The 248,252-nt window shown below is 42.9% G+C and overlaps 4 protein-coding genes and 1 non-coding gene across 10 annotated transcripts; 2 read left to right on the top strand and 3 right to left on the bottom strand.

Moving 5' to 3' along the window:
* Nucleotides 1-8,111: 8,111 nt before the first annotated feature.
* DDRGK1 (DDRGK domain containing 1) lies at nucleotides 8,112-20,880 on the bottom strand. The gene is made up of 9 exons (XM_043479938.1): nucleotides 20,714-20,880; nucleotides 19,302-19,502; nucleotides 18,361-18,473; nucleotides 18,038-18,139; nucleotides 12,403-12,525; nucleotides 12,056-12,094; nucleotides 9,470-9,526; nucleotides 8,885-8,933; nucleotides 8,112-8,570 (listed from the first exon to the last, which is right to left on the bottom strand). Exons 1-9 carry the CDS (start codon nucleotides 20,802-20,804, stop codon nucleotides 8,404-8,406), a joined length of 942 nt encoding a protein of 313 aa, XP_043335873.1. The 5' UTR covers nucleotides 20,805-20,880; the 3' UTR covers nucleotides 8,112-8,403.
* Nucleotides 20,881-23,791: 2,911 nt separating this feature from the next.
* ITPA (inosine triphosphatase) lies at nucleotides 23,792-34,334 on the top strand. The gene is made up of 8 exons (XM_043479531.1): nucleotides 23,792-23,952; nucleotides 26,298-26,355; nucleotides 26,444-26,508; nucleotides 27,107-27,180; nucleotides 28,318-28,349; nucleotides 28,895-29,010; nucleotides 32,639-32,715; nucleotides 33,901-34,334. The coding sequence occupies exons 1-8, from the start codon at nucleotides 23,887-23,889 to the stop codon at nucleotides 34,037-34,039; spliced, it is 627 nt and encodes a 208-aa protein (XP_043335466.1). The 5' UTR covers nucleotides 23,792-23,886; the 3' UTR covers nucleotides 34,040-34,334.
* A 1,692-nt stretch (nucleotides 34,335-36,026) lies between these two features.
* On the bottom strand, nucleotides 36,027-46,919 carry SLC4A11 (solute carrier family 4 member 11). 5 transcript variants are annotated; one of them, XM_043479529.1, is made up of 20 exons: nucleotides 46,723-46,919; nucleotides 44,864-44,908; nucleotides 42,457-42,609; nucleotides 42,276-42,322; nucleotides 41,818-42,049; nucleotides 41,663-41,747; nucleotides 41,302-41,425; nucleotides 39,754-39,966; nucleotides 39,586-39,679; nucleotides 39,361-39,486; nucleotides 39,164-39,277; nucleotides 38,941-39,073; nucleotides 38,608-38,681; nucleotides 37,946-38,192; nucleotides 37,769-37,875; nucleotides 37,512-37,680; nucleotides 37,247-37,420; nucleotides 36,841-37,036; nucleotides 36,592-36,761; nucleotides 36,027-36,464 (listed from the first exon to the last, which is right to left on the bottom strand). In XM_043479529.1, the coding sequence occupies exons 2-20, from the start codon at nucleotides 44,892-44,894 to the stop codon at nucleotides 36,401-36,403; spliced, it is 2,553 nt and encodes an 850-aa protein (XP_043335464.1). In that variant the 5' UTR covers nucleotides 44,895-44,908; nucleotides 46,723-46,919; the 3' UTR covers nucleotides 36,027-36,400. The 5 variants fall into 5 exon arrangements, with proteins under 5 accessions (XP_043335464.1, XP_043335465.1, XP_043335461.1 ...); XM_043479530.1 differs by lacking the exon at nucleotides 46,723-46,919 and adding an exon at nucleotides 46,480-46,596; XM_043479526.1 differs by lacking the exon at nucleotides 46,723-46,919 and adding an exon at nucleotides 45,202-46,224.
* A 7,833-nt stretch (nucleotides 46,920-54,752) lies between these two features.
* On the bottom strand, nucleotides 54,753-227,039 carry DNAAF9 (dynein axonemal assembly factor 9). 2 transcript variants are annotated; one of them, XM_043478392.1, is made up of 37 exons: nucleotides 226,617-227,039; nucleotides 204,291-204,370; nucleotides 194,671-194,790; nucleotides 190,154-190,278; nucleotides 188,944-189,040; nucleotides 187,787-187,893; nucleotides 171,874-171,951; nucleotides 158,556-158,654; nucleotides 153,517-153,572; nucleotides 147,418-147,553; nucleotides 141,828-141,909; nucleotides 140,839-140,875; nucleotides 135,109-135,196; nucleotides 132,194-132,270; nucleotides 129,725-129,769; nucleotides 129,310-129,355; nucleotides 126,211-126,322; nucleotides 125,098-125,168; nucleotides 124,152-124,202; nucleotides 123,465-123,552; nucleotides 106,484-106,587; nucleotides 102,149-102,295; nucleotides 100,861-100,949; nucleotides 100,338-100,439; nucleotides 99,986-100,103; nucleotides 98,229-98,317; nucleotides 96,404-96,562; nucleotides 93,801-93,926; nucleotides 83,612-83,649; nucleotides 73,255-73,390; nucleotides 71,132-71,218; nucleotides 67,020-67,126; nucleotides 66,630-66,704; nucleotides 61,246-61,451; nucleotides 60,022-60,087; nucleotides 58,699-58,792; nucleotides 54,753-58,131 (listed from the first exon to the last, which is right to left on the bottom strand). In XM_043478392.1, exons 1-37 carry the CDS (start codon nucleotides 226,697-226,699, stop codon nucleotides 58,019-58,021), a joined length of 3,534 nt encoding a protein of 1,177 aa, XP_043334327.1. In that variant the 5' UTR covers nucleotides 226,700-227,039; the 3' UTR covers nucleotides 54,753-58,018. The 2 variants fall into 2 exon arrangements, with proteins under 2 accessions (XP_043334327.1, XP_043334328.1); XM_043478393.1 differs by having other exon boundaries at nucleotides 135,109-135,193.
* On the top strand, nucleotides 224,570-224,676 carry LOC122448985. Its single transcript, XR_006271806.1, has one exon. It is a non-coding gene; the product is annotated as a U6 spliceosomal RNA (small nuclear RNA).
* Nucleotides 227,040-248,252: the final 21,213 nt, after the last annotated feature.

Here is a 248,252-nt window from a genome sequence, read left to right as displayed (position 1 = left end):
TTCTGCAGTGGAAGTGCAGAACCACTGGACCACCAGGAAAGTCCCAAAGATCTACTCTTTTAAATGGCACTAGACTGGGTTCTATCAACCTATAAACACGTCATTCTAAATCACAAGAAAAGAAGGAAAGCTCTCTGTGGACCCAGAGATTATCACACTAAAAGCAGTAAGTCAGAAAGAGAAAGACATTATATATGAAATCTAAAATGTGACATGCATGGATATATCTACGAAACAGAAACAGACTCATAGAGAACAGATCTGTGGTTGCCAAGGGAAAGGGGAGGTGAAGGAGGGAAGGACTGAGAGTTTGGGATTAGCAGATGCAAGTATTATATACAGGATGAATAAACAACAAGGTCCTACTGTACATCAGAGGGAACTATATTCAATATCCTGTATTAAACCATAATGGTCCAGCAATCCCACTCCAGGGAATATATCTGGAGAAAAACATGATCCGAAAGGATACATACACCCCAGTGTCCCCTGCAGCACCGTTTATAAATAGTCAAGACATGCATGCAACCTAAATGACCATCAACAGAGGAATGGATAAAGATGTGGTACGTATTACTCAGCCATTAAAAAAGAAAGAAGTAATGCCATTTATGGCAACATCGATAGACCTAAAGAGTGTCATACTGAGAGAAGTAAGTCAGACAGAGGAGATATATCATATGACATCCCTTATATGTAGAATCTAAAAACAAATGATACAAATGAGCTTACTTACAAAACAGAAAGAGACTCACACACTTAGAAAACAAACTTATGGTTGCCAAGGGGAAGGAATAGCTAGGGAGTTTGGGAAGGTCATGTACACACTGCTATTTTCAAAACGGATTACAAGGAACCACTGTACAGCACATGGAACTCTACTCAACATTATTTGTCAGCCTGGATGGAAGAGGGATTTGGGGGAGAATGAACACATGTATATGTATGGCTGAGTCCCTTCACTGTTCACCTGAAACTACCACACCATTGTTAATTGGCTGTACCCCAATACAAAATAAAAGGTTTAAAGTTTGAAAAAAAAAAAGAATATACATATCTATATATAGCTGAGTCACTTTGCTGTACAACAGAAATTAACACAACATTGTAAATCAACTATACTTTAATCAAAAAAAAGCTAATTTATTTTATAAAGGTAGAATAGTCTTAATGGCAAAATCTGACAAATGAGATAAAAGAAGAAAATTATGTGATTGATAAACCACTTGTCTTCCCCACTAGTTTGTATTAATAGCATCTATATAGACAGGATCCTTTATTTAAAATTCCATATTCCCATCTTGGGCTTCCCTAGTAGCTCAGCTGGTGAAGAATCCGCCTGCAAAGCAAGAGACCCTGGTTCAATTCCTGGGTGAGGAAGATCCCCTGGAAAAGGGCTAGGCTACCCACTCCAGTATTCCTGGGCTTCCCTGGTGTCTCAGATGGCAAAGAAACCTTCTGTAATGTGGAAGACCAGGGTTCAATCCCTAGGTTGGGAAGATCCCCTGGAAGAGGGCATGGCAACCCACTTCAGTATTCTGGCCTGGAGAATCCCCATGGACAGAGGAGCCTGGGGGACTACAGTCCACGGGGTCACAAAGAGTCAGACATGACTGAGTGACTAAGCACATAGCACAGTGCCCCCATGTTAACACTCTAGTAAGCAAAGATGTCCGAGTCCTAACTCCCAGGACCTGTGACTGAGTTACTTTACATGGCAAAAGAGAATTAACGTTGCAGATAGAATGAAGTTTTCTAATAACTTTAAAATCAGGAGATTATCCAGGTGAGTTGTATGTAATCACAAGGGTCCTTAAAAGTAGAAGTAGTAGGTGGGTGATGGTGGGGGAGCTGTGACTATGGAAGTGTGGTCTGAGGGACACAACATAGCTTGCTTTGCAGATGGAGGACAGAAGCCCTGGGAATGTGAGTGGCTTCTTAAAGATGGAAAGAGCCTTCAGAAAGAAACATAGCCCTACCTTGATTTTAGCCCAGTAAGACCTGTGTTGGATTTCTACATAACTACAAGATGATAAATTTGTATTATTTTACAACACCAAGTTTGTGGTAATTTGTTACAGCATCACTAGAAAACTAATGCAAGCACGTAACAGACATTCAACACTCATTTTTAAATGATGAATGAAGCCACAAAATCCCTGGACCTATAGAAAAATGGGTAAAAGATAGAAATATATCACTGGGACGTCCCTGATGATCTAGTGGTTAAGATGCTGCGCTCCCAAAGCAGGGGGCCCAGCTTCAATCCTTGGTCAGGAAATGAGATCCTGCATGACACAACAAAAACCCAGCATATATTTTAAATATTTATACACATACACGCACACACACACACACACACACACACACACACACATCATTCACAGAATACAAATGGCCAACAAGCAGTTGTAAACATCTTCAGCTGATATTGAAGAGATGTAAATAAAAACCTACCAAATTAGCAGACGGTTGTGACCCTTTGGGATCACACCTACCCATCAAGTTATCCAGAAGGGAATTAGGGGCTTCTTCTCTGGGATGACTGGGCAGTATCTCTAGATGCCAAACTGGGGACCAGGCAATCAAATCCATGCTAAAGTTTGGATGTTTGCACTAAAGCTTTTCCTAGCTGTGCTTGCTTCATAAAAGAAATAAAAACCTCTGAATTTGTGCCAAAAATTCCTAGGAATGACCAGTAAAAGTCTTGGGGGTTATCTAGACCAATATAAAACTACAACTGAAATGTTGATGACCCAAGTATGATGGGGTTTTTTACAACCTAATGATGTTTACACACACACACACACACACACACACACACACTCTGGGCCCATGAAAATGGAAAACTAAAGGAAAAATACAAAAACATTATTAGACTGTATTCTCCTTTTTATCACTATTCTTTACTAATTGCACATTTTACCAAAGATAGAAGATGGCTTATGCTTTTATGTTCTCCAGGAATTTTTCTTTTCTGTAATATTTTTCTTTTCTGATTTTACATAATTGATGCTTTGTTTATACTGACAAAGAGACTTATCTGTACCTATACGATATAAACTTCATTACAAGTTATTTAGAAATTGGTAAAAAGGAATACAAGTCACCACCCCAAGCACCATCTCAAGAGAGTTTTATGTACTCACATCTATTTGTGAAGCATGTTGGTCCTTATTAAAGCTCCAAGCAAAATAGTATTTTATTTTATTTTTTTTCAAAATAGTATTTTAAATGATTATTGCATCATGGAAATTATGGTCATGTCCAAACCTCTAATCAGCTTTTATGGAAACCTGCAAACTCCAAAAATGTTACCAGCATAAATTTTTGTAAAATGTGGGGTAAATTTGTCCAGCAGAAAGTCTTCTCTGTAAACTCTGTACATTAACATTGCAGATAGGTACAGGGGTGGTTAAAAAAAATTTTTATTACCTGCCTTCGGGGTCCACATTTCTCATATATCCAATATGCACAAAGTAAAAAGGCATCAAGACAATTGTCAAGCTAGATATCAAGTGTGTGTCCACACACCTACTGTAGGGTTTAGCTCAACAAAAAGTGACTCGATTCACTTCACTGATGAGAAATAAAGAAAAATAGAACAACAGAAGTATTTATCTCAGTTAATTATGATACAGTCGGAACACTACTGGTTTTAGTTCTGGTATGATGATGATGACAGATTTGTTTTTTGTATCATTTCAGAAATTTAAGTCAAATTGTAAAATCATATAAGAAAGTTCAAATGACTACTTGGCAAAGTAAATCTAGCAGGTTATATGCAAAGGGTTATATTTAAACAAGCTTAGCAAAAAAAACAAAACAAAAAAACAAGCTTAGTGTTATGGTATCAGTATTTGGTAGGTTCTATTATGAGGTTCCCTTTTACATTCACCTTTAATGAGTAGTAAAATACTGCATTAACCAGTCAAAAATTATGTATGACTAATTATGTATGACTAATCAAAAATTATGTCAGACTAAACCAAAGAAAATAATTTTTTTTCAATGTCCCCACTGTAGTTTACACTGTTTTTGTTACAACTCTGTGACTACTTAAACTTATATGATGTGCTACTCTTCACTCAGATCCTGCTCCTTGGCCCTGTCAATACAAAAGGAACAGGCTCCTTAGAACCCTGTTTTTCAGTTGTAGGTCAAGATCTGTGAATGAATTATACAATCAATTTAGTCACCATCAGCAGTGAAACAGAATAGAGAAATACGGAGTTCCCTGATGGTCTAGGGGTTGGGATTCTGGGCTTTCTCTGCTATGGCCTGGGTTTGGTTCCTGTCAGGGAACCGACATCCCACAGGTGCAGGGTGGCCAAAAAAAAAAGAGAACAGAGAAACAAATATCAACATACGTCAAACCATCATAAGCAAAGGATTACTGTGAAACTTTAGCTTGTTCATCATCTATACATATGCACACACACATGTACCAAGTCCTGAATGTAAAATGGTTTTCTTAGTAAGAGATACTGCCAAAGAAGTTTGGAAAACACAGTCTTGGTGGAATAGTCATCTCCAATCTTGGGGCCAGGACTTAGGACTGGAGGTGCCTGGAGCACACACTCATGAAGGCTTGCTGCAGTACCCCCCAGCAGTACAATGGGGGTATGGAGGAAGGAGGTGACAGAGTAATAAGGACTTGTGGGATACACAGATTGCAAAGAAGGCTTAAGAAATGAGTTAGTGATTTAAAACACTAATTAAACATCCCCCTGACCCTTTACCAAATATTGCCCAAATCGCTGGGCTCAGCTCTTCCCCACTGGGTCCCAAGCTCCCTTTACACCTTCTCTCATCTTTGCCCCCAACATGCCCTTTTTTCCACCCAGCGCTCCATGTCTCTCAGTGAACCATAAACCTTTACATTCTGTACACCTGCCTTCCCCTTAGCCCAGGCCTCCCCTTCTGAGTATAGCCCATGCACCTGTTGGTTGGATAACTGACGGCCTCCCTGTTGTATTAAGAGCACTGCCCTGTCCCCACCTGTGGATGAGGCCATGTTGTATTTACTGTGGTTCGCTGGGGAACCTGCCTCATTCATACTCAGTATTTAATAGTTTTTTAACTTTTGATCAATTTTGTAAACAACTCCTTTGAAAAGACGAGTTTATTACATGGTTCTCCAACCACTGCTTTTCAATACACCTTGAAGGTGCATTAAAAAAGAAATGTTATGGAACTTCCCTGCTGGTTCAGTGGTTAAGAATCTGCACTTCCACTGCAGGGGTCGTGGGGTCCATCCCTGGTCAGGGATCTAAGACCCTATCTACTGTATGATGAGGTCCCAGAAAGAAAAGCTGTGAAAGAACCAAACTGTACTGGGAGCAAAGTGCTTTCAAAATACACCTGTTGGGCTGGGCTGTGAAGATTGGGCACCTATAAGAAGCACAACAAGCACTGTCTAATTTAGGGGTTACAAAAACCAAAACTTACCTGATTGGTTGAAGCCATCAATCTAGAGTTCCTGACAGAAGAGGAAAAATCTATGAAAGAGGAGCCACAAAACATGTTGAGGACTCAGATGGGTCTCTGGTTCTGAATCACCATCCTTCAGTCATTTATACCCTCAGCCACTTGAAATAATCACCTTTGTGCTCCAGGATAAGTGAAAACTGTACCCTCAGGAAAAAATATAAGTAAAAACAGAGCTAGTGAATAAGCAAATGTAAATCCACTGAACTGAAATGTTTATAATCAGTTTTAGCAATGCAGGTACAGATCAGTAATGTAACCGTGTGTCTGGTCAACTTTTTAAGGTATAAAAATGTTTAAAAATAATTTCATATACAGCTGGCCCTTGAACAAAATGGGTTTGAACTGCTTGAATCCACTTATGAGGTGATTTTTTTCAGCATAAATACTATAGTACACCACAATCTGTGGTTGGTTGAAACTGCAGGTGCAGAACCACAGATACGGAGGAACCTTGGATAGAGGACTGGCCGTAAGTTACACAGGCAGATATTTGCCTGTGAGGGCCAGTGCACCCAACGCCCTGTTGTTCGTCAACTGTACTCACTTGGGAAGTTTAAATTCTTAGAAGTATTTAAGTAATAACTAATATTTGCATGAAAATTTGTCTAAGTGGTTAAACCTGAAAGTTCTCATGTATTAGTTGTTGAAACACTAATCGCTTACAGTCTAGAAGAGTATTCGTTTAATAAATTTGTTAGACTAGTAGACTGATTACTAAATAATGCACAAAGGATTACAGGTTCTTCTCCACACTAAGCTGTTGGAACAGAAAGAATCTTAGAAGGCTTCTGGGATAGGAGGAAAGGTTATGTCTTTTTCATACTCCTACCCTTATGACCAACCTAGATAGCATATTAAAAAGCAAAGACATTACTTTGCCAACAAAGGTTCGTCTAGTGAAGGCTATGGTTTTTCCTGTGGTCATGTATGGATGTGAGAGTTGGACTGTGAAGAAAGCTGAGTGCTGAAAAATTGATGCTTTTGAACTGTGGCGTTGGAGGAGACTCTTGAGAGTCCCTTGGACTGTAAGGAGATCCAACCAGTTTATCCTAACAGAAATCAGTCCTGAATATTCATTGGGAAGGACTGATGCTGAAACTGAAATTCCAATACTTTGGCAACCTCACACAAAGAGTTAACTCATTGGAAAAGACCCTGATGCTGGGAGGGGTTGGGGGCAGGAGGAGAAGGGGACGACAGAGGATGAGATGGCTGGATGGCATCACCAACTCAATGAATTTGAGTAAACTCCGGGAGTTGGTGATGGATAGGGAGGCCTGGCGTGCTGTGATTCATGGGGTCACAAAGAGTCGGACACAACTGAACGACTGAACTGAACTGAACCCTATGGGCAGTGTCCTGAGGACAGAATGCAGTGGCTGGGGCTGCCATAGCTGTCTTATGTGGCTGGCAGTGGCTGAGGGAAAGGATGGACGCCCTCTCCACTATGGATTTTAATTACTTGCAATTTTTCGGCCTGCCTTTCCACCCCACTTCCACCTCCATCACCAGCTCTCAACCTCGGTTACTCATTGGAATCTCTTACTGATTCTCTGGACCCATCCTTAGAGATTCTGATTGAACTGGTCTGGGGTACAGCATGGCATGAGATTGGGGTATGTACCCCAGGTGATTTTAATGAGCAACCAGGGCTGAGAACCACTACTCTTAACTGTAAGCCAGCTCCTCTTTTCCCTTTGGATTTTATCTCCCTCACATTGTGGTTATCTATGTCTAGTTCTTCCTTCTTCCTAGACTGTGAGCTCCCACTGGCCTTCCAAACAACACAGGTAGCACTTTCCAGCTCATCGCTGACAGAAGTACCAGAGTCCCACCGTACTTGGAATATAGGTTCTATAGCTTTTGCTTACAGAATCAAATGAGTCAAAATCACCCTTGATAATCCCTCAGGAAGGGTCTGTTCTGGGAGCCTGATGCCCTATCTCCCCATCACCGTCTACGTAGGTAGTTTCCTCCTGGACTGGAACAGAAAGCTGCCTCTTCCTCCACCAGGCACCAGAGTTAAGTAGGTGGTTGTGTTTAGGGGCCATGTTGCATAAAAAATACACATTTAAACACATGCCTCACCCTCAGCACAGCAGGAAGCTCATGCCTTGAACAGCCCACAGGAACCAGTGACTGACCCTTATGGGAGACACACATCTCCCATCTCACACCTACTCCTGAACATATGGTCCTTACATCCCCCAGTGGGTGGAATCGCCCACATCATTTAAACTTTTTGTCAAGGATGGAGAACTGAATTCATGTGCAGTCCTATATGAAGCAAGGTCCCTCCACTGCACATTTCCATCCAGCTCAAGCAGGTCTTCCCCTTCTTTCTCCCTGTCCCACAAGCAGCTGGCCCAGCCTCTCCCCTCCCTGACCTCTCTTCCTTCCCTCCTAAGGCTGATGTGTTCTAGGACTCTCATCTGTGGCACCTCTCATTAACTCTTCTTCCTAAGAGCTCTCATGGTGAGAACTCCTTCCTCAATTGGGGGAGATGTGGCCCAAGAGGATTCCCTCTGTGGCTCTGGTAAGGTGGGGGGGTGGGAAGTAAGACCTCATCCAGGCCTTGGGGGCTGGGCTTGCAGGGCACAAAGGAACAGAGTAAATGATCAGTTTTTTTTTTTTAATGCATGCATTCATAACAATGGAACTTGCATCCGTTTCCAAAGGACCCCACCCCCACCCCCAAGATAAATTCCAAAATGAGATTTTCACCAGCTCATCTGGCACCCCAGGCCAGGCCTTCTGCCACACCAAGCCACACCAAGCTCATGAGTACTTATTGGGCCTTTAATCTGTAACTGCCTGGCCACACTCCATCTGCCCCAAGATGGTGAGAAGGAAAAAGATGTAAGGCCAGGTAGGCCATGCCAGCTCTCAGTCCAAGAGGGAAGGCCTAGGTCAGGCTGGGGCCTGAGCAGGGGGCTCCCGGCCCCAGGCGATGAGGGAGTTGCTGGCCTGGGCAAGCTCAGTGATGGACACCCGGCCCCGCTGTCGGATGAAGTTAGCCACCGCAGCCAGTTCCTCCGGGGTTATGTAGATGAACTTGCCCCGGTCGTCAATCACACCTGTGGGGACATGCAGGTTGTGGTGCTGAGCCCTCCCCACATGCCCAGCGACCCACCCACTCCTCCTGCCTGCCTGCTTGGCCTTTCCCAGCCGTATCCAACTTTGGCAAGTCAAATCAGGCTTCCTTGCCTGTCCTTGTCACCCAAAGCCATCACCAGGCCTTGGCACCCTCCTTGTTGAACTGCATCCCCCTTCTTAGTGCCCCTCCTTGTACACTGCTCCCCCACCCGGGGTGCTCATCCTAGCCTCGCAGCCCCACATGGCTAGACATTCCCCAAGGCCAGGGCCCGTAGTGACACTGTCCTCCTCTCACCTGTAAGAGTTCCCTCAGCCAGCAGGTCCTGGATGCGGTTTATGGTGTCCTATGAGGAGAACAGTTCTCAGAGTAGGGACAGGTGCTGCCATCCCCAGAAGAGGTACCTACAACCTCCCTTCGACCACAGCCAAACCTCTCCTCTCCTTCTCATGGCCACCCTGCAATGTGACTCCACGTGTCTCCTTTGGAGGGCCCTGGAGAGAAGGTGCTCTGGTCCTGGGGTCTGGCAGGACCCCCCACCCCCCACCCTGAGAGAGGCTCCCTTCCAACCGGAAGAGAAGTGGTGACATTTGGCTGAGAAGGCTGGTATGGCCTGTTGTAGGACAGCTGTCTAGGTAATTGGATTTGGGCTGCTGGAGTGATGGGGTTCAGACCTTTTTCTTTTTTTCTCCCTAACTGCTTTCCAACTAGTTATAAAGGCAGGATGCCTGGGATGACAAGAGATTCCTACAGTATACTCACTCTTGGCTGGGGGTAGGGGGAAGGGGCATTGAGACTCTCCATCTTTAGGGCAGGCCCTTTCTGACAGCCACACACATTCCACGGCTGCACTCCACATTCAGGCCACCCTGCATGGCTTACCTGAGTACGCAGGCCCACCTGGGAAGCCAGGTCTTCCAAGAGCACGACCTTGGACTGCTACAAACAAAGGGAGGAGAAGGTGCGAGGCTGAGCTCGGGCAAGTCCTTTTCGGCACTGGAACCCTCTGAAGTTGGTGTTCTGATCTGATCTGCTCTGGGTGGCTAGACACACACTGTGCAGATCCTATGGGAGAGCCTTGTTCCCCTCACACACTACTCACACACTCTCCCAATCACCCATATAGAGACATACGCATTCATAAATGCTCCCGTTCCCCTGCTTGTGGGCAGAGATCTGCCCCCCAGGCCCTTGTACTGAGGACCACCCTGAGACAGAAACACACCCGGAGAACCAAGCACAGCTGCTGGCTTCTCCTCTGCAACCAGAGTTGTCTTTCTAACATCTTGGACAGGTTGGAAGGGGAAACGCCTCAGAGATGAAGGGGAGGAACGACAATCATCAAAAGTTATTTTAAAAAACCTTTTCTGGGACTTGTGTTCGCTGAGAACTTGCCAGGACCAGGCACTGAGAAGGTGTGGGAGAAGCAATGTGGAACAGGACATGGCCCACAGCCCCACCAAGGAGAAGGTGAGAATGGGGAGAACAGAGCAGATAAACAGCCCTAATAAGCCAGGACCTAGGCAGCTCCATCTTGCCTCACCTTTGCTCCCTGTTCCCTGGCCCAAAGATCACAATGCTGACATGCCCATACTTCCTGTCACCGTGCTCTTCACGTTGTATGAGCCCTCAAGATAACTGTCAGGAACACCGGCCAGCACTTTGCACACACAGCCATGTGCCCGCAAGCTTCCCTCACACCCTCAGAAGAAACTTTAGTTCCTGGGGGCTGCAGCTGAGGGTCCACTGCTGGGCCCTACCTGCATCTGCCCCGTCTCCCTCACAAACAAAGAGCACGCGACTTGTGAGAAGGCGATCTTCTGCATCTCTGTGAATCCTCCACAGCAAATGAGCTGGTGGAGGGCTGACAGGGTGACACCTCCCCAGCTGCAGATGGCGTGAGACTGTTCGAAATGCCAAACTGAACATGTAAGCAGGGAGGCAAGTGAATGGCAGCTGGGCCAGGGCGTGGGCAAGTACCAGGTGACCTGGCCAGCTGGCCTCTACCTACAAAACAGGGAGTGGGTGCTGGGCTCCCAGCAACAGCTCAGAGTGGGATTATGGAGTCACCCCAGGTGGTCCCTGAAAACCTTGTCTGAGGGGTTGCTGGTGCCAAAAGTATGTCTGGAAAAACTAATCAATCAACCAACCCAATCCAATCAGAAGGGAGAGTGGACCAACGAGATCGAACTACGGCTGAGCCTCATGTAACTGCTGTGCACAGAAACGTCCCTCCAGTTCTGAAAGCCTAGGATGAAAGGGCCCATCCCCTTAAGCCAAGAGGAAGGTGGGTAGGCTGAGTTTTGGAAGTTCTCCTTTTCCCTATGACAGGAGCTCTGGGACAATCAGCTAGCGTAAGCTGGAGAAACTTATACTAAACTCCAAAAGATCTTGGAAAACACCAGAAAATGGCCCCTCCAGAGAGCTGTTGAAAGCAAGGATAGGAACTGCCCTGGGGGTTCTCAGGTCTCTGCCTTGTGGGGGCGGGGACTGAAGCTGATGCAGGAGGGCTTCCTGGAGGAGAGACTCAGGCTTGTGTTGCTGCCCACTGAGTAGGTGGGGACAGTGAGCTCCAAATAGCAGCAGGAGAGTGTGACATATCCTGCCCAGGGTTGCAGCCCTCAATCTAGTGTGCCAGGGTGGAAAATGGACTCTATGAGAAAAGAATGGTCACAGTCTGGGGGAGCCTCCTCCCTCTCAGGAAGCCCCAGCCCCTACGCTGTGAGCCTAGCCCCTTGCGGCTAGGAGGTATCTAAACCCTGCTCTCTTTTGGGAGAGGTGGGGAGGATTATGCAAGCCCTGGCTCCTTGGCACCCCTAGTACCACCCCCACCACCGCCTCCGCTCCCTCTGTACTCCTTCCCTCAGCCGCCTCTGCACCCCTAAGCTGCACTTGAAAACCTCTCCCCTCATCGCATCCTTTGTGGGAGAGAAGTTGCTTAGCAGCAAAGCAGAGCAGGACATGCTTATGCAACCGGAGCAGTATTCAGGAGGCCCGTGCTGCAGCTGCAGACAGAAGGGGGCACACCTGCTACCCTGCCCTAGATTCCAAAGGAAACATCTTCCAGTATCCCGTGGAAGACCCAAGTTCCTGGTCAGGGGCACATGGCAGGGGATGTGGCTTCACCTCAGTATGACAGAACTGGTAGAAAACACATGTGAAGAAACTTGAAAACACAATGACTCACAGAGCGTGGGGTCTGAAGAGCAGGGAAACTGTCAAACCCTAAGCATGAGGAAGCGATCCTATCTCCCACACAGATCAGGTCCTTCCCTACCTTTGGGGTCAGAGGAGAAGGGGCTTTCCTGGCCAGGAATGTAGCAGGCCCACCTGCTCACTCTTGCACAAGCTTGAGTGACATGTGTGCAGACCCCCCTTGGGCCTACCCCCTCCAGGCCCTGAAGATGAACCCAACATACATACAAGAAGCAAGCAGCTGACACCCAGGTTCTGCTCTGCATTTCTTACCTTAATGTAGTTGATGAATTCAGCCAGGAAGCTATGGGACTAGAAAAGCAGAGAAATCAAGATGAGAGTCCCCCTGGCAGGGGCCACAAGGGTCTATGCCTACCCACCTGCCCAGCTGAGTGCCTGTTCAACCATCTGGGTGAGCAGCAGAGCCTCCTGTGGGGAGGGGATCGAGGCACCACCTCTCCCAAAGACAAGGTCTCGGCCTCTAGAGCCTGCTGATCCTGATGCCCACCCGCCTCTCACTGGATGACCAGGGAAACAGGCAAGGAGCTGTGGGGTGTCTGAGATGGGGGTGTCCTGCCTTTCTGGGCTCAGGGAACGTTTCCTAGGGGTGGTGGACCCACCTGCTCCTCAGTCATGGTCTCGCCTACACCCTCCTCCTCCACCACGAAGGTCTCCTTCAGTTTCAGATACTCTTCATGCTCCCGCTGGGCCTGCTCCTCCTGGGCCTTCCTCTCCTCCTCTTCCTGTAGACACAGAGGAGGAAAGAGTCAGATAGAGCGGCCACCCTATTCTGTTTTGGTCCTTGCTGCTCCCAGAGGCCAGAGACAGAGCTCCTTCAGGACCTCGATCCCTCTGGCCCCTAAGCTAAACAGCATGATCCCTCTTCTCAATCAGTTCTATCACCTCCCAGACACTGCTCAGCATCCCTCTCCCTGAAAATCCTGCCATGAACGCCGTATAATATCCTCCAGTCACCCCCTCCCACATCCTGCCCTGTCATGTCCAAGCTTTGTGAACAAAACCCAGGTTCCATTTCTCATCAGTCAATCATCCCTCTAGCCCACTCCAATCTGGCTTCTGCACACTCAGCTCCACCAAAATAAGTCCTGCTATGGCCTCACCCATGTCCTCTACCCACCAAAGCCAAGGGACAACCATCAGGCCTCATACCCCGGTCCTCTCAGTGGCCTTGGGCAGAGCCTACCATCCCCTCTTCCATCCCTCAGCTTTCAGACCCTACCCTCTCCTGGATTTCCTCCTGTTCCTTGGGTCATTCTTCCCACCGCCTCCATCACTCAGCCCAGTCCCTTCTCTCTCCTCCACTCTCTGCACCACCTCACTATGCCCACAGCATCAATTATGCCCTAATGAAAAACGAATGAAATCCCAATAATGTGTTAAATTCACTTAATAATAACGCATTATTACTAGCTGTAAAAAAAATACCACAGTAAGGTATGATGTTAATAGTAAGGGTATCTGAGTGCCAGTGACTGATGCTGTTGTATCCCTACACAAATCTCTCTTCCCAAACAAACGACTGCCCACATGGCACACACACTGAGCTGTCTCACAGGCACCTCAAATTGATGATGTCCCAGAAAGACCCTGTGATCTCCTCCCCACACATCTGGTACTCCTCCTGAATCCTCGGCTTAGCGAATCTCACAGCTATCTGGCCAGCTGCCCTGGTCAGAAATGAGGCTCCATCTACCACTTCTCTCTTTAACTTCTGGAAAACTGCTTGATCCATCCACCATCACCTAGTGCAACAGTCTTGCCCCAAACCAACCCATTTCCCAGGATTCTCAGAGAAAGATCTATCTTAAACATGACGATAAAGCTGTGACATGGAATATACAAGATGAGCCTGGAGCATTTTTCAGTGTCAAAAGTAAGAAAGCACTCAAAGAAGAAAAACAATAAGGGTATGTCAAAGGTAAACAGGGGTCAACTAAAAGCGCTCCCAGTAGCCAAAGCTAGAACAATCTAAGCAAAAAAGTAAATAAGATAGCACTGGATGGGACTTCACTGGTAGTCAGGTGGTTAGGACTCTTCATTTTCACTGGTGAAGGCCTGTGTTCAGTCCCTGGTTGAGGAACTAAGATTCCACAAGCCATGTGGCACGGCCAAAAAAAAAGATAGTACTTGGATTACAATACAAAGTGCAAAACAGATATTCATAAGTCATATCCATGTAGATACAAATAAACTGAATAAATAAAGAAAAGATAAATCTGTACAAATGAATTTTAAATACTTCATGTAAATACTCTCCTCTTAAGTAGATGGAGCATAACTCCCTACTTCTTAAGTGTGGGCTGTGCAGTAGCTTGTTTCCAAGAAACCATGGGAAGCAGAGAAATCTGGCAAACATAATCTTGGCCAGGTGATCAAGGTTAGCATACAAGTGATAAGTCAAGTTGATAACAGGAAATCTTGATATGTTGTGTTGAGGATGGCACTCCACCTCTGGCCTTCCTCCCAGAAATCCATAACCCCTATTCTAACCTTGACAATAACATAAGCCGAATGCAAATAGAGGGACATTTTACAAAATACTTTCCCAACAGTTCTCAAGACTGTCAAGGTCATCAAAAGCAAAGAAAGTCTGAGAAACTATCACAACTCAGAGGAACCTAAGGAGACATGACAACTAAGTGTAACGTGGTATCCTGGATGGGACCCTGGAAAAGAAAAAGGATATTTGGGGAAAACTACAGAAAAGAAGACTCTACACATGGACATCACCAGATGGTCGACACTGAAATCAGACTGATTATATTCTTTGCAGCCAAAGATGGAGAAGCTCTATACAGTCAGCGAAAAGAAGACCGGGAGCTGACTGTGGCTCGGATCATGAACTCCTTACTGCCAAATTCAGACTGAAACTGAAGAAAAGTGGAGAAAACCACTAGACCATTCAGGTATGACCTAAATCAAATCCCTTATGACTAGATAGAGGAAGTGAAAAATAGATTTAAGGGGCTAGATCTGATAGAGTGCCTGATGAACTATGGATGGAGGTTCGTGATACGGTACAGGAGACAGGAATTAAGACCATCCCCAAGAAAAAGAAATGCAAAAAAGCAAAATGGCTGTCTGAGGAGGCCTTACAAATAGCTGTGAAAAGAAGGGAAGCGAAAAGCAAAGGAGAAAAGGAAAGATATTCTCATTTGAATGCAGAGTTCCAAAGAATAGCAAGGAGAGATAAGAAAGCCTTCCTCAGTGATCAATGCAAATAAATAGAGGAAAACAATAGAATGGGAAAGACTAGAGATACCAAGGGAACATTTTATGCAAAGATGGGCTCAAAAAAGGACAGAAATGATAGGGACCTAACAGAAGCAGAAGATATTAAGAAGAGGTGGCAAGAATACACAGAAGAACTGTACAAAAAAGATCTTCATGACCCAGATAATCACAATGGTGTGATCACTCACCTAGAGCCAGATATCCTGGAATGCAAAGTGGGCCTTAGGAAGCATCACTATGAACAAAGCTAGTGGAGGTGATGGAATTCCAGTTGAGCTATTTCAAATCCTGAAAGACGATGCTGTGAAAGTGCTGCACTCAATATGCCAGCAAATTTGGAAAACTCAGCAGTGGCCACAGGACTGGAAAAGGTCAGTTTTCATTCCAATCCCAAAGAAAGGCAATGCCAAAGAATGCTCAAACTACTGCACAATTGCACTCATTTCACATGCTAGTAAAGTAATGCTTAAAATTCTCCAAGCCAGGATTCAGCAATATGTGAATCATGAACTTCCAGATGTTCAAGTTGGTTTTAGAAACGGCAGAGGAACCAGAGATCAAATTGCCAACATCTACTGGATCATCGAAAAAGCAAGAGAGTTCCAGAAAAACATCTATTTCTGCTTTATTGACTAGGCCAAAGCCATTGACTGTATGGATCACAATAAATTGGAAAATTCTTCAAGAGATGGGCATACCAGACCACCTGACCTGCCTCTTGAGAAACCTGTATGCAGGTCAGGAAGCAACAGTTAGAACTGGACATGGAACAACAGACTGGTTCCAAATAGGAAAAGGAGTACGTCAAGGCTGTATATTGTCACTCTGCTTATTTAACTTATATTCAGAGTGCATCACGCAAAATGCCAGGCTGGATGAAGCACAAGCTGAAATCAAGATTGCTGCGAGAAATATCAATAACCTCAGATATGCAGATGACACCACCCTTATGGGAGAAAGTAAAGAAGAACTAAAGAGCCTCTTGATGAAAGTGAAAGAGGAGAGTGAAAAAGTTGACTTAAAGCTCAACATTCAGAAAACTAAGATCATGGCATCCGGTCCCATCACTTCATGGCAAATAGATGGGGAAACAGTGGCTGACTATTTTTCTGGGCTCCAAAATCACTGCAGATGGTGACTGAAGCCATGAAATTAAAAGATGCTTACTCCTTGGAAGGAAAGTTATGACCAACCTGGACAGCATATTAAGAAGCAGAGACATCACTTGTGAACAAAGGTCCCTCTAGTCAAGGCTATGATTTTTCCAGTGGTCATGTATGGATGCGAGAGTTGGACTATAAAGAAAGCTGAGCGCCAAAGAATTGATGCTTTTGAACTGTGGTGTTGGAGAAGACTCTTGAGAGTCCCTTGGACTGCAAGGAGATCCAACCAGTCCATCCTAAAGGAGATCAGTCCTGGGTGTTCATTGGAAGGACTGATGTTGAAGCTGCAACTCCAATACTTTGGCCACCTGATGCGAAGAGCTGACTCATTGGAAAAGACCCTGATGCTGGGAAAGACTGAGGGCAGGAGGAGAAGGGGACGACAGAGGATGAAATAGTTGGATGGCATCACCGACTTGATGGACATGGGTTTGGGTGGACTCCGGGTGTTGGTGATGGACAGGGAGGCCTGGCGTGCTATGGTTCACGGGGTCGCAAAGAGTCGGACACGACTGAGCGACTGAACTGAACTGAATGAAATCCCAATAATGTGTCAAATTCACTTAATAATAAATTATTATCAGTTGTAAGAAATATACCACAGTAAGGTATAAGATATGATTTTTTTTTTTTTAAGATATGATGTTAATAGTAAGGGAACTGGGGTGTAGGGGAGAAGAGCCCCAGAATACTTTAGATGCATTATTAGAATCAATATTCAGAAAAGTAAACCCCGAGGCTGGGAAAGATTGAAGACAAAAGGAAAAGGCGGCGGCAGTGGCGGCAGAGGATGAGATGGTTAGATAGCATCACTGACTCAGTGGACGGGAATTTGAGCAAACTGTGGGAGACAGTGGAGGACAGAGAAGCCTGGCATGCTCCACTCCAGAGGATCACAAAGAGTTGGACACGACTTAGTGAATGAAATCTTCTGCTGTGTTCCAGCATCCAGAGCCAGGCTTTCCGGACATCCAGTGTCCCTGAATAACAAGGCCAGTCAGAGGCCAAAGGTACCAGGCTATGGGGTCTTCCCAGCTGGGCAGCCCGGGCTCTTATTCTATATACCCCACATCTTTATGGTGGTGCCCTTCTTGGGCACCTGATTCTCAAAAGGAAGGAAGCACCTGGCAAATGAAGGCTGATTCACCACCCTTACTGCAGTGGTCTCCATTCTCCAAGCATCTTCTCTCTGCCAGGCCCTGAACAGAACCTGGTACAGATGTGATCCATCTCTTACACTGTTCTTTAATGGTCCAAAGGGCCTCAGGATTCAGAGTCCCCCCGCCCCACCTCACCTCTCTGACCCCTTTCCTTCCTCCTTACCCTGCTCTAGCCACTCGGTCTCAATGTTCTTCAAATGCTTCAGGTGTGTCCAATAAATTACATGCAGAAAATTTCAGTTTCAGGCTCCCTTTTTCAGCAGCAGCTTTATAGAAGCTGTGCCCAGAACACAGGAACCAAATAAATCATGGCCTGCACCAGGCTCACGGCCCCTCTTCTAGGCTGCAGGTGTAGGGAAACTGCATGGGACGCAAGAGGGCAGCCCAGGTGGCGCTAGCGCTAAAGAATTCACCTGCTCATGCAAGAAATGCAAGAGACGTGGGTTTGATCCCTGGGTCGGGAAGATTCCTTGAAGTAGGAAACGGCAACCTGCTCCAGTATTCTTTCCCAGAGAATTCCATGGACAGAGGAGCCTGACGGCCTACAGACCATGGGGTTACAAAGACTTGGACACCACTGAGCATTCACGGGCACGCACACGCACGCACACACATACACACACGAAGCAAGGCTCCCTGGACAGCAGACAGAAGTCAGCATCTGGGGCCTGGCTCACCTTCTGTTCCTCCTCCAGGCGAAGCCGTTCCTCCTCCTTCTTCCACTCTGCCTCACGCTGTGACTCAAGGCGTTTCCGTTCTTCACGCTCAGCCTCCTCTGCCTGGAGAAAGGCTTTCATAGTTGGCACATCTCCACCTCCAGCCAGAGCCTGCCCACCTCCCAAACAGGCCAGGTCAGGCCAAAGACTACAGTTGCAGGAGACAGAGACAGACAAGCATCAAACACCCACCCAGCATGAGGGGAGGGTCTGCTACATAGGAGACAAGGAAGGCAGGGCCCTTTCCCACCTCTTTGAGCTGCACCCCCATCCCTCCTGCTTGCCTCACGCTGGGCTTTTCGTGCTTGTTTCTCCTCCAGCTTCCGTAGTTTCTTGGCTCCAATTTTCCCGGACAAGTGAGTTTCCACTGGCTTCTCTATGTCTTCTTCTTCTTGGGCTGAGTATGGTCAGAGAAAGACACGTCAGGTCCTGGCCACAGAGGACAGATGATATTCACTTTATCCCTTGTCACTCTCCTTGAGGGGGATTTCCTTCAACTCACTTGCAAATACCACTAGTCCAGCTCTGCCCTCTTAAAGCCTCTGCCATGCAGAAATTTGTCTGGGGTGTATGTGTTAGGTTTGGGAGAGGGGTGAGGGAACCATGGAGCAAGAAAACAGATGATAAGATTAGACGCTATATAGCCATAAACAGGGCACTTGAGCCCTTGAGTGAAGCCCTCAGAGGATGAGTGTGCCCCCACAAGGAAGAGTGCTGGGATAGAAGAAGTGGACTGAAGAATTCTCTAGGTCAACCTAAAGATTCCTGCCCTCCTGTTTGGACACTGAGAGCCAAAATGAAGGAAGAAGGGGTTGGCCCAAGGGAATAGGGATCAGGGTCCAGAGCTGCTAGCCCCCAGGGAAGAAAGGATGGGTCCTAAGTCTCCCCTAGGGGCTTCCCTGGTAGCTCAGTGGTAAAGAATCCACTTGCTAATGCAGAGATGTGGGTTCACTCTCTGGGCTGGGAAGATCCCCTGGAGGAGGAAATGGCAACTCACTCCAGTTTTCTTGCCTGGGAAATCCCAGGACAGAGGACTCCATGGAGTCACAAAAGAGTCAGACACAACTTAGCGACTAAACAACAACAAAGTCTCTCCTAACCACATCCAAGGATTTCCAGACATTCCTCCCACACTACAGCTTCACATTGCATTCTTTTGCCCAGCTTTGGGGTCACCTCACCCTCTAACCCAGGCCCCTTCTCCACCAGGTTGGGCCCCTCTCACCTTGGATGATGGCCTCCTCCTCATTCTCATCAGCCCAGGCCACTCGCTGCGCTCGACGCTGGGCCTGCAAGCGGCTGCCCAGGTCTCTCCGGCGCCGGGGCCTGCCCGCGGCTCTCTGCTCCTCGGGCTCTAGGGGCTGAGGCCGAGCCACTCGGCCTGCTACTGCTGGTTCCTCTTCATTGTGCAAAGGCTCTTGGACAGCTGTAGGGAAGAGAAGCACCATGATTCTCTCTGGCAGCCCAACTCACCTCTTGGCAGGGGGAACAGCATCCTGGAAACCTCACCCTCCTCTGCTCAACTTCCTCCAAGCTCCTGCTGTCCACAACAAAGTCCTAATTTCTCAGCCCGACTTTGGAGTCTTTCATAACCCAAACCCTGACCTTGGTCCAATGCAGCAAGCGCACTCCTTTCCTCCCACCTCTGTTGATACCTTTCTTTCCTCTTAAGGCCCCACCCTTCCAGCTGACCCATCAGGAGACTACCACCCTGCAAAATGGAGCTGTTCTACCTCTTCCAGAAGCCCACCTTGACCTCTCCAGGCCTCATCTGAATGAATGCCCACAGCAGTACTGTATTAATCTTTTGCTTAACATCAACTGCCACGGTTTTATCTGGAACTCCAATCAGAGAGCAGACCCGACCGCGAAGTCTCTCCTCCCAGGAAGACTTGTTGGCTACTTGCCTTACCTCAGCTTCTCTGTCCCCTGCCCCTGGCAGATGCTCCGAATAGCTTGTGGGCCGAAGGAGGTGGAGGGACATATACACAAACTCATATGCCGATAAAGAAATGATGGGGAGGGGGCCAGGGTGGAGGATGACAGGTGTATCTGTTACGTGCCCTCGCAGCAGACACGGCCTTCCGGGCGGGGTGCAAAACAGGGAGGAGGGTGCAAGCACACATGTGTGTTCTTGAGGGGTAAGGAGAGAGCTTCCTGGAGCCGCCTCATACTCTTTCCTGTTCGCAGGTAGGTAGAAAACACTTAGGGGCCCCCTTCTCGTCAGCTGCTCTGGACCCGGCCTGGGAAGCATGGGAAACCCCTGTGGATCCCTCAACGGACGCAGTCGGGGGCTGCCTGGATAAAGGATGGTAGTGTCTACCAGGGCCTGGCCCTCAGGGAGGGCCAAAGGGGCGAGAAGATGAGAGCACGCTCTCTTTGGGGGCCAGGAAAAAGGTGTGGGACCCAGCCACTTGGTCCACGAGCAAGCATCTGCACTGCAGCGCCCTGCTGGCCTCCGCTTTACGCACGCACGCTCAGGCGTGCGGCCTGCGGCAGGCGGAAGGCGCGGAGATCTGCTCAGCTGCGCCGGGCAAGTCAGCGCATGCGCATAGGCCGCTGCTCCACGGCCTACCGAGGCTGAGGAGACAAGAGGACGCGCGGCCCCACCAGCCCTGGCGCGGCGGCATCTCCTACCTGCTGCCGCCCGGCCCCGGCTGCGAGTCAGGAAGAGAATAAGCCCGACAAGCAGAGCTGCCACCGCCAAGTACACCACGGGGGACACCATGACGTGGACTTCCAGGTGGAACCAGCGCGTCACCCTGAAACCCGGGATCTCCCAGGCCCCGCCCACCGCACATGTGGCCCCTCCTATTTCCTATCTAGGCCCCGCCCACCTCTCGGCCCCGCCCTGGCCTCACTAAATGGAGAGGCCCTAATTTTTTTTACATCAGTCTGCTGTACAGCACAGTGACTCAGTGTGTGTGTGTGTGTGTGTGTGTGTGTGTGTGTGTGTGTGTGTGTGTGTGTGTGTGTGTGTGTGTGTGTGTGTGTCTGTGTGTCTGTGTACTTTCTGTTTTAGGGTTTTGTTTTTCTGTTAGGGTTTGGCTGCACAGCTTGTGGGATTTTCAGTTCCCAGACTAGGGATTGAAGCAATGTATATTTTCAAAACAGTAAACAATACCAGGACTTCCTCAGTGGGTAAAACTGGGCACTTCCAATGCAAGGGGCCAGGGTTCAATCCCCGGTCAGGGAACTAGTGCCCACTTCCTGCAACTAAAGATCCCATATTAAAAAAAAAAAACAAACAAACAACGATCCCATATGCCACAACTGAAACTTAGACCTGCTGCAGTCAAATAAAAATAAATGTTAAAAAAAAAAACATGCATGCAACCATTCAAATACTAAAAAATTAAATAAAAGGAACTATTTCAGAGGTAGAATTAATAGGACCCGACAATCTCCTTTGAAGGCAAGAATTGTCCTTTTTCACTTAACTTAGTTTCCTCCACAATGAGGGAAGGGCAATTCCAAAGAGATTATTCCATCATAATCCTAGCTAGAGAAATAAAAATTCACATATTTTAATTCTAGCAAATTCTATTTAATGAATGAATAATGCAATCCCTTTCATTTCTGTTTAGAACAACAAAGAACCTGTTTCTTCACATGTTGGATCATCAGTTAGGTAAAGCAATCAATATGTCTCTGTTTTGTCTCGTTGTTGCCTAAGAGGATTTCTGTCACTTGAAACCAAGGATCCTGATTAAAGATCACACATACACAAACTTCTTCATACAATTTTTGGTATTCATATATCTCCTCCCTCCTCACCAAGTTCTTGGGTTCAAAGAACTTCAGGTTAATTGACTGCTTGATTGGTTTGCAGGATCTTAGTTCCCATATCCTCAACAATGAAAGCAGAGTCCTAACCACTAGGCCACCAGGGAATTCCCCAAGGCCATCAGCTTTAGAGTGAGGTCTATCTCACTCTGTGAATACTCACTTCCAATACTCCTGCTTAATAACCTTTGTGGGCTCCCATATCTTGCTGAGGAGCCCTCAACAAACCTAGGTGGTTCTCTCAGCCTCCAGGGTTCCAACTGTCTTTGTGCTGACCATACCACGTGGTACTTGTCTGTAGTACACCAGGTGCCTATACTCAGTCCTTAGAAAGCTCCTCCTAGCCTGTCAGGAGGTCAGCTTTGCTGAGCTGAACCTCTTTTGTGAACCATCTTCACATGCCTGAAGATTCACCATGACATCATGAGGAAGACATATGACATAGACCAAGGGCATCACTTCCTGATCTAACCCACTACTTCTCATGTCAACTCCAAAGAGACTGGCAAATCACCCAGTAGAAAGGGATCATATGGTAGAATCACATGGTAGAATGGGAAATTCCAGGACCTGCATTAGGACATAGTAATCTCTTTTGGCCTGTGCAATATTCTCACTATGGTAGTCATTGAGCAAAGGGTTTTTTAAAAAATAAACATGTTCCCCAAGGAGAAATTCTAGCATGTAAAAAAAAAAAAAAAATCTGATAATCGAGATGATCAGATGTCTTTAACAGTAAACAAAATAATTCATCCAGGCATTGCCAGCTCACCAGACTTCCCATGATACTCCTGACAGGAGCTGCCTCACCAGGAGTAAAGCTGGCCCCGAATCTGCCCCACGAAGGAGACAGACAGCTGAATTGTCCAGTGCGAGTGTCAGCAGTGGGTTAAGGCCTATGGCAAGGTGGGTCTGCTGGGGCACTTTCTACTCTTTGCTGTGTTGGGGATGAAAAGAATTAGCTGAGAAGGAACTGGAGGGATGTTGTAATAAAGGAACTTAAATACTGAAGTCCCAAGTCTGGGACATGGGTGAAAAGACCGGGCTAGATTAAGGCCATGCCAAGTTTAAAATCACAGTCAGATAGTTCGGAGCTGGCAGGCAAGGCAGAGCTAAGGAAGCCGGGCTGAAGATGAGATCGGGATAAAGACCCAGGTTAGGGAGCCCTTGTCCTGAAGGAAACAGTTCTCAGAGACAACTTTAGAGGTGCCAGCAGTGAAGGCGAATCGTCCAGAGCCTAGGGAGTTCATCACAGGCCTTGAGGTAGGCACGAAGGGTTTCTTTGCCTCCTCGGTGCCCCTGCCCCAGAGATGGGTGAAAACAGGAGTGGGGCAGGTGGTTAGAATAGTCTCTTCTGGCTTTGCCGGGAGGGGCTGGTCTCGGCGCACTCAACCGCCAGTGTCCGTTGCTGCTGCTGCTAAGTCGCTTCAATCGCGTCCAACTCTGTGCGACCCCACAGACGGCAGCCCACCAGGCTCCGCCGTCCCTGGGATTCTCCAGGCAAGAACACTGGAGTGGGTTGCCATTTCCTTCTCCAATGCGTGAAAGTGAAAAGTGAAAGTGAAGTCGCTCAATCGTGTCCGACTCTTAGCGACCCCGTGGACTGCAGCCTACCAGGCTCCTCTGTCCATGGGATTTTCCAGGCAAGAGTACTGAAGTGGGGTGCCATTGCCCTCTCCAGCCAGTGTCCGTTAGACCCCAGCAATTCCAGTAAGGGAGGCCAAGCCCTTCTCCTCCCTTCTAGCCCTCGGGGGCCCCAGGCTGCTCATCCAAAGGGCGCATACTACTGGGGGTCTGAGCAAGGATTCTGGATGCCCAGAGCGGCGTTCCTGCCTAAAGGCGCCCAGGCTGCCACTGCTGCCGCAGTCGCCGCCGCAGCCCCGGGCACGCAACACAAACCGCAGGATGCCTTCCTGGGACCAGAGGTCGGAAACCAGGTTATCCCCTTCCGCCGGTAGTCGGAAGTGCCTGCGACTCGAAGCAGGAGGACTTCCGGTGGGTCTGCAGGGTAGCTGGGGATCACCATGGCGGCCTCCTTGGCCGGGAAGAAGATCGTGTTTGTCACGGGGAACGCCAAAAAGCTGGAGGAGGTGATGGGAGGGTGGCGACTAGGAGGCGGTGAAAGGGTAGCGTGTGGCCAGGCTGGTTCGGGAGAAGGCGGAAGGGGCTTCCAGGAGGAGCGAAGCAAGCGGGTGGAGCGGCAGACGCGGAACGAAGAGTCGGACGGGGAGGGATGGATTGGATCTGTAACCCGGTAGTGCCGCGCGGACTGGGACCCGCACGTGTGAGGAATGGGGGCGACCCGGGGTTGTGCTCAATAAAATAAGGGCCTTGACAAATCCGGGCACAGGACTTGTGGGCTGAGGGGTTTCGGGAGCTAAATGGTGGGGTCCTTAGCACTTGTCCCCAAGGTCACCTCTTAAGCTGGATCCCAAACCAGGACTTCGACACCCCTCTGGAGTTGATCCAAACACCGCTGCTGGCCTGGGGTTGTCAGGGACTGGACAGGGTGTGGAGCCAGGCATCCAAGCCGAGCCGTCCACGCCCCACTACAGTCCAGAATGTGGTCCCCAGTCTCCCAGCCTCTTTCTGCCATTTTTGAAATGGGGATAATGCAAGAGGTCTGTTTCACAGAGCAAAGGAGAGGTGTGAGAGAGGCAGTGGATCAAAGTTCTTGTCTACTGGACTTTGTGGCTAGCTGTAAGGATTCTAGGGGTTGATGGAACCTCTTTGGCTGCAAATAGTAAAGAGACACAGATAGCTTATGTAAATCACCAGGTGACTGTTGTGGGAATACAATAGTGTGCTGTTCCACAGGACTTAAGGAGTCTTTCTCAGGGGTCCCTGGAGAGGGGTTTATTTGTCCTTCTAGTTCTCCCTGGATGTTCATCGCATTTCATTTTGAGGTCTTTCTGCATTTCCCCTCCTGGTGGAGGAGGCAGTGAGTCTTCTGCCAGACATCAGCTCTGATTGGCCTTGCTTGGATCAAAGGTTTGTCCCTGCTCAGTCAGCCATGGCCAGGGAGATGGGTCATGTGTGGGGAATCAGGATGACATCCACTCGATATCTGAGGCAGACCAGTGGGGTGCAGTCATTAGCGGACCCTTCATTTATCCACAGTACAAGGACTGATGGCACGTCTGTGCCATTTCAGAGTGGCCTTCTCAGAAGTCAGAGCCCTGGGCTGAGAAAAGGTTTGGGATCCTAAGGCCAGATCAGTCAGACAGGCAGTGCTACCCTGAACAGAGCCCCATGCAAGATGGTAGCTTCCAGCTCCCAAGCCTATCTCTACTTCTGGTTGAGAATGTGGCCCTCCCACATTTAAAGAGGCAGGAGGGAATTCCCTGTGGGTCCAGTGGCTAGGATTCAAGAGATCCCACAAGTCACATGGCATGGCCAAAAAAAAAAAAAAACAAAAACCAGACTGGAGTGGCCAGAGGAGGCTCACTGGAGAAGATGGACTTGAAGTTGGCCTCAAATAAGAGTTTTAACTTGTTATCCCATTGGCAGAATGATGATGCCTATGGACCCTTTCTCAGGAAAATATTTTTAAATGTACAAAATAAAATACATGAGATTACCAAGGAAATCAAGCGGTTCCCTGGTGGCTCAGCAGTAAAGAATCCTCCTGCAAAGCAGTAGATGTGGGTTCAATCCCTGGGTTGGGAAGATTCCCCTGGAGAAAAGGGGATATTCTGGGAAATCCCACAGACGGAGGAGTCGGGCAGGCTGCAGTCCATGGGGTTGCAAATAGACAGACATGACTTAGTGACAAAATCACCACCACAAAGGAAATCAGTTCTATTGATTTACAATTCTCAAAATATTAATATCTGTGATCTAGTTACATATTTTTTGTTCATTAAATAATTCAATCTATCATTTTGTGTTATTATCAATTTAATAATAGTGAAGGTTGTAACTGGTATTTTGAGATTATCTGCTAGAACTGTAAAGGGATATGACAACATCTTTGATTTTAATAGATTTAAATGTCACAGGAACTGCTGATGCTATTTGTTTTCTGTATACACAATTGAAAGAGATGCTAAATTTCAGCTCAGGGTTAGTGAAAATAGGTATTTTTTTTCCTATCCAAGTTCTGGGTAGATCCTCCTGAATTCCAGGTAACCCCTGATAGAAAATTCCTGGCCTAAACGATAGGTTCTGGGAGCATTAAGAAGGGAAGAGGGTGTTCTAGGTGGTGGTTAGCATGAACAGAGACCTGAAGTAGGAGGGAGGGATCAGAGAATGAGAAGACGAGGGAGCTGACCTGCTGGGGTGGGACCCTGAGGGCTAGAGTTGAGGCTCATGGACCTGACTTTGAACTTTAGGGAACTGACAGGAGAGTTACCTGATGAGAAAGGTGGGTGACAGCTTGTGCAGTAATGGGGAATCATTAAATGGTGACAAATGTTCTTTCATTTTGGAACAGGTCATTCAGATTCTAGGAGATAAATTTCCGTGCACTTTGGTGGCGCAGAAAATTGACCGTATGTCTCTGTTTACTTTTATTTTTAAAAGATGATTCAATTTCTCTAACTCCCTATGACCTGATTATGTGTCTGTTTCCTTCACAAGTGCCAGAGTACCAAGGAGAGCCTGATGAGATTTCCATTCGGAAGTGTCAGGAGGCAGCTCGCCAGGTGCTTGCTCCATTCGTGTCCTGTACTTGCTCCTCTTGTCCTGGTGGCTCCTGGGGTCTGTGCCTGCTGGGGATGGGTGGAGAATATGGTGGGCACAGTTTATGATGACTTGAAGGACCTTTCCATGTCTAATCAGGCTGGAGTCAGTTAATAGTTATATGTTGCCTTCCTTTCTCAACCTTAACTGTGTAGTATCCCCCTAAGATGACCACACACACACACACAATTTTCTTTTCCCAGGTCTCTGGTGCATTCATTCCATCCCCTGCATTCTCCCCATACATATCCACCCTGCACTCACACATCTCTCTCGAGCTGAGAAACAGCACTTTGTAAAGAGTCAGGCTGCTTGAGTATAATCCCACCTTTCCTGTCATTGTACAAGCTTTACAACCCGCTGAGGCTTTGTTGTTCCTGTCTCTCAAACAGATAAGAAGATAAGAGATAAGAGAAGAGATTAGCCTAGGGTCTGCTGCTGCTGTTGCACAGACCCGCTAGCTGTGGGTCTGGCCCTGGCCTGGGTAGCCTGAGAATTCAGAGCAGAGGTGGGGCCTGCTGGTGGGCACAGGTCTCAGGGCTGGATGTCCTTATGCTGCAGGTGCAGGGCCCTGTACTGGTGGAGGACACCTGTCTGTGCTTCAACGCCCTTGGGGGCCTCCCTGGCCCCTACATGTGAGTGCTCTCCCACCCCTTTGCGGGGCCCTGGCCGCAAAACCACCTTCAGTTGATTGGTTACTTGATATTGCAGGTCATTCACTGTCTTGGTGTCAACACGAGTATGTCAGATTATTGAGGAAGGATTAGGGATGGGGGAGAGGCATGCCTTTCTTTTGTTAAGTGTGAGAATGTGATTGTGTAAGTTGAGATGGGCAAGGGGAACTCACCCACTGGAGAGGTAATCCTTGGGCAGGTCAGTTTCAGGAAAGAGGAAATAAGGAAGTTGAGATCTGCAGATGGATTTCCTTAAATCTATCCAGTGTCCTGGACCCCGCTCAGGCTTCCCAGGTGGTACTAGTGGTAAAGAACCTCCTGCCAGTGCAGGAGACTCAAGAGATGTGGGTTTGATCCCTGGGTCAGGAAGATCCCCTGGAGAAGGAAATGGCACCCACTCCTAGATTCTTGCCTGGAAAATTCCATGGATAGAGGAGCCTGGTGGGTGACAGTCCATGAGGTCCCAAAGAATCGGACATGACTGAGCGAGGGCACACACACACACGGGGTACAGGTACCCCAGTTTGTTGGGTTTTGGTTAAGTAAACAGTTGATCCGTGAACAACTTGGAGTTAACCTGCGTATAACTTACAGTTGGCCTTCCATATCCGTGGATTCAGCCATGTATTACTGTAGTATTGACTATTGAACAATATCCACATGTGAGTGAGCTTCGGCAGTTGAAATCATGTAGTTCAAGGGTTAACTGTATCTTTAACTTTAGGATTGCTCATTTGTTTGCCAACGCAGTAGCATCCCTACATATGCTCTGTAATCTTACCAGCACTGTTCCATGACTTTTTAGTACTTTAGTGGGTGAGTTGGAAATGTTATCACATGCAATTTTAATTTGCATTTCCCTAATTAGCAGTGAGGTTTAGTCCTTCATTGGTTTATTGATTCTTCTGTGCATTGCCTGTTTGTCTCCATCTCCTTTTTCCTGTTGGATTATTTATCTTCATTTTGAGTTGAGACATTCTTTATCTTTTCTCCTTGACTCTCTCAGAGCTTTAATTCCTGGGGGATGCAGCCTGGAAAGAAGGTGGTAGGAACACCCATCTATTTGTGGTATCTGTCTCACCTTTATTTCTCTTGCAGAAAGTGGTTTCTGGAGAAGTTAAAGCCTGAAGGTATTATTCCCATTTGTCTCTTTTGATGTGTTTGGAATTAAGAAATCTGTGGGTTCTAAGGGAGGAGCTCCAGCTAGTAATAAGGAGTCTCAGGTTCTGTCCCCTTCGAGGCCTCTATTCACTTCAGTTTCCCCATCTATAATCTACGGCTCACACTTTCCCTGTAATCCTAGCTCCAGGGAGCACTGAGATGTGGGAGGAGTAGATGGAGGGGTGTGGTGGTGGTGAGAGCTTTGAGATTGAGGGGCAAAGGGAGATTCTGGCTCTGAGAGGATTGGCCCCACCACTTGCTGTCGTTGCCTCAGCAGGAGATGGGGAGGGGGACACCCTGCTTCTCTTCCTGGTCCCAGCGCCATACCCTGGAACCCACAGTAGTAGAATAAGGGACCCTACATCCCCATCACCCAACTTCCTGGGTTATCAGCACAGGGCCTATTTGGTGAAGTGTATAACTCCCCTCCGCCAACTGGGCCCCTTGGGTGGGGAGCTGGCCTTGGGACTTGGCAGCATAGAGTGTGCTGAGCCCTCACTGCACCTTCCCTCAGGTCTCTACCAGCTCCTGGAGGGGTTCCAAGACAAGTCTGCCTATGCACTCTGCACGTTCGCATTCAGCACTGGGGACCCGAATGAGCCCATACGCCTCTTCAAGGGCCGGACAATGGTATGTGCTCGTGCTTGTTCCCCTGCATGCCACCAGAGGGCGCTGTGACCCCCCCAGTGATGCTATCTGGTGGGATGGTCACACCCCTAGGTACCACAGCTCAAAATGCTGTCAGTTCTAAAACTTGTTGCCCCCTGAGTCTGATGTTTGGAAACATACATGGCTCACAGCTTTTGGAGCCTGGTATACCCAGAGCTGTACACTGTATGCTCTCCTGAGAAGCAGATGTGGGAACTAAAGATGGCAACAACTAGAGGTACATGTGCAGTTCAGACTTCTCCAAGCTTGAATCTCCTTATCACAGTGCTGTGCAACAGCTTGCCTTGAACATCTCACAGCCTTTCCAAGTTTTTATGTTCATATAGAATCTTCCTCTTCCCCCAGCTCATTCCTTTCAAAGGTGCCCTTCAGTGTCTCTAGGCTTACCGATCAGACCATAGGTTCAGCTGCTTCTCTCAGTCCAAACCACCCTCTGTGCTGGGCTTCCTGCCCCACCCCAGCCCATTCATTCCCTCCCTGTGGCAGGGTTTACCTTCAGACACATCACTTCTCTACTTTGTCCTCTCTGCTCAGGATAAAATCCAGAGTCTGACTGTAGCCCATATAGCCCTACACCAGTGGCTCCATCTAAGTTGTGTCTGATGCTTTTGTGACCCCATAGACTGTAGCCCATCAGGCTCTGTCCATGGGTTTTTCCAGACAAGATTACTAGAGTGTGTTGCCATTTCCTCTTCCAGGGAATCTTCCCAATCCAGGGTTCAAACCCACATCTCCTGCATTGGCAGGCAGATTCTTTACCACTAAGCCATCAGGGAAGCCTCCCTGATGAGATGTTCAGTTCTTATGGTAAAAAAACAGGTTTCAGAAATTATCATCTTCACCATTAAGTGTACAGTAGTGTACCCTATTGTGCAAAAGATCTCTAGAAATTTCTCATCTTGCAAAATTGAAACTATGCCCATTGAATAACAGTCCACCTTCCTCTCTTCTGGGCTTCCCTGGTGGCTCAGACAGTAAAGAATCTGCCTGCAATGCAGGAGACCTGGGTTCGATCCCTGGATTGGGAAGATCCCCCTGGAGAAGGGAACGGCAACCCACTCCAGTATCTTGCGTGGAGAATCCCACGGACAGAGGAGCCTGGCAGACTACAGTCCATGGGGTTGCAAAGAGTTGGACATGACTGAGTGACTTTTAACTTCATTTCACTTCACTTCACTTCCTCTCTTCTCCCCAACACCTGGTAAGCACCATTCTACCTCTGTTTCTAAGTTCAGCTACCTCAGACACATATAAGTGGAGTCCTGCAGTGTTTGTTTTTGTGTGACTGTCTTATTTCACTTAGCATAATGTCTTCATCTCATCCATGTTGTAGCATGTGACAGGATCTCCTTTTTTAAGGCTGAATAATATTCCATTGTATGTATGTACCACTTTATTTACAGGCATATCTTGTTTTATTGAGCTTTGAAGATACTGTGTATTTACAAATTGAAAGTTTGTGGCAACCCTGTACTATCAGATGATGGCTAGCATTTTTTAGCAATAAAGTGTTTTTAAATTAAGATATTTATGTTTTTTATTTTCCCTTCATGGATCACAGCCTAGTTGTGGTGAAGGGGCTTGTATAACTCAATGAATCTATGAGTCTGGGGCCACCCAAGACAGACAGGTCATAGTGAAGAGTTCTGACGAATCGTGATCCACTAGAGGAGGAAATGGCAATCCGCTTCAGTATTCTTGCTGCAAGAACCCCACGAACAGTATCAAAAGGCAAAAAGATAATGACACCAGAAGATGAGCCCCCCTCAGGTCAGAAAGTATCCAATGTGGTGCTGGAATGAGAAGGTTAGATAACATCTCAGGCTCAATGGACATGAATTTGAGCAAATTCTGGGAGATAGTGGAGGGCAGAGGAGCCTGGTGTGCTACAGTCCACAGGGTTGCAAAGAGTCAGACATGGCTTAGTGCCTGAACAACAAAGACAAGCATTGTTTTTAAGACATAATGCTATTGCATACTTTTATATGCAGTAGGAAACCAGAACATTCATGTCACTTGGTTTATTGTGATAATTGCTTTATTACAGTGGTCGGGAACTGAACCCACAATCTCTCTGAGGTTTGCCTATATTTGTTGATGAACACTTGAATGGCTTTCACATTTTGGCTCATAATGCTGCTGTGAACATGCATGTGCAAATATCTCTTCAACATCCCATTTTCAGTTCTTTTGGATCTATATCCACAAATGGGATTACTAGATTGTATTGCCTGGTGAAATTTTTTGACGTTGATTATAGTGGTCTGCTACTGTCACAGAAATGTTCTCTCAGAAATCAAAAGTTTGACCAACCACAGGCTCAGTTTCCTGCCCTGTGACTGAGCAGCTGCTATGCTGCTGACTGGGCCCGATCACGGCCACCGCCGCCATTCTCTGTTGTCTCCCCAGCTGTGGCTTTGTTGTTTTTGTCCTTTGTTTTTGTGCTTTATTGTTTGCCAGCCCTTACTTTAAATGAGGTAGCCTTGTTTCTTCTTGTCCTGTTCTCACCCATGCTCTCTAAACCCCAGCCACATAGTCCTTTCAGCAGGGTGTGTGCTAGGCCCTTCTCCATCTCAGGACCTTGGCACAGCTCTGTCCTCCACCTAGAATGTCCTGCCCTCGCCCTTTATGTGGTCAGAGTGTCCCATCTTCACTCAGGCCTTCCCTGAGCTCCCCAGCCTGTTATTCTTGAGCCCAGCTCCCAGTTTGTGCCCTCTGATGATTTGGTAATCATTCATTTGTTTACTGGTGCAGTGCTTGTTTTGCTGAAGAGATCTGTGAAGCTAAGGCTAAGGCTTTCTTTGATCCCAGTGCTAAAAACACTGCCTGCCTTGATAAGATATTCAAAAAACATTTGTCGCATGGGTGAAGTTCAGAGTGATTCAGTAACTGGCCGCGGTCACACAGCTCCCCATTAGCAAAAGCAGAATTTGCGTTTGGTCTAAAGGACTTGGAATTTATGTGGCTAATTCCCATCCTCTACTACCTCCCTTGTATCTTTAATTTTTTTTTTTTTTTTTAATTCCCAAGGTAACCCGATATCTCATGACACTGGTTCTCTTTGTAAAATTTTCCTTTTGGAATTTGCCTATTACAGCCAGTACTTATTGAGCTATTTTTGAGTTGAACATTGTGCTATTGTGTTATTTGTTAGAGCCATCTTTGTATTTTGATAAGTGTAGTAATAGTAGGAGATACAGGGTTTGTCGGCAAAGTTTAGGACCCTCAAACTTCCACTTAGGGGAAAATGTTTTCTGTTAATTTTTCTTTTTTTTTTCTGTTAATTTTTCAAAATTGACTTTTCTTCAGTGAGGTCACAGTTTGTCAAAACTTTGGAGAGGGAAGCTGGTCCCAGGGGTATCAGTGGCCTGATCAAGCATGTGGTTCCTCCCTGTCTGTGGGGAGTGAGCTCTCCTGCTCTGCATTTTTTGTGTGTTCAGCAATCATTTGCCGGCACCATGGACCCCTTGAAATAATATGAGTGACTAGGGTTTAACCGAATTCATTAACTAAACTAAACTGGCTACTGCCCTCCTCATAGTGCATCTCCACGTCCAGTGACATAGCTATGCCCCCTTTTCTTTGGCAGGGCCGGATTGTGGTGCCCCGTGGCTGCCGGGACTTTGGCTGGGACCCCTGCTTTCAGCCCGATGGATATGAGCAGACGTAAGGAGCCCCAGTTATTTCCAGGGATTTGAGGTCGGATGGCCGTGGTCTGGGTTGGGCCAGTGCCCCACCCAGGTGCAGGCATGCGGACACGGGCGGGGGCAGGCTCTGAGGTGCCTTTCCAGTTGAAGGCAGCTCTGCTGGGGGTGGATGCAAGGAATCTGAGTGATGCAGTCCACAGCTGGGAGGCAGCTGGGTGTAGCTGGAAGTCCTGGGCTCTCGGGCTCAGCTCACCGCAGAGCAGCTGTGTAGCTTCCCCTCTCTGACTTGGGCTTGTCAGCTTCGCGATGGATGGATGATTATCTGACCCTCATCTAGTTTGGAAAAATGTTAACAGCTGGGCACCACATTAACACACGCCACCCCCCCCCACCCCCCGTGCCAGGTGTTCTCAGTATTTCAGGCTAGCCCCCACTTGTTTACATGGGACATGTTGGCCATTATTGGGAATCGGGTTTGTCAAGCTGGAGGGACCCTTCAGGAGCGTGGCCTGAGGCCTTACAACAGGACTGAGGACAACATGAAACATCGCTTCAGTGACACAAATGTTCTGTAGCTGCACTGTGTGATCCAGTAGATGTTAGCCACATGTGGCTGTAGAGCATTTGTAATGTGGTTAGAGCAACTGAGGAACAGAATTTATTTTTATTCAATTGTAATTGGTTTAAATTTAAATGGCCACATACTGGTGGCCACTGTATTGGATGGCACAGATGTGAAAGTAACAACTGGAATATGGGATTCTCAGCTCATTGGAGTCCTGACATGGGTGGCAGGTTACTGGCTGGCTGTTCAAGGCCCACTTCCCCTGCCCATCTGCCCACCCCGCAGTGCCCTGGAGAAAATTGCTGTGTTTGCTCTGTTAGGCCCCACTGCTTCCTGTCAACAGATGACAAAGCTGATCAAACATGCAGTTCATCCCCCTGTCCCCAGCTTCCTTTTAATGACTTTTGGACACACTAGAACAAATTTGTATCCTTCCACACAGATTAATATGGATTTCTACCTACAGCGGAATTTAAGACTCTTTGATTTTTAAAAAATTAACTCTGGCTGCCAGGAGCTGGTGGCCCTGCTACCTTTTACTAGGGACTCTGAGCTTCGGGCTCCAGGATGCGGTAAGGTATACACACCCTCCCCGAATCTGGGCTCCCTCTTCTCTGAGCTGTTATTGTCTCCCTGTAGGTATGCAGAGATGCCCAAGGCTGAGAAGAACACCATTTCCCATCGCTTCCGAGCCCTGCTTGAGTTGCAAGAATACTTTAGCAGCCTGACTCCTGGGGCCGGTGATGACCACTCTGGCTGGGGATCTGGAGAGGGGTAGCCTGAAACCACCTCTATCAGGCAGGCACCTGTCCAAGTATTTCCTTCAGGATTACCACTTTCTGGCGGTGTTACCCAGCTGTCAGGAGCAGCTGGCTCTGTTTGGAGAGACTTTGGCCAAAGGACAACACCATCCTCTTGCCCTTGTGGATTCAGTGGTCTCTTATGGCCTCCAGGCCTGGAATCCTGAAAGGACCTTGGGTGTTAATGCTTCAAAGGGTTAACGGTTTGAGGAAGAACCATACAAACAGCCTTCAATGTTTTTTAAGTGCAGCAAATAAAAATTCCAGAAGGTACTTGCTTCCATAATAAATTGGGTATAGCTGCTTTGAAACCTCCCCAGGCAGGCATCTGTCTTCTGAGTCCCTTTAGGCAGAAGCAGGAAACCTCTCAGGGTCAGGAAAGAGGGCTGAGGGGTGGGATGGCCAGATGAGGGCAGAGCTGTGTTGAGGCTGTTTGTGTACCATTGCTAGCTGGAATATTCTGTCTTCCCCTTTTGTCTTTCAAGTCTCAGATCACGCGTTGAACTTTTCCATGCGAAATCCACTCCGCCACTCGGCTGGCCTCTGTTGTGTTTGCCAGCTGGGTTGTGGGGCAGGCAGTGTGGGGTGGTGAGTGCTTTTTCTTTATGCTGGTGTACATTAGAGCAGCTACAGTGCTGGTTTATGATTGTAACTCCAGGTTCATTTTTGTGGCAGGGATGGGGGATGGAGTACTTGACCCCGTTGGGTTGATATGTCATAGTTCAGCCTGGGGGACCAACTAAGGGCCCGACTTAGCTGCCCCAGACCCTTACTGTGCCCTGGTGAAGCCATTCCCTGGGGGCATTTCAGAGGGCTGGAGTGGCTCCCTTGTTTTCTGCAGGTGTTACCCTGGTAAAGAGGAGCTGCCCAACCCCAAGGACAGTCGGAAAAGGCTGTTGTGTATAGTAGCTTGGGGGGTAGGGGTCCTCAGTGCTGGTGTGTCACTCCCAGGCCTAAGCTTCGTCCCCTCCCATCACTGTTCCTCAGTCCTGGCAGCTTGGCCTGGGGCCTGGATTTAATGTTCGCTTCCCTAGACTGTGTCAGCAGGTATGGGTGAGGACAGGACCTCATCCCTTTGCTCCTCTGCTGCCTGCGAAGCCCAGCTGGGTGTTTCCTCGGGAAGTGCCAGTGGCCATGCCCAGCCTCCTCTGAGTTGTCTCCTTGGCGTAGGTGGTATGTGGCTGGGACTCAGATGGGGGGTGCCTGCCTTCTTACCTGGTGATCCTGGACATGGCCCTACCTGGAGGGAACACCCAGGCTACTGGGGAGGGGCCTCATAGAAGGGTCACCTGCTGTTATGTGAGTAGGTGGCTACGTGGCACTTGGAGCAGGGCACCTCTCTCTTTCTGGTCCCCAGCTGCTTCCTCATAGACTTCTGTCCTGGGTGCACAGTACACTTTCTGACCCCCTCTTTAAACTTAGCTACCCATCCTGCAGGCTCCCCTGGTGGCTCAGACGGTAAAGAATTCACCTGCAATGCTTGAGACCTGAGTTCGGTCCCTGGGTTGGGAAGATCCCCTGGGAAAAGAGAATGGCAGCCCACTCTGGTATTCTTGCCTGGAGAATTCCATGGACAGAGGAGCCTGGTGGGCTACAGTCCACGGCGTCGCAAAGAGTCGGACAGACTTAGTGACTACCACTTTTACTTTGACCCATCCTGCAAGCAGCATGGTGACTGCCTGTCCCACGCCACCAGCCACCTTCCACTGGCCTCGAGCCTTCTTCCTGGGGCCCTCGCACGTGCTGTTCCTGGAACACTTTCCCTGCAGGTTCCTGGCAACATGGCAGTTGGATCCTCCACACTCCCTGTCGGGGTGCTGTGCGGAGCTGGAAGCAGCAACCCTTAGGGGGCGCTCATCAGTCAGTCCCTTTCACCCCTCTTCCCCTGGGAGGGTCTCTTCCTCCCTAGAGCCCTCGGGTGGCCTTCAAAGGCTGGGGCAGGGCAGCATGGATGGAGGTGGCATGTAGAAGCATAGAAACAGAAGCTTTATTCTCTAATGTGCATCCAGGAAGTTCCTTACACAATCAAGGAAATGGTTTCCCTTTCAGCCACCTCACACTCTTTATCAAAAGAAAATCCGTCCTGCTTAGTCCCACCCTGGGCAGAAGCTGCCCTGAGCAGCATTCTGGACCCAAAGCAAAGGGCCAGTGGGGAGAGGAGCAGACACATCCCTCAGAGCTCCCTGAGTGCCCAGGCACCCTCGGCCACTTGGGACAGCTGTGAGGGGGTGCAGCACAGAGCAGCATTCCCGGATGCCCACACACAGCTACACAGCCAGCCTGGGAAGACCTGGAGAAATGGGCAAATGGGGTGCAGCCAGGACCTGCTAGTCAGAACGTCAGTGCTCAGCATCCATGGCATCCAAGTACTTGGCTTCAATGATTTGGGGCAGCACCTTGTAGCTGCGGGGAGGAGGAACAGGCAGGAAGATAAGCATTGGGGCAGGGAGGAATAGGCAGAGAGCAGCCATTCTAGCCCACCCTCTCCCGCCCCACTGAGTCCTTTCTGCCTGCTGTCCGCCCTCCGTACCGAATGGGGATCATGGCAATCATGATGAGGGGAAAGACCATCTTCATGTAGAGCAGTGGGCTCATGCCAAAGGCACAGAGCAGCAGCAGCTGCAGGACCTGCAGGCCTGTGAAGTAGTGGATCTTCCTCTGGGGCACCCTCCGGATGTAGTGGGTGGGTGGGTATGACGTCTGTGGGTGGCAGGGACCAGGTGTGGGCAGGTCTGGAGCCAGATCCCCCACCCCGGCCCCCACTCTCAGGGCCACTCACCTGGTCCTTGAGCAGCAGCTCCAGGCGTTGAAACAGCTGGTTGCCGTCGATGGAGGTGAGCGCGAGGTAGAGGAAGAGGCCGTAGAGCACAGGCTTGGGGATCCACTGTAGTGGGAAGGGCAGCAGCAGGAGGGAGAAGCCCACCAGGATGCTGGTGCCCAGGGAGGTCAGCCGTGTCTCCTTCACGTTCACAATCCTGTGAGGGTCCAGTGCATCGGGTCACTCTGGCCTGGTCCACGGGGCTGTGTCCATCCCAGGTCACATGCTTACCAGGCTCTGTCACTTCTGGGCCCTTGTCCCCCAAGCCAGTATCCCTCCTCAAGTCCCATGTGGCCCAGGGCTGCCCCCCACCTCAGGGCCCTCGTGACTCTGGCCTCACATCTCGAGGGGCCCTCTTCACACTCACGTCTCGTAAATGTGCCCGTTCTCTACATGCTCCTCCACCAAAGCCAGTGCTCGCACATGCAGCAGGGAGTGGGGGTAGGCAGCATGGATCCAGGGCAGCCCAAACAGAGACAACCCAGTATTGATGATGGCGATGAGCAGGAGGTCCCAGTGGTAGGCAGTGCCCTTTACCAGCCTGCAGCGGGCAGGGTCACATATGGCCAGAGCCCTCTTGGCCCCTGGAAGGTTGGGCACATGCTCACCCCTCCATCCCCAGCCCTGCAAACCTGTTCTGTGGGGAGTTAGCCAAGGCAGCCACCAGGTTCTGCTCTATGAAGAAGAGCATGGAGAGGAGGAAGCCGAGGCCCATGGCGCTGCTGATGGCCACCGGGGATAGCAAGTGCATCTCGGCTATCTCGAACAGGTTCTCACTCGGGCTGTAGCGAAACTTGACCACTGCAGTAGGGTACAGGCCCCTGCTCAAGCTTGCATCCCCCACAGAGCAACCCACCCCATTCCCACCCCACGGCTGGTCCTAACTTACTCTTAATCTCCTGGAAGCCGTAGGAAGAGATGAGGGAGAAGGTAAGCACCGAAATGGGCAAGGCACAGTCTGACAGGATCTCACGCATGTAGGGGTGCAGGTAGGGGCTACGGAGGCAGGTGAGTGTCAGTGTGGCCTAGGGGCTTGTGTCCCCCTCACCCAGGGGGCACCCCTCACCTCTTCTTCAACTGGTAGAGGGTATAGCTCAGCCAGAGTGTGCCGAGCATGATGAGGAGGCTGAGCACAGCCGTATCCCGGGCCAGGGGCTCGGTGTCCTGGCTGCCCGTTGTAGTTAGCTCCGGTGGGCTAGTCAGGAAGCTGGTGTTGAGGGCAGTGTGGAGGCTACTGTTGAGGCCCAGCAGGTTCACCAAGGAGGACTCCTCTTTGAGTCTAGCGTCACGGCCATAGTAGTACTTCTGGAAGACTATGGGTACAGACCATCAGAATTCAGTCATCTGGGCTCTGGGAGCCTGGGCCTAGCAACTTCCTCCTAGATGTGGGCGGAAGGAGCCCTGAGGGGAGAAAGGGATTCTGGGCGGAAGAGGAGAGAGCTGGCCTTGTGTCAGCCAGGATTCCTCAACCTGTCTGTCTACCCAGCACCTCACACCCTGCCCTTTGTCCATTTCTGACAGCGAATCCTGCCTGGCCCAGGGCCTCTGATGCTGCCTAAGGCAGCTCTGTCACCTGCTGATTGCTGCGCGTTGTCAGTCTTGGCTCCCACCCTGGACCGCGGAAGCAGCCTTGGCTTGCATGCTTCTTGGCTGCCTTGCCACTGTCTGTACCCCCATCTCAACTCAGCTTCCCCTGCAGCAGGTGGCCACTGGCTGTATAATACTCACTTTTGACCATGCCCTTGATAGCATCTAGAACGAACGTGATAGAAATGAACAAGGCAATGATCTCCTCTGTTGACCTGCCAGCAGAAGGTATGTCTCGTAAGACGGGGTGAATTGTAGAAGGTGGGTTTCCCCAAGCCTCGGCATGGCTCCTACCTCCTGCGTGAAGAGGGCCAGGGCCCCAAGCTTCCCCCTTTGGGTAGTGATATGGTGGGGGCACCCCCTCTTATCTGGGGTTACAGGGCCTTGGAGGGTGGCATGGTAGCTGACCCACATCCCTGGCCTTGGTCTCCCTCCTGCTTGAAAGTCCCAGAAGCTTAGGGAAGGCTCTGTTACCTCTTGAAAAGACTCATGACCAGGCTGAGGTTGAAGAGGGCATAAAGTGTGAGGAAGAAACTGTTCCACAGGCCTGTCCATGCATAGAAGGTACTGAAGTTCAGATTATAGTCATCACAGATGCCACGGATCACTGCGGGCAGCAGGACAGGAGTGAGCAGTCAGGGCCAGGTTGGGTCAGGGACCCCAGGAACCACCTCCCCACTCTCACCCCCCATTGCACCATTGATGTAGAGGGCCAGGGGTGCAGTTGTCAGCAGCACCACCAGCGGCTGCCCAGAGAAGAGTGCATACAAGAGGCTTCCAATGCTCTGCCCGGCCACGGTCTTCTGCACATCTGAGGAAGTGAGGTGGTCAGGGGGGCACTGTGGCGCTGGACCCCCCCGCCCCAGCACTCCCTGCTAGCCTCCAACCCCTCACCGATGACCCCTTTTGTGTTCTCGTCATTGAGGGACCCAAAAGCAATCGTGGGCAGAAGGCAGGCGAAGTAGAGGAACAGGGTGGTGGTGATGTATTTGCCCACAGCCTTGTTTTTCCCGATGATGCCTAGGAAAGGGAGACGGGATGAAGGGTGTGTTGGGGAGGCAGGCCAGGCCAGGGGCCTGAGCTACAGGCCAACCTCTGAGAGGGTCATGGGACACTTACCGTCAGTGAAGTCCAGTGGGTACACAGGGAACCTGCGGGCGATGTCCTCCTGGATGCCCTTCCCCATGGGGAGAAAGTCCTTCTGCTGTGGGGGCTGGGAAAAGGACATGCCCATCAGCCCTGTGTCCTTGCCCTGGGCTGCCCACCCAGGCCATGTCTGCCGTGCACCTGTGGGTGTCTGACGAGGCAGATGGAGCTCGTGCTGTAGTCCATGCTGATACTCGGACAGTGGCTCATTACGGTGAGCAGCTGTCTCTGTTGGACCAGGGCCTCTTTGAATTCCTCCTCTGTGTGTGTCTTCAGGAGCTTCTGGCGGAAGGTGATGTCTAACAACATGGTGGCAAATGTACGTCCCACCTCTGTGGCAGTCTTGGTGCTTTTCTGGGGATGGGGTAAGAGAATCACATCTGTAGCTACTGTAGAGCGGAGGGCACCCTCCCCAGCCCTGGCCACTCTCCCCTCCCCATGATCCAGGTGGAGTCCCCCAACATTCACACATAGCGGATCCTGCCACGATTGCCACCAGATCAGCAGATCACTAGACTACCACTGACCTAGTATTTTTCTTACAGTCTCAGGTTAAATCTGTGTAATTGTGGATAATGAAATACTGATGATGGAAAAAAATGTTTGCTCAACTGCTTTTCACCTGGGGCATTTGCACTGTTTGCTGCTTTATCTGATTTTCAGAGGGGTTCCAGGCCATCTAGCCTTATCCCTCTCACTTGGCCAAGGTCAGCCCTGTCTGTGAACTCCGTGTCCAGCCTCCACCACAGCAACCTCTCACCTCGACCACTTTGGCCCCCTGGGAGCGGTATCCACCCTTCTGGGTTGCCCAAAGCTGTGTCCCAGGCCTGCACCTGCACCCACTGCTTTCTGGTAGCTTTAGAACAGGCCTGTTCTCCTGAGGAGGAGCCAGGTATCAGGCTGGCTGGCGTGTCTCAAGGTGCCAGGCTAGCCACTCAGCCCTGGGGATTCTGCTCTTTCCAATTGTTCTGGCCACCTTGTCAGCTGTTACTCCTCTGACCCAAGAGGTGCCTGCTGCCCTAAATGCTCTTTGTTCCCGGCACTGTAACATCTAGAGAGATTCAGTGTGTCTACGATCCCATTAGCACCCCTTTGCATAGAGAAAGCCTGGGGAGGGGCCATCTGAAGCTCTGAGTCTACACCAGAGGCAGGGGCAGAATCATCAAAAAGCCTAATTAAGCATTAAGGCCCTTCCCAAGCCTGGAGGGGGATCCTTGCCATTTTCTACTCAAGATTTTTAAATCCTCTCCCATAAAAGAAGATTCCCCAAATTGTATGGCTCAGCCCCCACAAAAGTGAGATAATCTGCCCCTGGCCAGGGGATAAACAGCCCAGGAAAGAGTGGGACTCTTTGGTCAACAAATCACGGTCAGCTGATTAGAAGAGTCAGCATCGTGCAGGCCAAAGAAAGGCCCCTGTGTTTGAACAGTAATACTTTTAAGGAGTATCTCTTTTCAGTCAGGAAGGAAATATAATCTTTTGGGCAACTTCTGGGGAAATCAGGGCTTAATGAGGACCTAGCAAGTATTCTTCAGACAAACCCAGGGATGAACAGACAGGGTGGGAATGTGGCCTTCGGAGGCCGATTCTGTAGGCCGCCTGCAGTGGGAGAGATGCCCCCAAGGAGAGGGCAGGGTAACCTGGTACCCTCTTTCCCAGGAAACAGAGCCACCTGAAACCCTTCCTCACCATCTTGGGTGGGGCCAGCACCAGGATGACAAACCGCACCTCACAGGAATTCTGCCCCCAGTTCTGCGGGCGGACCAGGCGGCTGATGCACACATGTCGCCTCAGCAGGGCCTTGGAGGTACAGCTGGTGGGACAGGGAGGGCACACGGCATATGGCTGCCACCCTTGGGAGCTGGGGCTCCACCCCCGCCACCCAGAACTCCCAACCATGACCCCAGTGACCTCTGTTAAGGAGGAAAAAAGACCTGATGGGATGAATTCCTCACTCCCCCCAGACTGAGCAGGCCAGCCTTCACAGGGTTACTGGATGCCTGTCTCTGAGGTGACGTGGGGAGGCCAACATGGTGGCCTGGCAACTCACAGGATGCAGATCCATGACTGCTGGTATTGTACCCCTGTTACTGTGGCAGTGACCCCTTGGATGGTGTCTGACAGCAGGTGAACTGCTAACAAAGTGGAGAGTCAGATGGTCCACTTCCCTGACCTCCCGCCCAGGCCAAGAGACAGCCCCCTTACCTTTACCCTCCATGGGAGCCCCTGCGTCAGTGAAGAGCATGGCCGTGAGCAGGTCCAGGTTGCAGTCTGGCTCGCTGTTGTAGGGGTCTTGGGCTAAGCGGCACAGCATAGCCCGCAGCACGTCATCCAGGGAGGTGGCTGTTTCATTCAGGATGATTCTGGCCCGTGCCAGGAAGCCATCTAAGTCCCGCTGTGCACGGATCTCTTCCTCAAAGTTCTTTAACTTCAGGTACTGTGGGGACCCCGTGCACAGAACCACACAGGCCCATAAATAAGACCCTCTGTCCTTGCCTGGACCCCTCCGCTGTGACTGTCCCTGGCTGACACCCCCTTCCCAGAGAGAAGGCCAGTGTGGTCAGCCCCAGGCTAATATGAGCTCTCTCAGGGAAGCGACCACCTCCACCCCCAGCTAGTGGCCTGGAACCAAATGTTTCCCATCCAGCCGACGGGCCGCTCACCTTGCGGGAGGTGTGTAGGAGCCCGTAGCCGCCAGGTGATTCACTCTCTGCTAGAGGAAAGCGGGAGGGCTCAGGGTGCTGCCCCAGCCCTTCAGGTCTCCGTGGTGAAGTGTGGCCACGTCTGTTCAGTCCCCAGTCCCATGCATGCCCCCCCAACCTGTCCCTGCCACAACCCCCATACCAGACTGGGTAGGCTGCACCTCGAGGTTGACGTTGACAAAAAAGCGGATGCTCTCGCCAGACACAATGGAGGAGTTGACCGTGTCGAAGGCCTCATCCCTCAGGCTCTCCTCACGGGTTTCAGAGGCATCATCTGTGTCACACTTGAGGTAGCCTGGAGCCCCAACCACCACCAAGAGAGACCCCCCCAAGAGGGCCTGGCTGTCAGTGCTACACATGGGAGAGAGGGACTCTGAGCCAGGAGCAGGGCCCCTGGGCTGTCCTACTGGGTGCAGTCTTGGTGAGCGGTGAGGGCGGCCTCTAGCGGCCGGGAAGGAAGCCCTGGCTCAGGTAGGCCCAATATCTGGTCCTGGCCCAGCCCGAGGATAGCAGCCAGCTGGCACCCCCTACCCAACAGTTTTCTCCAACATTCTTCAGCTGTGGGAACCATGTATGGTTCTGTGCCATGCCTATCCTTTAGCTAGAGAAAGACATGTTCATTCCACAAACACTGGGCCAGGTACATGGTACAATGACACAGTTGAGCCTGCCTGGCCACTGCCTTCCCAGAACCTCCCGGTTGTGGGACCTGGACCTGTCTGGCTCCCCAGGGAGGAGAGAGCTATCTGGCTTCTGGGGAGGGTTGCTCCCTCCTCAGAAGCAACCCAACGGAAGCCAGAGCCCTGCAGTATCCAGACCTCATTGGCACACGGAGGGTGTGGGGGGCAAAGCATTAAGGCTGAGAAGCCTCAGTGTGACATCAGACAAGGCCCAGGCAGCAAGAGAGCCAAAGAAATAGAGCCAGGGACAGAGAGGGGACAGGACCCCAGAAGGAGGCCTCATCTCAGGCCTTGGGACCCCAGAGCACAGAGCCTGCTGCCCCTTTCTTCTGGTCTGCCTCTCAGTTCCTGCAACTGCCCCACAGCATAGGCTCCCTCATATAGGAAGCCGCCTTGCTGACATGCTGCCCTGAGTCCTGCTGGGGCTTCTCGCTGCTTCTGGGCCAAAAGCCTGAGCCAGCCTTGCTGCTCCAGTCCAGATACCTGGTCCCTCAGGCCCAGTCCCACCACCACCTCAATCTCTTACTTCTCAGGCCAAGTGGCCAGCACCCCAGACAGGCCAGCTCCTGTCCTGTAAGCTAAGGGCTTCCCTCCCCGGAGGGCCTTCTTCAAGGCTCAACAGAACCTTCCTCCTCTGGCAAGTCCCCCAAGGGCCCTCCCTGCCTTACTCTTGGCTCATCTGGCCCCTCTTCCTCACTATGTCCTGTGGGTCCCCTGTGGGCCACCACTTGTGATTCTCCCAGGGCCCTTGTAGCTCAGATCCCACAAACACCTAAAAACACCCATGCGGGGACAGGGAAGGGTCAGTAGCACGCCTCCACCTGCCAGGCAGTGACTCACCCTGACCCACTTCCACTCTCGTCTGCTGGTTTCCTCTTTACATCCCAGGCCCTGTTCCCCCGGTATCCTGTGCTCAGCCTGGGCTCTTTCTGGGTAGGAAGCACTAGGCCTCCCCTATCAACACCCTCATGGACTGGTGACCCCTAGCTTCAGGTCTGCACTGCACCCAGAGCCCAGAGAAGAACTATTAAGTCAAAAGACATCCTTCTCCTACTTGTCATGGAGCTCATGTCCATGAAAAACACCTTCCTCCCCAGTTCGAGACCTGCTTTGCTTAGACTGCTTGGTTCCCCAGCCCCAACCTGTCCCAGCCTCTACCACCCCCACCAGCACTGTCTGTTTCCCAGAATGTCCCTCACACTGCCCCACTTCTCCCCTATCCTGAGCTCAACCTAGGACCTACCCAATAGATACCACCAGTTCATGGCAAGGCTCCTGGGACTTGCCCACCAGCAGCCTGGTACATGCAGTCATCATGCCTTGGGAACCCTATATAGAACACACTGCCACTGTCCAGGCACTGTCCCACTAAATGATGGTCAGGCCACTTCCCGAACCTGGGCACAGGAGCATGTAGCCACCCCAGAGATATGGGGAGGGAGAGACCTAGGCTGGTGCAAGCAGGGAAAATTGAGGTGCAGAGACTGCAATTCTTTAGAGGGACAGTGGCAGCCCCTCCCTCACAGGGCCGGGCAGGATCTTAGGAATGTGGGCATATACAACATTTGGCCTAAAACCTGGTCAGATAACCAGAGCATTGTTAACAGCAAACCATGACATATCAGATGGTCCACAGAGCCCAGGATGGGGAGCAGCTCACTCTCCCAGGACCCCAGGACCACCAGAGACCTGCCAGTATCCAGGGCAGTGTCAGCTGCCTCTCTGACCACACCACAACCTCCTGGAGGTAGAATCCAAAGGCATCCCAGCACCAGCAGAGGACCATGATTACAGGTGGATGGACTAGGTCCCCTAAAGTCTTTTGACCAAGAAGCTCTCTACAAACACCCACACCTGAAAGGTACACACCTGCATCCTCAAAGTATCCATTCTGCGACATGACAGAAGAGTTTTCTGTAAGGCAAACCAAAGAATTGTCACCAGCTCCATGCGTCAGTTCTGGACAGCCTCTCCTGCACATCTGCTGCCCACCCCTCACCAACCCCTGCTGAGTCTTTCTTACCCTTCCCAGAGACCCTGGGAGAAAAAGGAGCAGGGGACAGCACTAGCCAGGGGCCCCTTGAGGAGCTAGAGGAAGCCACTTCCTGTTATTCTTCAACCCATCTGCTAAGGGCTTGCCCAGGTGGGAGAGGAGGGAGGTGGGGAGGTGTTCTCAGCATGTTTTCTCCAGGAATAATTAACAGTACCCCGTGAAGGAAGGAAGGACACGCTAGTTGCAGAAATCTGAAGGGAGGAGACCTGTCTGGCCACCTTCCCTGCAGAAGACAGCCTCCCTCTCTCAAGCCTTCCGTGCAAAGTCCGGGAACCGGGCGGGGGCTCTTCTCCCAGCACATCTCTTCGGTTCTCACTCTCACGTCGGTCCCTGGCGCTATCAAGACCCATCACACGTGCAGTCGCCCCTAACCTCCCGCGCCAGGGGTCACAGGGGGTGACCTGAGGCAACGGCCTCCTTCCCTCAGCACCACCCACTTTCCGGGCCTCCTGGGAGGCGGAGCCGTTGGTCCTCTTGGGAGACGGCGCGGGGGCGGGGTGGGGCGTGCGCGCTCTTTGCGCCGAGCCCCGGATGGATGCTCCACGCTGTTTGTGTCGCTCTGTTTAAGGAAGGAAGCGACAGGAGCGGCCGCGTGCACGAGAGGAAAGAGCCTCCGACTCGGAGACCGTGGGGGTCGGGGGTCGGGGGTCGGGTTCGGGCAGAACGCGGACTGTCTCCCGGGGCAGAAGCCCCGGCGGCATGCAGAAGGGAGACGCGGGGGCAGTAAACCTAGCAGCAGAGGCGCAGGGGTGGACAGAGGACGAGATGTGACGAGGGTATGGAAGGGTGGGGATGGTGCACACCCTACTCCCGTGCCGCACGATTCAAGTGCACGTAAACAGTACACCCCCGTGCTGGCCCTCAGGTGTCAGAGCGGCGACCGAGAGACTGCCGTGGCCGCACAGGGGACAGACAGTCAGAGGACCAGGGACCCCTAAGAGTAGGCAGGCTGCCGCGCAGCGCCGAAGGTGTCGGGTAGAATATAAAATGAGGCTTTTCGGGGGCGGGGGGTGACGCCCGCCTGCGAAGACCCTGGAGTTCGAGGTGCTGGGGACCCCACAACTCCGCCCCGCTATTTGCAAGCCTTCCACCCTTCCCCCGGCTATCTCGTAGGTTCAAAAACTGTTGTTTCAAAACGGCGTTAAGCGCGCCGTGCCCACGAAGTCGTCCTGTGCTTCCCCCAACCACCCATGTACCCACCTGGACTCCCACTCCCTAGAGGCCGAACTCACCCCGGGAACCCCCGCCCCGGCTGGGAAGCCCCCAAGACCCTCTCGCCCACTACGCCGGGGACCGGGGCAGGCCGGCCGCGTTCGCGTTCCTCCCAGCGCCTCGACGGCTCCGCTTCCCAGCCCAGCACGGCTCTGCGACGGAGACCGGACGGCCTTCCCGCCGCGGGCACCTGCCGCATGGATGGAGATGGAACGCGCACCTGGTGCCCGCGGCCACAGCCCAGCGGTCAGCCGCAGAACCGCTGCACACCCGCGCGCACGCCACGGGTCCTCACCCGGGGCTTCGGGACCCCTACCTCGCAGTCTTCTACAGGCCGGCGGCGGGAGCCGGCGACACACCCCTGGGCCGCGCCTGGGTCCTAATGCCGCGCCGACGGTCCTCCCTGGCGCCGGAGGCCGTGCGGCGTGGACCAGGGTCCCGCCCGCCCGCCCCGCGCCCTCACCCGTACTCCTTTTCACCCCGGGTGGGTTGCTCCCGGGAGCCCGCGGCCACTTAGAACGCGTAGACTGGGCTTCTTCGGGCCCTCGCGCCCGCCCAGGTGTCGCCCGGTTAGGGGCTGAGCAGGGATGCTGTTTCCGCGAAGAAGCACGGTGAGCTGAGACTCTCGGAGTTGAGATGGTGCGGCGGGTCCGGGTGGGTCCTCCCTCGTCTTGACTTAAGTACTAGGCCCGTCCCCTCCTCTCGGCAGGGGGCCGCCGCTGGGCCCAGCCCACCCGGGCCCCGCCCCCTCCATTCAACCTGGCTTCTCAAGCAGCAAATCCTCTTACTCCTCCTCCAGGAAGCGCACCTCGACTTTCTACACCGGCCGGTGCGCGTTCTCTGGGCTACGCCCTGGCCGCCGGAACCCGCCGCCCTCCCGACTCGACGGCGTCGGATTTGCTGGCAAAACCCTTCACGGTTTCGCTCCTGGTCTCGTTGAATCCTCGGCTCTCTCTTTGGTCAAGGTCTTGACTTGCAGCTTTTTCCCTTCCCAAGATGGCCCCGCCGCCCAGTTTTCTTTCCCAGACACGAGGGAGCTCAGCCCTGGGTCGCGCCTTCTCCGGCACCTGGTCCTCCTTGAGTAGTGTGTCGTGGAGGTAGGGTGCGCGCGCGTGCTTGTGTAGGGAGGCGGTGGTGCTAGCGCCCGGGCACATCCACCCCTCCCGAAGAACTCTTGGTCTGACCTTCCGCGGCTTCTCATCAAATGATTCTGCGGCTCTCGGGCCCCGGATTGACCCAGGAACTCTCCCCACAACGAACTGCTAACCCCCCATGCCCTCCACACTGGCTGCCAGCCCGAGGAAGAGCCTCGATTCCCTCTTCTCACCTCCTGCTGGCATGGAGTTCAGCCTCTGTCCCCCAGACACGGAAGAGGGCGGGCGAAGCAACCAGAAGATGACCCCATGTATACCAGGGGGCTGCCCTGTGGCCCCCAGGAGTTCCTGGTGCGTTGGGGAAGCCGCATGCATAGATTGGGTGAGGCTGACCTGGTTTCCCCTCCCCAGCGAGGTAAGAGAGCATTAGGAGCAAAGCTATGAGGTGCCCCCCTTGGCAGATGAAGGCCTGGGGGTCAGGATGGCCCTGAGCACTCCCTACTACTGCAGAAGATGCTGTAGAAGAGATCTATGGCACTCAGACCGCGACTGGCTCGGGGCTGGCCACATGCTTCTCTGGTTGTGGTGAGCAGCCTAGGCAGAGACTCGAGATCATCCCTACTCTGGGGTACCTTCTCCACTCAGCCATGGGACTTTCTCTAGATGCCGTTTAGCTACACTCCAGCCCACTGCACAGTCTCCCGCAGCCCCAGGATTAGGGGATGGAGATTTGAGGGGGGCTGACGACAGGCAGGCTGATTGTCAGGGAGGAGAGCTCCATGTGGGAGGTGCTGGACCTCTGAAAAGCCACTCGTTTTGCCCTCAGCCCCTCTCATCTCAGAATGCCTAGGCTTCTACATCTACTCCATGTCACCAGCAGCTCCCAAACACCTGGACCTTCCAACCCAGCTGTTCTAGGAAGCAAACTTAGAATGTAGAGGCCACCTCTCATCCCCTCCTGCAGCCTCCTCCCTCATCTGAGACCTCACCACTGAGACCACTGAGGAAATAGGAGCCCCCAGTCAAGATCTCCCCCAGGGGCATATGGACAGGACTGTCACAGATGCTGACACAGACCGCTTCTGACCCCTTCTCTACCATATCCTCCTGTGCTCTGCCCTTGTGGTTTCCATTCCCCTGGTTGTCCTGGAGAGAGCCGCTGGCTCCCCCGCACCCCTGCTGCAAAGCCAGAAGCTGTTTCCTTTAGTCTTCCCAGCCACCACCTGTCCACTGCGGATCAGGTCTCCCTCCTCTCCTCTCCCCTCACCTCCACACCTCTGTGCCCCATTGGGTCCTTACACAGGTAGTTTAGGGACTCGGACATAAACACACACAGTCCTTCTCATTCCCATCCTTGAGGTCTCAGACTTTACTGGGCTGTGGACACGAACTTGAGTTCTCAGTTCCACAATGCGCTTAATGGCTTTCTGAAGTATTTCAACTGAGTTTTCTCCTTTAGCCACTATAATTTTTAAAAATTTATTTTTGGCTGCGCTGGGTCTTCCTTGCTGTGCGGGCTTTTCTCTAGTTGTAGAGAGTGGGGGCTACTCTCTAGTTGTGGTGCACAGGCTTCTCATTGTGATGACTTCTCGTTGCAGAGCACAGGCTCTAGGGTGCATGGGCTTCAGTAGTTGTGGCACTGGGCTTACTTGCTCTGTGGCATGTGAGATCTCAGATCAGAGATTAAACCCATGTCTCCTGCATTGACAGGCAGATTCTTTACCACTGAGTCACTAGGTAATCCCTTCTCTCCTCACCTTCTTAGACCTAGGAGTGTTGGCCAGCTCTGGATCTTTCCCTGGATCCATGATGCCTGTTACTGAGCTCCTGGCTTGAATATGACATAGCCTACTTACCCTCTGTCCCCAACCTGGATGGCAAATTGGGAATTCAAGTGAAATTCAGGCAAAATAGTGCTCCTGAGTCCACTATTCACCACCATCTACCTGGCTGCGTTGGACCCGGGAGTCTCCCCTACTCATCCACAGATCCATGAGTAAGTTCTGTTAGGTTTACCTTCAAAATAGAGCTCAGTTCTGCCATTTGCACACCATCCATCATCTGGCCCTCTGACTTGCCCCCACCCACCATCCATTCTCTGCCTCCAGTGGGTTCTCATGGCATTTAGGAAATAAATAAAAGCAAACACTCTGCTATGGCCCAGGGGAGCAGGGGTGTGGGTTAGGGAGTGCTGTACAAGCTGGCACCTGCCTGTTTCCCATCTCATCCCAGATTCCTGCTCTCATTTCAGTTCAGTTGCTCGGTCGTGTTTGACTCTTTGTGACCCCATGGACTGCAGTACACCAGGCTTCCCTGTCCATCACCAACTCCTGGAGCTTGCTCAAACTCATGTCCGTCGAGTCCATCAAGTCGGATGGTGATGCCATCCAACCATCTCATCCTCTGTCGTCCCCTTATCCTCTCAGGAGGGCACTGTTCCAGCCACATGGCTGCCAACAATTCCTCCAACACAACTGGCCCCTACCTGCCTCCAGGCCTGGAGAGTCTGAGTGTCTGGAAGATGTGTCGTGTCCACAGCTCTTATCATGGTTCAGTTCCTCCTTCAGCTCACATCATCTAAAGTTCATTCCTATGTCCTTCCACCACAGATCCTTATGACCCCTAAGTGCAGCACACGCTTCTTTATTCTTCTTACTTTGCTGCCTGGTCCGTCTTCCAGGCTAGACTGGCATCTCCTTGAGAACAATTGTATGGTAATCTTTCATCAGCAAAACACTGGTGTAGTAGATGCTCAATAAATACATGACATATTGAACACATGACCAACACCTGGATCCATATACAGTTCCTGGAAATTTTCAAGCCATGAAGCCCCGAGATGACCTCTTTAGCCTTCATCCTCTACTCCCACTCACATTTTCCAGCCAGATATTCCTGACTCCCTCTGCCTCCTTCCTGTAACTTGGACTCCTTAGATGTCACCAAGTCCTTGTTTTTCTACTTCAGTCTGCCCTGTCCCACCGCTCTCAACTTCCTTGAACCCTTGGCAAGCATGGCTTCCCACACCTAGAGCCTCAGGCTTTCCCTGAAGTCACAAGCCTCTTGGGGCACCTTGCTGCCCAGGGCAGGCAGCCTTGACCAGCATTCCCAGACCCTCCCAGCCCTTCTCTCAGCTGTGGCTGTACCATCTCGCTGTTCCTGGGAGGAGAGACACTGCTTCCACACTAACCCTCCAGTGGTGCTAGAGGGGCTGAGGGAGAGACTAGGGCCTCCCTGCTCTCCTGGGGGACCTCTCCAGGCCCCTGGGTAGGTGAGAGGAAGACCCTTGGTGCTCAAATAACATGGTTTGATGCCTTTTTCCTCTACTGAGGGAGTTGCCAGCTACCTCAGGAAGATCCAAGTTCCTATAAGGGCAGCCAGGAAGGCAAGGAGCTCTGTGGAGGGCCAGGAGAACCTGTTCCCCTCAGGACAACATTCCTCTGTGCCCTTGCCACCCCGCCCCCCCATACTCAAGAGTCAGAATCTAGTGCCATTCAGCAGGCTGTTGAGCAGGAAGGTTCTAGAGCTGCCCCACTACCTTCATGCCTTCTGACCTTGGTTCCAGTTCTGCAGCCCAGCTTCTCAGCTAAAAAACCCCTGGCAGACAGATACCACTAAACACTGACCTAATTCTCCTCATCCTTCTCCAGGGTATCCCTACAGGGGTCCAGGAATTTGTATTCCCAGCAGAGCTGGGCCCAAAATTCCCCACTCTCATCTACCCCCAGGCCCCACTTCATTTGGACCCTATCACCAGCCACCTAAGTCCTTCCAACTGGTGAGTCCAGGCGGCCTGTCACCCTCCTGGCCATCACTGCCCTCCTTAGCCTTTAGGTGTACCCCATGTCCTCCTTATCCGTGGTTCTCATTCTCTTTGACCCCCTGTGTCAAGGAGCTGCCCAAGGTTCTGCTTCAAGCTCATCATTGAGGGCTGACACTGCCTGTGGCATCACTTCAGCTGCCTTTCAAGTGACCTACAGTCCCTTGTAGGAAGCGCCTCTAAGGAAGCTGGATGCACAGAAAAGTGAGTGTGGAAGGCACAGGACAAAACCCTTGGGCAAGATGTCCAGCCTCTTTGTGTCTCTCACCCTGTTTACCTATAAGAGGTTGAAATCGAATCTTTTTAAAATTAATTTTTATTGGAGTGTGGTTGACTTACAAGGCTGTGTTAATTTCTGCTGTACAGAAGAGTGAATCAGTTTTATGTATATATAGATCCACTCTTTTTCAGATTCTCTTCCTATTATAGGTCATTACAGAATATTCATGCTTGGTCACGTCCGACTCTCTGCAACCCTATGACTGAAGCCTGCCGGGCTCCCCTGTTCATGGGATTTCCCAGGCAAGAACACTGGAGTGCATTTCCTTCTCTAGGGGAATCTTCCCTACTCAGGGATCAAATCCATGTCTCCTGCATTGGCAGGCAGATAACTTTACTACTGAGCCATCTTGGAAGCCCAGATTTTTTTTAGTTATCTAGAAACTGCATCTTTTTACTAGAAAATTCCATGAATTTTTGGTTATCAAACCATCTTTTCTCTTCCTGTTGTCTTTATTTTGCTATTATTTGTACATTCACTCAGGCATGAAATTTCAGAGTAAGGATGTAAAGGTCTTAAAAATTTGAAGCTATGAAGGAAAAAAATTAAACTTCTTTACTGGTATGAGAAAAACAGTAGTAATGGTAGGATGTGAATACAGTTTACTTGGTTAGCTTTTTTTTTTTTCAGATTTATTATTATCAGTTTGACATAAGATTTGTTGACCTCAATACAATTTTTTAACCTAGTCATTTTGGCTCATTAGTTTAGCCATGTAAAGTCCTGGGCAAAACAGGAATAATTTGTGGATAAACAAATTTATTTTTTCTTCAGATTTTTGGAGAAAGAAACAAAAAAGTTTTGGAGTTGTTTCAGAAAGTTGGGTTTTTTTCCACTTTGGCTTTTTCCACTTCTACCTTAAGATCATCCGCTTGGCTCTTGTCTCATTAGTCATTTCATTTGTCAACCGTTCCTTCAGAATCACTCTCTAGTTGGTCCACTTCTCACCCCACCAATGAGTGGCATTACAGTCTACATGATCTTTCTTTTTTTTTTTTTTTTTGGTCGAATCAGTTCCCTGGCCAGGAACTGAGCCTGGGACACGGCAGTGGAAGTGCAGAATCCTGTCTTTTATTTAGGGGGAAAAAAAGTATCAGACAGGTTCCCATGGACTACTGGTGTCCCTGGGTATCCAGAGGCAGTAGAGAGCCTTTTCTCCATCTTCAGGGGGGGCAAATATCTTAGTGAATAGATGTTTTCAAACGTCTTTTAACTTTAAAAAATGTTGTAAATGTCACAACTTTTAATCAAGATTAAAAGTCACTACTACCAATCACCACCACAGCAATAAATAACTGTTTGCTATCACTTGTACTAGAAAAGACTAGCAGAAAGCAAAAAATTTTAAATCAAATAGGTATCTGATTTTAACAGAATAGCTCAGAAATAGCCTGCAGCTTGATATGCATTGCTGATCCAGGGGAGCAAACCCTTCTTTGGGGAATCCAGCTCTCAAATGATGTTGGGGGCCCTCATACATGTGCAGTGACCCCTGGCCAGGCCCATCAGTGACTCCTGACCACTGTGACTGATTCAGGGATGAGAATATGACCCCAGATTTTGGGGTTGCCTCTGGAGAGGGAGGTTGGGTCTTGCCTTAGGGTGTTGAGCCTGTTAGTGGCATAGAGGAAGCTTACTGCCAGCAGAGAAATCACTAAAGATGGAAAGAGGAATCTGATGACATCTGAGACCAGCTGAACTTGAAGCTGGTACTACCCTGGACTCCTCATAGACCAACCAAGCCATTCCATCATGAACTGGCAGAAGGGTCATAGTGAGATTTTCTTTGTGCTGTTCCCTAGATTATATGAGATTATATGGTAGAGAAATGAACACATCAGCATTCCTCTGTGCTCCTCAGAGTGATCTGATTTCAGCGGCTCCACCTTCTGCTCCAAATCACTTTCCACATGTCTGTCCCACCATGACGCCCTGATTCTGGGACTCTGGTTTGGTCAGGCATGCCCCTAGGGTTCAGTTCAGTAGCCACCTTCGTCCCTCCTGTGGACCCCTGGTGGGAAGGGCCCCCTTCTCCATCCTCGGACATCTGAGTCCTCCTGGTCCTCAAAAGATCATCCAGCCCTGGAGCTCTTCACCATTTACTCTCTGCCTCTCCTCCCTGACAGTTCTCTGGGGGTAATCCTCATACCCTGGTGGTTTCCGGGAACTGCAAGTACAGGAGCTCCAAGGGTCAAGCCCTGCAGGATGGGGCATGGGGGAAAGAGGTGGGTGTGTTAGGAGGCTCTGGTAAGCAGGTTGTGAGGAGGGTGATAACCTGTGGCCAAGACCCTTCCTCCCCCAATTCTCTTCATCCCTCGCAGGCAGTTTTGCGTTTGGTTTGTACATGACTGATTCATCACATCAAGTCTCCAAACCCAAGACCACCTCCTTAATTAGAGGGAAGCTGTGGGTGGAGCCTGCACCCTCCCCCTTAAGCCAGCGCCCAGATCCTCCCAGTGGGACACTTCCTTTGTCCAGAGGCCTCTGCGTTGAAGGTGGGATAGGAAGCAGGGTCTCTGTGGATGTTGGTGGTGACCCCTCCTAGTCAGCCCTTTTCCCCGAAATGATGGAAGCCCCTTATCCCAACTTGGGTAGATAGAGGATGTGGCCCGCAGGCCACAGTGCGCCACCTTGGCAGGAAGCACGCAGTCGTCTTGCCTTCCCTAAGAGCTCTGGGGGCTCTGCCGGACCTCCCCCCTGGACTATGTGGTTCCAAGGCCCGCCTGGCTGAGGCCGCCCCGGGAGGGGTGCTTGGATCTAACAGGGTAAGGGCAGTGACTCTGCCGCCTGGGCCAACCCCTGGGCCCTTCATGCCTTGCTCATTCCCCGTTATTAAAGAGGGACTGTGGCCTCCTAGTGGGGCTATGGCCAGAATTAAACCGAGCTACCAGCCTGTGAAGCAATGGTTCTTAACACAGCCTGGTACAGGCCAGGTGCCCTGACGGCCAAGACAAGCCTGAGGGTAGCAGATGTGGTTTCTTAGAGTGAGGTGGGAGAACTTATCTCTGGGGCCCCGGGAGACCCCTGCACCCACAGCTGGCTTCCTGAGCTCCTCCTTGGAATCTGGAACTCTCAGAGAGTACCCACCCCAGGCCAAGGTGGCCTCTTAGGAATTGTATTCGCGGCAGCAGTGGCTCAGAGCTCTGGGGAGGAGAGTCAAGTCCCCAGGACCCTCCTGCCACAGCCCCAACAGAGGCGTTCCCAGGGAAGCTGCAGGGAGGTCCCCAATCCCAGTTCACCTCCTTAATCCCCAAGAACACTTTGGGACTATAGCAACAGGCAACTACTGGAGGCCCTGCTTGTTCAGTGACAGTTTATTGGTCCTTAGCATTACATCTCAGTTAACAAGGTAAATTCACATACACAACTGCAAGTAAAAACATGAAAATAATATAAAAATAAATTGAAAGCTACTCTTATATATTTACTGAAGTAGTGTAATAAATACTATAATAAGCAAAAAGCTTCAATCACACAATTGTTTCACTGAAGTTACAGTAGTGTTTGTAAATAGTTTTAAAATTTAAGTTACAAATATTAAAGCACTGAAAAACTAGTATAAAAGTCAATTTTGGCACGTAAGTGAGCTCTTCTGTCATTAGTATTTGACAACCTGGGACAATGAGGAAGCCGTTTCTCACCTACTTTTTGAGGTACAACTATCCATCTAGGTCAGCAACATGGCTGGAATACTTAATAGCTTATAGTCTTTAACTTTTCCCTTTTGAGAAGCCCGAAGAGCAAACCCAGAGCTTATTACTGTGCAAAAGTTTTCAAAATCCTAATAGAATTTAGGAGGGTACTTTTTGTGACCCACAGGGCCTCGCGTCTAGGCCTCAGGTCAGAGCCCCCAAGACTCTGTGGGGCCAGTGCCGCTCCTTGCCAGTGGCCCCTTCATAGGGTGATCCCTTTTCTCCAATATCTGCCTCCTCTTTCCAATCAAAAAAAGAAAAATCCCACATCAAAATGTAAAATAACCTATAACTTCAGCGACTTCAACATTATCACACTCACTCGGGGTGATATAAAACTGAAGCTGCTAATAGGAAAGTTGGCAAAAAGCATTAAGCTCCTGGAGAACTCTGCCTGTCCCTGGGAACCTGATGTCTTTGCTGGATCCCTGGTATCCACTTCTAAGGTCAAAATTTCAAACACAGTGTCAAGGCCCTTCCTCTAGAGACAGCCTAAGACACCACACCCCCACCTGGAGTGCCCAGAGGAATCAAGTGGATATTAAACTTCACATTAAAAACCCAGAGGCCCCAAAGGTTCCAGAAAGAGCAGTGTGGGGAGGAAGCATCCTCCCAGTCTCAGTTCTCAAAGAGCTCACGCAGCGCGCCACAGCGTGCCTCTTCACCAGGGCACAGCCAGTGTGCCCCAAGGAATGCCCTTTCGCCAGTGTGCCCTTCACACTCCCAAGCAGGCTGAGGAGTGTCTGTGGAAGCCTCAGCCAGTTTTGCCTTTTTGGCTTTGAAACTTAACGTTTTGACTTTTTTCAATCACAGTTTCATATTCAAGTTGAGGTAATCACAGTTTCCCCTCTAACAGGAGAGGAATTGGGACAGTGGGGCAAGTTGGTGAGAGAGCATTTCTATGGACAATGGTCAGAAAACAAGACCACCAGGAGGTATAGCCCCACACAGTGTTTAAGACCCACTTTTATGGGTGGGCTTCTGACCCCTCTTTAAAAACTCTTTTGTGTAGCAGCCAGGAAATGGCTCAAGCTCCAAGAAAGAGAGCATTCATTTAAATGTTACAGCAATCTACCTGAGGCAGATGGCCTGTTGTCCCCCCACCCCCAACCTCCCCCAACAAGGCTGCTCAAGTTTGAGTTTTTAAAAAGAGCTCGGTAGAGCTAAAGGAAGCTACAGTAACTCATTGCTTATCTCATCAATTGCACTTAAGATCTTGGTTATTGATTCTGAAGCAGAGGAAGGCCTACTGTGGACCCCAGCCTCTGGCCAGCTAGAAGTGAAGGGCTCCTAGACTGGGGCTCCACATGTGGGCCCTTGTCACCAGCAGCTTTGGAGCTGGGACTGGAGCACATGGGTCTTTTCAGAAGCCTTTCTTCATGCAAGAGTTCTTATTAAATGGTATTTGGAGTACTGTTCATTTGGCTTCAAATGCAAATTTTCTTCCAACATTAAGTACATTTTACTAGCAAGCCTTTAACAATTGCTTTACTACTTGCATGCAGGCCTCTGTGTGACAGATCACATGTGCTCCGTCATTTTTCTCTCTCCTCTGTGCCAGGGCCCTTTCTCAAAAACCCCTCTACATTACTAAAAACTTTGCTGGTTTTGCCTATGTGCTCCTTTCTAAGGCATGCAAAAAAAAAAAAAAAAATTGTGAAATTCAGAAAGCATTTACAATCTAGGCAGCTGAGGCGCTGAAGTCCTAACAGACATCTCATTAGTGACCTCTCTCTTCCCTGTACTAATTCTGGAGGTCAGGCATGGGATACACTTGAAATTCCCCTCTGCTTTTTAGTCCGGCTGGGAAAAAAGCTACTAGAAGGAATTCTAACTTCAATATTGGAAGGCTCTGAAATTCCTGGTTCTCAGGAGCCAAGCTAGTCCAAGGCCAGCAATGATGCTTGGGGACATGAGTTGCCTAAAGGTTGGTCTGAAAACCCATACCTCCCCTGACAAGACTGAGGGGAGGTATGGGTGCCGGAGACTGAATGCCCTTCAAGTGAAGATGTCCCATAAGTGATCAGAACCCTGGGCCTAAGACTATGCAGTTGAAGGACAGTGCCCTTAAGAGTGAGGCAAAACACTGCCAGCAAGGCCTGAGCAGCTATTTTTCTCATTCCAGAATTATTAGGCAAACCAGACTGATGACATGAGCGGAGCTCAAAACCAATCCCAAGGTGGACTGCTTGTGTCAATTCAAAAGCCACACTTTTGGAAAGCAACAAGTCTTTCTCCTCAGTTTAGTACATAAGGGAAATTCCCTCATTTTAGAAGAAACTGTTGACCTCAGTCCAAGCTGCTGGCTCTGATGGTTGGGATTGGCCAGGGCTTGTGCTGCTTCCTCCAGGACTGGGCACAGGGTCAACAGGGACCGAACCTTCAATGGAAGGGGCTGAACCAGGGAGGCAGGCATTCCACTGGGGAGAAAGGCTCTCCTGGGGCAGTGTCTGAAGCCTGAGGCCTGTGGTGGCCTGGCCCCCTCAGCCATGACCACAGTTTGGGCAGCCAGGATTCTTTGTGTATCAACAGTTACTCTGTGCAATCCAAATGCTTCTCCCCACCCTCACACGGTGCTGCGACAGCCCAAAGGAAATACTGTTATCAGAAACCCAGAGGCCCTGGACTGCCAGCTGCAAACCAAGGGAAGCGTCTGTCTGCTCATCCTCAATGAGGACCCCACCCTCACCCCGCTGCCAAATCAGTGGTGCAGGCGATGCTCTTCAGCGGTGTATAGAGAATAAAGACAACATGCACTCAAGCAGCACACAAAGGCCAAGGAGAACAAAGACAGCCCTCTAGGGAGAGGCCTTTGGAAGAGCTGAAGTTAAGACACCCTGCTTTTAAATGTCCATCTCCAAGATCTTCTTCCTCTAGGGCTTCTGCTCAAAGAGGTCGTGATACTCCTGCTGCTCCAGCTCACGGTTATACTTCTCAATTTCCCGGTTGGCTTCTTCCACGTAGTCATTCATGAACTGGTCCATGACTGGCACCTCATTAAGGAAGAAAGCCCTGAGCCTGGGGGCCAAGGGAGCTGCCCAGGCCAGAGGAATCTGTATAGGCTGAGTGACTGCTCAGCCTGTACAGAAGGTACCTGACTGGCTTTTTTTATATACTGGCAGCACCACAGCTACAAAGGACAGGACAGTGTGACAGAGGCTGACACAGGGCCCTTCATGAGCTCCTAGGAATGAGCCCTTCAGCTTTCACTAGCACACAGCAGCACCCCATCTACCTTTTTCATAGATTAACTATTGTAATCAGACCCAGTCTCCAGCTTGTAAATTATGACTCCCTGATGACCACAGGATGTTACCACAAGCTGCATTTAAATTACAACCCACGAGTAACCTCAGCCATCACTGAATGAAGGAGAAATGTAATTTTAATGACTGTAAGAGGACAAAATGAAAAGTCAGCCTCTGTGACTTGCTGTGTATTCCCAAACCCACCCTGCACCAGAGGCTGAGCTGTGATGTCTCTAGCAGACACCCTCTTTACAGCTAGGCTTTCACACCCCCCACAGCCTCTCTGCCTCAGATTCCAAGGATACGTGGGTGAAAATCAGTCTTGTCACCAAAGAAGTTGACAAACTGGGTGCCATTATAAAAGTAGCCTGCAGGTAGGGGGTCCAAGTGGCGTTTCACCTGTAGGAAGAGAGTCCTGTTAGAATTAAACTGACCATTTTCTATAATTCACTCATTCATTAAAAATAAAAACAGGGACTTCCCTGGCAGTCCAGTGGTTAAGACTCTGTGCTGCCACAGTAGGGGGTACAGGTTCGATCCCTGGTTGAGGAATGAAGATCCCACATGCCACAGGGCAACTAAACCCACACATCACAACGAGAAGCTTGTGCACCTCAACAAAAAGCCCATGAGACCCAGTGCAGGCAAAAAAAAGATATGCCAGAGAATTAACACCATCACACCATCCCCACAGCAGCCATCAAACAATGAGTGAAGGAGGTTCTCTCACCTCTCAGGGAGGAACTCTGGAATTCCTAATGGGATTAAGCCCCAGATGCCCCCAGTGGTACTGGTTTGACAATACACCTTTCTCTTCTCCCTCTTACTTTCCCACTTTCCTACTGGTAGCTTACAGAATCACTTCCCAAATTAACTACCTTCACTCAAATCCTTGTTTAAGGTCTACATCTGGGGAAACAACACTGCTTGCCTTCTGAGGTGCCCTTGGTCTCCTCACCAGGAACATGCAGAGTTGCCCAGCTGTTAGAATTAAGAGGTCTTTCTCAAGTCCACAGCAAGGACGTCCAGAGTCCTGCCTGCCTGCCCATCACTGGGACTGGTGACACAGCTCATATAGACACCTGGACTCTCTGGCCCTTTTGGCCTTTGCCCCCAAGCCATCAGGAAAAGGCTTCAGTGTGGATGAAGACTGGGGCAGAGCCTTGGAGTCAGCCTGGAGTCTGAGCGGGTTCCTCAAGGGGCCTTTTGCTGGGCCTCAGGATTCCACAACCTGCCCATGAGCAACTTCAGGATCTAGACAGTTTTTACCTGGGCACTTGCTGGTTTATATCTAGGACAGAGGAAAGGCAGGGGGCAGCTGTTCTGCAGCTGCTTGAACAGGATGCTAAAACAGAGCTCCATGTCATCCGTTCCTCCCACAGGCACTGGGTTCTCCTCAATCTCATGACCACATCAACACCAGAGGTCACCTGCCCTTCTCGCTGAGGCTGCAAGGCCAGCTGAGCTGAGGTTTCTCTTTACCCAGCTTCCCTCTGCAGCCTGAGAGAAGCAGGACCTCCAGCATGCCCCAGTAACAGCCACCTCACTCAGGAATCCTAAAGGACAGGGCTGTGCAGAACCGCCTTGGGACACTGAGGGGACTTAGGCCTCCGAGATGGAATACTCACATGAATGTTCCTGATCTCCTGCTGGGTCAGCATCCCCCTGGTCTTCAGGGCTTTCCTCTGAGGCTTCTGTGCAGAGAAGTAATGGGAGTTAGGTCCCAACAGAGCTGATGGGAGTACATGGCAGGGTTAGGGTCAGAGCTCTGGGGCTGGTTACATGACTGAGATGCCAGCAGAGGGGGAAGCACAAGTGCTGCCATGGCCTGGATGTAATACCCTGCCTGTCTGCCCCTGGAGAGCATCACTTTCCCCCCAGAGTCCTACATGCTAGGGGGGAACAACTGGCAGAATCAGACTGATGCTTTTGTAAATAGGTATGTTTCTGCCTCTTTGAAGATTCTCAATCCTAAATCCCACCAGTGACAGACATGTAGACAAAAGGACTGGCGGTCTTATAATCCAATACCATTTAAGAGTTCTTCCCAGTGACTAAACAACAACAACAGCCACTGAGTCTGAGAAAGACACAGTCTGCAGGCAGTCATCTCCCCTTAGTATAAAAGACAGGTCGCAACCTGGCATGTACAGTAGACCTGGGCTGCAGCCAACTCTATTTCCAGAGTTCTAGGATAAGCTAAACCTCAGACCGTGCACTGAGGCTTAGCACCCAAAGCTTGCAGCATATTAGATGACTTTAACTCCAGTTCAGATTTTTTTCTTTGTAGTACTGGACTAATGATGCCTGTGCATATCTACAGGCAAGCCTCCTCTTCCCCGTACCTCTGTCTGGGGCTTCTGCTGTCTATGCTTGGAGACTTGGTTTGCAAAGGGCTCTAAGCGTATCTTTTTGTATCTCCATTCTAGAGAGAGAACCAAAGTACAGGAGATGCTGGGCTCAGAACACAGGAGAGGCTATGAACTAGGTTCAGCTAAGAAGACATTTTGAGTTTAGTACACTAAGCTCATCCAGGGTCCATACAAAACAACTAGGTTTCACCTAGGTCCTGGTTAAGCCACCTAATAACTCTAGTCTGCCATGGGAAGTAGGAATGGAAATGGCTTAGAAAACCTGGGCTCACAGGATAGTCAGCAAAACAATTCTGCCTAGAGTTTGCCTCAGGGGCTCCCTCCCACTCTCAGAGTCCCTGAAAATGCTGGCTGAACCTGGGACAGGAGAACCAGTGGTGAGAGAGCAGGGAGGGTGGAGGGGCTTCTGCCTCAGGGCCAGCAGCAACCCTGAAGCGTCTGGTCATACTGGTACCAGATCTGTCTGGGCTTCGAAATCACCTGCTTAGCCGACTGCCGCAGCCAGTCCTTGACACTTTCTTCCTTCAGAGAGCAGCCTATGAACACGAGGTAGCATTCCTGCTGCCCGCTGCTGCTTTGAGGTGAGGTTCTGGAGTCAGGGGGTGGTGTGGGTCCCTCCAAAACTGGCACGATACTCAAGGAGTTGGCTAGAGTGTTGTGGCAGACCTCCATCATCCTCTCAGAGTCTGCAAGGAGAACACTTTAGTCCCTGAAACCCTGCCCCTAGAGGTTAAGGTTACACTAAGACTGTGGTAGTGCAGCTGGGTTGGGAACAGATTGCCAAGACATGCAGGAGGGAGAATTGATATGACTGGCAGCAAATCAGAAAGGATGAAGTAAGAAAGGGAGGAACAATGTAAGTTTCTAGCTCAGCTGATTGGGTGATCAGGTGGACACCATTAACCCAGAAGGGGATTACAAGAGGAAGAAAAAGTTTGCAGACGGGAGGAGAAGAGAATGACTCTGCATCTGTGGCATTTGAAAGACTGTGGGACCCTGAATGGGAGCCACCTTCATAGTCATTAGAAGAAGGGGAGGGGATGGCTCAGGTCACTCCTGTGGAAGAGATTGTTGAGAAGCAAGGAAAGCCCCCCTGGCAGAGGTCAAGGGGGTGGGTTTCAGTCAAGGCCTGAGAGGCCAAGGGAAGAGGGCATGCTCAACAGTACAAGTGCCACAGGAGGGTCACATGGTGAAAGGAAAGAGGTGACTGGGTTTATAGGCCGAGGAGCTGGGGGCTAAGATCTACTGGAGACACAAGAAAAGGGTAATGGTCCCCAAAAAGGCATGATAAGAACTCTAAAACAAAGAGAGGTTTACCTTGAACAAGAAAGGGGTCAACAGTTGGTCTAAATAAGGAAGAAAAGGAGATGATGATAGGGCAGAGGGAAGATGAAGGCATAAAGACCACTGAGGCAAGTTGGGAGCTGCCTGTTGAAGCCTGAGCGAAGAGGGCTTGAGTAAGGGGCTTACAGAGAGGGGCCAAAGTTTCTGATTCAATAACATAAACTAAACCAAAGGTTAAGGACCAGGAGAGATTCTTTCATACAGACTCTGTCACCTAATTTTCCTATCTGAACTCAGATGATTCCATGCTTACAACTCTCAGGGGCTCCTGTTGCAGACATTCCTGGTTGCCTACCCAGCATCCTCTTCCTCCAATATGAATTTCCCATGGTCAACGTCAACTTGATCTTGGCCAATGACAGAAGTCTGCTGAGGAATTGATAGAGCCACCCACAGGAATAGCCAGCCTCTTCCGTCAGCTGGATGTTCCGTCTGGATGTGACACCTAGCCTGCAGCACTACCTGGCAACCATAAGGGGTGAAAACCCAAGGAAAAGCTGACACTAAGAATGGAAGCACACAAAAGTCATATATTACCTGGGTCTTCGGTGGTCTTGCTACACTGCCAGACCTCTTGATTTCTTGCTATGTAGCTAACACCTGCTAGTTGAGCAGGAGTTTTCTGTTGTAACTACCAAAGATGCTATAACCAGACACACTCCCTTACATCCTCCCCTAGGCCCCAGCGACAGTAAACTTTTTTTGGTTCCTGAAATATGCCCTTTTTGCCTCAGATCCACAGATCTTTTCTCTGGAGCATTCTCATCGTTTCCAATGTGGAATTGACTAGCTCCTTGTTTTGACAACTTCCCTGAACCCCAGTCCAGGACTGACTGACTTCAGGTTGCAAGGGCTCCAGTGGTCAAAGGCTGTTAAACAGGTCTGCTGAAGGGGAGGAGAAGCAAAGTGGAAGGCTTGAAGACTCTGGCAGAAACAGATCCACAGCCAGAGAGCTCAGCGCTGGGGTAGCTCCTGGTGACATGGCTATGAGGAAGCCATGCATGGCTCAAGAGGGGTGGGGTGTTAAAGTCTCCAGAACAAGAAAGTCAAGGAGCTGTGAGGAGAGGCCCTGAGCAGGTGCATGCAGGGGCAGGAAAACAGATCCTCCACTGCAGAGCAGAAGGGCCTGAAGAAAGACTGGGACCCTGAATGAAAGGGAAGACTGGAGGAGCCTGATGGTGTAAGACCCAGAGGGGAGGGTTTTTTTTTTTTTTGAGAGAGTCTAAGAGGCTTCTTGATTGATCATTGCCTTGTCATGGCGATTGGGCTTGTGTAACTCAGTGAAGCTATGAGCCATGCCGTGCAGGGCCACCCAAGATGGACGGGTCATAGTGGAGAGTTCCAACAAAATGTGGTCCACTGGAGGAGAAAATGGCAAACCACTCCAATATTCCTGTTTCAAGAACCCCGTGAACAATATGAAAAGGCAAAAAGGTATGACACTGGATGATGAGGTCCCCAGGTCAGAAGGTGTCCAACATGCTACTACTGGGGAAGAGTGGAAGGCAATTACTAATATCTCCAGAAAGAATGAAGTGGCTGGGCCAAATGGAAACCATGCTCAGTTGTGGATATGTCTCATGGTGAAAGTAAAGTCCAATGCTAATAAAGAACAGTATCATGTAGGAACCTGGAATGTCAGATCCATGAATCAAAGTAAATTGGACATGGTCAAGCAGGAGATGGCAAGAGTGAACATTGACATCTTAGGAATCAGTGAACTAAAATGAACGGGAATGGGTGAATTTAATTCAAATGACCTTATATCTATTATAGTCTGTGGGCAAGAATCCCTTAGAAAAAATAAATAGGGGATTCCCTGGTGGTCGAGTGGTTAAGACTCTGAGCTCCCAATGGAGGGAGCATGGGTTCGATCCCTGGTTGGGGAACTAAGATCCCACATGCTGTGTGTCCAATAAAAAAATAAAACAATTAAAAAAAAAAAGAAAGAAAAAATAAATAGCCCTCATAGTCAACAAGAGTCCGAAATGCAGTACTTGGGTGCAATCTCAAAAACAACAGAATGATCTCGGTTTATTTCCAAGGAAAACCATTCAACATCACAAGTACAAGTCTATGTACAACATATGTACAAGTTATGTACAACATCACATAAACAAGTCTATGCCCAAACCACTGAGAGCAAAGCAGCTGAAGTTGGCCGGTTAGATGACCTACAGCACATTGAAGAATTAACACCAAAGAAAGATGTCCTTTTCATCATAGGGGATTGGAACGCCAAAGTAGGAAGTCAAGAAATACCTGGAATAACAGGGAAGTTTGGCCTTGGAGTGAAAAATGAAGCAGGGAAAAGGCTAATAGAGTTTTGTCAAGAGAACAAGCTGGTCATAGCAAACCTTTTCCAATAACCTCAGAGATGACTCCACACATGGATATCACCAGACAGTCAACACTGAAATCAGACTGATATATTCTTTGCAGCCAAAGATGAAGAAGCTCTACAGAGTCAGCAAAACAAGACCTGGAGCTGACTGTGGCTCAGATCATCAGCTCCTTATTGCAAAATTCAGGCTAAACTGAACAAAGTAGGGAAAAACCACTAGGCAATTTAGCTATGACATAAATCAAATCCCTTATGACTATACAGTGGAAGTGACAAATAGATTCAAGGGATTAGAACTGACAGAGTGCCTGAAGAACTATGGACACAGGTATGTTACAATGTATATGAGGCAGTGACCAAAATTACTCCAAAGAAAAAGAAATGCTAGAAGGCAAAGTGGTTGTCTGAGGAGGCTTTACAAATAACTGAGGAAAGAAGAGAAGTAAAAGGCAAGAGAGAAAGGGAAAGATATACCCAACTGAATGCAGAGTTTCAGAGAATACCAGGCGAGATAAGAAGGCCTTCTTAAATGAACAATGCAAAGAAACAGAGGAAAACAACAGAATGGGAAAAATTAGAGATCTCTTCAAGAAAACTGGAGATATCAAGGGAACATTTCATGCAAAAATGGTCATGACAAAGGAAAGAAACAGTAAGGACCTGACAGAAGCAGAAGAGATTAAGAAAAGGTGGCAAGAATACACAGAAGAACTATATAAAAAAATGACCTGGATAACCATGATGGTGTGGTCACTCACCTAGAGTTGAATATCATGGAGTATGAGGTCAAATGGGCTGTAGGAAGCATTACTACAAGCAAAGCTAGAAAAGGAGACAGAATTCCAGCTGAGCTATTTAAAATTCTAAAATCTGATGCTTTTAAAGCACCATACTCAATATGTCAGCAAATCTGGAAAAGTGAGCTGTGGCCACAGGATTGGAAAAGGTCAGTTTTCATTCCAATCTCAAAAAAGGGCAATGCCAAAGAATGTTCAAACCACCATACAACTGCTCTCATTTTACATGCTAGCAAGGTTATGCTCAAAATCTTTCAAGCTAAGCTTCAGCAGTATGTGAACCGAGCACATTCAGATATACAAGCTGGGTTTCAAAGAGACAGGAACCAGAGATCAAATTGCCAACATTTGTTGGATCATGGAAAAGGAAGGGAGTTCTACTTCACTGACTATGGACTTCTGCTTCACTGACTATGCTAAAGCCTCTGTGTGGTTCACAACAAACTGGAAAATTCTTACAGAGATGAAGTACCAGACCACCTTACCTGTATCCTGAGAAACCTGTATGTGGGTCAAGAAGCAACAGGTACCTCCAATTAAAATAAATAAATTAAAAAAAAAAAGCAGCAACAGATAGAACCAGACATGAAACAACGGACTGGTTCACAATTGGGAAAGGAGTACATCAAGGCTGTATATTGTCACCCTGCTTATTTAACTTATATGCAGAGTAAATCATGCAAAATGCCACGCTGGATGAATCATAAGTTGGCAAGATTGCTAGGAGAAATATCAATAAGCTCAGATATGCAGATGATACCACTCTAATAGCAGAAAGTGAAGAGGAACTAAAGAGCCTCTTGATGAAGGTGAAAGAACAGAGTGAAAAGGCTGGCTTGAAACTCAACATTAAAAAAACTAAGACCATAGCATCCAGTCCCATCACTTCATGGCAAATAGAAGGGGAAAAAATGGAAGGAGTGATAGACTCTTTGAGAGTACCATAGACCACAAGGAGATCAAACCAGTTAATCCTAAAGGAAATCAACCCTGAATATTCACTGGAAGGACTGATGCTGAAGCAGAAGCTCCAATACTTTGGCCACCTGATACAAAGAGCTGACTCACTGGAAAAGCCCCTGATGCTGGGAAAGATTGAAGGCAAAGGAGAAGGTGTGGCAGAGGAAGAGATGGTCAGATAGTATCATTAATTGAATGGACATGAATCTGAACAAACTCCAGGAGATAATGGAGGACAGAGGAGCATAGCAGGCTATAGTCCATGAAATCAAAAAGAGTCAGACACAATTTAGCAACTGAACAAAAACAACAACAAGAGGCATCAGTGGTCTGCTAAGCATCAGCAGAGGCTATGAAATCACATCACAAGATGTGATCACTCCACAGTGCAGAGGTCCCAAATCCAAATCCGCAGTTACCTGAGAACTTCACTTTGCCCAGGATGTGGTAGATGTTTCCAGAGAATGGACTCGGCTTGATGGAGGACTGAATTGCTGGTGGAGGAATAGGACAGGGTTGTTACTTATCTGGGGGCAGAGGCCAAGGCCAGGGCAGCACAGCTGGGAGGGTTAGACACTAGAAAGGCGCCTCCTCTAGGGTTCACAGGTACTCACACCAGTTCCTCCCCCAGCGGCTCTGCCACTGTACCCAGGGGATGGGATACCTGGGTCCTCAAATTCCTCTGCTTCCTTTCAGACCCAAATGGTAAGAAGAGATAGCACACTGGAAATCAAAATGGTGCCAGAAAGTGGGGACAACTCTGGGGGACTCTTTTACCGGTGCTGGGACATGTTCCAGTCAAGGCTTACCTTTACACTTGGCCACAAAGCGAGTCTTCTCCAAGGGACGACCAAACCATACACAGATCTGAACCATCAATGGAAAGACTGATCCAGCATCAAATTTACCTTCATACCTTAAAAGGTTTAAAAAATTATAAATATAAGTAATTGGGGCTTTGAGTGTTATTACATACTACATTCGATAGAACTGTGTATTATCATATTTGAATTCTCCTATACTCATATTCCATTTTGTGTACAAAACACCTATTTGAAAGCATTTATGTTTCTTTCATCTTGAGATTGGAAAGCATGTTTGCCCCTTCAGAGAAGGAAGAGCAGACTAGCAATTTCTTCAAGTCAAAGACCTCTTCTATTTTTGAAGCTTGCAAGTATCCCAGCTGGGATTAGGGGTCCCTCCTCGTATCCTTTGGCCCTTACTCAGGATCCCCTCCCACTTTCTTCTGGGCTCCCATTATGCCAATTCCAGTTGAGCTATTTCAAATCCTAAAAGATGATGCTATGAAAGTGTTGCACTCAATATGCCAGCAAATATGAAAAATTCAGCAGTGGCCACAGGACTAGAAAGGGTCAGTTTTCATCCCAATTCCAAAGAAGAGCAATGCCAAAGAATGCTCAAACTACCACACAATTGCACTCATTTCACATGCTAGCAAAGTAATGCTCAAAATTCTCCAAGCGAGGCTTCAACAGTACATGAACTGAGAACTTCCAGATATTCAAGCTGGAAGGCAGAGGAACCAGAAATCAAATAGCCAATATCCACTGGTTCATAGAAAAAGCAAGAGAACTCCAGAAACACATCTACTACTGCTTCATTGACTATGCTAAAGCTTTTGACTGTGTGGATCACAACAAACTGTGCAAATTCTTAGAGATGGGAATATCAGACAGACCACCTTACCTGCCTCTTGCAAAACCTGTACGCAGGTCAAAAAGCAACAGTTACAGCCAGACACTGAACAACGGACTAGTTCAAAATTGGGAAAGGAGTACCTCAAGGCTGAATATTGTCACCCTGCTTATTTAACTTATATGCAGAGTACATCATGAGATACACACACTGGATGAATGAAGCACAAGCTGGAATCAAGATTGCCAGAAGAAATATCAATAACCTCAGATATGCAGATGACACCACCCTTACGGCAGAAAGCAAAGAGGGACGAAAGAGCCTCTTGATGAAGGTGAAAGAGTAGGGTGAAAAAGCTGGCTTAAAACTCAACATTCAAAAAACTAAGATCATGGCATTCAGTCTCATCACTTCATGGCAAATAGATGGGTTAACAATGGAAACAGTGAGAGACTTTATTTTCTTGGGCTCCAAAATCACTGCAGATGGTGACTGCAGCCACAAAATTAAAAGACGCTTGCTCCTTGGAAGAAAAGCTATGATAAATCTAGACTGCGTATTAAAAAGCAGAGACATTACTTCGCCAACAAAGGTCCGTCTAGTCAAAGCTATGGTTTTTCCAGTAGTCATGTATGCATATGAGAGTTGGACCATAAAGAACACTGAGCATTGAAGAACTGATGCTTTTGAGCTGTGGTGTTGCAGAAGACTCTTGAGAGGCCCTTGGACAGAAAGGAGATCAAACCAGTCAATCCTAAAGGAAATAAATCCTGAATATTCATCATAAGGATTGATGCTGAAGCTGAAGTTCCAGTACTTTGGCCACCTGATGCGAAGAGCCGACTCATTGGAAAAGACCCTGATGCTGGGAAAGATTGAAGGCAGGACAGGAAGGGGATGACAGAGGATGAGATGGTTGGATGGCATCACTGACTCAATGGACATGAGTTTGATCTAGCTCCAGGAGATGGTGAAGGACAGGGAAGCCTGGCGTGCTGCAGTCCATGGGGTCACAAAGAGTTGGACACAACTGAGTGACTGAACAATGACAATAACACCTATTCTTTAAAACCTAAACAAGCCTCCCAAATACTATGTTAACTCTTTGTCACATTTGATGCAAACACTTTCTTACATTCTATTGTATTTTCTGATTAGTCTTCTTTGTTTCAAAATTGCACTGCAGTTTTGAATTTTATACTGTTGAAAATAGCTCACTTTTTGCTATTTCTTTAAAGCAAGGTGGTGGCATAACAATTTTCCAAGACTGTTCTCTGGAGACCATGGGCTCCTCGGGCTTCTATGTTCAGAGTTGCATCCTTAGGAGAATTTGGAGGGGCCAAGGGAAGAGTACAAGGTTTCCTTCCAGACTAGGAACAAGCTGCTCTGCCAGGGGAGGTAGGTGTGGGGTCAATGACTAGAGAGGGCTGTGAGAGGGGAATGGCTGAGACTCTGCACATCACAAAGCTGAGTACATCCTAGAGCTAATAAAGCCTGTTCACTCTGAGGTCATGGCCCTCATCCAAGGAGAGAGGGGAGTTATGTACAGGGATGAGCAGGAGTCTGATGATGGTGATCTTGATAAAAGAGTAATTTATCTGATTCCTTGGAGAAGGGCATGGCAGCCCACTCCAGTGTTCTTGCCGGAGAATTCCATGGACAGAGAAACCTGGTGGGTTACAGTCCACCAGGGGTCGCAAAGACTTGGACACGACTGAGTGACTAACACACACACACAAGTGTGCATGCTCCCTGAGGCACCAGGTAGAGATGGCAGAAGTCTCAGGACTAAGCCCAGAGGCCTAGTTTTGGCAGCACAAAGGTCAGTAGCTACAGCCACTGTAGACAAGCGTTTCACCCCAGAAGCTCCAGCTTTTTTTTTTTTTTTTTAGCTAAGATATTACTGCCTTGTTTAGGTACAAGGAATGATCCACTTACCCACTATTTAATTATGATGTGACTCAAACCAGAGGTTCCTTCTAAGAATAAGCATGAAAATTTTCAATTTTACATATCGATCTGCATTTTAAAATAGAATAGTACTGGTTGTACTATTCTATTTTAAAAAATAGTACTCATGGCTGAGGGGTAAGGATAATAAAGAGGTGGCTGAGAGAAGTGAGTAAGGATAATAGAGATGATTCAGACCAACATGAGGGATCGATTTTGGCTTGCCTTGAACCTTCAGCACAGCAAACCTAGTTATCCTTCCCACACAGGGACAAGTGCAGCATGGCAGAGAAGAGCACAGTCTCCGCTGTACAGCAGAGATTAACACAGCTTGGTAAATCTACTATACTTAAAAAAAAAAGAAAAAGAGTACAAGCTCTGAGAGCCACACAACCTGAGTTTGAAACCCAACTCTTTGATTTACTAGCTGTGTGACTTTGGACAAGACATTTTACTCCTGGCTGCCTCAGTTACCTTGTCTCTAAAATGAAGAAACTAATGAAATCCACTTTGGGGCCTGGTTTGAGGATTAATGAGATAACACAGGCTGAACTCTTAAGAGTGGCACTGTGAACTGAACTTTCTGTGATGAAGGAAACGTTCTGGATCTGTACTGTCCCACAGGAGCTGCTAGTTATAGTTAAGCAGGTGAATAGGGTCTTGTGTGACTAAAGACTAAATTCTAAATTTTACCTCATTTTTATTAATATATATTTAATTTTATTAAGTAGCCAAATGTGGCCAGTGGCTGCTATACTGGAGAACAAAGCCTTAGAACAATGTGTAGCACAGAGTAAGTGCTCAAGTGATGCTGGAAATATGATGACAGTGCACTTCACACTCTCTTTTCTCCTCTGCTCCCCTGAATCCGGAGGACAGGTTTAGGCTGGGAGGCCACCTGCAGAGAAGAGAACATCCTCTGGGCCACAATAGCAGGCAACCTATCTGTCAGATGGGAACTCCAGAGGACTGACTATTCTCAGGAGTGACTCTTTCACTCAGAAGGGTCATAACTCCTTGGTTCCATGCCAGCTACCTCACTCTTACCAGAGGTTAGAGGCAACAAAGGACGTCACTGTGCTTAGTACTCACAAGACGACTCCTTAAGTCTCAACATTCAGCAAGGGTCTCAATTTGAGACCGAGTTGTGGATCACTGGGATTCTAATAAGGCCAGGAGCTACCGGGACTTCAGGCCACTGCAACTGCCATTGTCACCCTCCCAGAGCACACCTGGTATTTTCACTTTTTCTTTTCTGTAAATAATCATTGAGTTTACAAAGAAATCTTAGCTATTTTTCAGTGATAATACTTGCCAGCCAGGGTACATTAAATATCGAGATCGTAGCATCTGAGGACTTGAAAAACTATTCTCTGAGAGAATCAGTTCAATGTCTTCATTCCTTTAAAAACATACAGAAAACCCAGGTTAGTCAGAACTATCAAACTTAACCTGCACATTTTCCTTCCCTTCCACACCCCTGTATACACACACAAGTACATACATATATACTTTTTTCTGTTATTTCACCCTTATATACTTTAATATGCATCTCTAGAAACAAGCAGATTTTCACTAATTCTCACCTAAGGAATTTAATATGGAGGACCAGCAGCCTTGGTATCTCCTGGGAGCTTGCTAGAAATGCAGGATCTCTAGACTACTCCAGACCTACTAAATCAGAACCCTCATTTTAATAAGATCCCCAAGAGGTTCATATGCATGCTAAAGTTGGAAACTATTGATCTAACAATATACATCCATTTTCAAATTTCTCCCTTTAGGGGGGGACAGGGCACTCAGGGTCCAATCAAGGATCGTTCATTGAATTTATAACTTTAATTTTCCTTCAATCTGGAAAAAATACCTCCAACTTTTTGTTTCTCAAGGAATTGACAATTTTGAAGAGTACATGGTCAGCTGTCTTGTGTCTCACAACCTGGATTTGTCTGGTTGCTCCTCATGATTAGATTCATTTAAACACTCATGACAAGAGTAATGGCCGAGTGATGTGTTCTTCCCACAGTGTCATATGAAGGAAGCACATGATTCACTTCATCCCATTAGTGCTCTTGCTAAGTTTAATATTTTGGTCAATGTCATGTCTTCTAGATTAGACCTTTTCATTGTGAAGGTAGTTTTCCCTCTTTGGAAGCAGTAAATAGTCTATGGAGTGACAGATACTTTCAGTCAAGTGAATATCCTTTTCCTCAACAATCTGTCATCCACTACTTTTAGCATCCACTGATAATTCTTGCCTAAATCAAGTTATTATATGAAAGGTTACAAAATGGTGTCTTTCCAGTTCTATAAACTCTTATTTATTAGCTAGCATTCTTCTATAGAGCAGAGCTTTACTGTTCCGTCCCCCTCCCTTTTTTATTTTTTTAATATCACCATAGACTCATTTTATTCCATGTGCTATAATCCATTAGTATCATGGTTCTCTCATACAACAACTCAAGTTGTCCCAAACTCAAGTGGGACAAACTTCTTAAGCTAGCTTCCGTATCCTTTTGAAATATCTCCACTAGTTTTTTAATACTTCCCTGCCTTTCTGGCATATAATGCACTAGGCTCACATTGTACTTTCACTGCCTAAATTGCAATCAACCAGTTCTCCAAGGAAACCAGATACCTTTTAGTGGGGACTGGTACTTAGAGATTAAGATCTAGAGGTAAAGGTATTAATTGCTACTGTGGTATTATTTTTGGTCCGTTTTAATGGAAAGAGGGAATATGCATTTTTTTGAACTAATGAATTTATATTGAGTCCCCCATTCAACTCCGACATCGGCAGGGTTTTTCCTTACTGTTCCCATTTCATATTTATAATCTCCCTTCCCTAATGTTGTTTGGAATTCGGGTTCCAACAGAGGATTATGTTCAAAAGTTACTTGAATTATTTTGTGTGTGTATGGTTGTTATTACTTTGATATACAGATGGATTCACTTTTTGTATTTTTTCCTCCTTGTTGACCTAATTTTTGAATATGTAGAATATCTGCAATGCTCAAAGGTCGAAACTATATAAAAAATATACAACTCTTAGTATCCTTACATAAAAAGTCACTAATTTTCTATTTTTAGGTTGTAACTAGAACCCAACTCTACGAATTAAAGATATAATTTCCCTGTGTTTTTATGCTATTTCTCTTGTATCTTAATATAAAGAACCCTGAGAGAGTCTTGACTTGAATCCTTTAATGAATGAGAATGTGAATGCATCAAAAATAAAACATCTCAAAACAGTACAGGATGCTGACATGTGGAATCCTCTTGGTGATTTCTACACAGCATCAAAAGCACTTGTTCAAGACCTGGCTTCCGTAAATGCTCAGGTCTTAGATACAGTGGAAAGACCCAATGGGTCACAGACAGCATGCTGTATCTGAGAAAGTGGTCCGTCCTACAGAGTGAAGTGACTGTTAAGTTTACCTGGTGACAATCCCGTTTTCTGCAAGAATGAAGGCTGCAGAAGGATTGGCAGCTCTGATGAGGCTCTGCAGCTGAACAAGGAGAGGGTGCCTCTGCTCCATAGTGTGACTGGTGAATACCACATTACTAACCAGGCCTGCGGAATAAAACCAAAAACAACTCAGCCTTCAGAGTTCTGACTGGGGCTGAGGGTTTGCACAAATGTGAGCCCTTGCCCCCTCCCCTGATCATCCCCTTTAGCAGCCCCCTCATGTAGACACACACCCTTGCCCCTCAATACTGATATAACAGCCATCATTCTGTTCTTTCTGCAACCTCTGGAAGTGAATGGCCTCAGCTCTGTAGCTGCCTGTCTTCCTAACCTCCTCCGTCTTCTTAATTTCACTTTGATACCTGGAGCTTTTTCATCAAATGGCCCTTTCCATATCCCATGAACCTCCTTAGGAACTGCTGCCAATGACTTTCACCAGTTCAGAAGACATTTACCAACACAAACCGTATGTCAGGTGCTAATCATTCTTAAAGGGTGCACAGTCAAGAAGGCTCATCCATGGACTCACAATTACAAGATAAGTTCTAACAAAGATATTTACAGAGTGACACAGTAAGGATAGGTGGCCCATATAAAAAGATGCTGTGGAGTGGGCCACAATCACTCCCATACTTTTGTGAAAATACAGAAGTAAAATCCACAACACTATGACACTGCTGATAATTTGGAAATCAGAGAATTTAATCACATCCCAACATGCCAACACAATTATAATATCTCTTCCATATCTATTCTACATGGCTATGATCATCACATACACACCACTTCTACTATAGTGTCACCTGCATTTGTATGATTCAACCATTTTTACTGACAATAATGTGAACATGTCAAACATATATAAAAGTAGAAAAAAATAATGTAATGAATGCCCACATGCCCATCACCTGGCTTCAAGAATTACCAACATTTGTCTAATTGTATTTCTTCTATATCATACTCCCACCTTTTCGGCTTTCCTTGTCTTCCCCACGGGATGATTTTGAGGCTAATAACAGATGTCCTGTTATTGCATCCAAAATATTTCAGCATGTATTACCATAAGATAAGGACTCTTTAAAAAAATGAATGGGGCTTCCCTGATGGTCCAGTGGCTGAGAGTCTGCCTGCCAATGCAAGGGACACAGGTTCAATCCCTGCTCCAAGAAGATCCCACATGCTGCAGGGCAGCAAAGGCCACACACCCCAACTACTGAGCCTGTGTTCCAGAGCTCGCAAGCTGCAATTACTGAGCCCACTTGCTGCAACTACTAAACCAGCACACCTAGAGCCAATACTTTACAACAAGAGAAGCCACTGCAATGAGAAGCCCATCCACCACAATGAAGAGGAGCCCCTGCTCTATGCAACTAGAGAAAGCTGGCGTAAATCAATCAATCAATCATAAATAAATACAGCCATAAATAAATACACAAATCTTAATAAAAAGAATGATTAAGCAATAAATCTTAACATAAAATATCTAATCCATATTTAAATTTTTCTGACTCAAGAATATTTTCTTAGAATTAATTGTTTCGAACCAGGAATCAAAGCCCCCACATTATATTCCATTGATATATCACATAATTCTCTTTCAATCTATAGTTTCTCCTTATTTCTCTGTGATTTATTTGTTGAAGAACTGCTTCTTGTATATTTCTTGTAGTCTAGAGTTTGCTAATAGAATTCCATAGTGTTCCTTAACAGGTTAGATACTGTTTTATACTTCAATCTTTTAAAAAAAAGTTCTTGGTCTTTTTCAAACTTAAGTTGAATGCTTAATTCGTTATTTTAAAAAGCCATAATGAGATAGCACCTCACACCTGTTAGAATGGCTATGTTTTTAAAAAAGACAAGAAATAACAAGAGTTGGTGAGGATGTGGAGAAAAGGTAAACTTGTGCCCTCTTGTTGGAAATGTAAACGCTATAGTGGTACAGCTACTATGAAAAATAGGATGAAGATTCCTCAAAAAATCAAAAATAAAACCACCACATGATCCAACAATTCCACTTCTAGGCTGATACCAGAAAGAAATGAAATCACTATCTTGAAGAGCTATTTGCACATCCAAGTTCATTGCAGCATTATTCACAATAGCCAAGCTATAGAAACAACCAACAACCTAAGTGTCCATTAGTGGATGAAGAAGATAAAAGATCAAGGCTGTATATTGTCACCCTGCTTATTTAACTTATATGCAGAGTAAATCATGCAAAATGAGGGGCTGGATGAAGCGCAAGCTGCAATCAAGATTCCTGGAAGAAATATCAACAACTTCAAATATTCAGATGATACCACACTAATGGCAGAAAGCAAAGAGGAAGTAACTTCTTGATGAATGTGAAAGAACAAAGTGAAAAAGCTGGCATAAAACTTCAACATACAAAAAACTAAGATTATGATCTCCCTTAGAGGAGGGGTGGCCATGGAAGAGATAGATAGCATCACCAACTCAATGGACATGAGTCTGAACAAACTCCAGGAGGTACTAAAGGACAGGGATGCCTAGTGTGCTGCAGTCCTTCGGGTAGCAAAGAGTCAGACAAGACCTAGCAACTGAACAACAATAACAAATTCAACTCTGCTGTTATTAACATCATCTCTTTTTGTTTGCATTCGTCTGTTATATCTTTGTCCATTCTTTTATCACCATCCTTAGTTTTAGATGATCTTGTGTAGAACATCATATAATTTAATTTGATTTTTTGGTTTAATCTGAGATAATTTTCCTTTTAAGAGGTGTTTAATCCATTTACAGAGAAGGAAATGGCAACCCACTCCAATATTCTTGCTTGGAGAATTCCATGGACAGAGAGAGGAGCCTGGTGGGCCACAGTCCATGGGGTCGCAAAGAGTCGGACATGACTGACAGTACAGCATATCCCACTTATCCCATTTAACGGTACTTTGAGCCTATCACCTTGTTTATGTTGAATTCTGTTTAAAAACTTTTTTTTTAACCTTTACCAGTATGATCCTACATTCTGTTTTCTGCTTTCCTTCTGATAACTAAAGTCTGTTTTAAGTTCTTAGGATAGCTATTCTGTCACCTTTAAACAATGTCTTTTGAGTTTTCCGCATGAGAGACAGGGAAGTTCATGTACCTTTTAATTCATCCCACTTCTCCACCATCACATTCTGGCTGGTTATATTAATAATTTTATAGTTTCTCCAAGTGGGTATTTTTATATCTTTAAAGAGTATAAATACTCTGTATAACTTGATTTAACAACTTTAAAATTTACTGATCTCCCACTTCAGAAAATGTACAGATAACCTCTCTTACTGCTTCCTAATATTTTATTAAATATGAGTTCATTAAAAAAATATGAGTTCATTTATAGGTTTTTGAGATTTTCAACATTTATATTCTATTTTGTAATAGCATTCTCATAGATGTTGTAATTAGTTCTGTATCTAAAAAAGATTTAATGCTCATCATTAATCTTTTCACTAACAGAGACTAGTTTTATAAATAATTAGTTCATAAGTGAATGTTTCTAAGTTGTAAGACTTCAGCTTTCCTAAGTAACCTTATAACTGTAGGACTCTGAATAATGAGTATTCAGTACAGAGGACTCTTACCAATACTATTTACTTCAATAAAGTGTTTGGTTTTTTAAAAAATTAGCTATACTTAGTTTTTGAGGGCAAAAGTCATAATGTATGGAAGGGTTCACAAGAGAAAACAAATTCCCTTTCTCCCCGGCTACCTACTACCTTCCCCTGAAGACAACCGCATTTATCAGAGTCTTCTTCCAGGTATATGCTGAATTTATACAAGCAAATGTGTATATATACATTTTCCCCATGATTAGTGGCATATTATACTATTCTGTACTTTGTTCACTAGCTTACTTCTTCTTTAAGATCTTTTCTAATACCTTACCACCCCAATCCTCCCCTCATGCCACCCTGCTGTCTCCGTTTCTTTAAACCTAGGACAGCACCTTTGAATAGCATGGGCGATGCTTAAAATATGATTTATATTTTCATTTATCTTCTTATTTGTAAAAAGACAGCATAAAGATGAAATCATGAGTTTTAGGGTCAAGAAAATCGGAGTGTGAATTCTGGGTTCTACTAATTATTCATAGATAACATTAGGCAAATTGCTCAACTTTCTCTCTGAGCCCCAATTCCTCCTCTGTTAGATGGGAATATGTACCTCCAGGTTATCGGTGAAATGCTTATCATAGGCTACAGAAAGTAAGAACTCATTAAATGTAACCTGACACTACTACCACCACCATCATCTACACCAAGGAGACTGGACTGATCCATCCCTCAGACTGACAGGGATGGCTGTAGCACGTGGACCTTAGTTAGCCACAGCAACACGCAGGAGGCTAAGTCATGTGACTCTCACCAGTTTAGGTTATTGAGCCCATGGTTTAGATGAGTGGCTATCACTAGTTTGAAAGCAGCTTCCAGGATCCCTGGCTTCGGCCTCTGCCTCTGGTCTGGGGCAGAAGTCAGTGATACTTCCTTTCACCAATTATACTTAAAAAGTGTTCCCAAACTCTAAAGATTGACTCTAACCTCATAACCATATTCCATTCACAACCAGGGAGCAGGGGTTAGGAGATTGATGTCAATGGTCATGTGTTACGATGGGACAAGGCACACACAAAGGGTATGCTGTCACTGTTCAGTTGCTAAGTCATATTCAACTCTTCGTGACTCCATGGACTGCAGCATGCCAGGCTTTCCTGTCCATCACCATCTCCCAGAGTTTGCTCAAACTCTGCTCAACGTCCATTGAGTTGATGATGCCATGCAACCATCTCATCCTCTGTTGTCCCCTTCTGCTCTTGCCTTCAATCTTTCCCAGCATCAATGAGTTGACTCTTCACATCAGGTGGCCAAAGTATTGGAGCTTCAGCTTCAGCATCAGTCCTTCCAATGAATATTCAGGATCGATTTCCTTTAGGATTGACTGGCTTGGATCTCTTTGCAGTCCAACGGACTGTCAAGATCTTTTCCAGCACCACAGTTAGAAAGCATCAATTATTTGGCATTCAGCCTTCTGTATAGTCCAACTCTCACATCCATACATGACTGCTGGAAAAACCATAGCTTTGACTATATAGACCTTTGTTGGCAAAGTGGTATCTCTACTTTTTAAAACGTGATCTGGGCTTGTCATAGCTTTCTTTCCTAGGAGTAAGCATATTTTAATTTCATGGCTGCAGTCACATCAACAATGATTTTGGAAAATAAAAAATTTCCCCCCAAATAAAATCTGTCACTCCTTCCACTTTTTCCCTTTCTATTTGCCACAATCTTGATTTTTTGAACTGTTGAGTTTCAAGCCAGCTTTTTCATTCTCCTCTTTCACCCTTATCAAGAGGCTCTTTAGTTCCTCTTTACTTTCTGCCATTAAAATGGTATATCTTCACAGCTGAGGCTGTTGATTATTTTCCCCAGCAATCCTGATGCTAGTTTGTGATTCATCCAGCCCATCATTTAGCATGATGTACACGAAAGGTATATAACATGTCTAAGACTGTAAATGTCAGGAAGTAAGGCTCAACTGCTGAGCACAGAATCTGCTTCCTGGGTTCCTAACAAGCTATTTGGGAATCTATTGGTTTTTTGGTTCGGAGACATGAATCCTGCTCTTCTCAAGTATCTGTTAGTGCTCCATAGCAAGTCAGTCAGCCTTAGGCAAATACAGCCCATCTGCCTCTGCAGAGTGCTCGAGAGACCCCTGAGGATTCAAAGGCGAGTTTCCCCGGTGGCTTCCCCTGACATTCAAGTGGTCACTTGGTAAGGGCACACTGACTGCCGAATTCCCCAAACCTGGGCCATGGTGCATCCTCCACTCTCAGTCCCTGCTACCATTTGCCTAGTTTAGACTACTGCTCTTTACTAGGTTAGTGCTCATTCTCTCCACTTCCAGGCTTCCTTTACTACAATTCATTCTTTCTCCTGTAGTCAGAGTAATCTTTCAAAAATGTAAATCTGATCAAATAATTTCCCCACTTAACACATTTAAAGCATCCCAATTACTTGTAGGCTGATATCTAAACTTCTTGGCCAGTCTGACCTACCCGCATGCTGCACTTCTTCAGGGCTCTAGTCACCATCAGGTCTTTTCTCCTGCTGTTTCTTCTGTCTGGAACTATCTTTTCCCTCCTTTCTTTTTTGGAGGGCCAACTCCTACTTCAGGTTGTAGACAATTTAAATAGCACCTCTTCCAGAAGACTTTCCTAATCCCTCAGGACTGGGTTAGAGCAGGTATTGGGTAAAGATTTGCTGAACAGATGAATAAATGAACTAAGTATAATAAAAGGCACATGCAACTTGACCTCTGAGGCAGCTGCCTAAGCAACTAAGCTGTGGGTACACATGCCAAAAATTTTCCCACTTGCAAGTCTGAGCAAGTATCATTCATCAGACAGCCATTTTAAAACGTAGCTAAGATTAGATATACATATTTTGGTGCAAAATTCATTAAGGTATGAAAAGGTTCAGTATAAAGTTTCTTCTTCCCTTCTCTGCCACCCTGAACCTTACTTCTCCCCAGAGGCAACCACTAACAAGCAGATTTGGGGTATGTCTCCTCAGACAGTCTATGCATATACAAGTATAGAGGAATATACAAAACCGTATTTTCTTAACAACTACTTCTACACTTAAAACTTCTATCCCCTAGGTTTTCAGGTATGGCCTAGATATGGTAATAGCATAAGACTTAGAAATTCAAATGCAGAGTATGTCTACTTTTTATTTATTCTATTTTAAAAAGGCTCGTCACATGCCTTGCTGGTCATAAGCTTTAACATTAAGATGGACCATCTGCACTCAGAGTGTCAGAGAAGCCTCCTAAGAAAGGTGACACTGGTAGTGCCTGTGCTCCCATTCCCATTTAAAAAGGTCACTCTGGAGGCTGCGGGTAGGCAACGAGGACAGTCTGGGGAGCTTACTGCCAGAACCCCATGTCCTGGTGCAGCTACAGGAAGTGGCTGGGGCCTCTGGAACCTAAGTAAGACAAGGCTAGGCAGCCAGGCCCAGAATGTGGCACAGTGGGGAAGGAGGTAGGGTTCTAGAAGGGTCAGCACATTCCAGAGAGGGCAGTTATGAGAGCCAGCTCCTGCAAGGGTCCATGAAAGTCCCAGGGTGAAGACAAGAATACCTGTGGTGTATCTTGCAGTGAGGAGCCAGGAAAGGCTGAGAGATCTGCAAGGGCCCTTGGATTCTATTTAGTATCTTCTTGGGCAAAAGAAACTGAAGAGTCAGTCTAATGCAAACATGCCAACCTGAGCAGCATGCACCAGAATCACAAGCTCAGGCTTGGCCTGCCTGAGAAAAAGTTAGGGTCTAAGTCTCTGACAGACACCTGCTCAAAGTCCTGTTTGCCCCACGAGTATCATGTAGACAAACCCTGTGGGCTTTGGATTCTAGGTCAGGAATTGGACATAGAAAAGGGGCTTTGCTTTATGGAGAAACAAGCAAAAGGATTATCCCCAGCATTCCTTAGGCCAGCTATGCAAACTGCTACCTGCCAAGAGGAAATGCCATCATTAAGGCAAGGTACAGCAGTTATCTGGAGCACAAGGTGAAGAGGCCATCGTGGGCAGTTTCATCCTGCTTGGGCCATCCTTCTGCTATGTACAAAGGAATGGATACTTGGATTTAGCCAATGCCTCACGAGTCGGCTGTGAGTGAGCAGACAGCCTGGCCTGGCCCATTCCCAAGAGTGGAGAAACATCTCTGAGGTCTGTTTGACCATCCCAGTCTGGCTAAAGGCTTCCAGCAGCCTAGAAGAAGTCAAACCTCACTTCGTCTATCTACAGATACTTCTTTTTTTATCATTTTTTATCACTAAATTGTTGTACAGAAGATTTACAATATTATACTAGTTTCAGGTGTACAGCACAGTGATTCAGTTTTTTTTCCAGATAATACTCCTTTGAATGTTGTTATACAATAATGGCTCTAATTCTGTATCTGATACAATATAAACTTGTTGCTGTTTACACATAGGAGTCTTTAATCTCTTAATCCCATACACATAATTTGTCCCACCACACTTCTATCTCTCCTTTGGTAACCACCAGTTTTTTTTCTGTATCTGTGTAGTTGCTAAGTTGTGTCCGACTCTGCGACGCCATGGACTGTAGCCAGCCAGGCTCCCCTGTCCATGGGATTCTCCAGGCAAGAATACTGGAGTGGGTTGCCATTTCCTCCACCATATAGATACTTCTAAAAGCAGGTCATGGGAGCAAAATGTCTGCTCTCTGCTTTAAAGCTAGCATTATAATGAGCCGTGCTGGTCAATTAAACATTGAGATTATTCCCTAATCCTTGTATTTCTGTAATACACATCATTTTGTGGCTGCAATACAGTGCTTTTCTCACTGTAAAATAATCCCTTGTTATAAAAGCAATGAATCAGAGCTTGACTTATGAATAGGAGCAAAGGAGGCAAATGCTCCCTTGGGACATGAAATGTTTGTCTACCGGTGGCAGATTCCACCTCTAAGGGAGGCACTAAATCTCCAAGGAGAAAGAAATACTTGCCCTATCTCCTGTCTTCCCAGAAGGCCAGTGCTCATGATGAACCAGGTTGGATTAGTCTATAGGGTCCTCTGTGCCCAGATGTAAGGGGAAGATGTTTACTAAAGCATTATCACTTAACCAGCACCTTGCACTTCAGAAAACAGCATATATGGCCTCAAAGTCACCTGTCCACATCTGATCACATCCTTAGCTTTCTTTTTTTTAAGTTCCCTGACCAGGGATTGAACTTGGGCTGTGGTAGTGAAAGCACCAAGTCCTAACCACTGGACCACCAGGGAATTCCCCCTAGCTTTCTTTATATAAGCACAGAATTGACATACGTTGCCTTTGAACAATGAGTTGGAAGGCTGTGTTAATGAAATATGCCTACTAAATGCCAGACAGAACTCATTCTGTCTTGGCTTAAAAGGGCTATCCTCTTGTAATATTGGCCCAGGTTCATGCATGGTAAAGACAGAGCACTTCCCTAAGGTTCTTTGGCAAGGCAGCCTGATCACTTTTCCCACATGCAAAAAAGGTAGAAGGGCACTGAAGGAGAAAGTGTCAAGAAGCCAAGGGGCATTAGGGTGGCAAACATCGTGTGATCATGTGGTGGACATGGGGTGGACTATAGCCCACACCCTTGGCTTTGAGGATGACTTCCAAACATTTATCAAAGGATCAGACAGCTCTCCTTGGTTATCTCCTGGACCTATGTTTTCTCCTATGTAGTCTATTTCAAGGATATGTACCATCAACTTCCCCAATTTCCCAAGCTAGAAATCTAGAAGTCATTTTAGATACTTCTTGTTTCAATGTCCCTCCTCCAGCCTGTTACCACATCCTATTGACCCAGCCCTCATATAATCTCTTTGATCTACCTTGGGTGGACACTGTGGATAGACCCAGCCAATCTCCATTCAACTCTGCTTCTGGGGTGCAGTGGCTAAAAAGCAACAGGGGCCTCTAAAAAGCTGGACCTGAGACTCCTCAGTGCAGCAGTCAAACACATACATTCTTCTCTCCAGTGACCCAGTCTCCTGCTCTGCACAGCCTCCAGCTCAGCTCTTTCCCAAGACAACAGCTCTGCTAATGCTCTGTTGTCCCCATTCCCTGTAGGCTGGCAATGGGATCAGCAGGGCAAAACTGTGCTGGGGACACTGAGTTATTTTCTTCTGTCTGATTTCTACTTGCTGGGCTGCTTCAGGAAGCCCAGACTCCAGGTCTTTTGACAACAATAAGCATTTTATCACTACTGTAGAAAATTTAGAATTTACTCTGGGTCTCGAGCCACTATAGCTAATCTGACTAAAAAGTGCTGCTTCCAGACTGCCAGATGGTAGGACAATGCAAGATTGAGTACAACCTACAAGATGGGTGGATTTTTCTAAACATTATAAAGCAGATGTGGAAAATCTCAGTGTATGTAGGAGAGGGTTAAAGGAGAAGGTTCTACTGGGCCATACTCTGCACTCATGGGACAGAAGAAATGCATCAAAATCTTGCTGATTCGCAGGCTAGGAATACTTACTCAGTCAACTGACATTAGTTGGAAGGGAGGGCAGAGTTAAGTGCAGCTCAAAAGAGACGATGACATGGCAATTTACTATCATTAAGAGACAAACTCTTGGAAGAAATCCACTTATCAAATATGATAACAGTAAAAAATGCCTGGATCAGTTTTGTTTTAGATTTCAGAATGGTAGGTGGGAACACATGAAGAAAAGTCTGTTGCATCTAAACAGAATTTGAAAGGCATGCAAGCAGGATGTAGAGCACATTGCTAGCACATTGTGCTAAGCACATTGCTTACCTTGCGAACACTGGTCAAGAAATTTAGGAAAGAGGAATCTACGGAGAGAAAAGAAATATTTAAAACAATTAATCTCAGAATTTTCACTGATTTCTCACAAAACTTTGACTATCACTAACATACAAAATGGCTTACTCAGTGGGGCAGCTGGCAGGCAACACTGAACATTAAGGATAGCCATGGTTATACAAAAGGTATTCATAGCTTTGAACCAGAGTTCCCTAAGCCAGAAACCCTAAAGAAGTCCCAACATAGCCAATTCTTGGTGGAATGTTGAACAGGAGATCCCTGTTCAACACCCAAGACTATAGGAAATGGAGAAAGAGAGATTGCTCTTTTTCTTTTACCCTGAAGAGGTACTGTCCTGTTAGTAAAGGGGAACTTTCAAGGGAAAATGAGAAAAATTACATTTGCCTAATTCTGCCAAGGGCCTTCAACAATGAAGTTGCCATATTTCCTGTTATGTGCACAACTAAATCCAGGTTCCCCTTTAATCTTTTTTGAAAAGCGTTTGTTTATTTATTTGGCTGTGTCTGGTGTTAGTTGTGGCAGGTAGGATCTTTCATTATGGCATGCAGACTCTCTAGTTGTGGCGCACAGGCTTAGATGCTCCACAACATGTGGGATCTTAGTTCATGGGTCAGGGGTCAAACCTGCATCCCTTGTATTACAAGGAGGATTCTTAACCACTGGACCACCACAGAAGACCCTGCACTCTTTAACCTTATTCTAAGCTCAAATGGTGAATGAAATGTAGGAAAGTGAATAGATTGAGGGTGACTAATTCCAAGTATGAGTTAACAACTGTAGCTCTATTATAGTAAGCTCCAGAGAAAAACTCAATATTCTTAGTGTTTTAAAACTTCTAAAACACCACAGTGCTCTTCTTGGTGAAGAAAGCCAATACTAATGAGAACAGCTATCTTTTATCAAAGGCTTTTACCATGGACTGGGCCCTGGGCAAGCAGTTCACATATACAATTTTATTCTCACATCCACCCTGTGCCTTGGGTACTTAAAAGCTGCAAACAACAACAACAACAACAACAAATGTTCTAGAAAAGCTGCAAACAGTGGGTTCATGGTGGCTAAGCAAGCTAAGCACTTGGCCCAAGGTCCTACATGCAGCTAGGAAATGGGAGGGTTTACACAGGGGCCCAGGTTTGTTTACCACAAAGCTCCTGTGTTGTCTACACCTGCAAATAAGATGCTTGCTGAAGTCACCCTCTGAATTACTGCCTGTCTAGTTGGCAGGTATTAATGCTGTTCAAAATACTTAGAGGAGTTTTTCTCTTGCAATTTCCCTGGTGGTGGCAAATCTTCATCTTTTAATTTGATTTCTGACAATGGTCAGACACACACCATTTGGAACCAAATTTGATGGATGAGTGAGCCACTTGGGTAAGTACAACTTTGGGCTGTGGATCTAGTTCACCTGCCTGATTCCTTCACGGTTTCTAAAGAATTCCACAAAGGAACCCCGATGTGCTCTGAATAAGGTTAGGAGCCCCAGAACAAAGGGAGAGAGATCCTCACTTGAGTCTCCCAAGAATAGAGCTCACTGACTTCACTGCACTCATAGTCCACTGAAGGGTCAGCTTCAGAGCAAATGTATTCTTTAAAAAAATGACTTATTTTTGGCTGTGCTGGGTCTTCATTGCTATGCACAGGCTTTCTCTAGCTGTGCTGAGTAGGGGCTACTCTCTAGTTGCAGGGTGCGGGCTCCTCTCTGCAGTGGCTTCTCTTGTTGCACAGCACGGCTGTAGGGCACTTGGGCTTCAGTAGCTGCAGTGCTCAGGCTTAGTTGCCCCATGGCCTGTGGAATCTTTCCAGATCAGGGATTGAACCTGTGTCCTCTGCATTGGCAGGCAGATTCTTAACCACTGGACCACCAGGAAAGTCCACAAATGCATTCTTAGAAAATGTCTGTCTCCATCAAGTGCGTGCCTGTAACTTTATTTTTTAAATTTATTTATAATTGGAGAATAACTATGTTACAATGTTGTGTTGGTTTCTACCATGCATCAACATAAATCAGCCACAGGCATATATATGATCCCTCCCTCTGGAAACTCCCTCCCACCTGCCACCCCATCCCACCCCTCTAGGCTGTCACAGAGCACTGGGTTGAGCTTCCTGTTTCATGCAGCAAATTCTATCTATTTTACACATGCTTCAGTGCTACTCTCTCAATTTGTCTCCCTCTCTCTCTCCCTCACTGTGTCCACAAGTCTGTTCTTTATGTCTTTGACTGTACTGCTATCCTACAAATAGGTTCATCAATACCATTTTTCTAGATTTCCAATATATGCGTTAGTGTACGACATTTGTTTGTCTCTTTCTGACTTACTTCACTCTGTATAACAGGCTCTGGGTTCATTCACTTCACTAGGAACTGACTCAAATTCATTCCTTTTCATGGCTGAATAGTGTTTCATTGTATATATGTACCACAACTGCTTTATCCATTCATCTGTCAATGGACAGCTAGACTGTTTCCATGACCTGGCTTCTGTAAACAGTGCTGCAATGAACACTGGGGTACATGTGTCTTTTAGAATGGTTTTCTCAGGGTATATGCCCAGTAGTGGGATTGCTGGATGACACGGTAGGTTTTATTCCTAGTTTTTAAAAGAAATTTCCAAACTATTCTCCATTGTGGCTGTGTCAATTTACATTCCCACCAACAGCGTAAAAGGGTTCCCTTTTCTCCACATCCTCTCCAGCATTTATTACTTGTAGGTTTTTCGATGATATTCCTGTGACTTTACAGTACATGCCCTTAAAAGCCCTTCTCAGTGTCCCGCTTGCTTTCCCGCAGTAGCGCACAGCAATTCATACCAGTAGCATCTGAGATGAATGTTCCCTCTCAATGCATCTTATCCAGTCACAGGTTGAAAGTTCATGTTTTAAACCTCTGACAGGTTAGGGGTCATTAAGCTACTCACTTGAAAGAGCTGTAAAGAAAATACTCAGAACACAGGGACTTGCACATTTATGCAACTTCTCATAGAGGTATCACTGTTTTTAACAATTCTTGTAAAATTACATGAAATTTTTATTATAGTACTTCCTACCCCATATCATGATTGACTGTGTACATGCCATGGATGTGGCATTCGGAAAATTATTTAACTTTTCTGAGCATCAGCTTCCTCACGGTAAAACATGGTAATGATGCTTACCTTAAATGCCTCCCAAAATACTTAAAGCGGATTTTGAGGACTGAAAGAGGTAAAGCATCACAGAATCTAAAAACAAATGATAGCTCAATTCCTTTCCTTCTATACATATCATCCTCCTTCCTAAACTGTAATATATATATTTTCCCCCTCTTTTGCATTACAAGGCAGATTCTTAACTGGACCACTAGGAAAGCCCCTAAACTGTAATATTACTGAAGACAGACAATAACAAGTATTGGTGAAGACATGGAGAAATGGGAACCCTCATATATTGCTGGTGAGGATGCAAATGGTGCAATGGCTTTGGATAACAGCTTGCAGTTCCTCCAAAAGTTAAATAGTTACTATATGACCCAGCAATTCTACCCAAGAGAACAGAAAACATATGGCCATATTAAAACTTAAACATAAACATTCATAGCAGTATATCTGTGATAGCCAAAAGATGTAAAAAACTCTAATGTCCATCAACTGAGGAGTGGATAAAAAAGATGTGATATATCCATACAATAGAGTATTTGTCCATAAAAAGGAATGAAACACTGACACATGCCACAGCATGGATGAACCTTCAAAGAAGCCAGGCACAACAGGCAACATATACGAAAATATCCAGAAGAAGCACATCCATAGAAACAGAAAGTAGACTAGTTGCCAGGGATTGGGGAAAAAAAGAAATGGGGAGTGACTGAAAGGGACATTTTAAAACAGTGAATTTTATGATATGTGTATTACATTTCAATAAAGCTGTTATATTAAAAGAAGCAATATACATGATACTATAAAATATCAAATGTTTTACACATCATCCAACATCTGCCCCCAAGGAACTAACCATGTCCCAGAAGAAACCACTATTCACAGTTTGGGATGTATTTTTCAAGATATTTTCTATGTTTAGTCAAATAGACATTTAAAGAATACATATTGTTTTGGTAATTTCCTTTTCTCACTTCACAAAGTATTATGGGCATTTTCCATATCAGTACATAAAAATCTACCTAATTAAAAAAAAATGCCTGCATAGTATTCCATTACACATGCTCATTCGCTAAGTTGTGTCTGAATTTTTGTGACCCTGCCAGGCTCCTCTGTCCATGGAATTTTTCAGGCAAGAATACTGGAGTGGGTTGCCATTTCTTTCTCCAGGGGATCTTCCCAACTCAGGGATCAAATCTGCATCTCTTGCATCTCCTGCACTGGTAGACAGATTCTTTACCACTGTGCCACCTGCTTCCATTAGATGAATATCCTCAAATTGAACCAGTCACTTACTAATGAGCATTTGGGTTATTTCCATTTGATATTATTAACATTATTGTCTTGAACACTGTAGAGCTCATCTATTATATTTCAGACTGCCCATACCTTCTAAACACTTTTCCCAGACTTGAACTGAGGAAGCCTGTCCTTCAAGTAAATGGCAGAAAACTGCTTTTCTGGCCTTTCCTGCCATCTGGTACAAGCATACGACCTAAGTTTTACCAACGAGACTTTAAGTGAATGAGGGGATGTATGGGAAGCAGACTCCATTTTCTGGTGGAAGAAGTGACTAAGACAGCCTCAGACAGCCTGAGGGGGATCTCACTGGGGCAGCCCTACAGGAAGTTTGAGTGTTCCACCTGGATGCCTCATCAATACAGTCTGACCCTCCTAGAGGCTTTTCAAGCTATATCGTCCATTAGTAAATTCCTCCGCAACTAAACATGCTGGAGTGGGCTCTACAGTTCAGAATTAAAAATTCTGCCTGAATTCCTCAGACCTGTGTCCAGGACTACAGTCCTCAGTTAAGACCCTGAATAAAATTTAAACTCACAACTTTAAAAAAATATATAAATAAAAAATAAAAATTCTGCCTGAAATAAATACCCCTATACATATATATCTTTGCACATTTATAAAAATATGACTGTATAATAAAATTCTAGCAATGGAATGGCCATATTTGACTCCAAAGAGATTAAATCATTTTACATTCCTATCAATAGTATGGGGGAAAAATATATGACTGTACTTATTTTCCTACACAAGTTGCAGCATAATAAATCACCCCAAAACTAAGTGGCTTAAGATAATGATGAGTTATTATTTCTCATGATTCTATAGGTTGAACGGGCAGCTGTTTCAGCCTGGGTATAGCTTAGTGGGGGTGATGACTCTTTTAAGATGGTCTCACTCACAGGCCCAACAGTGGTCTTGGTCTAGACAGCAGGAATGGATGGCTGGGGCTCTCTATTCACATGGTCTTTCACCCGCTAACAGCCTCTTCAGATGGTGGTTCTTAACTCCCAGAACCAAGAGAGGGCAAACCCCAAAGTGTAAAATGCTCTTCAAGCCTTGGCCTGTTTCATGCTTCTTGAGGACCCACTGGCTAAAGCCAAGTCACAATGCCTGAGCCAAAATTCAAAGGGTGAAAAGTAGATTCAACTTAAGGCCTGATGGGAGGGCTGCTTTTGCTATGGCCAGAATTTTAATCTACCACAGTTGGCCTTAGAAGGATTTCTTTTCTTTCTTTTTTTTGGCCATGACATGTGGCTTGTGGGATCTTAGTTCCCTGACCAGGGATCGAACCCAGGCCACGGGTTCGGCACTTTTACTGCCTGTTTCACTCTATGTAACAGGCTCTAGGTTCATCCACCTCACTAGGACTGACTCAAATCCATTCCTTTTTATGACTGAGTAATATTCCATTGTGTATATGTACCACAACTTCTTTATTCATTCATCTGTTGATGGACATCTAGGTTGCTTGGACTGCCAGGGAATTCCCAGCCTTTGTTTCTTTTTACAAATGTATGGGCTTAACACTGGTCACTTAATCTCTTTACTACTTCTGTCATTTAATAATACTTTAATAAATACATATATGTATCATGTATCCATTAGCATGTTTTGTTATATTTATTTTTTGGCTGTGCTAGGTCTTTGTGACTTTCCGTGGACTTTCTCTAGCTGCGGTGAGTGGACGTTACACTCTTTGTTGTGGTGCGTGGCTTCTCATTGAGGAGCCTTCTCTTATTGTGGAACATGGGCTCTAGGCACACAAGCTTCAGTAGTTGCAGCACGAAAGCTCAGCAGTTGCTGCTCATGGGTTCTAGAGGGCAGGTTCAGTAGTTGTGGCACACAGGATTAGTTACTCTGTGGCATGTGGAATCCCCAGACCAGGGATTGAACCAGTGTCCTCTGCATTGGCAGGTGGATCCTTATCCACTGCACCATACTGTGGAAGTCCATGTTATATTTACCTTAATAGTTGTATCTTTTAAGTTTTATATCAGAAATTAAAGAAATTTACCAACCATTTTAAAAATTTTACAATTAGTATAGTGTTCTATGTTTTTCTATATGATTACCTTTTTTCAATTCATTTTAGACTTTAGGTAAATGTGCTACTGCTTTTTAAATATTTGATTGGAGGAAAAATGCTTTACAATTTCTGCCATATGACAACTGAGAATCAGCCATAAGTATACATATTTTCCCTCCCTCTTGTCACCTGAACCTCCCTCCCACCCTAATTCTTTTCTTAATGGAATGAGATTAATGTTTTAAATAATGTTCTAGTCCTTTTTTTTTTTTGCCACACCACAGGGCATATAGGACCCTAGTTCCCCAACCAGGGATCGAATCACGTGACCCCTGAGGTTTTTTTTTTTTTTTTTTTTTTAATTTGTATTTTGGCTGTGCTGGGTCTTTGTTGCTTTGCAGGCTTTTCCCTAGTTGCAATGAGCAGGCTTCTCTTGCTGTGGAGCACAGGCTCTAGAGCACATTGGCTTCAGTAGCTGCAGCATGTGGGCTCAGTAGGTGTGACTCACTGGCTCCAGAGCACAGGCTCAGTTGCCCTGCAGCATGTGAGAGCTTCCTGGATCAGGGACTGAACCAGTGTCTCTAGCACTGGCAAGTGGATTCTTTACCACTGAGTCATGGGGAAGTCCCTGATTGCTTCTATTTAACAGTTTTATGGGATATAATCGGCATACCACAAAATTCACTCATTTAAAATGTATGATTCAATGATTTTTTTTTTTTTTAGTAAATTTACAGAGCTGTGCAAACACTGCCACAATTTCATTTTAGAAACATTTTCATTACTACAGAAAGATCCCGCCTTCCCATTTCCCCAGACCTTTAACACCTCTTCCTTGAACTCTTCCCACACCACTCTATTAGTTTCTCTTCTCCTTAACTTTTTCTTGATGGTGTAGAACAGTACTTGTCTAGTTCTTTGCTTATTACTATCATTTCCTACCTTTCTATGTTAGTATCTCTGATAGTGTCCAGTCCCATGTTAGACCTCTTTCTGCTTTATTCATCTTTAACTAAAAACTTGAGAAAAAGAAGAGGCATGGATGGTAGAAAAACTGGCATGTAAGAGTCCACATAGCATTCTAAAGTACAATGGTGATGCTCAGAATTCACTACAATAACCTACCTTAAGGAAGAAGGAAAAATAGCTTTTTTTAAATGAGAAAGCAGAACCTAAAGAAAGCAGCGCTAATGAGAAGAGAGAATGGTGAAGACATTTCTGAGGATCACTTAAGACGATTAGAGTAGTAACTTTTTTTTTTTTTCAGGGTAGTAACTTTTAATGTAATTTCTAAGAGAAGTGTAAAGATATCAACTTGGGACTCAAATAAGAAGGGAGCTTTTTCAGATGAAGATCTAAGGATAGATCAATCAGTTGCCAGGAGATGATAATAATACATGGACTAATCAGAAAAATCGCATGATAACGTATCTTGGATACATTCTTAGATATATTCTACTAAAGGCTACAGAGAAAGGAAACTTTGCAGCCTCTGTCCTTGGAATTCTACAGGCAAGAATACTGGAGTGGGTAGCCAGTCCCTTCTCATTCCCTTCTCCAGGGGATCTTCTCCACCCAGGGACTGAACCCATGTCTCCCACTCTGCAGGTAGATTCTTTACCGTCTGAGCCACCAGGGAAGCCCCAAACAACTCTGTGATGTGTGTGCTGTGCTTAGTCACTCAGTTATGTCCGACTCTGCGACCCCATGGACTGCAGCCTGCCAGGCTCCTCTGTCCATGGGGACTTTCCAGGCAAGAATACTGGAGTGGGTTGCCAAGTCCTCCTCCAGGGTATCTTCCCAACCCAGGGATTGAACCGAGGTCTCCCACATTGCAGGCGGATTTTATACCAACTGAGCCACCAGGGAAGCCCAAGAATACTGGAGTGGGTAGCTCTATCCCTTCTCCAGGGGTTCTTCCTGACCCAGGAATCAAACTGGGGTCTCCTGCATTGCAGGTGGATTCTTCACCAGCTGAGCTACCAGGGGAGCCCTCCAAACAGCTCTACAAAGGGAAAATGTAACGTCTGAAACTTCTCAGTGCGGACTTCTCTGATGATGAAATAAATACTTCTAGATACTACTAAGGCAGTATAAACTATAAAACCCACTCAGAAAGCAATTTGGAAATGTGAATATAGAGTAATAAAATTGATCATACAATTGAATAATAATACATCTTTGATAAATCTATTCTAAGGAAATTGTCTGAAATTTAAGAAATTTATATAAAGATGTTCCCATAGCACATTATTTACGATAGTGAAAAGTTGTAGACATCCTCTGTGACTAACAGAGAAGAGCGGGTTAAGACAATTATATCCATACACACACAAAATGATTACATAACCAATCAAAATATACCACTGTAATACAGCAACATATATATCTTCACTTACATAATATGTTTATATATTAACCTCAGAAAGATATAAAACTTTATGCATATCACAACTGTAAAAAAAAGTATGCATATAAAAGATCAAAAAGGAATTCACAAAAATTATAATAGTTACATTGAGTTAGTGAGATTATGGGTGAATTATTACCCAATTTTCTTTGTTGTTGTCATATTATTTTCAAAGTAGGAAAAAAAGTTCATTTGTTAGTAGTGAGAATGAGTGTCCTTAACTGAGGGAAGATGCTTTAAGATGGCTTAACCACATGAAAAAGTATCTGTGAGGTACTCCAAGTCCCTTATTACAGAAGGCCCCTTTCCTGCAGTAAAGAAGAAAAGAAAAGCCTGCCATGGGTATTATTCTTTTCTGGGAGAATTTATTTCAAGTCCCACTATCCTAGAAGGGTGACTTCTTAGTGCACAAAGAAAAGTGGTGAGAAGATGCCAGGCCACACGGAGAGTAAAAAAGCTGGCTTGAAACTCAACATTCAAAAAACTAAGATCAAGGCATGCAATCCCACCACTTCATGGCAAACAGATGGGGAAAAAGCGGAAGCAGTGACATATTTTATTTTCTTGGACTCCAAAATCACTGCAGATAGCAACTCTAGTTATGAAATTAAAAGATGCTTGCTCCTTGCAAGGAAAGTTATAACAAACCTAGACAGTCTATTAAAAAGCAGACGTCACTTTGCTGACCAAGGTCTGTATAATCAAAACTATGGTTTTTCCAGTAGTCATGTAGGGATGCGAGAGCCAGACTATAAAGAAGGCTGAATGCCAAAGAACTGATGCTTTCAAACTGTGGTACTGGAGAAGACCCTTGAGAATCCTGTGGACTGCAAGGATTCAAACCAGTCAATCCTATAGGAAATCAGCCCTGAATACTCATTGAAAGGACTGATGCTGAAGCTGAAGCTCTTAATATTCTGGCCACCTGATGTGAAGAGCCGACTCATTGGAAAAGACCCTGATGCTGGGAAAGACTGAAGGGAAAAGGAGAAGGGAGCAGGAGAGAAAGAGATGGTTAGACAGCATCACTGACTCAATTGACATGAATTTGAGTAAACGGAAGACACTGGAGGACAGAGGAGCCTGACATGCTGCAGTCCACAGGGCTGCAAAGAGTCGGACATGACTTAGCAACTGAAAAACAGAAACTCCACCAGGGTGAACTGATGCATTCCAAAAGACAAACACATAAAAATGTGTCGCCTACTGGTAGGTGGGAGGTAAACAGTTTTCTGTACATTTAAACACACCACATCCTGTGGGCTAAAGGTGGTCCTAAGTATGTACCTGTGCTCCATGTAGCAGCTCAGCGGCTCCACGCACACTGTGATGGCACCAATGGTGAAGGAGGACTTGACATTTGAGTCTGGATGGGTCTGCAGGGCTTGGACAACATCAATAACATCTGTGTAGCTAGGGGGAAAAAAGGGAGTAGTTAGTTTACTGGATTGGAGCTTCAGAGTGGGAAAAGACAGGAATGCTTGCTGAGTGGCTGAGTGGAGCAAGGGTATCAAAAGAGGAGAGTATAACAGGCCTCCTTGGGGTCAAGTCACCTCATGATTTAGAGCCCCTGAAGTTTACAGTGTTTCTGTACTTCCAAGTTCCATTAGTTCTAACTGCAAGAGTGAGTGGAAGAAAGAACCCTACTGCTCACCCACTTCAGAGACGCCTGCAGGTGACCCTGGGGCTCTGAGGCAGGACTTGGTATTTTCTAATCAAGTTAAGAGCTCCTACATTGGTCTGTTTTCTTTAATAACTCTTTCATTTCAGGAAGTACACTGATCCAGCTGCTGAGTCTGTATCTGGCCACTTTGGCTGAACTGCCTGAACTGCATGATGAAAGCAAAAACCTAACTCTTCATGTTGCCTCTTTCTTGTCAGTATTTTCTTTATTTAAAAGCAAAAAAACCTCAGCAGGACTTTAACTTACTTTCTTCTGATACAACAGATATTCCATACAAGTGTCTTTTGGGCTCTATTTTACATTTGTAATTTAAGCCTGCAATTTTGCCTCATTTTACATTAATTCAATTTTTGTTTTGAGAGATATTTTGTCTTTAATGTAGATAATTTAAAGAATGATTTTAACAATATTCTAGAGTATAAACTAACACAGTCCCTCAAATTCCTTAAAATTAACTTTTTAAGACTCAGATTTTTACAGTTCTACTTATTTGTGTTTGTATTCAGTTCCATACAATTCTGTCACCTGCGCAGCCTCCTCCACCACAGTAAAGATACTAAACAGTTTCACACCACAAAGCTCCCTCCATATTGCCCTTTTATAACCATACCCACCTCCCCCCGGCCCTCTACTCCCATCCCTAGTTCCTGGCAGCCACTAATCTGTCCACCATTTCTAAAATTTTACCATTTAAAAATACATGAATTCAATTTTTAAAAGAACAACCTAATACTCCACTTGGTGTCAAAGCTCAACATCACTGCTCACCCGCAGCAGTAAGTAGAATGGGAGCAGGTCACTGTAGGGGCAAAAGAAAACTCTGCCCGACAGCATAGAATTTTATAAATCAAAATAAAGGCCATATTCAAGAAATAAAATTCTCAACTTGAGAAGCCTCTGGGGTGTTCCCTCACCTCAATACTGGGCTTAAAGGTCCAGCCCCAAGGAGAGGGACGTGCTACACTGAGTCTGCCATGTGTTCCCTGCTGAGCTTCAAGGGAATGGGCCCCATCTGTAAGAACAGTGTCATAGAGAGCAACGCAGCAGGAAATCCATCTGGTGTTCCCAGTGTCCTGGGGCTGTGACTGGGCAACAGCTGGTTCTGAGAGCACAAGTGGGCTGGCCATACACTGTTACTGAAGTCCAGAGCAGCCAGGAGAGCTGGCATTTATGCAGACTTATACAGTCAGAGACGGGGAGTCAACAGTACTCTCTAAAGTAATAGAAGATGGAAATGACCTCAGCTGTACAATGTCAAGGTACCAAGTCTGACTCCAGGTCCACACCCCCGCACTGATGTTCAACTCTGGAAAGGCAGCAGGAGGTGACGAACCTATTTTTTTTATTATTAGAGATGATGGAAAACAAGTGGTTTCTAGCTTTCTTGCTCTGTGGCTTCCACAACCTAAGCCCACAAGCAGGGTCAACAGAAGGGAAGCCCAAAGCGGATGTAAGAACAAGATCTAAATAAGAGAAAAGATGGCCTGGCAGGGGACACATTTCTGTTTGCCTCCTGCAGCACCACTGGCCTGGCTTTCCTCCAATTCTTACCATCACATCTAAGAGACCAAACAGAGCTTTGGCACTGGGCCTATTCTTTACTGGAAACAATTAGTCAGTTGCAAATACTAATTATTATGAGCACAAAACAAAGCACCACAGCACAGCACAAAAGCACTCTGTGAGAACTGCCAAAAGCTTCTTTATTACCAACCATAATGACAGCAGTGAAAAGCACAGCCCATGTTTTCCTGATCTGGCATGTTCTCCTGTGGGCCCAGGGGATGATGCGCCTGCTTCCTCCTTCCTAGCCATTTTGTAGATGGGGCTTGAGACTAGAGTGTGGGGACTGTCTGCAATTTCACAGGAGGGAGGACTGAAAAAGCTGAAGCTTCCTTGCTTCAGTGGCAAGGAAGAGGCTTAGGGACCACTACTGTTAGAAGAATTATCAAAGAATCTTGCCCAGAAAACCTCCTCCCCCATTCTCTGCCTTTTGAGGATATGTGATGTTGAGGCTGAACCTGAAACTTGGGTGTGATCTTCACCAGTCACTCTGGGCCACAGGATGGCCACAGGGGTTCCTGCTTGCTAAAGATATTTTTCATGCATATGTGGAGTTTATTCTGTGCCCCAAGTCAACCACACATGAAATAATGGCAAGGTCACCACACTACCCCACTATTCCCAAAAGACTTCCAGGGCTCACCCTTGTAATACCACCAGTAGTCTGGTCGTCTTGCGGATATAGGCTGACTGGCGGACAGAGCGGTTCTGTTGGGCCTCCAGGGCACTGGAAAGGTATCTCTGGAAGTGGGCAGCATGAAAACATTCGGAGCTGTCCATAACTTGACGGTATACCATCCACCTGGAAATGGCAAGTATAATGTCAGCATGAGGGCCTGGCCCATAGGTTCTGCCAGTGGATTCAAATGTGACTAGTACTCCATAGGCTTGGTCTTGTGAACCCATACAGGAGAAAACAATGCTATCAGAAACAGGTAGAGGGCACTGGCTGGGTGTGGAGCCCTGTACCCTGAAATCACTTCTGTTGGAGCTTTTGGCACTTTTAAAATGCTCTGTCACAGGGAGAAAGGTCAGATAAGCACATGACCAACAGATTTCAGAGTTGAGAAAGACTCCTGAACAGGCAGTCAGTTTCTGAAGGGCCGTTCAGCAAAGTGGTTTCACTCCACTTTGCAGTAAAATTCTTGCTAAGAATAAGGAATGAGGGGGTCAGGGAAGAGTTTCCTGGTGGCCTAGTGGTTAGGATTTGGTACTGCCAATGTAGTGGCCCAGGTTCAATCCCTGGTTGGGGAACTGAGACCCCACAAGCTGCATAGCACAATCAAAAAATAAAAAGAATAATGGGTAAGGTGAAGCATTCAGATTGTTTACAGAACATAAGCAATGGAAATAAGGAAGGAACCGGTTAGCTATTGCGTACTTATGAAGGAGGTCTAATATTTCCCCATTATCTCTCCAAAACTCATCTTCCCAACCCCCACAATCTCCCACTCTAAAGTCCCAAACTCCTAGGTGATTTCCATCTTCTCAATTCTTCTATATGGTCTCCTGCAGGCTGCCTTACTTTGAGGAAGACTGACTAGATATTAAAAGCCTGGTTCAGTCAGCAAGGTTTGTTTAGCAATCTGTCAGCCAAACGGAAGAGATGGGTGAATGATTTCTCCAATTTCACCTAAACCAGTATGTCCCAGTTCCACCTAAACTCATGCAGTCTCTTTGTGGCCATGGAAGGATCACATCCACCAGCTCTCAAGTTCTAACCAACCTGGTCACAATTCCCAGGCCTTTGCCCATGTTGGTCTTGCTGGTACAGGTCTCTTGCCCAGATATCCAGGGGTTCATCCCTTTATATTGTCAGGCCTTTGCCTTTGCTCAAATGTCACCTTTTCAGTAAGGTGTTCCCTGAATGAGTGAATAAAGTGAAGTCACTCAGTCATGTCTGACTCTTTGCGATCCCATGGACTATAGCCTGCCAGGCTCCTCCATCCACGGGACTTTTCCAGGCAAGAATACTGGAGTGGGTTGCCATTTCCTTCTCTAGGGGATCTTCCCAACTCAGGGATCAAACCCAGGTCTCCCACACTGCAGGCAGACTCTTTACCGTCTGAGCCACTTCCCTGAGTACCCAATTAATACTGCAATCAGTCCCCCAGCTCAGTTCTCCTATGGCCTTCTCAGCTTTATTTTCTCCACAGCATTTTTCACTACCTAATGTACTATTTTTCTTAACTGGTTAATTGTCTATCTTCCAAAACTAGAATACAAGCTCCATGAAGGCAGAGATACCACCTGTTTTCTAGTCTGTTTTGTACATTTGTCCCTACACTTAGAACAGTGTCTGGCATATAGAAAGTACTCAGTATAAATGTGTTAAACAAATGGACGGGTGATCACTGTGCCAATACCAGTTACACCAAAGGTCAGTGCATGCTGAAGGTATCCCAGTGCATAGGCAGACCCAGGCATAGAATCCCTTTCCCCAAAGCAAAGGCAGCAGCCATACTAACCTGCCGTATTCTTTATGCAGAGTGACCAGAAAAGCACAGAGTTCACTAGCGTGACAGCCTGGGAGACCAGTTACAATGCTGATAATTACCTACATGAAAGAAAAGTCATGTGGGTTTGTGATTCAACTGGGAGGCAGCATTGTGTAACAGGTTAAGAGAACTGACTTCTTGAGCCAGGTTCTGTGGGTTTAAACCTCAGCACCAGCACTCACTAGCTATGTGACCTTGGGTTCACTACAGAACCTAACTTGCAGGGTGGCTGTGATGATTAACTGAGTTAATGTATGTAAACAAAGTGCTTGGAACAGTGTCTGGCACACAGCAAACACCATATACAATGTAGTGTTACCATGATAATTTCCACAGAGCAGGTTGTGACTAGATCAGTTAAAAGTATAATGGAAAATACTGGGTGGAAAGTAGGTCTGGGACAAAAATACCACAGGCTAAATTGGTGTGGTAAACTCAGTGAAAGAGGTGAGTGACTTGTGCCATCCAAGCCACATGGCCTGACCTAAAGAAACAAACTGGGTGGAGAAAGCACTTCTCAATCTGATGGGGAAAAGAGGAGCCAGGTTGAACTTTCTTAACGTTGGCACATGACTACATGAAAACAGGGCTGTCTGAAGGGAGACATTCCAACTCAAGAAATCTATTGACAAAGAAGGTATCAAGCAGAGGAGGAAGGGAACCATGTACTTGCTGAAGGATAACAACGTCAGTGACACAGTGTGGCAAGGGCTCCCTTACATGTGTTTTATTTCACAATACACAAGACTCACTGGGACAGGCCTGGACTAAAATTCAGCTTGGTGGCACTCACCACTTGAACTAGTCACATCAGCACTATGGATTCCTCTTCTTTTGTGGGAAATAGTTCTCCCCCCTCCGCTCTGACCAGACCCTTAGTCTGATTCCCTTTCTGCACCTGTGGACAGTTCTCCATGTAACTGATTTTCTGTTTATCTTCTCATCCAAATTTTCTCATCTTGGTTCCCATTTTTCAGCAACCAGGCCTCAGCCTCTCAAATCCCAGCAAACATGCTCACAGCCAGACACCTTCTCACTTTAAGGCCAGTTCTATAGCACTTTGTTAATATAAAATACATATATTAAAAAATATTTAAAATGTAACATTTTTACTTTTACTCCTGCTTAAGGGAAAAAATGAGGCTTCTAACTACTTAATGCTTCTCTTTCCTTTTGCAGCCAAGTGTCTTCTAGATTTGCACAGAAATAAATGCCCACTTTGAGCATATTACGACATATAGTTCCAAAGAAACGGTGGGGGGTCAAGAGGAGAGAAGTGTGAAGCAGGAGCAGATTAAAATCCACTCTGTGAAGACAGTGTTTATAAACTGTCACGTTATCCTGGTGATGCTAGCAAGGTCTTACCAGCAAGGCCTCTCCCCTCATTAAGGTCAGTGTACCAGGAAGACCTTGTAACCAGAAAGAGCTGACAGCATGAGAGTCCTGAGAAGGAGTTTGGAAGACCTGGAGAAGCAAGAGGAGGCCACAGAAATATGGCAGGGTTTCATCACTGCCATGGGGCTCAGCTGGCGTTAACATAGATGCCAGTACACTGTCAGTGTACAGAGTGGGTTTCATGTGCATCATTACATCAGTATTCAAGGAGGTGGAGAGTCTTATAAAAGGGACTCTGCCTGAGCTCTTTTTTAAATGACACTGAATATTAAGGGTAGGTTATCAGGATTATCTTCTCATAAATTCTCAGCTTTTTCGGTGAGCTGCTGTACCTTGTCATTTTCTACTCTGTGAATAGGGTTGATTTCAGCTTGCTGCAGTAGGACAGGGAGATGGGTCCTCACCACGGGTTCCTGACTAATGCTGCTGACAGCAAAATGCTGGAGAAACCTAGAAAAACAAAGACAGTGCTATTATGTTACCATCACCAGCCTTTTCTGAATGTGCCCATTCAGAAACTTATTTAGCTGAACAGAAACCTTAGTGAATATCTCTAGTATAAAATTGTGTATGTTGTGTTTTTATAATTATCCTTAAGAAGCTATAAAGAAAGAAAATGGAGCTTAGAAAGCACCAACACCGAGAGTTCTGATACATTAAAAGAAACAGAAAAACAGAGCTCACCCGTTCAGCTCTGGGAGTTTAGCTGAGAGTAGCTTTAGAGGACTCTGTTTCTCCCCAGCAGAATGGCTCAGGACAATGAAGAGCTTCTGTGCCCTGGAGTGTCTGGAATATCAAAGATATTCACAGATTAGAATTCCATCTCCCTACAGCACACATACTTTACATAACTTGTTCTGATATTTTTAAGCCAAACTCCTGTGACAGAGACAACACTTTGAAAAGCATCATCTCACTGACTTAAGCAAAATTCGGTGTTAATGAAGGATGACTGGTTTGCCCACAAAGAAAGCTTAGCCTGAAACCTTTGTAACACTACAGTTTTCTGATTCTTGGTGGATTTCATCTGTCTTGACTTCTGTTTCCTAAGAGCACTGACTACCTGCAAACTGGCAGCACAGAAATGACTGTGTTGGCCCTTCCAGAAGCCAGGACTCCTGTGTTACATAATGCAAGTCATCCTGCAGAGACAGCAGACACATACAGCCTAGGGAAGCTAGCATAAACACTGAAGGCAGCCACTTACAATCTCTTTTGTTCCACAGATAATCCATCTTCCTGGATCACTTTTAAAGACAGCCCTGAGTTAGTCTGCTGTTGCCAGGGGGAGAAGACCTAAACAAAACAGAATTAGAGCAAAGAACACTTTAAACCCAACAACAGGATATGGAACCCACATGGGGATTTGATGGCTGTTGAAAATCTAGACTGTCAGTACAGAGAAAAACCATCATAACAAACAAGTTTGTTTCAAAAATAGAGGCCTGAAGCAATTCTGTTCTGTATTTTTACAAACTAGAATTTCTTTCTGAGTTCCTCTCCCAGGGATTCTGCTCCTTAAGAGAACAGGAAACACAGAGGAGGGTATCACGTAATACTGTTCTGGCAGCAGGGGCACGTTCTTCCCTGGTGACAGGGCCAGAAAGGAACAGTTCAAGCAACTCCTGCCTAAAGGCAGAGGAATGGCTGAAGAGAATCTCTAGGTTCCTAGACTGAAAAGACAAGCACAAGGAGGTAAAAGGATCAGCTGGCAGTAAGGCGGAGGCACAGATTGGCCCTAAAAGCCACTCTGGAGCCAAGGCTGGTTCTTGCCTCTTCCATGTTCTGTGTATCTGTACTGAGGGACTATCCTCTCAAACACTGCTGAATCACACCTTTCCAAGCATTTCCACCAGAATGAGACTGACCATTTGTATGACTCTGGTTACTGCTTGGTCTCTAGGTAAGCTGTGTAGTTCTTGGTGAGCTCCCTCACTCATGTAATCTGTGCTGACAACCTAGGGTGTGCAGCCTGCCAGGTAGAACCACTCACAAGGGCAGGGCCTATGAACCATGAAGAAGGACATTTTGGGGTGGGGTAGGAAGCTCTGGAGGAGGGCATGGCAACCCATTCCAGTATTCTTGCCTGGAGAATCCCCATAGACAGAGGAGCCTGATGGGCTACAGCCTGTGGGGTTGCGAAGAGTCAGACATGACTGAGCGACTTAGCACAGCACAGCAGAGAAAGCTCTAATCCAATCGGGAGGGCCTAACAACTCAATAAAGTAGCTAACAGGGAAATGAGTCTAATTAGCAAAAAGGAAGATTTTTCTTAGAAACTAAAAAGCCTTCTGTTCAGTTCCTTTAGGTTCTCATCTTTTAATGGCAAGAGCACTATTCCAGGACACAAAGAGATTAGGAGCAGCCACACTCACATCAGCCCTTCCCAACTCTCCCTCTCATCACCTCAGTGTTAGCCGTAAGACATTGCCATACCAATTAAATTGCTAGGAAAAAGGGTAGTAACTGTTTTGCTAAATAATGATTGATGTTACCTCTGAGTAAAATGTTTGGTATATCTTGGATTTGGGGAAAAGGGCAATCATCAGAGAATTGCTTGATCCATGGAAATGAACTGGAAGATGGGGAAGCAATGAACTTTTGAAGTCTATCAGAAGGGCAGCAACAATACTGGTGGAATCCTGAAGAGAAAGAGAGGGAACATCACTGAGAAAAGCCATTGTGCATGAATTTAGCCCTTACATCTAATGTCAGAACACATACGGTGAATGTCAGTCCAATTACTTTCACATTGTGTGGTTCACTGGGATTCAATTACAGAAGTTCCTGCCAACATCCAGTTTTAGGAGACGTGGTAAGTACACGGTCTTTTTCCCTGAACTGAAAATATTATCTCTCTTTCTAGGGTATTAGTCCCATATCAGACAAATGATTTGCAAATATTTTCTCCCATTTTGTGAGTTGCTTTTCACATTCTTGATAGTGTCTTTTGATGTGGAGAAGTTTTAAATTGGACTTAATAAAATCCAATTTATATATATTTTTCTTTTGTCATCTATGCTTTTGGTGTCAAATTCAAGAAACTGTTGCTTAATGCTGCCTGGAAAGTTCCATGGACAGAGGAGTCTGGCAGGCTATATAGTCCATAGGGTTGCAGAGAGTCAGACATAATTGAAGCAACTTAGCACGCAGGCATGCATCCAGTTTTCCCAGCACTGTTTGTTGAAAAGACTGTCTTTTTTAACTGAATGATCTTGGCACCTTTGTTGAAAACCTTTGACCATATATGGAAGACTTTCTTTGGGAGCTCTCTATTCTGTTCCACTGGTCTATACATCTGATCTTATGCCAATACCACGGGCTCTATGGCACTTAGGCTTCAGCAGTTGCAGCGAGAGGGCTCAGGAATTGCGATTCCTGGACTCTAGAGCAAGGCTCAAAAGTTGTGGTACACCGGCTTAGTTGCTCCAAGGCATGTGGGGTCTTCCTGGACCAGGGAGTGAACCCATGTCTCCCTCACTGGCAAGCGGATTCTTTACCACTGAACCACCAGGGAAGTCCTCAACTTTCTTCTTTTAAAGATTGCTTTGACTATTTGGGAAGGGGATGGGGGTGGGGTTTTCCCTGAGATTCCATAAGAATTTCAGGATGGGATTTTTCATTTCCTCAAAAAATGCCATTGAGATTTCAATAGGAATCTATAGGTTGCTTTGGGTAGTACTGTTATTTTAATAATATTAAGTCTTCCAATCCATGAACATGGGATGTCTTACCATTTACGTAGGTCTTCTTTAATTTCTTTCAGCAATGCTTTGTGGGTTTTGGTGTTTAAATCTTTCAATTCCTCAGTTAAATTTATTGAAATTGTTTTCTTAAGAACCTTTTCAGATTATTCACAGCGGGGTATGGAAATGTAACATTTTTTTTAACTGTTTATTTTCTATTCTGAAACATTGGTAAATTTATTAATTCTAATAGTTTGTGTATGTAGTCTTAAGAAATTTCTACATATAAAGCACGTCATCCATGAAGAGAGTTAATTTTACTTCTTTTTTTGCCAATTAAATTCCTCATCTCTTTTTCTTGCCTAACTTGTTCTCACTAGGACTTCCAACACCATGTTGAATAGACATGGCAAAAACAAGTATTTTTGTCTTATTTCTGATATTAGAGGCAAGAGTTTAATATTTAAGTTTTCATAATGAAAGTCACATTCATTAAATAAAAATTTGAGAAAAATATATAGAATACAGAAAAAAGGTTTAAAATATTAATCCAAAGTCCCATCACTCAACTTCAACTACAGCTAACATTTTGTACTTTTCCTTCTAGTCTTCTGTTCCTGTTCATTCACTGACTCCTTTTTTTATGACTGGAAAGTCATACTTACTTTTACAGCTCTGTATCTTGCTTTTAAAACTTAATTTACCATTAGTATCTACCATTTTGTTGTAAACTATCTGTCAGCATTTTCAAAGATTGCATCCCACTCCCCGCTTAGCACACCACTATGACTGGACAGTCCATATTATAAATCCCACTTCACCTTTTGTCTACTGTACCTTTTATCTACTCTTTACTAATTTACTGTTATACATGGTAGTGTAAAGCTGTATCTGATGTGCTTCCACATATCTGTTAACTAACCTCAGGTCCTCTGAACACCCATGATTTGGCACTCAGTGCTTTCATGTTGATAAAGACAGAGATCGTCACAGAAATGAAATATTAACTCTTTTTTTTTTTTTTAATCACTAAAAATGGTTTTCCTGGTTTGTGCTTTTGCTTTGAATATTTTGTAGAGATTTAAATTATTAGTCTGATAAACTTGATGCTCTTATCTATACAATGGAATACTACTCATCAATAAAGCAGTAAAAAGGAAAAACTATTGATACACACAACAATGATGAACCTTAAAAACCATGCTGAGTGAAAAATGCCAGACTCAAAAGGGTTCAGAATGTATCATGTCCATTTATATAACATTTTAGAAAGTGCAAACTAATCTACAATGTCAGAAAGCTAGTAAGCGGTTGCCTGAAGCCAGAAGTTGGGGAGAAATATGATCTACAAAAAGGTATTAGAAAACTTCTGGGAGTGTCGGGCATGACAAAAAATCTGTATCTTGACTGTGCTGGTGGTTTCATGAGTATATACATCTGTCAAAACTTTAAATGGATACAGTTAATTGTATGTATGTATATTTTATTTAATCTAACATATCTAAAATATTAATTTAAATGTAATCAATATGAGTATTAGATGTTTTACATGCTTTAAGATATAGTTGATGTACAATACTATATAAATTCAGGCATACGACATAAGGATTCACAATTTTTAAAGGTTATAATTAATTTATAGTTATTATAAAATATTGGCTACATTCCCTGTGTTGTACACTAAGTCCTTGTAGCTAGTTAACTGCATTTAAAGTATACTTCAATAAACCATCAGCAAAAATTGAAAAAATCCTTAAGTGGTAAAATCTGACAAACTTTTTCTTTAGAATTTCTTAAGTGATTTCTAAGCTTAAGATTAGAAAGTCTTCCTGTCCCTAAAGATTTAATAAATATTCCTTTTTATATTCTTCTTAACTGGACTTGCTGTGGTGACCATTTAATAATATAGATGTCTAAGAGAGTAGATCTTAAAAGTTATCAGAATCTGAAAAAGAATGGATATATGCAGTATACAATTGAATCACTTTGCTATACACCTGAAACCACTGTAAACTGTAAAAAAACTATACACCAATATAAAATAAATAATAAATTTTAAAAAGCTCTCACCATAAGAAAATAATTTATAGCTATATTTTACTTTTGAAATTTTAAAATATTTTACTTTTCTCAGAAGTTCATTTTGACTTTTGATGTGAGTTAAAATCCAGCCCCCAACCCAAAATGAAGTAATTTATTATCCCAGCACTTAAGATTCATCCTTTCTTTCCTGATGTTGGAAGACTCTTTAACCTAATATTAAAGCTTTCACCTAATAGGACCACCTAATCCGTCTGGATGGTCTGCCTACATTTTTGAACAGCCTTTAAGGAAGCAGGTTCTACATGGAAGAAATAACTCTTTCTAACTTGCTAACAGAATTTATTTTCAAAGCTATTTGACCAAACCACTTCACCTGATCTCTTTCCCGGCTCCCAACCAAGCTGGTTTTGAGGCTGAGACTATGCAGGGTGGAGAGCCTGCCCTCTGCTCTGGTGTCGTACTATGATGAGCTGTGCCCTGGCCAGTACAGGCAGGGGAAAACTCATAGCTACCCACATCTCCACAAGGGAAGGGGGAAGTGTTGTTGCAGACTAGAATTAAAGGATGGTTCTGGGAGTGGAACTTTCATAGAGCTGGAGGTTAACTCTGAGTATGAGGGGGCAGAACTAAGCCTTCAAGGAGAAAATTAGTTTATTTCTCTTCCTTTCAGGCTTTCTTATAATTCTTTCTCATGTTAACGACTTAGTGAAACCCCAACAATGTCACAGGAAGCTGTTTCTTTCCAGTTCTTAAGTGGGTGAGTCTTTGTGTCTCTGGGTTGGAGGCCATCTGTAAAGGGTTACTGGAGGCCACCTTCAGCTGGTCTTCTTTGGGATAAGTTAATTGGGCATGGGTAGCTGCTGGCCCTCTTGACCAAGAAGTCCTTTCTACTTAACTCCTTTACAAAGCAGCAGGGTTGATGAGGCTGACAAGAGCTTCTCTCTCCATGACTTCCCTGCCTGCTTGCCTGCCTCAAGGGCAGTGCTGGTTCCTAACCCACTGAACTGCAGTGATAGAGGAGAGACAGGGAGTTATTTGATTTTCCCCTCAGAAGTGTGAGTATCTTTCTGAACATCAAAACTTGGATTGTAAAACACCTACCCCATCATAGAACAAAATGGAATTCATGTGGTCCTTGGAAATGATGATATTTCCGTGATGACGATCAGAAAACAGAAGGCCATTAGAGAAGAAATGTATTTTGCCTGGAAGGAAAAGAGAGCTGGTCAGAGCTCCGAGGGCTGGATTCTAGTGGCCAGTATCATAGTGTTCTTCCTGCAGGTCCTAGGGCAAGCCAGAGTGGTAACTGGAGATCTTCTGCAGTGCTTAAGTTGAACAATCTTAAGCTGCTGGTTAAAGATGGTGGAGTAGGACGTGTGCTCATCTCCTTCTGCCGAGAGCACCAAAATTGCAACTAGCTGTTGAATAGCCATTAACAGGAGGACGCTGGAACCCACCAAAAAAAGATACCCCACATCTGAAGACAAAGAAGCCCAGCAAGAAGGTATGAGGGGTGCAATCATGATAAAATCAAATCCCATACCTGCCAGGTTGGTGACTCACAGGCTGGGGAAAAATAATACCAAAGAAGTTCTTGCACTATTGTGAAGGTTCTGAACCTCAGGTCAGACTTCCCAGCCTAGGGATCTGAAAAAGGGACCAGGAACCCCCAGGGAATCTGGCCTTGAGGGCCAGAAGGATTTGATTACAGGCCTTCCACAGGACTGGGGGAAACAGAGACCCCAGTTGTGGAGGGCACAAACAAAATTTTGCACATACCAAGACCCAGAGGAGAGGAGCAGTGACCCCATAGGAGACTGAAGCAAAACTACCTGCTAGTGTTGGAGGGCCTCTTGTGGAAGCATGGGTCAGCATGGGCTCGCCACAGGGACAGGGGCACTGGAAGGTCCCCCTTGGTGTAAACTCCCTTGGGGTTCACCATTAACTATACCATAGAGGCTGTAGACCCCAGGGCTGTGTTGCCTCAGCCCAAACAACTACCAGGGAGGGAGTGCAACCCCACCCATCAGCAGATAATTGGATTAAAGCTTTACTGGGCAAGGCCCTGCCCACCAGAGCAAGATAGTTTTTCTCATCACCAGTCCCTACCATCCAGAAGCTTACACAAGACTCTTAACCTCATCCATCAGAGGGCAGACAGAAGAAGCAAGAAGAAGCACAGTCTCACAGCAGCTAAAACAAAAACATATTACAGAAAGTTAATCATGATGCAAAAGCAGAAAGTTATGTTCCAGATGAAGGGACAAGATAAAATCCCAGAAAAACAACTAAATGAGTGGAGATAGGCAACCTTCCAGAAAAAGAATTCAGAAAAATGATAGTGAAGATGATCCAGGGTCTTGGGAAAAGAATGGAGACAAAGATTGAGAAGATGCAAGAAATGTTTACCAAAGACCTTGAAGAACTAAAGAACAAACAGAGATGAATAATAAGCTAGAAGGAATCAATAGCAGAATAACTGAGGCAGAAGAATGGATAAATGACCTGGAGGACAGAATGGTGGAAATCACTGCTACAGGACAGAATACAGAAAAAAGAATGAAAAGAAATGAAGACAGCCTAAGAGACCTCTGGGACAACATTAAACACACTAACATTTGCATTATAGTGGTCCTAGAAGGAGAAGAGAGAGAGAAAGAACCTGAGAAAGTATCTGCAGAGATAATAGCTGAAAACTTCCCAAACATGAGAAAGGAAACAGTCAACGAAGTCCAGGAAGCATAGAGAGTCCCAGGAAGGATAAACCCAAGGAGGAACACACTGAGATACACAGTAATCAAAATGACAGAAACTAAAGACAGAGATGATATATTAAAAGCAACAAGGGAAGAATAGCAAATAACATACAAGGGAACTCCCATCAGGCTATTAGCTGATTTCTCAACAGAAACTCTACAAGCCAGAAGGGAATGGCATGACATATTTTAAAGTGATGAAAGGGAAGAACATACAACCAAGAATACTCTACCCAGCAAGACTCTCCTTCAGATTTGACGAAGAGAAATCAAAAACTTTCCAGACAAGCAAAAATTAAGAGAATTCAGCACCACCAAACCAGCTTTACAACAAATGCTACAGGAACTTCTCTAGGCAGGAAACATAAGAGAAGGAAAAGACCTACAAAAAATAAACCCAAAACAATTAAGAAAACGGTAATAGGATCATACATATCTATAATCACCTTAAATGTAACTGGATTAAATGCACCAACCAAAAGACATAATAGACTGGCTGGCTGGATGAAAAAATGGACATGTATGCACTTACACTTACCACATCACTCTGTTTGACCTCCCAAATACTATGTAATTATTTTATATTGTTAAGTTAATCATGTTCCCATTATGGCTTGCAATTATAATTATCTTTTATTTTTTGTCTGGCTATTGATTGTGAAAACTGATAAATGTTTTTTACTGTTGTGATTATTTAACTATTACTCAATACCATTATATCATGATGGATTAACAGAAAATTAATAGAACTCTGTATCACCAAAACTAGGATCTAACAGAAAAACCTGTAATCACTTTTTAAAATCCAGATGCATATTAGAATTATCCTGAAATATTCTGAAAAATAAAATTGCTCAGGAATTGTTTTTTTTCTCCAGAACTCCAGATATGTTTCTAATGAGCAGTCATGTTTAAAAACAACTGGACTGTATGATGATCTTTTACTATTATCTAGTTTGTTTCACTTTTTCTATTTCATATTCAGTGCTTCCATTTCATTCATTATTATTTTCTCCAATTTCTCCATCTTTTTTTTAATATTCTTTCTCAAGCCTTTATCAAGTGTAGTAGAAAAGCTTTTGTATACATATATATAAATATGTATAATATTTTAGAAAACTGATGAGGTTTTGCCTAACTAAAAAAATTTTGACATTTTGATTCCACTTGTTTGAGTTAGTATGAATAGAATGCTAGATTTCTAATTAAAAAATAGATGTGCAATAAGCAACAAAGGTTTACTGTACAGCATAGGGAATCATAGTCAATATCTTGTAATAACCTATGATGGAAAATAATTTAAAAAATAATCTATATGTATCTGTATAACTGAATCACCTTGCTGTGCACCTGAAACATTGTAAGTCATCTATACTTCAATAATATATATATATGAAAAAAATAAAAACAATCTGTATGCTGAGCCCTCTGCTCTGAGAAAGCCATATACCCTCTGAGGGCCTCAGAGAGAAATGAGGTATGCGATATAGTCTTTGCGTAAGAATCAGAGAAACAACAAGTGAATAAGCTACCAGCTGATGGAGTGAAGCAAAATTCACATTCACATATGGGTGTCTTCCAGAAAAATACACGAAAAAAGACTTTGTTATGTCTGCTCCATTACTAAGTTTACAGATGCTCCTTTCTTCTATTTTGGCAGAAGCTGGCTCAGCTCTGATGAGACCTCATCTCTCACTTAAGGCCCAAGAAAGAGCACTGTGGCCTCAACTGTTTAGGACTGATGAAGGGTGCCGAAGGGCCCCTTGCCAGCATAGGAACATGTGAGTTAGGCAATAAGTGTGTTCTACAGACACTGGAGGCTGCTGTCCTGTAATTCCCAAAAACAAGATGGATGGGACATAGACACTGAATGTGGGTTTCTTATGACAAGAATTCAAGATTTAAGGAGAGCAGCTTGCTTCCTAGGCAGCCAAGGTTACAAAGCAGCTCAATACAGGTCCTACTGAGTAGAACACAGAAATGATGGACTACTAAGGTGACAAGGATTAAGGCTGGGCCTGGACTTGCTCTGGAGACCCAAATGACACAACCAGGGCACCCATAAGACCACTAGGTGAAGTTGTTCTCTGGAACTGGTCCAAGTTGGATCCTTCCTGTTCCTGTAATAGCCTTTCTTTTCATGCTTTCACAGAGAAGAGATAGTGTTTCTTAGAGCTCAAGGCAAGGCTAAGGGAATAGCACCAATATCTTACTGCTAAGGCAGAGTTGGTGGCTCAGAGGGTAAAGCATCTGCCTGCAATGCGGGAGACCTGGGTTTGATCTCTGGATTGGGAAAATCCCCTGGAGAAGGAAAAGGCAACCCACTCCAGTACTCTTGCCTGGAAAACCCCATGGATGGAGAAGACTGGTAGGCTATAGTCCATGGGGTTGCAAAGAATTGGATACAACTGAGTGACTTCACTTTCACTTTTTTTCCAAGCAGAGGACATGAGACTAAGAAAAGGGATTGATTCCTTGAGCTGTAGTTCTAAAAAGTTAGCCCCAAAGCTTTGGAAGGCTACTATGATATGAAGAGCAAAGGCCAAGTTTTGAAGGTTTCCTGAGGAGGTGGGGTTTCAGGAGGCACAGAGGGGCCTAGTGAGTATGTGTGGTTGTGTGTATGTATTAATGAGGTGTGGGGAGGAATGCGAGAGGTAGAGGCAGTTTTTAGGTACAAGAGGAAGCTTTGAAATATGAATATCAACTGAAAAACTAGATGACTAGTCAGAGGGAACGAATGTCATTCTTACCAGCCAGCCCAGTGTAAAGCACTCAATGGTTCAAGTCCAATAAGGTTCCCACCACTAACAAGTAAAACCCAGCCTCACCTACACACAATCTTGCCCTATGGCTCTCCTGAGTGGAGGTTCCTCATGCCCCAGCCTCATTCTGCACTCAAACCAAGGTTTGTCACTGCTGTTCCCAAATCATTCCCTTCCCCTCTGGCAAAATACTTTCACTTCCTTAGAGACTCAAGCCACTCCTTTCCTTTACTGCTCACATCTACTGCCCTCTTAATTATGCCACAACACTTTAAACAGCTTCTGAATGTGCTCACAGTGTTCTTTTCCGAAGCCAATACTCCTTTCCCCTCTCAGAGATCTGGCCTTGTGGCTCCTCAATCCCAGCTCCACAGCAGTAAAGCAGCACCCAGAATGTCTTAACTACTGAAATCTTCAGCTCCAGAACCTAATCTCTGACTACAGTATGGCATCATCCTTTTAACTATCTCACTCCCCAAACCTCATTTTGTGTTGTCACTGAGCCTTCAAAGCCTTTGGTTCCCTCATTTTCTCTTACTGCTCAAAAATTTCTGACTTTCCTCTCACCTACACCCAGGGCTGATTCACAGGGACAGGCATGGGAATAGATTTTACTCATAGCATGTTATACACATTATAGTTTTCCATCTTTGCAACTACTATTGGGAGGTAATAGTATTCTTAGAGGATTGATGGGGAAACTCAAAGTTTAGAGAGATCTTCCCAAAAGTCATAGAACTACTTGTTAGTGGAGACAAGAACAGAACACAGGTTTGTCTGATGCCAGGACACTGTACCATGCTGGCACTTTAGTTCTCTTACATTTTTCCTTCACCATTGCTCTCTCCACAGCCCATCTGTTGCTAACTCGATGAGGTACCTTCTCTGCTTCCTCAATCTCAAAAAGCCCTCAAGTGCTGCCTGGCAGTCCCGCCATTGCTACCTCTGTCCACCAATTCCTCCAGGGCATGGCCAAAACCCTCAGCACTCTCCTCCTAACACCACAACTTCATAAACTCCAGCCACAAGATGGCTTTACCTACTGTTTACAGAGAAAAGAGGGATCAACAGGTGTAATCAGGTAGAAACTGTTCCCCACCTACTGCTTAGTATCTTGGCTCTTCCATGTCCTGGGCTCACTGTCTACTATGTATCTCTAATGTGAAGCTTCTTAGGAACAAGTACCACTTAAAGACCTCCTGGACAAACCTCAAAATCACTCCAAAGCTTCCAGAAAAGAGCACAGATCTGAAAGTTGGCATATTCCATGTAGTCACTGGGAAGATAGGAAAACAGGTGGTTCAGGAAGGTCATCTCCAGCACTTCTTCTCCCTCTAGATTCTGAAGCCTCAAAACAAAATGGAAAAGAGGAAGGGAGAAATTCACAAGGCAGTATGGAAAAGCACTCACTATGGGGCCTGACCCAGGGCAAGGACTCAGTACACAAGAGCTGATTATAGTACCGGTGCAGAGACCGTCTGATGTCGCAGCTACCGATTAGCTTTGCTCTGGGAATAGTAACATGTGAGATAACTGAAGTCCATCACTGGGTGGTCCAGTGCCAGTGCCCTGGTCTCTCAGATCCCAATCCACTTGAAGCAGTAATACTTTAGGTATCTGTTCTGGACTCATGACTGTCAAACTGTGGTCTGATGGGACATGCCTTTGCAGGGGCTTCTCAGTGACTGGGGGAGCCAAATCCTAAGGCCATCTCCCTGTCTTCTTATCCAGTTATTGGTGCCTTGCTTGACGGGTTCTGTCATTCCTTCTCTATTCTGTAAGTCTGAAAACTCAAGGTAAGAGGAAGTTCACACTCAGCACCCAAGGAGCAAGGGGACTACATCAGGGCTCTGTCTTTGACTGACTTCTACATCCCCAGAAGTCTAACAGGAGAGGAATGAGCCCTCAGGGAAAAATAAGACACCAAGTGTTAATGAAAAAAATTTGGCTTTTTCTCCTTCGGACAATAGGCTGTACAAATAAAAATCCTCCAATGGTCTAGCTTGTATAAATAGGGAACATTATCACTGCTGGGAAAATATGATGCAATGGCTGCATACTCTTCATTCTGTATGTATGACAGTATGTGAAGTACACACATATGGTTTAAAGAAAAAAATCAAAACAACAACAACCCTTGATGCCTAGATTGCACCACTCAGCCTAAGAAATCAAGTATTCCTAGTGCCTTTGAAGCCTCCTGAGTGTTCTTCCTCAAACACACTCTTCCACCCAGAGGAAACCAACAACCCAAATTCTATACAGTTTCACCATACTTCAATGTATCTATAAACTATATATGACTTAGTCTTGTCTGTTTTACTTTCATATGGATGGAATCTTAATACACATTTATTCTGTGACTTGCTTCTTTCAACATCCTGTCCCTGAGAATCATCCACACCATAGGTAACACGCAACTATGGGTATTATGTATGTTGTAGGTATATGCTGTGTAATTCATTCATGGTCAGTACTATAGAGAAGTTTCTTTTAAAGTGTCCTTCAACAGCTTCATATGGGCCCAAGGGAATACATGAGAGGGTACACAATGAAACAGATGGCCACTGTCTGGGCCTTCCCAACACAGGAAGGTGAAGGCTTGGTCACCAGAATTCTCAGACTTTATGCATCAATGGTATTAGCATCTCTGCTCCTCACTGCTAAATAATCTCTGTCTGATGGAAAAAATACTCTGAATCTGTAAATTGCTACGGGAATAATGAAAGTGCTGCCTGAGTGTCAACCATTCACTGAGGCTTGTAAGAAGATAGTAGATATATAGTAACTGATATTCAACAAAGGTACAAAGACAATTTAAAGTAAAAGGAGAGTCTTTTCAACAAATTATGCTAGGAAAAAATGGATATTCCCATGTAAAATAATGAATATCAATTCATACCTTGCACTGTTCTGCCCATTCCTACCAGCCACAGTGGAAAACCTCATACTTTATAGAGATGACAGCTAGAGTTCTCAGAACGATTCTGCCTCAGAACTGGGGTAAAATTAGTTCTAAACTAAATGCTGCTCTGCCTTCTACCTGACAAAGCTTTAAAAGAAAGGCTGAGATGATAAGCCTAGAAGAGAAATATAACAATTATTATAATTGTATCACGTAAGTTCAAGGCTAGAGGAAAGACAGAACTATGCCAACTTGAGACGTGAAAGATACAAAAAGGATCTAAACAGAACTTCTAGAGATGAAAAATACATTTCCTGAGAAGGACAAAAAAAAACACTGAGTGAGACTAATGACATGAGACAACTGTTGAGAGGTTAGCTATCCCGTGGTACTGTTGCCTCAGATTTCATTTAGTATGGCCGAGTGGGCTGCACAGGCCTTAAACTGACACTATAGGGTCTTCAAGCAAGCACATGTCCTACACAACAGCCTGCAGAGTCACAAGCAAATGTGACTTCCTAATAAGACTTTCCCAGCAGCCCTTGTCACCAAAAGTCTTCCCTGAATCCTTAGTGTCTTTCCCTTGTGTGCCCCTTATATAGTCAATTGACTCCATCCCCCCCGGGAGCTTACCAAAACTCTCTTTGGTTTGAATGGGCCAGTTTGGCCTTAGCCTGGGAAACTCAAAGCACTCCACCCACAGACTTTAATAAAGGCACATACCTCAGGTCTAGCCTGAACCTTGCCTTGTCCCCTCTCCCCTGCTTGTCTGTGTGACCCATCAGCACATCCCATGTACTTCCTCCTAGATTTGTGAATAATATGCTTCTCTATTTCAATTTCTTCAGTGGTCTTTTGTTGGACCTGGCTCACCAACCAGCACCCTGTGTTCCATTTAACAAATGATAATTTAACAAACTCATAACAACAATGCAGAACAAAAGACTAGTAAATCAAAATATGTAGAAAATACGCAAAATAAAACACAAAGAGAAAAAAAGACTAAAAGTAATTGTACAGAGAATCAGGGAGTGGTGAGACAACTTTAGGCAGCCAACTGTATTGTAATTGGAATCCTTGAAGGAAAGGGAAAAAATTGAAAAAATAATGAGCAAAAAGTTTTCAAGTCTGAGGAAAACTCTAAATCCATTGATTCAAGAAGCTAAATAAATCCCAAGGATAAGCAACAAACCACAGCAGTCACATAAAGATCAAACCACTTAATATCTATGATAAAAAGAAAGAAAATCTTCAAAGCAGCTGGAGTTAAAAGATACCTTGTATAGAAAGGAACAAAGATAAGAATGACAGTAGATTTCTGCTCAGAAATAATGTAAGCATTATGTAAGAAGACAGTTTAGTAGAGCAACATCAGTAAAGCCCAGAAAGGAATGGTCAACCTATGGTTCTTTACCAAGTGAAAATATCTTTTCAGAAGTCCTGAGGGCTGGAACTTCTGAAATGGCTGTGAGGAGTCCGGAAAATTCTCTCCCCAGGAAACAGCCATAAAACTGGACTGACTGTCAAAAACAAAAAGTTAAGGACTCTGGTAACAGACCAAAGTTATACAACAAAAAAGATGCATTTAAGGAATTCTACTGAAACTTGGTAATAGTGGAAATTGGAGTACTTTAGCTTGAGGCTATTCACATTACCTCTCTTCCAGCTCCATGGTGCAAAAGTCTTATGAGGGAGTGGGGCAGGCTTGTCAGAGTGGCTGACTTTATTTGGGGGCAAAGCACAGAAAATTACACACAAGGAGATATCAAAACTTGAAGCAATCACAGTGGCAAACATTAAGGGAGGACCAACATACCAGAGATCTCAATGCTGGTTGGTACAACCAGCCAGAAATGTAGCAGGGAAGTCAGAGGACTGAGATAAAATAGATGACAATTATGTCTTTAGATACAGCAAGAAAGATGTGTTGCAAGGCACTGTCCTAGTGCCAATTACACCAAGGGACATATATAAGAATGCTTATAACAGCACTGTCTGCTACAGCAAAAAACTAGAACCCAAATGTCCTTCAAAAGCCAAAAGGGTAAACAGCATATCTTCACACAAAGCAATCCTATGGAATCATGAAAATGAATCAACTATATGACTACACAAAACAATCTGGATGAATCTGAGGATCAGAATACTGAGTAAAAAAGGCAAGTCCCAGAAGAACATGATAGAATATGATTCTAATTCCTATTTAATTAAAAAATAAGACATTGTTTAGGGATATAGGTATATGTGGTAAACTCTAAAGCAGGCTCCTGGGATTCCCATGAGCTCAGTGGTAAAGAAGCTGCCTGCCAATGCAGGAGACACAAGTTAAACCCCTGGTCTGGGAAGATCCCACATGCTGCAGGGCAACTAAGCCAGTGCGCTATGACTACTAAGCCTGTGCTCTAGAGGCCATGAGTTGCAACTATTGAGCCCACGTGCTGCAATTACTGAAGCCTAGGTGCCCTACAGCCTGTGCTCCACAAGAGAAGCCACCATAACGAGAAGCCTGCACACTGCAACTAGAGAGTAGCCCCCACTCACCACAACTAGAGAAAAGCCCGTGCAGTAAGGAATATCCAGCACAGCCAAAAATAATAAAATTATTTTCTTAAAAATGACCCTTGATAAGGTCATCATTTAATAAACAAATAAGTAAAGCAGGCTCCTGAGGATTAGGTATTTGGCAGCCAGCCTGACCAAGGTCAGTAGGGTGGAGAAGAGAAGGGCATATAAAGGAAATGAATGAAGAGAAAGCTGCATAACAAAAAGCCTTGTGATAGCAGAAGTCACTAACTGGGGAAGAAAAAATTTAAACAGAACTGGAAACATTTCAAGGTAAAGGAAGTGCTATTCTTTTTCACTGGGCCTTCCCTAGATCGGAAATCAAAAGGCCTGGACCACCCTCCAGATGCTATCACTAACTTGTACTATAACCTCAGACTACTTTTTCACCTTCTATGGGGCTCAGGATATGAAGATCAATCAAAATAAGCATAATGGTGAGCTTTTTAAATGTCTTCAGAGGTAAATCTGCAACAGGCAGATTTACCTAGATCCAAATGATATTTCAACTTCAGGACCCGTCACCTGCTTAAGCCCCCTTCCAAGGCCCAGAGAAGAAACCTATTTATATGTGTTACTTGCCTTACGAGAGCCCCAAAGAGTTATAAACTTCAGGTCCTACAAAACTGACCTGAGCTCTAAAGTGGTAAAATGCTTAACACACGGACAGAGGGTCGGTCAGTTCAGTCACTCAGTCGTGTTCGACTCTTTGTGACCCCATGAATCACAGCACGCCAGGCCTCCCTGTCCAACACCAACTCCCAGAGTCCACTCAAACTGATGTCCATCGAGTCGGTGATGCCATCCAGCCATCTCATACTCTGTCGTCCTCTTCTCCTCCTGTCCCTAATCCCTCCCTGCATCAGGGTCTTTTCCAATGAGTCAGTTTTTCGCATCAGGTGGCCAAAGTACTGGAGTTTCAGTTTCAGCATCAGTCCTTCCAATGAATATTCAGGACTGATCTCCTTTAGGATGGACTGGTTGGATCACCTTGCAGTCAAAGGGACTCTCAAGAGTCTTCTCCAACACCACAGTTCAAAAGCATCAATTTTTCGGCGCTCAGCTTTCTTCACAGTCCAACTCTCACATCCATACACGAGCACTGGAAAAACCATAGCCTTGACTAGACGGACCTTTGTTGGCAAAGTAATGTCTCTGTTTTTTAATATGCCATCTAGGTTGGTCATAACTTTCCTTCCAAGGAGTAAGCGTCTTTTAATTTCATGGCTGCAATCACTATCTGCAGTGATTCTGGAGACCAAAAAAATAAAGTCTGACACTGCTTCCACTGTTTCCCCATCTATTTCCCATGAAGTGATGGGACCAGATGCCATGATCCTAGTTTTCTGAATGTTGAGCTTTAAGCCAACATTTTCAGTCTCCTCTTTCACTTTCATTAAGAGGCTTTTTTTTAGTTCCTCTTCACTTTCTGCCATACAGAGGGTACTTCTACTTAAATTCTCTGCTCCTACTGAAACTTCTGGCCTCAGAAAACCATCTCCTAATTCAAACTATATTTTCCTCAGAAACTAAGGAAGTGTGAAATCTAAGCTCTCAGGTATGTGACTAACAAGGTTCGAGAAACTCCTGGTTTGTGTGCTTTATTCTTGTGTAGACGCTTGTTCCTTGGAAGGAAAGCTATGAAAAACCCAGCTGTTGCTATTGTTCAGTCACTAAGTCGTATTTGACTCTTTGCTCCCCCATGTACTACAGCATGCCAGGCTTCCCTGTTCTGCACTATTTCCAGGAGTTTGCTCAAATTCATGTCCATTGAGTCGGTGACGCCATCCAAATATCTTATCCTCTGTCACCCCCTTCTCCTCCTGCCCTCAATCTTTCCCAGCATCAAGGTCTTTTCCAATGAGTCAGCTCTTCATATCAAGTGGCCAAAGAATTGGAGCTTCAAAAAAAAAAGAATTGGAGCTTCAACTTCCACATCAGTTCTTCCAATGACTATTAAGCCTTGATTTTCTTTAGGATTGACTAATTTGATCTGTTTGCTGTCCAAGGGACTCAGCATCTTCTCCAACACTACAGTTAAAAATCATCAATTCTTTGGCACTCAGCCTTCTTTACAGTCCAAATATCACATATGCACATAACTGCTGGAAAAACCATACCTTTGATTATACGGACCTCGATTGGTAAAGTGATGTTTCTGCTTTTTAATATATTGTCTAGGTTGGTCATAGCTTCTCTTCCAAGGAGCAAGCATCTTTTAATTTCACAGCTGCATTCATCATCTGCAGTGATTTTGGAGCCCAAGAAAATAAAATCTCTCAGTTTCCATTGTTTCCCCATCTATTTGCCATGAAGTGATGGGACTAGATGCCATGATCTTAGTTTTTCTGCATGTTGAGTTTTAAGTCAGCCTTTTTACTCTCCTGTTTCACTTTCATCAAGAAGCTATTTAGTTCCTCTTCGATTTCTACCATAAGGATGGTGTCATCTGCCTATCTGAGGTTATTAATATTTCTTCTGGCAATCTTGATTCCAGCCGTGCTTCATCCAGCCTGGCATTTTGCATGATAATACTCAGCATATAAGTTAGAAAAGCAAGGTGACGATATACAGGCTTGACATACTCCTTTCCCAATTTGGAACCAGTCTGTTATTCCACGTCCGGTTCTAACAGTTGCTTCCTCACCTACAAACAGACTTCTCAGGAGGCAGGTAAGTTGGCCTGGTATTCTCATCTCTTGAAGCATTTTCCACAGGTTTTTTGTGATCCACAAGTTTTTTGTGATCCACACAATTTACCTTGATTTGTGGACCTAACATTCCAGGTTCCTATGCAATATTCTTCTTTACAGCATTGGACTTGACTGCCATCACCAGTCACATCGACAACTGGGCACTGTTTTCACTTTGGCTCCATCTCCTCATTCTTTCTTAAGTTATTTCTCCAATCTTCTCCAGTAGCATATTGGGCACCTACTGATCTGGGGAGCTCGTTTTTCAGTGTCCTGTCTTTTTGCCTTTTCATACTGTTCATGGGGTTCTTAAGGCAAGAATACTGAAGTGGTTTGCCATTCCCTTCTCCAGTGGACCACTGGAGAGTTTTGTCAGAACTCTCCACCATGACCCATCCATCTTGGGTGGCCCTACATGGCAAGGGCTCATAGTATCATTGAGTTAGACAAGCCTGTAATTCATGTGATCAGTTTGGTTAGTTTTGTATGACTGTGGTTTTCATTCTGGTCTGCCCTCTAATGGATAAGGATAAGAGGCTAGTGGAAAGCTCCTGAATGGAGAGACTAACTGTGGGGGAATCTGTGTCTTGTTCTGATGGGTGGGGCCATGCTCAGCAAACCATTAATCCAATTTTCTATTGATTGGTGGGGCTGTGTTCCCTCCTTGTTTGGTTGAGGCCAAACTATGGTAGGGGTAATGGCAATAATGGCGACCTCCTTCAGAAAGACTTTTGCGGGCACTGTTGTATTCAGTGCCCCTGACCTCCAGCAGGCCACTGTTAACCCACACCTCCACCAGAGACTCCTGGACACTCACAGGCAAGTCTGGCTCAGTCTCTTGTGGGGACACTGCTCTTTTCTCCTGGGTCCTGGTGCACACACGGTTTTGGGTGTGCCCTCCACGAGTCTGTTTCCCCAGTCCTGTGGAAGTTCTGTAATTAAATCCCACTGGCCTCCAAAGTCAAATTCCCTGGAGGTTCTCAGTTCCTTTGTCAGATCCCCAGGTTTGGATATCTGTTGTGGGTCCTAGAACTTTTTTAACACTGTGAGAATTTCTTTGGTATAATAGTACTGCAGTTTGTGGGTCGTCTGCTCAGTGGCTCTATGGTGGGGCTAATGGTAACCTCCTCTAAGAGGGCGTAGGCCACATACCACATGTCCCAGCTCTGCTATAGCCAGAGTCGCTGTCCCTGTGGCAGGGAGGCCACTGCTGACCCATGCCGCGGCAGGAGACACTCAAACACTGAAAGGCAGGTCTGGTTCAGTCTCTGTGGGGCCTCTGGGTCCTGGTGCACACAAAGTTTTGTTTGAGCCCTCCAAGTGTCTCTGGCAGGTATTGGGTTTGATTCTAAATGCCACTTCGCCCCTCCTATCATCTTGTTGTATCTTCTCCTTTGCCCTTTGACATGTGTTATCTTTTTTTGGTGGTATCCAACATCCTCCTGTCGACGGTAGTTCAGCAGTGAGTTGCAATTTTGGAGCTCTCACAGAAGATGAGCACATGTCCTTCTACTCTGCCATTTTTAAATTACTTGTAAGTGAGCATGTGACTTCCACCTGATTTAATTTTCTTCAGTCCCAAGGGTTCAAAGCCTGAGAAAAGGCACTGGTCTGGGCTGCTGGCATGTTCATTCTTCAGAATCAACTGGAAATCAGTTCTAAGACAACAAAAGTCCTGTGTAGTTAAAGCTATGGTTTTTCCATTAGTCATGTATGGAGGTGAGAGCTGGACCTAAAGAAGGCTGCTGCTGCTGCTTAGTCACTCAGTCGTGTCTGACTCTTTGTGACCCCATGGACTGTAGCCTGCCAGGCTCCTCTGTCCATGGGATTCTCCAGGCAAGAATACTGGAATGGACTGCCATTCCCTTCTCCAATAAAGAAGGCTGAGTACCAAAAAATTGATGCTCTTGAATAGTGGTGCTGGGGAAGACTCTTGAGAGTCCCTTGGACTACAAGGAGATCAAACCAGTCAATCCTAAAGAAAATTCACCCTGAATGTTCACTGGAAAGACTGATGCTGAAGTTGAACCTCCAATACTTTTGTCTACTTGATGCAAAAAGCCGACTCATTGGAAAAGACCCTGATGCTAGGAAAGACTGAAGGTAAAAGAAGAGGGTGGCAGAGGAAGAGATAGTATCACTGACTCAGTGGACATAAATTTGAGCAAACTCCAGGAGACAGTGGAGGACAGGGGAGCCTGGCGTGCTGTAGCCATGGGGTGGCAAAGAGTCAGACATGATTTAGTGACTGAACAACAACAGAGACCTCAGGATAGACTGAATCTTGCTGGATAACTCAATACAGTGTAAGATTATTTTTTTAACAAGGCCCTTTGCTAAGAAGGTGCAAACTAATTTTGGCAAATATCCTCGCTAAATATTATAACTGGCTCAACTATGACAGAGTATAACTGTCTCTGTGTTGTGTCTACTAGCTGATTTTAAAACATTATGCAATTCAGCCTCAAGGCTGGGAGTACTGTCACACACACTCTTGTTTTCAGCAAATGTTCCTAACTTCCTGGTCTTCTGCACCAGGATCTGGAGAGGCAGAAATGCAGGGGCCACAGCACAGTCATGATAATGAACACTACGTGGCATTTTGTGGATCGAAAACCAGAACTTCTTGTGTTTTGTCTTCTATGACAATGAAGAAGCAGAAGTTTAACCAGTGATCTGAGAACATGGAGAGCAACTTGCCACTGGAGAGAATATTTTCAAGAAGAACAAATTATCCAGAGAGAGAATCTGCTTAGTAAAGGATGAGGAATTTGTGGAACAAAAAAGGCTTATCTAACATGGAAAGAATAGGACTCATAAGAATATGTTATTTTGAGGAGACCAAAAGGAGTATGGAATGAATCCCAGGAAATCAATGCAAGACCCACAGAGTTCTTGAGAACTTTAAATCAGCAGAAATACTGCCAGTTTGGACTGAAGGGGATAGAGAGAATAGAAAATGAAAGGAGACTGCTGGACCCCCAAAATTCTAGAGGCAAGAAGCAGGCTGAAAAACTAATAAGCTACAAAGTGCCACCTTCATGAAGAGGAAGGATGACACAGGTATAGTCACAAACCAAGAGGGTAGAGTCATGAACCCAGGAGGCAGAACCAAGAGCTTAACAAGTAGAACAAAGAACTCAGAGGGCACAGCTAAGGGTCTTGGAAGACTATTCCCAGGCCTTGAAACCTAATCCAGGAGCTGGAGTTTGCCTAGCTTAATTTCAAAGTTGTCTTGGGCTGGGGCTCCTTTTTAATATAAATGTCTATAACCTATGCCACTACCTTGTACATTGGGAGGGCTAGGGCAGATAAAAGAGCCTCTAATTTCACAGGTCCATAGATGGAGAGGAAATGTGTTCAAGAGCTGTACTTTATGAATTACAAGCCAGAGCCTAACCTACAGCTGATTTAGATAATCCTGATGATGAGATTTTGGATTTTTCAGCTGGGGAGAGTTAAGACTTTGAATTGTTATCAAAATGGAAAGAGGCTCTTGGATGGGGGTGATTATATCTTCCATGTGAGAACTGTGGGGGTCAGAGGGCATACTATGGTATGCAGAAATTTAAAACAGCCCCCATGACCTTCATCCTCTTAGGTTACTCCAGTGTTCGTGTAACATTATATGGCAAAAGGGAGATTATATGATTGGGTCTCCTCCAATCACAAGAGCCCTTTATAAGCAGAGTTTTCTGTGGGTGGTAGAAGAGGAGTTCAGAGAGATTAGCAGTGTGAGAGAGATTCAACACGTGAAAGTTCTTTGCTGCTGAGATGGAGAGGGTCACAGGGCAAGGACCTCTGGAAAGAGGAGCTAAGACTGCTTCCAGCTGATAGCCAGCAATAAAAAAAGGACCCTTAGTTCTCCAGTCTGAAGGAAATGGACTCTGCAAACAATCTGGATGAGCCTAGAAGCAGGTTCTTTCTCAGAGACTCCAGAGATAAGCCTGGCTGATGCCTTGACTTCAGTATTATGAAACCCTACACATAAATCTAGCAAAATTTGCCTGGACTTCTGACCCACAGAACTGTGAGATAACAAATCCATGTTGTTTTAAGCTATGAAATTTGTGGTGATTTGTTACACAGCAGTAAAAAACTAATACAGATTTTGTTTTAGCCCAATAGAACCTATTTCTGGACATGCTGCTGCTCTAGCCCATCCTGAAAGCAATCCTCAGGCAGCAACAAGAGGACCAGTGCAGTTGTGGCGGCAGTCCTTTCTAGCACAAGTTTCCTCATCTGGAAAATGGACAGATCAAAAGAGAAAAGCTGTGGGAAAACACTTCTACACTCAAAAGTTTTTTCAAATATCATATGTATCATTAATTACAACATTCATGTCAAAACCTGTGAAAGAGGGACCCAGACAGAGTCAGAAACAGAAAAGTCAGAGCTGCTCACCTTCTTCAGGCCAAGACTGTGAATTACTAGAATAAAGATATGCTCCTTCTCCTCTAGTTAGAAAAGTACCCAGGAAACACTCATCTCCCTTGAAAAAACAAACACAAAGAGCAGGTGATTTATAGCATAAACATTCACAGAATCAAAAGTTCTGTCTAGGTTTGTATGTCTACAAAAGCTGCTAAGTCAGCCTCAGATATACTCAATTTCTCTTCCGGTTTTTGGCACTTCTTAGCTCTTTGCCATATTATTGGCACTTGTGACTTATGCTGAGAAAAAGAATGTTAAGTTCCTCTCAGGCTAGGCACCATGCTGTCTGCAATGCTTGTCCATGTTACAGTAAATTTATATCCTCTGATAACAGAGGTGGCTTTTCCTTGGCCTAAAGCCTTGACCTTCAGTTTTACATGTCTCAATTTGAGAACTGCTTCTAAAAGTACTGAGAGATTTTGAAAAAACACCAAAAGGTTTAAATGGCACAAAGAATCCCTCTTGTGTACTCCATACATGGTTATTTCTAGAGCTCTGCTCTGAAGGGGAAGAATACAAACAGGAATTAAGACAAGGAGGTACAGAACCCTTAGATTAGCAGCACTGGATATTATCATAAGATGAAATATGTTAAATTGTTTTTATAAATTGTTTCCATTTCATCTTAATAACATTAAGAATAAGAAGGCTGCTTACCAGAACTGACTGCTGGGTTTTCTCAGACAATTTTACTTCAATATCTTCTACCTGTGTCCAAAAGGAGTACAGATTTTCAATTCACTGCTTCAAGGGCAAAAACTCTGCTAGGTCTCCCCGTGTTCACATTTTTCTAAGAGAGCAGTCTCTCTGTCAAATCCAGGGTTCTCAGGCCCTGATGACTGGCAGACCTGGTTGCTGGATACCAAGCGCAGAGCACCAGGCCATGGTAGGCTCTCTCACAGGGACCTGAAGTCCAGCTAAATGAGCCTACGATGTGTGAAAAGAGTATGTTAACCTCCACTTACATTTCATTTTGGAGAAAACTAATTTTAGGGATGAAGGAAAGAGAACATAATAAAATATTTTGAGTGTGTTCTCATTTAAACATGTTCACATTAGAGGATGACTTTTGCTTGTCTTTATTCAGGTCAGAATTGTAGAAACAGAATATAAACAAATTCTGAAATAGGTATTTAGACCATTACTAGTACTTTGTGTCCCAAGGCACCAGAGATTCAGACCAAGTCCCACAGATGAAGATGGGACCTTTCCACATGTAGAGACATGGTTGTAAAAAACTCAGCAGCAACCATTCTTGACAGAAAAGCGAGCACATGATCTACTTCTCACTTCCAGTGTGACCCTGGACAGGTTGGAAAATTTCTAAAGCTCAGGCTCCTCATCTGTATAATAAGGATATTAATTTCTTCCCTTGACAATTTAACAGGGACCCAGATAATTTAGTTACTTTCTTTTGGAACTTTCCCCAGATTACAAGTTAATGAAATTAGATTCGTTTGCATAAAGAAAAAGACCAGAGATAAAAACTATTCCTGAACACTGGTTAGGTCAGGATCTGACATCCCACCAGAGACTCTTCCTTAAACGTTCTCCCCAGTTTCTCCACGTTTATCTCCATTTTCACCCGATGAATGACACTAACCAGCCAGGAGCAGAATCTGGGTATGGCAGCTGTCAGGATTATAAAGCTGGTTTCTGTGATAACAGTGCCATCTGTAGGAAGACCACAGACAAGTCGGTTACTGCCCACCACCAGAGCCCACCTTGCAGGCCCCTGACTGCCTCCCCTCCTCAAGAGTGAGAGCTCCTCTTATTAGGATACAAAGTCTGATGCCTTCAGAAAATGAATTCCTCATCTGGGGACAAGAGCCTAATGAGGGGATGGAGAAAGCTTTCCTCATGTGATTATTCTTTCTAAGACAAACAGAAATACATATTTAAATACAGAGTCCTTTTCAATCTATGCTTTTAATTTTTGTCAAGGTAGTATACAGGTGTTTATATTAAAAAACCAAACAAAAATTATCAAGGTCATCAAGCACTGGATATTATCATTCTCTAGAATTTTTTGCTACCATAATGGATTAAAAAACTGTACCTAACTATTGTTTCAAATTGTTTTTCCTGACTGTCAGTAAGGCTGTACATATTCACATTCATTCATACATACATACATACATACATACACATACACACACACACAGTGGACCCTTGAACAATGTGGGGGCTAGTGATGCTGACCTTCTACACAGTTGAAAATTAAAGTCAGCCCTCCATATCCACGGTTCCACATCCATGAATTCAACCAACCATGGAATATGTAGTTCTGTAGTATATACTTGAAAAAAATTGAAAAAAATCTGTGTAGTTTAAACCTGTGTTCAGGGGTCACTTATGTACATGTGTGTGTGTATAAACATTAAAATATATATATATTACTTTAAAATTTGTTTTATTTTACACTCTGGTGAACTGCCTGCTCATATTTTTTGCCCATTTACTACTGAGTAGCCTTTTTTCATATCCATTTGTAAAAGCTCTTCATAAATTAGGAAATACACCCTTTGTTTATTATAAGTATTCTAATATTTTCACCAGTTTATTCCTGTTCTTTTGATTTAGACTGGTTTATTTTGCCAAATATATATATATGTGCATACACACACACACACACACACACACACACACACACACACACACACATATATATAAAAGCAAGTTCAAGTTTTGCTTTCCAAAGATGACATACACTTACCTTTTTCTTTAACCAAGATCTGAGATGTCAAAAATGATTCTGAGAACACCACAGATCCTAAGCACCCCCTTCCTCCCAGCAAGTCAGGAATGTCATAGATGGCCATACAAGCCTGTATCAAGTGAGAAACCAGAGTTAGACCAGTTGTCAGTCCTAAACATTCAGGGAAAGATCCACAAGAAATAGACGACAAAATACTAAGCCACATGGCAAAAAAATACTCGAGAATTTCTAAGGAAAACTCAAGTTATCTTGAAATGCATCTCAAACTGGAAGATGACTTCAGGATCACCTAGGCTTCCTTGCAATTGCTCCTAGGTCAGAGGCACACTTGAGCTAGAAGAAGATCTTTATGTTTCAATAAATTCCCTCAAATTGCTTCTTCTTCCTGAAAAGCAATGTAACAGCCTTTCTTAACTGTGACCACTGTCACATTCTACTATGTCCACATGCTCATGAATTCCTTCTTTGGTTTGGGCTCAAGTTCTGAACAAATCTGGAAAGTAAGATACATGTTTTCACAGATATTTTTGTCTACATGTCAAAACATGCAAACACTCCTTTCAGGACCAAAAAATTAAAAGAAAGCTGTTCAAGATTTTATGGCCAACACAAATAAAAATAAGAGTCTTACATAGGTCAGGGAAAAAAAAAACTGGAGCAACTCAGAGAAAGCTCCTGAATGGCTGGTAAGAAGGTTCTAATTTAGTTAAAAACTAGTGAAAATACAATAATTCTGAGGACAATCTAGCAGAGGACATGCAGAAAATGGTATAGGCCCGAGTTGAAGTCTGAGATGACCTGGAGTCTGAGATGACTGTGAAGATCTGGTGAGGGATACAAAATAAGTTGCATGATAAGCCCTCCCAAGTTCCTGCCCCTCCTGGCCTGACACTGCTGAATGACCAGGTGTAGAGCTCCTGAAACTAGAGTTCATTTCATACCTTGATGTCCTTGCGTAGGACCCTGCTCTACCCTTAGGGCAGAGACAAAAGACCCTGGCCTATGGAAGGGACTGACAGAATCTCCAAAAAAAAAAAGGTGGCCGAAGAGTTGAAAGGAAAAAAAACAAACCATAAAGTCCTTATTCATCCATGTTGTCATGATGAAGAAATGCATAAAAAACTGACAGATAGGCTTTTATTTTTGTTAACTTTCTTATTAGGCATAACAACTAGAAGCGAAGTGAAGTCATTCAGTTGTGTCTGACTCTTTGTGACCCCATGGACTGTAGCCTACCAAGCTCCTCCATCCATGGAATTGTCCAGGCAAGAGTACTGGAGTGGGTTGCCATTTTCTTCTACAGAGGATCTTCCCGACTCAGGGATGGAACCTGGGTCTCCTGCATTGCAGGCAGACATTTTACCATCTGAGCCAAGATTTATTTAAATTTGTTTCAAAGAACTTTGAGTATCTGAAGACACAGAACCATCCTGGGCTACATGGTTCCTCTTACGTGACAATGATCAATTCGGTTCCCAGATCAATTAGAAAGACAAATCCTACAGCTCCTAATCCCCACTTTCTTATTTGGCCTCTGGTGTTCAGGAAGGGGAGAGAGGACATTAAAAAGAGTATATGTAGTATTTTTTAGGCATTTGTTACGTACTTCCCATATGTGGCAAGGGGACAGAAAAAATATGAAACATGGTTCCTATTCTCAGGAAACCTACAATGTAAAGTTAGAGAGGTAAGAGCTTTCCTACAAATAAGTCAACATGTGACACACTATAGAATTACTCCCTAATTTATGTAGTACAACCTTCGAGTACTCTAAGAATACAGTACTTATAGGGAGAAATGAGTAGGGCAGGCTTAAATGAAAAGGCAGAACTTCATCTCTGCCTGGAAGGGAGGACAGGATTTGGACAGAAAGCACCAACATCCTATTTTTTCTTTCCTATTTCATTAGCTGCTGCTGAATGTGTACTTAACACAGTACTGGACTCCTAATCACCTACTCCAGTGAAAAACACCTTCCAGAACACTGCCTAAGAATCTAAGAAGAGAAGTAAGGGAATCTAAAGTCTAGCAAGGAGACAAACTAAGCATCAGAAAGTATTCATTTTCTAGTCTTAGTAATGTTACAAAAAAGTCTCAATTAGTTCTAAAAGAACAACAACACAAAATGCTGGCACAGACAGGGAGCAGGTACATTACAAAAACAGAAACTACTCACAACCTTCAAAAATTACTCGTGTTGTACTACTCTCTGTAGATGAGACAACACTACTGCTTGTCCACTGATGATGGCAATGGGCATGCATTTTCTCCAAGTCATCCACACCTGTGCACCCAGTTCCCCATGATCAAAATCTCACTGAAATTAAAGTTCAGGCAGGAGCCATAGAATGGACATAAGGTATAACTTGTACCCACATATACTACAACCAGAATCTTGGCTGGATGTCCACCATCCTCTTATGCACTGCTTGCCAATTTTCTTTGTATTAGGATGCACTGGGGCAGGATGCAGAGGATTCGGATGTGACTGGGAGCAGCTAGTCTAGAAACTCTGGCTGCTGAAGACCACCCCAGGGACCAATATTTCTGCATCTCTAAACCCATTCCCCTGGCCCATCAGTAGAGAGGTCAGAAAGCTCTGCTCTGACCACCCCATTTCACCTGTGAGTTTTTTTTAAAACGTTTGTTTTTATTTCCACAAGCTCCTCTTAAATAAGGGCATCAACACAGGCCTTGGAACACAGAGAAGCCAGTGAAAATCTGGTCTGTGTTGAGGTAGGCTTGTCCTCAGCTCCCATTTCCACGTGAGGTCAGAGAAATCTCAGCCACTTGAAAGAAGCCTTCCGAACCTCAGGAAGAGATATTTACCATCCCCCAGTGCCCCCTCCCCCACCCATCCAGCTAAGATGACACCTAGGGTGCCTCGACACAGACATGTGGATGTGGTGAGCCTGGTACAGCTGCCTGGCAGCCTCAGAAAGCACAGGCTCACCACTGCCGCAGCTGCAAGAGTACTGAAGACAACTAGCTTTCTCCAGCGGGCTACCTAAGACTCCCACCTACTCCTACCTCACCCCTTGTAGATGTCCTTCAGAGGCCATTCCCTGCCAATTCACCTTTAACAGCTCTGCTTACCGTCTTCACAAAGTATAAGCTATCTTCACTGTCCAGAGGCACGATTCTAGAAAAGGAAATTGATAGGAAAGACAGGTATTAGATTTATAATGTTCTCTATTTTTCAACTTGCAAGCAACTCACACACTTAGATCTCTTTTGAGCTTTATCAAAACACTGGGTTGCATGTATGCAAAATTCCACTCAGATGGAATCAGATCCACCCCCGACCCTACTCTAGTCTTTCCGTGGGAAGCAGTCAGGAGAGAGTGGTCTCAGCTGAGCACACCCAGCTTTGAGCCCAGCCCTGGAGTGATGCCACTGCCAGGTGTGGAAGAGTGAAAAGATCATCCATGGTAGCAGTTACATGGCAGCCTCTCTTATTTTGCTCTTAAACCTTGCCCCAAATGAGGACACACCATAAACACATACTTACCTTCCCTGATTATTCACAGCATGTATATGAAAAGCCATCTTGGAGCTGTAGACCCAAAACAAAATAAAACAAAAGTCAGTCTGCTTTGCGACCACTGTGTGGCAAGCTCTCTAAACACCTGCCACTGCAAGGCACCTGTGCTGGGCCCTCATAGCCCCAGTGAGATATGTGATGTCCCTACAAGCCCTAGGGTTTCATGCCATCAGCAAATGTGGGGCTAGTGTCTGACTCCAGTCATGGCCCTGCCTCTGTGCAGATTCTCAGGACTATCTTGACTCTTGGACAGAGAAGGAGAGAACTACGTGACTACTGCCCACGACAGACTGAGAGAAGCTCTACGTGCCCCAGGCCTCCAGCCCACAGCCCTGACATATTCTCCTGATCCTCTTCCTCTCTTCAACACCTCTGCAGTCAATCTGCCATCCCTGCTCAGAGCCAGACTGTTACCCACAATCAATTGCTGCTGTATAATTAAGTCAGGACTTCAGAACCGAGGAATAACCAGATAACCCTTTTGGCACCAACTCTTTTTGTAAAAGAAAGTTTCTAAATTGAATTAAGGTTATTTTTTTGCTGTAACAAATACTGGTCAGTCATATGCTAACTGCCCGTGTTCCCCTTGGGAGAATTTGCTAATCTGATGCAGTTTGAGAGGAGCGACCATGTGGAGAGAAGTGGAGCTCTAGAGTGGAGAATTGGCTCGTGAAGATTCTTCCTATTGCCTGGGTGCTCTCCTCTTGTTCTTTCCTCTAGCCAGGGTGGGACACCGCCCCCCAACCCCAGCCCCATGTAGGAGGCCACGGGATTGAGAGGTGGCTTGCCCTAGAAAGGCAGAGTGTTCTAGGCAAGGTCCTGAGGACAGGAGGAATGGAATGACTCTGTCAGCCAAGCCAATGGTAACAGAGGAGAACTCACTGAGACAGCAGCTATCATTCACTTGTCCAATCACTCTAGGGGGCAGGAGTATGATGAAACAGAGGCACAGAGAGCTCCCTATCTTGCCCAAGTCACCCAGTTGGAAAGCAAAGGAGCTTCCTTAAACTCAAGTCTGCCAGGAACAGATAGTACCAGTCAGCACACAGCCTTAAGAGACCAAACTTCCTCTAGCCTTCTCCTCTTAGGGCCAGAGACATGAGCCACAAGACCCAGAAAAAAGGACAAGAAACCTTAAGCAAGCCTAAAGCTTTTACCAAAGAGTTCTGGCTCATTCCCACTCACTCCTGGAGCTGTAGCAAAAGAATTCTTGTTAGCTTATTAACTGACTTAGTTTTCTAAATGTTTCTTCTCACTACCTAGGGCTGTAGATATAAGAAAATGTGGGGCATGGAGCCGAGGTATCACAGGGCACATCCCAGAAGTGTTATTTATTTATTTTTTAAAAACATTTATTTGCTTGGCTGTGCTTAGTTGCAGCACATGAAATCTTCCATCTTTGTTGCAGCATGTGGAATATAGTTCCTTGACCAGGCATAGAACCTGGGCCCCCTGCATTAAGTCTCTCCAGAAGTATTTTATTTTTATCTATTAGCTATTTTATTTTTGGCTGTTCTGGATCTTCATTGCTTCATGGGATTTTTTTCTAGCTGTGGTGTGCAGGCTTCTCATTGCAGGGGCTTCTCTTGTTGTGGCGAACAGGCTCTAGGGCACCTGGGCTTCAGTAATTGTGGCTCTTGGGCTCTAGAAGCAAAGGCTCAGTAGTTGTGGCACACAGGCTTAATTGCTCCAAAGCATGTGGGATCATCCCAGACCAAGAATCATACCTATGTCTCCTGCACTGGCAGGCAGATTAATTTACCTCTGAGCCACCATGAAGCCACCTTTCCCCTCCAACCCCCAGAAATATTCTTAAAGAAATTTTCTAATATTGGTGTCTTTTGTCTCCTTCGCAAAAAACTATATCAAACGGTCCTAATATGGGACAGAAGGTTGAGTGGACTGGGTTCCTGAAGGTTTAGCTATGGACAAAGACTACACAGAGATCCACTGTGACATGCCAGGTGTGTGAGGGCAAGACTGCCAGGAAGCCAAATCCCTAGATCATCTAGACGCTGAGACATGGCTAGGCTCAGGGGTTTCTACCATCTGAGAGGCAGATAAGGCCTAGGACAACTCTCTTCTAAGCAGTGACCATTTTCATGTGCCCAAGGCCCCTCATCATCACCACTAACAAACCTCACCACTCATGTCCCCAGCTTCATCTTTTTAACCTTGGAATCCACATCTGTCTGTTCTAGCACTGACATGTCTCCCATTCCAGCCTAATCAGCATGTCTGAAACAGTTCTGTAACAGTTCCTCCATCCTTGGCTTCTCAAATAAATCCCCAACCATGAAAGACTCGCCTTCATATACTAATGATTAACCAGAACATTCCTCAAAGGGGAGACATAATATCAAATACACGGGAGAAAGTTTTAAAAACACAAACATTAAATAAAAGTTTTTATTGATAATATAAGCCACTGCTTACCGTAGAGCTGTCTTAAACTGCATCAACTCAACGGAATTTAACCCAGATCCCAGGGTCTGCTCAGCTACCTCCTTGGCCTGTAAAACCAGTAATAAAACAGAAACAATTAGCTTTCACAGCAGGAAAGAGTACATTCAGCTGTGAGGAAAGGGCCCTTTTCACATCTGGCCAGGAGAACACTGCCCATCCTCTTTGCCTGACTACTCTGTATATATCAATAAATTAAAGTGAAAACATCTTGTTAAGGGGAACAGGTGCCTGGTTGGTTCAGGCTGGGTTCACATGTTGTGCAGTCACTAAGCAGTGTCTGACTCTTTGTGACCCCAGGATTGCAGAATGCCAGGCTCCCCTGTCCTTCACTATTTCCTGAAGATTGCTCAAATTCATGTCCATTGAGTTGGTGATGTCATCTAATCATCTCTTCCTCTGCCATTCCCTTCTCTTGTGCCTTCAATCTTTCCCAGCATCAAGGTCTTTTCCAATGAGTGGGCTCTTTGCATCAGCTGGGCAAAGTACTGGAGATTCAGCATCAGTTCTTTCAATGAATATTCAGCATTCATTTCCTTTTGGATTGACTGGTTTGATCTCCTTGCTCTCCAAGGGACTCTAAAGAGTCTTCTCCAAAAAAAAAAAAAAGAGTCTTCTCCAGCACCGCAATTTGAAAACATCAATACTGTGGTGCTCAGCCTTCTTTATGGTCCAACTCTCACATCCGTACACGACTACTGGAAAAACCACAGCTTTGACTACATGGACCTTAGTCAGCAAAGTGATATCTCTGCTTTTTAATACACTCTCTAGGTCTGCCATAGTTTTCCTTCCAAGCAGCAAGCATCTTTTAATTTCATGGCTGCAGTCACCATCTGCAGTGATTCTGGAGCCCAAGAAAATAAAATCTGTCACTGCTTCCACTTTTTCCCCTTCTATTTAGCATAAAGTGTTGGGACTGGATGCCGTGATCTTAGGTTTTTTAGTGTTGAGTTTTAAGCCAGCTTTTTCACTCTCTTCTTTCACCCTCAAGAGGCTCTTTAGTTCCTCTTTACTTTCTGCAATTAGAGTGGCATCATCTGCATATCTGAGGCTGTTGGCTCTTTCTCCCAGCAACCTTGACTCCAGCTTGTGATTTATCCAGCCCAGCATTTTGCATGATGTACTCTGCTTGGAAGTAAAATAAGCAGGATGACAGTATAGAGCCTTGTCGTAATCCTTTCCCAATTTTGAGGCAGTCAGTTGTTCATGTCCGGTTCTAACTGTTGCTTTTTGACATGCATACATGTTTCTCAGGAGAAGGTAAGGTGGTCTGGTATTCCTTTCTCTTTACGAATTTCCAGTCTGCTCTGATCCACACAGTCAAAGGCTTTTAGCATGGTCAATGAAGCAGAAGTAGACATTTTACTGGAATTCACTTGCTTTCTCTATGATCCAATGAATGCTGGCAGTTTGATTTCTGGTTCCTCTGCCTCTTTGAAACCCAGCTTGTACATCTGGAAGTTCTTGGTTCATATACTGCTGAAGCCTGACTTGAAGGATTTTGAGCATAATCTTACTAGCATGCGAAATGAACTCAACAGTATGGTAGTTTGAACATTCTTTGGCATTGCCCTTCTTTGGGACTGGAATGAAAACCGACCTTTTTCCAGTCACGTGGCCACTGCTGAGTTTTCCAAATTTGCTGGCATATTGAGTGTAGCACTTTCACAGCATCATCTTTTAGAATTTGAAATAGCTCAGCTGGAATTCCATCACCTATACTAGCTTTGTTTGTATTAAAGCTTCCTATGGCCCCTTTGACTTCACACTCCAGGATGTCTGGTGATAGGTAAGTGACCATACTACCATAGTTGTCCAGGTCATTAAGATCTTTTTTGTATAGTTCTTCTGTGCATTCTTGCCACCTCTTCTTAATCTCTTCTGCTTCTGTAAGGTCCTTACTATTCACATGAGAACACTTCATTCAGGCAGGTGGGCACTGGAACCTGATCTGGTGAGCTGTAATCAGCTGGGATGGTGCCATTATGAGGCCTGGAAAAATGCTTTCTCCTCCCCTCTCCCTGGCCCTTGGGGAGGGACCACTGCCCTCAGTATTTCTTGCCCAGATGCTAAGAATATGCAAATAAATTAAGTTATAAAAATCAGTTAAAAAACAAAGGTGCAGAATTGATATAGAAGAATAACCTGTTGTTTTGCATAAGCTTTCATCCCAAGGGCTGAGAAATCCCAAGTACTGGGGGGATTCAAGTTCAGTGAGGAGGGAAGGTGGCAAGGAACTGGTGACTAGGCTAGAGTCTCTTTGATAGCTACAACACAACCTTTCCAATGTCAAATGATTTGCTTCAGGAGAGGTCCAATCGGCAATGGGGAAGAATCAAGCCAACTCGTCTCATCTGTTATTTGGTCAGATATAGACTCCAACTCAGCATGGCAGGTTAACCACAAACAGCAAAAAAGAAAATGGTCAGAGAAAGAGAACATACATGCCTATCAAGGAGAGGCAAGTTAGTTTTTCTAGTCTTTAGTTAATTTTTTAAAACAAAGAATTATAGGAAATCAAACTATGTAGCTCAAAACAAACTGATCTAACTTTATTAAAATTCATAGCAGAATAATCAATATTTCTCTTAATTTTTTAACTTTTGAAATCATTTTAAACTACTAAATAAAACAATATACTATAGATTGATTTTTTTTTTTTTAACACAATCAGATATCCACAAAGAACTGCTAATCAGCTGTCATTCATAAGACAACAGCAGGTCCCAGGCATCACAAGCTTAGTACTCTAAAGGCATGTCTTTGTCTGGTGCCCAAGCTCACACACAAAATTAAGTATTAAAAGGTGTCCAAAGGTAAAACAAGTGGATAAGAAGTTTCACATTAAAATAACTAAGGAAAGAGAAATGTGGTATTGAAATTACCTTTATGAGACTGGAAGTTTTAGCATAACATGCAATGGCAGCCAAAACAGCCTCAATAACAGTAGCATATACCTGCGACAAGAGCCTACTTTAAAAACAAAAAATAAGGGTTACCTATAACATCACAAGGTTTCATCAAAAGCTGCATGCACAAAAATGACATTCTCTAAGAAACTGATTTGAAACAGAGAAAACTATAAAAACAGAATTTGTTGATTTCTAGACCTTTTAAAAGCTATGTGCCCCATTCCAACTTTTACTTTGCTCTTGTTAAACCATGATAAGAATCATTTTTAAAAAAATTATTTTTAACTGAAGGATAATTGGTTTATAACACTGTGTTGGTTTCTGCCATACATCAACATGAATTAGTTATAGGTATACCTATGTCCTGGAGAGGAAATGGCAACCCACTCCAGTATTCTTGCCATTGACAGAGGAGTCTGGCAGGCTACAGTCCACGACTTAGCAACTAAACCATCACCACCATACCGATGTCCCCTTTCTCTTGAACCTCCCTACCACCTCCCACCCCATCCCACCCCTCTAGGTTGTTCCAGAGCCCCGGAATGAATTCCCCGAATCATACAGCAAATTCCCACTGGCTGTCTATTTTACACATGGTAGTGCATATGCTTCCATGTTACTGTCTCCATTCCTCCCACCCTCTACTTTCTCCCTGCTGCCCACTCCCCACCCCGCCCCGTGTCTGTAAGTCTGTTCTGTATGTCTGTGTCTCCTGTGCTGCCCTGAAAATAGAGGTTCATCACTATCGTCTTTCTAGATTTCATATATATGGGTTAAAATACGATATTGGTTTTTCTCTTTCTGATTTACTTCACTCTGAGAACCAGCTTGTCTTAATTCTGCTCAAAAAACCAATCCTCCCTGTTTGTGATTCAACAGAAGAAAATGTCAACTACAAATTGCCAAGGGCATATGCCATCTGTCTCTTCGGAGACTGAACCCTGTGCTGCTGCAGCTGTTACCTTTGACATGCCCTGAAGGCAGTCCAGCGTGGAGGTGAGGCACTCTGCTCCAAGGAAATTGGTGGAACAGGTCTTTAGACAGTTTGGTATTTTCAGGAACTGATCCCAATCCTTGCATCTCCTCACATCTAGAAAAGTACTAAATCCCTTCATGGTGACATCAGATCCTGGTGACTAGCAGAAAATCTTTTGTAAAGTTAGCTTGATTGCACTGAACTCATCCTTCACAAAAATTATATACATTGACCTTCCCCCACTGGCAATTTGGAGCAGTCTCTCAGAACTATCTGAGCTGCTGTCTCCTGGGCTGCAGTCCTCATTTTGCCTCAAATGAAACTTAACTCACAACTCTCACATTGTGCATCTTTTTTTAGTTGACAAAAACTATATGAGTACTCTGACCCTCAGAGGACCTGAAAGGTGTCAAGACACAGAATTGCTGCTTCTCCAGGAACTAACCACACCACACCTTCAAGTAGTCTCCTCCCCTGCTAAGGGCTGGTTGCTACTGGAACCTCAGGGTAGGAGCCCTCAGGGGCAAAAGAGATTATCCCACTGAGAAGTCAGCCTCTATTTAAATGCAAATTAACAGGCTGGATGGCATCTCAATGGACATGAGTTTTAGCAAACTCCAGGAGATGGTGATGGACAGGGAAGCCTGGCGTGCTGCCATCCACTGGGTGGAAAAGAATCGGACATGACTTAGTGACTGAACAACAACAGCTGTAAACCACTTTCTAAATATCAGATTTAGAGAACAGAGAATGCTTCTGAGGGTGTTAGGTAGAGTAAAGAGTCCAAAATGGTGATTAAAAAAGTGGCACTAAAAGGCAGATAAAGAAATTAAAAAGCCCATGAAAAACAGAATTTAAAAAGCCCGCGAAAAATAGAACAAAGGGAAAATCTATAGCAAGGAGCTTTGGTGGGAAAAACATGCCCAACATGCACCCTTCCCTAGTTGGTCCTGGATACAAGCCCTGACTGACATGAGGCAAAACAAATCAGACTCCAAGCACTGCTTGGGGGCGGGGAACAAGGACATGAAAAACCTAAAATGGGGCGGGCACTCCTTTGGGGTTAGGTCTGCTCTCACATCTTGGGGAGTGTATTTTTCATGTCGCCTGTTTAATAAATCCTGCCTGTGTGAGCTTTATAGTCTGTCGTTTTAATTCTTTTACTGTGACAAGACAAGGACCAAGGAAAGAACCACACCTGACAAAGGGAAGGACCCCCTGGCCCTGCCTAATCTTGCTCTTACCTGACTTTGCACTTCCCAAAGCCATTAGAAGAAGGGTGTTTTCTTTGCCAGATGGGGAATGCCATGAAGATCTCTAGAAAATCCCAATCTGGTTCCCTAATGGGTAGGGTTTTTCAATCTGCATTTTGGGCCAGCTGATTCTTTGTTGGCGAAGACAAGTTCACGGGGTCACAAAGAGTTGAACACAACTTACCAACGAGACAACAATTCTTTGCTGGGAGGTCTGCCCTGTGTATTACAGGATATTCAGAAGCATTCCTGGCCTCTCAGTAGTACCCCCAGTTGTGACATCCAAAAATGTTTCCAGACACTGTCAAATATCCCTGGGGGTCGGGGTTGGGAAGGGACTAGTGGGAGTGGTGCAGTAAAATTGCCCTTGGTTGAGAACCATTGCCTCAGGAGGAGACCCAGGGTCTTATTAGGATAATTACAGAGAGAAGGGGGCTTCCCTGGTGGCTCAGTACCATCTGCAATGCAGGAGACCCAAGTTTGATCCCTGGGTCAGGAAGATCTGCTGGAGAAGAAAACAGCAACCCACTCTAGTATTCTTGCCTGGGAAATCCATGGACAGAGGAGCCTGGCAGGCTACAGTCTGTGGGATCCAAAGAGGCAGATACAACTTAGTGACTAAACCACCACCACTACCTGCAGAGAAAAGGGACTCATTCACAAGGCCTCAAAATGTAAGGGATGTGTCTGGCAAATAACTGTCTTATCTAAGAATATGCCTATGTTTAAGCCTGAGAATCCCATAACAGGTAAAGGAAGGCAAAAGGAGGGAGTTTGATAGCAGGAAGGATCAGAGAAATGATTTGGTCATTCTCATCTTACAGACAAAACAAGTAGGGCCTACAGCAGTGGAATAAGTTGTGCAAAGCCATAGAAAATCACACAAGTGAACTCAGGTCTGCTCTTAGCCTTGTGCTTTTCTGTTGTGCCACACCACACTGCCAATTTCCTTCTTGGCTTCCACCACCACACCTTGTCATTGCAGATAAGAGACTGGAGTTGGGTAGAAGAAAATGAGAAACAACACATAACAAAATGACAGCTCCAAGGTTCAACATACCCTGAAGATTGTTGACTAGGCTACAGCAGGGGGGTACGTCCTGGTAAGCAAAGTGTCCGGCAGGGACACTGTCCAAGAGCTTGGTCACTTTCAGATATGACAAGAAGCCTCCACATTTCAATTCTAAGGGCAAAGATTTATAGAGGCCAAAAATATACAATTCCTCTCTTTTTCACCCAGCTGACTTCAAACATGGCTCAGTACCATTAGTCAGGCTGACACCCTGCCTGGCTTTCTTCTATACAGACCCTCAGGCAAGAGTTCAATACAAAGCTTCCTGACTTCTGACTCATAAAAAGGCCTGGACAGGAGTCCAGAGACCCATGATCAGGGAAGGGCCTGCTCTATGGCTGGATAGTGCTGCTATTGCCTTCACTAGGACTCCATTAGGCCCCAGTTCCACTAGCCCTGTGACTTAACAAATCACCTGATGTGGGCCCAAGCACCACTCAACATCCGTCTCTGAAGTACAGTACCAATGGATTTGGTTTAGGCAAAATGTCTAAGGGTCCAGAATGAGGATCTGTGGCAATGGTTAAGCACAACTGGCATGGAAGTACAAGCAGGTACAAAGCAAGACAATACATTTCCATCAACATATGAGAATGTGGTGACTTGCTGCTAAAATAAAGAAAACCCCCACAAAAAACTATACATACTGTAACTGCAGCTACACAAAACCTGTATGTATAATTAAAAAACAACAAAAAGATATACATTAAGATACTAATAGGCAGTGTCAAAGAGGAGGAATTACGGCTAATCTTATTTTTTTTCCTTTATTGCAAATTTTCTAGTGTGACTTTATATGTTTTGAACAGAGCCATATGGGTCCTACTCTAGAAAGTCTGATTTAGTGGTTTTGAGAACTACTATAACCTGGGAAACATATCTTTTTAAAAAGATCCTTAAATGATTCTCTGTGGTGTGTCCCCTACCTTTGGGAAGCAGAGACCTAACTAGTTTATGCCAGGATATCTAATTAGGTAATAACAGAACTCTATTTAATGTTCATATTTCTGAATGAAAATCCCTTTATGGAACTCAGAGATTCCTGAATTATTATGGACTGATTATGTCCTTCCAAAATCCATAGGAAAGCCCTAACCCTCAATGTTTGGAGGTAGGGCTGGGCCTTTAAAAGGTAAAGTTAAAGGCAGTCGTAATGGTGGGGCCCTAATCCAATAGGATTGGTGTCCTGATAAGAGGAAAAGATACTAGAGGCTTTTCTCTCTCTCCATGTGAGCACAGAAGAAAGGCTATGTGAGGACACATGAGAAGGTGGTGGTCTGCAACTCAAGGAGAGAAGCCTCACCAGAATCCAACTCTGCTGCTACTGAGATGTTTGACTTCTAGCCCCCAGAATGTGAGAAAATAAATTCTGTTGTATAAGCCACTCAGGCTGTGATGTTTTGTTGCTGCTTCTGCTGCTGCTGCTAAATCACTTCAGTCATGTCCGACTCTGTGTGACCCCATTGACAGTATTTTGTTAGGGCAACCCAAGTAGACTACTATAAGTATTAATGAGTTTACTTCCTATTTTTGGTTTCCTGCTATAGTGATGGGAGTGTGGGGTAGGAGGGTGTGGAGGTCAATACTAGGACCTTTCTAAGGCTGCATGACCCGAGTTGAGATCTTAGTTCTGGTCCATAAGTCTGTGTGTCAGATTCAGAGGAAATACCTCTCAGACTAGATATGGTTTCACACAGATTCTAGCAGTGGGTTTCAGGATGTTCTATTTTTTGAACATCCCTAATATGAAATGAAGTATATAGAAAACATATTAAGAAGAGTTATGTGGGACTTCCCTGGTGATTCAGTGGCTAGGAAACCACCTGCCAATGCAGGGGACACAGGTTCAATCCCTGGTCCGGGAAGATCCCACATGTCATGAAGCACGAAGTCTATGTACGTCAGCTACTGAGCCCATGAGCCACAACTAATGAAGCCCATGCACCCTATAGCCCAAGCTCTGCAACAATAGAAGCCACAACAAGGAGAAGCCCACACACTGCAAGAGTAACTCTCCGGCTTGCCACAACTAGAGGAAGCTCATTCTTTCTAGAGACAAAGACCCAGTGCAGCCAAAAAAAAAAAAAGAAATAAGGAAGCCTGGTTCTTCATTTTAAAAAAAGAAAAAAAGAAGAGCTATGGTATTTAAATGCATGGAGGTGCAGGTAGGAAGTCTCTGAGTTCTGGAGAGAGGAACAGATGGCAAACCTGGCAGAGTCTCTAGCCTAGACTCCAAGATGAGAGACAGGGGCTGAGACATCTTGGGAGACCACACAGCTCTGCTCAGTCTTAAAAGAAAATGTCCCACCCAATGTCAATCTCAAAAGGAGGTAGATGTGATGATCTCAACTTCTGAATAACTTAACTCAGAAAGAAAAAATGTAATAGAAATGAAGACTTACATTTGTTCAGTTTTCTTGGACAGTTTGTTGTCATCTCCTGTGAAAGAGGGCCATTTATTACGAATGTGAGAAGATTATAGGAAATGCAAACACTTTACAAGGAGACTAGAATTTCCTATTTTGAAGATGTCAAGGACTGTATTTTTTTTTTCGAGTTAAATACTGTACAAGTACAAATAATAGTGAAACCTAGCTTCTGTGAATATCCTCCTAGACCTTTATCCTGGACAATGATCTTGGCAACACACTTAGCATCACCACTAAACACCAAAGAAGACATGTGGAATCTTTGGCTTCAGAAAGTTTCTGCCTCTGTATTTAATTTTGTAAAAAAGAAGGTATAAGTAAACAGGCTCAGTTCTACCTCTTTTTTTCATCTCCTTAATTCAACTCAAGTCATGTTATGTTCAGAATTTCCCAGCTTACATAATAACTCTCAGGAGAAAAGCCTGGTTTCTAATGTACTCTCCTCTGTGGAACAGTGCCGGGATCCTCATTTATTCTTCTCCATGTCTCTTTGGATGTCTTGTAGCTTCTGGTTAGCCCAGCAAGGAGGACAGCCTCAGTCAGCCTAGCCTTTCAAGAGCATTGACACTTGCTCCTGTCAATGTTCCCAGCTTATGGGTACCCTTCTACTGTGGCTCTTTCTCACTTTTCTCACAAGAATAACAGGCACCTGGCTGAGTCATCCAAGTTCCCACTGCAGCCCATATCTCCTATCTGCAACTGCAGCTGACTCATCTTTGCCTTCCCTCTGATACCAATTACATGGTCTTACATATGATTAGACCTAATATATACTGAGCTGATAATTATTCCTCCATTGAAATACACTCTGTGTGAAACGTGTTAGGCATAACTCTCCACTTGGAACCAGAGAGGGAATCAGAGACTATAAAATGTGTTTCTGAGGAAAGGAGTAAATCCTGAGTCCATCTCTAGTTCATGGGAGAATAGGCGAGCTGATGAGACAACTTACATGGACTTACCCAAGTAAGGAACATGAGTAGCTCCAAAAAAGTATGTTCTTGAACAAGCCAGGGGTCCCTTTGGTGAAACACACTGTACTACCTGGATGTCAGAAAAAAAAGTAAAAAAGGGGGAGGGACTTTTAAAAGTGTATAATTAATGGAAATCCATTTTATTTTACCAACAGCTGATTTATTATTTTTAAAGGCATCCGATGCAATGGACCTGAGTTTGAGTAGGTTCCAGGAGTTGGTGATTGACAGGGAAGCCTGGTGTGCTGCAGTCCATGGGGTCGCAAAGAGTCAGACACGACTGAGTGACTGAACTGAACTGAAAGGCATAGGGGAAAAGGTCACCTTTAACTGTTGTTTTCCCAAAGATACCTTTTGTGTGTTAACTTAGGCTATTTTGTGAGGCTGCTGTTGGGTCAGCCCAGGATGCTAAAGAATTAACAATTTAGAAGGAAAAGAAGATGAAATGTGCTTAGGTTTTGACTGTCATTAATATTTAGTCCAGACCTTTCACAGTGAGGACCTTGGCTGACATGATATGTAGATGTGGAGGGGCAGCTACAAACTCAGGAAAGGAGGTGATACCCAGGTCTCCACCTTCATCTGTATTTCATCTTTGTACACAGGCCTTCCAGGAGAGAAAGTAAGTTCTCTAGATTTTTAAATTCTTATTTTTGTTCCCTGCTTAGTTGTTCATTTATACAGATGGAAATGGATGTCCTTTCCTCCTGTGAAAACCCAACATCTCATCAGGGTTCCGAGGATAGTAGGTTCAAAATGCAAAAATGCTACCACAAGAACTAAAGGAAAGGAAATTAGTACAGTATATTAAAAATAGCTAAATATAACACAAATATCCATTCCTTCTATTTCACTCCATTGTTTAAGTCACAAGAGAAAATAATGGCATTTTTCTGTAATCCAAGTTATAGATTTGAAATTAAGACTTAATTCTGACTAATCTAAATCATACCATAGTGTAGATGATCAACATATTCATGAATCTAAATGAAAAATCATGTACGTAATTCTAATTGTTGGTTAATAGGCTTATTTCCAACATGTTCCTTGGATTTCCAAATTTTCCCTAACTAAAGGCTTTTTTTAAAGGTGCCAAGTATTTCAAACCTGCTTCCTTAGATGATGTCAGAAATTTATGTAAGCATATATTAACCTCAAATTTATTTAAATGCAACTGACAACAGATTAATCTCCAAAATATACAAACAGCTCATACAGATCAATATCAGAAAAACAAACAACTCAATGAAAAAAATGGGCAGAAGATTTAAATAATGAAAAAATTTCTTCAAAGAAGACATACAGATGGCCAAAGGCACGTCAAAAGATTCTAAACATGTTTAATTTGAGAAATGCAAATCAAAACTACAATGAGGTATCACCTCACATTGATCAGAATGGCTATCATCAAAAGTCTACAAATAATAAATGCTGGAGAGACTATGGAGAAAATGGAACCCTGCTACATCATTGTTCGGAATATAAACTGGTGCAGCCACCAGTTTGGAGAACAGTATGGAGGCTCCTCAAAAAACTACAAATAGAGCTACCATATGATCCTGTACTCCTGGGCACATATCCAGAGAAAATCCTAACTGGAAAAGATACATGCACCCTAATGTTCACTGCTGGATTCCTGACAATAGCTAAGACATTGAAACAACACAAATGTCTATCAACAGATGAGTAGATAAAGAAGACGTGGTACATATATACATAATGGGCTATTACTCAGTCAAAAAAGCATGAAATAATGCCATTTGCAGCAACATGGATGGACCTAGAGATTATCACAGTAAGTGAAGTAAGCCAGAGAAAGATAAATATCATATATCATCGCTTATATGTGGAACCAAAAAAAGAAAAAAATACAAATAAACCTACTTTGCAAACGGTAAGAGACCAACAGGCATAGAAAACAAATGTACGGTCACCAAAGGGGAAAGGGGGATGGGAGGAGGGACAAATTAGGAGGTTGGGATGAACATATACCCATTACTAATACAGAACAGATAACAAGGACCTACTGTATAGCATAGCCAATATTACAAAATATAATAACCTATAAGGGAAAAGAATCTGAAGAATATATATATGTGTGTGTGTATAACTGAATCATTGTGCTGTACATCTGAAACTAACACTATTATAAATTGACTATACTGCAAAAAATTTTTATTGATGTTTACACTAAAAAGGAAACTGGCACAATAGGATCTGCATGTATAAAGTACAAGTGCTCAGATAATCTGAATTTGCAGATATACTATCACCTATATAATTTGTAAATTATTCACAAATTGCACAGAAATGGAAAAGATAAGTACGTCACCTTGGAACAGAGCTGAATGAAGATGAAAGTTCATAACTAGGGCCCCCACCGCCCCAGGACCAGCTCTCAGGTAAGCTCCTTGACTTCATTATGTTTTCATATTTGTATAATAAAGCACTCCAATTATTATAAAAAGTTGTGTAAATAATCTGCTAAATGTTTGTTTTAATAAACTATTTTTTAGAGCAGTTTTAGGTTTAAAGACTGATCCAAGAGTAGAGAGAATTCCCATATTACCTTCTCTCCTTCCCCTTGCCTCCACAATTTCCCCTATTATTTGTCTTATAATATTATACTTGTTATAACTGATGAACTAATATTGATAAATTATTATTTTTAAATATTTATTTTTATTTATCATCTGGCTGTTCTGGATCTGAGTTGTTGCACATGGGCTCTTTAGTTGTGGCATGTGGAGTCCAGTTCCCTGACTAGGGAATTGGGCCCCCTGGATTGGGAGCATGGCGTCTCAGCCACTGGACCACCAGGGAAGTCCTGAGAAATTATTATTAACTAGAATCCACCATTTATATTAGGGCTCATTCTTCATACTGTACTTTCTATGGATTTTGACAAATGTATAATGACATGCTCATCATTTCAGTATCATACAGAATAATTTCACTTCCCTAAAAATTCCCTGTGATCCACCTATTCTCCTTTCCTCCCAAACCCCAGGCAATGACTGATCTTTTACTATCTCCACTGGGTTTTTTTTTTGGCTGTACCACATGGCCTGTGGGATCTTAGTTTCCTGTCCAGGCACTGAACCTGGCCTCTTGGCAGCGAGAGTGCAGAGTCCTAAGCAATGGACCACAGGGGAATTCCCTTTACTGTACTGTCTCCATTGTTGCACCTTTTCCAGAATGTCACAGAGTGGAAATCATACACTATGTAGCCTTTGCAGATTGGCTTAACATTTTAAAATATATATATTTATTTATTTGGCTAGACCAGGCCTTAGTTGCATCACTCAGGCTCTCCAGCAGTGGTACACAAGCTCCAGAATGTGCAGGCTCAGTAGCTGTGGCACGGCATGTGGGATCTTAGTTCCCAGACCAGGGATTGAACTGGCGTTCCCTGAATTGCAAGGCAGATTCTTTTTTTTTTTTTTTTTTGCCCCGCCCCACCCCTGCAAGGCAGATTCTTAACCACTGGACTACCAGGCAAATCCCTGGCTTCTTCAGCTTGGCAATATGCATTTTAGGTCCCTCCATGTCTTTCTGTGGGGCCTCCCTAATCTGGGTTCAATCCCTGGGTTGGGAAGATACCCTGGAGGAGGGCATGACAATACGCTCTAGTACTCTGGTCTAGAGAATCCCATGGACAGAGGAGCCTGGCAGGTTGCAGTCCTTAGGTCACACAGAGCAGGACACAACTGAAGCAACGAAGCCGCAGCAGCACCAACAGCATGTCTTTTTGTGGCTTGATAGCTCTTTTTATCACTGAAACACAGTCCACTATATAGATTTACCAGTTTTATTTATCCATTCACCTACTAAAGGACACCGTGGCTGCTTCCAAGTTTTGGCAATTATGAGAAGTGATGTTACAAATAAATTCCTTGTGTAGTTGCTTTTTATGTGGACATAAATTTTCAACTCTTTTGGTAAATACAAAGGAGTATAACTAACGCTAAAACAATGATCAGTTTTGTAAGAAACTGCCAAACTGTCTTCCAAAGTGGCTGCACCATTTTGCATTTTCACCAGTAATGAATGAGAGTTTCTGAAGTTCCATTCTCTCCACCATTTGGTGTTGTCAGTGTTTTAGCCATTCTAAGGTGTATAATGGATGGCTAAATTATCGCTCCAAACATTTCAGAGCACAATCCTCACTGACTCTTCTACTAGTCTGTGAGATCCTCCAAGGCAAAGACCATGAATAAAATTTTCTTTAACCTAGCACAGTGACTGGAACATAGTAGACACTCAAAGAGGATTATTGAATTAATGAGCGAAAAGAAAAGCCCTTTGGCTTTGGAGTCATAAAGACCTAAAAACAGAAACTGGCTATTTCATCCACAATGTGAGTGTGCACTGGGGCTGGTTTCTTTTTCTGTAATTTTTTGAGATAAAATTCACTACTGTAAAGTATACAAAAAAATGTACTGGTTTCTCACTGTGCTCTTTCATCCTCCTTATTGTTCTAAGAGTCTTTCCTATTTAAATCATTTCTTCATTTCACCCAAACTTCCTTTAGTCATTTTTTTTAATACTTATTTTTATGTATCTATTTGGCTGCTCTGGATCTTAGTTGCAACATGTGGCCTGTGAACTCTCAGCTTCAGAATCCAAACTCAGAGTTGCGGCATGTGGGCTCTAATTCCCTGACTAGGAGTCGAACCCAAGCACTCTGCATTGGCAGTGTGGAGTCTTAGCCACTGGGCCACCAAGGAAGTCCCCCTTTAATCATTCTTTTAAGGTAGGTCTGCTGGTAACATTCTCTTTTCTTTCATCTGGGCATGTCTTGATTACCTCCTCATCACTGAATGGGATTTTCACTGGATATAGATTTCTAGGTGATAGTTCTCAGCACTTGAAATGTAATAGTCAAGACATAAACTTAGGCTTGGAATGAACATTTTCAAGTTAATTTAAAATTCTTATTCTAAGATGGTAACGACAACCCTATATGCAAAACAGAAAAAGAGACACAGAAGTACAGAACAGACTTTTGAACTCTGTGGGAGAAGGTGAGGGTGGGATGTTTTGAAAGAACAGCATGTATATTATCTATGGTGAAACAGATCACCAGCCCAGGTGGGATGCATGAGACAAGTGCTCGGGCCTGGTGCACTGGGAAGACCCAGAGGAATCGGGTGGAGAGGGAGGTGGGAGGGGGGATCGGGATGGGGAATACGTGTAAATCTATGGCTGATTAATATCAGTGTATGACAAAACCCACTGAAAAAAAAATAAATAAATAAAGGGGGGAAAAAAAATAAAAAATAAATAAATAAATAAAATAAAATTCTTATTCTACTATTGATACTAATTGGCTATCTTAAAGTTTGGCTTGTATTTTTTTTATCCTTTTCCTTTCAAATATTTTAAAATTAAATATGCTTTCAAATCATATCTACTACTTTTATATAAAAACAGTTTTTAATCACTTTTTACACCAAAATAACTTCAAGTTTAAGGTTAAGTCAATTGACTAATTGGAAAGGTTCCATTTATCTAGCTCCCCTCCTCCCCAATTGATAATAAAACGAATTAAGCACCAGGTAGTCAAGTCACTCACCATGTGTCTGGCAAAGCTCCCACTGGGACCAGTGCTGCGTACTAGATGCCCTTCAGAAGGGAAGTTAAAGTTGCCAGCATTGAGGTTTTCTCGCGTGGAATGATTACCAAAGAGAACGAATGGCTGCCTATTAGGGCTAGAGTGGCAAATCAAAAACATGTGATTAGTGAAGAGATTCCTGGCCAAGGAAACTTCTAAATGAGTGCATTCTTGGGCTTCTCTGAGTGGCATCCTGCAGTTTGAGCAAGGTGATCAGTACAGTCTACCTAATGCTCCCTGTTAGTTGAGAAGAGAAGACATAACTAAACCCAAGCCACATTTATATTTTCAACTTCTCCTGCTGCTTAAGGAGAAAGTTCTATAAGTTTGCTGTTCATGATGCAGAGACGGAGCAAAATCCCAGTTTTATACAACAGCATTTTGATAGACATATACATTTTCAAGAATGATAGCAGTTGTGATACACTGAAGACAGACAATAGAACTGTTAACCATTCCTGTATAGCTTTTAGGAGGGAATGAGGAAAGCCCAGCTGCAAATTTTCTCATACCTACCCATTCCTGCAACCATCCCCCGTTTTCCCTCTTTCCTATTGGCTGCAATGCTTCCTTGTAGCTTCTGTGCTTTCCACTCTGCCCTCCTATAATCCATTCTCCACATGGCAGAGAAGACCATCTTTTAAACACACAAAGCCTTTACTTTCAGAAGGGCTGAAATTTTTCTCATGGCCAACAAAGACTTACATGGTCTGCCCTAGACAATTTCCTTAGCTCCATGAAAGGCCACTCTCTCCCAACTCCCCCTTCCAGGCAAACTCAAATTTATTTTCCTTCACACACATTTCTTTTATGTTCCTGATATTTTCATCTCAGGACCACTGCTTTTCTCCCTTAATTATTCTTACTTATCATTCACATCTACCCCCAGAGGTCAGCTCTGGGGTGTGGTCTTCACAGTAACCATGTTCTTTTCTCCTTCAAGGAATCAGAGTTTTGCAATTACATATTTTTTTTGTGAGGATGCTTGATTAATGCCCTATTTCTCCACCATGCTATACACTCTACGAGGGAAGAGACTATGTCTGGTTTATTTTTTAATCATATATCTGTTGCTTAGTATGTCATACCCTCTCAACAAATAGTCAATGACTAAAGGGTATTTTTAAAAGATATTTTCTGCTACGGATTGAATGTTGTGTCCTTCCCAAATTCAACTTGCTAAAGTCCAAACCAACAAAGTGATAGTATTAGGACGGAGGGATTTGGGGAAGTACTTAGGTCATAAGGATAGGGCCTTCATGAACAGGATTATAAAACAGACTTTTATAAAAAAAAGTTCCAGAAAGATCCCCTTGCCCCTCCTGCCACATGAGGTTAATGACAGCCATCTATGAGAAAGTAGGCCCTCACCAGGCACCAAATCTGCCAGTGCCATGACTTTGGACTTCCCAGTCTCCAGAACTATAATGGAGAAATAAATGTTTGTTGTTTATAAGCTACCCAAGCTATGATATTTTTGTCACAGCAGCAAAAACAGACTAAGTCAGCTTTCTTTATCCCATATCCTTTCCTGAAAGTTTCCTTATGATAGGGACAGAGTAAAGGGACAAAGCAGGTGATTAAATAGTTAATCTCACTAGGAGACTGTAAGTAGAAAGAATATGGTAGACCCCTGTAAGTTTATGATTACTCAAGAAAGTACGTTTGCATAACTACAAAACCATGCAACAGGAGCACGAAATACGCCCCAAAACTTTAAAACAATGGTGACATGAGACCTACATCTTGCCCAGTGAGCTCAGTAAGCTAGGACATGCTCTATGCACCGATCAAAAAAACAATAATTTGTGGACCTAGTTTGACCATGTAGGGAAAAGAAAAGTCTCCTGCTCAATCTAGAGGAGGAGCTGATGATGGAAGCATGACGGCTATACCAGAAAGACAAAGAAGGTCTCCCCCTCCCCACTTTTTCTATGATTATAAAATTGTAGCCAAGAAGGTTCTTGGAGATGTGGTATCTGTCAACCACCCCCTGTAAGCCTCAAAATCATACTATTCTAATAAATCACTTCTTACCTATTACTTTGCCTCTTGTTGAATTCGTTTCTGTGCTGAGACATAAAGGACTACGGTACTAGAGCTCTCTGGAGCCCCCAAAATGACACCTGTTTCACTTAAGAATATGTCATGTGGAAAATCCTTTGCATTTCTTTTCACTGTTCTTAAGCATCAAGCTGTGGTTCTTAAAAAGTAAACATGACTCTGATTCTATTCTGATGCTTAATTTAAGCTAAGTGACACAATGAGCAGAAAAAGATGACTCTGAATCCTAGCCAGGGTAGTCTGTCTCCTTATCAGATTGGACTGGAACTAGGGAAGAAAAGAAAGGAAAGATCTACTCTCATTTATAAGCCTCTTATCCTTCTCCATCAGAGGCCAGACAGACTGAAAACCAAAGTGACAGAAACTAAACAATCTAATCACACGGACCACAGCCTTGTCTTACTCAGTGAAACTATGAGCCATGCCATGTATGGCCACCCAAGATGGACAGGTCATGGTGGAGAGTTCTGACAAAACGTGGTGCACAGAAGGGAATGGCAAACCACTTCAGTATTCCTGCCTTGAGAACCCCATGAACAGTATGAAAAGGCAAAAAGATGGACACTGAAAGATGAACTCCCCAGGTTGGTAGGAAGGTGCCAAATATGCTACTGGAGATCAGTGGAGAAAAAACTCCAGAAAGAATGAAGAGACGGAGTCAAAGCAAAAACAACACCCAGTTGTGGATATGACTGGTGATGCAAGTAAAGTCTGATGCTGTAAAGAGCAATATTGCATAGGAACCTGGAATGTTAGGTCCATGAATCAAGGCAAATTGAAAGTGGTCATACAGGAGACAAGAGTGAACGTCGACATTTTAAGAATCCGCAAACTAAAATGGACTGGAGTGAGTGAATTTAACTCACATGACCATTATATCTACTACTGTCGGCAAGAATCCCTTAGAAGAAATGGAGTTGCCATCACAGTCAACAAGAGAGTCTGAAATGCACTACTTGGATGCAATCTCAAAAATGACAAAATCATCTCTGTTCTTTTCCAAGGCAAACCATTCAATATCAGAGTAATCCAAGTCTATGCCCTGACCAATAATGCTGAAGAAGCTGAAGTTGAATGGTTCTATGAAGACCTACAAGACCTTCTAGAACTAACACCCAAAGAATATGTCCTTTTCACTATAGGGGGCTGGAATGCAAATAACCTGGAGTAACTGGCAAATTTGGCCTTGGAGTACAGAATCAATCAGGGCAAAGGTTAATAGAGAACGCACAGGTCATAACAAACACTCTCTTCCAACAACACAAGAGAAGACTCTACACATGGACATCACCAGATGGTCATTACCAAAATCAGATTGATTACATTCTTTGCAGCCAAAGATGGAGAAGCACTATACAGTCAGCAAAAACAAGACCAGGAGTTGACTGTGGCTCAGATCATGAACTCCTTATTGCCAAATTCAGACTTAAATTGAAGAAAGTAGGGAAAACCACTAGACCATTCAGGTATGACCTAAATCAAATCCCTTATGTCTGTACAGTGGGAGTGACAATAGACTCAAGGGATTAGATTTGATAGACAAGAGTGCCTGAAGAACTATGAACAGAGGTTCGTGACACTGTACAGGAGACAGGGATCACGATCATCCCCAAGAAAAAGAAATGCAAAAAGGCAAAATGGTTGCCTGAGGAGGCCTTACAAATAGCTGTGAAAAGAAGAGAAGCAAAAGGCAAAGGAAAAAAGGAAAGATATACCCATCTGAGCGCAGAGTTCCAAAGAACAGCAATGAAAGATGAGAAAGCCCTCCTCAGTGATCAGTGCCAAGAAATAGAGGAAAACAATACAATGGGAATGACTAGAGATCTCTTTAAAAAAATTAGAGATACCAGGGGAACTGTTCATGCAAAGATGGGCACAGTAAGGACAGAAATGGTATGGACCTAACAGAAGCAGAAGATATTAAGAAGAGGTGGCAAGAATACACAGAAGAACTATAAAAAAAAATCTTCATGACCCAGATAACCATGATGGTGTGATCATTCACCTAGAGCCAGACATTCTGGAATGTGAAGTTCAGTGGGCCATAGGAAGCATCACTACGAACAAAGCTAGTGGAGGTGATAGAATTACAGTTTAGCTATTTCAAATCCTAACAAATGATGCTGTGAAAGTGCTACACTCAATATGTCAGCAAATGTGGAAAACTCAGCAGTGGCCACAGGATTGGAGAAGGTCAGTTTTCATTCCAGTCCCAAAGAAAGGCAATGCCAAAGAATGCTCAAACTACCGTACAACTGCACTCATCTCACACGCTAGCAAAGTAATGCTCAAAATTCTCCAAGCCAGGCTTCAGCAATACATGAACCGTGAACTTCCAGATGTTCAAGTTGGTTTTAGAAAAGGCAGAGGAACCAGAGATCAAATTTGCCAACATCCGTTGGTTCATCAAAAAAGCAAGAGAGCTCCAGAAAAACATCCATTTCTGCTTTATTGACTATGCCAAAGCCTTTGACTGTGTGGATAACAACAAACTGTGGAAAACTCTGAAAGAGATGGGAATACCAGACAACCTAACCTGCATCCTGAGAAATCTGTATGCAGGTCAAGAAGCAACAGTTAGAACTGGACATGGAACAACAGACTGGTGCCAAACTGGGAAAGGAGTACATCAAGCCTGTATATTGTCACCCTGCTTATTTAACTTATATGCAGAGTACATCATGCGAAATGCTGGATTGGATGAAGCACTAGCTGGAATCAAGATTGCCAGGAGAAATGTCAATAACCTCAGATATGCAGATGACACCACCCTTACAGCAGAAAGCGAAGAACTACTAAAGAACCTCCTGATGAAAGAGAGTGAAAAAGTTGGCTTAAAACTCAACATTCAGAAAACCAAGATCATGGCATCTGGTTCCATCACTTCATGGCAAATAGATGTGGAAACAGTGGAAACAGTGGCAGACTTCATTTTTGGGGGCTCCAAAATCACTGCAGATGGTGATTGCAGCCATGAAATTAAAAGACGCTTGCTCCTTGGAAGAAAAGTTATGACCAACCTAGACAGCTTATTAAAAAGCAGAGACATTACTTTGCCAACAAAGGTTCGTCTAGTCAAAGCTATGGTTTTTCCAGTAGTCATGTATGGATGTGAGAGTTGGACTATAAAGAAAGCTGAGCACCGAAGAATTGATGCTTTTGAACTGTTGTGTTGGAGAAGACTCTTGAGAGTCCCTTGGACTGCAAGGAGATCCAACCAGTCCATCCTAAAGGAAATCAACCCTGAATATTCACAGGAAGGACTGATGCTGAAGCTGAAACTCCTATACTTTGGCCATCTGATGCGAAGAATTGACTCATTGGAAAAGACCCTGATGCTGGGCAAGATTGAAGGTGGAAGGAGAAGGGGATGACAGAGGATGAGACAGCTGGATGGCATCACCACATCAATGGACATGAGTTTGCATAAACTCCAGGAGTTGGTGATGGACAGGGGGGTCTCGCATGCTGCAGTCCATGGGGTCGCAAAGAGTCAAACACAACTGAGCAACTGAACTGAACTGAACTTTCATTTATTCATCAGAGGAACAATCCCCAGCTTGGCCCTCCTGATTATCATGCTTGCTGAGGAATCACTACAAGAAAACAAGTGCAGCAGCCCTCATGCTCCCATGTCTTCCTGGGGCTGGACTTTTATGCTAGATCCCTTTTACTCCCTAAAAGCCACAGTTAATGCCTGCCAAGCCCTTGGACACCCTGCTTCCTCTAGTTTTGCTGGGCTAGGGATGGAATAAAAAAATTCCTTTCTTTAGATTTTAGCAAGTTACGATGTTTTAAAAGCCAGTTTAATATAAAACTATTTTTAATACAAAAGGAGTGAAAGGATTTTACAGAGTATGGATTTCTTACTCTGTAAGAAAATCAACTCATACTTTCTTGATCCAGCTTCTAGACTAAGATTCTTCCCCCATTTCCACTCCCTTATCAACCCCATTTTCTCTATTACCATTCACCTTTCTTTCCCAAGACTCTTACCTATTTTCAGTTATATGACTGGAGATCATTCCATGACTAAAGTAACTTCTGAATGGCTAAAAAAGAAGCCAACATTATATATATTAAGATCACAACTTTATAAAACAATCACAAACCCCTGATATATGCATGCAGGTATATAAATAAAGTGTCAAACAAACAGAATGAGAAAAAGAGGGAGAGCTATGTTTGCAGATTGTTACAAGAACAAAAGAGGACAACATGAATTTGGGGGATAGCAGACAAATAAAAATTAGCAAAGGAAAAAGGCAAATGGCTGCAAAAGAAAAAGAAAGGAAATGGAAGGTAAAGAAAAGAAATTCTTGTCAAATTTTTAGTTTTTAACTACTGAAAGGAAGTTGGAAGAACCACCATTTGTGTTCTAAGTTACTAACCATAAAGGAATTTTTTTCTTCTATTAAAATTTATTTCTACATTTCCAATAATTAGAATTATGTTACTTCTATAAATTACAATATATACTAATTCTAATATACTAATTTAATATCAGTAATGAGGAAGAATCCAAGGGACTTAGAAGTACTGACAGAAGTTTCCCAGGAAACCACAGTAGTACTTCTCAGCTTTGGTGTGCACAGTGCTAAACACTAATCAAACATTAATATGCAGGATCTATGTCAAGAGTTCAAAACTTCAAAAGGCAATTTGAATCTCCTTAAATAATACTGACCGTTTCCCCTTCAATTTAAATACGTAATATATGCTTATTTTAGAACACAATAAAAACACCTACAATCTCTAAGAACTGTGAACATTCTGGTACATTTTCTTCAAGTCTTTTTTTTATGGTATAGTCATAATAAACATAGATTGTACCAAAGCTTATTAAAAGTCCTTTATTCTTGGAAATTTATATTGCTACTAACTTTCTTAGATCATGAATAATGCTGCAATGAATTTATCATAAATTTTATCTACAGTTCTGATTATGTCCTTAAGGCAACTGAAATTATAGGGTAAAAAGGCAGAACTATATTGCCAAATTGGTTTCAAAAAGTTTGATCAATGTACACTTCCACTTACAATATCTGAGTGTGCCTATCTCAAGGTAAACACTATCCATTAAATGTCCTTTTAAAAATATTCTGACAAATGAAAAACTGTACCTCGTTGTTTTATTTTACTTTGATTTTTAATGAAGCAGAATATTTCAGATATGTTCAATGGCCATTTGGACTTCCCTTTGATCATGAACTGTTTATTTACATCCTCTGTTTGTTTATTAATTGGAGTTTGTCTTACTGATTTGTAAAAACTCTTTAAAAGTAATGACAAAGTTTATTGAGGGTTTACCATGTGAACTATGATAAGCATTTAAATATATTATGTCAAATACAGTGGATCCTTAAACAACATAGGTTTGAACTACACAGTTCCACTTATATGTGGATCTTTTAAAATAGTAACCACCACAGTAATATATGATCTGCAGCTGGTTGAATCTGTGAATGTGGAACTGCAGATGCCAAGGAAACACAGATATGGAATGACTGAGCACAGGAGGGGTTGTGCACACAAAAGGCTGACTGTAAGTTACATGCAGAATGTTGACTGTGTGGAGGGTCTGGGTCCCTGAAACCAGTGCTGTTCAATGGTCAACTGTAATCCTATGTGTTCCAGTCTATCATGAGACCCTCTCCACAGATGAGCTGGCTAATTTAAACGTGTCCCAGGTCACAGAGCTAGTGAGCAACATAGTCAGGATTCTAACTGGATTTGGGGACAAAAGATAAAATTAGATTCATATCTCACATCATATGCACAAGAAGATTTCAAGTAAATTAGGGATCTAAATTTAAAAAATTTAACCATACAAGTACTAAATGGGTAAATTCCTCTTTAACCTTAATAAGCCTTTCTGTATATATGATTTAAAATCCACAGGCAATATAAGAAAATATTAATAAATTTATATAAAGATAAAAAGTTTGTATGGCAAGAAACCACCATAAACAAAGCAATTGATAAAAAGGAAGAAATATTTCAAATACATATCATAGACAAAAAGTTAATAGCCTAAATATCTATAAGGAACTCAAAAAAAACAATGGACAAAAGACCTAAAACCTGTGTTCTATAGCTCCAGTTAATAATACTGTGTCAATATTAAAATGGGAAAAAGACAAGAAAATAAAATATAAAATGGCCTTCAAACATATGAAAAAGTGCTCAAGCTTAGTCATAATTAGAAAAACAAAACTAAAATAATTCCAAGATATCACTTCTCATCTATGAGACTGTGAAAAATTAAAAAGTATGACAACACATTCTACTGGGGAAGCTGTGGCGAAACAGGCACTCTCATATGTTGCTAGTGGGAATGCAAATCGGTACAACCTTTCTGAAGGGAAATTTGGCAACAGCTAACACAACTACAAATGCACTTACCTTGTGAGCCAGCAATTCCATTACTACGTATACAAACCTCCAACAATATGAAAATACATAACCACAGAGTTATTTACTATGGCACTGTTTGCAATGGCATAATATTGAAAATAACCTAAATACACATACATAAGAGAGTGGCTGAGTAAATTAAGATAAATCCACACAATGGAGTACAGCTGAACACATGGGTTAATCTGTGTATAACTTATAGTTGGCCCTCTGCATTCGCAGTTTCTCCGAATCCAATCATGAATTCAACCAATCGTGAATTGCAGTACTGAAGTATTTACTACTGAAAAATATCCATGTATCAGTGGATCCAGGTATTTCAAGTCTGCATTGTTCAAGGGTCAACTGTACTACGAATTATAACAAAGAATGAGGAGGCTCTCAATAAACTGACCTAGAGAGAGTTCTAGGATACATTGAGCAAAGTGTTAAAAGAGCAAAGCAGAAATGACTACATACAGCATGCTACTCTTCAATGAAAGAAAGAAGAGTTTATAAAAAAAATAGCAATGTATCTGATCATTTGTGCAAAAGGGACAGAAAAGAGTTTATCAGAGATTTGTTACCTATTAGTAAAAGAATGGGTGAAAAAGAATGGGAAGAAAGTGGCAATGAGAACAAGGTAGCAAGAAACCAGGAGTGACACTTCCCTGGGTAGACCTTTTTGAATATTTTTCACTCTTAGAATCAGTAATGAGAGAAGAAAAAAAAAAGAATTAAAAACAACAACAACAACAACAACCAGAAATGGTAGACCAACTTTAAGCGGCCTAATATAGAGGTAACTGGAGTCTCTGAAGGGGAAGAGGACTGAAAAAATAATAGCCAAAAACTTTCCAAACTTGATGCAATTATAAATCCACAGATCCAAAAAGTTCAACAAAACCCAAGCGTAAGAAGTATGATCAAAATTATAGTCAGACAGGACTTTCCTGGTGGTCCCAGTGGTTAAGAATGCCAACACAGGGGACACAGTTCCATCCCTGGTCCGGGAAGATTCCACATGCTTCAAGGAAACTAAGCCCATGTGCCCCAACTACTGAAGCCTGCGCACTGGAAAGCCTACACACAATGACTGAGCCCAGACGCTGCGACTACTGAAGGCCATATGCCTTGAGCCTGTGCCCTGAGACAAGAGAAACCACTGCAATGAGAAGCCTGCACACCACAACTGGCGAGTAGCTCCGGCTGACATCAACTAGAGAAAGCAATGAAGTCTTCACTGCAATGAAGACCCAGGGCAGCCAAAAATGAAAATAAATAATTTTAAAAAATGAACAGCTAAAAAATTACATTTATAGACATATCATAATCAAATTACTCAAAACCAGTAATGAAAGGGAAAATCTTCAAAGCTACCAGAGGGAAAAAAGACCAGTTACAGGCAGAAGAATAAAGAAAAAGATAAAAGACATCATCAGAAACAGTGCAAGTAAGAAAGAGTGAAACATCTTTCAAGTACTGAAAGGAAAAAATTGTCAACCTAGAATTCCATATACCACAAAAATACTTTTAAAAATGAAAGTGAAAAAAATATTTTCAGACATACAAAAGCTCGAAGAATTTTCTTCTGAATCATCAGAAGATTCACACTACAAAAAATGTTAAAGGATATCCTTCAGGGAGAAGGGAATTATACCATATGAACATCTGTGTCTACACAAAGAAATGAACAGCACCAGAAATTTCAACTGCGTATGCAGATATATAAGATTTTTAAATTATTTAAAATCTTTAAAAAGTATTTTTAAAGATAAAAAGATAATTGACTAAACAAGAATAATACCAATATACTGTAGGGTTTATAGCATAAGGTAATAAAGGTAAAAGTAAAATGCATGGCAACAAAGATCAACTCCAGTTCTAAAGATCAGGAGCAGGGCTTATACTGGGTCACAGTGAAACACAGAAAACACAGTCCAAACCCAAAGTAAGCTCAAGTGCAAGCTCAAAATCGCTTTGATCCTGCCTGTTGACTACTTTTGGGAACAGTTCTGTACCTTAGTTCTTGATTTACATACCTCAGTTGACTCATGGAATGGTTCCTAGCCTGAACCTAGCAACTTCACTTTGTTGTTTGCTTAGAAAGAAAGTTTGGCATCACCTAGAGGTTCAACTGATAAAGGTGTGCTATTCGTATGTGAAGAATTATTCCTAGGCTTATTAACTGGTGCCCAACAGAATTCCTGACTGACAAGGACACCACCTCTAAGAAATGAGTATCTTTATTATAAAGAAACTGGCACAGAAAAAAAAAGTATAAGAATATATACATATTTATATATATAAGAATATATATTCTTATATATATATTAGATATTCATATATATACATTCTTATATATATGTAAGAATATAGGGGGCAGCACAGAAACTAAAAATTTCTTTACATCATGCGACGAAGTTTAAGAATATATATATTCTTAACATATATATTAAGTTTAAGAATATAGGGGGTGGCACAAAAACTAAAAATTTCTTTACATCATGCAACAAAGTTTAAGGAGATGATAACCAAATTAGGATTGGTAGTGATGTAGTCTGAAAATTGTTTTAATAAAAATAAAAACAAATAAATTAGCCAATTTCTTCTTTCTTTTTGACACTTCCTTTACATACCTCACCCGCCTGAGATTCAGACAGTTCTAGCAAGAAGGGAATTTCTGTGTCAAAATTAGCGAAGAAGCTAGTCCACTGATATTCAAAAGCCACCAAATCCTAGAAAGAAAATGAAAAAGATAATGCGTTTGGTCATTTAAGGAGATACTTTAGAAAACCAGAATCATGAAACCACATCTGATCTCAAATTACCAGAGTATTTAATATACATTGTTTAAAGGATAGTAGCAAACTATTTATACCTGTTATCACATGGATGGATCTTAAAAACATTATGCCCAGTGAAAGACCCCAGATATAAGAGACTACAATATATGAAACACTCAGAAAAGACAAATCTAGAGAGACAGAAAGTAGACTAGCAGTTTGTTTAGGGCTGGGAGTGGGAATGGAAACTGACTACAAGTGAGCAGGTTACCGAATCTCAAGGCCACGTGCCTGATGCAGTGAGGCCTGTCAATACTAAAACATAGAGTTTGGAACAGACAAAGGTTTATTGCAGATTCATACAAGGAGATGGGTGGCTCATGCTCTAAGAATCCCAAAGTTACTGAAAGCTTTCAGCAAGCTCCTTTAAAAGCAAAAGGTAAGGGATGGGCGCAGTTAGTTCTTGCAGACTTCTCGGTGTCAGATCCTTTGTTCTTGAGGTGAGCTCATACAGTCAGGTAACGTGTTCCTGTAAATCTCTACCAGATTTTAATGTTAATTCTCTGTCCTGACAAGAAAGGGCAAAGTCCTAAGGTACAACTTTCACCCTCCAAGGTCCCAGTCCTGGCTAAGAGAAGACAGATCTCGGTTGGCAGCTCCTTCAGGGTTCGGTTCCCACATCCTGCCCAGCTATCATCCCTGAGGGAGCCAGGCCCCCAACCTAACTGGCCCGCCGTCTCCTCAGGTCGCTCAAAAGGGGAGACCAGATCTCACAAACTGTGACCAGACAGACATCTACTGCTAGTAGGTCGGACAGACAGGGATGGGGCAAGAGGTTCACTACTCCTCAAGGCCTGGGCCACAGCTAGTGGAAGACCTTAGTGAGGTCTCTGGAGCCCTCTAGGAATGGGTGAGCTGGACGCCTGCAGAAGAAGGCCTGAATCTGCCTCTTAACTCACTCTCCACCTGGTGACTACCACACCACTGACCGTTGACTGAATCACTTCCCTAATGGTCACTCACTGACAGCTGTTTGCTGAGGGGTGGTGGGGGGAGGAACAGGGCAGCACTGAGGCACTAACCAATGTCTGAGCAAGACCGCTTGCCTAGTTACAGGGTGCGGAGTAATGAGGCACAGCAATGGCTGCCTGCTAAGGGCTATGCTCATCCCGCTCTGTTGCAAGCACAAAGGAACTCTCTGGGTTGATGAAATGTAAAATTCAAATTGTGGTGACAATTGCATCATTCTGTAAACTTACTAAAAATCATCGAATTGTATACTTAAAATGGGTAAATTTTATGGTACATAAATTATATTCCAATAAAGCTTTTTTTTTTTAAAAAGGACAGTAATTTCCTTTAAAAGCTGTTTTTAAAAAGGACAATCGGCAGGCCTTGTTGAGAGGGTGTTATTTATGAGGCAAAGTAAAGCTATTTATGAGACACTGTACCTAGTAAGTACCAAAAAAGTTACAACAGTGAGGTTTGTTCAAGGACAAATTAGTTGACTTTAGTTAGAAGTTCAGTGGGGTCAGAGGTGACCCAGAGCCCTTTTCTCCCTCACCCCCTCCTCCTGGGGGAATGCAAATATGTACTTTACTTGCTGATTCTCCTCCCAATACAGTCTGCCTCCTTCCCCCATCCCACCCGGTTTTAAGCCTCCTCTCTGAATTCATTCCTGTTACCAACCACTACACATTGCTTTGGGTTGATGGCTTTTCTTTAAGGCATCATCAGCTCATCCAAAATAGCAGCTATGACTTGCTTGATCTTTGGCCTTATTTTGAAGTGACATCTTTGGCCTTATTTTGAAGTCACTGTTAATTTGTACTCAAATTGGATAGTAGTTTTATTATTTTTAAAAACCAATCCTGCCCTTATATTTATTTTGGTTGCATACTTTCTTCATTGCTGCTCACAGTGTTTCTCTAGTTGCAGCAAGCGGAGGCTATATTGTGGTGAATGTTGAGGAGCACAGGCTCTAGGTGCAGAGGCTTCAGCAGTTGCAACACACAGCCTCAGTAGTTGTGGCACATGGGCTTAGTTGGTCCTCAAGCATGTGGAATCCTCCTGGACCAGGGATCAAACCTGTCTCTCCTTCATTGGCAGGTAGAATTTTATTCACTGTATCACCAGGGAAGTCCCTGGATAGTAGTTTTCACTGGCCGTCTCACACTAAGTGTACATGATAAGCTCTCACCTTGCTTACAGCAGGCACTCTATCTGCTGCGCTAAAACTGACTGTCTGGATCTATGTTCTTTCCTACTCATCTCTTTAAGGATACACAAGTCCTCAGACCTATGAACTCTGTGTTAACCATGCAAAGACTCTACACCTGGCCTCAGGCATGAAGCACAATGAACCTCTGCTGAGAATACTTAGTGTAAACAACATTCTCAAGTGGCTTCACTATTTGATGCCTAGATAATCTATATTTTATTTATAATATATATATTACATTACATGCAATAAATATTATTTATATGTATTAATATTTATCAATATTTATATTATTTATAAATATTATTTATATTTACTATTATTATAGTCAGTAAAAACAAGACCGGAAGCTGACTGTGGCTCAGATCATGAACTCATTGCCAAATTCAGACCTAAATTGAAGAAAGTAGGGAACACCACTAGACCATTCAGGTATGACCTAAATCAAATCCTTTATCATTATACAGTGGAAGTGAGAAACAGATTTAAGGAACTAGATCTGACAGAGTGCCTGATGAATGATGGACGGAGGTTCATGACATGGTACAGGAGACAGGGATCAAGAACATACCCAAGAAAAACAAATGCAAAAAAGCAAAATGGCTGTCTGAAGAGGCCTCACAAATAAATAGCTGTGGAAAGAAGAAAAGCCAAAGGCAAAGGAGAAAAGGAAAGATACACCCATTTGAGCGCAGAGTTCCAAAGAATAGCAAGGCGAGATAAGAAAGCCTTCCTCAGTGATCAGTGCAAAGAAATAGAGGAAAATAGAATGGGAAAAGACTAGAGATCTCTTCAAGAAAATTAGAGATACCGAGGGAACATTTCATGCAAAGATGGGCTCGATAAAGGACAGAAACGGTATGGACCTAACACAAGCAGAAGATATTAAGAAGAGGTGGCAAGAATACACAGAAGAACTATAAAAAAAAGATCTTCATGTCCCAGATAATCACGATGGTGTGCTCACTCACCTAGAGCCAGACATTCTGGAATATGAAGTCAAGTTGGCCTTAGGAAGCATCACTACGAACAAAGCTAGTGGAGGTGATGGAATTTCAGCTGAGCTATTTCAAATCCTAACAGATGATGCTGTGAAAGTGCTACATTCAATATGCCAGCAAATTTGGAAAACTCAGCAGTGGCCACAGGATTGGAGAAGGTCAGTTTTCATTCCAGTCCCAAAGAAAGGCAATGCCAAAGAATGCTCAAACTACCGCACAATTGCACTCATCTCACACGCTAGCAAAGTAATGCTCAAAATTCTCCAAGCCAGGCTTCAACAATATGTGGACCGTCAACTTCCAGATGTTCAAGTTGGTTTTAGAAAAGGCAGAACCAGAGATCAAATTGCCAACATTCACTGGTTCATCAAAAAAGCAAGAGAGCTCCAGAAAAACATCCATTTCTGCTTTATTGACTATGCCAAAGCCTTTGACTGTGTGGATAACAACAAACTGTGGAAAATTCTGAAAGAGATGGGAATACCAGACAACCTGACCTGCCTCCTGAGAAGTCTGTATGCAGGTCAAGAAGCAATAGTTAGAATTGGACATGGAACAACAGACTGGTGCCAAATTGGGAAAGAAGTACGTCAAGCCTGTATACTGTCACCCTGCTTATTTAACTTATATGCAGAGTACATCACGCGAAATGCTGGACTGGATGAAGCACCAGCTGGAATCAAGATTGCTGGGAGAAATGTCAATAACCTCAGATATGCAGAGGTTACGGTTTCTACCCTTACGGCAGAAAGTGAAGAACTACTAAAGAACCTCCTGATGAAAGTGAAAGAGAGTGAAAAAGTTGGCTTAAAACTCAACATTCAGAAAACCAAGATCATGGCATCTGGTTCCATCACTTCATGGCAAATAGATGCGGAAATAGTGGAAACAGTGGCAGACTTTACTTTTGCGGGCTCCAAAATCACTGCAGATGGTGATTGCAGCCATGAAATTAAAAGACGCTTGCTCCTTGGAAGAAAAGTTATGACCAACCTAGACAGCTTATTAAAAAGCAGAGACATTACTTTGCCAACAAAGGTTCGTCTAGTCAAAGCTATGGTTTTTCCAGTAGTCATGTATGGATGTGAGAGTTGGACTATAAAGAAAGCTGAGCACCGAAGAATTGATGCTTTTGAACTGTTGTGTTGGAGAAGACTCTTGAGAGTCCCTTGGACTGCAAGGAGATCCAACCAGTCCATCCTAAAGGAAATCAACCCTGAATATTCACAGGAAGGACTGATGCTGAAGCTGAAACTCCTATACTTTGGCCATCTGATGCGAAGAACTGACTCAATGGAAAAGACCCTTATGCTGGGCAAGACTGAAGGCAGGAGGAGAAGGGGATGACAGAGGATAAGATGGTTGGATGGCATTACCAACTCAATGGACATGAGTTTGGGTGAACTCTGCGAGTTGCTGATGGACAGGGAGGTCTTGCGTGCTGCAGTCCATGGGGTCACAAACAGTTGGACTCGACTGAGTGACTGAACTGAACCCAATAAATATTATATACATGTATCAATATATGTCTAAAATTATTTTCAGTAATATGTAGGGAGACAGTGCTGATATTTCTGAATATGTTTATATATAATGTAGAATAAAACATCAGATACATGTGTGTGCATATATACACATACACACACACACATACAGGGAGAGACAAGGTGGGAGACAGGAAGAGAGAGAAGAAAATTTCCTAGCTTTGTCCACTGAAGAGACCTAGAAACAATGAAGTAACTTTCCCTCTAAAAATCAATCCAGAAACTGATTAAACCTCTAGAATCAATTACTTACATTAGGAAATTCAGAGGACATGAAAACTATTAAACTACATCATGGAAATGCAATCAATAAAATCCCAGTAAGGACAAATATAAGACAAATGACCTGGTTTCTTCAACACACAGTTAGCAAGGGATGGGTGGGAATAAAGAGAAGGGGGGGAAACCTAAACATTAGAAGAAACCTACAACACACAGAAGCAGGCAAAGCTAAACTATGTGTTTACAGAAGCACATCTAGATGATACACTGCAAAGAAAAGGAAGTGATTACCATAGAATTCATGACACTGAATTCTTCAGAGTGTTATTCTTCAGAGAGGAAGGTGGATAGATTTGGCAGAAAGCACTCAGATTGCTTCTGGAGTAGCCAGCAAGGTTCTATTGCTCTGTCGTATGATAATTATTAGGTTATACATTAGTTGTCTGCTGCTTTCTGAATCTGTGCTATTTTAATAAAAAGTCTTTAAAAACAAAACTCAGAAAAAAGATAGAATAAAATTATTAACATTTTTTAAGATATTCTCTCATCCTAATTTTACATAGGTATTTTACAGTATAAACAAATATATACTGGTAACTGGTAGTCTACAACTGCTTGGGTCAGGCTGGTTGCCAGACTACCTCTGACCTTTGTTCCAGTAAAACAGACCTTTAGAATTTCAGATCCTGATCCGTTGCTATTAGGTTCAATCAGTGGCCCTGATTCTAGGGTAAGGACAGTCTTCCCACTTTGGCACTGGTTTTACCCAACACGGACTGTGAACAGAACTGCACTCTCCACTCTTCCAATTACCACACTAATCACAGACCTTCAATGTCTGTCCAACTCTTCTTCTCAGATCCACTCCCCATTTCCAGCTAGCTGCCACCACATCTTAAAACTGAAAGTACGATTAGATTCAGAAAGACTTGTGCCAGAACCTTTGCTTTGCCTCTTACTGGCTGTGTGACCTTGGGTAAGGAAACTAACCTTTTTGAGACACAAATGTCTTGTGTGTGTAACGGGAGGATTATTATATTTACCTTACAGATACATTACAGGAATTACATGAAATAACCTGTAGAAAGTGCTTATTACCAGGGCTTACATACTAGATAGCTGCAATACTTGTCAATTTCTCTTCCTCTACTATCAGCTTAGCTGGAGTTGGCTAAGAATGTCTGAGCCTCTCCCTAGATTTCCTGACATTTGTCTGCTGCCTCTCAGACACTCATATTGTGTATCACTGGCGTGCACCCCAGTGTGGGTCTGTACCTCACCCGCTCAGCTCTGTCCAATCCCTTGGGCTATACCAGAATGCTTTACTTTGGGAAGCTTAGGAAAACCAAAAGAACCAATACAGCTATAGTACACAATACACTTTGTTTTGTTTTCCAATTCTATTTAGAAACAAACTCAGAGGTAGTTTCTATTTTAATAGCTTGTATGGTGATACTCACCTTGGTGTGGATCTATGATAAGAAAGTGAAGTTATATAGTTTGGCAGCAGCCATTCTCTGGTTATCTTCTAGGTGAAAAATATTCCATGCTTTGGGGAGTACACAGAAGAAGACAGGCACTTTGCTCCCAAAAAACTTCCCTGAGGTAGGTGGCTATGTCAGTACTAATTATAGAATAAGGTGAAATGAACCATTAAATATTTCTTTCAGCTCCACGCTATGACTAAGAGCACCAAATCCTTACCACTAGACCACCAGGAATCCACAATATGACCAAAATGAAAGATACAATAAATTGTCATACCAAAAATAACTACCACTATATATGAAATGTTCATATATATATAGATAAATATATGTATCTATATATACATTGATATATTTAAGACTTCCTAATAACCTTGTGAAAAAGCAAGAGAGTTCCAGAAAAACATCTATTTCTGCTTTATTGACTATGCCAAAGACTTTGACTGTGTGGATCACAATAAACTGTGGAAAATTCTGAAAGAGATGGGAATACCAGACTACCTGACCTGCCTCTTGAGAAACCTGTATGCAGGTCAGGAAGCAACAGTTAAAACTGCACATGGAACAAAAGACTGGTTCCAAATAGGAAAAGGAGTACGTCAAGGCTGTATATTGTCACCCTGCTTATTTAACTTATATGCAGAGTACATCATGAGAAACGCTGGGTGGGAGGAAGCACAAGCTGGAATCAAGACTGCCGGGAGAAATGTGAATAACCTCAGATATGCAGATGACACCACCCTTATGGCAGAAAGTGAAGAAGAACTAAAGAGCCTCTTGATGAAAGTGAAAGAGGAGAGTGAAAAAGTTGGCTTAAAGCTCAACATTCAGAAAACTAAGATCATGGCATCCGGTCCAATCACTTCACGGCAAATAGATGGGGAAAGAGTGGTGTAACAGTGGCTGACTTTATTTTTCTGGGCTCCAAAATCACTGGAGATGGTGACTACAGCCATGAAATTAAAAGACTCTTATCCTTGGAAAGAAAGTTATGACCAACCTGTACAACATATTAAAAAGCAGAGACATTACTTTGCCAACAAAGGTCCATCTAGTCAAGGCTACGGTTTTTCCAGTGCTCATGTATGGATGTGAGAGTTGGATTATAAAGAAAGCTGAGCGCCGAAGAATTGATGCTTTTGAACTGTGGTGTTGGAGAAGACTCTTGAGAGTCCCTTGGACTGCAAGGAGATCCAACCAGTCCATCCTAAAGATCAGTCCTGGGTGTTCACTGGAAGGACTGATGTTGAAGCTGAAACTCCAAAACTTTGGCCATCTGATGTGAAAAACTGACTCATTGGAAAAGACCCTGATGCTGGGAAAGATTGAGGGCAGGAGGAGAAGGGGATGACAGAGGATGAGATGGTTGGATGGCATCACTGATTCAATGGACATGAGTTTGGGTGGACTCTGGGAGTTGGTAATGGACAGGGAGGCCTGGTGTGCTACAGTTCACGGGGTCGCAAGGAGTCAGACACGACTGAGCGACTGAACTAAACTGAATACCCTTGTGTACTTCTCTATGCCTATTTTATATATGAGGAGACTGAGGTACTAAACAGTAAAGTGACCTGAGGATGCAATACTAACAACCAGCAAAAGTGAAAATATATCTAGGTGAGAGATACCTAGAGCCTGTGTGGTTTCCACCAGACACATTATTCTCAAAATTTTTCCACTTGCATTTGTGAAAATGGATTCTGTGTATGGAGGTAGAATTGGTTTGTTAGATCTGATGATGAAGAAAGGAAAGTCTATCTGCTCAGACTCAAGGCCAAATTCAGAAGACAGGCCCAGACAGATATCAAGGTCAGATAAGCAGCAAAAGTCTGCAAAACTCAAGAAATGTGTCAATGTGCCTTGGCCCTTGCCCATTAGGGAAGGACCCTGAACTTCAGACAGGACTCTTGGCCCTAGGCTGGCATAAAGCAGTGTCTGCTCTCAAATGGCTTAAAGGGAGAAAAGTTTAATTGCAGTATTTTAAAGTATTTTTAAGAATTACATGATATAATAAATGTAAGAAAACAAAAATAAGTAAAATAATAATAATGTTTTAAAAATATATAACCAGTATAAAAATAATAACCAATAAGACTACCATCTGGAATTTCTAAGACACACAAATACAAATTATTATACAAAGATGGAAATATACTCTACTTTTTTACTTTTCTCACCAAACATATTTTGAACATCTTTCTAAATCAAATCTCAAAGCAGTCTGCATTTTCTCTTTGTGGGATCTGACCAAGAAGCATGTAGCTATAGGCACTCTGGCCATCAAAGAGCTGCCAGCAAAGACTGGCCAGTGAAATTTAAGGCCTAGATGCTAATTCTGACTGTAAGGTTACCAGTCTTAGCAAAGAAAAAATACATGTGTACAGAGAAAATATTTGGATAGTGAAGAGAAAAGGGGTTTTTAAAGAGAACTTTGGAGGCTACGGAGCAGCTGAGCAAGAGAAGAGAGAAGAAAAAAAAAAGTAGATTTTAAGAGTAAATATGGGGACTTCTCTGGTGGTCCACTGGTTAGGGATCCACCTGCCAATGCAGGGGACACAGATTGATTGCTGGTCTGGGAGGATCCCACATACTGTAAGACAACCACAGTTGAGCTCGTGCACAACTGCTGAGCCTGCTCTAGAGCCCACAAGCTGCAGCTGCTAAGCCTGCATGCTCCAACTACTAAGTCCGTGCTCCGCAATGAGAAGCCACCACAATAAGCCTGCGCACTGCAACTGGAGAGTAATTGTTTGTAGCAATTAGAGAAAGCCTGCGAACAGCAACGAAGACCAGTACAGCCAAAAATAGATAAGTTTAAAAAAAGAAGTAATATGGGTATGGATTGGCTCCCTTTTTCAATAATTTTTTATTAGTACAAGTCAGGACTGAAATTGTATTTTAACTTCTTTTGGTTGTTGGATTTTATTATTAACACATGTAGATTCACCTCAGAGATCCCTTTACAAATTTATAGTCATTTTCGTACATATTTATTTTATCATACTTACAGTTTACTGAAGCTCCTGAATTTGTGGATTGATGTATTTCATCAATTTAGAAAGTTTTTGGACATTATCAACTTTATTATTGCCCCATTTTCTCTCTACTCTCCCTTCTGGGACTCCAATTATACTTGGACTCCAATGATTTACTATGTAGATCATTTGACAGTGTTTGGCAGATACTGGATACTGTGCTCTACCCTTTTTGTTCTTCTTCTGTCCTTCAGTTTAGAAACTTTCTATTGACTTATCTTCAAGTTCACTGAACTTTTCTTCATTGGTGTCTAATTTAATAAATTAGCCAATTTAATAAATCCCTCATTTTTAAACCCTATATTTTCATTTCTAGAATTTTCATTTGGTTCTTTTTATAGCTGTCAGTTCTCTGTTAAAATTCCTCATCTCTTCACATATATTGTCCCATTTTCTTCCAGATTCTTTAGCACTTTCATCAATCATTTAAACTCCCTATTGGTCAATTCTAACATCTGGGTCTTCTTCTATTGACTATTTCCTGTTTTGACCACATATCAAATTTTCTTGCTTCTTCTTGTCTTATCATTTAAAAAAAAATCATATGCCAGACGTTCTGTATAAAAGAACAGTAAAAACTGATGTAAATACCACTCACCTCTAAGAAAGGGCCACTAGATCCTTCTCTTTCATTAGACCACTAAAGCAGGGAACTAAGTTAATCTATCTGTAATTGATCAGGGTCTTGATCTTGTAACATTTGTAGTTTGGTTTATATTTTAAGGGTGGGTTGTGAACTTTGATAGTGATTTTGCTCAGACAATCTTCTGGAAATCTCTTTTTATTTCATAGTTAAGCTATAAGCTTTAGGAATTACGGACAATCTCTCCCTGCTTTACAAGCTGGCTATCAGCTTTTTGGGTGGCTAAGAAGTTCTCTTTCCTCTCCAGTCCCTTGGTTCTGTGTATATGAAGAAATCTTTGTCTTGGTACCTATCCCTAGCCTTATAAGGGCAGCTGCTTATACCTTATGAAGACCTGAAATGCTGCCAAAGGGTTGCTCTCAGCTCTCGTCTCTAAACCAGGCTATAGTTGAGTATCAAGCACTTCAGGCAAGATGGGTGGACTAACCTAAACACTTGTGAAGACCTATGGTATAGAGTTGAGGGGTAAGTGCTGACTCACTCACATATAGCCATTAAAAGGTCTTTTAAAGGTCAACTGATTTTTACTGATCCCTGTATATAATAAATTTCTCTTCCTCATGCTGTTCCATCAAAAATGAGAACAGCATCCTATGAAGGGCCCTATTTTTCAGAAACAGAGTTCTTTGAGGTTTCTTTGCATCTTCAGCTCTCTAATTGATTTTAAACTACTCTTTTGCTGCATATTCAGATTGTTTGGTTGTTAGGATGAGAAGAATGGTCTTCTTTGATTTTCTACATCCCTAACTTGGAGGGAAAATCATGGTCATTTTTATTTCTTATTTTGTGAACAGCCAATTCTGGTTGTGTTCCAGTTCCCCACTGTTGTATTTTTCTTACCAACTGGTAAGAGCTCTCCATAATGTTGGAGAAGGCAATGGCACCCCACTCCATTACTCTTGCCTGGAAAATCCCATGGACGGAGGAGCCTGGTAGGCTGTGGTCCACGGGGTCACTAAGAGTCGGACACGACTGAGTGACTTCACTTTCACTTTTCACTTTCATGCACTGGAGAAGGAAATGGCAACCCGCTCCAGTGTTCTTGCCTGGAGAATCCCAGGGACGGGGGAGTCTGATGGGCTGCTGTCTATGGGGTTGCGCAGAGTCGGACACGACTGAAGTGACTTAGCAGCAGTAGCTCCATAATGTAGTGGGTATAAATGCACTCTCATATTTTGATGTAAGAAATACCATCTTACTTTATTCTTTCTAAATAAAACTAAATCTGGCTCTGAGCCCTCACTCTTCCTCTTAGATGGGAAGCCCACCCTCAGACATTAAAAGGGTTTCCTTTCACTTTTTCAAGATACCATCTAAGAATATGAAGCTCATTGGAAGTTAGAGAACCATGAAAAGGGCTTAGTCTACAGTTCATGATGATTACGGCTGTTGCTTCTTCAGTTGCATGATGTCACTGCTGTTCTTGGTGTAATTAAAGATGTTCTCCTGAGTGGTCCTATTCCACTGACTATGGAGATGATTGCAGTGTTCTCAAAACTACAATGCTATGTCTAGTCTCCATGTGTGACCTGCAGCTCCCTCCTATTTAGGGCACTGCACACAAGTGGGGCAAGGCTCTCAGATACTTTGTAGACATTCCTAAACTACTTATCACTCTCAGTTGTCAGTACTTAAATTTTCTTTATCTTTCTTAGTCTTTTTTTTCCTTCTTTTTTTTTTTTGGCTCGTGGGATCTACTTCCCTGACCAAGACCTGAACTCGGTCCCCCAGCAGTAGAAGCATAGAGTCCTAATCACTGGACGACTAGGTAAATCCCATCACTCTTACACTTTTACTGTTGTAAATTTTTTCACTTTCACTTTTTCCCATAATTAGCCACACCATGGACTGATGATAATGATGATGATTAGCTCTTTTTAGAGAACAAAAAGTTCAGGTTTTATTTTTCTCTTATATTCCTATGTTATTAGAAATGTTTAAACAGAATGGATGCTCAATTTTATCTAATGTCTTTTTGGCGTCTATGGAATCGTCATAAATGGCTGCAAGGAGAAAAATTAGTACAGTGATTACATTAACAGATTTTCTGGTATTAAACTAAATATTAAATGATTAATATACTCTACTTCATCATAGAATGTTCTTTTAGTTCTTTTAGTACGATACTATTTGCTGACATTTTACTTAAAATATAGGCATTGATATTTGTAAATGAAACTGATGTGTAGTTTTCATTTTTGGAATTGTTTTTGTCTTTGGAATTATTTGGGGTCTTACTTTGACAGTTAATATCATTAAAAGGCTACATATAAGCTGTTCTTTTTCCATGGCTATCCCTCCATGACTGCTGAGATACTACTGAGCTGTTTAAACAAAGTACCTATATGTTAGTTTTGTTTGTTGCTCCTTGTTACAAATTGTTCTGCCCATTGTGAATTTTTTTCTTCAAAGTTCAGATGAAAAATTAATGCCTGATCCTTTAATCTAGGAGTCAGCAAATTACAGACTGTTGGCAGGCCATTTATTTTTGTAAGTAAAGTTTCCTTGGAATAGAGACATAGCCATTCATTAAAGCATTGCCTACAATGGTATTTTCAAATAGTTCAAACAAAGACACAGGGCTCACAAGGTCTAAGATGCTATTATCCACCTCTTAACAGAAAAAAGTTGCCAACTCCTAATACTTAATTCCTTTAAGACATATGCTAACTTCTTAATCTTTTCATTGGATCTTCTCATTCAGAGAAGGCATCCTCTGGACTATTTTTCTAAAGTCCAGCCCAACAGAAAGAATGTCTTTAGGTGAAAACCTAAACCTTGGACAAGGCACGGAGCCTTGGTTTCATCTTAGGTGGTTTCTCAGAGTGAAAGAGGCAGTATCTCTTGTCCAGGTTCTCTTTCACTCCCAAGGAGTTCAAGATAACGATCCAGGAAGAAACTGCTCAATTCTTTAAAAGCAAACTAAAATATATCCTGCATTTCTACAAGTTAAATATCATTAGTAGGTAACTGAGCTGGTTATAATGTTTATATGTTAAATATAGTGTGGCTCTTTACCTCAGAAAGCAAACTCTCCAGGGACACAGGATCCATCTTGCTGTAGACATTCCATAGATTCAAACTCACATCTTGCAACTGTAATACAAGGGGAAAACACTGAAATAACTAAGTATCATTAGAACAATCTGAATTATTTTCTGACATTTAGAAATGGTTATCTTGGTGAATAATATATCAAAACTTTATCAATTATCAGAACCTATACATATTTGATAAATGTGTCCCATTGAAGGAAACTATCTTTTCAGATTCAGAGATTTTAGTATATCTTTTGAATATCATCATTGATGGGCATATACAAATTTATATACATATACACACAAATATATTTTGAATTTGTTTAAAATAAAATTTTAATTAGAATAATATATTCTTATAGTTTAAAAAAATCAAATACTAGTACTAAAGGCCTGTAATGAAGATTTTAATCCCTACTTCAATCTTTCATAAACTGCCACTTGTCTCAATCCTCAGAGGCAACCACTTTGAAGTCTATTAATGTTTTCTTTTTGGTAATTACCTCCATATTTTGATATAAGCTTCTACCACTATTTCTTCATTTATCAATTTAGAAATTAAATACTGACTTATGACAAAGGTGTAGCTCTGCTATACTTAGCCCCATTCTCACTTTTTCTCAGATACATACCTTAACCTAATACCATGATATGACTTTTTTGGCTATACTAGTAGTTATTATTTATAATATTAAAGATATATATGTAATATATACATAAAATTTACTGCACGCCTAGTGCATACCATACTCCTATTTACTTTCTTAAACAAATTTCATTTTTCCAAAAGCTATCAACAGCTTCATTTTCTACTTGTATTATAAAAAAAAAAAATCCTAAATTTTTTTCTACCTTCCCCACTTAATTTGCTCATAGTTAATCTCCTTACACTAGAGTTTTCTCAATAGCAACACTACTATAATTTGGGGGCCAGTTATTTCTTTGATGTGAGGGGATGCCCTTGCATTGTCTTATGCAACATCCTTGGTCTCTTACTTATTGGATGCCTATAACAACGACCCTCCCTGTCTAGGCAAATCAAAAGCATGTCCAAATATTGGGGGGAGAGGGACGGGACAGCAAAATCATCCAGTTGAGAACCACTGGTTTAAAGATATCAGATAATCATCTTTTTCTTCCAGCTTCATTCTGAAGCTCTCTCATGATGGATCTGATCCCGTGGCTTAAACTGTCTCCTCTTCCTTGGCTGACTTCCTTGTTTGTTAGAGCACATCATTCAACAGCTTTCTAAGAAAATATTAATGGAAGGAAAAAATTTTTTTGAGTTTTAAAATGCCTTTATTCTGTCCTATGACTGATTTGGCAATCACTGATGCTCTTTCCAGTCAGCAAAAACAAGACCAAGAGCTGACTGTGGCTCAGATCATGAACTCCTTAGTGCCAAATTCAGACTTAAATTGAAGAAAGTGGGGAAAACCACTAGACCATTCAGGTATGTGGAAAGAAGAAAAGCAAAGGAGAAAAGGAAAGATATATCCATTTGAATGCAGAGTTCCAAAGAATAGCAAGGAGAGATAAGAAAGCCTTCCACACCGATCAATGCAAAGAAATAGAGGAAAACAATAGAGTGGGAAAGACTAGAGATCTCTTCAAGAAAATTAGAGATACCAAGGGAACATTTGATGCAAAGATGGGCTCAATAAAGGACAGAAATGGTATGAACCTAACAGAAGCAGAAGATATTAAGAAGAGGTGGCAAGAATATACAGAAGTATACAAAAAAGATCTTCATGACCCAGATAACCATGAGTTTGGGTAAACTCCGGGATTTGGTGATGGATAGGGAGGCCTGGCCTGCTGCGGTTCATGGGGTCGCAAAGAGTCGGACACAACTAAGCCACTGAACTGAACTGATGCTCTTTCCATTCTTTTGGATTCTTTAGTCTCTCTGTGCTTCATTCACCTTGGATAGTTTCTACTGCTATGGCTTCAAAATCATTAATCTTCTTTGGCAGGGTCTAAGTTAATGTTACTGCCATCTAGTATATTTTTCATCTTAGATATTGCAATTTTCACTTCTAGAAGTTCTATCTGGGTCCTTTTTATATTTTCTATTTGTTTAACACATTCAGTCTTTCCTCTAGCTTCTAGAGCATATGGAATACAATGAGAATAACTGTTTTATGTCCTTGTCTGCTAATTCTAACGTTTCTGTCCATTTCAGGTCAATTTTGATTGACTGATTACCTTATTATCAGTCATATATTCCCACTTACCTGTAAACTGATAATCATTGGATGTCAGACACTGTGAATTTTACCTTGTTGGATGCCAGGTATTTTCACATTCCTATAAATATTCTTGTGCTTTATTCTGGAATGCAGTTACGTGAAAACAGTTTGATCCTTTCAGATCTTACTTTTATAAATTGTTAGGAGGGTCCAGAGCAATGCTTATACTAGGGCTGATTATTCCCCACTACTGAGACAAACCCCTCCTGGCGACTTTATCCAATGCCCCCTAAGAATTATGAATTTTTTTAGTCTAATTGGTGGGAACAGGCACTATTCCCAGCTCTGAGCATGCATCAGGAACTGTTCTGGAATAATTTCACCTGATTTTTTCTTCCTCCACCTTTAGTAGTTAAATCACACAAGAGCACATATATCAATACTCTGTTGAATACTTGGGATGCCAGAAAAGGAGGAAAGAAGAATCTTTGCAGATCTTGGGAGTTCTGTTTTGGGGCAAATCTTTCTTTAGTACTCTTAGGTGCTTTGGTCTCATCAGAATCTTAGCAGCATCTACTCAGCTCAGTAAGTACACTGGGATCTACCTGGGTACCCCCTTCCCGTGCCATGGCCTGGAAATTTTCTCAAAGTACAGTTGATCCTTGAGTGACATGGGTGTTAATGCTAACATGGCAGAATCGATGCTCTCTGCAGATGAAAAGCCATGTATAAAACTTATAGTCAGCACTCTGTAAAAGCAATTCTGCATTCATGGTTCTGTGCCAGTGGATTCACCCTACTGTGGATCACGTAGTATTTACCACTAAAAAAAAAATCTCTGTGTAAGTGAACCTATGCAGTTCAAAGTCCTATTTTTTTGAAGGTCAACTGTAGTAAGCTAGGACAATCCTGGGGTTCATCTTGTCTATTTCTCTCTCTCAAGGGAATTACCTCCTTGCCTGACGTCCAGGGTCTTGAAAACCATTTTTATCATGTTTAATGTTAGTTAAATGTTTGTTTTGGTTGGGGAAAGAGAGAAATAAAATTTCTGTTGTGTTATTGTACAAGACTTATTTTTTCTGCCTGGAAGCTTTTTATGATATTCTTTAATTCTTATTGTTTAAATTAGCACAGACAGATTTAACTTTTTAAAAATCTCACCGATGCTTGCTAAGCGATTTAATTTAAAAGCTTTTATTTCTCGTTATCACTGGAAATGTTTACTTCTATTTTTAAGTTTCCTCCCTTCTGGTATCTCTGTTCTATCCTTCTAGACCTCCTACTTAACAGATATCAAACTTCACGGATAAGTTCTCCAAGATTTTAAAGTTTTTTCTCATATTTTCTCTTTTATTTCTAAAATTTTTAATTTTGAGATTTTCCTAACTTTACCCTCCCAATTTCTCTGTTAGTTTTATCATTTATAACTTCCCAGAGCTCATATTTTCCTTATATTCATTTATCACAAAATAACTCTTGTTCTATGGTCATCAAATCTTACATTTCTCCAGGCATCCTAAGGAGAGTTTTATATCTTAACTTTCCCCCTGTATCTTAAATTATCTTTATGTCATCTTCAGAATTTTTTTTAAATCCTGATTTTTTTCTTTCAAATTACAGGTTATTTAATCCAATGTGTGGTGAGCTTTCACTGCCTGTTTATATTTTCCAAAAAATGCTGATGGGAAGCTTTCTGCTCTTAGCAGAGCTTGTCAACTACCAGTTAAGTTTTATAGCAGAGTAGACATGTTAAGAGGCAGTTATAGGATCTCTACTCCCTCATATTCTAAATACCAAAATGTAGAGAGTTTTACTCTCGGGCATCAAAAGCTACACTACCCAATGAGTTACCTTTGTTTTCCAGTTTCCATAGAGAAACTCCACCCACTCACTTTGTTCCTTGTTTTTCCTACTATGGAGGTGGCAGTTGGTAAATGTCAGGTTACTTGTCACTCTGCGACGTTGGGAGGACAACACAGACTATTACATAACTTTCACTTTTGATATCACCAATTTCCATTCTATATCCGCCATTTTATTATCTTCTTCCTCATTGATTTAACCTATTTGGCGCCTTTCTCTGTAATGTGCAACAGTTTTACAAGTGTGTGAACTGATTCGATTTTTGAGGTACTGAACTTGATTTCCATTTTTAAAATTTATTCGATATTGAAGTACAGTTGACATACAAAATTATATAACTTATAGGTGTACAATACAGTGATTCACAATTTTAAAGGTTATACTGCACTTATAGTTATAAAATACTGGTTATATTCCCTGTGTTGTACAATTCAACTCTGCAGCTCATCTTAATAGTTTGTACCTCTCATTCCTCTACCCCTATACTGCCTTCCCCTACTTCCCTGTTCCCACTGGTAACCACTAGTAAATTCCCTATATCTGTGGGTCTGTTTCTTTTCCATTTTATTCATAGAAGTGTTATATTTTTCAGATTGCACATATAAGTGATGTCATAAGTGCCTGTCTCTGACTTACTTCACTTAGTATAATACCCTCCCAAGTGCACCCATGTTATTGCAAATATACACACACACACATACACATACCATATCTTCTTTCCATTCATCCATCGATCAACACTTAGGTGGCTTCCATATATTGACAATAGGCTTCCCAGGTGGCACTAGTGGTAAAGACTCACTGCCAGTGGAGGAGACATAAGAGCTGCAGGTTCTATCTCTGGCTCGGGAAGATCCCCTAGAGGAGGGCATGGCAACCCACTCCAGTATTCTTGCCTGGAGAATCCCCATGGGCAGAGGAGCCTGGTGGGCTACTGTCCATAGTGTCACAAAGAGTCAGACATGACTAAAGTGACTTAGCATACATATATTGACAACTGTAAATAATGTTGCTATGAACATTGGGGTGCATGTATTGAGTTAGTGGTTTTGGGTTTACATATATATACGAAGGTGAAGGAAGGTGAAGTCGCTCAATCGTGTCCGACTCTTTGCAACCCCATGGACTGCAGCCTCTCAGGCTCCTCCATCCATGGGATTTTCCAGGCAAGAATACTGGAGTGGGTTGCCATTTCCTTCTCCAGGGGATCTTTCTGACTCAGGGGTTGAACCCGGGTCTCCCGCATTGCAGGCGGACGCTTTACCCTCTAAGCCACCAGGGAAGCCATATATATATATACACATACATATATATGTATGTGTGTGTGTGTGTATATATATAAAACCTAGTAGTTCCTAGGAGTGGAACTGCTGGGTTATATGGTAGTTGTATTTTTAGCTTTTCGAGGAACCTCCATTCTGTTTTCCACAGTGACTGCACCAATTTATATTCCTACCAACAGTGTATGATGTGTTCCCACTTCTCTACATCCTCACCAACACTTGTGTTCTTTTTGATGTCATGCTGACAGATAAGAGGTGAAATGTCATTATGGTTTTGATTTGCATTTCCCTGGTGACTAGTGATGTTGAGCACCTTTTCACATGCTTGTTGGCCGTCTGTATGTCTTCTTTGGTTCAATGTCTCTTTAGGCCTTCTACCCATTTTTGGATTTTTTCTTTGATGTGGAGTTCTATGAGCTGTTTATATATTTTGGATATTAACTCTTATCAATCATATCATCTGCAAGTATCTTCTCCCATTCACAAGGTTGTCTTTATTTTGTTGATGGTTTCCTTTGCTGTGCAAAAGATTTTAAGATTAATTAGGCCCAATTTGTCTATTTTTGCTTTTATTTCCCTCGCTTTAGGAGGCAGATCCAAAAACCTATTGCCACAATTAATGTCAGAGTGTTCTGCCTAGGTTTTCCTCTAGTTTTATTGTTTCCAGTCTCACACTTAGGTCTTTAATCCACTTTATTTTTGTATATAGTGTTAGAGAATGTTCTAATTTCATTCTTTTACACACAACTGTCCAGTTTTCCCTACTATCTACTGAAGAGACCGTCCTTTCTCCATCGTGTATTCTTGCCTCTTTTGCTGTGGATTAACTGACCTTAAGTGCATGGATTTAATGCTGAGCTCTCTATTCTGTTCACTGATCTGTGTGGCCTGTGTGTCAGTATTAAGACACACTGCTATTATTACTGTAGTTCTGTAGTACAGACTGAAGCCAGGCACTGTGATCCTTCCAGCTCTCTTTCTCAAGATTGTTTTGGCTATTTGGGGTATTTTGTATTTTCACACAAATTTTAGAATTATTTGTTCTACTTCTGTGAGAGACACTGGTATCCTGACAAGGATTACATTGAATCTGTATATTGTTTTGGATAAGTATAGTCATTTTAACAATATTAATTCTTCCAATCCAAGAACACAGTATACTTTTCCATTTGTGTTGTATTTAATTTGCTTCATCAGTGTCTTACTGTCTCCTGAGTTCTTTTATCTCCTGAGGTACATTTATTCCTAAGTATTTTATTCTTTTTGATGAGATGGTAAATGGGATTGTTTCCTTAATTCCTCTATGTGATAGTTAACTGTTAGTGTATGGAAATGCAACAGATTTCTGTATATTAATTTTGTATCCTGCAACTTCACCAACTTCACTGATGAGCTCTAGTAGATTTCTGGTAGCATCTGCAGGGTTTTCTATGTAAAGAACTATGTCATCTGCAAACAGTGACAGCTTTACTTCTTCCTTTCCAATCTTGATTCCTTTTTTTGGTCATGTATGGCCTTTATTATGTTGAGGTATGCTCCCTCAGTGTGCACTTTCTGGAGGATTTTTTAAAATCATAAACAGATGTTGAATTTTGTCAAAAGCCTTTTCTGCATCTACTGAGATGACCACTTTTTTTTTTTTTAGTTTTCACGTTGTTAATTTGATGTATCACACTGATTGATTTACGGATACTGAAAATTCCTGATACTGAAAATTCCCAATGATAGGTCGGTCCTATGTGATCATGATGTAGGATCCTTTAAATGTGCTTTGGATTCAATTGAAGATTTTGTTGACAATTTCTGCACCTATGTTCATCGCTAATATTGGCCTGTTATTTTCTTCTTCTGTGATATCTTAGTCTAGTTTTGTTATCAGGTGATGCTGGCCTCACAGAATGATTCAGGAAGTGTTCCTTCTCTGCAATCTTTTGGAATAGCTTCAGAAGCATAGGTGTTAACTCTTCAAATGTTTGGTAGAACTTACCTGTGAAGACATCTGGTCCTGCTCTATTGTTTCCTGGAAGGTGTTTTTGTGTGTGGATTCTTTTTTTTGGACTGATTAAATATTAATACTGGTAACTGGTCTGTTCATATTTATTTCTTGGGAGATTGTACCATTCTAAGAATTGGTCCATTTCTTCTCACGTGTTCACTTTAGTGGTATGTAGGTGTTGTGGTGGTCTCTCATGAGCCTCTGTATTTCTGTGGTATTGGCTGTCACTTCTTTTTCACTTCTCACATTACTGATCTGGACCCTCTCCCTTTTTTTTCTTGATGCATCTGGTTAAAGACGCAACAATTTTATCTTTTCAAAGAGCCAGCTTTTAGTTTAACTGATCTTTCCTATTTTTATTTAGTCTCTATTTTATTTAGTTCTGCTGTCTTTATGATTTTTTTCCTTCTACTTACTTTGGGATCTGTTTGTTGTTCTTTCTATAGTTCTTTTAGATGTAAGGTGGGTTTTCCTGGTAGCTCAGACGGTAAAGCGTCTGCCTGCAATGCAGGAGACCTGGGTTTGAGCCCTGGGTTGGGAAGATTCCCTGGAGAAGGAAATGGCAACCCACTCCAGTACTCTTGCCTGGAAAATTCCATGGATGGAGGAGTCTGGTAGGCTACAGTCCATGGGATCGCAAAGAGTCGGACACAACTGAGCAATTTCACTCACACTGGTAGGTTGTTTGATATTTATCTTGTTTTCTGAAGCAAGCTTGTGTTGGTACAAACTTGCCTCTTAGAACTGTTTTTGCTGTGTCCCATAGATATTGATGGCTCAGATGGTAAAGAATTTGCCTGCAAGGCAGGAAACCCGGGTTTGATCTGAGTTAGGAAGATCCCTGGAGAAGGAAATGACTACCCACTCCAGTATTCTTGCCTGGAACGTTCCATGGACAAAGAAGCCTGGCAAGCTACAGTTCATGGGGTTGCAAAGAGTCAGACATGACTGAGCAACTAACACTTTCACTATAGGTATTGAGGAGGCTTCCCAAGTGGCGCTAGTGGTAAAGAACCTGCCTGCCAGCGGAGGAGACAAGAGAGACACTGGAGGAAAGCATGGCAACTCATTCCACTATTCTTGCTCAGAGAATTCCATGGACAGAGGAGCCTGGTGAGATACAGGCCATAGGGTCACAGAGTCAGACATGACTGAAGCGACTTAGCACATTTAGCATACACAAAGGTATTGAATTGTCATGTTTTCATTTTCGTAAGTCTCTAGGTAACTTCTGATTTCCTCTTTGATTTCTTCAGTGATCCATTTGTTGTTAAGTAACATATTGTTTACCCTCCATGTGTTTTGAGGGTTTTGCCATTTTTCTCCCCCCTTGCAGCTGGTTTCTAGTCAGTATTGTGGCTGGAAAAGATGCTTGATATGATTTCAGTTTTCTTCACCAAGACTTGTTTTTTTTTTTAACCAAGACTTGTTTTGTAGCCTAGTATGTGACCTATCCTCCAGAATATTTCATGTAGACTTGAAAAGAATGTGTATTCTGCTGCTTTCAGATGGAATACTCATACCAAATAAGTCCATTTGGTCTAATGTGTCATTTAAGGGCAGTGCTTCCTTATTGATTTTTCTGTCCAGATGATCTGTCCATTGATGTAACTGAGGTGTTAAAATTCTCCTCTATTATTGTGTTACTGTCAATTTCTCCCTTTCTGTCCATTAATATCTGATTTATTATTTCAGTCAGTTCAGTCGCTCAGTTGTGTCCAACTCTGTGACCCCATGAACTGCAGCACACCAGGCCTCCCTGTCCATCACCAACTGCCAGAGCTTACCCAAACTCATGTCCACTGAGTCGGTGATGCCATCCAACCACCTCATCCTCTGTCGTCCCCTTCTTCTCCTGCCCTCACTCTTTCCCAGCACCAGGGTCTTTTCAAAAGAGTCAGCTCTTCGCATCAGGTGGCCAACATATTGGAGTTTCAGCTTCAACATCAGTCCTTCCAATGATCACCCAGGACTGATCTCCTTTAGGATGGACTGGTTACATCTCCTTGCAGTCTCCTTGCAAGGGATTCTCAAGAGTCTTCTCCAACACCACAGTTCAAAAGCATCAACTCTTCAGTGCTAAGCTTTCTTTATAGTCCAACTCTCACATTCAACATGACTACTGGAAAAATCATAGCTTTGACTAGATGTATTTAGTTGCTCCTATATTGGGTGCAGATATAATTGTTATATCTTAATGCACTGACCCCTTGATTATTGTGTGGTATCCTTCTTCATCTCTTACAACAGCGTTTATTTTAGGGCCTATTATTGTCTAAGTATTGCAACCCTGGCTTTGACTTCTATTTGCATGGAATATCTTCTTCCATCCCCTCATTTTCAGTCTGTGTCTATAAACCTGAAGTGATTACTTCTAGGCAGTACACACACACACACACACACACGCACACACACACACACATACATACATGTCTTATTCTTGTATCCACTCAGCTATTTTGTGTCTTTTCATTGCAGCATTCAGTCCATTTACATTTAAGGTAATTATTGATATGTATGTTCTTATTGTCACTTTGTTATCTGTTTTGGGGTTACTTCTGTAGGCCTTTTTCTCCTTCCGTCTTCCTTTATTCTCTTGTGATTTAGTGACTATCTTTAGTGTTATATTTGGATTTTTATTTTTTGTGTATATCTATTACAGATTTTTGGTTTGTGGCTATCACGAGGTTTTTAATATAACGTTCTATGTACATACTTGATTGTTTTTAAGTTGTTGATCTCTTAATTTCAAATGCATCTTAATAATCCCACAGTGAATACTCTCCTCCCTTCCCAATTACTATTTACAGTATCACATTTTACATCTAATTGTTTTGTGTACCCTTTAATTGCTTATTGTGGGTATTTGTAGATATTGTGGATTTCACTACTTTCATCTTTAAACCTTTCTACTAGGTTCATGCATGGATGATTTCCTATCTTTTTTGTATGTTTTCCTTTACCTTTTTTATTTCAGAATTTTCATGTTTTTAGAGTCGTAGCCTTTTCTTTTTCACCTAGAGAAGTTCCTTTAACATTTGTTGTAAAATTGGTTTGGTGGACTCTTTTAGCTTTTGCTTGTCTACAAAGCTTTTACTCTCGCCAATAAATATGAATGAGAGCATTACTGTGTAGCATACTCATGCTCATAGGTATTTTCCTTTCACCACTTTAAACTTACAGCACTTCCTTCTGGCCTGCAGGGCTTCTGCTTAAAAGTCAGCTGACTATCTTATGGGAGTTCCCTTGTATGTTATTTGTTCCTTCTGTCTTGTTACTTTTAATATTCTCTCTTTAAATTCTACATTTTGATTACAATGTGTCTGGGTGTGTTCCTTTTTGGGTTAATCCTATATGGGACTCTCTGCACTTCCTGGTCTTGAAGGACTGTACCCTATCCCAGGTTATGGAAGTTTTTGGCTATTAAGCCTTCACGGATATTCTTAGCACCTTTCTTTCTAAGACTTCTAAAATACAAATATTAGTGTGCTTGATGATGTTGTCCCAGAGGTCTCTTAAATGTCATTTCATTCTTTTTTCTGTTCAGCATCAGTGATTTCCCCTACTTCGTCTTCCAGCTCGCTGATCCATTCTATATCATTGAATCTGATGATTCCTTCTAATGTATTTTTCATTTCAGTTGTATTCTTCATTCGTAGCTGTTCTTTATATTTTCTCACTGTTAAAAACTTACAGTTTTTTGCTCTGTGCATCTATTCTTCTCTCACATTTTTTAATCATTTTTACAATCACTACCTTCACTCTTTCTTTCGAAGACTACCCTTTTCACTTGTCTTCTGGGTTTTTTTTTCTTATTCTTTTGACTAGAACATGTCTGTCATTTCACTTTGCCTAAGCTGCTGCATGTATTATTTATCTGGTGGGTTAGTTATGTTTCCTGACTTTAGAGAAGTGGCCTTCTGTAGGAGACATTCTATGCATCTCAGCAGTGCACTCCCCTCTCATCAACCAAGCTATATGTTCCAGGGGTTTCCCCATGTCAGCTGCATGGGTCCCTCTTTTGTGGAGGGCTATTTGGGTGATGTGATAAGACTTTGTTGGCACCTGGTCCAGTTGGTTACCAGGCCCTGCCTTGTGCAGAGACTGCTGGCTGCAGGTTAGTGGGCTGGAGAACTTCAGGGAGCCCCAGGACTCATGCTGGCTCACTGGTAGGAAGAGTCAGGATCTATAAGACTCTAAGACTGTTACTGGGTGAAGCCGGGTCCTGGGGTTAGTACCAGACTACTGACAGGTAGATCTGGGTCCTGGAGTCTGGTTTCCGGGCCCAGGGATCTCAGAGCTGGTGTCAGATTATTGGGGGAGGAGGGGGTGACAGTTGTGTTTGTGGTTCAGGGTATCCTGAAGCTTGTATTTGCCTCTTAGTGTGGGCAGGGCCAGGGTCAAGGTGGTCTTAAGTCAGGGTTTGGCCTGCTTTGGGCAGGCTGGAGTCACAGGCTGTGGAAGTCTGGTTTTTCTGCATTTGGTTTTTCTGATTGGTGAGGCTGATCCAAAGACCACAGCAGGCTTCCTGGAGGGCAGGGTCAGGGATCAGGGGATCCTGGGACTGGTGCCTTCTCACTGGTGGGTGGAGCTGGGTCTTGGCATCTGGTGGACAGGGGTTAAGTCTAAAGCTGGTTGAGAGCTCAGGAAGTCTTTAGGTAGCCTGCCTGCTGATGGATGGGGCTGTTACTCCACCCATTTAGTTTGGCCTGAGGTGTCCCAGCACTGGCTCCTACATGTTTATTGAGGCCAGGTCTTGGTGCTAATGAGCGAAAGGGAGGATTCTACAACGGCACCCACTACCACCAGTGTCCACATGACAGAAGGGCACACCCAAGGAATGGCTGCCATCAACATCTATATCCCCAGGGTGAGCTGCAGTTGCCTCTTGCCTCTCTGGGAGACTCCCCAACACCAGCAGATAAGTCTGGTCCAGGGTTCTATCAAATGACTGCTTTTGTCCTGAGTCCTGGAGTATGTGATACTTTGTGTATGCCCTGTAAGAAAGAAATCTCTATTTCCCTCAGTCCTATGGGACTCCTGAAATTAAGCCCTGCTGGCTTTCCGAGTCAAATGCTCTGGCAGGTCACCTTCCCAGTGCAGGGCTGCCAGGCTGCAGAGGCCACCACAGAGCTCAGAACTCTCACTGCTCTACGAGAACCTCTGCAATGTAATTATTCTCCAGTTGTGGGTCACCTACCTGGGGGAACGGGACTTGACTACATCAGAAGTCCATCCTTCCTACTTGTCGTCTTGTAATTCATTCCTTATCTCTTTAGCTGTAGCAGGTCTTTCCTGATACGTTATGGTCTTTTTTTCATCAATGGTTGTTCTGCAAATAACTGTGATTTTGGTGTGCTTGGGAGAGGGGATGAGCTCAGGGTCCTTATACTCCCCATTTGGCCAATCTCCCTGATTTCTATTTTGAAATTCAAATCTTAATTCTACTAGTGAATTTTGAGACTTATAACAATATTTCCTCATATGCCATCCATCTCTCTTTTAAATTCTGCTTGCTCTAAGTGCTTCTCTTTCTAAAAACTTGCTTCTCTTTCTAAAAACTGCATGCTTGAAAAGTACAAACAATATTTTCCCCAATTTTTATTTTGTTTCCTGGAGAAAATATTTTTTAAAAGCATGCTGATCCATCCCTGCATCTAATATGCTATGGTCTCTTTCTTATCTTCTGAATTTTTTCATAGGGTTTATTTTACCTTTCAGTACAAAAAATTTTATGTTTGTCCACTAGCAGGTGAATGAATGCTTACTCTATAGTTATTATTCAGAAGTTTGCTTTTAGAATTCTCCCTTGAAGAGTTGGTAATGTAAATTTACATTACCAGATCACACAGTTCTAGTAGCTGGAGAGTAAGAAGGAAGTTGGAGACAGGGAAAGCCCTAGCAGAACTACCCTGTACTGCTTCCAGGAAGAAGAAGTTCTCTGTATCCATAACTTAAGTCTGGCCCAGCCTAAATATCAAGTAAATGCTATAAGGGTCTGGCTTCCTTTCTGATGCTGGCACCTACCACAATGGGGACAAAACATCCTCTGAGTTAAGGATTTTCCTCTGGGTATAAGCATGCAATAAAAGAGAAGTTTAAAAAATTAAGTTATGTCTTGTAGTTCTCCTCCTAGCTTTCAAAGGAGGCAGGAACTTTTCTGGCTCAGGCAGTTATCAGGCCTCTAATATGAGAAGCAGAGAGAAGTAGACAGTATAATGGCAGAGTTGACCAGTAGGCCAAACTGCTGCATACCTTAAAGGACCAGGAAGGACAGGGTGAGAAGAGAGGTCAGGGAATATGAGATAGGGACAAAGAAAAGTATTTGAGAGAATGAAAATTAGTGGCTAAAGAGAAGGGCAGGATCTAAAGAAAGGGATTCTGAGACAAGAGTTACAGTAATAACTTTTAGTATATGATGTATGCTATTTCCTCCTCACTGCCCCTAAAAACACTACCCTCCAGGAAAAATCTACATTATCTTGTAAAAGTCTTTTTGAAAGGGAATTTTGTTCCTTTGGGATCTGACCTCATGGCTTGATGCACCTCAAGGCAGGAGCCAGAGGCCCGCCCCATTTGAGCTGCATGAATTGTGCAGCTTCCAAGTACACTGCTTTTCAAGTATCTAGTGGTAGCCCAGGGGTTAGAAGTATGGGGTCAGAAGCCTGACTTTCTGGACTGGGCTTTAGCCCTGTCACTCACTGGCTACTAGTTCTGTGACTTGGGAAATTCATTTAAACCTTCTGTAAAATAGGGATGGTAACAGGACCTACTTCAGAGGGTTATTGTAGGAATTAAAGTTAATTCATGGGCTTCCCTGGTGGCTCAGCTGGTAAAGAATCCGCCTGCAATGAGGAAGACCTGGATTAGTACCCTGGGCTGGGAAGATCTCCTGGAGAAGGGAATGACTACCCACTCCAGTACTCTGGCCTGGAGAATTCCTGGACTGTATAGTCCATGGGGTTGCAAAGAGTCAGACATGACTGACTTTCACTTTCTTTCCAAATTAATTTATACAAAATGCTGAGAACAGTGCCTGGCATCTACAAAACAGTATAAATGAATAGTTTATACAATTAACTAAAAACAAACATTACCATTATCACTAAAAATTTTAAGCTTTTTCTCTATGTCCTATGGCATGCTTCCTTTCAAGTCCCTATTCTGAACTCTGCAACTCCATGACTGTAGCCCGCCAGGCTACTCTGTCCATGGAGCTTTCTAGGCAAGAATACTAGAGCAGGTTGCCATTTCCTGCTCCAGAGGACTTTCCGACCCAGGGATAGAACCCATGTATCTTGTGTCTCCTGCATTGGCAGGCAGATTCTTTACCACCTGTGCCACCTGGGTAGCCCCCTTCTTCCAAATTTTAGGGTGTTAACTGCTGTCAGGGGCAGCTCCCACAGCCTTGTGGATGTTCTATTACTTTATCATAATAAATGTGAGAAAACTGGAGCAAGAAGAGTGGGGCTGATGTGGTGTGTGTCTTCTTCATCCCTACAGCCCATGTTCCTCTACATTACAGGGTTTGCCAGATGAGCCTCCAATCATTTCTTAGGGACACTGCTACTTCTCAGGAGGAGGCAAAAGAATTAGTCCTGGACCTTGCTTCCAAAGGTCCCACTTACTCTATCCCTAAGACTATGGCCCCATTTCCAGCATGTCTGGTTTCCTGTACTAGGAGCAGATCATTTCAGTGGGGATCCAATGGAGGCATATGGATACCAGGTCATCCTTCCTAACGCATACCCTAGATGATCCCCTCTTCCAGTTCTCATTCATTAATTCACTTAACAATACTTAACTGGTCATCTTCTAGATGCAGAGCACTGACATAAAAGACACTGTTCTTACCATCAAAGCTAATCTTTTTATTCCTCTAGTTGTTATTTAGTTGCTAAGTAGTGTCTGAGTATTTTCTGATCCCATGGACTATAGCCTGCCAGGCTCCTCTGTCCATGCGATTCTCCAGGTAAGAATACTAGAGTGGGTTACCATGCCCTCCTCCAGGGGAACTTCCAACCCAGGGATTGAACCTGCATCTCCTGCATTGACAGGTGGGTTCTTTACCACTAGCACCACCTGGGAAGCCCCTCGTACATAGTACTTATATAAAATTCTGCACTCTCCCTTTCATTGCCCTTAAATAGTTAAATTATACAAACTTCTGAGATACAAGCAACAATAAGAATGCTTTTGTTCTCCAGAAACTTCCAATCCAGAGGCCAGGGGTGGGTGAGTGGGTAAGACAAATATAAGTGACATAGGACGGTAAAAGTTATAAGAGGAGTCAGCTTGGGGTGCTACAGTTAACTCAGAATGGGGAAAGGAGAGAAAGAAGGACAGAGAGAAGCTTTAAGAATAAAGGGCATAGGAGTTCAGTCTGGGGACTAGCCTTAAACAGCAATAATTTTCCATTTCAAATCCTTTAAACTGTCCCACACCCTTTGGAGTCACTCCCAGCTTTCTAGAGTGTTATAATGAACACCCACACTGTAGGTCTTCATAAAAACAGCTCAGTGGTAGACAAAAACCAAACATACTGCTTTTCATACATACCTCGTACTTCATGGTAAAAAATCCATCTCCTCCAATGCCCTCAAGAGCAAAGGCCTGTACAACAGGCCACTTCTCCACTACAAACATATCAAATATCTGCAAGTGACCTAGAGGAATCAAGTACAACATGTATCAAGTACCATCCTGGATACAGCAGTCTAAACCTGATCTAATGTGGTCAGAAAGGCATCATTTCTCACAAGCTCACCACAGCCTCATCTAGCCAAAAAAACACCAAAAACTGAAACAGATAAAATGGTTAGATATTAACACTAGAAATACAAAATGAAAGTCAAGGAAAAACAAAATACAGACAAGTTATAAAAATTCAAGTTTCTCCATATTTTCACATTCTGGTTTCCAGGGAAAGTAAGAAAACAAAATAGTGGCCTATTACATCTGATTTGTATCAGTAAGTGGATATATTTATTAACAGACCAAAACTTGACTCCTTTCCCTTAAAAAACATAGCTAACCAACTTCCTCAAGGGAAAAGTATGAAATAAAAATATTTCCTTCCTTATTATTATAAGGAAGGAAATATTAAATGTACAAGTCTGTTTTTCTTTTTTCTTTTAGTAGATAAGACAGAAGCACCACTAAACTTGCTGATCTTTTCCCTCTGAGTTTACACTTTTTTTTTTTTGCCATGCCCCATAGCATGTGGGACCTTAGTTTCCCAACCAGGGATTGAACCCACACCCCCTGCAATGGAAGCACGAAGTCTTAATGAGCACTGGATCACCAGGGAAATCCCCTATACATTATTTTCGAGCCTCACTGTCAGTATAGTTTTAACAGCTACCCAAATTACTATTTTTTTTTTCCAAATTACTATTTCTTATTGGCAAGAGGTGCCACAACTATATTTCATCTTTAATAAATGGTACAGACTAGATGGTAACTATGGTAAATCCTTAGGAGTCCTTCAATCTGATTGCTGGTAGCGTGCTGTGATGCTGCAGAAACTTCAGTTATGAACACAAACTTGCATAGGAAAGTCCTCAAATTTCATTCTGCTTGATCCTCTCTGCCTTTAGTGAAAACAGATCAACGGGTTTTCCAGCTGAATGTCTCCACTGAAAGGAGAAGTAAGGACTTTTGACTTATACACCATCCCAGCAAGGTTCTAAAATGGATGACTGTCAGATACACACCTTGGGAGCTATAAGGAATGCCAATTCTACTACAGTCTCGAACCATGTCCACAAAGCTGGCAATTTTAAATTCTTCTGCAGCTTCCTCATCTTCATACTAAAGAAGGAAATTAAAGAATCAGGCTCTAATGAGACATCATACAAAATTCCATATTTTCTCTGCATTTTTATTAGTTGTCCCAAATGTCCCATGAGGGATTTTCTTTTTTTTTTTTTTTGTAGCCATGCTGTTCAGTTTGAAGGATCTTAGTCCTCTGACCAGGGAATGAACCCACGTCCTTAGTATGAAAGAACAGAGCCCTAACCACTGGACTGCCAAGGAATTCCCTTCAAGAGGGTATTTTTAAAGCCAGCTTTTTGTCTGTTGATCAAAAACACATCATTCCCTTACCTTACACCACACACAAAAATCAACTCAAAATGGATCAGAGACCTAAATTCAAGAGATAAAACTTATCCTCAAAAATCTCCCAAATGGGGGACTTCCTTGGTGATCCAATGGTTAAGACTCAGAGCTCCCAATGCAGGGGGCATGGGTTCGATCCCTGGTTAAGGAGCTAAGGTACCGCATGTCACATGGCACTGCCAAAAACAAACAAATTCCCCAAATGCTCATATGGAAAAAGGGTTCTAAACTTACACTGGGTCCCAACTTCCATGAAATTTTAAATCTTAAGCCCCAATTTGATTTCTAGTCAAACTCTTAGAAAGGGTCCAAAGGGAAACAGAAACAAATACCAAAAAATCCAAACATGGAAATGTCACAGAACAGCTCCTGGGGCCGTTCCCAGACCTGAGCACATGGACCCAACTTGGGGATGAAGAAGCAGGGCAGGAAGGTAGGTTCATAAGCCTATTAGGTCACAATTTTAACAGTTCTTTTTGTCTTTTCAGGCATGTAATTTATTGTGAGGATAGCGTCATAATGAAATATGAAAAGTTCCACTAAAACAAATAACTTTTTTGTGAAACCACATTTCACAATTTGATTTGGGCTGGGGAGGGAGTCATGCCACATGGCATGCAGGATCTTACTTCTCTAATCAGGGACTGAACCATGCCCCCTGCAGTGGAAGTTTGGAGTCCTAATCATTCGACTGCCAGGGAAGGCCCCAATTTAATTTTTTTAAGGACCTTCTGTTCCATTTCTATTTTTTCCTGAAGTATCCTTAGAGTGTCTCTAAGTTTCTATTTTATCTTTTCTCCTCACCTCATTTTCAGTCATGCAATGGAAATGCAGATTTCTCCAATGGGCCACATAGGGTAACAGATAGCGATAATTTACAGGATTACAGTACAGATGGACACTATCTGATTTAATCAATATAATCACGTCTGTAAGAAAAACAAAATTAAAACACAAGATTATCAGAGGCATTTCCTTTAGACACCTTCTGCTCACATATCTGTGGAACCATTAAAACTACTTCAGAAACAACGTAACAAAACTCTAAACTGAAAATTTTTAAATTAGGCAACATGCTTCAAAGTGACTGTTGAACACTCAAGTGTGGACAACAAAGATTTCCTCAGCCCCACGCAACACTTCAACCATTGTAGTATTCTGGTTATGGTAGAATAAGTCAAAAGAACAGCCTTCAGTGCATTTCATAAAGTTCAACAAAGCAAAATCTGCTGTACCAAACACAAAACTGTGGAAATAAATAGTAAATGGAAACTCTATAGCTAAAAGTCACTGAGGCAGGAAAACAGCACGGAATATGGCCAGTGACCAGTTCTCCTGAATACATCAGTTTCTAAAGCTTTTGGCTACTGACTCATCTGGGTCAAGGCAAATTGTGGACCTGAGGATATCACTTTCCTTGTGACCTGGGAAAGGTTATTATATACAGGGGTGAACTCTGTACACAGGAAAGGCTGAGAGGAAGGAAGTAGAGGCAAGTGGACAAGGCTTCTATAAATAGATCAGCAGCTCACAGGTACAAGGAATAACAATCAATGTTGCTGGGTCAAATAAACAAAGCAATCCCAAAGGTGCAAATAAAACCAAGTAAACTAACAAACGGGGGCTTCCCTGATGGCTCAGATGGTAAAGAACCTGCCTGCAATGTGGGAAACCCAGGTTTGATTCCTGGGTTAGAAGATCCCCTGGACAAGGGAATGGCAACCTACTCCAGCACTGTTGCCTGGAGAATGCCACGGACAGAAGAGCCTGGCGGGCTAGAGTCCATGGGGTCACAAAGAGTCGGACATAACTGAGTAACTAACACACACTAACAAATGAGCCATGGAATAGGGCAGGAATATTCAAACAGTTTAAACACTAAGAAAGTGTCACACTTTCAGAAGAAAAGCAGAGGCTTCATTCTATGGCTCCTCAGATACCAGAGCCATTAAGCTTCGTTCTAACAACACAACAGTTGGGAAAGGGCTGGAGGAGATGGCCGGAAGTGAGAAAGGAGCATGGGAGCATAGAGCAACTGAGGCACCAGGCTTAGGGCAATGCCAACATGTAACATAGTGTGACGGACAATAATCTACAAAAACATAAAGCCCAGTGAATACTGATCTCAGCTGACTACACAGCTGGGTGGCCTTATGAAATAAAGCTCTATGATTATGACCTATAAAATCACTCTAAGCTCCACACTCAGTCAGACCCAAGTTGTTCAAGGGATCACAGAACGGAGCAGCCTCTTCCCTGCTGACTCTCAGCTCTAAGTGCTGGACTTAAAAGGAAGCATGGGATGGGAAAGAGTCCGCCCTCTCATCCTTTTGGGAGACTTACTCTGAATCACTTGTAGCTGACCTGCTTAACAGTGAAAGTTTGACATCACTGAGAGCTTCCTGTGTCCACTGTACTCTATACTGATGTATAACATACTGCAAAGAATTAGGATCCAGTAAAAGAAATAATGCAACAGCCACTAGACCTAATAAAGCATTTTCAGGATTTCACAGGACTAAAGTTATCACTACAAGTAAATTTTAACAGAGTACATGGGCAGGTAAAAGAAGAAAGCATAAGAGAACTGGATGAACATATAAACTATTTTAAGTTTTTTTTTTTTAATAAATTCTTCATATTTGCCTCTTTTTCTTTCAGATAATTAGGGATTGTAATGCAGAAGATAAATCTGGTAAACTCATCTTTCTAGCTATTTGGATTTAAAAAATGAATTAATTTGGAAGAAAATGCTCATTATAAGCATTCATTGTGCTAGGCGACAGGATAAAGACAAAGATAAGCAGAAAAGTGGACCTTTGAGGACTTAAACTATTTCTTTTATTTCAATATTGTAGTGTCTTTAACAACCTTGACTGCAGTGAAATGTGTGGCTGCACAAGCATCTGCCTTTTTATAACTCTAAATGAGCTGCCAAAATGAATTATTTCCAAACCAGAAGGTGTAATATAGCGTAAGAAGGCAATTTTTAAAATCAGAATCTGAAACTAAATTTGAGTTAAAAAAAAAAATTACTGGAAGGAATAATTTCAGCCTGCTCTTTCCACACCAATAAAAAGAAAAACTTTAACAAATCTCTAATGATAGATACTACTAAGGACTTTACTGAGAAATTAGACCAGGGTTCTTCAACTTCAGCACTACTGACAATTTAGACCAGAACATTTTTTGTTGTGAGGAGCTGGCCTGCGTATGCATCACAGGATGTTTAGCAGCATCTCTGGCTCTACCCACTCTGCCCAGCTGTTACACTCAAAAATGTCTTCAGCCAGACATCCCTTGGGGGATAAAACCCTCTAGTTGAGAACCACTGCACTAGATCCACAGCAAGATTATTTCAACATCAGATTTTGCGTCCCCCAGCTGCTTCACAAGAGCTGTCTCTTGTCCGTTTTGATTTGTCTATTCCTGTGTCTTCTGATCTATCTGGCAGACAAGTTATGATGCTAAGTATGTGATATCAGAGATAGCTCTTGGGCATAACCCCCACAGCAGCATGACCACAGGATGAGTGTCTCAAAGTGAGAAAAGGGAAATGTTTAGCAGAAAGCCTGCATTGTAATCACAGGCACCATCATAAATTACAGTCACATAGAAAACAATGCCCAAAGACAGGGCAGGACAAAGAGCCTTTGTTCCTGAACTGAAGATCTACATGAAATCTTCCTTGTGGGAGAACCCTGCAGGCTCGTCCTTGACTCACAGTTGAAAGTGCTATCATAGGACAATGGCATATAACATGAGCCTCCCAGCATGTAGAGGCAGTGGGAAATTTACAGGAAAACTAGTACCTTGTCAAGAAGATATAATGTCAAACACTGATGTTTACCATTTCCTCTAAAACTGATTTATCCAATAAACATACTCTGAAAACTACTTGTCACTCAGTTCATTCATTCAGTCCTGTCCGACTCTTTGTGACCACAAGGACTGCAGCATGTCAGGCTTCCTTGTCTATCACCAACTCCCAGAGCCTACTCAAACTCATGTCCATCACGTCAGTGATGCCATCCAACCATCTCATCCTCTGTCGTCCCCTTCTCCTCCCGCCTTCAATCGTTCCCAGCACCAGGGTCTTTTCCAATGAGTCGAAGTTCTTCACATCAGGTGGCCAAAGTACTGGAGTTTCAGCTTCAGCATCAGTCCTTCCAGTGAACACCCAGGACTGATCTCCTTTAGGATGAACTGGTTGGATCTCCTTGCAGTCCAAGGGACTCTCAAGAGTCTCCAACACCACAGTTCAAAAGCATCAATTCTTCAGTGCTCACCTTTCTGTACAATCCAACTCTCACATCCATACATGACCACTGGAAAAACCATAGCTTTGACTAGACAGACCTTTGTTGGCAAAGTAATGTCTCTGCTTTTTAATATGCTGTCTACGTGGGTCATAGCTTTTCTTCCAAGGAGCAAGCATCTTTTAATTTCATGGCTGCAGTCACCATCTGCAGTGATTTTGGAGCCCAAGAAAATAATGTCTGTCACTATTTCCCCATCTATTTGCCATGAAGTGATGGGACCAGATGCCATGATCTTAGTTTTCTGAATGTTGAGTGTTACGCCAACTTTTTCACTCTCCTCTTTCACTTTCATCAAGAGGCTCTTTAGTTCTTCTTTGCTTTCTGCCATAAGGGTGGTGTCATCAGAATGTCTGAGGTTATTGATATTTTTTCTGGCAATCTTGATTCCAGCTTGTGGCTTCATTCAGCCTGGCATTTCGCATGATTTACTCTGCATATAAGTTAAAAAAGCAGAGTGACAATATACAGCCTTGATTTGATGTACTCCTTTCCCGATTTGGAACCAGTCTGTTGTTCCATGTCCAGTTCTAAATGTTGCTTCTTGACCTGCATACATATTTCTCAGGAGGCATGTCAGCTGGTCTGGTATTCCCATCTTTTTCAGAATTATCCAGTTTGTTGCGATCCACACAGTCAAAAGCTTCACCAGTCAATAAAGAGGAAGTAGATGTTTTTCTGGAGCTCTTTTGCTTTTTCAATGATCCAACAGATGTTGACAATTTGATTTCTGGCTCCTCTGCCTTTTCTAAATCCAACTTGGACATCTGGAAGTTCATGGTTCACGTACTTATCACTAGTCTATTATCTAGTAGGTGACCAAAAGCATATTACTTAATGTATCAGCAAAGAAATGTTTTTCATTAATAAAAGAGCAAAAATTTACTGGCGCTTCAGGCTATTTTAAATTTGATATTTTTCCATAAAAGGGCATTGAAATAAGCATTCAAAGGAATAAATCATGTAACTCCTCTCTCTCAGAGTCTACCAATATATACTTACCATCTAAAACTTCTTCCGAAAACCCTGTTTTCTCAAAATCACTGGCATTTTGATTGTACAAACCAAGCAGAAGATAATTTGCCAGCTCTCTGCAGCCTTCATTGTACCTGCTATCGATTCCTGCAAGACAAAGAAGGCTCTGATCAGCTGTACTGTACTATGGGAGAAAATCAGTCCCAATAGTTTGTCCCTGCTCAGCAAAACTGTGATGGTTAAGTTAAAGGTAGCACCTCAGACCAGTTTTGTGCCAGAAACCAAACAAAACAACTCTCTGTGAAACAAGTGGCCTCAGCATCAAGTATTCTTATATGGATTCAAGATCTGTATAGCTGAGATGGTGAAACAGCATAAAATACAGAAGTTATTAATTTAATCAAAAGAAATTTTTGAGGATAGAAGTTACCAGAAAATACAGTCCACATCCTGCCAGAGGTGGTTAAAGATTTTGTAATACTTCCAGTTGGAATAGGACTAGGCATCAGAAAACTATTTTCTTCTCCAAAAGACCTTTATCAAAATACATGAAATCAAATAGAGGAGAATTAAGGTGGTTTGAGAAGAACTCAAAGAAGTGAAACGAGGACAAGTGAATGAAACCACAGACATCCATCTTCTCACAAATATTTGTCAGGCCCAAGGCCGTGCACTGTGCTAGATGCTGAAACATGCCAACAAATGGTCCTCATGAAGCTTACAGTCTAATGGGGCTGGGTCAGAGACTAATGAAAAGGAAATTAAAATACCGCCTTCATAACTGCCTTTCAATGCCACAGGCACATATACTATTTGGTTCCTGTATATGCATAAAAACCCAGAGCTATGGCTCTGGGCAAGAGGGACATGTCAAGGGCAGGGAGCAGTATATGTAAGACTAAAGAGAAGGGACTGGGGCAGAAGGAGCTCAAAGAAGGAGCTTGGGAAACAGGACTGCCAATGGTTTTTCAGAGCAGTGAAAAGTGAAAAATAATGGGCATTCAGGCCAGTAGGGCTGAGAGGACTTCTATGGGAAGACTACCTTCTCAGCTAGATCAAAGAAGCATAGTGCTCTTCTATCCCAATCAACACTTCAGTGAAGAAAGGGATTAAAAAAAAATCAAAAGAAGGAATGACTTGGCATACATAACGCCTGAAGTTCAAAGTGCTAGAGTTAAAAATAACCAGTGGGGAACTTCCCAGGTGGTCCAGTGGTTAAGAATCTAATCTTCTAATGCAAGGGATGTGGGTTCAATTTCTTGTTGGGGAACTAATATCCCACATGCAAAGGGGCAACTAAACCTGCGCGCCGCAACTACTGAACCTGAGTACTTCAACTAGAGCTTTGTCAGCTGGGAGGGTCTAAAAGCAATGACATCCCTGTAGCAAAGAGCATACACAGTGCCTAGATCTTGGTTTCTAACACAATTCTGCAATAAAAGAAATCAGGGCTCCGTAAGAGCAATGGCTGTTTTGAGGACTGAAGCAGGTAACAGACAAAATAGGACTGGAGAATCTTATACTGTCAGAAAATACAGAAGTGCTAAACAGGCTAAAACTTTGATGAGGATATATCAAAGGGAGGGACATAGGAGTCAACCAAAAGAGCTCCAAATGGTCAAGCTGATACAATTTGAAGTAGCAGTGGAATATAACCTAAAGTATAAATGAAATAGTGCTAAATTTTAACTCAAAGTATAAAATAAATATTCATGAATCGATATTGATACAAACAAATGACTGAAATAAATGAGGGAGAAAAGACAAATATCCCATGCAGAAGAATTTCAAATAATTCATGTAGATACTCTCCTCCCCAAGGCAACAGGGCATAAACCCTACTCCTTAGTGTGTAAGCAGCAGAGTGACTTCCTCCCAGACGGCAGTATGGATGGAGGGGTGGGGAAAAAATTTATAGTACAGAATCTCACAAATACTATCTCAGACAAGTGATCAAAGTCAATATTCACTGAAAAGTCTTGCTGTTAATATGTACTCTTGCTATCATATGAAGAAAATGGCATGTTACTTCATTGGTCTTCCACTCCAAAGTCCACAACTCCAGTCTAATTATGAGAAAAACAAAAGAAAAATCCTAATAAAGGGATTTTTCTAGTACTAGTACTTCATTAGTACTCCTCAAAACTGTCATTAAGGTCATCAAAAACAAGGAAAGTCTGAGAAACTGTTATGGTCAAAAGAAGCCTAAGAAGACAACTCAATTTCACATGGGATCCTGGAACAGAAAAAGGGCATTAGGTAAAAACTAAGGAAATGTGAAGCAAGTGTGGACTTCAGATAATGATAATATATTAAAACTCACTAATTGGGCTTCTCTGGGCTCAGTTGGTAAAGAATCCACCTGCAATGCAGGAGACCTGGGTTTGATCCCTGGGTTGGGAAGATCTCCTGGAAGAGGGCATGACAACCCACTCCAGTATTCTTACCTGGAGAATCCCATGGACAGAGGAGCCTGATGGGCTGCAGTGCATAGGGGCACAGAGTCAGACACAACTGAAGCGACAAAGCATGGACACACAATAGGGGAAACTGGATGAAGGGTATATGGGAACATTGTACTGTCTTTGCAATTTTTCTGTAAATCTAAAAATTGTAAAAAAAATCTAAAATTGGGATAAAAAACTATTTTTTTTTAAATGGAACACTCAAGAACTGCTGGTAAAAATATAATATGGTAGAACCACTCTGTATCCAAATGTTTACAGTAGTTTTATTTGTAGGTCTTAACTGATATGTACATACAATAAAATAGTAATTACCAATAAAAAGAGACGTATTCTTGATAGATGCTACTGTATGAATGAATCTCAAAATAATTATCCTAAGTGAAAGAAGTCAGACAAAAAAATATATACTATATGATTTGATTTATATAAAACTCTGGGAAATGCAAACTAATGTATAATGACAGGAAGCATATTAGTAATTGCCTAAGTGTGGAAAAGAGACAGAATGGAGACCCTACAAAAGGACACAAGGAAACCCAGAGATAATGGCTACGTACATTATCTTGACTGTGGTGATACTCTCACATGTATACACATATGTCACCCCTTAACAGAAGTAAAGCTCAATGCTGTGAAGAAATATACTGCATAGGAACCTGGAATGTTAGGTCTATGAATCAAGATAAATTGAACGTGGTCAAGCAAGATGGCAAGAATGAACATGAATCACTGAACTAAAATGGATGGGAATAGATGACCACTGTATCTATTACTGTAGGAAAGAATCTCTTAGAAGAAATGGAGCAGCTGTTATAGTCAATAAAGGAGTTCAAAATGGAGAAATTAGGTGCCATCTCAAGAAAAAAAGAATGATCTAAGTTTGTCTTCAATGCAGACCATTAAACATCACAGTAATCCAAGCCTATGTCCCAACTACTAAAGCCAAAGAAGCTGAAGAAGAATGGTTCTCTGAGATCCATAAGACCTTATACAAACTAACATCAAAAATAAGATACACTTTTCATCACAGGATTGGAATGCAAAAGGAGGAAATCAAGAGATACCTGGAGTAACAGGCAAGCTTGGCCTTAGGATACAAAATGAAGCAGGGCAAAGGCTAACAGTTTTGTCAAAAGAACACGTTAGCCCCCGCCCGCTGTGCGCGCGCTGGCCGGGCAGCATGGCGGCGGCGGCGGGTAAAAAAAAAAAAAAAAGAACACGTCATAGCAGACACCCTCTGCCAATGACACAGGAGACAACTCTACACATGGAGAATACCAGATGGTAAACACTGAAATCAGACTGATTATATTATTTGCAGCTGAAGATGGCAAAGCCCTATACAGTCAGCAAAAATAAGACCTGGACCTGACTGTGGCTCAGATAAAGAACTCTTTACTGCAAAGTTCAGCTTAAACTGAAGGAAAGTAGGGAAAATCACTAGATCAATCAGGTAGGACCTAAACCAAATCCCTTATGATCATGCAGTGGAGGTGATGAAATAGACTCAAGGGAATCTATTCCTTAAATATTATATTATACATTATGTAATCTATTCCTTATATATTATTATAGAATCTGACAGACACAGTACCTTAAGAACTATAAATGAGGTTTGTAACACTATACAAGAGGCAGTGACCAAAACCATCCCAAGGAAAGGAAATTCAAGAAGGCAAACTGGTCATCTGAGGAGGCTTTACAAACAGCAGAGAAAAAGAAGAGAAGCAAAAGGCAAGGGAGAAAGGGAAAGATAAGCCAACTGAATACAGAGTTCCAAGGATAGCAAGGAGAGATAAGAAAGCCTTCTTAAGTGAACAATGCAAGGAAATTGAGGAAATCTAGAAAGGGAAAGATTAGAGATCTCTTCAAGAAGACGAGATGTCAGGGTAACATTTCATGTGAGGATGGGCATGGTAAAGAGAAACACTAAAAACCTAACAGAAGCAGAAGAAATTAAGAAGAGGTGGTAAGAATACAAAGAACTACACAAAAAAGATCTTAATAACCTGGATAACCATGATGGTGTGGTCAGTCACACAGGGACAGACATTCTGAAATGTGAAGTCAAGTGGGCCTTCAGTTCCGTACACTCACTCAGTCATGTCTGTCTCTGCGACCCCATGGACTGCAGTATGGCAGGTTTCCCTGTCCATCACCAACTCCCAGAGCTTACTCAAACTCACGTCCATTGAGTCAGTGATGCCATTCAACCATCTCATCCACTGTCATCCCTTTCTCCTTCTGTCTTCAATCTTTCCCAGTATCAGGGTCTTTTCCAGTGAGTCAGTTCTTTGCATCAGGTGGCCAAAGTATGGGGAGTTTCAACTTCAGCATCAGTTCTTCCAATGAATATTCAGGATTGATTTCCTTTAGGATGGACTGGTTGGATCTCCTTGCTGTCCAAGGGACTCTCAAGAGTCTTCTCCAACACCACAGTTCAAAAGCATCAACTCTTCAGTGCTCAACTTTCTGTATAGTCCAACTCTCACATCCATACATGACTACTGGAAAAACCGTAGCTTTGACTAGACGGACCATTTTTGGAAAAGTAATGTCTAGATTTTCTTCCAAGGAGCAAGCGTCTATGTGTGTATGTGTAATAAAGTTTTATTAAATTATAAAAGAGAGAAAGCTTCTGACATAGACACCAGAAGGGGGCAGAAAGAGTGCCCCCCTGCTAGTCTTTAGCTGGATGTTAGAGCTACCAGCAGGCTGCTAATTAGACAGAGGGAATGTCTCAAAACTCAGAGCCTGGCACCAGGCTCCCTCACCCACAACATGCATTTTGAGATAACATTGGCACAAGGTGAGTCATCCCAGGCCATAAAACGATTGCCATGAATCTTTAAGAAAGGCAGGTTTCCAAGTAAATATATACTTTTATTAACACAGATTAGGAGAACAACGTACGAGTAAAACATAGTCGTTTGTTCTGAGTCCTAAATGGAACCAACCTGAAGAAAGACAGAGTCTAGGGTAAATACATAGGTCATTAACATAGCTTAAGGAAAACATCTCCATAAGAAAAACACAGCGGTTAGCTCAAGGTTTGAGAAAAGTTAAGTTCAGGTGGAACCGGGTGTCATCTTGGCAACACGGAATTTTAAGAGAAACCTCCTTTTAAATTTGTATAGAGAAGGGAAAAAATGCTTAAGAGAGAGAGAAAAAACATCTGACACTTGCAGCTGATTTCCTCCATTTGGAGACCCCTAGCCGTCCTGCCTGTTACCCTCTCATTCCCCGCTTTTCTTTAAGAGAATTATGTTTCCTAGGGAAACAGGGCGTCGTTCTCATTCAGTAACTGCTTCTGAGCTGATAAGGGGTGTTGTGCCTAAATTGGCGAGGCAACATATGCTCCAAACCTTTATACTGAGGGTCTCTGATTCAGGGGCCCCAAGTAAGAGTTGGAGGGAGCCGCCATAGTTCCCGGAATTTGAACAACCATTTGTAACTTAAAAGCCTTCAATGTGACTGGAAACAAATCCAGTTACACAGTTACAGATGCACCGAACAAACAGCAAAAACATCAATCAGCGAAGTTAAAAGTCACATTACGCCAAGGAGCAAGCATCTTTTAATTTCATGGCTGTAGTGATAGTGACTATCTGCAGTGATTCTGGAGCCCAAAAAAAAAGTCTCTCACTGTTTTCATTGTTTCCCCATCTATCTGCCATGAAGTGATGGTGTTAGGGGAAGCACAACGACTGAAAACCACCCACCCTGGCCAGGCTCTCTAGTAACCATTTGAATAAGAGATCCTGATAAGGAATATGGAACTAATAAGCCACGGAAGAGTTCGGGAAAGGTCAAAAGGAGACACCATGTGTCCCTCCACTTCCCAGAATCCCTCTCGTTAGCATACATCTTGTTGAGTGATGCGTGCACCAGCAGGAAGGATTCTGAGTCAGAATGATTGGCCAAAGACAACCCAGAAACTAATGCCATCACCCTAAAACCCGAGACTGTGAGTCACGTGGCAGAGCAGTTCTCCTGGGTTCCCTTACCCTACTGCTCTCGGCCTGGGTGTCTTCTTCCAATAAAGTCTCTTGGCTTTGTCAGCACGTGTCTCCTTGGACAATTCTTTTCCCAGTGTTAGACAAGAGCCCACTCTTGGGGACCTAGAGGGGAGCTCCCCTCTTCCTACAACAATGGGACCAGATACCATGATCTTAAGTTTTCTGAATGTTGAGTATTAAGCCAACTTTTTCACTATCTTCTTTCACTTTCATCAAGAGGCTCTTTAGTTCCTCTTCACTTTCTGCCATAAGGGTGGTGTCATCTGCATATCTGAGGTTACTGATATTTCTCCCGGCAATCTTGATTCCAGCTTGTGATCCATCCAGTCTGGCATTTCACATGATATACTCCACATATACATTAAATAAGCCAAGTGACAATAATACAGCCTTTGCGTACTCCTTTCCCAATTTTGAACCAGTCCATTGTTTCATGTCCAGTTCTGTAAACAACAGACTTCTAGATTGAGTGGGAAAAGGAGAGGATGGGATGATTTGAGAGGATAGCACTGAAACATGTACATTACCATATGCAGAATGGATGACCAGTGCAAGTTCCATGCATGAAGCAGGGCAACCAGGGCTGGTGCTCTGTGACAACCTGAAGGGAGGGGGTGGGGAGGAAGGTGATGAGGAGGTGGGTGGGGAGGAAGATGGTGGCAGAGGGTTCAGGATGGGGGGACACATGTATGTCTATGGCCAATTCATGTTGATGTATGGCAAAAGTCACCACAATATTGTAAAGTAATTATCGTCCAATTAAAATAAATAAGTAAATAAAAAAGATTGCTGGGAGAAATAACCTCAGATGTGCAGATGATACTACTCTAATGGCAGAAAGCAAACAGGAGCCTCTTGATGAGGGTGAAAGGGGAGAGTGAAAAAGCTGACTTAAAACTCAGCTTTTCAAAAAACTACGATCATGGTATCCAGTCCCATCACTTCATGGTAAACAGAAGGTGAAAAAGTGGGAACCGTGACAAATTTTATTTTCTTGGGGTCCAAAATCACTGTGGACAACGATTCTAGCTATGAAATTAAAAGATGCTTGCTCCGGGAAGAAAAGCTATGGCAAATCTAGACAGTGTATTAAAAAGCAGAGACATCACTTTGTCAACAAAGGTCTGTATAGTCAAAGCTACGGTTTTTCCAACAGTCATGTAGGGATGTGAGAGCTGGACCATAAAGAAGGCTGAGCACCAAAGAACTGATGCTTTTGAATTGTGGTGCTGAAGAAGACTCTTGAGAGTCCCCTGGACTGCAAGAAAATAAAGCCAGTCAATTCTAAAGGAAATCAACCATGAATATTCATTAGAAGGACTAATGCTGAAGCTGAAGCTCCAATACTTGGGCCACCTGATGCAAAGAGCCGACTCACTGGAAAAAAACCCTAATGCCGGGAAAGATTGAGAGCAGAAGACATGGGTGACAGAGGATGAGATGGCTGGATAGCATCACACTGACTCAATGGACATGAATTTGAGCAAACTCTGGGAGATAGCGAAGTACAGGGAAGCCTGGCCAGCTGCAGTTCACGGGGTCACAAAAAGTCAGAAATGACTTAGCGACTAAACGACAACATACATATGTCAAAACTTATCATATTGTACACTTTTAATATGTGCAGTTTACTATACATGAATTAATACCACCATAAAACTTTTTTTAAACAAAAGGTTAGCAGAAAATCAGTGAAAACATTTCCTATATCATAAGAACTAAATGGCAAATGCCAAAGTGGAGGGAGTTAAATTAGAGTTGCTAGGAAGGATACTGCAGGGGTTAGAAGGCTAAATTAAACCAACCAACTGACCACGAGATGCTATGATAATTGTAATTACCCCCAAAGGTAGAATTCACTAAACTCCTGAAGTTGTTTAAAAACATACAAGTGCCTCACTGACTTCTGGCTTCACGTTCACATACAGCTCTTTGTCCTAGAGGTTTATTAACTTTTTACCTTAAACTTCACACACCCACCTTCAAACATCAATTTCTGCAACATTTGTGTTTTCATTTTACATATATATGTATGTATCTGGTCTCATGGTATTCTTATAAGTTGACCCTTTTCTCAATCCTTTAGTATTCTATATTCAAGTTGCCCACTTGATCAATTTTGTGCTGCCTATTTTTACTAGGTTGAGCCTGAACTAAAAGAAATAATAGCATAAGTACAGTAACAAATAGGTGGTTTTATTCAAAAGTAAATTCATGACAGAGAGAGCTCCCACCCCCTATATTGGCTGCAGCTGGAAAGAGAATCCAGTGATTGTTGTTTCAGCATTTGAAACCAATGACTGGAATTCTAGGCCCACTGTAAACTATGTCTCTTGACTAAGTGAGTGATGGAGTCAAAATTCAAACCCAAAACCTGCTTGGCTCCAGAGTGCATATTTCAAACTCCAGTGTGCACTCTGTACACTGACTCTCGTAAGTTTAAATGAAAGTGCTAGTAAGTGAAAAAATAAAATTATGTATAGAATATCTGAAAGAACAAACAAGAAAGTGGTTAACTTCTGGTGGGAAGGAAATTAGAAGGCTGACAGACAAACAACCTGACCTAAGCAAGTTTTATGACTCAATACTGTGAATGTAAATGACAATGAGATAAAGAAGGAGATTGATCTAACATAGAAAAATCTCCAAGATACACTTATCATGTGGAAATTTTTCAGTTAGGTTAACAACAATATTCATAAAATGTTCCCTTTTGTGTTAAAAAAAAAATACAGTTAATGTTATCTCTTGGGGAGTGGAATTGGTATCTGGGATGATTAGAAAACTTCATTACTGTGTACTGTCTTAATTTCTCTTTCATAATAAAAGAAAGTGTTAAAGAATAAATGCCCAATTCTGTCACTCTATGGCCTGAGGCAAGTCAGTTTCATCTCCCAGAGTCTCAGTTTCCTCCTCTTACAAGGGTCACTGTGAGGAGAAATAACATATACAAAGTGCCTGCTCTGTGGCACAGGCTCCCTATTTCACTGATATGTCAGCGGACTTCATTAAAACAGCAACAGATTTCAGGGGAACAAGGGCTGGGAGAAGAATACTAACTCACAGCTTGTCTCACAGTGATGACACTATTATTAATATCTTCCTGTGAACAGAAGGAAGTTGCCCCAGCCCTGAGTCCCAGCCTGTTAAAAACACTGACCTAGGATGCAGAGGATCCCGTCGGGTTGAGACTTGCTGCTCTGGGTCAAGATGCTCTGAACCTGGCGGAGGCGACTGCAGCTGCAATAAGAACAGAAATCAGCTTCCTGAGTGCCAGCACATGAAGGCATGAGGAAGAAAACGACAGCAAGTGATGGAAACTGGCCCCTGTCTGACTTTGATGTCAGAATCATAAGAAGAAATTACGTATTCTTTTTTCTAATATTTTTTGGAAGAGATTATGCAGAATTGGTCTGAAGACTAAGTCTGAACTGCTGATTATAAACTGTATGGTCAGTGGCTCTCTCATTCAACAAAGGATGGAACCAAAGGCCCTCTCATAATCAATAGTAGACAGGACAAGAACCCATCAGCTGACCAGAAGAACCTCCAATGTCTTAATTTTGAAGATTACCAAAGAAGAGTTTCTACACTAATTTGTCCTAACTGTGTTCCTAACTTACTGATCTGTTTTTTTTTTTTTTAATTGATCTGTTAAAAACAAAACCCAAGCAGATAAAAATCAAATTAAGGACCAATGTCATCACAACTACCCCCATAAGTGTGTCAGTACATGATACTTCTTGCTGTATCATCCTGCCAACTACACCAATTGTCTTGCTGTTCACACTGTTCACTGAACCCAGGGTGGGCAAGGGGTGCATGCGCAAGCTTGAAGAAGACTCAAGGAGCTGGAGGAACTGCAGTTCCTGCAGCTGGAGGAACTGTAGCAGCCATGGGGCAGCCATGCTGCATTCACTCTTGGTTGACCCAGTGAATGCAGCCGTAACACAGCCTCAACGGCTTTTCAAGTGGAAATTATACAGGTTTACAAAAAAGTGGCCCATGACCAAGTGTGTACATTGTGATGTGCGTGCACAGTGCTATAAGTCATCTCAGCTGTTATATAAACCATATATTTACAAAAGGTGGGGGTGAGACAGCCTGACCACCGCCATCTTGGCTAATTCACTCTTTCTCTACAAAACTGCTCCAATTCCGTGCAGATCTCTGATTCCACTGATGTTACAGACATGCCCTTCCTTCCAAACAAAGCATAAGGAGAGACATGACTTCCAGACATTGATATCACTTCTAAGGATCCCATGCTTTCCATATCAATCCCTTCTCCCTCCCAGATTCCGAGAGTGGTTCACTTTCCTGCTTGAGACTAATCCTTCCATAGGGTCTGTCCACATCACCTTCTGGTCCAAGATCTGTCTCCACTATTCATCCCTTAAGGCTCTTATATTAATTTTACCCCCTACAGTCAACATAGTCCCAATTCTTGTTGGGCTTGTTCGGTCACCCAGTGGTGTCTGACTCTTTGCAACCCATGGATGCAGCACACCAGGCCTCCCTGTCCCTCACGATCTCCTGAAGTTTGCCCAAGTTCATGTTCATTGCATCAGTGATGCCATACAGCCATCTCATCCTCTGACGCCCTCTTCTCTTCCTGCCCTCAATCTTTTCCAGCATTAGGGACTTTTCCAATGAGTCAGCTGTTCACATCAGGTGACTAAAATACTGGAGCTTCAGCATCAGTCCTTCCAGTGAGTATTCAGGGTTGATTTCCCTGAAGATTGACTGGTTTGATCTCCTTGTTGTCCAAAGGGCTCTGAGGAGTGTTCTCCAGCACCAAGGAATTGAAGGCATCAATTCCTTGGTGCTCTCCCTTCTTTACGATCCAGCTCTCACAACTGTACATGACCACTGGGAAGACCATAACCTTGACTATACAGACCTTTGTCAGCAGAGTAATGTCTGCTTTTCAACACACTGTCTAGGCCTGTCATAGCTTTCCTGCCAAGAAGCAATCATTTTCTGATTTCATGGCTGTAGTCACAATCCACAATGATTTTAGAGCCCAAGAAGAAATCTGTCACTACTATCATCTTTTTCCCCTTCTATCTGCCATGAAGTAATGGGGCCAGATATCATAATCTTAGTTTTTTTAACATTTAGTTTTAAGCTGGCTCTTTCACTCTCCTCCTTCACCCCATCAAGAGGCTCTTTAGTTCCTCTTCGCTACCTAGAAGCCCTACTACATCATCATTATCTAAGATTCTCCATAAACCTACTACAATAACTGTTCCATCCATAACAGTCAGACTTCATCCTCACTGCTCTGTTCTGGTACACTTGTCCTATACTCACCCAAGCAATAGTATTTCCAGCTAAATAACACCATTTCCCTGTCTTGAATTCCCTCTTCCCCTGTTTTTTTCTGATGTTCCCACACACCAAGTTCATGACTTAGTGGTCCTTATCACTATCTTCCCTCAAGATGTTCACCATCTTCTACCTAATACCAAAAGCAGACAAAGACAGCACCAAAAATATAGAAACATACACATAAATATCTATCATGAATACAGATGTAGAAATCCTCAATAAAATATTAGTAAATATAATTCAACAACATATAAAAAGAATTACACACTATGGCCAAGAGGGATGAAAGGCTGGAAATCAATCAATATAATCCCCAATCTAACAGGTTAAGGAAGAAAAAAAAAATCATACAACCACATAATTGATGCAGAAAAATCTGAAAATATTCAACACCAATTCATAGTAAAAAAAAAAAAACAAAAACTCAGAAAACTACAAATAGATGAGTTTCCTCAACTTGATAAAGAAAATCAATTTTGGTTTTGATACCCCACCCCCCAAAAAAAACCCTCCAAAGCAAATTCTGGGATATACTCAATGATAAAAAAAAAAACAAAAACAAGGAACAAGAAAAAGATGTATGCTCTCATTAACCTATTCAACATAATACTGATAGTTGAAGCCAATGCAACAAGGCAAAAAAAGGAAATAAAAGGTATACAGATAGAAAAGGAAGGTATAAAATTATTTGTAGAGATGACACAATGGCCTATGTATAGGGAATCTCACAGAATCTACAAAAAAATCTTAGAATAAGTGAGTTCAACAAAGTCATAATATCAACATATAAAAACCAACTGTATACATGAACACAGGAACCAAAATTAAAAATATAAATTTAAATATAAACCAAACAAATATATAATATATATACCAAACAAAATATAAACCAAACAAAACATGAATAGGACTTACATGCTAAAAAATACAAAACATTGATAAAGGAAACCGAATAAGATCTAAGTAAGTGGAGAAACATATTTATGGACTGGAAAACTCAACATAATATATATGTCAATTCTTATCAAATTGATTTATAAGTTTAACACAATTCCTATTAAAATCCTAGCAAGATTCTTTATAGACATAGACAAGATCACTCTAAAACTTATAGGGGAAAGCAAAGGAACATTCAAGGATAACAAAAACTTTTTAGAAAATGAATAATGTGGAAGGAATCACTATGTCTGATGTCAAGACATATTATATAGCTACAGACTATGGTTCTGGCTACGAGACAGATACGTAGATCGATAGAATGGAACAGGAACAACAGAAACAGACCCACAAAAATATAGCCAAGTAATATTTGAGAAAGCGTGGAAAGCAACCCAAGAGAGGAAAAATAGTCTCTTCAATAAATGGCTTTGGAACAACTGGATATCCATAGACAAAAACATGAACCTTAACCTAAACCTTATAACTGGCACAAAAATTAACTCAAAAGAGATCACAGATTTAAAAATCTAAATGTAAAACTTAAATATAAAAAATTTAAATATAAAATCTTTAAAAGAAAAGAGAAGAAAATATCCAGGACATAGGATTTAATGAAATTCTTAGACTTGATACCAAAAGTAAGATCCATTAAAAATTGATACATTAGACTTCACCAAAATTTTAAACTTCTGCTTTGTGAAAGACTCTACTGAGAGAATGAAAAGGCAAGCTACAAAATGGGAGAAAATATTTGCAAATCACTTATCTGAAACAGCAGAATACAAAAAAAACTCTCAAAACACAACAGCAAAAAAACACTCCAATTAGAAAATAGGTCAAGGTATAAAGAAAATTTTCTCAAAGTGGATAGAGAAATGTCACATAAACACATGAAAATAGATTCAACATCATTATCCGTTGTTGTTGTTGTTGTTGTTCAGTTGCTAAGTTGTGTCTGACCATTTGCAATCCCATGGACCACAGCACATCAGGCTTCCCTGTCCTTCACTATCTCCCAGAGTTTGCTCTAATTCATGTCCAATGAGTTGATGATGCTATCTAACCATCTCATCCGCTGCTGCCACCTTCTTTTTCCTTCAGTCTTTCCCAGGATCAGGGTCTGTTCTAATGAGTTGGCTCTTTGCATCAGGTGGCCAAAATATTGGAGCTTCAGCTTCGGCATCAATCCTGCTAATGAATATTCATAGTTGATTCCCTCTAGGATTGACTGGTTTGATCTCCTTGCTGTCCAAGGGACTCTTGAGGGTCTTCTCCAGCACCACAATTCAAAAACATCAGTTCCTTGGCACTCAGCCTTCTTTATGTTCCAACTCTCACATCCATACATGACTACTGGAAAAACCACAGCTTTGACTACATGGATCTTTGTTGGCAATGTGATGTCTCTGCTTTTTAATATGCTGTCTAGGTTTATCATAACTTTCCTTCCAAGCAGCAAGCGTCTTTCAATTTCATGGCTGCAGTTACTGTCAGAAGTGATCTTTGGAGCCCAAGAAAATAAAATCTGTCATTGCCTTCACTTTTTCTCTTTCTATTTGCCATGAAGTCTATGGCCATATCACCTGAACGTGCCTAATCTCACCTATTTGCCATGAAGTGATGGGACCCAACGCCATGATTTTCATTTTTTAAACGCTGAGTTTCAAGCCAGCTTCTTCACTCTCCTCTTTCAACCTCATCAAGAGGTTCTTTAGTTCCTCTTCACTTTCTGCCATTAGAATTGTATCATCTGCATATCTGAAGTCGTTGATATTTCTCCCAGCAATCTTGATTCCAGCTTGTCATTCATCCAATCCAACATTTCACATGATGTGCTCTGCACAGAAGTTAAATAAACAGGGTGACAATATACAGCCTTGTCGTACTCCTTTCCCAATTTTGAACCAGTCAGTTGTTCCATGTTAGGTTCTGATTGTTGCTTCTTGACCCTCAGACAGGTTTCTCAGGAGACAGGTAAGGTGGTCTGGTATTCCCATCACTATAAGAATGTTCCAGTTTGTTGTGATTCACACAGTCAAAGGCTTTATAGCATACTCAATGAAGCAGAAGTAGATATTTTTCTGGAATTCCCTTGCTTCCTCTATGGTCCAATGAATGCTGGCAATTTGATCTCATCGATTAGAGAAGCGCAAATTAAAACCACAATGAGACACTACTATACATCTACTACTAAAATAACAAATAGTGATGATACCAAACGCTGGTGACGATTCAAAGAAATTGAATCACTTGTAGCTTTCTGAAGTAAATTAAAGAAGACATCAATAACAGAAATACATTCATATTCCCACACTGGACCTTAATATAATATATAATATTATATATTTAATTTTTATTGGGTATAATTGACTTACAATGTTGTGTTAATTTCAAATGTAGGGCAAAGTAAATTTGTTACAGAAATACATATATCCACTCTTTGTTAGATTCTTTTCCCATATAGGCCATCACAGAGTATTGAGTAGAGTTCCCTGTGCTATAGAGTAGGCTCTTATTAGTTATCTCTTTTACATATAGTAGTGCATATGTGTCAATTCCAATCTTCCAATTTATCCCTCCCCTCCAAGGAACTTTTTTTGAAGAAATAGAAAATCCACCTAAAATTCGCATGAAATCCCAAGGGACCCAGGATAGACAAAACAGTATCGAAAAAGAAGGATAAGCTAAAAGACACACTTCCTAACTTCAAAAGTTATTACAAAGCTACAATAATCATAACAGTTTGTACTGGCATAAAGAAAGACATACAGAACAATGGGATAGAACAGAGAGCCCAGTAATAAACCCTTTTTGTGACTGGCTTATTTCACTTACTAATAATATAATGTGCTCATGGTCAAATGATTTTTGAGAAATGCACCAAGAATGAGAAAGGAGAGTTTTTTCAACAAATGATTTTGGGAAAACTTTATAGTCATAGGGTAATTATTAATTAAAAAAAAAAAAGAATTTGAACTCTGACTTTATACCATACACAAAATTAACTCAGAATAAAGACCTAAATGTAAAACTAAAACTATACAAAATTTTTTAGAAGAAAACATACAGGAAAAGCTTCGTAACACTGGATTTGGCAATGATTTCCTGTTATGACACCATAAACACAGACAACAAATGAAAAAAATATATATATAGACTTCATCAAAATTAAAAATTTATGTTTATCAAAGGACACAATTAACAGAGTAAAAAGACAACCCACAGAATGGGAGAAAATATTCACTAATTATGTATCTAAGAAGAGGCTAATATCCAGAATACATAAAGGACTTCTATAACTCAACCACAAATAACTCAAAATGGGCAAAGAACACGACAAGACATTCCTCCAAATTAGATATCTAAATAGCCAATAAACATATGAAAAGATGAAAGATATTCAACATCACTAATCATCAGGGCAATAAAAATCAAACCCACAAAGAGATATTACTGCCACACAAATTAACATGGCTACTATCAAAAAAGCAGAAGACATAAAGTTTAGCAAGGAGAAGGAGAAATCAGGACCTCTGTACTGCATTAGTAGAAATGTAAAATATTACATTTGCTATGGAAAACAGTACAGTGTTCCTCAGAAAATTAAACACAGAATTAATTACCAAATGATCCAACAATTGCACTTCTGGGTATATACTCCAAAGAAACAAAAGCAAGACTCAAAGAGACATCTGTACACCCATGATCACAGCAGCATTATTGACAATAGTCAAAAGGTAAAAGCAACCCAAGTGTCTATGTGTGCTAAGTCACTTCAGTTGTGTGTGACTCTGTGTGACCCTATGGACTGTAGCCTGCCAGACTCCTCTGTCCAGGGGATTATCCAGGCAAGAATACTGGAGTGGGCGGCCATCCCCTTCTCAGGGGATCTTTCCAACCTAGGGATTGAACCCATGTCTCTCATGTCTCCTGCATAGGCAGGCGAGTTTCTTACCACTAGTGCCACCTGATAAACTGTAGTATATACATACAATGGAATATCACTCAATCTTAAAAAGGACAGAAATTCTGACACATGATAATACATGAATAAGCCTTAAAGACCTTACAGTAAGTGAAATAAACCAGTCCTGAAAGGACAAATATTGTATGATTCCATTTTTATGAGGTACTTAAAACAGACAAATTCACAAAGACAGAAAGTAGAATGGTGGTTGCCAGGGGGCGAGTGGGTGAGGTGGAGGGAAGGAGTGGGGAGTTATTGCTTAACAGGTACCAGAGTTTCAGTTCTGCAAGATGAAGAGTTCTGTGGATGGTGAATGTAGCACAATAAGGTAAAAATACTTAATGCCACTAAACTGTACACTTAAAAAAGTTTAGATGGTAAATTTTATGCATATTCGGCTATAGTTTAAAGAAACCAATGTCACATAAAACAGAAAAAACAGAGAGGGAGAACTCTTGTAATGAAGAATAGTCAGTCAGTGCAACTTATTAACCTCAATCTGATTTAAACAAAACCAACCAACCAACCCAAGGGAAACATCTATAAGACATCTGACAAAAATTTGAGTATGCCTTGGAACTATATTACATCTTAACAGAATATTATTATCTATTATCCAGGGCATATTCAAATTTACTACCAATTTTCTTAGCTGAGATAATACGGTGGTTACATAGTAGAAGGTCCTTTTTCTTAGCAGATGCATGAGGCAGTATTTAGGAATGAAATGCCATGATGTCTGCAAATTGAAGAGTTTAACAGAAAAAAAAGAATGAAAAGAAAAAGTAAAGACAATGCACACAGGCAAAGAATCAAAACTAGTTAATCTAAGTGATGGGTATATTCTTGCACTATTCTTTCATTTTTTCTGTATTGTTTGAACACTTTCATAATAAAAATCTGGGGCTGGAGGTAAGGGGGAACATGTGGAGTAACTCAGGGTTTTGGAAGTAGCAGAATTTAAACTGCAAGATAAGGGGGTACTCTTTCTGCCCCTTCTGATGCCTATGTCAGAAGCTTTCTCTATCTTCTTTATACTTTAATAATTTATTACACAAAAAATAAATAAATAAATAAACTGCAAGATGATTAAGATTAAAGTAAGAAAACTCTATCCCTGGGAAATGGTTGCCTATCCATCCCCACTTTCTCATGTTTAATAGAAGATTCATCTTGCAATCATTCTCTGCACTAGAAAGATTTCATTAAGTTGGTCCTTTAGTCCATTTCCCAATCCTGGCTGACTACCAAAGTTACCAAGAGCTCTTGAGTTTTCAAACTCAGAACCAGCCAGCGACAAAAAGCATTAACAGGTCATGTGACCAGGAAAAGCCAGTTCCCCAACTACTGCCATGGGAAGCCAAGACAGGAGCAAAAAGAGGGTTTTTTTGGCCAAATCAAGTAGAAGCAAATAAAATGGAGGAAGATCTTTCTCCTCCCAGAGTAAAACATTAATAATATTTTCTTGCAAAATGGGTAGATCTAAATTTAGTTCTTTTTTTCCTTTGAAGATTTTCTTGCTTCCCAAATTTAATTTTTGACTAGAACATAGCCTATTATTTATCACTGAACCATTAAACTTATCATTTACTGAAATATTTATCTATTTTTTAAAAACCTGTTTAAAAAACATTTTTTAAACCTGTTAAGTATAAAGAAAACCACAATATTCATATTCCAAGCACTCCGAATTAACCTACATTAATGCCTTTTTCAGATATGTAAAGTATTAATTTATTATCCTTTTTTACTTAAAAATCGGAACACTACATACAAAACTTAAGTTTTCACTATTCCCCACCCCCAGAGGTCGCCATTGTGAGTTTTCTTTGTATCCATCTAGTCTTTTTTCCCTTGTTCTCAGTAGAAATTTTCAAACACACACCAAACCCAGCAACAGCACTGCCCTGTAGCTTTCAGGTCTACCTGAACAAAAGCTAGCACATCCTGAGTAGAAGGCCTGTGGTCACCTACAACGTTACAAAGTTCCTCCTTTAGAATACCTGCAGAGGGTCACAAGATATGACTTAGTGACTAAACAACAACAATGAACGGGCAGCAGACCCAGTAATACAGTTTTTATGAAATATGCTGCTTGTATACTATACTATACTTCTCACTTTCATTGGATTCAGGCTCAAAATCTAGACATGACAGATGACACGGCAAAAACAAGACCTAAACAGAAACAGTCTGCCCAGATCACAAGGCTGAGTAAAGATTAACAGCATTAAAACCTGAGTGACCAAGTATCCTGGCTCTGAACTTTTTCTAACATACCTCACTGATTTCCTGACAACAAAGTTAGCCTCAGATACAGTATTTCTAAATTCTAAACAATCACCTCTGTTCTCCCCACCATCCATTTTATATTTAATAGTTAGTTCACTGCTCACTGCCGTTATAACAATTACTATATATATAGCTAAGTATATTTTGTTTGTGTTTCATTATCATGGTTCCCTGGAAATGGGAGAAATTTTGCAATTTTTATTTTTGCCTGTTTTTCTTCATAATTTATGCTTTTTGATTTTTAAAATCAAACTATTAAAACATGAATATATTCTCCTTATATTCTATATGCTTTGTGTTTTGGATGTTTTACAAAGTGAATTCTCATACCAATCTGAATCACTTCATCCTATAAAACTGATGTGAACAATCTGATATAATACAGTTAATACACAGTTTGGGTGAGTTTTTTGTGGAGAGAGTCGTTTTTCACTTCACTGTTTTTACATAAAATCAAAATGAGATATGTAACTGCTCTGCAATGTGCTTTTTTAACTTAACACTGTACCTCAAGATCTTTCCAAGATAGTAAATAGAACACAACCTCATTTTTAAAACTGTTGTACTATATCCTTTTGCTTTTATTTAACAAAACACTATGATTGAACATTCATGACTTTTATTATTTTTGCAAATAGCAAACAATGTTTCAATGAACAACCTTATAAAGCCATCTTTGGCACAAGTCTAAAAAAAAAGCTGGCTTAAAACTCAATACTCAGACAACTAAGATCATGGCATCCGGTCTCATCACTTCATGGCAAACAGAAGGGGCAAAAGGAGAAACAGTGACGGATTTTATTTTCTTGGGCTCCAAAATCACTGCAGACTGTGACTGCAGCCACAGAATTAAAAGATGCTTGCTCCTTGTAAGAATAGCTAAGACAAACCTATATAGTGTATTAAAAAGCAGATACATCACTCTGCTGACAAAGGGCTGTATAGTCATGTACAGATGTGAGAGCTGAACCATAAAGAAGACTGAGCACCAAAGAACTGATGTTATTGAACTGTGGTGCTGGAGAAGACTCTAGAGTCCCCTGGACTGCAAGGAGATCAAATCCTTGCAATTCTAAAGGAAATCAACCCTCAATATTCATTGGAAGGACTGATGCTGAAGCTGAAGTTCCAATACTCTGGCCACCTGATGCAAAGAGTCGACTCACTGGAAAAGATCCTGATGCTGGTAAAGACTGAGGGCAGGAGGAGAAGGGGGCGAGAGAGGATGAGACGGTTGGATGGCATCATCAACACAATGGACATGAGTCTGAGTAAACTCCAGGAGATAGTGAAGGACAGGGAAGCCTTGTGTGCTGCAGTCCATAGCGTGGAAAACAGTCAGACAAGACTTACCTACTGAACAACGAACAACAATAAATTTTCTGCAAGGCAGAGACTAGCATCGCCAGGTTAAGAGGTATCTGCATTTAAAAATTTGATAAATTTTGCTAAAATGTTTTCTTAAAACATCCGTCTATAATATACCAGAATACCTGTTTCCCCATAACTTCTAAACCATGTATTACCACTCTTGAACTATTAATGTAATAGTTAGAAGTGTCCTTGTTAGACAGTTATCCCTTGGTATCCATGAAGGATTGATTCCAGGAACCCCTTGGATGCTAAATCTGCAGATGTTCAAGTCCCTTAAATAAAATGGCATAGTATTTACATTATAACCTATGCACATTGTCTGGTATATTTTTTAATAATTTTACTTATTTACTAGTTTTTGGCTATGCTAGGTCTCCACTGCTGCACAGGAGCTAGTCTTCACTGCAGTGTGTCAGCTTCTCACTGCAGTGGCTTCTCCTGTTGTGGAGCACAAGCTCTAGGGCATGCGGGCTTCAGTAGTTGCAGCACATCAGTTCAATAGTTGCAGTTCCCATGCTCTAGGGCACAGGCTCAATAGCCGTGGTCCACAGGCTCAGTTGCTCTGTGGCATGGCAGATCTTCCTGGACCAGGGAGCAAACCCATGTCTCCTGAATTGACGGGCGGATTCATCATCACTGAGCCACCAAGGAAGCTCCCCCGTATATTTTATATCATCTCTAGGTTACTTAACCTAATATAAATGCTATGTGAATGGTTGTAAATACAATGTAAATGGTACATAAATAGTTGCTAGTGTGTGGCAAATTCAAGTTTTGCTTTTTGGAACTTTCTCAAATTAAAAAATATATTTTTGATTTGAGTGGTTGCATCTATGGGTGCAGAACCTGTGGATCTGAAGGGCTGGCTGTACCATTACTTCATTTGGGATTTTTGCAGTTGTTAGTTTCCTTTGTAATCTCATTGTCAAACACCAGGATCATGCTAGCATCCAAGAACAAGTGGGAAAGCTTTCTGAGGTATATAATTCATTCGGCATGCTTTCCATTTTTATCTTTCTTAGTAACATACACTATGCCTCTTCTCTACCACAGCATCCAATCATGAGTCACCCAGGAGCAAGCCAGCCCAGCTAGAGTCCTTTCCAGGAATTTTCTGCTTTAGATGTAGAAGAGAAATGGCCTCTAGGGTCATAGTCCCGGAAGAATGTGGATTTGGGGCTATATGGATAGAGGCAACTATTTTGATAGCAGAGTCCCAGTTCCTGAGGCCCTATTTCTTGCAACCCTTCCTATCTTGTCTCAGTTCAGTTTAGTCGCTCAGTCGCATCTGACTCTTTGTGACCTCATGGACTGCAGCATGCCAGGCCTCCCTGTCCATCACCAACTCTCGGAGTTTACTCAAACTCATCCATTGAGTTGGTGACACCATCCAATCATCTTCCGTCGTCCCCTTCTCCTCTCACCTTCAATCTTTCCCAGCATCAGGGACTTTCCAAATGAGTCAGTTCTTCTCATCAGGTGGCCAAAGTAGTGGAGTTTCAGCTTCAGTGTCACTCCTTCCAATGAATATTCAGGACTGATTTCTTTTTGGATAGACTGGTTGGATCTACTCGCTATCCAGAGGACTCTTAGGAGTCTTCTCCAACACCACAGTTCAAAAGCATCAATACTCTGACGCTCAGCTTTCTTTATAGTCCAACTCTCACATCCACACATGACTACTGAAAAAACCATAGCTTTGATTAGACGGACCTTTGTTGGCAAAGTAACGTCTCTGCTTTTTAATATGCTGTCTAGGTTGGCCATAACTTTTCTTCCAAAGAGCAAGCGTCTTTTAATTTCATGGCTGCAGTCACCATCTACTTGTCTACCTCCCCACTATTCCTTCCAGTCAAGTAGCCAATAACATTTATTTCCTTTTTTACTTTACTCTTTTGAGTTGGGTTTCTGTCACTTGAAACAGAAAGCATTCTTATTACAAAATCAGTATCAGGAAATGTTCAGGATTAAACCATACCAATGTCTATAACTTACTTTGAAGAGCATTAAAATATAGGATGAATTGATGGGTGAATATCAGGATGACTATAAGGCAAACAGAGCAAATAATCTAGGTATGAATATACATGAATGTCCATTGAAAAATTCTTTCAACTTATTTGTATTTACGAACAGTTTTCATGATAAAATATTGGGGGGAAATCAACAACACAAGTTAACACAAGTCATATCAGCATTAATTCAGACTTCAGGCAATGATTACAACAAGCTACTGTAGGACTACTAAGAAAAGGGTTTAAGGTTTAAGAAAGCTAGCCCTGCATTAAAGTGGCAATTATTTATTCTCTCTGTGAAACAGACTTGGAAGAAAGGCAAGAAGGCAGGATGTGTCTCAAGTCAATAAATGTCCTTTCCCACTGAATTCCTTTCTGGAGCAACAACCTGCAATGGAACAAACAAAGCCAACATTACTGCTGTCATGACCAATACATGGTTAAACAGTGACCATAAAGTGACTCAAACTGAAGAAACACACACACACACACATGTGAGCATGCACGACTGAGAAATGTGTTGGCATCATCTGACTATTCAGAGACTTGAATTTTCTCCCAGCATTTTTTCATATAGTTCACCAGACCCATTAGTAATTCTAAGCAATATAACTTTCATTCCACATAGCTATTAACATCTGCCTGTGAGAGAGACAGTTTCCTAATCCATATGCATTCTCCCGTTCTTTTTTTACTAATAGTATTCCAACTTGGAGCAACAATAGGCACAGCTTCTCTACTTCTAGACCTGACCAATGAGTCTTGCAAAAGCCATCAGGTGGAGGCTCCTGGGAAAGCTTTCTGAAGAGAAGGAACTGACACAACTAGGAAAGCTGCCTTCTTGCCTGATAGATCTGATAGCTGGAGCTCCTGCAGTCATTCTGTGACCCTGGAGTTATAGAAAAAACAGAATCCATTTGCTAAATACAGACACAGAAGACGCTGGTTCCCTGATGACTTCATACTGGGAGTAGCCTGCCCTCCTCCAGACAGATATCTTTTGCAAGAGAGACTAAACCTCAAAGTTAAGTCATTATTGTTAACTATCTTTCACCAGCTGCCAAATACAGTTCCTAATAGGTCCTGATAGGATTGATGCTTTTGAACTGTGGTGTTGGAGAAGAGTCTTGAGAGTCCCTTGGACTGCAAGGAGATCAAACCAGTCAACCCTGAAGGAAATCAGTCCTGAATATTCATTGGAAGGACTGATGCTGAAGCTGAAGCTTTAATACTTTGGCCACCTGATGCAAAGAGCTGACTCACTGGAAAAGGCCCTGATGCTGAGAAAGACAGAAGGCAGGAGGAGAAGGGGATGACGGAGGACTAGAGGTTGCATGGCATCACCGACTCAATGGACATGAGTGTAAACAGCAAGCTCTGGGAGATGATGAAGGACAGGAAAGCCTGGCGTGCTTCAGTCCATGAAATCATAAAGAGTCGGACATGACTGAGTGACTGAACAACAGACAGGTCACCTTATCTAAAATGGTTAAAACTTGCACCCAACTGGAATTCATGTCTAGACCCATTTCACAAATCGGGGTATATAAGACTCTCTACAAACTAAATATAAGAACTTCAGAAAATGCTACCCACCACAAATGGAAAAATGGTATCTCAACGTCTATCAGTACACTCCACTGAAAGAATATATTGTTTTCCTTTTCTCCATCCTTCTCTGAGCATTTCCACACACAATCTGCTCTTTGGAAAGTCAGTTCACAGGTCTTCATTCAGAAGGCATCCATAATTACTTTCCCGCATTTCTTTGACTATTAAAAGCACGCCAAAACATAAATGCAATGTTGAGTCCTGACATGAATCTTGGAATAGAAAAAAGACAATAGTGGAAAAACTGGGCAAATCCAAATGAAGTTTGGAGTAATAAACTCCAAGTAAACAAAAATTTACTTAGTAAACTAATATGAAATACAAATATTAATTTCTTAGCTCTGATAAATGCACCATGTCAACATTAGAGGAAGCAGGTCATATAGGAACACTATACACCATATTTGCAACTCGCCTATAAATATTATTTCAAATAAGAAGCTTAAAACAAAAAACAGGCCAAATTAGCTAACTTTCCCTCAAACCAGGGTTCAAAATCACAGATGTTGTTTAGTCACTAAGTCACGTCTAACTCTTTTGTGATCCCAGGGATTATAGCCTGCCAGGCTCCTCCTCTGTCCATGGGATTTTTCCAGGCAAGAATACTGAAGTGGGTTGCCATTTCCTTCTCCAGGGGATTTTCCTGATCCAAGCATCAAACCCACATCTCCTGCACTGGCAGGCAGATTCTTTACCACTGAGCCACCAATGAAGCCCCAAATTACAGATAACAGTTTTAAATACCCAAGTCACAAACTGCTTTTTTTTTTCTTCTTAATTTCAGGGCAAAACAACAATATGTAAGCTGTGGAACTCTTGAGGGCATCTGCATCTCATTTACTCCCCATCTCCAAAAATCAGACCATCACAGAAGAGCCCAAGAGCTAGGAAATACTGTTAAAATACTACGCACTATTGATGCAACAACACAGACTTCTCAAACATATGTGAAAATAAGCAGACAGAGGCTTGCTTTTCAAAATGTCGCTTTTACCAAAGACCTACCCGTTTTCAGTAACTGAAAGAAATTTGAAGAGGGTTTTTGCTTTTATGAAAAAAAGATGAAAAACAAAGATAGCCACCATCTGTTTTACAGTGGAGCAATGAGAGTGGCACTGCCAAGATCGTTCCTGGTAACTACACTCAGCGTCTCAGCAACAGCTTTGAACCGTGTCTGTGAGCATCTCTGCTTTATCCTGATTTATTCTGTGCCTCTCTTAGTAAGATGTGTTTTAAAGTAATTGTTTCTTCACTTTATGCCATTTCAGTTTACAAGGTTTTCCTGGGAAGGCCCTATTTTCTAAGAACTGGGTGAAATCCATACATAGTCCTCCACCCTTGGTTCAGAAATAAGGTCATAAGAAAATAAGTAAGCAAACCCTTTTTACTTCTATAAGCACCAAACCAAGCCTCCCTGGCCAGCATCCCAGTAAGTACACTGAAGGTGAAACTTCACATCTTCATACATACAAGGTCACATCTTGCTCTGCATTTTCAGTTCTCCTAAGGCAGGACAGTGAAAAATTTTATTTTCTTGGGCTCCAAAATCACTGAGGATGGTGAGTGCAGCCACGAAATTAAAAGATGCTGGCTCCTTGGAAGAAAAGCTATGACAAACCTAGTCAGCATACTAAAAAGCAGAAACGTTACTTTGCTGACAAAGGTCGGTATAGTCAAAGCAATGGTTTTTCCAGTAGTCATGTAGAGATGTCAGAATTGGACCATAAAGAAGGATGAGCATCGAAGAACTGATGCTTTCAAACTGCAGTGCTGGAGAAGACTCTTTGAGAGTCCGTTAGGCTGCAAGGAGATCAAATCAGTTAATCCTAAAGGAAATCAATCCTAAAAAAAAAAAAAAAATCCTAAAGGAAATCAATCCTGAATATCCATTGGAAGGACTGAGCTGAAGCTGAAGCTCCAATACTTTGGCCACCTGATGCAAAGAGCCGACTCACTGGAAAAGATCCCGATGCTGGGAAAGATAAGAAGGCAGGAGGAGGAGGAGATGACAGAGGATGAGATGGTTGGATGGCATCACCATCACCAATGGACATAAGTCTGAGCAAGCTCTGGGAGATGGTGAAGGCTGGTATGTTGCAGGCCATGATGTTGCAAAAAGTTGGACACAACTGTCCATACAAATGGACAATTACTATTTCTGTAGATCTGTAAACCCAAAAGAGAACCATGGGTACTGGCCAAAAAACATCACCTGAAGAGATAATCTGCCTCCGTGAGGCTTTACTTAAGCCCTCTCAGTAGAACATCACTATGGTTAACCACTTTCCCACCATTTAGCTTACAACTGAGAGTCTTCATTCTCTGAACACCCACAGTCCACAGTTTCACCTATAATTATTCTCTATTCATTCAACAAACAATTAGTGCAAGCAGTGTTTCACAACAGCTAACAACAGCAGTTCACATTTACTAAGTACTGACGATGTGCCAGATACTGACCTAAGCACTAGGGCAAGCAATGTGGGAAATGGCAACAAAAAAATGGTCCCAACTCTTTGGTAATTTCCAGGAGCCAACAAAGAAGGCCCTTCCTTATGAGCCCTTTAACAAGAAAGAAATCTCACCTATACATGGTATAGAACTCCAGCACAGGAGCTCCCTGGTCAGACTTTTTGCTAAAGGACACCCTATTCAGTGACTCAAAAAGGGTGCATGGAAAGTCAAACTATGAGATCCTGCATGTGTGAAATGTTTTTATCCCTGCCTCACCTGCCTGAGAATTTGGTTGGATACAGAATTCTGAGTGGGAATCTATTTTCTTTTAGTAAGCACTATTTGCTCCATTATCCTCTAGCGTCCAATCTTATGATTCCTGACTCTATGTGATTTGTAGATATCCTTTTCTCTTTATAGTGCTCAAAAATTTCATGATGCTGTGCCACACATGCATATTTTAAAATTAATTGTGCTGGATTTTTGGAGGGTTGTTTCAATCTGGAAACACAGGCTTTTTGAGAAACTGTATTTTATACTGGATGATTTCTTCATCCCAACAAATAATAACCACTCACTATCCCTTCTTGTTACAGACATCTACAGTAGGTCACTCAGTCCTCCGCACTCCCTCAAGATTTTGGCTTCTGGATCATTGTCTCTTTGCTATTATTACTCCCAACTTAACTCATGATGATCTCAATATGCACTGATCTTCTACTATCCTTACCTCCCAGTTCTTTTACTCCTATCTTCCAAAGATGTCCTCTATCCCAGGGGTCCCCAACCCCTGGGTCACAAACCAGTACTGGTCTATGGCTTGTTAGGAACCAGGCTGCACAGCAAGAGATGAGTCGTGACCAAGTGAAGCCTCCTGTGTATTAACAGCCACTCTCCATTGCTAGCATTACTGGAGCTCGAAACCTACTGCACTTGAATCATTCCAAAACCATTCTCCCCGCCCCCAACTCTGGTCTTCTATGAAACCAGTTCCTGGTGCCAAAAAGACTGGAGACCACTGCTCTATCCTACCTCAGCCACTCCCTCCCCCACTGCCCACATCCAAGGAGCTTAATACATCTTAAGGTAAAACATTCAACATGGTAACTGGGTCTCATCTTAAATTTAACCAAATGGGCACTGGTGATATCCGGCAATCCAAAAATATTTCCTTATTTATCTCATTTCCCCCCACTCTCCTGGATGAATTTCACACCTGTTTTCTCCTCAAACTTCCAACACCTACCTCTCTCACTCTTCATTTTTAGCTGAAGACCTTTCTTTTTAACTGAGAATATGAAGTAATAAGAAGAGAACTTTCACTCTGTCCCACTACCAAGCTAACAATGCACCAGTACTTGGGTCAGTATAATCACCACAGATGAACCGTTGTCCACGTATCTATCTAGCTTGAGGCCAACATATCCATTTATATAACCTAGACTCCATTTCCTCTCTCTACTCAAGGACTTTACCCCTGCATTTGTCCCTTCTCTCTCTTAATCATCAATTTGTCTCTCTGTACTCCAACATCCTGTTAACTTACAAACATGCTATCTGCCCACCTAAAAACAAAAAGAATTCTAACATTTTCATGCTCCTCCAGCCACAGCCCTATTACTCTGCCCTCCCTTAGAACAATCCTTGAAATAGCATCACTATAACTTTTTATACTCACTGTCTTCAATTCCTCTCTTAGTTTCTACTGAATCCACTACACCAAAACTGTTCTTGTCAAGGTCATCAATGACCACCGTATTACCAAATCTAATTGTCTATTCTAACATTTATCATTAGACCATGACTGTCCTTGATTCTTCCTTTATCTCAGGAGGTAGGAATCCATTTTCCCTCAAAATCTGGAAGACATTGGTACACTGTCTTTTCTACACAGGAAAGCCCAAAGTTTTGACGCTGGTCCTCTATCTATATTTACTCCCTGGGTTTCTATCCAGTCTTATAAGCTTAAAAAAAAACTTGGAGTCATCAGTAATATGAGTGGTAGTTCCAATCTCTCTTCTGAACTCCAGACTAATATATCCAACTGCTAATGCAGTATCTCCACTTTGATGTCAATTAGGAAACTCAAAATGAACAAAGCCAAAATTGAACCCTTTTTCCACAGGCCTACTCTTATTCCAGTGTTTCCAATATCAGTAACTGGCAACTCCATTCTTCCTACTGCTAAGTCTCAAAACTGCCTTTGCCTTCTAACATTATTGTTCCCTCAGCCCTATTTCATCCCCAAGACTTACTTCTCACCTCTCTGTATTATGATTTTTACTGTTTTTCTCTCTTTCCACTTACAAAAAAGCTCTTGGAGGGCAGAGACCTGCCTTATCTGTCTGAATTCACAACATCCAGCACAGTGTATGTTGGAATTTGCATAAAGAAACAGTGAAATTTAAACTGTTAAACAAGTCCAAAGCAGGATCAGATTCCTCTGCAGGAAAAGATCTTAAGTACGAAAGCATATTTCAGCTATTTCCATTGGTTCCTTAGTACAAACAAAGATAGTTATTTTGTTGGTAAAGAGTCCGCCTGCAATGCAGGAGACCCACGTTCCATTCCTGGGTCGGTAAGATTTGCTGGAAAAGGGATAGGCTAACCACTCCAGTATTTTTGGGCTTCCCTTGTGGTGAGCTGGTAAAAAATCCACCTCCAATGCAGGAGACCTGGATTTGATCCCTGGGTTGGGAAGATCCCCTGGAGAAGGGAAAGGCTACCCACTCCAGTATTCTGGTCTGGAGAATTCCACAGACTGTATAGTCAAACACGACTGAGCGACTTTCACTTCAGTTATTTTAATAACTTCAAAATCTCAGTGGCTTGAAAATAGGCTTATTTCTTGCTCAGTCTACATGTCAAAGATAGATCATCTGGAAGCTAGTTGGTTCCCAAATTGAGACTAGTCACCATCTGGAGCACACAATCACCAGAAGAGGGAAAGAGAGTGGCAAGTTACACATCAGAAGCTTTTACCATGAAGGGATGGATACACATCATTCCTGTGCACATTTCACTAACCAAAAGCAACGAACAAGGCCCTACCCAACTTCAAGGAGGCAAGCAAGTACAAGTGTACCACGTGCCCAGGAGACAGAAACCCAAGATATTTGATGGACAGCACGGATTACTACCATGAGTAGCTTCCAGATCTAAGTAACAATATTTTAACTTATGATCTCTATTCCTAGCCTGTGAAGATTAACTCCATTGCTAGAAAAGTGCCACTCACTTGCAAAGTACCATCTATGGGTCTTTAGGAATGTAACTTCACCAGTCAGGCCTGCCTTTTTAATCACTCAGGAGTCGGAGTGTAGCAAAGAAGCCCAAATATGGATGATAGCAAAGTACTGAGAACAAACCTGGTAGGAACATTCAGTGTCATAATCAGGGAAAGGCTTGACTGAATGAATAAGAAAAGTATGTTCAGTTAAAAACAGCAGGGAAGTGCTCGCTTCGGCAGCACATATACTGAAATTGGAGCGATACAGAGAAGATTAGCATGGCCCCTGCGCAAGGATGATACGCAAATTCGTGAAGCGTTCCATATTTTTAAAAAAAAAAAAGAAAAAACAGCAGGGAAAGCAGGGAAACTTTCATCAAATTTCTTTTACCAGAGGTATACAACCACCAGGCCTTGAGGTTCCTGGTACTATCCTTGTCTGAACACTAACAAGTTTCACTCAAACCACATGGCAGAAAATTCGAAATTTGAATATGATTAGTAAAGTTAGCGAACATTAATGTTTTTTAACAAAAGAAACACTACTTACCAAAAAAAAAAAAAGCATGCTGCCATGCTACTAGAAGCAAGGAAGGAAGCAGTTATTTCAGAGGTGGATTTTACTGGGAAACTCTTTTTTCCTTAAAAGACTCCAGACTTCAAAGCTCAAGATGATAGGAACAAATCCCAAGTCTACAAAAGCCTTGGATTTGAAGGGTGGCTGCCCAAGTTCTAAGTACCCAGTGCAGTTTCTATTGTATTCAACATTCAAATACTTTGTAACAGTGAAACTGGCTGCCAGAAACGTTAAAACAGACTGGAGATGGTTACCATAAGCAACTAAACAATTGGAACCCGTAAAGGCCAGTGGAATTCCACTGAAGAGCAGAAGAGGAATCCAAATATGTCACCTGTCACCAGCCAAATCAGAAGCAATTAGGACTCCCAAATGAAACCAAGGGTATCTAGTCCCACCTCCTCTATCCTTTATTCAACAAACATGTGTTAGTAGCTGGGGTGGAAGAAGGAATGTCAGTAAGTATGAGAAGAACATGATTCTACGATTTAGCTCTTATTCGTCACGAATCTGGTGGAGCTAAAACAAACAAACAAAAAACCATAACAAAGGGATAAAAAATTTTTCGAGCAAAAATTTTAAAATACAATGCCTTAAATCCCATAATAAAGATATAGGAAAGACTGTTTTCACAGGTAAGTTGAAAACCTTCTTTCAAAGGAACGCTATATTTGCTAAAGAGCTAGAATCGGGGGAAAAAGCAAACAAAACAAACAAAAACCCTCTTCTTGTTTATTGACAATTTAGTAGAACCAAAGCCCATTTCTCTCTCTTCCTCCTTTCTTCTCAACGGTCTCTGCCACAACCTCTCCGTTATTCCATCATCCACACTTCGCTGGCGGCCCCAACCCAGTTCCATCACACACGATACCAAGACTATCAAGGTCAGTCCCAAAGGCACACGGAGCAGAGAGTAGAAATAAACCTTCATATACAGAAAGGGGGTGGGGACCCTCCCTAGACTGAGGCACCCCGAGGCCTTTATCTCTAGGTTCTGTGGCCTGGGGTCCGCAGCTTTCGGGGATTCTGACCCCCTTTCCCTACGCAGTTCGTTTTTACCTCCTGCGCCCCTAATGACCTCCACCTCTCCTCAATCTGAGCTCCTCATCATGGAGTGAGGGAGCGACTCAGGACAGGGCAGGGGGAAGTGCGGAAACGCGCAGTATGGAAGATGCGGTCCGGGTGGGTGTTTATGTAGGGGGAGCGAGGGGGCGGGCGCAATGCAGAGGAAAGGTTCTAAACGAGACCCGCTCCTTCAGGGGAGCAAGACAGGTCAGCCATTTCTAGGTAGACCAATATGGGGTTCTATACAGGGGAGCTATTGTGAGGGGACGTCTCCAATGATGGCCATTTCTGGGAGAAATATTCTCCGGGGAAGGCAAGTGAGTTAATCAGCCACTGTGCAGGTCCTCGATAAGTGAATCTTTTCAGGGGAAAATGTTCTGTGGGGGTGGGGATGTCACAGCAAGGGGGGTCTTCACAGGGGATCCGTTGTGGGGTTGTCGACAAGGAAGCCATTGTGGGAGCTTCGGCACCAGGCGCCGTTCCTCGGGAAACGTTCCTCAGGAAACTGTTCAGGGAAAAACCGACCGCTAGGAAGCCATATCGGACCACGCCCTTCGGCGAGCGGCGTCGCCAGACCCCAACAGCCCGCAACCCCTTGCCCTCCCCTTTGAGGCCTCGTCCCCCTGTACCTGACGGAGGGCGACCCTCGGCCAGAGCCGCCGAGGGAGCGCGCCCGGGTCAGCCCCACCCGGTGCGGCGGATACGCGTCCATTGCAGTCGACAGTGGACGAGGACCGAACCGCTGCGAGGGTCGCTCAAGCCTGAGGGGCGGCTTCAGGCCCACTTCTGCTAGGCGGGGCGGCTGGGCGTGCCGGGTGGGCGGGGGGCGCAGCGTGCAGGAGCACGGCGGGGGCGGAGCCCGAAGCGCGCAAAGGGCGCGGATGTGGGCGTCTGCGGTGGGTGGGGGGCGGACACAGGGCCGCAGGGCTGAGTCGTCCTTAAGCTTCGAGGCGGTTGTCCAGAGTTAAGGCTACCACGCCGCCGCTGTGCCCTGTCTTCGGGCCCCGCATCGTGGAGTCGGACTCTGCGGCGCTGCCAGCCACGCACACAGGCGCTCCCGGGGGCGGGGCCTCGTTCCGCCCCGCCCCGCTCAGCCGCCTACGGCCTCCAGCAAAACCTTCAGAAGCTGCGGCACCTCGCCGGCGCGGGGGCAGACTCGTTTGCCGCCTGGGTGCTCGGATCTCGTACCCCGGTCTCCCAGGAGGGTACCTTGCTGCGGTTTCTACACCCGCTGCTAATCAACTACGCATCCTCCCTTCAAACATTCAGCCGATTTCTAGCCGACCTCGGGTTAGCAATGCGCGTCTAGCCTTGCACAGACGTTAGGGGCTCACAGGGGCCCAGAGGGATCCCTGCCTTTTACAGTTCAGATTCTAAGTCGACCCGTTTCCGACTTCAGGGCCATGTGTAAGAAAGCAAATCCCACCGAGCCTCAGTCTTCTGTATAATTGACAGTTTCCAGGCATCATATATAGAGGATATATTTAATGATTTTGTCCTGCGTCATATATTGACTTTTCAGGATGCCCTAAATGTCCTATATTCGTCTTTTCACAGTCAGGTGGGCTTCCCTGGTGGTTCAGGCGGTAAAGAATCTGACTGCAATGTGGGAGACCCGGGTTCCATTCCTGAGTTGGGAAGATACCCTCTAGAAGGAAATGGCTACCCACTCCTGTATTCTTGCCTGGAGAATCCCTTGGTGAGAGGAGCCCGGCGGGCTACAGCCCATGGGGTCGCAAAGAGTCCGACAGGACTGAGCGACTAACACTCACCCTTTAACACTTCTTTCTGCCACAGTATTTTGTTCTTAAATTACTAGCTGAAAATCCTTCCTCTACAAATAAAAGATTTGGACAATCTCTATGGTGTCTCCAATGAGTTTAGCTGAGGGAACACCAAAAGAAGGAACTAAAATTTTAAAGTACTTGTTTTTCATATTCAAGAAAAGAAAAGATTTTCTGGCTCAAGTTCCAAGTCCTGAACAAAAAATCACTTCACATCAGTACACTGGCTCTGCAAACCAGCCAATCAGCAACAGCCTCACTCCAGTGGCTTCTGAAAATCAGCCAGTCAACAACAGTTTCACTCCAGTACCCAGGCTTCTGAAAGTTGCTAAATCAAAGTCAGCCTAAATCAATGTCAGCCTCAGCCAATCATTGACAGCTCCATGCTTCTAGGCGACAACCAATCAGCAAGTGCCTCACTGCGGGGACCAGGCTTCTGAAGGTTTAGTAGATCCTCGGCAGCGTTTCTCTTATAACCGTGCGAGGAAGCTGGAACGCAGTCGCTGTACGCTCACGCTTCTAAGATACCGCCGGTCCCTGAAAGCAAGCTTCCCAAAACATTGTATAAGATCCGTTATGACTTTGTTAAGCGAAACTGTTCCTTACAAGTGCAGTTCTTTGTAGGCAGACCGTTCACCTTTGAGTTCAATTTGCTTTTTGTAAATTCAAGTTCCCAACGCTTTCATGACTCAATTCCCACGTACGAGTTTGGACTTTGTGACAGATGCAATAATGCAGATATTAGATTTATTAAATACAACTTTTTCAATTTTTGCATTGGTCACTAGTATCAATGCTTTCTGTTTTACAATGCAATCGGTTTATTCACAAAGCTGTGCAATTATTTCAGCTGTACCATGATCATTTTAGAACATTTCCAGCTCTCCAAAAAGAAACCCTATACCTTTTAGTCGCCACTCCCCCATTTCTTCCCAACTATCCCAGCACTAGGCAACCACTAATTTCTCTGTCTCTGGATTTGCCTATTTTGAACGTTTCACATAAATGAAATCATACAGTATGTAGTCCTTTGTGTCCAACTCTTCATTTAGCATAGTGTTTGCAAGGCTCATTCGTGTTGTAGTATGTACAAGGGTTTCGTTTCTATGGTTGAATGCTACTCTTATTACATGGATATTACATCTTATCCATTTATCAGTTGATGGACATTTGGGTTCTTTCCACTTTTTACTTTTTTTTTTAGCGAATGCTGCTGTGAACATTCATATACAAGTTTTTTGGTGGGTATGTGATTTCAAGTCTCTTGGGAATATAACTTAGGAGTGGAATTGCTGGGTAATTTTACTTACCTTTGGAAGAATTTTCAAACTGTTTTCCAAAGCAGTTATACCACTTAGACGGTAAAGAATCTGCCTGCAGTGTGGGAGATCTGGGTTCCGTCCCTGGGTTGGGGAGATTCCCTGGAGGAGGGTATGGCAACCCACTCCAGTATTCTTTTCTTGGAGAATCAGTGTGAACAGAGGAGCCTGGTGGGCTACAGTCCATGGGGTTGCAAAGAGTCAGACACAACTGAGTAACTAAGCACAGCACACAATTCTTTATTTATCCTAAATACAAGTCTCTTATTAGATCTACAATTTGCAAAAATTATCTCACACTCTGTGGGTTGTATTTTCACATCTCATGGTGTCCTGTGAACCACATAATTTTTAATTTTGTTGATATCGAATTTATCTATTTTGTCTTTTTTGCTTGTGCTTTTGGTGTCATATCTAAGAAACCATTGCCTAATCCAGGGATTTATCCCTGACATTTTCTTCTGAGTTAGTAGTTTTGGCTCTTATATATAGGTATTTGATCCATTTGATATGGAAATTTTGTATTTGATGTGAGGTAGAGGTTCAGCTTCATTCTTTTGCTTGTGGCTATCTAGTTGTCTCAGCACCATTTCTTTTTCCATTAAGTTATCTTGTCACCCTTGTTGAAAATAAATTGTATTATCTCTTTTTTAATTTGCTATATTAAACCTCTAAATGCCAAAATGCAAGTGTGAATTTCATGATAAATTTTCTGAACAGTGGACATTATCAAATGGGGAAAAAGTCCTCTTGAAGCTCTCTGTGGGGTATGCAAATATTCATTCAATATTGAAAATGATAGAAAGTCTGACATAAGCCAGCATATAATAACAGCTAAGCATAAAAGATGTGTAATTTCTTCAACTTGAATCATAGAAAGTGATAAAATAAAAATTTGATTACGAGAAACCTAGATGAAGAACATAAAATAATCACAGCAGAAGTTGTAGCAGCCTCCCACATTGTATATTGTCATCAGTCTTTCAGTTTGAATGACTCTTTGAATGTATTGCTACCAGTATTTTCTAATTCCAAAACTGGAAGCAAAATGGTAAATGCCAGGACAACACCTACTGCAATAATTTAAAATGTAATAATGCCATTTACAACTTCAATGATTATCAAAGCCCTAAATGCCTCATCTTTTTTATGGATGCAAGCAATGACAATGCAGAGAAATTTACTTGTGCAATACCTTTCTTGTGAAAAGTCTCACTTGTAAGGCTATTTTTAGTAAAGACTCTTTCAGATGAAACTTCAGAAACAAGAGCAAATTTTTGCAGAGGTGAAAACTCTCTCCTTTTGAATTAGGAGTTAAAGAGGAAAATTGTACTGCTTTTGGTGGAGGTGATACAAATGATGGCAGATATTTGCATAAAGGTGCAAACATTGTTTATTCAAAGTTGAAGTAAAACACAAATGTTTCTTTGGAAGCCACTTGGCTATCTGCCTCATATACTGCGTAGTGCTGCTCAAAGAATATCTGATGTCTTTCCTGTTGACTTTGATGTAATTGTCATGACATTGTCCTCTTAAATCGGGCATATACAGTGTTCCAACTGAACAATTGAGGGATTTTTGTGATTTTATTGGCATTCAGTATTTTTCATTTCTCTTACATTCAAAAACTTGTTAGCTTGCTTTAATAAATAGAGAATCCCCAGTTTTTAAAAATTTTTTTACTTTCTTAAAGACTACTTTAATTCTTTAAAAAAATGCCCCTCAAATTCTTAATTGACTTTAATTGTAATTCATAAGGAAAACTTAGTTACCTCTTGATCACAGGTTATAATATCTGATTAGCAATAGATTATACAAAGAGAAACTATCGCTGTTGAAGCACTCCATTGCTTAAAGAATTGTAGAATGCACTAAAGGAATGATTAGTAAAGATTTTATCCCTTTAAGTATCAAAACTGTTTTTAAAGGGGACAGGAAAAGAAATCCTGACTTGGAGTGGATAATTATTACAGTACTTGTCATGACTACCTTTTGAAATGGATTTCATCTCATGAAGAATTTGATTGTTTTATAAGACTATTACTATTCTTCTGGCATGGGAACAAGTAGAATCATTATGTGTAGCGTTGATGAAGAAAGGAAGAAACATTGATGACAATGTTATTTTCCTGTAGATAACATATTTTAAAGTTATTGATCAAGAGATGCAGCATAAATCCAAAAAATGAAAAACCATCTCATTCCACGAAAGGTGGTATTTGCTTCAACAAGCGGTATTTGAAGAGCAGTTTTCAGGGCTGTTAACTTTATCTAGTGTATGTTCAGTATATTGGCTCATAATGCTACTGCTGATTATATTTTTTCATTAATGAATATGCAATAAACAAAGAAATCTAAAGAAGTTAGATGTGACCATTGTAGAAGCTTGATACAAAGAAAATGAACATAGATTATGTGCACAAGGAATTTTACAAGCAAATTCCACGAAACAAGGAAATACTAAAGGTAACCAAAAGGTCATAAAAATATAAAAGTGTACAATTTAGATACCTTTTAATTCATTTTTTATGAATAACAAATATTTTTAAATTATATGTTCTATGCAATATTTTTCTTTTCCATCAATGTACATATGCATAAGAAATTAGATATAATTCAAATTTAACTGGGCAACCTGTTTTTTACTTGTTAAATCTGGCAACCCTACTCATAAATGATCTGAGATAAAATATGTTATCCATTTAAGAGGGTCTTCTTAAAAGTTTTTCCCCAAAAATATTTTTTATGGAAATATAATCTCCTTACAATAAAATGGATAATAGAATACTGTATAGTTCAATAAGTCTTGACAAATGTTTACAATTCTAGAATTATTTCCCCCCTCCAACTAGGATATCAAACATTTCCATGACCATAAAAAAGTTCCCTGAGGCCGCTTTGTAGTCAAATCCCCCATCTTGGCCCCCAACATTTATTGATTTGATTTTAATGGCCATAGGTTAGTGTTGTCTACTCTTCAAATTTATATAAATGAAATCAGTGTAATGATTTGGGAATTTATTCATTTTGTTATACATATCAGTAGTTTGTTTTTTTTACTGATGAGTAGTTTTTCATAGGTTGGACAAACATAATTTGTGTATCCATTTGTGGGCATTTGAGCTGTTTCCAATTTGAAGCTACTATGTTTGAATTCCTATAAAACATTTGTGTATAAGTCTTTGCATGACTGTATATTTTCAGTTTTCTAGGATAAACACTTAGGAGTAAAAGTGCTAGGTCACATGGTACATGTATATTTAGCTTCATAAGAAATGATCAATCAGTTTTCCAAATTGTTTTCATTTTATATTCCTACTTGCAGTGCAGGAGAATTCCAGTTGTTCCATATTCTCACCAACACTTGGTGGTGTCAATCTTAACTTTCATTCTCCTAGATTTACAGTGGGATCCCAGGATGGTTTTAATTTGTATTTCCCTAATGATAATGCTCAAGAAAAGGTTCTCTGTCACTGCTTCCCCCTTTTCCCCTTCTATGTGCCATGAAGTGATGGGACCAGATGCCATGATCTTAGTTTTTTTAATATTGAGTTTTAAGTGGAATTTTTCACTCTCCTCCTTAACCCTCTTCAAGAGGTTATTTAGTTTCTCTTCACTTTCTGCCATTAGAGTGGTATCATCCACGTATCTGAGGTTGTTGATATTTCTTGCAGCAATGTTGACTCCAGCTTGTAATTCATTCAGCCCAGCATTTCACATGATGTGCTCTGCATGTAAATTAAAGAAACACAGTGACAATAAACAGCCTTGTTGTACTCCTTTCTCAATCCTGAGCCAGTCAATCGTTCCATACAAGGTTCTGACTGTTGCTTCTTGACCTGCATACAGGTTTCTCAGGAAACAGGTAAGATGGTCTGGTGTTCCTATCCCTTTAAGAATTGTCTACAGTTTGTTAGGATCCACAGAGTAAAAGGTTTTAGCGTAGTCAGTGACTGCAGCCATGAAATAAAAGATGATTGCTTCTTGGCAGGAAAGCTATGGCAAACCTCGACAGTTGTGAAAAGCAAAGACATCACCTTGCTGACAGAGGTCCATATAGTCAAGGCTGTGGTCTTTCCGGTAGTCATGTACGGATGTGAGAACCGGACAGTAAAGAAGGCAGAGGGCCAGAGAATTGATGCTTTCGAACTGGGGTGCTGGAGAAGACTCTTGAGAGTCCCTTGGAAAGCAAGGAGATCAAACCAGTCAATCCTAAAGAAAATCAACCCTGAATACTCTTTGGAAGGACTGATGCTGAAGCTGAAGCTCCAATACTTTGGCTACCTGAACAGTCGACTCATTGGAAAAGACCCTGCTGCTGGGTAAGATTGAAGACAGAAGGAGAAGAGGACTATAGAGGATGAGATGGTTGGATGGCATCACCTATTCAAAGGACATGAACTTGGGCAAAACTCTGGGAAATAGTGAAGGACAGGGAAGCCTGGCGTGCTGCTGTCCGTGGGGTTGTGAAGAGTCAGACAGGACTTGGTGACTGAACAACAACAAATGATAATACTGTTGGGCACCTTTTCATGTTCTTATTTACCATCTGAATATCTTCTGTTGTGAAGTGACTTTTAAGTATTTTGTCCTCTTTTTAAAATGAGGTTGTATATATTTTATTACTGAGTGAAAGGAATTTTTTAAGTATTTTGAATATAATTTGTTTCCCATATATATGCACTGGGAACTTTTTCTCCCAGCTCTGAGGGTTTCATTTTTATTTTCTTAAGGGATATCATTTATGCAACAGAATGTTTTAATTTTCATGAGTCTAATTTATTTTTATTTTTTCATTTATTTAGAAGGTGTTGGGGCTGTAGGAACAGGAAGAAGTAGGAAGGCCCGGACCAGCTATGAGTCCTTACCTGAAGTATTGATTCCCCTTCCCTCAGAGCCACTAATCACAATCTTGAACATGAAAAATAATAAAAGCCTGAACAGATTCAATTTTGATTCTTTTGGCAAAGCTGTTGCATAACTACCTGTGGTGATCTGGAAGGCTTTTCACTAGAAGTGTAGGAGGGTCTAAATGATGAATAATAATAAAAAGCTATTTTTAAAATAATACTACATTCTAAGCACTTTTCGTGTCATTCTTTGTTGTAGCCAACCACCAAGATGGCCCCCAGTGATCCTCACCTCCTACATTTCAGGTCTTTGTATAGTTCTCTCCATTTTCCAGATAAAGAAACCAAACTTCAGAAAGGTTAAGAAACTTGCTCAAATAAGTTGCTCAAGTATCAGAGTAGATATTTTTCCTTTGACGATTTAATTAATTTTTTTACAATTTAATGAAGAAACATTAAAAGGAAACATCACAACTTAGATAATAAATCTCACACTTTCTTGAACCTCTTTAATTTGTTTTCTAATGTTGCACTTCTTTTAAAAAACCCAAGGCTGCTCAATTTTACACTCTCTTCTCTATATCTTGTCATCATGCATTTCCCACTAAGCAAATACTAGCACTATTAGAACTGATCTTTGATTCTAACTCTTTCTACATGGCCCATATTCCTAACCACTCTGCCTCCAAAGGGTTTCCTAGGAAGAGAGTAAGAGAAGAGCATTATAGGCAGAGAAAATAACAAATGCAAAGAACTGAGAATTTGGCAGCTGAAGGGAATTTTGGCAGCTATTTCATTTCCAAGGGAATAGTTGGACTGTGGTTCAATATAGCTAGAGATCAAACTTCTTGGGAAAGGAGCTGTTATCTGGTTTATAGAAACCTGTAAGTTATAAGTTACATCAACAATTTTGGATTCCTCTACAGAAAAAAAAAAAATTTAAGCTGAGGAAAGACATGCTATATCCAAACTTTCAAAAGACTTTTTGATGATTTAGCAGACCCTGGTGTTGCTCGTTGGCACTTACCATTTCCTTGCATGCTGGCCACCATCCGTGTCAGCAGTCTGGAAGTGCTAGGGAATTAATGTCCACTAGAAGCCCTCAGTGAGTGAAGGGAGTTGTTGCGTAAGTCATTGCCTAGCTTCTTACTCATCAGGTGGGATGACTCAGAGACATGTGTCCCACAGCATTTCTCAGGGTTCCCCAGGATTAAGCTCTAATTGCCCATAGTCATAACTTGCTTGAAAATGGATGCTCCATCGACTGCTTTCCCTTCCTTGAGTCTCTTCCCTAGTCTCCAGATGGTTTTTCCTGTGATTACCTCACAAACAAGATACAAGTGTCCCCGCTTTTCCATGGGGGACATGTTCCAAGATCCCCAGTTGGATACCTGTAACTGACTGTGCTGTGTGCTCAGTCATGTCTGGCCCTTTGTGACCCTTTGGACTGTAGCCTGCCAAGCTCCTCTTGGTGAGGATAATACTAAACTTTACATAAACTATATTTTCCCTATACACACATGCCTATTATAAAGTTTAATTTATAAATTAGGTACATAGCAGATTAACAATAACTAATAATAAAACAGAACTTTTATAACAATACACTATAGTAAAAAACTATGTGAATCTGGTCTCTCTCTCTCAAAATATCTTCTTGTACAAATTTAATGCCTTTTCCATCTTTTTTTTTTTTTTTGCCTTTTCCATCTTAACCAAGCACTTATCATGCACTGTGGCTGTAGGTATATGAGGTGTGACCAGAAAAAAAAAAAAAACTAGCACAAATTTCTTTTTCCTTCACAATTTCACAGACAGAAGTTTTGTTCTCACTGTAGGTCTTAGCAACGCCAGCATCTGACTTTTTTTCTTTCCATATTAAGTTGAGAACATTTACTTTTTTACTTAAAGGAAGCATTCTGTAACTTCTCTTTGATGTATCTGATTTGCCAACATCACTACTCTTGCTTCTTAGGGCCATTATTAAGTAAAGTACACTGCCCTGCAATGTTGTTGACAGTCAATCTGATAACTAAGAATGTTGGGCAGGACAAATTGGACAAAGAAATGATTCACATCCTGGGCAGGACAGAGTGGGGCAGCATATTGCATCACAGCATTCAGAATGGCACACAGTCTAAAACTTATGAATTGCTCATTCCAGAATTTTCCATTTAATAATTTCAGACTGAGGTTGACTATAGGTAACTTAAACCTTGAAAGACAAAAATGAGTATAAGGGGGACTACTGTACTTGCAACTCAAATTCTTATTTCAAGGTCTACTTCAGAGCAGGGGAAAGGGAGGACTACAAAGTACAACAGATGGCCAATGTTGGAGGGGGAAATGGCAACCCACTCCAGTATTCTTGCCTGGAGAACCACAGGGATAGAGGTGCCTGGTGGGCTGCCATCTATGGGGTTGCACAGAGTCAGATACTACTGAACAGACTTCGCATGTATGGCCAATGTTTACTCAAATGCATATTAAAATGTTGATCCTTCCCAAATTACTCCGTGAATTAAGTGAAATTTCAAACAAAATTCTAACAGGATATTTTTAACGGAACTTAAAAAGCAGATCCCTATGGTCACTGACAACAAAATTAGTTGCAAAAAAGAAGGAAAAGGAGAGGACACGCCCTACCAAATTTAATGCCTTTTCCATCTTAAGATTTACTATAAATCTATCAAAATGGCACAGGGAGAAGTAAACAGTCCTAAACCTGCATGAGAACTTACTGTGTAATAAAAGAGACATTACAAAACAATGAGGGAATTAGTAGATTACTCAATAAGTAGTTCTGGACAATTGACTACCAATGTGTAAAAGAATTAAATATTTATGTGACATATACAAAATAAACTGCAGATAGTTTAAATATGAAAAACAAAGCTTGAAATTATTAAAGAATATATTTATAACTCAGAGAAAAGGGAGGATTTCTTAAGTAAGACGGTAAAATCAGAAATCTAAAAAACAGATCTGATCAAATCAAAATTCAAAACATGTACAACAATATATAGTATAACCAAGTTAATCATCCATGTTATAACATGAATGCAACTTAAAAGTATTATGCTAAATGAAAGAAGCAAGTGGTAGAATACCACATATCATTTGATTCCATTTTAATGAAAGATCTAAAATAAGCAAATCCATAGAGACAGAAAGTAGACTATTTGCCAGGGGCTTGGAAGAGGAGGGAATGGAGAGTGACTGCTAGTAAGTACAGGATTTCTTTGGGGGAAGATGAACATATTCTAAAATTAGATTGTAGTGATGCTCGTACAACTTTGAGGCTATAACCAAAGCCCAGTGGATTGTATACTTTAAATGGATGAATTTTATGGTGTGTGAATTATTTCTCAATAAAACTTTTTTAAAAAGGTAAACCACACATTGGGAGAGGACATTTGTAATGAATATTACTGACAGATTATATTGAAGAACTCTGTAAAGCAATAAAAATGACAAACAATCCAAGATAAAAATGCATAAAGAATTAGAATTGGCATTTCAAAGATGGAGAAATTCAATAAATGTATATAAATATGCTCAACATTATTAGTAATGAGGGAAAAGAAAATTAAAATAATGAGATACTATTACACCTATTAATTTGGGGAAAAAAAAAAAAGTGGAAAATGAGACCTCTTGTATGCTTCTGGTGGGAGTATAAATTCACATAACCACTTTGTACCACAATTTGGTAATACCTAGTAAAGATGCTTACAAGTCTCTATAACCCAGCAATTCCACTTTCAAACAAATTTTTTGTAGAGGAACATATGAAGTGAGTCCATAGATGTTTATGGCATATTGTTTGTAATGGTAAAATTTGGGAGAGGAGATTCGCTATTCATCAATAGGGGATCAGTTGTGAAATATGGATCAAATGTAGACTATTCATTCAATGTTATACAATAGTTGAATGAATATGGATAAATCTCAAAATCACAGAGTTCAATAAGCTACAAAAGAATATTTGCAATATGACACCTACAATAGTCTTCTTTCTCCAGAGAAACCAAACTAGTTTTATATATATATATATATATATATATATATATATATATATATATTTAATATTTATTTATTGACTGTGCTGGGTCTTTGTTGTGGCACACGGGATCTTCGATCTTTGTTGCTGCATGCAGGTTCTTTAGTTGTGGCACGTGGGATCGTTTAGTTGCAGCATGTGAACACTTGCTTGCAGCATGTGGGACCAGGGATCAAACCTGGGCCCACTGCCTTGGGAGCATGAGTCTTAGCCTCTCAACCACCAGGGAAGTCCCCTGTATGTATTATTATAAGGAATTGGCTCCTATAATTATGGAGGCTGAGAAGTCCCACAATTTGCTGTCTGCAAACTGAAGTCTCAGGAAAGCCAGTGGTATAGTTCCAGTCTGACTCCAACAGCCTGAGAGCCAGGAGTGCTAATGGTATAAAAATTCCAGGCAGAGAGCAGAAAACTGACATTTAAACTAAAGCAGTCAGACAGAGAGAGTGAATTCTCCCTTTCTCCACCTTTTTTTCTATTCAGGCCCTCAACGAATTGGATGATTCCCACCCACCTTGGGGAGGTCAATTTGCTTTACTCAGTAGACTGATTCAAATGATAATTTCAATCTCAAAACATCCTCACAGACAAACAGAAAGATTATTTAACCAATTACCTGGACACCCTGTGACCTAGACAAATTGCACATAGATTTAACTACCACAACACAATTAATGTAAATTAAAGTGTACTATCATGCATACTGCAGCAAAAGTATGAAAACATGATAGTTGTTTCTGAGACTTGGGAAGGTAAACTTGGTGAATGCATCTTCATCTACAATGTTTTATTTCTGTAAAAGTAAATTTGAATCAAATATGACAGGATATCAACATGTGTTCATTTGGGTGATTGGTACCCAGGTATTTTTTACATTAACCTTCTTTGTTCTTATCAGCATATTTATATTTTTTATATTTCTTATTATTGACCTCAGATCACAACTGCTACCTTCTTCAGAGAATTGTCTTTGGCCTACAGCTGCTACCTCACAAAGAAGTACTTGGGAGGTTATACCTATCCCAAAGGGGAGAGAGAGACAACTGATGACATGATTACTGACATGACAAGATTACTGACATGGGGTAAAAAACCCCAACTCTTGCTTCATGGTGAATAATTCTGTGGTACAATTCTAACTCAAGAACTCCCCTGTGGGGTCAGGCTGAGAGTAAACTCCAGCTGAGACTATATTCGTCACTCTATCCCTGATATACATCTTTTATTCCGTGCACAAGAATCCCCATCTCAGGCTCTTTCTAGTGAACTTGACTCAAGACAAGTCCCCATCTACTACGCAGAGGGAAAAATTGTTTCTGCCCTGTCCAGAAACCTTAGTGTAATGTAATAATTTTGTTGGTCCTTTTAGGTAATACCTAGTCCCTGCAGTAGATTGAAGTATTGTTCCCAATTCTTTACTCCCTCCCTAACATACAGTATGCTTCCTGACCCATTGACTTCAGACCTGACTATAACATTTACCCTAGCTAGTGGATTGTTCGGAGAAGGCAATGGCAACCCACTCCAGTACTCTTGCCTGGAAAATCCCATGGACGGAGGAGCCTGGTAGGCTGCAGTCCATGGGGTCACTAGGAGTCAGACATGACTGAGTGACTTCACTTTCACTTTTCACTTTCATGCATTGGAGAAGGAAATGGCAACCCACTCCAGTATTTTTGCTTGGAGAATCCCAAGGACGGGGGAACCTGGTTAGTGGATGTGATGTGAATAGAGGCTTTAAATGTGTGTGTGGTTTGGCTTGTCCTTTTGTAATCTTTACCGCTGTCTTTAGAATGTTACAGTAGGCACTGGTCCCAAAATGAAGACTTGTGGAACAAAGTTGAATCCTACTCATGGCCTGGAGCCAAGGCCAGATCATCCCAGTTGAAGCCAAAAGAGCCTCTGAACCTCAGACCTATCAGTAAGGAATGAAAGCTTGTTGTTAAAAGTCATTGTGGAAAAAAAAAAAGTCATTGTGATTTGGGATTGTTCGTTGAACAGCAGGAGTATGGACTAAAAGTATCTTTTAAAGAAGAAATGTTCAGATTCTTAGCTTTTTGCACCCATCTCGTTTTCCAAGAAGACATCTGTATAACCAGAGGGAGATGCACTTACGTGTCCATCTCCAACCTGCTGACACCTACAGTTGATGAGATCCCTTCTTTCTGTTTGAGCTGTGTCTGGTGTCTTTAGCCTCTAACTGGGTTTTACTTACTCTTTGGACAACTCTGAGCCCTTGTCCTGTCCCCTCTGTTCCTGCCCATGGTTTTCAGTCCACCCACTAGCCCCTGCTGCCGCCTGACAGACCCACTGGCTCCCACCTAGCATTTGTTCCACCCAAGGATCATGGGAGTCATGACAGGATTCCCCCCAAAATCTGTATCCCTTTGCAACCATTGTGCACATTGCTCTTCACCAGGTTCTAGCAGGTTAAAGCATTGCTCTTCTACATGGTAGCCTCTTCCCTGAACCCCATATATGAAATGGAGTGATATCTCCTGCCCTTGAAGCATAGCTGAATTCTTGAACTGTCTCTCCAGGCTGAAGTCTAGAACAGAAAGACTAGGGCCCAAACATTCTATATCCTCTCTCTATAGCCTTTGCATTTTTTCCCTTCTCCATGATACCATCAGGCCAAGCCTAAGTTTATGAGAGCACACTATGGAGGATATGCTCAAATCTGATAGCTATTGATATATGTCAAATGGAGCTAAAAGAATTTAGAAAATTATTTCCCTCTTGACAAGGCCTCGCTTTGGAGCCTATTGATATATAGCAAAACTCTACATATAGCAAAATTCTATTGTTCAAAGTTGAGAAAAAATTATCTTTGTTTATGCCCTGAAACAAATAAAATCTTTACCAGCACCCCACCAGGATGGACGAATTGTGGTGGACATGGAAATTGTTGCTCAGATCCTCCTTCAAGGACTGGCTGCCCAGTTGCAGAGAGCATGTTAGCAGCCAGCCTCCAGTTGTTGGCTGCTTCGGGGTCTGTCTTAGCTGGAGAAAAGCAGCCCTTCCAAAGTCATGGCTTTCCCAAGACAGCTTATGTTCAGTGATTCGGTCAGGTGGAGGTGTAAGGGTCTGGCTATTTTGGTCTAATGTGGAATATTTTAATGGGCAATACTCACTTAAAAACTCCCTGCCAGATTGGCTAGGCTCCACTGGGCCTACATCATTGTTTGATTTCTTCCTCTGCCCAGTCTGGCTTCTCTTTCATTCTTTTCCATAGTAAATGTCTTACATCCTAGACTCCATCTCAGTATCTGATTCCAAAGAAGCCAACCTATGACATAAATACCTTGGACTGCAGGAAAATGTCCTCATACATACAGTAGAATATTATTCAGCTTTAAAGAGAAAGGAAATTCTGGCACGTGCTACACTACGGGTGAATTTTGAGAACATTATACTAAGTGAAATAAGCCAGTTGCAAAAGGATAAATACTGTATGATTCCACTTATATGAGGTACCTTGAGTAGTCAAATTTATAAACAGAAAGTAGAATGTTGTTTGCCAGGGACTGGGGGGAAGGAAGTGGAGACTTTTTAATTGTTGAGTATGGAACTTCATTTGGGGTAGTGAAAGTGTCCTGGAAATGGATGATGGTGGTGGTTGTACGACAATATGAATATACTTAATTCCACTGAGCTGTAATTAAGTACATTCATATGTACCAATTTACCATAAAAATTGGTAAATTTTATGTATATTTTATCACATAAAAAATATTGGTTAAAGTAGCCAGCCACAGGGCTTCCCTAGTGGTCCAATGGTTGAGAATCTACCTTGCAATGCAGGGAACACCAGTTCAATCTCTGGTCCAGGAAGATCTCTTAGTTGAGGAGCAATTAAGCCCATGTACTCTGAGTCAGCAAGCCACAACTACTGAGCCCACATGCTACAACTACTGAAGCCCGGGTGCCTAGAGCCTGTGCTCGACAACAAAAGAAGCCACCGTGATGAGAAGCCCACATACCCTAATGAAGAGTAGCCCCCTCACTGCAACCAGAGAAAGTCCACATGCAGCAACAAAGACCCACCATGGCCAAAAAAAATCAATAAGTAAATCTTAAAAAAAAAATAGCCAGCCACAAATCAAAGAATTACACACTACAGACAAGCTTATGAAATATAAAGACGGTTAAATTTAGGAAACGTATTAATATAATTCATTGTGCTGGTAGCACAACGAAGAAAAAGTATCAGATCATATTCATAGATGTTAAAAAGGCATTTGATAAAATGTAACATCAGTTCCTAACAAAATTCTCTCTTTTTTTTGGCTGCAATGGGTCTTCACTGCTACACGTGGGTTTTTTCAAGTTGCAGCAAGGGGGAGCTACTCTCTCGTTTTGCGGTGCTGAGGCTTCTCACTACAGTGGTTTCTCTTATCGCGGAGAACGGGCTCTAGAGACATGGGCTTCAGAAGTTGTAGCATGGGCTCCAGAGCACAGGCTCAGTAGTTGTGGCACACAGGCTTAGTTGCCCCATGGCATTTGGAATTTGCCCAGGCGAGGGATCAAACCCATGCCTTCTGCATTGTCAGGTAGACTCTCAACCACTGGATCACCAAGGAAGTCCCAAAATTCTTAATTAAGCAGATATTAATTGATTCATCTTAATTGGACTAATAAAGTTTTTCCTGGGTGGGGCTGTGCTGTGATCTTTGTGGGACCTTAGATCCCTGACCAAAGATTCAATTCGGGCCCCAGGCAGTGAAAATGCTGAGTCCTAACTACTGGACTGCCAGGGAATTCCCAAAGGATTAATAATTTTTTATCTAAAAACAAAACCAGCAGGGTAATATTAGAAATATTCCCATTAAAATATCACTCATTATCACCACCATTATTTAATATTGTTCTTGATAATAGCTAAAATTTAAATTAAAAAAATCTAAAGTATATTGAAAATGGCAGAGTAGAAAGTCATGTGATTATCTCCTCTTTCGAGAGCACCAAAATTACAACTAGCTGTTGATCAACCATTGACAGGAGGACTCAGGAACCCACCAAAAAAAGACCCCATGGCCAAAGTCAAAAGAGAAGCCTCAGTGAGACAGTAGGTGGGGCACAATCACAATAAAATTAAATCCCATACAAGCCAGGTGGGTAACCCACAAAACTGGAGAATGATAATACCAAAGAAGTTCTCCCACTGTTGTGAAGGTTCTGAACCCCACATCAGGCTTCCCAGCCTGAGGATCCGACAAAAGGACAGGGAATTCCCAGAGAATCTAACCTTGAAGGTCAGTGGGATTTGATTACAGGGCTTCCACGGAACTGGGGGAAACAGAGACACCAGTTTTGGAAGGCACAAACAAAATCTTGCCCACACCAAGACCCAGAAAAAAGGAACAGTTGACCCCACAGGATACTCAACTAATACTACCTGCTAGTGTTGGAGGGTCTCTTGAGGAGGTGTGTGTCGGCAGGGGCTCACCACAGGGACAGGGCACTGGCAGCAATAGTCTGGGAAGGTCCCTCTTGGTCCCATTAACCCTGCCATGGAGCCTGCAGACCCAGGGCTGGGTGCCTCAGGCCAAACAACAACCTTGAAGGGAATGCAGCCCCACCCATCAGCAGATAATTGGATTAAAACTTTACCCAGGACCTGCCCACTAGAGCAAGACTTTTCCCCATTCAGTCCCTCCCATCAGGAAGCTTATTCAAGCCTCAGCCTCCTCCATCAGAGGGCAGACAGAAGCAGTAAGAAGAATCACAGTCTCACAGCAGTTAAAACAAAAACCACATTACAGAAAGTTAATCAGGATGAAAAAGCATAAAGTCACGTCCCAGATAAAGAAACAAGATAAAACCTCAGAAAAACAACTAAATAAAGTGGAGATAGGCAACTTTCCTGAAAAAAAAAATTCAGAATAATAATAGTGAAGTTGACAGGTGATATGCAATGACCTTCAAAGTACATCATTAAATGAAAAAAATTGAGATAGAGAACCAAATGCCTATTGTGCTATCATTAATGTAAACAAAAGAGGGAGGTTGTAGTTTTGATAATTGAAGATAATAGGGAATTTTCAGAAAGGTCTGTTTATCACAGTCCCAGGGAAAACAGAAGGGTCCTGCTGGAGGAACAGAGTGAAATGAGCGTAAAAGGATGCTGCTGCCCACTGAGTCTCTCACATTTTGTTCTTCTGCTTCGGCAGCCTTTCCATCCACAGGTCTTTGTCCTTCTGCGGAACAATTCCTCGTGTTATGATACTCTAACATGTAAGGTGAGCTAGTGAGAGAGCTCCAGGGTGAGCTGGATGACTGGGGAGGGGTAGGTGGAAGGAGAAACCTGTGCCTCAGAGCAAGTCTGAAACACAATCCACTTTCCTCTGGCAAGTGCCCATGGAGTCTTTCCTCAGTCCTAGGGAGACAGGGACAGAGAATGAAAACTGAGTGGTCATCACATAAAATTTTGGTGAGATGCTACAAGTCTAAAGTATTCATTTTATGATCATCATGTAAGAAAGTGGCTTCAAGATACATTTCAGCAGTTTCAACACAGAGTGAACTTGGCATTGGATATATTTCACAAAGATATAAGAAATGGAGCAGAGACTATGCTCATTCCTTTCATACAATAGAGGCCTGGCTGATAACACTTATGATGGAAGAATGAAAGACTCTGAGAGGATTACGCAAGAGTCTTCCCTGGTCATTTCCAGAACATAAAGGAAGCTATGGTAGAAGGGAACCAAAAATTTCAAATTACTTATTTAATGATAATGAATTTAATGTAATTACTTATTTAATGATCATATTCATTAAATTAGACATTGTGTTTAAAAGCACTGTGAATCATAATACACAGAGGGCCTTGATTTCATCTGATTTTATTAAAAATATATCTGGATTCAGATTTTTATAGAAATATTAAATGATATTGTACCCTTCTCAGTGTACCACATTTGTGAGATTGTCACATTAATGATGTAATCCCTTGGTCAAGATGGTAACTACCAGATCTCTCTTTGGTAATGGGACCTTTTCCTCTCTGAAATTACTAGATATCCTTAGGGAAACACTTTCAGACATTTTGAATATATTTTTCCAAACTTTTTCATTGGAATGGTTTTATTTTATCTTTCATTGATGATTCTTGTCTGACTGAATTATTACTATAATGCTTATAAAATGATTTTCCCATTTCTACCATTCCTAGTACATTGGCTAGTTGTTATTCTTTTATGAAGAACTGTCCTTCTTATCACCCTTAAAATGTATTGTGTTCATATCAATATAGGTGGGTGGATTCTTTTTTATTCAATACATTATAACCCATTCTGCATTATTCATTTGAGGCTGGCATTTGACATGAGGCTGACTACAAAATATAGATTTCAAGGTAGTTCCCCATTGTCTAGGAGAGGAATCTGGGGTTCAACATTTATAACTGGCTCCGCCTAGTGCTACTTATGTCCATGAAAATTTTAAAAGCTGAGAAGAAGCCCTTCCAGATGATCATTCGAGGGGTTTTTGTTAGCAGTGATTCCCCGCTCCCCACACAAGGCAATACCCTTAAAATGTGAAAAGGCTGCTCCTCTGAGGCATGGAAGACCATAATGCCAGCAAAGGCAACTCTGTCTTCCATGGGTGGAGAGGGATGAGTAACAAGTGGAGAGGCTGGGAGACAAGATAATTACTATTTCCTTAGAGTAATGCTTTCTGAATCATGGGAACCATTTACCTCTATCCCCAAAAGTGGGGATGATATTTGGAACTAAACATTGATATAATCAGGAAAAAGCCTAGATCAGGATGGCATAGAGAATGTTTGAAAATACACTGTCAAAAAAAAAAAGAAAATACACTGTCATCCTTGCTGAAAAGTCTCAATGAAAGCTAGGAAAAAAAACATGAAAAAGAGAAACTAATAATTTTATAGAGGCATCAGGAAACTGAAAAACCAACAGGCCAGAATTTTAAGAAATGCCTGGAAGATAGAGAGCAGGAAGAAATGTGTAGTTTAAAAAAGAGAAACTGAGCTCACCTGTTAATGCCTACTTCCTCCCCCAATCCCACTAAAATAATAGCAAATTAGAAAAAAAGACAAAAACCCACAAGGAAAAATGAGTAGTCATTGAGGGCAAGAATAGGTTAATGTTGTCATGGTATTTTACATGTTTGTTACCAGGCATAGGAGAGAAAGAGAAAATGACTCCATACGTGGAAAAAAGAAAAAATTATGATTGACTGATTTCTGATACCTTGAGAAAACACCTTTTCAAACCCAGTTTGAATGAAACCTGAAACTAGAGTCCTGAGGAATGTTAATCCATCAGCACAAGATATCTAATTGACTCACAGCTACTGAAGGGACAGACAGTTTTATGGCCCACTATAGTTACAGTTTGGAGAAGGAAATGGCAACCCACTCCAGTACTATTGCCTGGAAAATCCCATGGATGGAGGAGCCTGGTAGGCTATAGTCCATGGGGTCGCAAAGAGTCGGACATGACTGACTGATTGAACTGAACTGATAGTTACAGTTTACCTTCATTTATTTTTAAAATACCTATTTTTATTTATTTGGCTGTGCCATGTCTTAGTTGTGGCACTTGGGATCTTTAGTTGTGGCATGTGAACTCTTAGTTGGGGCATGTGGGATCCAGTTCCCTGAGCAGGAAACAAACCTAGCCCCCTGCATTGGGAGCTCGGGCCACCAGGGAAGTCCCTATAGTTCAACCTTAGAAACCAACAAGCTCTATGATTTTATAGCATGGGTGTGGAGTTAAACACAAGGATTTTAAGGCCATGTGGAAAGTTAACCTTGAACGTGGACCTTGAACATTCAAGGTCAGGAGGGGCGGCCGTGCGAAGATACCCCTCCTCCAAGGTAAGGAGCAGCGGCTGCACTTTGCCGGAGCGCCCGTGAAGAGATACCCCACGTCTGAGGTAAGAGAAACCCAAGTAAGACGGTAGGTGTTTCAAGAGGGCATCAGAGGGCAGACACGCTAAAACCATAATCATAGAAAACTAGCCAATCTGATCACAGGACCACAGTCTTGTCTAACTCAATGAAACTAAGCCTTGCCATGTGGGGCCACCCAAGACGGTCGGGTCATGGTGAAGAGGTCTGACAGAATGTGGTCCACTGGAGAAGGGAATGGCAAACCACTTCAGTATTCTTGCCTTGAGAACCCCACGAACAGTATGAGAGGGCAAAATGATAGGATACTGAAAGAGGAACTCCCCAGGTTGGTAGATGCCCAATATGCTACTGGAGATCAATGGAGAAATAACTCCAGAAAGAATGAAGGGATGGAGCCAGAGCAAAAACAATACCCAGCTGTGGATGTGACTGGTGATAGAAGCAAGGTCCGATGCTGTAAAAGCACAATATTGCATAGGAACCTGGAATGTGAGGTCCATGAATCAAGGCAAATTGTAAGTGGTCAAACAGGAGATGGCAAGAGTGAATGTCGACATTCTAGGAATCAGTAAACTAAAATGAACTGGAATGGGTGAATTTAACTCAGATGACCATTATATCTACTACTGTGGGCAGGAATCCCTTAGAAGAAATGGAGTAGCCATCACGGTCAACAAAAGAGTCCGAAATGCAGTACTTGGATGCAATCTCAAAAACGACAGAATGATCTCTGCTCGTTTCCAAGGCAAACCATTCAATATCACAGTAATCCAAGCCTATGCCCCAACCAGTAACGCTGAAGAAGCTGAAGTTGAACGATTCTATGAAGACCTACAAGACCTTTTAGAACTAACACCCAAAAAAGATGTCCTTTTCATTATAGGGGCCTGGAATGCAAAAGTAGGAAGTCAAGAAACACCTGGAGTAACAGGCAAATTTGGCTTTGGAGTACAGAATGAAGCAGGGCAAAGGCTAACAGAGTTTTGCCAAGAGAACACACTGGTCATAGTGCGTTCTTCCAACAACGCAAGAGAAGACTCTACACATGGACATCACCAAATGGTCAACACCGAAATCAGATTGATTATATTCTTTGCAGCCAAAGATGGAGAAGCTCTATACAGTCAGCAAAAACAAGACTGGGAGCTGACTGGGGCTCAGATCATGAACTTCTTATTGCCAAATTCAGACTTAAACTGAAGAAAGTAGGGAAAACCAATAGACCATTCAGGTATGACCTAAATCATATCCCTTACAATCAGACAGTGGAAGTGAAAATAGATTCAGAGGATTAGATCTGGTAGACGGACTACCTGAAAAACTATGGACAGAAGTTGGTGACATTGTACACGGAGCAGTGAT

This window comes from Cervus canadensis, chromosome 10 (assembly GCF_019320065.1).
Source record: "Cervus canadensis isolate Bull #8, Minnesota chromosome 10, ASM1932006v1, whole genome shotgun sequence".
Classification (NCBI taxonomy): Eukaryota; Metazoa; Chordata; class Mammalia; order Artiodactyla; family Cervidae; genus Cervus; species Cervus canadensis.
The sequence above is the reverse complement of the archived record's forward strand: the minus strand, read 5'-3'. Positions and strand labels throughout refer to the sequence as shown.

What these genes read in the sequence shown, in the direction of transcription:
- DDRGK1 (XM_043479938.1), bottom strand. Translation starts at nt 20,804, where the DNA reads ATGGTGTCCCCCGTGGTGTACTTGGCGGTGGCAGCTCTGCTTGTCGGG. An exon ending in AGACCATGACTGAGGAGCAG is followed by an intron (nt 12,095 to 12,402) that starts GTGGGTCCACCA and finishes CTGCTTTTCTAG; the next exon opens with TCCCATAGCTTCCTGGCTGA. An exon ending in AGGTGGGCCTGCGTACTCAG is followed by an intron (nt 8,934 to 9,469) that starts GTAAGCCATGCA and finishes TTCTCCTCATAG; the next exon opens with GACACCATAAACCGCATCCA.
- ITPA (XM_043479531.1), top strand. Translation starts at nt 23,887, where the DNA reads ATGGCGGCCTCCTTGGCCGGGAAGAAGATCGTGTTTGTCACGGGGAAC. An exon ending in GTCAGGAGGCAGCTCGCCAG is followed by an intron (nt 26,509 to 27,106) that starts GTGCTTGCTCCA and finishes CTTATGCTGCAG; the next exon opens with GTGCAGGGCCCTGTACTGGT. An exon ending in GGCCTCCCTGGCCCCTACAT is followed by an intron (nt 27,181 to 28,317) that starts GTGAGTGCTCTC and finishes TTTCTCTTGCAG; the next exon opens with AAAGTGGTTTCTGGAGAAGT.
- SLC4A11 (XM_043479526.1), bottom strand. Translation starts at nt 45,397, where the DNA reads ATGGGTCTTGATAGCGCCAGGGACCGACGTGAGAGTGAGAACCGAAGA. An exon ending in GTCCTTCCTTCCTTCACGGG is followed by an intron (nt 44,909 to 45,201) that starts GTACTGTTAATT and finishes TTTGCCTTACAG; the next exon opens with AAAACTCTTCTGTCATGTCG. An exon ending in CCTGGCCCTCTACATCAATG is followed by an intron (nt 39,074 to 39,163) that starts GTGCAATGGGGG and finishes TGCTGCCCGCAG; the next exon opens with TGATCCGTGGCATCTGTGAT.
- DNAAF9 (XM_043478392.1), bottom strand. Translation starts at nt 226,699, where the DNA reads ATGGACGCGTATCCGCCGCACCGGGTGGGGCTGACCCGGGCGCGCTCC. An exon ending in CCATTTTGTTCTATGATGGG is followed by an intron (nt 102,296 to 106,483) that starts GTAGGTGTTTTA and finishes CTTTCTCTTCAG; the next exon opens with GATTCCACCAGTATTGTTGC. An exon ending in CTTTGTGGCCAAGTGTAAAG is followed by an intron (nt 66,705 to 67,019) that starts GTAAGCCTTGAC and finishes TTCCTCCACCAG; the next exon opens with CAATTCAGTCCTCCATCAAG.